This window comes from Eretmochelys imbricata, chromosome 2 (assembly GCF_965152235.1).
Source record: "Eretmochelys imbricata isolate rEreImb1 chromosome 2, rEreImb1.hap1, whole genome shotgun sequence".
Lineage (NCBI taxonomy): Eukaryota > Metazoa > Chordata > Testudines > Cheloniidae > Eretmochelys > Eretmochelys imbricata.
The window spans coordinates 103951765-104215598 of NC_135573.1; the positions used below are offsets into that span (position 1 = coordinate 103951765).

At 40.5% G+C, this 263834-nt stretch overlaps 1 protein-coding gene across 1 annotated transcript; it reads left to right on the forward strand.

Annotated features, from left to right (window-relative positions):
• Positions 1 to 67733: 67733 nt before the first annotated feature.
• On the forward strand, positions 67734 to 242378 carry CTDP1 (CTD phosphatase subunit 1). Its single transcript, XM_077810532.1, has 13 exons — positions 67734 to 68259; positions 77207 to 77290; positions 82474 to 82567; positions 84422 to 84550; positions 89796 to 89946; positions 101266 to 101356; positions 102871 to 103037; positions 104363 to 105454; positions 118941 to 119082; positions 121640 to 121870; positions 139065 to 139230; positions 189700 to 189875; positions 241356 to 242378. The coding sequence occupies exons 1-13, from the start codon at positions 67955 to 67957 to the stop codon at positions 241495 to 241497; spliced, it is 2970 nt and encodes a 989-aa protein (XP_077666658.1). The 5' UTR covers positions 67734 to 67954; the 3' UTR covers positions 241498 to 242378.
• The last annotated feature ends 21456 nt before the right edge of the window (positions 242379 to 263834 follow it).

Consider the following 263834-nt stretch of genomic DNA (forward strand, 5'->3'; position numbering starts at 1 on the left):
GTGCCAGGGGCCATGGATTTAGGAAGGAAGGAACGCAGGCCTCCGTCAAACAAACTGACTGCCATTTTCACACCCTAGCCCAGCTGTAGTTGCATTGTTGCAGTGGTAGCTGAGTGTTTGGGGTAATACAGCCTTCTCTTTTCTCTATGGTTCCTCTCCTTTCCTTTGTGATGCCTCTTTCAGTCCCTGCTGGCTGGTAATTTTGGCCACATGCATTCCTGAAGAAGGGAAGTAGCAAACACTCCAGGCCCTAACACTTCATTTTTTCCACCTCAAGCCAGTTCCTTGATGGGAGTACAAATGTAATAGAGCTTTTGGGTGATGTGAAATGCTTTCATTAGTCATCCATAAGAACCTCTGCCACTGACCATTGCCCTGTGTGTTGATAGGTGGCATAACACCCCTTTCCTTGGTTGGGTTTTGTTGTTGTTTTGAATAAGATCTCCATAGACCAAACTAAAATAATACCCACTGACTTTAGCTAAGCTAGCTCTTGGAAGGTTATAGACTCAGAGCCCTAAGACTATAATGTTACAGTGCTTTGTGGCTCTGTCTCACCTGCTGTGCCCTGTGTGTGTGTTGTGTGTGAATTATTATTCGTATTACCTTATTGCCTAGAGGCTCAAACTAGTCCAATAATAATGCACTAGAACTGTTCAGAATATGGATCTGGATCTGAGTGTTGAGCCTGGCCCAAAACTCGATAATGAGCTGAGCCACAACCCAGGTGTGGAGCACCACCAATCTTTTTGGTGTTCAAGATCCTCATCTGAATTTGGTGTGTCAGGCCTATTCCAGCATGCTTCCACATATAGACGGGATGCTGTTCCTGTGGACCCCTACTGTAGGGGGGTAGGGAAGGCAGACAGAACGTAAGTGCTCCCTCAGCACCATGTTTCTCCCTCCTCCCTTCCATCCTATGGAAGCCCCTCATTGGCTGCTCTACAGTGTTCCAGATCTGAGCGTGCTTGAGGAAGGGGGAGGGGGCGGGTGTCAACATTGAAGAGTTGGCAAGTGGCTAGTAAGGAATAAAGGGAAACTGGCAGCAGTTCAGAAGCAAGTTGCCTGAATATGGAAGCCCTATCCAATAAATGTCATGAGATCCAAGAGTTTGGAGGGTCAAAACCCCCTCTTTCTTCTGGGGGCTGAGAGCAAACCTCATTCACACCTCTCCTGATGGAAGAATTACAAGAAAATTCTATGAGTTAAAACTCTTTGAGTTTCCACTCCCCCTGCATGTGGGAATAATCTATGCAGGAGAATGGGGCCCAAAAGGGGAGAGATTAAAAATTAAGTTTAGCAGCCAAAAACTGTAGCAGCTGTGCTGGTTTCCAAAAAGTGTAGTACCTCTAATAATGCCTATAGGAACTACAGCAATAAGAAAGCACGCACCCACGGATTCAGCCCTGTGACACACCAAAATGGTTGCATTTTCATCTCCTATTTTAAAATTGTATTGGTCTTGTGACTACCACTGACCAAAATGTTTATTCTTCTAAAGATGTGGGGGAAATGATCATTTGAGTAACTTCTTATGGCCTGACCCTGCACTTCATACAAGGGCAAAATTCCCATTCTTTAGGTTCAATGGGAGTATTTCCTGAGTATGAAATGCAGGATTAGGCTGACAATATGTGTGTTACCAGAAAGTTTATATTACTCCTAACATGAACATATCTAGGATAGACCTTATCCTGCAGTCTTTACACAGGCAAAACTCCCATTAACTTGATTGGAAGATTTGCCAGCAAAAAGGCTGCAGGATTGTGTAAAAACAAACAAACCAACAAAACCAAAAACCAAAACAAAAAAACCCTAAAGTTAATTCCAACATTCCCCTTCTCCCCACAACTCCCTAGAAAGAGCTCTGCCGTTTAGGGTCAGAATTTATTTAAACAAAGTAGCAATAGACCAATCCAGGCAGGTATTCCAAGACTTCATTGTTCTGATAAAAGTCTTTTACAGTCACTATCATTTTTTATAAAATTAAATATAACAATATGTAGAAATAAATGTTAAACAAATGATCATCCTTTTTCTTAACCCCAGTGTGACAAGTAGTAACAAATATGACTTATCATTAGCAAAATGAGTATAACAAGAGGAAATCTCTGCCCTCAAAAGTTTAAGGACTCAGTCGTGATTTTACCTGCTGCTTTCACCTTCAGAAGGTTTGGGAATCTCAGATCCCAGCGGCCTTTTGCCTGCACTATGATGAGGTGGATGGAATGTCCTCTGGGAGGAGACGCCAGTACCTCAGCCTAGTGCAGAGTATGCTTCTCCCAACAACAGCCCCCATAGTGCTCAGTATTAATGCTGCTCCCTGCAAAGAGAAGGAAGAGGGAGTGTGGAAGAGGGCTTCCTGGGCCCTCTCACCTGCCTGTATACACGTGCGCCGTCTGTCCCACTGTTAGACAAAGTGTGCTTGATCCAACTCCTATTAAACTTCACATTTAGTTTAATAGGAGATGGATCAGGCAGTCAATGCACAGGGAACTGGGGAAAATAGGTAGTGCATAGTCATTTGCATATACATGATATTTTTATTGTAGGCCAGAGAGTAGAAGATGGTTAATGGTGGAAGCTCAGCTCATGCTTTACAGACAAATACAATACAGAAGTATAAATACTTCAGTGACGAGTGCTATAGAAAACCCTAAGATAGAACAAAATAAAATATAAAGGAAGAAATACACAATCTTGGTTTGTGAGATTACTGAGTAAGCATTAAGAACAACCACAGTGTGCTAGAGAGTAGAGCTGACCCAAAGCTGAAGGAGCAAACAGCGGCATGGACAAATGTCATAAATCACTCTGACAAACCCAGCATTATATCTGTAGAAAAGACCACCTACAAGGCTAGAGGCACTAAAGGAAGGATTTTCTGTGTCTGCAGCTTCTGTACTAAGCCTTATAGCTGGAGATACATTACCCTTCATAGATTGGTATTTATTCTGAACATTAATAACAAGATTTCTTCCCAATTAGAATAAAATAGCCATTATTTTCCCATGAGATAAGAGAACAATTTGATTTACATGACTGTCCTGTCATATCTTGACAACACAAAGTTATGAGGTCATTTCATTATCACTTACATTCTGAATCATCTTGATAGCTCACTGAAAAATTATTAGATGTTTTCTCACAACTTGAGCATACAGTGTATATTTACTTTTCAAAGAACTGTTGTGACCTGTAATGTAGATAAGAGACTTCCCTGGTGGGGGTAAAAAACATTGTTAAATCATGTATCTCAGCAGCTTTCCAGCAGAACGTTTTAACAGATCAGTTTGGTGGGATCAACAAAGAGGGAGAGCTCAGTCTTGTTCCCCAGCAGTCCAGGGTATATAGGACAGAAACTAAATCTCCTTTGTTTTCTGTTCTGAAAGAAGCAGTCCACTTTTTGTAATTTATTAAACTGTTTACTCAGGAAAATTCACACTGACATAACCTTGTTTACAAATGTTCAATTGAGGACAGCAGCAAGTTCAAGTTTCATTAGCCATCACAATATATCATAAATCATGCCTTGCAAGTCAAGAGTTTGTCAAAAGAGAACAACTATGGGTGTTTTCTCTTTAGTAGATTAGTAGATTTCTTACTGGCTTCTCACAATTCTGGTGCTAAACCAAGCCTGGTAACATTTCTTGTCTCTCTTTAAATAAAGAGAGATACAAAATACAACCCACCCACCATTACCGCCCCAGCCTCAAAATGAAACTGGTGAGATTCTAGCTGATTGATAATCCAGGAATTTAAAAATTTGAATGGAATTCTTTGTGAGTAGGTCATTTCTAGAGTTAAGTAATACGGTGCCACAAATTGTGCTTTGTGTGGTAATGCTAACTGTTGTCCACCTTGGGTAAATAACGAGATGTGAGGTAGAGCTGCATGTTTCCAGTATACCCAGGAAATGCATTACTTAGCAGAAGCATGTTCTAGAGCAGAGGTGGGCAAACTACTCTGGGCGGTGGGGCTGCAGAGCCCGGCCTGACCCGGTGCTCTGTGGTGTGCAGCGCACCTGCCTGTCCTCGTGCAGCTGTGCTGCCAGCCACTGGTGCTCCAGGCAGCGCAGTAAGGGGGCAGGGAATGGGGGGCAGGGGTTGGATAGAGGGCGGAGGAGTTCGGGAGGTGGTCGGGGCATGGGTCGGGGCGGTCAGAGGTCGGGGAACAGGGGGGTTGAATGGGGGCAGGGGTCTCGGGGGAGCAGTCAGGAAGGAGAGGAGGGGTTGGATGGGGCAGCAGGGGGTGGTCAGGGGACAGGAAGCAGGGGGTGGATGGGGCAGGGGTCTCGGGGGGGGAGGGCAGTCAGGAAGGAGGGGGGGTTGGATGGGGTGGGGGGGCAGTTAGGGGCGTGGGGTCTGGGGGCGGTCAGGGAGAAGGGGTGTTTGGATGGGGCAGGTGTCCCGGCGGGGCAGTCAGGAAGGGGGGCGGGTTGGATGAGGCGGCAGGGGGCAGTTAGGGGCGGGAGGTCCGGGTGTGATCAGGGGACCAAGAGCAGGGGGGTTGGATGGGGCAGGAGTCCTGGGGGGGCCATCAGGGGGTGAGAAGCGGGGGGGTCGGATAGGGGGCGGGGGCTGGACCATGCCCGGCTGTTTGCGGAGGCACAGCCTCCCCTAACCGGCCCTCCATACAATTTCAGAAACCCGATGCAGCCCTCAGGCCAAAAGTTTGCCCGCCCCTGTTCTAGAGTGTCTTACAAGTTAGGAACTAGGCAATCCGTAAGGAAAGCTATGACTGTGATATTTTCAGTGTGCGCTGTGTTTCTGAAACATCGATGTGCTGGTTCAGTAGCCAGTCTTTCATTTTTGTTTGTTGGCATTTCAAGGGTCAAGGAGTAATTGCATCACACACACACACACCATGTGCAGCACAATGATGTTACTTTTGTATTGCTATATCACTTTTTCCAGCCTAAGATCTCCAAGTGTTTCCCAAGCTTTAAAGGGTCTAGCTTCACAGAAGCCCTGTGTGGAAGACAGGTCATTCTACTGCTACTTTACAGATGAGGAAACAGGCACAGAAAGGTTAAATGACTTACCTGCATCATCCAGACTTCTTCGCTCTCACTTGTGCAGCTTAGGATATCCTGTGTATTTCTAATATTGCTCTTGCCATTGGTATTGGCCACGGCTAAGGTTAGGACACTGGATTAGATGAAAAAGCTGGCATAGTCTTAAGAAGTTGTACATTTCGGGGGGAGGGGCGGATGTACAATTAAAAAAACAATATTTGAAGTGGCAATTTTGTTGTGCTTTTGATTTTGTACAGCAATCCTTAGGATTCTTTTATTTACTATAACGATGATTTGAAGGACAAAGTTCTATGTTTAGGAGAAAAAGGACAAAGTATGTTAGCTACAGCAATAGAATAAAATCCTGTGAGTTCATGGACAGGAAAGACTGGTCCACTAGAGAAGGTATGGGCTTGGAAATCAGTGGATCTGGGTTCCAGTCCCAGCTCTGCTCCTCATTTGTTGTGTAACCTTGGGCAAATCACTTAAATTATGTGAGCCTCAGTTTCCCATCTTTGTTTTTTAATGGATATAATTATATTTACAAAAAGAAAAGGAGTACTTGTGGCACCTTAGCGACTAACCAATTTATTTGAGCATGAGCTTTCGTGAGCTACAGCTCACTTCATCGGATGCTCTAGCTCACGAAAGCTCATGCTCAAATAAATTGGTTAGTCTCTAAGGTGCCACAAGTACTCCTTTTCTTTTTGCGAATACAGACTAACACGGCTGTTACTCTGAAACCTGTAATTATATTTACCTATCAAACACTTTTAGATCTATTGCTTGCAGGGGCTCTATGAAATAATTATATTGTGAAAATGTTTTAAAATCTATCTCCAAATTGAGAATGCACCTGTCTGAAATATTTGGGGGTTGTTGGCCTTTTGCACTGGAAATTGCTGGTATCTGCCCCATTAAAGAGACAAACATATTTCTTAGTTATGACAGGTCTTGGAATCTCATGTGGCAATTACTCTTTTCCTTTCTTATCTGTATTTTATTTTAAAATAAGTGGCAACTTCTGTTTGTTCCTTGCTTTGTTTCTACCCTGCTTTATAAAAACAAAAATATGAACAGAGAAAGGATGAATTATGTTTAACTTGAGTAAACTGTGATATTCCATCCCCTTAAACAGTATTTGGTATCTTACATCACAAAGAAAAGCCCCTTTTTTTGCATACAAATTACCAATATTCAGAATCTAGGTGTAATATTTTTTATCATACAATACTTTTCTAAAATTCACAGGGTTCTAGTTTCTCCTTTATAAAATACTGATCTACACTAATGTCACAAAACATGACCACTTATAATAGTGATATTGCAGTATTTTGGGCTATTCCTGTAATAAAAAATAAAATATTTTTAATAAGGGACTTGCCTCCCATTGGTTTTAGTAGAAGCCATGCAGTTAAAAGACAGTTCAGTACTATTTACCTCTGAGAATAGTTTGAGTGTTGTAGGTTCTTTTCTACTCAAATAAATGTGTATGAACAACCTATACTTCCTGAATTTGTAAAATAGCCTAAAAGTGTTTTATTTAGTATTAGCAGATCAGAAATGTGTAAGAGAATGGATGAGACCATTTTCTGACTGTACTGAATATCTATCTATCTAATCTTACAGCCACATAATGTGGTGGTGATAGCCATGTGATAAATTGCATTTACCATGCGCCATTGAATGCCTCACTTGCACTTTGCCCATTAATCTATCTCCCACAGGACTACTTCTAACACTCCAAACCACTGAACAGCATCAAACAGATGCCATTTTTTAAAATCAACCTGCCACAAAAAAGTTTCCTTCATTCTCTCAAATGTGGAAATTTCCCCCTACAAGATTATACTGGCCAAGGCTTAGGATGGGCAAGATTCGGACTTGGAAAAGTTGAAAGATTTAAGGTCCACTAACCTGCAAACAGTGCTGCTAAAAATGGGAATTTCATTCCTCTGAAAAGGTCCCTGAAAGATCTTACATTAGAAGACCTTAAAATCATAACATTATGTAAAGAATAGAGGTTTCTAAAAGGATTATTCAATATTTTTTCTCTCCCTCTGAACTCTGAATAATGGGTCTCACGGTGACTGAGGCACCTGAGTTTGTAGATGGAAGGATACAGTAAACTAATACTTCAAATATTTTTCTGCTAAATGTGTTTCAGAGACAGAACACACGATGAGGGGTTTAGTTGGCCCTCACTTTGGATGACCAGCATAGACTACCTGCAGCGTCTCTGTTCTTGAGCTGCGTGCGGGATCCCAGACTTATTCTGATAACTTTTCTGCCGAACCATCTTGTGTACATGTTCTCGCTCACTTGTGCGCACGCACGCTCTCATTTATATATGTCATATAGCTAGCAGCTGAAAGTGTTTATTACTGATGTTTACCTTTGTGCACTGATTATGTCTCTCTTTCCTTCATCTGTAATGTTATCATTTTTCTATTTGCTAAACTTGTCCCTTGTTGGCAAGAAGGGTCACTGAGAGGGCATCAGAAAGTATAATTAACACACACGCCTCTCTCAAAATGAAAAGGGGCTAGATGAAGACTTTTGTTCACACTAAAGGACAATAGCTTGCAGTGGCTTAAAGAGCAACACTTTTCCTATTGCTCTTTTTTAGAATTGTATCTCAGTAATTTATTATGTGTCGGTGCCAAAAGACGTTCATGCTGAAGAACGTGTAGGGCCCCTAGTGGTTGCCTAATGCAAACACAAACGTTTCTGCTCAAATTTGCATTGAGGAGCTCAGCTTCAAATGTTAGTGTGTTGTAATATTTGACATCACATCAAAGATTATCTCCAAATTCTGCCCTTTTTAACTTTTCCCTAAGTTGTATTATTCAGCTGTACAATATGGCCTTATAGTTTGTTTTTGCTCTACATTTAATGATATTGTAAAACACACAAAAGGGAACAGGATTAATAAAATATGTCCTGGCAATTTCTTTCGTCATAACTGATCTCTAATAAAATGCACAGTGTCAGACATGTCCAAAAGTGAAATGAGAGCAATTGAAAGCAAGAGAAATGTAATGAAACATAAAGCACAAAGAAAGGTTAAATTAATAGTCACACAGATGAAGAAGATATTTTTAATAAAAATGAGTGGACATGTAATCTTGTATGGTTCCATGACTAATTATGATCAGAGGTTGCCACAAGGTGTAATGTTTGGACCCACATCTGGTCTTCCCTAAAGTTTAGATTTGTTCAGGGGGAGTTGGTTCAGGACTAGAGCTAGGCAACATTTTTCACCCAAAAGTAATTTGATGAAAGATGCAGATTCAGAAATACCTAAATGTTTCATGAATTTCGTCAAATTTGCCAAATTGTTTCTATCTAAAAATCCCCCCCTAAAATTTCCGAAAAAATGTGGAACATTTGGTTTCAACATTGTCAAAACAAAACATTTTGATTTTCCAATAAGAAACTACTTTTTGTTTTGAAATTTTATTCAATTTTTTAAAAATTTTTAAGTTTAAAAGTTAAAAATTCACAAAATTGAAACAAATTATTTTCTTTTATTATTTGCTGACAATTTCAAAACATTCAAGTTTCATGTCTATCCAAAACTTTTTTTTTTTCAGAATTGCCACTGCACTGAAAATCTGTTATTTGTACAGCTATATTCAGGACCATCATTAATGTAGAAGTGTCATCTGATCTTGGCTGAGAAATATGGGCTCAATCCTGCAAGATGCTGAGCAGTCTGGTTCCAATCCAGCAAAGGACGTAAGCATGTGTTTAACTATAAGCACATGAGCTGACCCATTGAAGTTAATGGGATGATTCACGGGCTTTGCTGCATCACTGCCAGAGTGCTTAGCACATTGCAAGATTGAGCCCCAGTGCTCTATGTGATTTATTGCAGTCATATTGGGAGAAAGAAAAGGAGTGAGTGAGAAAATCAGGGAAGAGGTACGGAGATGCTGCTGCTATGACCTTTTATGTTTTTAATGCATCTAAGAGAAACAGATCTCTGTTTGACATGCAACCCAGGAGTTTGTCTGTATCAGTGTAAAGATGTGGGGCAGATTCTCAGCTGGTGTTAATTGTCATGGCTCAACTGAAATGAATGGAATGGAATTACACTAGCTGAGGGTCTGTCCTGTGGCTGTTAAAAATCCTCTTGGTTTTCTTGTCTGCTTTATCATATGCAGAGTATTGACCCTATTTGCTCTTTACAGGAATCGGTATAGTGCCATTTTGGAGTGAGAGCTGACAATGAGTTAAAGTGCATTAAACCTTAAAGTTGTCAATAACGGCTAGACTGTCTAGAAAATGCTTGCCCTGTCTTAGCCAAGTGTTCCCATCCCTGGTTGGGCTTTTGTTTTCATGACACTCATATTGCTCACTTTGTTTTAAGGCCCCAGTTGAGCAAAGCACTTAAGTTAATGCTGAATTTGAAACACTGAATAAATCCATCCTTAGTAAACAAAGCATTTAAGTACATGCTTAATATTAACTATAACAGGACTACTCACATGCTTAAGTGCTCTTTGCCCTGATTCAGCAAACATCCCTATTCAGCAAAGCACTTAAGCATGTGGTTTTCAATTTAATCATCTTCAATGAGGCTTAAGCTCATGCTTAAATTTTAGAATATACTTAAGCACTTCACTGAATAAGAACCTAAACATCCAGAACTCTTTTCCACTTCTTTCTACTGAAACAGATAGACCTTAATTCAGGCTCCTTGTAATTTGAGGTGGAAAACAACATACAGTTCAGCGCATCCATTCCCACATCCATACACAAGAGTATAAATGGGCGTGAGCCACAAAGTTTGGATCTAGAATGAGCTAGCTTTCACTTCATTGTGCTCTGGAGGTGGGAATCCAGAGGCTCCTTTATAAAGTCTGCAAACCATTTCTTTTTCATCCAAATCCCCATTTATCAGAAAGCTTCATGTGTCCCCAAAGACCTTGGTATAAGCAGACTTTTATTGTCAAAGCCATCTGAAGTGGAGGCAAAGCCATTTTTCACTTTTTTAATATAGAGATATTGTTTATATGAATACAAGTGAAAATTACTTTCCCTAGCTGCTTTTGAAACTTCCAAAATCGTCTTAAGTCGCAGCCAAAGGTAATGTAGCTAAGTTTCCCCAGGAGAGTGTCAGTACATGGTATTGCTGTGTGAAAAATTCTCACTGCCAGCTAAACTGGTGCAAAATCATGTTTTGGTGGTTTTGTAATAAAACAAAATATTTTGTGGCTTGTTTCTAAAGAAACAAAAGGCAGTTTCTGTAGCTACAAAAATAAGGAAATAGTTCTGTAAAACAAAATTATGTTCTAGTCCAACATTAAGAAAATTCACAATTTTGCCAATGGCAAAACAGTACTGAGATCAGCAGCTACAGAAACCTTGCTGTGTTTGCAGTTAAAGGCTGTGCTTTTTGGAAGAGATGTTTTCCACTAGATCAGAATTGTGAAGCTTAGTTCTGGTATTTTTGCACAAACACATTTACACTACTTACTGTACAAATAGATTGTACCCAAATGCCTAAACCTGCAAAGATGCTAAATACCCTCAAAAGCAATTGACTTTAGTGGGAATTACAAGCATTCAGAACTAGAGCTCTGAGGATAACTGAATTTTCAGTTCAGGGCCAAACTAGAAAATCAGGAAAAAAAATTGTTTTGGGTCAACCCCTCCCCCCAATATATATAAAATTTCTCCATTTTTTAGTTTGCCTTTTGGCAATTTTTTTTTTTTTGGCAATTTTGCCTTTTGGCAATTTTTGGCAAATTTTGGCAAAATTTGAAAAATTTCATTTTGGGTCTTCATCCGAAAATGAAATATTTTGTTTTATTTTGGGGCTTCTCTAACCCTTTTATTTTATAAAACTGCAGTAACATTTTAAATGAAGAGGTGTTTGGAGTTGAAAAATCAAAACATTTCATTTCAAAAATGTCAAAAGGAAATACTGTAAATTTTTTTGGAATTTTTGCTTTGACTGAAACTATTTGGTAAATTCACTTTTTTTTTTGGTCAACCTGAATCTCCATTTTTTGGCAAAACAAATTATTATTATTATTATTATTATTTTGCACAAAAAAATTACCCAGATCTAGTCACAACTTCATCACCATGTATCCTCGCTACTTCACAATTCTGCAGTTTTATAAAGGAAGCAACAAGGTTTTTTGCCTGATTCTGCATTCTTTACTGACCCGATTAATCTCATTGGATCATCGCAAAGCTGCAGTTACAAGCCTTTTATTTATGAGATGGTGGCAGCTATAACTGTGAAAGATGTTCTGACAAAAAATAAGGAGTGGGGGAGGTACTCAGCAATATCTGCTCAGAGTTTTCGTAATGGAGAGTCTGCTTACAAACAGACAGTCTGTTAGGCTGGTTATGCATAATGTGGAAAATATTAAGTAGATCAATACAATAAAATAGGAAATCCACCGCGGGACTGCTGTCAGGATGGTTTTTGATGATATAGCTACTAATAGTACACGTTATTTTGATGGGAAAGCTACAAACATGGAATTTTTATGTTGCAGCGTTATCCTCTGGAAAAATAGCTTATGCCGTATTTAGTGAATTTGGGCACATGTGTGAGTACCTATCTATCTGGACTGCTAGGCAGGAATACAAAATGATGAATAAATGCTAGTTTTCTTCACTTAAAGTATGTCCTGAACATACTCACATTGCTCCTTGTATGGGCAAATGTGTAAAAGGTATTATGACTATTGTTTAACAGCAATTTCTGCAAGCCTCAAAGCACTGCATTGACTTACAGCGAACAATGGATCACTTTTATAAGGAGCTCATTCACAGAGGGTGAAATTCATCTCTATGTATAGGGCCAGCACCAGGCTTGTATACCACTTACATCTTGACAAAACGTTGCATACATAGTGCATGGGACACCACAAAACCTTCTGCAAAGGGGGGAATTTCAACTTGAGAGAATTTGGGATATTATTGTGGGGATGGGAATGGGCTCTCTGCTCCCCCCTCCCCCAGGTCCCACTGTTTGTTGTTTATCTCTTCTCCCCCAGTTGGCAGTCTTTGGGGAATCTCTCTGCAGGCAATTGCCCACAGCCTGGGGTTTAGCTCCTGTTCTTCCCTTCCCTTTGCAAGAGGGGAAGGTCTGACTGGACCAAGGACCTGCTTCTCAGGCAGCCCCTAGAGAGGCAGCTCCAAGGGCTCAGTCTCAGAGTCTATTGCCCCTTTGAAGGGTTCCTCTTCTATCCCCTCTGCCTGGGGCATATTGCTTTACCATCAGTCAGGGCAGCTTCAGGGGTGGTGTGTCTCACAGCTGGTTCTTCCTTGGCTGGATTCTCTCTGTTGCCAGCAGTCCATGGGCAGAGCATCCTTCCTCATGTTCACCGCCCTGTGGTAAGTTTCCCCCTTTTAAGCTCCTTCCTCTCCAGACTGATCAAGCCTTAGAGGTGTGTCTCGTTAGGGTTGAACAGGACCAGAGGAGCTCATTAGCCTCCTTCACACCAGGGTGAGGGTGTGTCCCTTCACATACCCCACCCCTCAAGATGGGAGGACCATTCGGGGTTGGGTTGTCTCCATGCCCAATCTCCCATGAAAAGAAAGCTGTGTTAGTGTGGTCCTTTCCCTCCCGGTATACTCAGAAACTATAAGGTTGTAGTGCAACGTACAATCTCATTATATGAGGGTTCATATCCCCCATGGTCTGGATAAAGCATAGTGCTGTGTGATCAGGGAAAAGGGGCTACCCAACAGGTACCCAACCCTGAAGGCATCTACCACCCATTTGATAGCTAATGACTCCTTTTCAGTAATAGAGTATGACTTTTCCCTAGGGAATAGCTTTCTACTTAAGTAAAGGACCAGGTGTTCTTCCCCTTTGAAGTCTTGTGAAAGAATGGTGCCTAGTCTGATGTCCAAGGCATCTGTGTATAGCATGAATTCCTGAGAGAAATTGGGACTGAAGAGCACGGGCATAGTTGTGTTTTCAGTTCTCTGAACGCTTCCTTGAACTTCCAATCCCGTGGATCTTAGGGTGGTTGCCTTTTATGAGGTCCATAAATGGGGCTGTGACTGAGGTGAAGCTGGGAATAAACCACCAGTAATATCCTGCCAGGCCAAAAAAATGTCTGACTTGCCTCCTCGTCTGGGGGACAGGACATGCCATGAAGGCCTGCACCTTATTGACCACCAGCTTCACCATGCCACCTCCTATGCGGTACCCCAAATAGGTCAATGCGCTCACAGCCACCTTACATTTTGCCTGGTTGGTTGTAAGTCCTGCCTCCTGTAGGTCTTCTAACACCTCCCTTAAATGCTGTAAGTGATTTTCGCAGGTGGGACTGTAGACAACGATGTCATCAATGTAGGCTGCTGCATATTGGTGGTGGGGGTTGAGGATCTTATTCATAAGCTGTTGGAAGGTAGCAGCAACTCTATGGAAGCCAAAAGGCACAGTCTTAAATTGGAAGTGCCCAAAATGGGTGGAGAAAGCCATTTTCTTTTGCAAGGTAGGGGATAAGGAGATCTGCCAGTAACCTTTTGTCAGGTCAATAGTGCTTATGTGCTTCACTGGTCCCAGCCATTCTAATAATACATCCACCCTTGGCATTGGGTAGGCATCAAATTTCATGATGACATTGACCTTCCTGAAGTCGATGCATAATTGAACCATACCATCTGAATCAAAAACTATGAGGCTCCTCTATTCACTTTTGGATTCTATAATCATCCCCATCTCCAGCATTGCTCATACTTCCTCTTGGACCATCTCAGACATCCTTCCTGGTAAGGGTATAGAGTTCACTTGGACTACGGTAGTCTCTAGGTGATGCTGGACCAAACACGTTCTCCCTGGGCAGTTGGAAAACACCATGGCAAAGTCCCCAATTAGTTGGAGGAGTTGTTTCTTTTGTGCAGTGGAGATCCCTTCACCCCCTTGTATTGTTGCTGGAACTTTGCTGCTTGACATCTGGGGCTCCAATTTGGGTTCCGTGCCCTCCAAGTTTTGAGAAGGTTCATGTGGTAGACCTTGATTTCCTTCCTCCTCCCTGGTAGATTGATCTCATAGTCCATGGGCCTTATCTGCCTGCCCACTTTGAATGGACCCTGCCATCAGGTCATTTATTTAAACTCAGCTGAGAGCACTAGTAGAAGAACATGATCGCCTGGCTGAAAAATTTGTAGCCATGCCCTTTTATTGTAATTTTTTTCGAGGGTGCCCTGGGCCTTTCTCAAATTCTCTCTGGTGAACACCCCTATATTTCTGAATTACTCTCTAAAAGTGCACAATATATTGGGTTGTGCTTAAGGCTCCCACATATTGTTCTGCCCACCCTTCTCGCTGCAGGTCTGAGATGCCCTGCAGTTGGCAACCACAGAGCAACTCAAATGGGGATAACTCTGTACAGGCTTGTGGGACATCCCTTATGGCAAATAGGGAGTAGCCAGTCCCACTACTTGGGTTTGTCGCTGATAAAGCATTTCAACATCCCCTTCGAGGTCTTATTAAACTGTTTTACTAGATAGTCGGTCTGCAGATGGTACTCTAAGGTCTTCAGGGACTTGACCTTCAGAAGGTAACATAATTCATGCATCAGTTGGGAAGTGAAGTTAATCCCTTGGTCCATTAATATTTCACAGGGAAACCCTGTGCATGAGAAGAGATTCAAGACCTCTGGAGCTCTAGCTTTCACTTTTGGGGAGCGGAGAGAAACAGCCTCCAGATACCTGGTTGCATAGTCTATGATCGCTAGTATATACTGATGCCCTGTGCAGTTTTTCTAGGGGTCCAACCATGTTTGCCCATATTCTTTCAAAGCGGGTCTCAATCAAAGGCAGAGGGACCAAGGGTGCCTTGGGGATCCCTTTGCTGCTAGCTAGATGACACTCTGGGCAGGAGGAACAATATTCTCTCACTTCATGGTGTACACCTTGCTAATATCTGAGCCAAAGTCTTTTCTCTCCCCAGGCATCCCGTGCAGGGGATGTCATGTGCCAGCTGCAACATGGCCTGGCACGGTACTAGCAGCTAGTCCTGCACCACCCCCATTTGATGATTCTTCACAATTCGACACAAGCATTCCTTCTTGAGTGCAAAGTGTGGGTATTGATTACCTCCCTGAGACACTGTCATTTCTCCATCTATGGGAGCCAGTTGTTCATATGCACAGCTTAACATAGGGTTGCTCCTCTGTTCTAACACAAAATTCCTGTCCCATAAGAGGGCTTCCAGGTCCTGGTGGCCTGGTCTCTTCTTCCCCTGTGGGGGTATGTGGCTGTGTTGCTCAGGATGTTCCTTCCCTGGGGTCATTGGCTTCTCCAAGGTTTACCAAGCTCCAGAGAGCTGGTATCATTAGCCCCTGTTCTCATTTGCAGCCAGGGTCTGGATTTTCATTATAAACTGGATAATTGCTTTTGCTCCTTCTGATAATTAACATGTAGGAGTTTCCTATGCTAATATGCACCAGTTCATTTTCCATTAGCTCTGTACGTGGTAAAATCCTGACTCCCAGATACAAGCTGGGGTCACTTACACAATTCATTTATTGCCCAGAGCCATGCAGATGTTGAATGTTTGGCCATTTTTAGTACCCAGAAGAAAGCAATGAATTATTACTAGACATTTACATTCACTAGCTTGAGGTTCAGTTTTTCCACAGGTCAGATTCAGAACAAACATTCGGTGTTTGTCTCTTGTGTCCAGTTGATTTGACATGGCTACTTTATTGAAGTACAGTAATTAGATTTGCTCTTTAGTTCCTTATAAGTGTGATGGGGTGTATTGGCCCCGCACTGGTGAGGTGAAAGTTATTTTAGCTGCTCTGGATGCAGGAAGCCACGCTTCCTCACCTGGGCATGCCCCCACTGGAGGAAGCATTCAAAATGGAGCAGCTCAGTTGCAGCTGACCAAGGAGGAGAGCAGTTGTGTGCAGCAGCCTCCTGGAGAGAAGCTACTGGGACTCCAAATAGCTGGAACGAGGCCTCTCAGCCAAGCCACTGGAAGCCCTTTGACCTCAGGAGCCGAGGGTGACGATTCAGTGCCAGGGGAAGAGACTCTGGAGATGGACCAGGAGAGGTCCCAAGACCAACCTGTGGCAACGATGGAGAGATCAGAACAAGGATAGAAAGCTACCCAATGAACACACATGAGCACCAGACCCCAGGCCACATGTAGGGGCTACTGTTTTAAAAGGCCCTGGGTTGGAACCTCGTGGAATAGGGTGGGCCCAGGTTCCCCTACTTCCCCCCTTTATGTTGTAGCTGCTAGGCAAGTCAACCTTGGACTCTCACCACTGGGCAACATTATCCTGAAGTGTAGCTGCTACGCAAGGCAGATTACTCGTCATTGGGCGACACCACCCCCACCCCAAAAATAAGGTAAACCAGTGATTTCTCTTAGATGGACATGTCAAGTTCACAAGTACAGTGAGTCTGCAACCCAGATGCTTACTGTAAACATAGTTCAATCTGTTTCAAATAATCCAAGATTATTTGTTTAGATTTATAAAGCACAAATATTAGGAGCATCTATTCCAAGCTCTTGGACCCATTCCAAGCTCTGAAATCAGTGGGAGTGAGGTGCCTAAATACCTTTTGAGGATCTATGTTTGGGCGTCTGTTGAAAGATTTAAAATTTGCAATAATCACAAAAATTACATTAAACTGCTTAAATCCATTGCCACTGACCATCATAAGCACCTGGCCCAAACTTAATTATCCCATGTCCAAAAATTAAGCCCTCACCTCACCTCTTCTCCAAAAGCCTAAGAAAAAAAGACTAATTTTGCAGTAAATCTAGAAGCTTAACAAAGGGTGTTCCAGAGTTGAGCAGATGTCGCAAAGAATGTCCTGCTGGCAGCTCCCTGGCAGCTTCTACATTGATGGTACTCCAGCTTGAGTGCCTTTGCTGAATGATAACCATGGCTGAATGGTGAGGGGAGAGAGACTGTCTATCAGGTCATCTAGACTTCAAACCATTTATGGCTTTTAAAGGTCAACACTGATACCTTGAATCCTGTAGGCAGCCAGTGCAACTCAAAAAGCATTGGTGTTATGTGTTGTCAACTTAATCGGATTAATAAACAGATGGCATATTCTTAATTAGCATCAACTTCTGAATGGTCTCAAGATGTAGCCCAAAGCAGAGTGTGTTACAGTAGTCTGTGGTCTTGTCACCTTGAGATTAGAGCAGCATAGCAAGGTCCAGGTCCAGAATTAAAAGTCTCACACACTTTACCAAGACCTTTGAGGCTAAAAGTTGGGAAGGAGAGGAATGAGGAGATGTGTTAGGGGCACATAATATTACATCCAGAAAATCTACATTAAAAGAATATTAAGGTTGCAAAGTCAACTCCAGAGTTAGGAAATGACAGAAATAAGGTTCAAACTGTGAAACTTTAGTTCAGTCCCCTTCGTGTGTATGCATTAAGATACAGTGATTAATTGTGTGTTCACGTATTAGCCCCATCTGTTATAATGAATGGTATAGAGAAGGCCATTAATGAGTGGCAGTTAACCCTTTCCTTTAACACAAGAATAAAAGTGTGTCCTGTGAAAGTAAAAGAAAATAGATGTTAATACAGCTTGAATTAAAAACTTTCTTATACAATCTGTAGTTAATCCATAAAAGTTGCTGGTGCAATGGGTTCTTGAGTCACATCTCTTCATGAGATATGGCCCCAATCTAAAACCCCATATCAAAGCACCTCAGAACTATGGCTAAATTAATTTTGTAAGTGAAGATCCAGACCCAAACTTTGCTGATTGGGCCCATATATAATCTTGGTACGATTTATCTTTTTTTAAAAGGACTAGACATTTATATGAACAAGATTAGCAACTGTAATTACACTAGCTAAGATTAAAGCAGCTTTGCAAATTTGTGCTGTAAATTTACCATCCTGGACATAGGTCTATTTGTCCATGCTTTACTATGCTACTCAAAAATGAAAAAAATTATAATTTACTTGTCTATTCAAAAATAAATTGAAATTGTAAACCTGGGCAACGTTTTTTTCCCCCAAAGCTGGAAAAAAAAACCATGAAGTTGATCAATTCTTATGCTTAAGGATATAAACTGATCACCAGCTAGATAAGGCATTGGTTCCTTGTGATACTGCACAGTTAAATAGGTGTTTTATAGCGGTTTCACACCATCCTTTAAAGTGTCCAGGATTGGCCTCTGTCAGAGAGAGGCTACCAGAGCAGATTACATGTTGGGTTTTTTGGCATGGAAGCAGTAGAAAAGTCAAGTTTGTGAATGGAAATGCACATCTTGTGTTAAGTACAATTTTGTCTGGACTGTGATGCCCTACTAATGTTGGCTTAACTCCCATATTCTTCAAAGCTCTCTGACTCTTACAAGATAAATGGGTATTTAAATTGTAGGAAGCACTTTGCTGTGTTGCATTAAAATTAATGACAGGTTTCAGAGTAGCAGCCGTGTTAGTCTGTATTCGCAAAAAGAAAAGGAGTACTTGTGGTACCTTAGAGACTAACCAATTTATTTGAGCATAAGCTTTTGTGAGCTACAGCTCACTTCATCAGATGCACTAACAAATTTATTTGAGCATAAGCTTTCATGAGCTACAGCTCACTTCATCAGATGCATTCAGATGCATCCGATGAAGTGAACTGTAGCTCACAAAAGCTTATGCTCAAATAAATGTTAGTTTCTAAGGTGCCACAAGTACTCCTTTTCTTTTTATTAAAATTAATGAAAATCTTGCTGTTTCAACTGTGGTAGACAGAACAGTGGAAAAATATTTAGCTCTGGGACTAATTAATAAAACAGGGGAATTGAATGCATGGGGCCAAATTAATCAGACATTGATTTGGCCCATCCTGAATAAATGGTATAATCATATATTTTGTGTGGCTAATGATGTTAAATTCCCATATAATACAGTTCTCTAGACACTTGTGCAAGTCGAACACATAGCTTTATCCAGCCCCACTTACTCAAACTTGCACTTTGTTCAGAAATGATGAACAAGATATGATTAGGGCTGACGATTTAATTGCAGTTAACTCACCTGATTAACTCAAAAAAATTAATCATGATTTTAAAAATTAATCGCGATTAATCGCAATTTTAATTGTACAGTTAAACAATAGAATACCAATTGAAATTTATTACATATTTTTAATGTCTTTTTACATTTTCAAATATATTGATTTCAGTTGCAACACAGAATACAAAAGGTACAGTGCTCACTTTATATTACTTTTGATTGCAAATATTTGCACTGTAAAAATGATAAACAAAAGAAATTGTATTTTTCAATTCACCTCATACAAGTACTATAGTGCAATCTCTTAATAGTGAAAGTGCAGCTTACAAATATAGATTTTTGTTTTGTTACGTAACTGCACTCCATAACAAAACAATATAAAACTTTAGAGCCTACAAGTCCACTCAGTCCTACTTCTTGTTCAGCCAATCACTAAGACAAACAAGTTTGTTTACATTTACGGAAGATAATGCTTTCTGTTTCTCATGGGCGGCATGTGAATCGCGGGCTGGGGGAGGCCAGCCCCGCCCCTTCTATAGGGTTGCCAACTTTCTAATCACACAAAACCAAATGCCCTAGCCCCTTCCCAAGGCCCCGACCCCCACTCATTACATTACCCCTCCCTCAGTGGCTCACTCTCCCGCACTGTCACTCACTTTCACTGGGCTGGGGCAGCGGACTGGAGTGTGGGAGGGGGTGAGGACTTTAACTGGGGGTGCAGGTTCTGGGGTGGGGCCAGAAATGAGGGGTTCAGGGTGTGGGACAGGGGTCTGGGCTGGGGCAGGGAATTGAGGTGTGGGAGGGGGTGAGGGCTCTGGGCTGGGGCTGGGGATGAGGGGTTCAGGGTATGGGAGGGGGCTCTGGGCTGGGGTGCGGGGGGTGAGGGCTCTGGGATGGGGTGCAGACTCTGGGATGGGGCTGGGGATGAAGGGTTTGGGATGCAGGAGGGGGCTCTGGGTTTGGTGGGGGCTCAGGGCTGAGGCAGGGGATGGGGGCATGGGCTTGGGGTGCGGGCTTACCTCCGGAGGCTCCCAGTCAGCAGCGCAGTGGGGGTGCAAAGGCGAGCTTCCTGCATATCCTGGCAGAGCGGACCACGCTGCACCACAGAAGCGGCCAGTAGCAGGTCTGGCACCTAGGGGGACGTGCACAGGCGGCTCTGCTCGCTGTTCTCGCCCGCAGGCACCACCCTCCCAGCCAATGGGTGTGCAGAGCCTGTGCTTGGGGCGGGGGCAGTGCGCAGAGCCCTTTGGCCCCCCTGCCCAAGAGCCAGACCTGCTGGCCTCTTCCAGGGTGCAGCACGGTGTCAGAATAGGTAGGGACTAGCCTGCCTTAGCCGGGCAGCACCAGCAGCCAGACTTTTAACAGCCCTGTTGGCGGTGCTGACCGGCGCCACAAGGCTCCCTTTTTGACCAGGTGTTCTGGTCAAACCCTTCCACGTGCCTTCCATGTGCCCCAGGACCCAGAGTGCCCCCCACCGTGGCTCCCAGCCCCCGCCCCAGGCTGGCTAGTGCCCACGGCCCCCGAGCCCCGAGGCACCAGGAGGGAGAGTGTGTGGTGGCGTTGTTGCAGCCTCCCCAGCCCCAGGAAGGCAAGCGGCATGACCCCAGCCCCTGGAGCCCAGCAGCACCACCAAAGCAGGGCCCTGGGACGGACTGTGAGCCTGGCTGTTTGGGAAGGCACAGCCTCCCCTACCCGCCACCCATGCTGCTTCTTATTTACAATGTCCCCTGAAAGTAAGAACGGGAGTTCACATGGCACTTTTATAGCCAGCGTTGCAAGATTTTTACGTGCCAGATATGCTAAACATTCATATGCCTCTTCGTGCTTTGACCACCATTGCAGAGGACATGCTTCCATGATGATGATGCTTGTTAAAAAAAAAAAAAATTGTGACTGAACTCCTTGGCGGAGAATTGTATGTCTCCTGCGCCATGGTTTTACCCACATTCTGCCATATATTTTGTGTTATGGCAGTCTCGGATGCAGATTTGCAGATGTGACAAAACACAAAGAAGGTTCCAGTATCAGATTTCTAAAGATAGCTACAGCACTCGACCCAAAGTTAAGAATCTGAAGTGCCTTCCAAAATCTGAGAGGGATGAGGTGTGGGGCTTGCTTTCAGTAGTCTTAAAAGAGCAACACTCTGATGCAGAAACTACAACCACCAAAACCACCGAACCACCAAAAAAGAATATCAACCTTCTCTTGATGGCATCTGACATAGATAATGAAAATGAACACATATTGGTCTTGTCATAAATATAAAGGGAAGGGTAAACCCCTTTGAAATCCCTCCTGGCCAGGGGAAAGCTCCTCTCACCTGTAAAGGGTTAAGAAGCTAAAGGTAACCTCGCTGGCACCTGACCAAAATGACCAATGAGGAGACAAGATACTTTCAAAAGCTGGGAGGAGGGAGAGAAACAAAGGGTCTGTGTGTCTGTCTATATTCTGTCTTGGCCGGGGATAGACCAGGAATGGAGTCTTAGAACTTTTAGTAAGTAATCTAGCTAGGTACGTGTTAGATTATGCTTTCTTTAAATGGCTAAGAAAATAACTGTGCTGAATAGAATAACTATTTCTGTCTGTGTATCTTTTTTGTAACTTAAGGTTTTGCCTAGAGGGGTTCTCTATGTTTTAGAATCTAACTACCCTGTAAGGTATCTACCATCCTGATTTTACAGGGGGGATTTCTTTATTTCTATTTACTTCTATTTTTATTAAAAGTCTTCCTGTAAGAAAACTGAATGCTTTTTCATTGTTCTCAGATCCAAGGGTTTGGGTCTGTGGTCACCTGTGCAAATTGGTGAGGCTTTTTATCCAACATTTCCCAGGAAAGGGGGGGTGCAAGTGTTGGGATGATTGTTCATTGTTCTTAAGATCCAAGGGTCTGGATCTGTAGTCACCTAGGCAAAGTGGTGAGGCTTTTTATCAAACCTTGTCCAGGAAGTGGGGTGCAAGGTTTTGGGAAGTATTTTGGGGGGAAAGATGCGTCCAAACAGCTCTTCCCCAGTAACCAGTATTAGTTTGGTGGTGGTAGCGGCCAATCCAAGGACAAAGGGTGGAATATTTTGTACCTTGGGGAAGTTTTGACCTAAGCTGGTAAAGATAAGCTTAGGAGGTTTTTCATGCAGGTCCCCACATCTGTACCCTAGAGTTCAGAGTGGGGGAGGAACCTTGACAGGTCTGTACTTCTTTGGATCGTTATTGAGCAAAATCCGTCGTCAGCATGGACGCATGTCCTCTGGAATGGTGATTGAAGCGTAGGGTGACCAGATGTCCCGATTTTATAGGGACAGTCCCGATTATTGGGTCTTTTTCTTATATAGGCTCCTATTACCCCCCACCCTCTGTCCCAATTTTTCACACTTGCTGTCTGGTCACCCTATTGAAGCATGATGGGACGTATGAATCTTTAGCACATCTGGCATGTAAATATCTTGTGACACTGGCTACAACAGTGCCATGCAAATGCCTGTTCTCACTTTCAGCTGACATTGTAAACAAAAAGCAGGCAGCATTATCTCCTGCAAATGTAAAAAGACTTGTTTGTCTGAGCAATTGGCTGAACAAGAAGTAGGACTGAGTGGAGTTGTAGGCCTTAAAGTTTTACATTATTTTATTTTTGAATGCAGTTATTATTTTTTACATAATTCTACATTTGTAAATTCAACTTTCACGATAAAGAGATTGCTCTACAGTACTCGTATGAGATGAATTGAAAAATACTATTTCTTTTGTTTTTTACAGTGCAAACATTGGTAATAAAAAATAAATATAAAGTGAGCACTGTACACTGTGTATTCTGTGTTGTAATTGAAATCAATATATTTGAAAATATAGGAAACATCCAAAAATATTTAAATAAATGGTAATCTATTATTGTTTAATAGCGCGCTTAATTTTTTTAATCGCTTGACAGCCCTAGATATGATATATCCTTTTTATTACTACTGGATTTTGCCAATGATTTTATTTTCTTATATAGTGCTTTAGGGTTAGATTCTGCCATCCTTACTCATGCTGACTAGTACTTTACTTAGGTACTTCTCAGTCAAATAAAAGCAGGAACTCCAATGAAACCTGAAGTGTGTATAGACAGCTCTCCCAAACATCAAGTTCTTGGTTCGCCAGTGTGCTTACCTCCACCAAGGGTGCGAGATGATAACAGGTGAGGAAAGGCAACAAGATATGAGCGTGCTCCTTTCTGGCTGCTTAATAATAGTGGCAGAACATCCTAGCTATGTTCTTAGTGCAGGGGGCAGTGAAGGAGGCAGCTTCCAGAAGAAGCAGTGTGATGAAGTGTATTAATCATAGGACTAGAAGTTGGCCTCTACTACATATTTGATGTGTGGCCTTTAGACAGTCACTCCAACTCAATCTGCCTCAGTTCACCCAATCTGTAAAATGGGAATAATTGTATTTGCTTATCTGCTAACCTACCTGACAAAGATGCTGAGAAGATTAAGTAACTGGTTAGTGTTTGTAAAACCCTGTGCGTACAGAAGCACTAAATAAGTTATAAGTATTTTTATTTTCAGTCAGTTCAGGTGATTCTTATAATTAGACCAATAGCAGCACTCCCTGGACAGTCTGGAAATTTTCACTGTCATTTTTTTCTTCCATAAGTTTTTAAACTCTGTGAATAGTGTGAAACTGAAATGAGTGTGAATATTTCAGTTCTAGAGTATATTTAAAAACAGAAGCACCATTCATTTTCATCAAAGTTAGGATGCAATGGAAGGGTTTGGGCTGACCCAAGTAGACCTCCAAAATGGGAAGTGGACTAGCCAAAAACAAGCATTTTTAGTTCACTGCATTGCTGATACTGTCTCAAAATTTGCTGAAATGAAGGGCATGGCTAAGAAGAACAACTGTTGCTTAAACAGCCCCCTAAAATATGGATTGAAGGCAGATGGATGGACACATGCATATTCCCATATACAATAATATCTGCTAAATAACGTTTACATATAAGACATTAGCAATCCAGAATTGCAAGCTGGCTGTTGACCGTCCCTGGAGTCTACATTCCCCAAGACCTTATGAAATCAGGTTGCCAATTTATAAAAAGTACAGTGCTGCTCCCACATGTCTAATACAAAATTTCAGGAAATTGCACTCATGTTTCTTCCACTGGCACGCACTAACAAGACTCACTTTTCAGTGGAAAGACATTCAGAAACACATATTAAACAACTACTACCCTCCACATGGTCTAGGATTTCACAATACTGAAGTAGAGTCTGGCGCATAAACCCCAGACTGCCTTTTACATTTCAAAGCAAGAAGATCATCAAAATGTCATACAGAGCTCTATTACATCAAATCAGTAGAGAGGGCAACTTGCATCCTACAGCTGAGTGAAATGAAAGATAGAGGAGAAAAGCAGGCAGGCTAGTCATCCAATGGAGATTAGCAAGGCTAGATTAAGGAGAAAAGGACATCCAGCCTGTCCAGTTTCCTTCCCCACTCTGAACTCTAGGGTATAGATGTGGGGACCTGCATGAAAGATCCCCTAAGCTTATTCTTACCAGCTTAGGTTAAAAACTTCCTCAAGGTACAAACTTTGCCTTGCCCTTGAACCCTATGCTGCCACCACCACGTGTGTTAAACAAAGAACAGGGAAAGAGCCCACTTGGAGACGTCTTCCCCTCAAAATATCCCCCCAAGCCCTACACCCCCTTTCCTGGGGAACGCTTGATAAAGATCCTCACCAGTTTGCATAGGTGAACACAGACCCAAACCCTTGGATCTTAAGAACAATGAAAAAGCAATCAGGTTCTTAAAAGAAGAATTTTAATACAAGAAAAAGTAAAAGAATCACCTCTGTAAAATCAGGATGGTAAATACCTTACAGGGTAATCAGATTCAAAACAGAGAATCCCTCTAGGCAAAACCTTAAGTTACAAGAAGACACAAATATATCCAGGAATATACATTCCATTCAGCACAACCTATTTTACTAGCCATTTAACAAAAGGAAATCTAACGCCTTTCTAGCTAGATTACTTACTAACTTAACAGAAGTTCTGAGCTGCATTTCTGACCTGGTCCCGGCAAAAGTATCACACAGATAGACAGACCCTTTATTCCCCACCCCCCTCCAGCTTTGAAAGTATCTTGTCTCCTCATTGGTCATTTTGGTCAGGTGCCAGCAAGGTTATCTTAGCTTCTTAATCCTTTACAGGTGAAAGGGTTTTGCCTCTGGCCAGGAGGGATTTTATAGCACTGTATACAGAAAGGTGGTTACCCTTCCCTTTATATTTATTACAAAGCCCCTGCGTGATCCAGTGCTATAGAAGGACAGTAGACTCCTGGGCCTCTCCAGGAAAAGGGGAGTGAGGGTTCTCATGAGAGTGGTCTGTGCCTGTATATATGTATGTCATAAATATAAAGGGAAGGGTAAACCCCTTTGAAATCCCTCCTGGCCAGGGGAAAGCTCCTCTCACCTGTAAAGGGTTAAGAAGCTAAAGGTAACCTCGCTGGCACCTGACCAAAATGACCAATGAGGAGACAAGATACTTTCAAAAGCTGGGAGGAGGGAGAGAAACAAAGGGTCTGTGTGTCTGTCTATATTCTGTCTTGGCCGGGGATAGACCAGGAATGGAGTCTTAGAACTTTTAGTAAGTAATCTAGCTAGGTACGTGTTAGATTATGATTTCTTTAAATGGCTGAGAAAAGAACTGTGCTGAATAGAATAACTATTTCTGTCTGTGTATCTTTTTTGTAACTTAAGGTTTTGCCTAGAGGGGTTCTCTATGTTTTTGAATCTAATTACCCTGTAAGATATCTACCATCCTGATTTTACAGGGGGGATTTCTTTATTTCTATTTACTTCTATTTTTATTAAAAATCTTCCTGTAAGAAAACTGAATGCTTTTTCATTGTTCTCAGATCCAAGGGTTTGGGTCTGTGGTCACCTATGCAAATTGGTGAGGCTTTTTATCCAACATTTCCCAGGAAAGGCGGGGTGCAAGTGTTGGGAGGATTGTTCATTGCCCTTAAGATCCAAGGGTCTGGGTCTGTAGTCACCTAGGCAAAGTGGTGAGGCTTTTTACCAAACCTTGTCCAGGAAGTGGGGTGCAAGGTTTTGGGAAGTATTTTGGGGGGAAAGACGTGTCCAAACAGCTCTTCCCCAGTAACCAGTATTTGTTTGGTGGTGGTAGCGGCCAATCCAAGGACAACGGGTGGAATATTTTGTACCTTGGGGAAGTTTTGACCTAAGCTGGTAAAGATAAGCTTAGGAGGTTTTTCATGCAGGTCCCCACATCTGTACCCTAGAGTTCAGAGTGGGGGAGGAACCTTGACAATGTAAATAGATATGATGCCAGTAGCTGGCACTCAATAATATGTAGCATAGTTCCCGGATCTTGTACAACCATTTGAACTTGTGTGCTCTACAGATGGTTTCTTCTTTGCAACTTCTTACATCAGCTCTCGTCAGGGGTGTAAGAGAGAGTGGGGCATTCCCCCAAGAAGACAACACAGGTAGGGAAAGGAGGGGTCTATTGGAGGGACTTAGGACCTGTTGTGTGCCCCAATATTTGGTTAATTCAGAGAAGCTTTTGGTACACATTCATACCGAGTCAAAGCTTCAGACTTCCTCAGGACTACCTGTCGTTACGGCAACAGAACACAAAAATACAGCAGTGCCTACTACTTTGTTTTTTAACGTCACCTCCTGGCGACCGTGAACATAATTTGTCTGATGGTTCAACAGAGAAGTTACATAATCACAGGCCTATGTTTCACTTGTTTCATTTTATGGAAAACGTCTGGATAATTAATTGTGTAACAACCTTTTGGTCTTAAGAGGTCTGTCAGTACAAATATATGTACTTCAAATAATATTAGTCTCATTTAAGGTGGACATTCTGCGGACAGTGAGGTGAGAGAGAACTAAGAAATTAGGTCTGTGCTTGCCTGCTGGAGCAAAGCATCTTGAATAATCAGCATATACACAGATAACACCCAACCTATTAGCTGAGCACTAGCCATACACAGGAACAGTTCAGATCTGGAAACTCCTTCTAATATCCAGAGCTGAATGGCAGAGGGATTTGAAACATGATCCACTGCCCTGCTGGTCCTTGGAGATCTGTAGGCACTGGAGACAGCGCGATTGTATTCTAAATGTTGAGTGAAATATTCTAGTTCAACCTCAAGTTATTGGGTTCTGTGCAGGAATCGCTGGGTGAAGTTCTCTGGCCTGTGTTAGAGGAGATCAGACTTCATAGATTTTAAGGCCAGAACTCAAGAATTTTGCAGTACCTTGAAATGCTTTAGAAAACCTCCCAGAAGACTGATTCATCATGAAGAAACTTTGTTTTATCCCCATCATTACTATGTGATGTACATAGAAGCAAAATACACCCCCGGGCTGCCTTATGCTGAGAACTCACCACCATCTTCTTGAAGTTCCCACATACCAATGGAATGCTCTCAGTTACCAGAACACAGAGGCTGGAGCGGCCAGCTGTGAATATGGTGGGGTTTCTTTCTTTTCTTTTTCTTTTTTTTTTTTTTTTAAAAAAAAAGCTAATTTCAGAAAAATGCCCTGACTCAAATGTTCAGTTGGGTTTGTAGTTGCATGCAGGCATCTGGTTACACACCAACTGATTTAAAATTGTTGTTTGTCCACAGCAAAGGCTTTGTAGCAAACTGACAGTGCTGCATGTTCAGCCAAATGCTAACTTGAGCCACACTAAGAAAGAGGCTGAGCTACAGGAGAGGATTTAATTTACACACTGAAGGAGGCAACAGTTTGCATTAGAAGAAACACTAGAAAACAAAATATCCAGACTGTGTTTCACAACCTGCTTGTAAAAAGCCCCGAAGGGTATGTCTACACTGCAGAGAAAAACCTATGGCGCCAAGTCTCAGACTTGGGCTTGTGGGGCTAACTATAGCAGGGCAGACATTCCCACTCAGGCTGGAGCCAAGACTCTGAAACCTGGCAAGGGGGGGAGGGTCTCAGAGACCAGGTTCCAACCCGAGCGGGAATGTTGAAACTGCTACTTTTAGCCCAGCAGTCTGAGCCCTGTGAACCCAAGTCAATTGACCCAGGCTCTGAGACTTGGTGTTCTGGGTATTTATTTGCATCGTAAACAAACCCTAAGAAGTCATTGTTGGGCTGCAGTTTTGCCAGGTGAATCCATTTTTGGTTTAGCCAGAGACCACACAACATGGAATCGGAGTGACAGGCAGAGGAAGGTTTGAAATGTGATTCACTGCCCTGCTCATGATCAGAGACAGTTGCTCAGATGCCATGGTGATGAGCATGAAATAAATGCCTTGATAGATTAGTTTATGCGTTTTAATATTAAATAAAGGGACTTTTCATTTTTGTGGCATAGCTTTATACATATGAGGTAGCTGGCCTGTGAGGAGTCCTTACTTTTTTTCAGTGTTGCATATGGAACACATGCTATGATGTTTGTGTGCATCTTACTTGTAACAGAGACAACAAAGGGACAATTCGTTCCAATTAGTGTTGGAGGTATTCATTCCTTAAGGCATCTGAAAGCCTAACCCAAATATAATTAAAACCAAGAATTCTTTAAAAAGCAGCATGACCCAGTAAACAGATCCTAGAGCTGGCATAAATCTTTTTTATCTGTCTAGGTGCTTATACAGCCTTAATTACCATAATACCTGAGCATATTTTAAAAAATCCCCAATAATCTAATACCACAGCAACCCATAAATAAGCCCCTGTCTCGAGCCTCATACAAACAAAGGAGAAAGGAACAAAGAAGAATGTAGCAACTTTTGGAAGTAAATTGAGGACAGCACTAGTCACTGGACCTTGATGGAGAAGGCTCTGGTACCTGTCTTCTGAAAATGACATCACACAATGGCCCGAAGTTTCAACCCAGGGGATCTCAAGTGCCACAGCAAGAGGTAGGTCAGTAGACAATATCCCAGATTGGTCCTATATTGTTTTAAGCTTGAATACTATAATGGTCTTGATGGGCCCTCACTGGCAGCCAGCTATTCAGTGCCGCTTGCCAAGCACTTCCAGCATCTCTGACTCAGAACAAATGCCTTGAGCAGTCATACTGCCATATTCTGCATTAGCTACTATCTGCACATTCATGACTGTAATCTAGTTTGCAGTAATAATGGGTGAGCACCACTGTGGTGAGACACATACCTAGAATAAAGGTTGTATATTCCAAAATGTCCAGAGTTGGAAAAAGTCACTTCTGACCACAGAGAAAACATGGGCTTCCATGTTCAACACACAGTTAAACAGACAAACAAAAACCACCTCTCACTTTGTGAATCATATTTACCTCCTTGAGACAAATCACTTCTATAGAGAGGTTGCTACCGAAGAGGCGATACCCTTTGGACATGTTCCTCCTGACCACAAACTGTTTCTCTAATTTATCAGAGTTGAGTTCAGCTGCTTTAGATCCACTCTGTAGTCTCTGCTAGACAGAGGTGAAAGTAAGCCGGTACGCCCTAGTATGGCGTACCGGTAAGAGCCGGTGCGCCATACCGGGACCGGCTTTCCCAGACGGCAATTTAAAGCCCTGGGGTAGCAACGGCAGGGCTGCGGCGGGGATTTAAAGGGCCCCGGAGCTCCAGCCTCCGCTACTGCCCCGGGCCTTTAAATCCCTACCTGAGCCCTGCTGCCTGAGCCCTGGGGTAGCGGCAGCGGGGCTCTGGCGAGGATTTAAAGAGCCCCAGAGCTCCAGCCGCCGCTACCGCCCCGGCCCTTTAAATCCCTGCCTGAGCCCTGCTGCCCAAGCCCCGGGGTAGCGGTGGCAGTCAGGAGCCCCCAGGGCTCCTCAGTGATTTAAAGGGCCCGGGGCTCCCAGCCGTCTCTGCAGCTGGTAGCTCGGGGAGTGATTTACAGGGCCCCGGGCTCCCAGCCGCCACTCCCATAGCTGGAGCCCCCGGCCCTTTAAATCAAGATTTAAAGGGCCCAGGGATTTAAGGCCCTGCCTCTTCCGGTTGAGGCCACACCCCCTGCTCAGGACTCCGGCACACTGGTAAGTCCTCTAACTTACTTTCACCCCTGCTGCTAGGCAACATAATGGCACTCAAGATAGAATTGCTGGAATCAGGAGGATAATAATACAATTCTGGGTTCCATCAATGTTCTGATGTTAACTCAGGCCATGACACTGAATCAGCTTTCTGTGTGGATTTATATGCACAATAAACAAAGATCACAAAACCAACCACTACTGTATACAAGAAGGGCTCTTGGGGTAAATGATTTATTACTCAATATCACTGAGTGAAACCTCCTTCGAAGCAATGATAAGGACTCTAGTCCAACCCAGTTAATTGATTAAGTCAGTTCATCAATACCTTGTGGTCAATGATATCAAAAGCAGCTTGATAGGTATGACATTGCGTTTATGGAAAGCTGGCTCTCAGACAATGTCATCCCAACTATCAGCCTCTCTGTGCTGTACTGTGGCCTGGAATCAGAGTGGAAGAGGTCAATGAATCCCATTCAGTCCAGATATTCCTGGAGTTGTTCACCTATCACGTTCCTGATCACCTTCCCAAGAAAAGATAATGTAAGACTGGACAATAATTAGGTCCTAAGAATCAAGTGATGGTTTCTTAAGTGAAAGTTGACAATTGGTGTATTTCAACTGCTCTGATATCTTGCCCTGCCTGAAGAAAGCACTATTAGTGGAATTCTTCACCAGGATAATGCATCTGTGGTGGCTTTCACAAGCCAAGGGAGGCTAAGATCTTGACCATGGATCTAAATTCCGAGGACATTCTCTGAACACTGTTGAGGCTCTGCAGAAAGGTAAACAACTGTAAGTTTTACTGATCATGTTTGCACTGTATGAGCATCACCTACCACTGCCTAACATCCCAAAGTCCTTTCCAAGCGTGTAACGGGCTCAGAGTACAACTATCAATGGATTTCCTGGGAACAGTCTCTTCATAGGCTCTTCCAAAGTTCTTTCTAAAATTTGGCAGGGATTTGCCGAGGACATTACATTCGCCTGTCTGGAGCAGGTGTAAGAAGAGTAGTGAGGCAGTGCAGAGAGGCTTGCACATACCACTGCCCATGCTGTACCTGTACTGTGGCTAGACAGAAGATGTCAGTTTTCAGAGATGTCAATCTATTGCCTTCACCATTACAGTATTCCTTAAGAAGGAGAATATTTTTAGGTGGAAATATTTTCAGAGCTGCCTAAGGTCCTCATGCCACATTATAGTGTTCACTAGAATAATCATAGAATATCAGGATTGGAAGGGACCTCAGGAGGTCATCTAGTCCAACCCCCTGCTCAAAGCAGGACCAATCCCCAATTTTTGCCCAAAATCCCTAAATGGCCCCCTCAAGGATTGAACTCACAACCCTGGCTTTAGCAGACCAATGCTCAAACCATTGAGCTATCTCTCTGGCCCCCCCCAACTAATCCTTGGTTAGTGGTTGTGTCTTTCCTGTTGCTTTTCAGAAACCTTCAGTAGTAGCCAGGTCTTAAGGTGTATTCTTGGCTGGTGTGCTTATTTGATCGCTCTCTCTCTCGTTATTAAAACTAGCTAAATAAAATGATATTTCAAAACCATCAGGGACTTTCCTGGTCTGAATGTCTTACAAAAACATTTCACCAACCACACAGAAAACTATTTAAAGAAAAAAGGGAAATAGCATGTTTAGAACAAGCTGAAAAAATAAGCGTGATCTAAACTTCTCCTTTTTTTTTAATTCAAAAGTGTGTCCTTTCCATATTTTTAAGGAAAACGTGCCTATGTGCAACAGTATGCAGTGCCTGATTGTCTCTGAAAGGAGAGATCATCTGTAAATTCTTTAATGGTAGAAAACAATGACAAATCTTTCCTGTTACTCATCAGGACTGAAGTCTTGCTGATGATTACTGCACAGTTTCCTGAGCTATCACACTTGCATTGGTTATAGCTATATTTCCAGAGTATAAGGTATCTGACTGATTTTGTACTTAATTTAGCACAGAATATTTACAGCAAGCAGATGAGTCAAGTCTGAGAGAGCTTTTTCATGTGCTAACATTTATAATAAACTAGGAACAGGAAAAAACTCAATAAGCTTCTAATGTTTAAAGTAAATATTTTATGATTAAAAATGGGAAAATATGCAGCAAATATAATATATAACAAATAAGTAAGGGAACATTTTAACAAAAACTAATCAGGGAAATGTTACAGGTTTAGTAAATATTTTAAAAAAATTACTCATTTAAATTATATACTTTATCATCACATTTTTGTGGTCTTTTTTTAACTTTTGCTACAGCTTCCATCTGTCACTTTGCTCTCTGATGTGCCTCACAAGGGAAGGAGTCTGGTTAGAACAAGGGCCAGATACCCGGGGTTCTGTTCCCTGCTTTGCCACTGATTGTGTGTGATCTTGGCTAGTCATTTTAAGCTCTTTGTGCCTTGATTTCCCTGTAAAAATAAGTATGCTAATACTTAGGTATTTCTCAGCAGTGTTGTACGACCAAGGGCCTACTAACTCACACATGTAAACCTATTGACTTAAATCCTAATCCTGCACAGACTTATGCACAAGCTTAACATTATTAACCTTGATTCAGCAAAGCACTTGGGTTCTTAACTAAGCACTTACTTAATTCCCATTGACTGCCATGGGACTGAAGCACATGCTTAAAATGAAGCACATGCTTAAACGCTTTGCTGAATTGGAGCCTGAGAATAATCCCACTGAAAATACCAGGTCTACTCACTGGCCCCATGTCAGGAAAGCATGTAAGACATGCTTAAATCCAGCTGAAGCAAAACTGCAAGCATATTTGTGTCCCTATTTGAACTCATATAGACATCTAGGTACTGTCAGGTAGTTCAGACAAAACATTTCCGAAGTGGCCTCCTTGGGCCAGATTTTTCAGCGATCCCAAACATCTACAGCTCCCACTCGCTTCAACTAGAGTTGTGAATGCTCAGCGTGACTGAAAATCAGTGCAATATTAAGATTGAGCACCCAAAATCAGTAGACATTTTTGAAAATGTTGGTCTAGGTTTCTAAAAGGATGCAGTTGTTGGTACATTTTATATCCAACTTTATTTAATTTCAGCTACAAAATTCTCCCCTCATTTTTGAAAAAGTAACCATAAGACATACACAGCACTTAAATATGTTAAAATACTTAATATCTACTTCTGCAAAAGGACAGAGGTTCAGAAGGGGCAGCCAGCTACACCTCAGATAGTGTCTATTATGCCCATTTTGAAAGTCCCCTGCATGAGGAGAATAACTTCATCACATTCATGGACCACAGTGAAAGAGAAGAATGGGAAACCATTCAGGTACTCCACCCACATGAGGAATCTGTATCTGGGACATTAACTGTATAGAATTTATAACAGACCAGTTCCAGCACAGACATCTACAATGGTTTTGGGAGCCTGCTTAACTACTTTTGAAGGTAGCATACTTGACATACACAGTAGGTTTATGCATTAAAATTCAGCCTGCTGTATGCAGATTTAAACTCATAAATATTTATTGTGGAAGGTCTATTCACTAGCCAATATATGTAGTGCCAAGTACAGTTAAACATTCATTTGTAACATGAAAAATAAGAGGATGTAATGAATTTCTGTTTAGATTCTAGACCTGAAACAAATGACAGCTACAGTAACCTTTTAGCCTTTTCTGCTATATATTTGAAAAGTAATGGCAACATAAAGAATCAGATTGAAGGAGACATACATGTTTCTGATCTACACCAGTACATAAGAAGAAAGATGAGCCAATGATAGGGAAGATAATGAAGCTATTAGTTAAGTGTCAAAGGAAACAAAATACAGTAGGATATGTCATGGGATTAAGAGATTGATGAACATGAGATCTGGTCAGAATTTTAATTTTGCATGGAAAATTTCAACTTTTTGGTAAAACGGAAATATTTTGACTGAAAACAAATATTTCAATTCAGAAATGCCATTGCAATGCCTCATGGGAGTTGTCATTCCAGTGCCTCATGCACCTATTCTCCTCCATAGGTCAGGCTTCCAGCCTGACCTCATCTTCCATGATGCACTAGAGTCTCCCCTCTTGGAGAGGAAAGGCAGTGCACCATGAGAGAAGTCAAGCTGGGGAGTCCAGCCTGTAGAGGAGAATGGGAACATGAGCCCATCGAACTTACAACTCCCCTGAGGCACCAAAGTGGCATATCCAAATCAAAATGTTATGTTTTTCAGCTAAAATGTTTCAGTTTTTGATTTTCAGATATCTGTTTTTTCATAGAGTCACAGATTTCAAGGCCATAAGAGACCATTGTGATCTAATCCAATAGTTTTCAACCTTTTTTTCATTTGTGGGCCCCTAAAAATTTTAAATGGAGGTGCAGAACCCTTTGGAAATCTTAGACATAAATCTGTGCACCCCAACGGATCCGCGGACCACAGGTTGAAAACCACTGTTCTGTGGTAATGATAACCTTTCATGGCCCCCTTAGACATAGTCTGCAGACCTGCAGGTTGAAAACCACTAATCTAGTCTGACCTCCTATATAATGCAGGACATAGAACTTCCCCAAAATAATTCCTGGATCATATCTTTAAGAAAAACATCCAGTCTTGATTTAAAAATGGCCAGTGATGGAGAATACACCACAACCCTGGGTAAATTGTTCCAGTGGTTAATTACTCTCACTGTTAAAAAAATGTATGCCTTATTTCCAGTCTGAATTTGTCTAGCTTCAACTTCCAGCAATTGGATCATATTATATCTTCCTCTGTTAGATTGAAGAGCCCACTATCAAATATTCATGCCCCACATAGATATTATAATATATTGACCGAGTGGTTCAAAACAACTGTAGAGGGAACCAGAATCTGGCCTGCTGTGTTTTTTGGTAAATTCGTTATTATGTGAATAACACTTTGACATCTTTCTAATTACTATGAAGCAATTTATAAATTAAAATGTGGACAAGACAAACAAATTGGAAACTCTTTTTTTCCCTTTAAGAACTCTTGCATTTGTACATACATCACTCAAAGATTTGATGATGTCAATGTGCTGTCACCAGGTCACTTAAATTGCAGTTTTCTTTCCATTGTTTGTTGCTTTGAAAACCTCTGTGAAAGCAGTGTCTGTCACAGAAGCTGGTCTTGCCAGTGAAGCTATGTATGTTGTACAGTGTATTTTGAAAGGATTTAGCTGATGAGGGAGTGGGAAGTGAAGCAAACAGTCGCTTCTCTACTTTCTTACACAGCTCCATCAGAAAAGTCATGTGGGCCTGATTTTTTCCCTGATACTAATCTCCTAATAGCTTGTTTTCACTCCTCTGCAATGATGGGTTGATCCAATCTTTCCTGGGATTCACATGATAAACTAGAAATTTTTCTAACCTGCAATAGAAATTCCTATGCTTCCACACTGCCTTTTACTTTCAGAGGCCTGTGTATTAATACTTGATAAAATGGAAGGAGAAGGTATTATTTGTCTCTTGCTTGAGGAAAAATCCTTAATTTCACAAGGGTCTTCTAGTGAAAGTATCTGATCCTGTTACTATTTTTTTCTTTTAATTGCAATGGAAAGATCTTATCTTTTTATTACCCCCTTATTGTGACAAGTGCTCTAATGGCTCACTCTCCACAAATGGCTTGGCTTATATATACAACTGGGACAGCAGTTTATTCCCCCCCACACGCCACCCCCTCCACACACACACACACCCCTTTCCTTAGCCTTAATCATTTGCCTAACAACTGAATTCTGCCAAAGTGGTTCATGAATCCCTTCCAGTGCTGCCGTTTCCTTCTCAAATGCCTGTTCTGTGTCTGTCTCTCTCTAATTTCCAGGCACAGAGCAGGCTTGTGACTCCTTCTCTAATAACTGCCTGAGGTGCAGGAGACCACTTTACAGGAATTCAGGGAATTCACACAAGCCTATGTTAAAATAACAGTAAAAAGAAATTTGTGGAGGAAGGGAGCTATCACATGTGAGGCAAATGCCCACTAAACCCTTAACTCAGCCTCATTGTGGCTTTGCACTGTAGTATGTTTAGCAGTGTAAGGTACAGTGTGTGGAAAATATGGTTTTATGGATAAAGCACAGAACTAGGACTCAAGAAATCTGGGTTCTCTTCCCAGCTCTGCTACAGACTTCCATGCATATGTCACTAAACCAATTTGCACTTCCTTTTCCTACTTGGGCACTAAATCCAATGGCTTAGGTCTTCTCTCTCCACATGGGACACTGCAGCAGCAGGTGGGATGAGCTCACAGGTGGAAGACTCTGGAAATTCCAAGACTTTCAGTGTTCCCAAAACAACCAGCTCCAGCCAGTGTGCAAGGGATAGGTAAGTTAGGGCCTTCTAGGTGTCTCTGCTCCCTCACTGAATCCAGAAATACCAACCTTGGACATTGACCTCTGTTCACGTAAGAAACTGTAGCAGCCAGGAGGAACCTTCATAGCGTCATGATTCAGTCAATTCTGAAACTTCATCTATGGAGATTTGGGGGTGGGGGAGTTGTTGGTGCCCTTCATCCCGCACCTCTCCCATCACTGCAACACCTCACCTGGCCAGCTTCACTCTCCCTGCACTTCATGTTTCTCACCTCCACTGTTCCCTTTCTTCCTCCCATTCACCTCCTTAACCCTTTGTCCACTTCCAGCTCTTACTCCAGCAATCCCTTCCCAGCTCCACTTCAACCACACTATAATCCAAATCAGACAAGTGCTTCCTCAAAAAGTCAAACTAAAACATGAAAAATAAATACATAGCAAACCTGACATGAGCCTGCCATCACGGTAGTCACTTTGTTTATGTCATCCTCCTTTCTTTTCCCTTTGTCTGTTTTTGTCTTTTAGACTGTAAACTCTTTGGGGTAGGGACTCTCTCTTCCCGTATGTTTGTTCAGCGCCAAGCAGACTGGGGCCCCAATCCTGATAAGGGCCTCTGGGCACTACTGAAATATAAATACTAATAATCTATATAACATGGGGATCAAAATATTTCCCTATCTCACAGAGGCTTTGTGAAGCTAACTTATTAAAGATTGTGTAGTGCACTATGTGGTGTATGTAGCTATGAAATTGTGGTTTCTTTATTTTGGGGGGTACTGTATCTTTAAATGTCTAAGGGTGTTGTCTCTAACAGAGAGAGCAGCCTTTTTGTTCTGAGACCTACCACAGTCTGTTTCAGACGAACACACACACTGTGCTCTCTCATAGAGCCTTTGCTCTCGTTCTTTTATGCTATATTCCATAATCCAAAATAAAATTAATTCAGGCTGAAGACATGGTTGTTCTTGGTCAGTGAAAGAAAATATCCCCAATTATTACAAATCCAGGAGGGAAGGATAGGGAGATGCCCTGAAGTGAAATTCTCCTCTTTATAGACACAAATGAAGTTTATTTGTAGCTGTCCTGCAGAGAGAAAATAAAAGATTTCAATAATTTTATTAATATTTGCTGAATGCCCCCAATACGCAGTCTAAGATTGGCATCCAGCATCCTGTGTCCTATAAAATGTATCTGTCTCCTTTCAAGTCCTGCAGTACACTTTCCCATTACATGCAGGCTGGAGCTGAAGGCAGCAAGACCATGTCACAGACATCAGAGACCCTCTGGAGTTGTCCTTTACAGGGGGAAGTAAGTGCTGTCTTTATGTTTTGTGAAGCCTTTGTTATACTGCCAGCAATGCTGCATGTACTGTAAATTTTACTTGTTTAATTTTTCAATTGGTTAAATGTGTTATTTGGAATCTCTGGACACATGTACATCAATTTAAAAACAAAGAATATAGTAACAAAACTGACGAATAGCTACCACTAGAAGAACTCCCTTCACATCGTAATTAAAACTCAAACCATGTGCTTGAAACCAAAGTTGGAGTAATTAGATGAGCCATGCCTATGTCCTGAGTGTAATCCAAATCAGGCTTTTTTGTCCAAGTGGGGGAGAAGGGGGAGGGAGTTCCATAGTTAAGGTCTGAGAATGCCCTGCCTCCAGTTCCCTATACTCATATCTGAGGTCTGTTAGCAAATATGCCTCAGCAGACCTCCGCTGTTGGGATGATGCATAAGGAAAGCACCCTTGTTGCCAACCAAAGAGTTCAAAAATCATGAGTCAAGCCTGAAAAAAAATCAAAAGATTGGCTTAAATACTGTGAAATTTTAAAAATAAAAAGTATTCTTTTTCATTTGCCTTCTCATTTTTGAGCCTCTAGAGTTCACATTTTTAAGCTGTTCACTGCAACATGAGGGTTAGAAACTTGCTCTTTGTAAATGGAAGTGGAGATTCACACACAATCACAGGAGTTGGGCTTTAAGAAAAACTAGAGCAGGTTAGAATAATTGTGACAAAACCTTTTTTTCATTCAAATTGACTGATTTGTCTTTATTGAAATGTTCTGTGCAATGTTCGGACAAAATTCATTTGGAACCCAGGAAGCTTTTGAAATCTGCCACCAGTGTCCATGACTTCCAGAGCAGCCAGCCAGGTGGACTGCCCCAAGGTGGGGATCTTAGGGATTCCAGGGTCTGTGACTCCATAGCAGCCAGGTAAGCAGATGGCCCTGTTGCTGGGGTCCCCAAGGCTTCCAGCATCCACGGCCCTGAGACAGCCAGCCAGCCAGGTGGATTGCCCCTGAGTTAGAGAAGTCCGGGCTTTCCCTTTTGTGGAGAAGTTTGAAATTTTTGGTTTCATTTTGATTCTAAATTAAACCAAATTTCAAAACTTCGTAATCCTTCGCTAAATGGAATTACGTTTCTCTGTACAGCTCTAAGAAAAACACAAAATACTGCAAGATTAACAATAAAATCATAAAAAGAAAAGGAGTACTTGTGGCACCTTAGAGACTAACCAATTTATTTGAGCATGAGCTTTCGTGAGCTACAGCTCACTTCATCAGATGCATACCGTGGAAACTGCAGCAGACTTTATATATACACAGAGAATATGAAACAATACCTCCTCCCACCCCACTGTCCTGCTGGTAATAGCTTATCTAAAGTAATCTTCAGGTTAGGCCATTTCCAGCACTAACCTGAAGATTACTTTAGATAAGCTATTACCAGCAGGACAGTGGGGTGGGAGGAGGTATTGTTTCATATTCTCTGTGTATATATAAAGTCTGCTGCAGTTTCCACGGTATGCATCTGATGAAGTGAGCTGTAGCTCACGAAAGCTCATGCTCAAATAAATTGGTTAGTCTCTAAGGTGCCACAAGTACTCCTTTTCTTTTTGCGAATACAGACTAACACTGCTGTTACTCTGAAACCTGTCAATAAAATCATAAAAGCAGCAAAGAGCCCTGTGGCAACTTATAGACTAACAGACATGTTGGAGCATAAGCTTTCGTGGGTGAATACCCACTTTGTCAGATGCATGTATTCACCCACGAAAGCTTATGCTCCAATACGTCTGTTAGTCTAAAAGGTGCCACTGGACTTTTTGCCACTTTTACAGATCCAGACTAACACAGCTACCCTTCTGATACATAATAAAATCATAAGCATTGACAACACTGAATTCCAACTCTAGGGGCTTGTCTACATGTAGTTCTTGTACTGACTGAATTAAATCAATAGAAAAATTGGTTTAGATAAATCAGTGCAACCCTCTGGCATGGAGACAATTATACCCGTATAAAGGTGCTTATACGGGTATAATTTGTTTCAGTAAAATTTCACAGAATGTTCAGCAATATAGCTGTTACTGCTCTTGGCATTAATGTATCTCTAGCTGATGTGTTCTGCAATGCATGCTCATCTGAAGGCAAATTACTTTTTAAATGTGTCCAGGGGTTAACAGGAGGCTAGTAGCTGTGAACAGCAGTGCCAGAAAGTTGCTTATGGAATCACAAATCAATAGAATCAACATAAATGGAACCTGGGGTTGAAAGTTTTCTAAACATACTCTTTAATGTACAAATAGGGGACATACTTTTGGAAGCCAACCCCCGAACTCAAAAAGCATTTAATAGCTACAATCTCTACAGTCCTCACAGTGTAATTTCGGGTCTCTGCTTCTATTAAGAACCATTTTATACTGTTTTCAGAGTAACAGCCGTGTTAGTCTGTATTCGCAAAAAGAAAAGGAGTACTTGTGGTACCTTAGAGACTAACCAATTTATTTGAGCATAAGCTTTCGTGAGCTACAGCTCACTTCATCGGATGCATACAGTGAAAGTTGTAAACTGATCAATTATATAGTCTGCATAGACGCTAAAATCAGGACTGAGATGCAATTCTGAGACATAATTTTTCATGACAGGATCTCAGAGTCAGCAGCAGCAAGCAGCACTTTCCCCCTGTTCCATTAGGGATATTATAATCCAACCCTATTTGAGAGGAGCCTACTGTATCTTTGTTTTCAAAATGGAAAAAGCATCACTGTTTTTAATTTTCTGTCTAACTATGTTGCCACATGCACACAAGACACGTACGCACTGTGCAAATCCAGAGGCAGAAAACTAAAACCTTACACTGCCATCCTGTGGTGAAAGGTAAGAAGATATTATATTGTCCAGCTCAATAGAGTCAGATTATTCTCTACAAAATGTGAACATTGGGCTGCTTTGGAGATCTTGAGGCAGAATTACCAAGAGCTCTGCACTGAACTAGTGATCATGGAAATCAATTTCTTACTCCTTGGAAGAGTAGATCGAGATGTTACGAAGGTGTGACACCCTCAGCTTTGTATGAAGGGAGAAGGTTTTCTGATACTCTGGCTTGGTCTATGCTAGGAATTTAGGCCAGCATAACCACATCACTCAGTGCTATGTCAACTGCGGGGCTTCTCCCATTGACATAGCTACTGCCTCCTGGGGATGTGGAGTACCTATGTTGATGGGAGCGCTCCCGTTAGCATAGGTAGCATCTTCATTAAGCACTACAGTGGCACAGCTGCACTGGTGCAGCTCTGTAAGTATAGACAAACCCTCAGAAGCAATCCCCACCAGGCCCTGATCCTGTCTATGCAGGGATCAGAAACTTCCTGGTTTAAGCATGATTGTTGCAAACCAAGTTCTATAGCTTGTATCCCTGACCACTGTGGATAGGGAATTGTTTTATTTTTAAAAAAAATTAAATCTATGACAGTTTTAGAAAACTCTGTCCACACTGTGTAGGAAAACTATGCTAAAACCCTGATAGCAACAACCATGCACACAACCCAGCATATTTTTGATCCCATTCTGTATGGTAGGGGATGGAGCACATTCTGCTCTCAATTATGCCGGTGTAAATGCAGAGTAACTCTATTGACTTCACTGGAATTACTCCAGATTTTACACCAGCATTGTCGAGAGCAGAATCTGGGGTAGTATTTTATTTATTTATCTCTGTTCTTGAAATAGCACCTGAAACCTACGCACCTTGCAAACACAGAAGACATGCTCTCTGCATTCTGAGGCGAGCTTAGTTAATTTGGTCAGGGTGCGGTCATGTGACTGAGTAGCATTCAGGGAGATGCTACAGAAGTCAGTGGGAGCTGAAGCATTCAGCACTTTGTCGGATCTGGCCCTAAATGCAGTTTTTGGAGTGGTGGTTGTTTTTGTTTTGTTTACTTGGGAGTTGGGGGGGGGTTGTTTTTGTAGACTTGTGAAAACAGGGTGAACTCCATTTTGTAAATATGTCATAAATTCCTGTTCACTGGATAAAAGGACTGTTTTCCAATGAATCAACACAGGGCTTTACATTTTTTTTTTTTTAAAAAGGAACAAGCCAAAAGGAAAAGGCCATAAGTCAGCTAATAGGGGAAAGAGAGAAAAAGAGATGTTATATAGATAATGTGCAAAATATGCAATGAAAAGATAGAATGTTTACCAGAACGTCTGGTCTATAATTGAATGCTGCAGGGGACAGTTCTAACTTATGCTCTGACATGTCAAACATGGTTTTAGTCTGAAGCCTTTAGACCACAATTTACTATTTCAGAAAAATGTGGATTTAGTATGGTGAGCACTATACCCCTGGAGAGCTACTCTTTTCTCTTTCAAGCTGTGGGACATGGAAGCATTTTTTCCAAAAAAAAATATGTAGAACGTGCATTTATCTAAATACTTGACAGCTAGGTTTGACACTGAAGCCTACAACTGGCTTCCCCAGTCCTTACCATGTCTCCTTTGAGGTACTGGTCCTATAAAATAAGTCATAAGTTAGGCCTGTGTTAACTCAGGAACTGCCTCTCCATCTGAGTTGTGTTGCAGGAACTGTGAGCTGCTGGCATGTAGTGGCTTAGAGGACCTCAGGTAAAACTACTAAGAAACAGTGGCAAGGCTTTCTCAACTTATGGTCCTGAGCTATGGAACTGCCAGTCAACAGAGATCAGGATGAGCCCAAGTTTTGCCATGTTCAGGGCATGATGCAAAAGTCACCTTTTCATAAAGGCTTTCCCCAAATAATGGAGTAGAAAAACAACCAGCAGCATTCATATGAGAGACAGAATTTTTGGCTAAAATAAGGGAAAGGAAAGATTTAGATCCCATTTTAGGTAGAATTCACTGTGATTCTCAGTGTATGAACTTATGATAATAGGTTCCTTAGTAATACAGTTAGACCATAAAGAACTCACTCCCACCATCTCAGCCACTTAATCCTAGCTTTACAGTCTCAATCTTTAGTTTGCAGGACAACATTATGTGGCTGCCGTGTGAGCATTCTATATTCATGCTGCAGCTAGTATGTCATCTCTGGTCACTCATGTAGGTATACACATATTCCCCCATCCCACTTAAAAGTACTGGTATCATCCTCTCTTTTGCAAGGCAAAATTCCTCACTTGCTAATGACCGTCCTGTGGCCAGTCTCTTTACTCAACAAGAAACTGAAGAAAATACTCTTCTCATATCACCCTTCTCAGCGCAGCTTCCTTAATCCCTTTTGCTTTCCTTCATCAGGCTTCTCACTCTAGGACAGTACCCCTGGGGTCCGCAGACTATGTCTAAAATTTCCAAAGGGGTCCACACCTCCATTCAAAATTTGTAAAGTCTGCAAATGAAAAAAGGTTGAAAACCACAGCTCTAGGGTGTTTCTTCACTTTGCTTCAATCTTGGCTATCATTTCTGTGCAGATGAAAAGCACCCTGTGAACCACTCCAAATTTTACCTGGAAATCTTCCTATTCAAATTAGTGGATGAGGAATGTTTTTATTTCACTCATCTCAGTCATCCCTCACTGTGACTAGTGTAAAGGCATGCTTGCATCTTCCCAGTTGAGCATTCTTTTCTTTTGCTTTAGCCATTGTTTTTCATTGTTTTCTCTTTCTGTATAAACAAGAGTTATTAGATCCAATATTTTGCAACTTCATCTCACTCTGTTGAGCATTCTGTGGCATTTTGTGCAGAGGAGCTATAGACAAATATTGTATCATATGCAGGCTTTTAAAGAAGTCCATTTGTGCCACCTTGTGGGAATAGATAATAACACAAGCCACCGTATCTAGCTGCACGACTGCCATCAACTTGTCTTGAATGTGTGTTCAGAAACATTTCTTTTTCATATTTAAAAGGAATAAGGTCTATTCAGTGGCCTGTGGCAGAAGTCTGTAAAGGTTTTTGTTTGAGTAATTGAATCTTTATATATACTTAATGAAAGCTCTACTCTTTTATTTAAAGCGTTGCAGTTAGGAGGAGGTCCTGGAAGCAGACTGTGGAAATTCTCCAACCCTTTTGGCTACTTCACCAACTCACCCATAGTTGTGAGTGCAAAGGCTATGTCAGAGCCTTGCCTCATGCTCTTTGGCTCCGTCTACTCCAGGATCACTTTACAAAAATCTTCCACTTTTGCTAAATGGGGTTAAGCTCCACTGGTTTAGCAACATTAGAAGCCTTAATGTAGACATCCCATTAGTGGCTGACACTTCTAAGCACCATCATCTCACCTGCTCAGAGCAAGTGTACTAGACACAATGCATCAAATGGTGTCGGGTGCCGGCAGGCTGTCTTGTCTACACCATGACACTAGCGCTCCTAACAATGGTGGAATTGAACAAGTTTTAGCCTATTGTAGACATGTCCTTTTTGGTCAATGAACTTGTCAAGAACTTTTTAGAGGACCTGTACTGAGGGAGGAGGAAATGCTGAGTCATACATCTCTGCCCTACCAAGGGGTGTGGAGAACTGCTGAGTCATGCATCTCAGAGACATTTGAGCTTCAAGGCCTAAAGCCAAATCCTAACAGTCTCATGCAAGTAGCCCCTTGGAAGGCAATGGGATTGCTTTTATGAGTAAGGATGCCTTCCCTAAGGATTTACAAGATCAGTCCCTAAGGACTTGCCTGCACTGGAGATGGAGTTGTAGCTACATTCATGTAGATGTGTTAGTACAGTGAAGATGTATTCCAATTTGCACCTGGTTTGAGACAGGTAAGCTGCCATGGCACAAGTCAGTTTTTACACTGGTGCACCATATATACACGAGGGCTTTGCATTAGTGCCGCTATGTCTGTGTAGTTGCAGCAGTGCAAAAATACCCCTTTTGTGCACAAAACCCAGCTGGGATCATTTAAATGCTACCATTCATGGACCCATTTCTTTTCTTTCTATTTTGCTTTCAGGTTTCCTTTAAAATAAATAAGTAAATACAAATAAAGAAGCAAAACTAATCTCTGATATGCTTCCACAGAAGTCCATAAAGTTTCACCAGGGGTGTTTTTGCAAAGAAATGAAATGCAAGAAACGATGCTAACTCAGCAATGAGGCTCCATTTTCAAACACAGAACCTGAGGTAGCATAAAAGTTAAGATTCTCTTAGTGACATTAACTCACTGACATTGCACATCTATAATATTGATGACTATTATTTATTAGGATATTAAGAGTTTGCTTATTCTCCCTAAGGCAATAACAAAGCTTCTGTTGACTTGAGTGAGAAGAGGATTGAGTCTCAAATGTACATTTTATTATATGCAGTGTAACAGAATGAGTGTAGACTCTGCACCTGTAAAATTGGCACAAACCTTGGCAGAGGGTCCACAAACCTTGGCTGAGGAGAAGCACGGGAGGAATTGCAACAATGGAAAGCATCTGCAACTGCACCTCCGCTGGGGCTCAGAGTCAGCCAGTTTAGCTTCAGTATCAGATAGTGTCAGCTGGATAAGAAGTGCGGTTAGAATGGCTGGGGGATCATACACATCTCCTTTGAAGCCTCCTCGAGGGGGGCTTTTGTGGAGCACCTTGCTGAGATTAAAACTGTCCTCCCCTAGCGCAAATCCCAAGGTAAGGCATGTGGCAATGCCACCGTTTGCCCTCCCTGAGGTGAATCATACCAGCTAGGGTGCAGTGAGTTAAATTAGCCCAGTATGTACAATGCAGGTGAGGTAATACTACTAAGAGAACCCTATCTTTTGAATGTCCTAATGGCTGTGTTCACATGTTTAAACTTAGCTGCACTTATCCCTCTACTACCTCCCTAGAATTACTACAGTAAGCTATCAGTGCAATTTAAATGTACTATGACAGATCTACGCAGCGGAAGTCACCCAAGCTGAACAGAAAAACAGACAGCCATCCTAAAGAGACCGCATTTAATACACTTCAAGTTTCTTTGTTAAGGATCGAATGCCTAAAACAGGGTGGGGTATATTTTATTTCAAGGGAAGAGGAGTTCAGGTTAGTGAGGTAGAAGCTAAAATAAGTTAACTGTAAAGTATCTTTTTTACCTTCTCACAAACCAATCCTGTATTTTAAAATTCCTTCAAAGCCTTCACTCATTGATCATTTGAAATCTTGTTTGCTCAGGGAGCTGTAGCTACCAGCCCAATGCCTTACAGGCTGCAGTCCTGGGAAGCTGATATCTAGAGCAAATGACTTTGTTCATGTTATGCAGTTAAATAAGTGGGTGTGGTTAATTCTGATGTCCTTTTCTAACTGAAGACTGTGGAAAACATCTGCTTTTTAATGTAAACCATCTGCTATTACCAGACACAAAGTCAAGCATTTTAACACAGTATATGCCTCAGAATTACACTTGCTGAACAGAACAGTATTACAGATTTGCCTCCCAATGTTCTCATCACACACCAACTCAGGGATTTTCCCTTGCACCTTATCTGGGATTGATCAGTGCAATTATTTTGTAAAGGTCTTTGTCAGTGAATTCAAAATAACTAGAAACAATAATTATTATTATTTAGGATTTAACTTGTAATCTTCCAGCTGAGATGCTGCCTTAGCTTTGCACAGTTACAGGTGCAGCGAAAGTCAAAAATTGTTTTTGTGCAGTTGTGTGTGTAGAGCGAGGGCGGGGGGCAAAGGGTTGCCGAGCTAGTTCATTACTATTTGACATGTGGAATACTCATTTAAATACTTAGCATTGTTGCAAAAGCTACCCTGCTGAGTTTTACAGAGGTCAGGAATTTGCAAACACCAGAGTATTAGGAAGCGTGAGGGAGGTTTTCCTTGCCTTACTGGGAATCACCCCTTCCCAATGGAACAACATTGACATTTCTAGCCCTGCAGGGCCATGACATATCAGACTTCAAAGTCATGACATTTTTACACCTACAAACCGTGTCACTGGTAAAGGTCTGCATCTTGTCCACTCTGACCCTCAGGAAGCTGTAAATTTTTGGATGGTGGGTAGGGTGCAAAGAGTGTTAGGCTGATTTTTAAAAACTGGCAGCTGTTTGGAGTGGCTCATGGTTCAGAATGTGAGAATAAATACTGGAGATGAACTAATGTGAAAAGAGTAGATGTGGCTGTCAAAGGCTCATGATAAATTCATTCATCACATGGTTCTGCAATTTTGTCAAATGGATCTCACCTCACACTGGATCTTGTTATAGGGGGCTACTGCAGTTTGACAAATATTACTTGTTTAATGGAGGTGATCTAATACAGACTGAGTAGAATTATACTCATTGAGTTTTGGGATACTTTGAGTGGTCTCTTAAGGCACAAATTTGCCTAATCAGGGTTGTTGCTACGGGTGGAAACCGAACAAATCAATGCTGTAACCCAGAGCTGATCTTGAGTCTCCACTCCCCTCTCCCAATAGGTCTAGAGGATGCTGTTGCTAAGCGGTCAGCTGTTTCCCTTTCCCCCATGACTACTTCTCACCATGGGATAGAGAGGTTTTCAGTGGCTCTCCACACCCTAGCCTGTCTTATTGCTAATCAGTCATGATCAGATAGGTGCCAGATGCTTTGACAATGAACACAATCACCTATGTTTGAAGCAGGAAGCAAATATTTCAATTGCTTTTTTGTTAATTATTTAAAGCAGTCTGAGCAATAGTGGCAAAACATTCAAATGAATAGCAAGAAGTTCCACAGAGATGCTGTTTATATATAGAAATGTATATTTGTTCTGGTTTTCTTAGGTAAATATAACAAATGATTGAAAAACATTGTTTCAGCAAACCTATGCAATGGAATTCTGTTCTGTTGATCCTTGTTTGCCATGATCATTTGGCTATTTGGTTCTAACCTTACTTTTCAAAACCTGTTTCATATTGGATTTGAGCCTCACTTATACCAATTTTTGGTTTTAAGGGTCAGAGTGAAAATTATTTAATTGGTACAGTATTTCAAAGGCAGGGAATTTCAATGAGATTTAAACACATGCTTAAAGTTAAGCACCTAATTGAGGAATCAGGCGCTGTGAAAGGAAGAATAATTTTGTGCTTCGAGCACTCTGGACTGGAACTCTGCTCTGGCCCAACTCTACCACAGGCTTTCGGTGTGACCTTTATTTGGAATCAAATTTTTTTAAGTGGCCACTAATTATTGGTACGTAATTTTTTTGGATGTCCATCTTGTGTCACCTTAGGCGTGATATTCAAAGTTGAGCACGCAAAGTTAGGGGACACTTTTGAATATTTTAAGCTTAATCTCTCAGCGCCTCTATTCCCCATCAGTAAAACAGAGTTAATTAAACTTCTCTATCTCACACGTGTGTTGTGAGAAATTCATTATTGTACATGAAGGGCTCAAATGATGCAGTCATGAGTACCACTGAAGATCTTATAAATTTCTTTAAATATATAGTTCACTGGATTTAAAGATCCTTAATCTTTGGTCATTAGTCTTCTGTATTTTTTTAATATTACCATTTGCTAATCATGTCCTATGCTGAGTTATTTATCTTTGGGTAATTCTGGAATCAAATATCAGAGGGGTAGCCGTATTAGTCTGTATCCACAAAAACAACGAGGAGTCCGGTGGCACCTTAAAGACTAACAGATTTATTTGGGCATAAGCTTTTGTGGGTAAAAAACCCACTTCTTCAGATGAATGGAGTGAAAATTACAGATGCAGGCTCTCAGGGTTCCCTCCCCACTCTGAACTCTAGGGTACAGATGTGGGGACTCGCATGAAAGACCGCCAAAGCTTATTTCTACCAGCTTAAGTTAAAAATTTCCCCAAGGTACAAATCCTTCCTTGTCCTTGGATGGGTACAGCTGCCACCACCAAGTGAGTTCGACAAAGATTCAGGAAAAGGACCACTTGGAGTTCCTGTTTCCCTAAAATATCCCCCCAAGCCCCTTCACCCCCTTTCCTGGGGAGGCTTGAGAATAATCTACCAACCAAATAGGTAAACCAGGTGAGCACAGACCAGACCCTTGGTTTTCTAGGACACTAAAAACCTATCAGATTCTTAAAAAACAGAACTTTATTATAAAGGGAAAAAAAAGTAGAAGAAACACCTCTGTAAAATCAGGATGGAAGGTAATTTTACAGGGTAATAAGATTCAAAACACAGAGTATTCCCCTCTAGGCAAAACATTAAAGTTACAAAAAAGAGGGATAAACCTCCCTCTTAGCACAGGGAAAATTCACAAGCTAAAACAAAAGATACTCTAACACATTTCCTTGCAATTACTTACTATTTCTGTAAATTAGATGTATCATTCAGTAGGAGCTAGATTACTTGCTTGGTCTCTCTCTTTGTCTCTGAGAGAACAAACACAAAGAGACAAAGCAAAAACCTTCCCCCCCCCACAGATTTGAAAGTATCTTCTCCCCTTATTGGTCCTTTTGGTCAGGTGCCAACCAGGTTATCTGAGCTTCTTAACTCTTTACAGGTAAAGGAGGGATTTTATGCTACCCTTAGCTGTATGTTTATGACACAGGCATAAATATACTGACACATAAAGAGAAGGGAGTTACCTTACAATTGGAACACCAGTGTTAACAGGGCCAATTCAATCAGGGTGGAGGTGGTCCACTTCCAAAAATTGATGAGGAGGTGTCAATACCAAAAGAGGGGAAATTGCTTTTGTATTTTTATTATCTGGTTTTTTTTAATATACATAGAAAAAGAAGAAATGCTAATATTAAAATTGTATATAACTTTTATTCTCTTTTAGACTCAAAAACATTGTTTTCAAATACATTAATCAGTGTATTACATAAAAATCTTTGTTAAAGCTATACATCTGACAAAATATGGGCTCAAACGTATAAAACTTACATAGGTGAGTAACCTTCAATAGGACTACTCATGTGAATAAAGTTACTCATGTGCATGCTTGCAGAATCAGGTCCCATTTTGGGAATGTATACACAAGTGCATTCATGGCCAAATCCTATATTTCTTAAACAGGCAAAATTCCTATTAAAGTCAGTGGGAGTTCGGCCTGAGTAAGAAAACAGCATGATCTTTTGACCATTGGGCGAAAAAAAATAAAAAGAGAGAGAATATTCAGCCCTATCCACTACTCCCTCATGCATCTGTGAGTTGTAGGGTGACCATATATCCGAAAGTGAAAACAGGATGGCCTGGGCTCACCCAAGATGCCCTTCTCCCCACCCACAGGACTCGCCAGAACTACCCTTCGCTGCTCAGGACTGGAGCTGGGGCCACCTCTCCCCCTTCCCCTGCCTGGGGCTGACAGAAATCCCTGAAATTTTTTAGTATCATAGAATCATATATTTTAAGGTCAGAAGGGACCATTCTGATCGTCTAGTCTGACCCCCTGCACAACGCAGGCCACGGAATCTCACCCACCAACTCCTGTAACAAACCCCTAACTTATGTCTGAGCTACTGAAGTCCTCAAATTGTGGTTTAAAGACTTCAAGGTGCAGAGAATCCTCCAGCAAGTGACCCGTGCCCCACGCTGCACAGGAAGGCGAAAAACCCCCAGGGCCTCTGCCAATCTGCCCTGGTGGAAAATTCCTTCCAGACTCCAAATATGGCGATCAGCTAAACCCTGAGCATGTGGGCAAGACTCACCGGCCAGACACCCAGGAAAGAATTCTCTGTAGTAACTCAGGTCCCACCCCATCTAATATCCCATCACAGGCCATTGGGCACATATACCACTAGTAGTCAAAGATCAATTAATTGCCAAAATTAGGCTATCCCATCATATCACCTCCTCTATAAACTTATCAAGCTTTGTCTTGAAGCCAGATGTGACTTTTGCCCCCACTGCTTCCCTTGGAAGGCTGTTCCAGAACTTCACTCCTCTGATGGTTAGAAACCTTCGTTTAATTTCAAGTCTAAACTTCCTGATGGCCAGTTTATATCTTGTGTCCACATTGGTACTGAGCTTAAATAATTCCTCTCTCTCCATGGTATTTATCCCTCTGGTATATTTATAGAGAGCAATCATATCTCCCCTCGGCCTCCTTTTGGTTAGGCTAAACAAGCCAAGCTCCTTGAGTCTCCTTTCATAAGACAGGTTTTCCATTCCTCGGATCATCCTAGTAGCCCTTCTCTGTACCTGTTCCAGTTTGAATTCATTCTTCTTAAACATGGGAGACCAGAATTGCACACAATATTCCAGATGAGGTCTCACCAGTGCCTTGTATAACGGTACTAACACCTCCTTATCTCTTCTGGAAATACCTCGCCTGATGCATCCCAAGACCGCATTAGCTTTTTTCACGGCTATATCACATTGGCGGCTCATAGTCATCCTGTGATCAACCAATACTCCGAGGTCCTTCTCCTCCTCTGTTACTTCCAAGTAATGCATCACCAGTTTATAACAGAAATTCTTGTTATTAATCCCTAAATGCATGACCTTGCACTTTTCACTATTAAATTTTATCCTATTACTATATTACTCCAGTTTACAAGGTCATCCAGATCTTCCTGTATGATATCCCGGTCCTTCTCTGTATTGGCAATACCTCCCAGCTTTGTGTCATCCACAAACTTTATTAGCACATTCCTGCTTTTTGTGCCAAGGTCAGTCATAAAAAGATTAAATAAGATTGGTCCCAAAACCGATCCCTGAGGAACTCCACTAGTAACCTCCTTCCAGTCTGACAGTTCACCTTTCAGTGTGACCCGCTGTAGTCTCCCCTTTAACCAGTTCCTTATCCACCTTTCAATTTTCATATTGACCCCCATCTTTTCCAATTTAGCTAATAATTCTCCATGTGGAACCGTATCAAATGCCTTACTGAAATCGAGGTAAATTAGATCCACTGCATTTCCTTTGTCTAAAAAATCTGTTACCTTCTCAAAGAAGGAGATCAGGTTGGTTTGACACAATCTACCTTTTGTAAAGCCATGTTGTATTTTGTCCCATTTACCATTGACCTTAATGTCCTTAACTACTTTCTCCTTCAAAAAATTTTCCAAGACCTTGCATACTACAGATGTCAAACTAACAGGCCGGTAGTTACCCGGATCGCTTTTTTTCCCTTTCTTAAAAATAGGAACTATGTTAGCAATTCTCCAGTCATATGGTACAACCCCTGAGTTTACAGATTGATTAAAAATTCTTGCTAATGGGCTTGCAATTTCATGTTCCAGTTCCTTTAATATTCTTGGAGGAAGATTATCCGGGGCCCCGATTTAGTCCAATTAAGCTGTTCGAGTTTGGCTTCTACCTCAGATGTGGTAATATCTACCTCCATATCCTCATTCCCATTTATCGTCCTACTATTATCCCTAAGCTTCTCATTAGCCTCATTAAAGACTGAGGCAAAGTATTTGTTTAGATATTGGGCCATGCCTAAATTATCCTTAACCTCCACTCCATCCTCAGTGTTAAGCAGTCCCACTTCTTCTTTCTTTGTTTTCTTCTTGTTTATATGGCTATAGAACCTTTTACTATTGGTTTTAATTCCCTTTGCAAGGTACAACTCTACATGGCTTTTGGCTTTTCTCACTTTATCCCTACATGTTCTGACCTCAGTAAGGTAGCTTTCCTTGCTAATCTCTCCCATCTTCCACTCCTTGTAGGCTTTCTGCTTTTTCTTAATCACCTCTCTGAGATGAAAAAAGAAAAGGAGTACTTGTGGCACCTTAGAGACTAACAAATCTATTTGAGCATAAGCTTTCGTGAGCACAGCTCACTTCATCGGATGCATACAGTTGAAAATACAGTGGGGAGATTTTATATACACAGAGAACATGAAACAATGGGTGTTACCATACACACTGTAATGAGAGTGATCAGGTAAGGTGAGCTATTACCAGAGGAGAGGGGGAAAAAAACAATTTTGTAGTGATAATCAAGGTGGGCCATTTCCAACAGTTGACAAGAACATGTGAGGAACAGTAGGCGGGGGGGGGAGGGGGAGAATAAACATGGGGAAATAGTTTTACTTTGTGTAATGACACATCCACTCCCAGTCTTTATTCAAGCCTAAGTTAATGGTATCCAGTTTGCAAATTAATTCCAATTCAGCAGTCTCTCGTTGGAGTCTGTTTTTTGAAGTTTTTTGTTGAAGAATTGTGACTTTTAGGTCTGTAATCGAGTGACCAGAGAGATTGAAGTGTTCTCCAACTGGTTTTTGAATGTTATAATTCTTGATGTCTGATTTGTGTCCATTTACTCTTTTACGTAGAGATTGTCCGGTTTGGCCAACGTACATGGCAGAGGGGCATTGCTGGCACATGATGGCATATATCACATTGGTAGATGTGCAGGTGAACGAGCCTCTGATAGTGTAGATAATGTGATTAGGCCCTATGATGGTGTCCCCTGAATAGATATGTGGACACAGTTGGCAACGGGCTTTGTTGCAAGGATAGGTTCCTGGGTTAGTGTTTTTGTCGTGTGGTGTGTGGTTGCTGGTAAATATTTGCTTCAGGTTGGGGGGCTGTCTGTAAGCAAGGACTGGCCTGTCTCCCAAGATCTGTGAGAGTGATGGGTCGTCCTTCAGGATAGGTTGTAGATCCTTGATGATGCGCTGGAGAGGTTTTAGTTGGGGGTTGAGGGTGATCTGTTATTTTCTTTGTTGGGCCCGTCCTGTAGTAGGTACCTTCTCGGTACTCTTCTGGCTCTGTCAATCTGTTTCTTCACTTCAGCAGGTGGCTATTGTAGTTGTAAGAACGCTTGATAGAGATCTTGTAGGTGTTTGTCTCTGTCTGAGGGGTTGAAGCAAATGTGGTTGTATCGTAGAGCTTGGCTGTAGACAATGGATCATGTGCTGTGGTCTGGATGAAAGCTGGAGGCATGTAGGTAAGTATAGCGGTCAGAAGGTTTCCAGTATAGGGTGGTGTTTATGTGACTGTGGCAAATTGCCGGTACGATTATGATGGGTCCCGTGCTTCCTCTTCTTGTGGGGGGGTTCAGGGAGCAGTTGCCTGCCCCAGAACTAGGGTATCTACTGTCCCAATAGTAACCCAGAGAAGGGTAGTGGAGAGGGAGGGACCTGGGCCCACCCTCTACTCTGGGTCCCAGCCCAGGGGCCCTAGGGATAGTGGTAAACCACTTGAACTAGTGCTTCCTTCCCCTGGGCTACTTCCCTCTCCTGCTCTTCAACTTGTGGGGCTTCCTGCCCTTTCTCTCAGCACAAGCCGGGTGTCTCTTTACCTAGGGTCTTGGTCTTCTAGCCAGCCCCAGCACTTCTCCAAACTCTCCTCTGCTCCAACTCCAAACCACTCTCTGCTCCAACTCCTCCTGGTCTGATTGAAGCAGGGGGGTTTTATCATGTGACTGCCTTCAGGTGCTCTAATTGGCTTCAGGTGCTTTAATTAGTCTATAGCAAACTTTGTTCCTTCTACAGGGAATAAGGCTCCCTTCTAGTACTCTCCTGCTGCCCTCTGGCCATGCTGTATCACAGTGACCATCACTTATTAGCACTGTAGTGTCCAGGAAGTGGAACTCTTGTGTGGACTGGTCCAGGCTGAGGTTGATGGTGGGATGGAAATTGTTGAAATCATGATGGAATTCCTTAAGGGCTTCTTTTCCATGGGTCCAGATGATGAAGATGTCATCAGTGTAGCGCAAGTAGAGTAGGGGCATTAGGGGACGAGAGCTGAGGTAGCGTTGTTCTAAGTCAGCCATAAGAATGTTGGCATACTGTGGGGCCATGCGGGTACCCATAGCAGTGCCACTGATTTGAAGGTATACATTGTCCCCAAATGTGAAATAGTTATGAATGAGGACAAAGTCACAAAGTTCAGCCACCAGGTTTGCCGTGACATTATCGGGGATACTGTTCCTGATGGCTTGTAGTCCATCTTTGTGTGGAATGTTCGTGTAGAGGGCTTCTTGCTCATCCAGCTTGGTCTACAACTCCTACCTATTAATTTTTTCCCATTTCTTGGGTTGCAAGCTTCTGATAGTTTCTGCAACTTTGACTTGAAGTAATTCCAGGCCTCCTCTGCCTTTAGATCCACAAGCTTTTCAATCCAATCCACTTCCCTAACTAATTTCCTTAATTTTTTAAAGTTAGCCTTTTTGAAATCAAAAATCCTAGTCACAGATCTACTTTTGTTTATCCTTCCATTTAGTTTGAACTGAATTAGCTCATGATCACTCAAACCAAGGTTGTCCCCTACAATCATTTCTTCCTCACAGCTCACCAAAACCAAATCTAAAATGGCATCCTCTCTTGTCGGTTCAGCAACTACTTAGTGAAGGAATCCATCAGCTATCGTATCCATGAAAATCTGAGCCATATTATTATTACTAGCACTTGTCCTCCAGTCTATATCTGGGAAGTTAAATTCTCCCATTATCACAGAATTCCCATTAGTATTTACTTCATTAAAAACATATCCAGATTGGATCCCGGCGGTCTATAGAACACCCCAAGCACTATCCCAGGGCAGGCTCTAGTAGTTTTCTTCCCCAATGTGATTTTTGCCCAGACAGACTCTGTCTTATCCATTCCATCACTTCTTATTTCTTTACAGTCTACCTCATCATTGATATACAATGCTACTCCACCACCTTTGCCTTTATTTCTGTCTTTCCTAAACAGCACATACCCTTCAATACCTGTACTCCAGTCATGACTGCTATTCCACCATGTTTCTGTTATCCCTATAATATCTGGTTTCACTTCCTGCACTAGTAGCTCTAGTTCCTCCATTTTGTTACCTCGGCTCCTTGCATTAGTGTACAAACATCTTAACTTTTGTCGTTTGGCTTCGCTCACATTCTTTACCTGATTGGGCACAGACATTCTACCACCAATATTACCTATTAGATTGTTATGTACACTGCCCTTCCGCCTTATATCTATTCTCCTACCCACGGCTGTATCCTTTCTTGCTTCCTTTTCTTCCCTCTCAAAGAGAATAACTGGCGTGGAGATTACCTGGACATCTCCCAACCATCTCTCCCACATTCCTAGTTTAAAGCTCTCTTGATCAGTTGTGCCATCCTCCATCCTAGAAGTCTATTTCCCTCCTTACTCAGGTGAAGTCCATCCCGAGATGTCTGTGGGAAATGCTGCCATGTATTGCAAATGCAACCTTCTGTGTTGCAAATGCTGCTTGAATAAAGAATTCGGCTTTGAATGTCTATAAATGACAAAATACTGAACAGTATTTCGTCATTATACATCCTCAACTCTGTTATTTAAATTAAGAGCTATGTGGGAATTGGGTTTCTTTTGCATTGCAGAGAGTACACCATTTGTTATCAGAGACAGCTTCCCACCCACAAGAAGGAGCTAGAGCTAGAACCTCTAATGGCCTGAGCTGTGCAACGTATTATATAATAGGATGTAAACAGTAAGCATCAGGTAGATCAGAGTAACAAAAGATAAGGAAGCAGTCAGTGCTGCAGCCCTGTTTGTAATATCTCAGATATATGAAATACAGGTCTGTTATTGAAAAGTTTCAGGGATTTCTGTGCATTATTGACAGAACCAGAACATGGTGTCAAAAGTAAATGTGCCACTGCAAGTACAAAGCAATTAGCAGATCTGATTGTTAGACTTACATAAGCAGACAACTAAACACAAAACTCAGTCATAGCAACCAACCTGCTTCTGTTCCTGAAGCCATGGACATGGAAGGGGATGTGTTCAACAACTGACTGTTCTTCAGAGCACAATTGGAAAATTATGAAATTGCCACAGGACTGAATGAAAAAGATAAAAGAATACGGGCTACAACAGAAAGAATGCCACATGCTCCGGCAGCACCTGGACATGCCACCAACAGTCAGAAAAATTTTGGGTGCACTCCAAAAACATTTTGAACCTACAAGAAATGTTAATATGTGAACACTATCTCTTCCAATGTAAGCAAGCATCTACAGAAACCACTGACCAGTATATTGTCAAGCTGCACAAAATGGGGCAGATTCATGTGAGTACATCATTTTGAAAGAGGATTCTTTAGTCATAGGAACCAAAGACAAAGTTCAGATAAGAATGCTCGGAAACCACAAGTTAACACTGGCAGGAGCCATAGAAATGAACAAAGTGAGTGAACAAGCTCTCACTCCAATGAAGATGATAAACACACATGAGACTGAGAGTATACATTATATATACAAAAACAAATATAGGAATCCACAGGAAATAAATAATAACACCACATAAGTACTGGAAAAAGGCAAACACACCTCACAATGAAAGCTGTGGATACTGTGGTACAAGACAAATGTCCAGCTTACGGACTATATGCAGGAACTGCAAGGTAACATTGAAGTGGTGGCACAAGGAAGAAATAGAATGCCAAATAGATAGTGGAACATCTGTAAATATAATGGGATAAAAGGGCTTCCTCAACATCATGCAAGATGGAGCAGCAAAACTGCAGCCAGACAATGCAAAATTAAAACTGTATGATGGTATCATCCTCACAACACTAGAGCAGTGTGTGTTACAGGCAAACCAAGGGAAGGTATACTAGCTAGAATTTCAGGTTGTGAACTCCAGTCAGAAACCACTTTTATCAGCCAGTACAAGTGAACACATAAACCTCTTGCCTACAATTCATACAATCAACTAACAAGCAAAAGAAACCAATGCACACGGACAAACACAACCAGGTGGTATCTCCATGACTTGATTCCTGAGGAATTACAATGATGTTTTTTGAAGGAGTGGGGTTCCTCTCAGGCACACTACACTTGCACTGGCTAGGTGGTTGCATCTCTTTGCCACATCTACCATGCAGAATCCCCATAGCATTAAAAGAAAAAAATACTGAAAGCAATAAAACAAATGGAAAAGGGTGGCATTATTGCCAAAGTGACTGAACCTGCAAAATGGATAAACATGGTGGCCATAGAAAAACCAGGAAAACTTTGTATATGCATAGACCTAAGCAATTTAAATAAGGTGCTGTTGAGGGTTCATTACCCAGATACCCACAAAAGAAGAAATTATACCTGACCTTGTTAAATCAAAGATATTTTCAGCGATGCATGCAAAAGATGGATACTGGCAAGTTCTACTGAAGGAAGAAAGCAGTTATCTCACCAACTTCCGGACACCAGCAAAATGATACAGATGTCTGATAATGCCATTTGGAATCAAACCAGCTGCAAAAGAATATCAATGCCACCAGCAAGATGTATTAGCAGGTTTCAAGGGGATTAGCATTATAGTTGAGGACATTTTAGTGTACAGGTGTGGAGACATAACGGAAAAGATCCAATATCAGATCATGATCGTAATCTCATTAATCTCCTAGAAAGCACCAGGGAGGTCAACCTAAAACTCAACAAAGAGAAGATGACTCACAGAGGTACCACACATGGGATGCCTGCTGACCTCACAAGGTCTGTGTAGGGGGCAGTCACCCGGCTCCGGCTCAGCAAGGGTTAAAGCCAGCCTTTGGAGGGGGCTGGGGCTGAGAGCCTATCAGAAAAGGCTGAGAGGCAGCCAATCAGGGCCAGGCTGGGCCCTATAAAAGGGCTGCAGGGCCAGAAGGTAGGTAGTCTCTCGCTAGCTGTAGAGAGAGAAGGACCTGGCTGCCTGGAAGCGCAGGATACTGGGAGTAGTGCAGTGCTGGGGAAAGGCAAGAGGAGCTCCAGCCTGGCAAATTCCCAGGCTGTGGACCTTGCTAAAGGCCAAAGCAGGTACTGGGGTTGCAGAGGTGCAGCCTGGGGTTAGGCAGAGGTAGCTGGTCTGACCCCCTTGCCAATGATGAGTGGTGATTACAGACTGCAGTCTGCCCCAGGGAAAGGGGGCTAGATGATGACTGGCAGTAGCCACTGAGGCAAGGTGGGCTTAGGGGGATAGGGTTCCCCTGGGAGGGGAAACCCACAGTGTGGGGGTACTGCTGGGGGCAGAACCCTGAAGAAAGGGGCACCAGGTCTGGAAGGGACAAGAAGGCTTGAGGCAGGTGAGACACTGGCCAACAGAGGGCGCTCTGAGGCTGGAAAGAGCTAATTCCCAGATGACCAGCAGGAAGTGCCGTGCCAGTGACTCATCGCTCTGTGACCAGATCCAGAAAAGGTGAGAGCAATATAGCAAATTCCCAAACCTTCAAACACAAACGCCTGCCATGGCTTTTAGGATTTGTAAATTACCTGACCAATATCCTTCCTTGTTTTTCAGAGGTATGTGAGCTTCTTAGACACTTACTAGATACACGTGCAATGTGGATTTGGCTACCCGAGCATGACACAGCTCTCAAGCGCATTGAAGACTTGGTCACTGCAACCTTGTACTAAAATATTATGATGTGAAAGAAGCAGTTACCATATACTGTGGTGCCAGTGAACCTGGACTTGGAGCAGTCCTACTGCAAAAAACACAGTATGTAGTCTTTGCATCAAGGTCCTTATCTCTGACAGAATGACAATATGCTCAAATAGAAAGAAAAAGTCTAGCAATAGTACTTGCCTGTGAAAAAATGTATCAGTACATACAAGGTGAAAAATCCATACATACTGAAAGTGATCATAAGCCTCTTGAAGTCATTTTCAAGAAATCACTATCAGCTCTAAAACGCCTCCAATATACACTATTAAACGACAATGTCACCACCTAGGTACATGTTATTAAAAAGGAACCAAAACATATATAGCATATTTCCTCCCCAGTGAAACTGTGCTTCAAGAAACAGGTACAGATGAACAAGAAATCCTTAACCTAATTAAAAGAAATGGAAAATATTAATCAAGCCAGCTAGGACTATAGAAAGTCCCTGAGCATAAACTACAGGATAAAGAGCTACAATTTCTGACATCTCTTATGTTAAGAGGATGGCCTGAAACACATGAAGAGGCCACCTGTGAATACTGAAACTCTTGTGATGAATTCAGTGTGAAGGACATCATTATATTCAAAAGCAACCAAATACCTAAACCCTTAAAAAGAGAGAGATCCTTCTATACCAGCCCTTCTGGGATAGAAGGTGGTCTGTGAAAAGCTAGGGATGTAGTATTGTGATGGGATCCCCGGGGTACAATCTGGACATGGGGTACCATTGTGCCCCCTTAACTCTCCAGCCTGGGCTGTCTCTCACAATGCTTTGCTAGTGACAAGCAGCAAACCCCTTCAGGCCCTGTTATCCCTCAGTATGATAGCATGTGGAGCCCCACTTCCAACTAAATTGCATGTATGTTCCTTGAGCCAATCACAGAGAGGCACTAGCAAATTTCCCAAGCCCCCAGCCTTGCACCCCAGAACTGTACCATCTTGCCCAGGTCAGAAACCTGACCAGTGTAAGTTCATTATCCAGTCTGCCCCTCCCTCAACGTGGAGAGGGGACACACTGGCCTTTGTAACCTGAAATGAGATTTCTCAAGCACTTCAACCAAAACACATTGTTTTAGGTAAAATATAAAACAGACTTATTAACTACAGAACGATAGATTTTAAGTGGTAGGTACAAATGGTCAATGATACCTTTTATTTTCTTTGGTAACTATGCAGTCTAAATCTTAAACATTAACAGACTAGATGGTATTTGGATCAAGCACTTTCTTTCACCCTACTGGATGTTGCAGGTAGATTACAGTTCTTAATCACAGGCTTTCCCTTTAAGCCTGGGACCAGTCCCCTCAGTTCAAGCCTTTGTCTTCCAAGGGTTCTTATCGCTTTCAACGTAGGTGGAGGAAGAGAAAGGTAAAAGCACAATGCCACTGTCCCTTACTTTATACCCTCAGTCTATATATGCCTGGAAAATACTAGCGTGGACGTGTCCTGGTGGGCTTTGTTGAGTCACAGCAATACCCCGCATTGTGGGATGCTTGCACAGTTCTCTTACAGTTTTGTAAATCTCTTGTTTACAACTCACCTGCTGATTGATAGTCGTTTCACACCCTCCTAGGAGTGGATCATCTTCTTTGCTGTCACTGGAGAACTGGCAGTGCACACCTCTCAAACTTACAACATACTTCAGTGGTAACCAAAGAGCAAAATCTCATAACTTCATACACACTAACGATATACATATTTTGACAGAATAATGGGTTTCAGTAGATCATGACATTTCATATGATACATGGCATGCTTTTTATGAAATATCACAACAATAGATGAATATGGAGGTTTCAGAGTGCTTCTTTGAGGTACAGAGTGGAATTTGCAAATTTTGCTAAAGATTGGACATTTAACCATGTTACAACCTCCCTTACAACAGTCAGTCCAATGGCAAAGCTGAATCAATGATCAAAATGGCAAAAACTCTCTTTAAAAAAATCCTTAAAGAATAAGGAAAACAAGTGACAAGCTATCCTAAAACGGAGAAATATCCCCACTGAAGGCATGACCAGCAGCTCTGTTCAACCTCTAATGTCCAGACACACATGCACACTGGTACTTATAGTCAATGTGCTATTACAGCCTGAAGTAATGGAAGGAATCACAAATCCAATTAGAGAAGAAGTGCAACAAAGCTAAAACTAGGCCAGAGACTTTCCGGAGGTACAATCTGGAGAACCAGTTAGAGTGTGATTATTTCTTTAAGTCAGATCCTGCAGATGGAAATGGGCAACATGTATGGAACAGATAAACCTCCACTCCCATACTGTTGTGGTTGATGGACATACCTATCATTGGAACAGTGAATTAATCCATCCACTACAATATCCTACAGCCAAGGAAACCTGATATGGGGTGAGGAGAAAGGCAAGATCCTCCATACATTGATAATTTGAATACATTGAATTTGCTACCTAACAACACACACATGACAGGAGTGGAACCACTAGAATATGCCACCTAACAACATGAAAAGACAAGTAAAACCAATGACAAGTCAAACACATCAGCCTTTCCTGGCCCATGAAGAGACATCAAACCCCATACTTTGTATTGATTGAATGGTGAATGTTTGACCCTCCCAAACTATATCAACTGTTGTTGCAGTCAGGTCTGTTCTGGTATTTGTTGTGTTATGAAGTTTTCTTACAGAACCACACTGTAGTGTTGAGGTATACTGCCCTAAACAAACATGATAAAGGGGATGTTATGTGAGACAGCTTCCCACGCACAAGAGGGAGCTGTAGTTAGAACTTCAAAGGGCCTGAGCTGTGCAACATCTTGTATAACAGGATGTAGAAGAGAGAGACAAGGTGGGTGAGGTGAGGTACTGTATGTTATTGGACCAACTTATATCAGTAAAAGAGACAAGCTTTTGAGCTATGCTCTGCTCATGTGTAAGCTCAAAAGCTTATCTCTTTAAAACATCGAACATAGCTGTAATTCTGCAAAGCTGTAATTTGACTCCAACTGGTTCGGTAGCAGCTAATGTTAGTCCCCAGACCCCCGCCCCCCCTGTAGTGGCAAAGCCGGTGTCCCCTTCATCCCCCACACCCCCACCTTACAAGGGTAGGATGCCTTGGGTTACAAAAATTGCCCCCTCGGTGAAACTCTATCCTTTAATTACCAAGACTGTTGTGGCTTGCCCAGGGGCAAACTGACGTCAGGCTACCACTATGCAAGTTTACACCCATGTGCCATTCAATCCAATAAACTTAGCAGCTTTTAAAACACAGGCTGGGGAATTCTCAACAAACCCAAGCTGGTTTATTTCAGTCTTTAAGGGGTGCCTCAGTAGTCACAAGCCGAATTAAAACAACTGTAATATCCTCCTAAGAACCCTGCTGTCTGAGGTAAAGCGAAATCAGGTTACAGCTAAGGCAAGGGAAGTGTCAGCTTCTTTTTTTTTTTTTTTTTTTGCTTGAAAGCTATCTGTCAAGTCCCTACCCCAAGCACTCATAAATGGCTCAGGGCATCTCTGGGTATGGCAGGCTTTTACAAAATATGGATCCCAGAGTTTGAACTATGGGCTAAACCCCTGTACGACTGCGTTTAAAAAAAAAAAAAAAAGGCAAATCATGACCCCAAAGGCTAACAGGCCATTTAAAATCTTGAAAAGAAAGTTAGTGAAAGCCCGGGCTCTGGGCCTGCCGAATCTCTCTAAGCCTTTTCAGTTGTATGTACATAAACAAAAGGGGGTGGCCCTAGAAGTGCTCACACAGCTGTTAGAAGCATGGAAACGTCCCGTGGCTTATTTTTCTAAGCAACTGAATCAGGTTGCAAAGGGTTGGCCGGCATGTTTACGGGCAGTCGCAGCTACTGCCTTAGTGCTTAAGAAAGCCAAAAAGCTAACATTGGAAGGGGTTATGCAAATTTATACTCACCATATGGTCCGAGCCCTGCTAGACACCAAGGGTGGGCTCTGGCTCACCCAGGCTCGGATTGCTCGCTATCAGGCTAAGCTGTTAAAAAACTCTAAAGTCAACTTACAGCCTTGCCCCTCCCTTAACCCAACCACCCTCTTGCCAAAAACAAAGAAACAGGAACATGACTGTTTAAAGATCATAAATGTCCAGTACTCCAGCCGTCCCCGGATTTAAAGAATGTACCCCTCCCAAATGCAAATTATAAGTGGTACACTGATGGTATCAGTACAGTAATAAATGGGCAAAAAAGGGTGGGTTATGCTGTTGTAACCCTCCATAACACTGTAAAAGCTAAAGGTTTGCCTGCTGGGACCTCTGCCCAGCTTGCCGAACTAATAGCCCTAACCCGTGCACTTAAACTGTCAAAAGAGAAGTGGGCAACATTTTTACCAATTCAAAGTATGCTTTTGGGGTGCTACATGCTCATGCTGGCCTGTAAAAGCAAAGGGAAATGCTAACAGCTCAAGGCTCTCCAGTCAAGTATGGGCCCCAGATCCTCTGGCTCCTAGAAGCCATACAACTTCCCTCGGAAGTGGAGGTGGTACATTGTAAAGCCCATCAACGGAAAAATCAAAATATGGCCAGGGGTAATGCTAGGGCAAATAAAAAGGCTAAGCGTGCTGCCACCCTGCCATCCCCTCAAACTAAAAACGTCCATATGCATGCCCTTATCCCATCAGTAGGGAAGCTTCCAACCCCTTAGTACTCTGGGGGAAAAAAAACAGCTAACTGACAAACTCGGTCTCTGGAAAAAGAAGGAATAGCTCCATTCCCCGGAAGGAAAGGTCCTCCTACCAAAGGGCCTAATCCCGCCGGTGCTGCAAAAACTATATCAAACCACTCATGCTGGCAGGAAAGCACTTATCCAACTAATGAAAAAATACTTTATCACTTCCAAACTCCAACCCCTGGCTGCCCAGGTACAAGCGGACTGCTTAGTCTGCCAAAAAAATAACCCCCGACCGGAACATCCTGTGCCACCAGCTGCCCTAGAACCCACTCCAAGCCCCGAACGGGTGTGGCAAATAAATTTCACTAAGTTTCCCCGGACCCAAGGGTTCAAATATCTCCTCGTCTTAGTAAATCGGTTCAGCGAATGGCCAGAAGCCTTCCCATGACGTAATTGCACTGCCAGAACAGTGGCCCTCAAGTTTGTTAAGAAGATCATTCCTCGCTTTGAACTCCCCCAGTGAATGAAATCTAACAACGGAACACACTTCACGTCAAAAATCATCCAAAGCATCTCACGTGCCTTACAAATCCCCCTGAAAACTCCATACGCCCTGAAAACCACAAGCCAGTGGTGTAGTAAAGCATACCAATCAAACCCTTAAACAACATCTCTCAAAAGTGTGCCAAAAAGTATCACTGCAATGGCCTGACGCTTTGCCCCTCGTCCTACTCCATATTTGCGTTCTCCCAAAGGGTAAATTAGGGCTTAGTCCCTTTAAAATTATGTTTGGAAGGGCATGGCCTGTAAATGGCACCCCGGTTCTGTCAGGAAAATGGAAGTTGGGTAATGTGTTTTTGTCTCAGTATATGTGTTCCCTGTCTGCTGTTCTCTTGCCTCTTCACAGGTATACCAAGAATTCCCAGCCTCTCCCCTTGAACTCTCCCGTCCACTCCTTACAGCCCGGTGACTCCGTGCTTGTTCATACCTAAAAAAACAAGCCCCTCCAAAAAAAGTAAAAAGAACCCTATACCGTCCTGCTAATCTCCCATACAGCGGCAAAAATGAAGAAACACAAGAACTGAATCCATCACTCTCGTCTAAAGGCAGTACCCGCCCCCTCGTCAGCAGAACAGTGAACCGTCCAACCTGCTGACTCCTCATCTAGTAACAATCTCGGGCTAAAGCTACTGTTTAAAAAACACAAATAGCGGGCACCTTAATGCCAAAATGGGCCCACTCAGGTACTGAAGACCCTGGGTTGGAAAGACTCTGGTAATAATTAATTGGGTAACATTGTTATTCTCTATATTGTTATTTCCAAACTGAGCATATTGAAAGCATAACTCCTTTGTTTCGCTTGCGTACCATGTTGCTACTTTAACAAACCAAACTGATTACTGGGTATGTGCTCCAACTCCACTGTCCCCCAAAACGGAAATGCCCCTTAACATGCTGCCCCTGACCCTAGCAAAATTAGCCTACACCAAAAAGCAAAAAAGAATGAACTTGCTGTTCTGGAACAAGACCTCTTTACAGCAAGCCACCTATCAGGACCAGGAGTATTCAGTTGCAGTATTCACTGAGGGAGTATTATGTTTTGCCCGAAACCAATCTGATTACTATGGGCGTCCTGTGGGAAAAAGCTCCTGTGTTATTACACAGTGGGCTGATGGGTATTGGATAAAGACCAAAAGGGGAGGCCAGCAGTGTGGGTGTAATGGTTCCTCCCCTTTTTAGGGAAACTCTTACAAATAATCTTACCACAAAAAAAGGGTTTGGAAATATAACTTGCCATCCAGTTAATATCTCTAATGTAGCAAGCCAATGGTGGGTTTGTAGTGGTCCTTATGGCAAGTGTAACTTAAACAGCATAATTAAAAACACTCCCACTTGTACCCAATCAGAAGAATGGGATGCCCCCTTAGGGGCATATAAACTGTTTGAAAAAGCAGCCAAAACAGCCTTAAATATCCCAAAAATCCCCTTAAAAAACAGTCCTTACTGGGCCCTACAGGGTCGCTATTTTGTATGTGGCCAAAAGGCTTACAAGGTGCTGCCAGCCAACTGGACAGGTAGCTGTTATATAGCTCATAGAGTTCCTCATCTGTCAATAACTGCCACACTGCCCAAAGAACAAAAAACCTCAGTTAAGTCACAAAAAAAAACCCCTGCGGCAACGAGCTACGGCATTGGAGGGCAATATAAAAAATTCCCTCACAACTGAAAAGCTTGTAGGGTGCTCTGTACTAAAAATAGCGCCACTGTTTACCGGGCCAGCCATGGCATGCATAGGCCGCTATACTGTAAGGCTGCAAATGGTACTTAAAAAAGTTGCCTTAAAGTTAAAGGACTCGGTTAGTAATTTAGGGTCAGCAGTAAAAACATTAAATAAAGAGGTACAGCAGCTCAAAACCTTTTCCCTCCAAAACAGGCTGGCTTTGGATTATCTCTTGGCATCCCAAGAAGGGGTTTGTGCCCTCGTTGGGCCCCGATGTTTTGTATATGTAAATAATAGCAGTTATAAAATCTATAAAAAGGTGATACAGGCTAAGGCCCATGCCCAAGCCGGAGCACAGATTGCCTATACTGCCCCCGAAAGCAATTGGTTGCAAACCTTGTTTTTAGGCTGGGGTTTGTTGTTTTGGCTTGGTGGTTTATTTAGCTTGTTATTGAAACTTCTCTTTCCTGTATTGCTTGTATTAATGGTATTATGCTGTGCAGTATCATGAGTCAGGACCCTTTTGCAAAAGTTAATAAGTCATTCTCTTCAAGGCTATCACAAAGTGCTTATGCAAAGTCCTATTGTAAAAAAATAAGTAGCCCAAGTAAGAAAACTCACAGCCAAGGCTGTTAAGTGTTCTCAAAGAAGGGAGTAGTTGTTGGGGACACTGGGGCATGGCCACTAGGTATGTCAAGGGAATAAAAAACCAAAAGTGTCGATAAAGCCCCCTCACACTAGGCCCAAGTGTCCTTGCCCCCCCGGCCTGAAGGAACTCGCAGCAGTTATGCGTACTAGGCCCAAGTGTCCTTGCCCCCCCCGCCTGAAGGCACGCGCAGCAGTTACGCTAAGGATCTGCAACAATATGTTGCAGAGTCAAACTGCCTAAAACTAAACAAGGCCAAACAGGGCAAATATAAAAGAACAATACTAAATAAAGCAGCTTTATGTATGGTTTAACAAATGGTACAAAAAACAAGAAAACTAGCTGGTAACTGAATTGGCTAGCTATATAAATACTGAGGGCAGCTTGCTATTAAATAAGTATGCTAAAAAAAAATGTATAAAAGCCTGTGTAACTTCCTGCTTTGTGTGCAGGATTTACGATTCTATTCTCCCTGTACCTTGTTTGCAGCTGCAAATAAACTTTTCTGCTTCTCCACCCGGTTGTAATTATTGGGTGACGCATACCGGGTAACAAACCCCTGCTGTTGTTCGCCTCTGGCACTGGGTGCCAGCAACACAGGGGAGGCTCGTTCATCCAAATTGGATACAATTAACTTAGGCTTGAATAGAGACTGGGAGTGGTTGAGTCATTACACCAAGTAAAACTATTTCCCCATGTTTATTCCCCCCCCCCCCCCCCCCGACGTTCTTGTTAACTGCTGAAAATGGCCCACCTTGATTATCACTACAAAAGGTTTTCTCCCCCCCACTCTCCTGCTCGTAATAACGCATCTTAAGTGATCACTCTCCTTACAGTGTGCATGATAACACCCATTTTTTCATGTTCTCTGTGTATATACATCTCCTCACTGTATTTTCCACTGAATGCATCTGATGAAGTGAGCCATAGCTCACGAAAGCTTATGCTCAAATAAATTGGTTAGTCTCTGGGGTGCCACAAGTCCTCCTGTTCTTTTTTCGTTCATCCCTGCGAGCCTCTTAGCCTCCCGCTGAGCCCTGTAGCCAGAACAGCGCAGACGGAACACCCCAGGCCGCTCCTCCGCGCTGCAGACTACAGAGCCCAGCATACAGCGCGACTTCCCTTGCGGGCCCACGCTGAGGCTCACCCTAGCAAGTTAGTAGGAGGGGGAAGCGCGCGGGGGGCAAATGGGAGCAATGCATTTTGGGAGTGGTAGTTCCTTAGGTGCTGGGAAGGTCAATATGGAGCTTTGCCTGCCGGGAAGAGTAGTTCTTGTGTGCCGCGTTGCATGCCGGGATTCAGGCGGGTTCCTGAGTGTGTGGAGCACCTATTGAGTTCTGGGCGGTAAGTACGCGCTCGCTGTTGATTGTGAGGTCAGCACGTGGTGCCGGAAGTGTGGGCCGGAGGGGCGTGGCTGTCACTTTCCTTCCCTAGAGCGGGAAGAGTCAATGTGCGTGAGTCTTTCCCTCGCTGGCTCCGGGAAGCGAGTTCCGCCTTACTGTCCCTTTAAATCTGGACGGGCGCGTGTGTAGAGTGCCCTGCGCGTGCGTATCGGGGCCGTGACCTCGCGCCCAGTCGGCGCCGCTCGTGACTGTTTGGATTTTTTTTAAGGGGGGGGGCGGGAGACTAACAGCTCCGCGTTCGAGCCCCTTATTGAGTCAGTGGCGCGAGTGTTGCCATAGCGACCTTCTCCTTGGCGGCCTGGGGCCGGGACAAGCCGCCGCCGGAGCCATGGAGCAGACGGAAGGAGCAGGGGCCGCCGAGGGCCTTGGGGCGGCGGTGACCGAGATCCGGGTGCCGGGCCCGCGAGCGCTGCGGTTGCTGGAGTGGAAGGTGTCAGCGGGAGCAGCGGTGAAGATCGGGTCGCTGCTGGCGTTGTGCGCGCCCCTCCCGCCGCCCGGCCGCGCCGCCACCCCCCCGGCCCAGGGCCCCGGCGCCCGGCCCCCGCGAGCGGCCGCCGAGCGCCGAGTGAAGGCGGAGCGGCCCGGCGTGGTGCGCGAGCTCTGCGCGCGGCCCGGACAGGTCATCGCGCCCGGGTAAGGGGGCGACGGGAAGCGCGGCCGCCCTGACTGCGCCGCGGGCCGAGGGAGGCGGGCGGGAGGCGGGGATGCGGCCGCCGCGGGCTCGCAGAGCCGGTGCCGGCCGCAGCATCGCTCAGGCCCGACTGAGCCTGCCGTGACCGCCCCCGCCGGGCCGCAGCCCCGGGGCTCGGGCAGTGTTTCGGCGAAAGGGGGCCTTGGAGGCGGCGGGCTGGGCTGGGCGACTCGCGGGGTCTCTCGAAACCATGCGCGTCTCCGCCGGCCCCCCCCCCCCCCCCCAGTCTCCTGTGTGTGGAAACTTCGTGGCTGCCGCTGGCGGAGCGTCCCCGTGGCGGTGCGGCCCCTCAGCTCCCCCGAGCGACTAGCTCGAGGCGCAGATGCGCTGTCGTAGGGGTGGGAGTTGTTCAGCCGAAATTACGGTTTCGGACCAGTTCAGCTTCAGAGAACTTGGTTTTCTGTTTCCTCTGCTGAGTGTCCGCTGTGTGCTTTGCGCTCCCTTTCCTGCGGATAAAACAACACAACGATCACCAGTTACACCGGGCTTCTTCCATCTGCTGCTGGTCATATCCCCTCGCTTACGGGACTGGGGCTCCCAACCCCGAATTCTAAAACGCCCCCACCGAACTGACATAAGTTATTAATCTGTAGTTCATACCACTGTAAAAGTTTAAGTAACTTTGAAACACCAGAAAATTTTAATTTAAACTGACAGCATACATTTTACTTGGAAAAAGTTCTATAACCAGGAAGACTGAGTTTAGCGTGTCTGCTGCTATACCACTGAAATGTGGACACTTACAGCAATAGAAAGGATTTTTTGGTCACTGTAGTAAGTGCAACTTTGGAGAGATGTTAGCTTGGTCTAGGCAAAAATTCTTCCCAGCAGAAAACTTTCACAGTCCTGAGTGATGTAGCTAGGTAATCCTAAATTTTAGGAGTGCACTAGGCTAGCCCTTGTTACTGCTGACATCTATATTAAAGAGAAGGCAAGGTGAGTTATAGAAATAACTTTCATAATGATGTTTCCTCTCTGTTTGCCTCAAATTCCTCATCTGTAATATGGGACAACAATATTTCTATGCCTCACAGGGTTATTGTGTGGCTAAACTATTTCATATTTGTGACCTGTTCAGATCCTATGACGTTGAGTGTGACAGAAAAAGCCTATAAAGAATTATACTGATGGTATGTCTAGCAGAGAAAGGGATAACATAGTCCAGTGGCTGGAGATTGAAGACAGACAAATACACCCTCTGCATATGCTCTAGAACACCACTGAAACATTGTACGTGGATTATCATTTAGTGTTAATACAGTAGTGCTTTCAACACAGATCTGTGCAAATAGGTGCATGCAGTTTTTAATGTATTTTTGAAGCAGTAGTTTCCTGTTTGTTTTTGTACGTTGCAGGAGTGAAGATCAAATAGTGAAGGAATCTAACATTTTTCTGTTTAAGTTGGAAGTTTAATCTGGAGATCAGTTTGCAGTAATAGAAGAACTCTTGTTTAAAAACTACAACATAGTTGCTATAAACACTAAAATATTTGTATACCAACTCTAGGTATTAAAACATTTTAGTGACCCAGCTCTCAACATTGAGAGATATTAAATGACAAATATTTCCCATTGTTTAACAGTGTTCATATAAACTATTGATTTGACTTCTGACTTGTTAAAAATGTTAAATAGTTAGTCTTTGCATTCCCAGCTATGAATAGCATGTTTCAGCTCTCTGGGTGAAATTGGGCTGATGGCTTGCTACCCTACTCTTCAAACAGGTCTTTCTCAACAGGAAACGATTGAAACCTTCTACTTCCTTTGTTTTACGATGGCAAGTTATTTTCTTTTATTGCAGGTCTTTTGATATTTAGGTGGATGCAACCAGGCCTAAATTTTCTTTATGGAAAATAAATGGCATATACAGAATATCTACGTAACTTTGGGTCTTTTCTAAGATCCAAGAAACTAGTATCAAAGCATATATAAACAAAATGATTTTTATCAGTCAGTAATAGAAATAATAATATAAAAGACCATTGAGTTCTTCTTCCCATGGAGAGCACTTTATTTTAGTCATTTTTATTCTTGTGGTAGAACTGAGTGTGGGGGGGGAGGGAATAGAACTACAGGTTTCTACAAGTGCTGCCTCAGTATGAGGCAAAGTATATTTTAAAAACATTATATGTTTTGTCGATACTAATCTGGAACAAGGGTATGCCAGAAGGTTCTGCTAAAGTTATCCAAGGGCTTTGTGGTGGGAAGGATACAGAGCGTATGAGGACTAAAACTCTGAAACAATAAATTGGTATTTAGATGGTGTGGGCGAGATACTAGATTGTGTGGGAGAGATACGGTGTGGGCCCCTTACTGAATGCGGGAGGCAACCTAGTGACAGAGGATGTGGAAAAAGCTAATGTACTCAATGCTTTTTTTGCCTCTGTCTTCACAAACAAGGTCAGCTCCCAGACTGCTGCGCTGGGGATCACAGCATGGGGAGTAGATGGCCAGCCCTCTGTGGAGAAGGAGGTGGTTAGGGACTATTTAGAAAAGCTGGACGTGCACAATCCATGGGGCTGGACGAGTTGCATCAGAGAGTGTTAAAGGAATTGGCGGCTGTGATTGCAGAGCCATTGGCCATTATCTGTGAAAACTCGTGGCGAACGGGGGAAGTCCCAGATGACTGAAAAAAGGCTAATGTAGTGCCAATCTTTAAAAAAGGGAAGAAGGAGGATCCAGGGAACTACAGGCCAGTCAGCCTCACCTCAGTCCCTGGAAAAATCATGGAGCGGGTCCTCAAGGAATCAATCCTGAAGCACTTACATGAGAGGAAAGTGATCAGGAACAGCCAGCATGGATTCACCAAGGGAAGGTCATGCCTGACTAATCTAATCGCCTTCTATGATGAGATTACTGGTTCTGTGGATGAAGGGAAAGCAGTGGATGTATTGTTTCTTGACTTTAGCAAAGCTTTTGACATGGTCTCCCACAGTATTCTTGTCAGCAAGTTAAAGAAATGTGGGCTGGATGAATGCACTATAAGATCGGTAGAAAGTTGGCTAGATTGTCGGGCTCAACGGGTAGTGATCAATGGCTCCATGTCTAGTTGGCAGCCGGTGTCAAGTGGAGTGCTCCAGGGGTCGGTCCTGGGGCTGGTTTTGTTCAATATCTTCATAAATGATCTGGAGGATGGTGTGGATTGCACTCTCTGCAAATTTGCAGATGATACTAAACTAGGAAGAGTGGTAGATACGCTGGAGGGCAGGGATAGGATACAGAGGGATCTAGACAAATTGGAGGATTGGGCCAAAAGAAATCTGTTGAGGTTCAATAAGGATAAGTGCAGGGTCCTGCACTTAGGATGGAAGAACCCAATGCACCGCTACAGACTAGGGACTGAATGGCGAGGCGGCAGTTCTGCGGAAAAGGACCTAGGGGTGACAGTGGACGAGAAGCTGGATATGAGTCAGCAGTGTGCCCTTGTTGCCAAGAAGGCCAATGGCATTTTGGGATGTATAAGTAGGGGATCAGCGAGCAGATCGAGGGACGTGATCGTCCCCCCCTATTCGACATTGGTGAGGCCTCACCTGGAGTACTGTATCCAGTTTTGGGCCCCACACCACAAGAAGGATGTGGATAAATTGGAGAGAGTCCAGCGAAGGGCAACAAAAATGATTAGGGGTCTGGAACACATGAGTTATGAGGAGAGGCTGAGGGAACTGGGATTGTTTAGTCTGCAGAAGAGAAGAATGAGGGGGGATTTGATAGCTGCTTTCAACTACCTGAGAGGTGGTTCCAAAGAGGATGGTTCTAGACTATTCTCAGTGGTAGAAGAGGACAGGACAAGGAGTAATGGTCTCAAGTTGCAGTGGGGAAGGCTTAGGTTGGATATTAGGAAAAACTTTTTCACTAGGAGGGTGGTGAAACACTGGAATGCGTTGCCTAGGGAGGTGGTAGAATCTCCTTCCTTAGAAGTTTTATGGTCAGGCTTGACAAAGCCCTGGCTGGGGTGATTTAATTGGGGATTGGTCCTGCTTTGAGCAGGGGGTTGGACTAGATGGCCTCCTGAGGTCCCTTCCAACCCTGATATTCTATGATTCTATGATACAGTTATGTACCTTAACCAAAAACAAGGACATCTTTACCATGCTGTGTCAGTGCAAGGCTTATATTTGTCTTTCTCATTTCTAAATCATAGTTAAATTAACATACATAATCTTATGTGACTTGAGACAACATAATTTTCAGACGGCTTGCACATATTAAAAACTAGTGGAGTGTGGATTTATGTTAGACTTAGTTTCCAGTAAGTATAAACATTTTGATGTTGGTGCATGCACAAAAGTTGTGCACAAATTGTGTTGGATTCAATTAATGCTTATCCTCTTGATTGGAATTAGCAGATGTTTGCATTAGACCCTTCAGAAAAGAAATACGCTGGTTGACTTCTAATCTCATAATATTCTACTGTAGCTGCCATATAAGCTGCGCTTGGTGTTGTAATATTGGTTTGGGGCCAGTTGTCATCATCTTGAGTTTTGAATATTGAGTTAGTACATTTATTTGTAGGTCACTGTTAACTTAGTATTTTAGGAATAACTGTAAGAGAAAATTGACATCCTGTAACAGAGATGGAGGATGGTCCAGTGATTATGGCTCTATTCTGGGACTTGGGAGAAACAGATTCAGTTTCCTATTCTATTCCAGACTGTAAAATGTGATGATAGCACTTCCCTATCTCACAGGAGTTTTGTAAGGATAAATATATTAAAGATACTACAGTTAAAGGGGGGGGCATATTAGTACCTATATAGAAAAATTACATGTGTATACACTGATCTCTTGGGATGTTGGAAGGGATTTGTTGGCCTTTCAGTTTGGTGCAGTTGGGTCAGATGTTGCTTCCAGCTTCTTTTGTTAAAAACCCAAGATGTACAGAAATGTTTCTAAACTTTGTTTCTGAAAGTACTGGTGAAAACAGTTTATAAAATTTGTATTTAAAACCACTGTATGGAAATGTTGTTGTTTACAACCCAAACACATACCATTGAGCTAGTTCATGATAGCTTAAAAGTTAAATTGACTATTCTCTCTACCTGGGTGGTAAGAGAAATACAAACAGTAAGCAGTATAAACCGATTTATATTTTTTTAGAATTATTTCCATTTTAATAATTCCCTTTAGGCATGGTTAATAACAAAACAAGTAACGACATCTTTAATGTGAGTGTCCCTTTTAAGGAAGGTACATTAGGGGTCTTAAGAGGTTGGCAATTTCCCTGTTTAACATTGAGCTATGATTAAAATGTCACATGGAGGTGAGGGTGCACCTGTAAATAAAAATAATCTACCAGAGAGATCAAGGAGCTGAGGACTATAAATGGCAGGGGTGGCAGCAGCAATTGTGTTAACATCAAAGAATTCTCACCAACTACCATGGCAGCAACAATGAAGAACATGCCAAAGAATTGCTGGCCTGTGCTCTGTGTATTTTTAGGGTGTATATTTGCTTCTTTCTTTTTTTAAGTGGCAATGAACTTTTTAATACCAGCTGTTTCCACTGAGGTTAGTGTTAAAGGTATGTCGGGCATTGTACTGGAATAGTGTTTTATGTAAGATTACATAAACAAAAAAAACCAAAGCAATCTTAATAATGTGAAGCTGTTATTCCATCTCTGGGTCCTGATACCTACACAGACCATTTGAGTTCGCTTTCATTATTCATGTTGGCAAAACCTCTTAATGGAATTACTACCTCAGAATTCCAAGATGCTTGCCTGCTTTATCGTAATATCTGGCTCTATTTATTGTGTGATACATTTTATGGTATATCTTAGTCGGAGCATTCTCTGTTGCTGAAATGTTTTTAGGATTCCAGTGAAAAAGACATTTAAGAGGCAACTGATTTTTGATCAAAGCGGAAAAAATATCAGTTGCTAAAAATCTTACAATGTAAGGTGTTGCTGTTTGGATTTTTATTTCATCTATAATTTGACTTTAAGAAAACTGAAGGGAGAGCAGGAATTGGGGTGGGGGAAATGACCTGACTCCCGTTAGCCTCAGGACTTAGTCTGCTAGCTACAGAAAAAAAATCTTTGCTCTCGCTCCCTCAGAGATACATATTCTACATTTTAAAGGAATCATATGTCTGTGTACTGTTGTGTACTATAGCTTATTTTAACGTGATTAGATTTTAATAATATTTTAATAAATCTTGTAGGTAGCTACAGCTAGTCATATAGAAATATTTTCCTACTATATTGTTTGGTACAGTTCACTTGCATGTGTCAAATATTTGGCCAGCTATAGCAGTGATAGATACATTTGGTTTATTCATATGCTTTTTTGCAGTATTCAGTCAGTGAAGAAGGCACGATGTACTACATCTCTCCAACTTTCTTTCCTCCTTTGACTTCACTCTACTTTTTTTCTTTCCAATAATAGTTCACAATGTATATTTTCCTGTTTGTTCCCCCCCGTCTCCTATCTTCCTTCTCTCTTCCTTATTGTGCACTCTCCATTTTTCTACAGGGTTTCCCCTATCTTTTCCCCTGTATTTTCTCTCCTCTCCCCCAATTTATATATACACATTTCACATCTCTCTCCATGTATCTCATCAATTTAGTCTTCTCCACCATTGCATAAGGCTTGGACACTCTTTTGTCAGGCATTTGTTAGAGGGCTAAACCTAGCAGCCATAAATAGATATGAAAGATGGTGGAGACTGTCTAAGAGGTAATGCCTAGGGTGAGAAACCAACCCCACACTTGTGACTGAAATTGGAGCAGTTGCTGGGATTCTTAGCAGGATGCTGTAAGTGGAGAGTCTTCCATGTTCTACTTCTTCCCCCATCCTTTTGTTGTGGTGTTTTGTTTTGTTTTACCCTCCATAGTGAATAGATCCATTCTGTACCTTTTCTGCCGCTTATAACTTTGCGAAGGAGTCCCAGAGTGAAATTGGCAGCAGCGTAACTGGCAAGAATCAAGTCAATGAGATTCTGGATAGTACCAGTGAAGCCTAGTCAGTTTTCACTCTGGTGCAACTTGGCAAAGCAATGTGCAGGGGTATTGGAGAGTTGTCTGTCTGCAGATGTAGGAGAATAGCACTGCTTACTTTCATATTTATAAAGTTATTTTTGCATCCATAAAGGCTATAAATGCAAATTTAAATTCTGCTGAAACTGCTGGGACCTATCCATGAAAGCGTCTTACTTGCCCTGGATGAGTGGGTTGTCTTGAGGGCCAGTGTGACTTTTTCTTTTTGGTGGTGGTCAGGAATATACACTTTGATGTAAAAATATGACCATGGTTCATGACATATTGCACAAGTTTATGGAGAGTGTCCTTAAATTTTTAATGTTTCCATCTCTTCTTTGATTTCCCGATGGGAAGCTATGATGATCCTTCCCTTTTAGGGGTTGTTATTGTCTGCAGTGTTGTTTTTGTTTTCATGATAGTCTACTGAGACCGACTTGGTATAAAAGTGAAGCTGGCAGTGAATCTGTGCACAAAGCTTGAAAATCACGTATTGCTGGAGCGTTACACATCAATTGGGAAGACTGGAAATTGTCAACAAAAACAAAAGTTAAATGGACTGAAATTGAAGTTAGAAGTAGGATCCTGCTTTTCCAAAAGGAGGAAAAAAGTCTCCACATTAGCATACTGGAATCTGCAATATTATCCTCACATTCTGTGAACACTGCGGTTTTCTTCCCCATCACTATGAAAAATGTGACTATGCTGGAAGTAAACATCTGTAGGTGTCTTTTTAAAAACTAATTCCTTGTTGGAATTCTACAACCCATAACGTCTGCACTCTTCACTGAGAGAAGATTTGAGCACGAGAGTTTGAGCTTTGAGTAGATGCTGGCTTATTATGCCACAGGTTTCAAGCCAAAGAGAATTTATCAGAGCCAAAATATGTACAGGGAAAAACACAGGGTTAAAAGGGCTGCCATATTCTTTTTTCAGCTAGTTAATTTCTTTTTGTAGTAAGTCCTAAAATGTTCAGGATATACATTGGGGGGCCCACTGTCATGAGCAGGTTTTGGGGCTTAGTTATATTTTGTCTTAAGTTCTTAATAGGTACAGTGCTTTCTGCTCTCTGATTTAGCTCCTCAGAGACTGTTGATGAAATCCAAAAGTCTCTTGTATTTCATCTCAAATCATTATATTTTAAAACTGTTTTGAAGCTTGAGAGTTGGATTTGAATAATGAAGTGGTTTGGTTGCATCACAGTTGAGTCTGCCTGCTGTGTATGCAGGCTTCCTGTGTTGTAGACAAGGTTTGGTCTCAGAAGTGAACTAAGGTCTCTCCATTTCAAGTTTTAATTTTTACATTTGTGCTTTTTGACCTGTTGCCTAAGAAGCTAAATGATGCTGTGTGTATTTCATTTTAACTTACAATACACACACAACGTGCCTATCAGAGACCTTAGGCACTTGTGTCATAAAGGAAAATAGTCACATAAAAAGATTGGACCAGTAGATATTCCTAACCCCCAAACAAGAAAGTAATTAACCAAAGATTAAATCCAAACTTAATCAGTACCCCTTTCTCTCACGATTAGTGGGATGCAGTGTGCAAGTAGCAAGTTGTATCTAAGTGTAATTTGAGGAGAGCTATTTGCCCAAATCTTTGGTTAATATACTGTATTCATAGTCTCTGTCGTGGATCTAAACTGACACCATTGCATATTTGGGTGTTTTTTAAAAAGGTTTAATTGAATTATTCAGTCAGTAATAATGAACTGTTCTCTTCTTAAACCTTTGAGCCCCAAAGTACATATCTCTTATTGAATGGGCCATTTAAAGCAATTTTGAATCATGATTGAAATGTATACTTCAAACTCAATCGGTTTTTGGATATTGGTGAATTGCTATTAATTTAAATGTTTAATAAATCAGCATTTGTTAAAGAATTCAAGGTGTTTTGTTTTGTTGTTTTCAGAGGCATTTTGGTGAGACTGGAAGGATGTAGCCATCCTGTTGTTATGAAAGGTTTGTGCGCAGAATGTGGCCAAGACTTGACTCAGTAAGTATTATTTAGGCTTTTTTCTATTTACACTGGCAGAAAATTAAGATTTATTTTTTTTAATGTTGTTGATCTTAGATTCTCTTCTCTCCATGTCCCTTCTAAAGCGGTGGACCTTAGCTGCTACTAGCAGCTGTGAATTAAGGGTATAAGAATAACTTGGAATCTGAAAGTATTGTACCAGCTATTGATGGAGAAATCCATGTAATTGCGCTCAAAATATTTCATAAGAGACAAGTTGACAGGGACAGGAAGAGAAACTGGTACACATAAGCCTTCCTAGATATCACTGTACTGATAGAGTAGAGATCCGCAAGTTCATGCCAATATTTCAGAAAGCTGAGTTCACTACAGTATTTAAAGCACTATATAAACATGATTTCATCCTGAATTGATATTTGTACTACTTGAGGTGTACATCTGTCAGCGTAGAGCAACTTGTTAAATTAATAACTTTTTTCTTCCCTTTAGGTTCACATGTAACTAGTCACAAAACCCAAATAAGTACAGTAAATAGTGTATATTTAGTTCAGCTGTAACTTAGAAGAGATTATATGACTGCAAAGGTTGTTAATTAATTTAGGGATTATTTAGATAGTCTAGTTAATGCCTGACAAGCTGAGGTGTAAATCTATGCAGCACACTAGAATACTGCAAATTAACTGGTTGTGTGGCACCTGCTACCCTGCACTGCAGAGTCCCAATTGCTCTTTGGATCTGTCAAAGTGCATGGCATGGAAGCAATTCTGTTCTTGCTGAGTTTCATGACTAAGGCTAAGATTTTGGCACAGGGAATTTTAATAAAAGTCACAGACAGAATGTGGGCAATAAACAATAAAATCACGGCAATGTACACAGGGCTGGCACTGGGATTATCAAGCTGGGCAATTGCCTGGAGTTCCATGCCCCAGTGGGCCCCAGGAGGCTAAGTTACAGGTGGCGGGGCTTGGGCTTCAGCCCCAGATGGTGGGAACTGAATTAGTGGAATTTTGAGGAAGTCGCAGAGGTCTCACAAAATCACTGAATCTGTGATCTCTGTGACTGACTCGTCGCCTTACTGATGACTAATGCAGTCGATAAAGTGCCTTTTTATAGAAGGGTATTAATGCAGTGTGTTAATTATCAAAAGATATCGCTTGATTTGAAAGGAACTGCTTTAAGATCTACTGTACACAAAAGAATCCTTAATCTAATAACCCACAATAATGAGGGTATAAATTCAATTAAAACTATATGAGCCAGTATAAATGGCTAGAATACTGAAGTTTGAATTTCTGTTCTGTGTAACAAATTTGACACTGCAGAGATCTAGTTAGTGTTCTCTATTTCAAAAAGATGTGAATAAAGGGGAACTTGTTCTTTGTCTAGTGCAGAAATTAATTTGCTTCCTTGATAGTTCACACTAACAGCTGGTTATCTTCTGGTTGTTGACCGCATATACTTACAATAAGTGGTCCTATGTGAGAAACGATGCAATCCTGAGCGAAGTTGTGGAGACATTAAATCTGATAACTTGGTTCAGTCGTTGCTCAGAAGTCTCTCTTCATGATCCCACACACTGAAATGTTTAGTCCAGGTAGTAGTAGTATAATTTGAATGAATTAAAGCAGGTAAATATTAATCTTGTAAGACAAATAACTAATTTGGTAAAAGAAATTAGGCATCTAATAAAATAGGAAAATAACACATACAGCTGTATTGTAATGCAAGTATTAAATCTACCTGTTTCTGGCTCTTAGAATGAGAGTGCCATCCTAATTATAGCATCACTGCTACTATAATTTTCCTTAGCTCCCTATATAATAATTTTAATATTTTCCAGATTAACCTAGTCTGATTATATAGTGAATGTCACTGTCATAAATATAAAGGGAAGGGTAACCACCTTTCTGTATACAGAACTATAAAATCCCTCCTGGCCAGAGGCAAAACCCTTTCACCTATAAAGGTTAAGAAGCTAGGATAACCTTGCTGGCACCTGACCAAAATGACCAATGAGGAGACAAGTTACTTTCAAAGCTGGGGGGAACAAAGGGTCTATCTGTCTGTGTGATGCTTTTGCTGGGACCAGAGCAGGAATGCCAGTCATAACTCCTGTAAAGAGTTAGTAAGCAATCTAGTTAGATATGCATTAGATTCTGTTTTGTTTAAATGGCTGATAAAATAAGTTGTGCTGAATGGAATGTATATTCCTGTTTTTGTGTCTTTTTGTAACTTAAGGTTTTGCCTAGAGGGATTGTCTATGTTTTGAATCTGATTACCCTGTAAGGTATTTCCCTTCCTGACTTTACAGAGGTTTTCTTTTACTTTTTCTTTAATTAAAATTCTCTTTTAAGAACCTGATTGCTTTTTCATTATTCTTAAGATCCAAGGGTTTGGGTCTGTGTTCACCTAAGCAAATTGGTGAGGATTTTTATCAAGCGTTCCCCAGGAAAGGGGGTGTAGGGCTTTGGGGGGATATTTTGGAGGGAAGACGTCTCCAAGTGGGCTCTTTCCCTGTGCTTTGTTTAACACGCTTGGTGGTGGGAGCATAAGGTCAAAGGACAAAAGGTAAAAGTTTGTACCTTGAGGAAGTTTTAACCTAAGCTGATAAGAATAAGCTTAGGGGGTCTTTCATGCAGGTCCCTACATCTGTACCCTAGAGTTCAGAGTGGGGAAGGTACCTTGACAGTCACCTGTATTCCCAATAAAGTATTGGACCGCTTTGAAAATACATTATCAGTTTATTTTGTTCAAAATGCTTTCTGGGTTTGGTTGAACTTGGGAGTGATAAATGACAATACAGCAGGGAAAACTTTGTATTACGCTTGTCGGAATTACACTAGACGCAACTTTAAAGACTCACCACTCTTTCTGATTTGAAAAATGGGTTCACAGCCAGCACGTAGCGGTACCTTGTTAAGTGTCTCAATCAATGATACACGTCTCTTCATTAAATTCATGTTTTTGTGCAATAAATAACCTAAAATGAGTTTTAATGTATTTTTAGAAAAGAGACTAGATATCTGTTTGAATAAACTATTGGAGGCACACTGGAATGTGAACCAAAGAAATGAGGAAGGAGAGACAGGGTGAAATGCATTTTATAGATTGGGTGAAAGGACTAGATAATGAACTTGCGTTTGATTTTGGGAAATCATAGTATTTTCAAATACTACTTGACTCAATGAAATGGGTCAAGCAGGTTTTTTTTTTTTCAGACTATTGTTTCCATTATGTAACATTTGCATAATTCTTTCATAATGTACCAACTAGTAGAATATTGGGTGGTGCTGCATGTCATGATGCAATGGGATTACATGAGCTGTATGGAGAAGCTTGCACAGACGCTGTAGACCAGGGGTCTCAAATATGCTGGCAGCCTGCAGAGTTATTTGCTGTGGCTCGCCAAGCTCCCCACGCCTCCCCCTGCCCCCCCCCCCCAAGTTATTTCCTGTGGCCACCAAACTCTCCTTACCCGCCGCCCCGCTCCCCCCTTCCCAAGCATGCTGCTTCCCTGTTCCTCTGCCTACCTCCAGGCGCTTCCTGCCACCAAACAGCTGTTTGGCAGCACTTAGAGCTTTCCAGGAGGGAGGAAGAGAAGCAGGGAGCTGTGCACTCAGGGGAGGAGGCGGAGAAGAGGCAGGGCCGGGGTAGGGATTTGGGGAAGGGGTTGGAATAGGGGCAGAGGAAAGAGGGGCAGAGTTGGGGTGGGGACTTTGGGGAAGGGGTTGGAATGGGGGCGGGAAAGAGGTGGGGCAGGGTGGGGCCTCATGAAAGGGGTGGAGTGGGGGCGGGGGCGTCAGTGATGTGGCCCTCGGGCCAATGTATTAATCCTCATGTGGCCCTTGTGGTCATTTGAGTTTGAGATCCCTGCTGTAAACCTTAAGCTTGGCTGTGTCTTCTGTAGTTCTAAAGACCCCTTGCTTTACATCAGTTTAGTGTGAAAAAAATGATGGGGAAAGTAGTTGTTTTCTCTTGTTTTGTGGATCATCCCTTAAATTGGGTTCTAGTCTTAAAAGGTCTGCTTCCTGTGTATGTACAGGTTTGTTTTTGTGAAACACATTTCCTCCCCACCCTTTTTCTTTCCTTTTATGTTCTTAACAGAAGACTAGATGCTCATAGAAGAGTGAACTTAATTCTGGCTCCAGTTGCAGTACCAGATTCTGGCCTTAGTGACACCTGTGAAACATGATTGAAAACACAGATAAATTTGTTAGTCTCTAAGGTGCCTCAAGTACTCCTTTTCTTTTTGCGGATACAGACTAACACGGCTGCTACTCTGAAACAGGACAGGGTGAAATTTGGTCTGCTGAATCTCTTGTGGGTAGTGAGGCATGAACCAGAAATACAGGAACTTGATGTAGATATATCAGGATGAGGTTGCCAGGCTGGCAGTTACTTGTAAACTAACCCATTTTATGTAGAAGTTAAGATACCAATATGCTGCCTTGTGGTGTCACTCCTTGGTGAGTTTTCAGAGAAGAATTGCACATTGTAATCTGTCCTATAGAAGGTAAATGTAGAGAGAAGCAAAGAATGTACAGTAGTTCTTTACATTCTTTGTAGAAAGAAATCAGTATGCAGCCGTGCTGCTATGGGTATGTAATAGCATTGCCCATATTCTCAAGTATGTGCATGCAAGTCATTGTGTGCTTCAGGGAGTGAGTCATTTTAAGTAACTTCAAACAGCTAATTTGGAAAAGAGGAGAAGTTTAATCTCATGCCTTTGGTTAACACTAGGTTAATCATTCAAATTTAAATAAACTGTTTTAATGATGTCCTTTTAAATCTGTATTCAGTAGTTCTAAAACGTTCTAAAATGTTGAGCAAATGCAACAGGTGTAAAAATTAATAAAAGATAACTTAATCCTGATGTCCATCTTTATATTCTATAAATTAGTCTTCTTAAGAGTTCTAGTAACAAAAGTTACAGCAAATAGTCATGATTTTATGATGACTTGTATGATATTATAAGCAAGCTTCTTGGGTTCTCTCATCCGTTTTGTTCAGAAATCGGTGCTATAATGATCCTCTGAAAAAGAGTGCATCATACTGAATCAATATATTAAAACGAAATCATGATTTTTGACAGTGGCTGGTTTGACACTGCAGTTTTTAATAATTAACCACTTTCATTGGTGGAAATTGTTAGCTGAAATGTACTTGACTGAAACTTTTGATTTTCTTCCCTGTTTGATTAGGCTACAAAGCAAGAATGGAAAACAGAATGTGCCATTATCCACAGCAACTGTATCTATGGTTCATAGTGTTCCAGAACTGATGGTTAGCTCTGAGGCAAGTTGAATCACACTACTTTTATTCCACAGTTTGAGATTTCATTTAGCCAGGGGCTCCTCAAAGAGATGTGCCCATTTAATATAAAATATTGGATTGGCCTCACTTTGAGACGGAAGCTGAGATTTCAGTAAATATGACTAAGATCTGCAAATCTGCACTATAGACATGTATTTAATTAGTTTTTTCTAATAGTGTTAGCATGTACCGATATAGATTATAGAAATGCATTAGCAATTGCATCTGATTCTGCAGTATTTTAATTTTTACTTACTGCAAAGCTATGATGCCCTTGTGGTGGTGGCAGCTTTGAAATATTCTGCTTTCCATGAGGTGTTTCTGCCTTTTCAGAAACAAGCAATTGGTGAAAGTCTTTATTTTTACCACTTGTAATAACCTCCAAAGGCTGAAATATTTCTGAAACCCAGTTTCTCCACATTTCAAGGGAAGGAAAGAGAAATGACCCATTGTCCTCAGTAACATTTTAGTATCTGTGACATAAACTTTGTATTTGAAAAGCTTGTGAGGCCTAAATATTGCAATAAAACTGAGCAGTGAAGATGTTAAAATAAACAGGAATGTTCCTGTCTCACTGGCCTTTTTGGGAAAAGGAGTTGATTATTTTAAATATAATAAAAAAAAAAAAATCCCTCCTATGTCCTTGTTTTTTTCACCAGCTTTCTTTGCTTTTTTCTTTTATACTAACTCTTATTCTTCTTCATTCTATCCTTCTCCTCTACTTTGTTCTCTTTTTCCTCCTCTTTCAGTTTTAAAAGTTTATAAACAAATAGTTTGGGGGAAGATGCAAGAGTCTAAACAGATGCCAATTTTGGCCGAGCTCTTCAAAGGCACAAAGGGTGGTTAGGACCCAACTCCCATTTGTGCCTTTTAAAAACTCAAACGTTAACTTATGTAAATTACTTAAATACATAGCTGGGCACCAGCCAGTTATTCCAGTAAACTACCTGACCTAAATAAGGAGATATAAGTATAACTCACATTAGAAGGCCAGTTTGTGTTTAATTATAACAACTTGTAAGTATGTTAAAACTTATAAGAGAAACAAATGGATCTCTTTAGTTCAAAGAAATGTACTCAAATACGGTTTTTCATAATGTTAAATTTGCTTACTAGCCATTGATTTTAAATCTCTTCTTAGAGCTTAAAATTATCTGTAAAATCTCCCATTTGTTCCATTTGACGAACTTCAGTTATTTCCTCTAGCACTTTTTGTCTGTTTTGGAGCACAAGCTAAATATGACTTTGTTTGTTTGTTCTTTTTGTCGTTTGCAACTTGTATATTTTCATCTGTTACACCAACTTCTCTCTGCCTGGGGTGTTAGTGATAGAAGAATTCACTGAAATGTAGGAGGTTAATTTATTTTCAACTTGAATACTTTATTCTGTTGACGCAGGACGCTCCAAAGGGAGCGTTATTAGAAGTGATTTTCAGTTTTTGGATGCACAGTTTGAGGCACCTGATTTTTTTTGAATATGCTCAGCTCTTTCTGAAAATCAGGCTCTGCTAACATATCGCAAGTTGTGTATCAAAACTAGTAGGAGTTGCTTTTGAAAATCTTGGCCTTCAATGATTTTTGGTGCCTTGATATGTGTTGTAGATTGGTTGCTTTTAATATAAGAGCAGCAGTGTTTGACAGGTTTCTATACCTAAATTATGCAGTTCCTTTTACTGAAAGATGTCTGGAAAGCTAGTGAAAGTAAAGTGGGTGGGTGGCAAAATCTCTTCAGAAGTTACTGAGCATTTGGGCTTCTGATGAGTCATAAATTTGATTTATTTAAAATTTAATTGACTTGTCTCAGTTTATGCTTAGTCTGTAAATCTCTTTATTATAGCAAGCTGAACAACTAGGGCGGGAAGACCAGCAGCGACTACACCGAAACCGAAAGCTGGTGCTGATGGTAGATTTGGACCAGACGTTAATCCATACAACGGAACAGCACTGCCAACAGATGTCTAATAAAGTAAATATTATTTACTATTATGTTCTTGCTATTACTGTGGCTTGAGAGTTTTCTGTTCAGTTCTAATGAAGTGACAGTTCTGTAAGAATGTACATTAAAATGTAGGAGAAAAGCTAGTCAAGGAATGAAAATACATGAGGGACGCAAGATTATGAAGCATATTTCAAAATTTTTGTCATTAGTTAATGAAACACGTTGATTGTTTAAAATGAAATTATTTTTAAAGTAACTAATTTACTTTCCATCATTTATATAGTTCTGTGCTTTCTGTTTGTCAGCTTGTACAACAAAGCTAAGCTAGTCATTTTTAATTCTTGGTTTTCATGCTAATACAGTGTGTCTTTTCAGGTTACAGCACTAGAAAAAAAAATAGCTGAACAGACTGTCTTTTAATTAAAAATAAAATGAAAATTTCCATTCATATTAGGTTAATTTTGTCCCATCTCATACTGTGTTTAACTAAACCTACCATATATCTGGTCTAAGCTTCTAGGGTCTTAATTAGTAGGGCATCTTCAGCTTGAAAACTAAGAAAATGAGTTAAAAGTACCTTGGATGCTACATGTCCATCTGTGTGAGTCTGCCAATCCATGGGTTTTTCAATAACATTTAATGTTTTTCTGTCTCTCGTTGCTGCGTGAAAGATTCTCTCTCTCACAGGAAAATAACTATACAAAGTAAACTACTAAAAATAGACTTTTTTCGATCTTATCTCTTATAGTTCCGGTGTTACTTCTAACTAGTAGGTAAAACATTCTGATGCAGTTAATTTACCCCCAAAAAATCCTCTCTGCTGCCCCTTAGCATTTTTTCTGTTTCCCTGACCTCCCACCTAGAAACAGTGCACAGGACGCTTCTAAGGGAGTGTTGTTAGAAGTGATTTTTCAGGATAACACCAGATGATTTTCCAACTCTGTCTTTATTCTTGCTTGCAAAAAAGTATTATTGTGCTGCTTCAGGTAAGTGTCAAGTTGTTTCCTTTTCAGAGAGGTTGGTAGGCACCTGCATAGATGAAAATTTAAAGTTTGTTTTCATGTTTCCTAGTTGGAAACCTTAAAACAAATAGAGTAACTTAACCTCACACTTCCACAGGGTGGATTTGGTTTAAATCATTATTTAAATCACTAATCAGTAAGACTCTATTTAGTCATGAATTTCTACATAAAAATGCATTCTTGTTGGTTGTTATAACCTTAATACATATTCTTCACAACTCAGAGATAGATGTAGGTTTCATTTTTAGAAGGGGTACACGATACATTTTTTAAGTGATTTATTTTGAAAACTTTTCAGATTATTTTTATAGCTATATCAGAAAATGAATGATTGGTTATTTCATTTACCAAAGGTAATTGAAGCAGGTATTCCTGAAGTCATTGAGAGGTGAACTTATCTCCAGTTCAACAGGTTAATCATTAATATTTGGAGGATTTTTTTTGCCATGCTGTATTAGGAGGAGAACATCACCAGATAGACATTTTAAATTGTTTTATTTAACTAAAACAGCAATATGTATTCTGGATTTTTTTTCTCCAACAGCAAACATATAATATTATAACAAAACAAGCATATGAATTTTTGAATTTAGTTAAACATTCAGGGTTTTTAAAATCAGGTTTGTTTTTATTAAAATTGTTTAACTAAAATAGTTAAATGAATATTTAAAAACAACAAAATTTTAAATAGATTATGTCAGCTAGGACAACATGAGAAACTTAAGATATTGGCTTCTGCAGCTAATTCAGTCATCTTCACCTTCATTTTCCTGTTTGTTCATAATCTGGAAAAGAAAAACAAGCTTTCCTGCTTTTTCAGGTCCCAAACGATTTCTCAATTTGAAATAAATTAGTCCAAAGGAAGAGAATATTCTTTCTACACCGGCAGAAGAAGCTACTGCTGTTAAAAGTGAGGCTATCATTTCAACAGTCTCTGAATCCAAGTGCTTAAGTGACTTCCACCAGTTCACTGGTGTGACTTTCTTTAAAACATCATCAGCAAACATATATTTCTTGAATGGTTCACCCTTAGCTCTGAAGTTTATTATAGTTGGTGTTATGGAGGGATGATTACTGGATGTCCATGTCATAGCCAACTCCTCTTCTTCAGCAGTTAAGGTTTGACCCTGGTACTGAGTATTGAGAATATTTGTAAGAAAATGAGCTGGAGATAGTGCTTGTCCCATTCATTTTTTTAATGCTTGTAATGTAACTCTGTCATTGCATATTTCTCTTTTTAAGATCTCACTCAGTTCCTTCCAGATTTCAACAGCGTCAGCAATAAAACACCTATTTTCCTGCATTTTTTTCAATGCTACAGAAATAGGCTTCAGGGTACTCAGCATGTGTTAGCATTTCTCTTAAGCCCAATGTTGAGAACTTTGGCTGTGACAGTGCCATCTATTTTTTCACTGTTTTGTTCACAAACTGTCATCAGATTAGGCCAGTTCTTGATCTAGTGCTCAAAACAGTCCACTGCTGAGTTCCATCGCACGTCTTGTGGGAGAGTTAGCTTGATTCCTCCCACTTTTTTTCAGCTGCTGCAAAGTGGTTGTTACGGAAGTATTTTGTAATTTCAACAACATTAGTGTTTATTTCTGACACAGTGAAGTCTTTGGCTAGGAGGTGCATCAAATGAGCACTGCAACCGTATGTTATTAGCTTGGGACTCTCTCTTCTAAATAATTTCTTCTTATCTTGGATACATTTGCAGCATTGTCTGTGACCAAGCTGCGTACTAGACATTTGAATTTTTTTTTCAGTTTGTTATAGCTTTTACTGCTGCTACTTGTAAGTATTCTGCGGTGTGTGCATTTCCTGATGTATCAATTGTTTCTGTAAGGAAGACATTCCCTTCTTCTGTTGTCACACAAGCACATACAACAGGATCATTGTGGACATTGCTCCACCCATCAAGACTCAGGTTATCAATTTTACTCTCTAGACTTTTTGCACACTGCTCAATTTCTCTTTCATACACTTTTTCCAGCAATTTGCCTGCAACATCTGCTCTGTCGGGTGGACTGTATCCTGATCTTAATGACTGAACCATGTTAATGAAGTATGGGATCTCAGTCATGTGGAAAGGGGAGTTTGTTGCATAAACAAACCGGGCAGTTTTTTTCATCGGTTACTCTTTTTGTAATTTGCTGGTTCTTATCACCAACTTATCTATGGTTGTTTCTGGATGATAGAGGGTTTTTTTCCTTCTTTTTGCTACAGGTGATATACTGTGGTTATGTGACATACATGTTGCGATTGAAACACTATCATTGGCAGATAACTCTGAAACTATAGAAAATGATGGTGGTCTTGAAGGTGGATAGTCTTCAGAATCCTGTATGTTGAGGATGGATTCTCCTAAACAAAATAAGTCAATGCAGTTATTTAATATTACCATACTGCTCATTTAGTATTACTCATTGCATTCACTGACACTCAGTACTACTTTAAAGGTGAAATTGTAAAAGGAAGATCTGCCTATTTCAGCTATTTATTTTTATCACAACTGCATCTAAAATGATAGTACCATAGAGTAACAACTATATTTTTTGCTCAAACATGAGAATTCAAGAATAGTCCAGAAGGAAGACAAGCAGTCCTTAAGAAAGGAATATGAAATAAAAAGTTTACCAGCGTAAAGATCCTGCATGTTCCTTTCATCATTTTCAACGCAGCTTCCTCCTGAGAAGGAACACGTCTCATGATGTTGTTTCATTTGGGCAACCAGGCCTTGCATTTCTTTGTTGCACTGTTTGCATTTTGCACGCGTGTCTGTCTTACCCACAGGTAGACATTAAATATTAAAATATTCCCAAACTGGGTCTCTTTTATGGCCTGCTGTCATAATAGGTTTTCTCTTCTAGTGTGAGAATGGTATGGTAGATATCAAGTCAATGAAGGCTACACTCAGAAAGACCTCAAGACTTCTGGAATATGCTGCTCACACAGTTTCACTTTGTTTCCACTGCCTATCCCTCCCTTCTCACATTTATCTCCAGACTTCTTCTTCTTGTCCAGATCTATTCCACCCCCAAAAATCTTCTATGCATTGAACTTTTTTAAACTATTCACTTTTAGCGAGAGGTAAGGGATTGACTCTCTACACAAATTTGCAGAGGGACAGTAGAGTTTAAGGTCTGTTATTTCTCACTTCTATTTATTATTTATTTTAAAACATTTTTGCTGTTAGCAAGCATGTTACCTCTGGAGACACAAATCCACAGTTTGAGAACTGCAAAACTAAGCATCTCTGATTGTATCTTCTAGACTGAGCACTGAGTCCCACTGGGTAGATAGAAGGATTAACCTAAATAATCTATACAGAAGCCCCTGGAACCCCATAAGATTGAGTCCCTAATCCATGAACTATTGGAACTCCTTTACAAAAGTTTTCTTAAACATTACATGAATATATTATCTCCTACTAAAGAATTAGAATTTATAATCCCTATTCCATGATGAAATATCTTTGAGCTATAATGTATCTTAATTAAAACTATCTTTAGATAGGTTTTTTCCTCAAAAAGCATTTTATCAAAAAAATCCAATTTAAATAAAACAAATCTATTTATTTTTTTTATTTCTTAAATCTTTGATTTTTTATCCACCCTGTACTTCCATATGCTTGACATGGTTATACTTGTTAATGTTTTCCCTCATTAGAGAGGGATCAGTGACGACAAAATAAAATAAATGACCTGCATAGTTCAATGACTGTCTGTCTGGGTAAATCCATGTTTATAAAACAAGTATTCAGGGGGCTCATAAATGAGTGCTCAGCTTATTTTGACATTTCTGTGTATCCCTTCCTGAGCTGCTATATGCATTTTCATAGGTAGAGTTTTTTTCATTCAACACAAATTGGCAGTTTGTTTTATTTTTCAGCCCAGTGTGTAGTAAAACTGCTCACATCACTGAGAATAAAACAAACTCTTTAAGAAATGTAATTAGATTATTTTCATAAAATTTGTTGTGTAAACAAACCTTTGACAGCCTGGGTAACTCTTTCAATATTCTAACGTAAACAATTGCTGCAAGTCAAAAATGTGTTGTACTGCCTTATAAAAACCAAAATGTGCTTTGGGTCAAATATATGTCCAAATGAAAATCTTATTCAGCTTAATTGGGCTGAAGTAGGATCTCCGAATAAAACTGAGGTAAAGGGAGGTGCTTTTAGGCATGTTTATTTTTGTACTAAACGTAATTGCTTTATAAGTCTTGCTATGGGGTTATTTATTCTCTTCTAGGGAATATTCCATTTCCAGTTAGGTCGAGGTGAACCTATGCTGCATACTCGTTTGCGTCCTCATTGCAAGGAATTCCTAGAAAAGATTGCCAAGCTGTATGAATTACATGTTTTTACCTTCGGTAGCAGACTTTATGCACATACAATTGCAGGTGAGTAGCATGCTACTTGAGTTATCAGCCTTTAAGATTTGATGCGACTTTGACTTTCTGTTCTTTTCCAAGTCTCTGTCCATTTATACCTTGAAAGAAGATTCTGTGCAAACTATAATGCCATTGAAGACCCAAAACTGTAAATTAATAATGCAAATTAAAATATTGCATTGAATAAAGAATAGAGTTCTATAAGCAGAATGCTTAACTTTTTTGGACCACAGTCCATATACTAATTTCTCTTTTACTTAAAAACAGTCGTGTTTGTTTTTTAGGAAATGAGCCACAACTTTTCTTCTCTGTCTTTGCATTTAAAGAAGGTCCTTACTGGGTGGATTCGATGAGGTATCTGGGTTTCACCCTATGCCTTCCTCAGGCAGTCTGAAAGCAACACTCCCTTCAGGAGAGGGAGTGAGAGACATAAATCTTTTGTCTCCCTTCCATAGAAGTATCAGTGTTAATGTCAATCAGCTGACATGAGAACATAAGAATGTCCATACTGGGTCAGACGAAAGGTCCATCTAGCCCAGTGTCCTGTCTTCCGCCAGTGACCAATGCCAGGTGCCCCAGCGGGAATGAACAGAATAGCTAATAGGCAAGTGATCCATCCCCTTTCGCCCATTCTCAGCTTCTGGCAAACCAGGTTAGGACACCATCCCTGCCCACCTTGGCTAATAGCCATTGATCGACCTATCCTCCATGAATTTATCTAGTTCTTTTTTGACCTCTGTTATAGTCTTGGCCTTCACAACGTCCTCTGGAAAAGAGTTCCATAGGCTGACTATGCGTTGAGTGAAGAAATACTACTTTTGTTTTTAAACCTGCTACCTGATGGTTTGATTTGGTGACTCCTAGTTCTTGTGTTATGAGAAGGAGTAAATAACACTTCCTTATTTATTTTCTCCACCAGTCATGATTTTATAGACCTCTATCATATCCCCCTACTTAGTCATCTCTTTTCCAAGCTGAAAAGTCCCAGTCTTATTAATCTCTACTCGTATGAAGAGGTGCTCATATGGAGACCTCAAAGAGATGCTTATATGGTAGTTCTATTTGTGCCCTTCTCTTGGAGCTGCGATTCAGTATTGGCATTTATTAGAGAATAACGTTTTGTATTTCAGTGTTTTCATATCCTTTCTCATCAAGTTATAGATCTTGCCTCTCACAACCTCGTTAAAACTTGTTCTCAAATGTTTTAATTTAAAAGGAAAGGGAAATCTACAATATCATTTTCAACAGACATAAATGAATGTTAATGTTAGACACATTACCCTAACATGCAAGTTGAGGACACGACCACCAATACATGATTGAACTGTAAACTTGGCTGTTTTCCCCTCCTGAACCTCATGTTTCAGTGTAGTATTTTGTTAATTTCCTTAGTTTTTGCTTTTAAAAATACTCTGCTAATATTCCTTTAGGATCATGTCAATAGCAGCTAAGTAATTCATTAGTTTGTGACCCCAGTGAAAGAAATAAAAATACACATTAATCTGTCTCAGTCTAGTGAATGTTGTCAGTGAGTAAAATTGTACCTATTGCTGTTATCCATATCCTTTTCCTTTTCCTCCTGTTGTATTGTGTCTTGTGTGTTTGTAGAGTGTCAAGCACAACAGGACTCTGTTTTTTATTAGGGCCTTTGGGCCCTGTCTAGATACCAGTGTTAAATAATGACCTGAGATGATAAACTACAAGGGATGACAAACTACAAAATAGGGGATTTTGTAGAGAATTTTGATCCAAGTAAGGCATTGAAGATGCAATTTGATGTGCTTAAAGATTGCAAGAGACTCCTGTAACCTGAAACTAATGATTTAGAGGATCAAAGTAACTTTACTTCTGGAGAGAAGGGAAGGGTGTGTCATCCACTTTGGGACAGAACCACAAGACTTGTTCCCTCATTGATTGTATATCATTCGTTGTTTGGTGACTGATATACTTGGTGAAACTCCCTTTAGAGGCTATCAGTGTCCTTATAAGATTATAAATTTTGGGGACAGGGACTGTCTTTATTTCACAGCACAGGACACAATGTTTATATGTTAACTTACTCCCGTTTTCCTGATGAGAGTGGTTCTGGTTTGTTCAGGGAATGAGGAAATGGGACTTAAGCTTGGTTCTCTTGCATGGTAAACTTTAGCACTAGATGTGATATGACATTCTAGCTTTTGCTAGTTTCTGCTGTAGTATCCTGTGCTGGCAGGAAGAGAAAGTTGAGCTGCTAATGAGTATGTGAGCGTGATGGCTAAGCTGTAGTAATGTGAAACTTGACATAGTCTGTGCATGTGTTGAACGCTTGATGGCGGTATTGTTCAGAGAAATAATTTATAGTGGGAAATATTCAGTTAGTATTTAGCAAGGGGTAGCAGATAGCTGGAAGGGAATAGATGAGACTAGGGGAAATAGAAGATGAAACAAAGGAGTCTTTTATCCATATGGAAAAACTTAAACCACTCCGCCTTGCCAGATTTCACATACACCGTCTATATGCCTCCCCAGATCTTCTGCACACACTTTTGATGGCCCCTTCCTGCATGCTCCTGAGATCTTTTTTCTTCTTGGTAAGGCCCCTATATCTGAGACCAGAAAACATGATTCCCCGGCACGCCTTTGTTTGCCCCTCATGTACATCCAGGTCCTGTACCCTCTTCACTGTATCTCTTTCCTTCCATATTTTCTGCTTTTGATCTCCTATTTGTATAAATTTTGCACAGGCTGTCTTATGAAAGGAGACTCAAGGAGCTTGGCTTGTTTAGCCTAAGCAAAAGAAGGTTATGGGGAGATGTGATTGCTCCCTGTAAATATATCAGAGGGATAAATACTGGAGAGGAATTATTTAAACTCAGTACCAATGTGGACACAAGAACAAATGGATATAAACTGGCCATCAGGAAGTTTAGACTTGAAATTAGATGAAGCTTTCTAACCATCAGAGGAGTGAAGTTCTGGAAGTTCAAGATTAAACTCGATAAGTTTATGGAGGAGATGGTATGATGGGATAACATGATTTTGGCAATTAACTGATCTTTAACTAGTCATGGTAAATAGGCTCAATGGCCTGTGATGGATGTTAGATGGGGTGGGATCTGAGTTACCCAAAAAAGAATTCTGTAGTATCTGGCTGGTGAATCTTGCCCACATGTTCAGGGTTCAGTTGATCGCCATATTTGGGGTTGGGAAGGAATTTTCCTCTAGGGCAGATTGGAAGAGGCCCTGGGGGTTTTTCGCCTTCCTCTGTAGCATGGGGCACAGGTCACTTGCTGGAGGAGTCTCTGCACCTTGAAGTCTTTAAACCATGATTTGAGGACTTCAGTAGCTCAGACATAGGTGAGAGGCTTATTGCAGGAGTGGATGGGTGAGATTTTGTGGCCTGCATTGTACAGGTCAGACTAGATGATCATAATGGTCCCTTCTGACCTTAATATCTATGAATCCCCACACCAGATATGTCCAGTTGCAATAGGGAACAGTGGGCTGAGCTCCCACTGAGACTGGCTGCCACTTACAGACTTTCGGGCAGTTCCTGTGGCCACCCATCCTTATAAAGAAAAATCATAGAATATGTCCGATTCAGATCGGAGGAGGTAGAATAGATGGGTGATATGTTTCCAACCCCAATATATAGGGCCCTACCAAATTCACAGTCTATTTTGGTCAATTTCAGTCATAGGCTTTTAAAAATAGTCAGTTTCACAGTTTCAGATATTTACATCTGAAATTTCATGGTGTTATAACCGTGGGGGTCCCAACCCGAAAAGAGGGGGTCGGAAGGCTGTTGTAGGGAGCTCGCAGTATTGCCACCCTTACTTCTGCACTGCTGCTGACGGTAGCGCTGTCTTCAGAGCTGGGCAGCCATAGAGCAGCAGGCAGCGCAGATGTAATAGTTGCATGGTATGTGGGGGGGGCAGCCTTACAGGTGGGTGACTGCCCAGGGCCCCATGGTCAGGGTGGTGTGCTGTGATCTCCCCCCCACACCCCTGAATAGTCAGCCCAAGGCCACTTTAACTCCCCCAAGCGCTAGGCCCAGAGCCAGGGAGGGGCAGGGCTTAGGTGTAAGGGTGCTGGAAGCTTTGTAGAAGTGAGGGGAGCCACTGGAGGGGCTAGAGGCTGTGGCCCCCACTTTTTAACATGAGTGTAGTTGGGGGGGGGGGGGACGGGCAAACTGCAAGCTTCTGGCAGGCGCAGCGTGGCATTGACGGGCTGCACTTCACTGCAGCGTTGCTCCCCCAAACTGCAAGCCTTTGGCAGGCATGGAGTGGCACTGGCAGGGGCTGCACTTCATGGCAGGGAAGCTAATAAATACGCCTGTGTTAAAAAAGTGTGGGGGCGTGACCCCCGGCCTTCCCTGTTCTGGTGCCATGGGCTAGGGGTGCCCCAGCCCGGGGCTCCTACAGTGCACTGGCCTCCAGCTTCTAATCCCGGCTGGGCTGAGGAGAGACTGGACTTCCTCTTCTCCTGCAGGAGCAGCTGCTGGGGCTTGGTCAGACCCATCTCCAGGAACCTCCCCTGGCTGCAAGAAGTTCTGTGGCTGCTCCCTGTGCAGTGACTCCTCCCCCTGTGGCTGGAGAGTGGTGGGGGCAGGAGGCGGGGCGGGAGTGCGAAGCTTCCTGCAGCCAGAGGAGGTTCCCGAAGGTGAGTCTGATCCAGACCTGGAAGCAGCCCCTGCAGGTGAAGAGGAAGTCCTGTCCCTCTCCAGTCCTTCCAGGACTAACAGCTGTAACTCGATGCATGGTCGGAGCCCCAGCTGGGGCACCTTAGCCCTGGCTCTCTCCAGCAGATTTCATGGGGGAGACTAGATGACAGAATTTTCATGGCTGTGAATTTGGTAGGGTCCTTCCAATGTGTTATAACCTGGCTGTTTTCTCTCAGTTAAGTGAGTAAACTTTTTCATCACATGTATAATTAGTATAAGTTGTTCGCATAAAATCTCTAGATATCTGGACTTTCAGCCTTATCAGATAGAACCTTTTTATTGAAAGTTACATGCTTTTTAAAATGGAATAACTTCTTTAGTTAGCGGCTATAGGTAATTTTATAATATTTATATAATACACAAGTGAATATAAAAATTTAGTGATGCTATGTTATTTAGGCTCATGACATAGCTACTGTGAACCTAGCTACTGTAGAAGTAGCATGGTGATAAATCTAATGAAGATGCTGCATGTGTTGCAAACCTGATTGATTTCCCAATGAAAATGCCTCTTGAGCAGTAAAAATCATATTGCATGACAGAATTTGAAGAATATGAAATAAACATACTTGGCCAGTGCGTCAAACCAGAACAAAAAATAGCATGACTTGCCTATAAATGTAAGTACTGTATATGGGATAATTTTAATACAGATAAGTTCACACCTTCAAATGTCTGATTATAAATTTATTTGGCAACGATTTTTGTTACACATGCCAAATATCTGATGGTATTAACATGATGTGATATGAAACACGTGTAAGATTGTGTCTTCAGTTTATGTAGAAACAACATATGTTCAGCAACTGGAATACACGTTTTATCTGTAACTTTCAGCTGAACATATTGACCCATCTCCAAGTTTTAGCAAGAGTGTAGAGGCTTCTGCCAGAGATGACTGGTGCCTGCTGAGAGTGGGCGGGACACAATTTAAAGGTTTGGGCTCCTCCAACAGCTTGAATCAAGGCCCCCCCCAGGCACACCTCCCTCTTACGCTCAGCAGGCCCTCCCTGCAACTCCCAGGTGCTAGTTCCGCGTGGAGACACAGCAGCAAACAGCTGGAAGCTGCAGGAGGGGCCACTGCACGGAGAAAGGTAGCAGCAAAAACAGTAGCTCTCCCTGCTGCTCCCAGCTGTTTGCTGCCACCTCTCCCCATGGGCTGCAGCTCCAAGGTTGCTGGTTCCAGCAGCTGCCGTGGTAAGGAGGGGGCCTGGTGGCAGGGCCATGTGACTGAGGGGCCCAGCAAACCCTGGTAGAAATCTGGGGAGGCATGTGACCCCATGTCGGTCCCGTTCCTCCCCCCCCATGCATCACCTCTGGTTTTTGCCCAGCGGGGAGGAGGGTCTTGGGGCTTTAGCCCCGTGGGGTGCACCTCTCAGGGCTAGGGGCTTCAATAGGAGTGGGTCTGAAGCCCCAGCAGGCGCCTCCCACGGGGCTGAAGCCCTGGCTCTTGAACTTCTGAAGATTGTCGTATGTGGCTCGGAGGGTCAGTAAGTTTGACCATCCCTGATCTATGGCGAAGTAGGTTGTTCTAGAACTGAAATAGGTCACCAGGGGCTGAGAATCCTTGACTCCCATTGGAGGATCAGGTCAGTAACTCTTGCCAGATTCTACGGTAGATAAGGGAATGGCAGAATTAAAGTTGAGACTTAATTTCTGTGGTAAGCCCCATTTTGGTTTTATTTTGATATCCCCACTAAGGAAGGCTATAATTTTTGGGATAGGAATTTTTAGTAAATTTTAGATCAGAGGTGCAGGGGGAAAAAACAATACGTCATTGAAAGGTTGCCAAGTGTAGTTTTCACAACATCAGCATTCATGAGTATACTTTGAGATGCTGAAAGGTAAGGCCCAGGGAATGGGGTGTGGGGATTGGAAAGTGAGTACACGCCACAGCATTGGTGCCTGTCCCATGGGGCTGGGCCTGGCTCTGGCTCTCCGCTCTGAGTGCTGTGACCTGGAAATGTGTATAATATGGTAGAGGAGGTAACATTTGAACAAAAGCATTCCCATACTGAAACACTAATGCTCTAGTTAACATGTCTCCTATGTTGGCCTCTGCTAGATGTTTCAGAGAATGACTACTTCTCTAAAGCAGCCAGCCGTAGTTATGGTCAAGGGTGCAGGGAATAAGTCCAGAGCTTTCCTGCCCAAACCCCTCCCATATATGGTCAAAGAGGCACACTTGGGGCACTGGGCCCAGTGGCTTCCTCTCTGAACTGAGAGCAACAGTAGCAGAGAGATACCTCTACCACCTCGTGACGTCCTTCGTTCAACTCTGAAACTTGGCCTGTGGACCTTCTTTATTACTCGCTGTATTGCTGTTCCTCTGTTACCACTGCAATTTTAGCAAGAGTGTTGAGGCTTCAGCTATCCTCCCATAGTCTCCCTGGGCACACATAGCATTTTCTACTGTCCCTTGCTTTACTCACTTCCTTCTTACTCCAGCAATTCCTTCTCCTCCCCACTTCACCCATGAGTTGTCACCCCTCAAACTACCCTAAAACTAAGTTTGTTGTTTGTTTGTTTTGGGGTTTTTTTTGTGGTAGAGAGAAAATATATAAGCAGATACATAACAGACATGTATGCCTACCATCAATCTGATCGTTGTGCTAGTTTGTGTCCCTTTCTGCACTTTTCATCTCTTTCTGTCTGTTGGACTGTTAAGCTCTTCAGAGCAGGGATGCATTTTTCCCACACTGTAGCCTAGCACAATATAAATGTTGATAGTTTAATTGTGCAGAAATATAGTATGGAGTGCAGGTGCTGTAATCACTTGCACATTCATCTTCTGTCATCTGATCTTTATTGTAATCAAGACCATTCATTTTTCTATGACTGAATGGTAAGCCCACCCAAAAGGTGCACAGATGCTGGAGCTATAGGACTCAAGAAGAACCAAAATAGAGTAGATAGACTCTTGTGTTATACCCAGAGGCTTCATTAACATCTTGATTAGGTTTTTGGTGATTTTCTGTGATGGCATCCTAGTTAAACTTTATGGTTTTCCTTCAGATTTATACAAAATAATTACATATGTTTTCTCCCCAGCGTAGCTTGTGAAAGTGTTTAACTTTTTTCCAGTTTGTGACAAGTACTGGGTTGTAACTGTATTCATTCCCTCTTCCTCCTCCTAGAGATATTTGTCCCAGATAAAACATTTCTGTTTACCTTCTGACATCTGATAGACTAGTTGAGCTTTTAAATGTATTGAGGTCAGATTTAAGATAGCATACTTTAAAATATTAAATATCACTATGTACCCCTGTGCTCTGTATTCATTTATCTAAAACAATTGAAATGGTTAAGCAGTAAAATTAACTAATTACTAACTTTGAATTATAAACTTAGAAACAAACGAGTCCTGCGCTTTTAAGAAGTAGGAGACTAAATTCTTCTCTCTGTAGTTTTATATTATGTCCATCACCACAGTGTCTGAGCATCTTGGAGTAGAAAAATCAAGTATGGTGATGTATCCGTGGTATTGTCCTCTTTGTCTCTCATTCCCATGTTCTGGTGGTAGTGGTTGTTACTTTATCTTAATTATTTTTAATGGTAAACAATTCCATAGCAGGGCAAGAAGTTCAATGGGCTGCAACAACTGGGGGACAGGGTGGTGGTAAAGGGGGGCTGTAATGAGTGTCACTTAAAGAATTTTGGATTTCTGTAGAATCTCTGTGATGTCATACAGCTATAGAGAATTTTCTAGAAGTATAAAAGCAGGAGAATGAAGAGCTGATTACACAAAGATGACAATGGAACATGTAATTGATTAAAAATTGTATTCAACAAATGGGTGGCTGCTTAAAAGAATAAGTAGACCTATATAAACTCACGGTTTCTAGTTAGGACAGTTTCTTCAGTTGTCCACTTTGGTTTCTATCAAAGGCTTTAAATAGTCCATGTTTGGCTGTACTTGTATGTGAAATGAGCTTTTTTTGATGTGTGCTAAGATGTGACTTGATGGGTAAATGTATTAATGAGTAAAATTCATTTGTGAAGCTCAGTGTTAAATGCTGTTTTGAGAAGTACATACATTGTGCTATGAAAAATATAGAAAATGTATGCTAACTAGTGAAAGGTAGCAGTTATAGCCTAACAGGAAATGCTATTTATGGCTTTATTGTTGAAAGCAAGCAACACACCCTATTTTTTCTTCTAATGTGTAGCTTGGTAAGTAATAACATTAAGAGTTTTAAAATTTTTCACTTGACATTTTCTGACATACCTCCCGAGAGGAAAAATGTGTGTAGTTCTAATTCTTTTTGTGAAGAGGAAGAAAACCTTTAGAAATGAACTACAAGGAACTTTGTGTTTAGTCAGTACCTGCTGGTGGATTAGTTGATGTTTTTTGTTAATACGTGGTCTAGCCACTGAGCGTCTCAGTTCTTCTTGTATGGAAGAAACTCACTTCGTAGCCAGTACTGGTGAAAAGTTCTTATTCTTCTTAAAGATTTAAAGACAGACATTTTGTTAAAGCAAATTAACCTTATTCCATCAAAGAAATATTATGTGCCTCCCTTATGCCATTTCTGGGAAATATATAAACAAATGGATATTATACTTTGTTTTTCCATTGACTTGGCAATGTTTTAGAAAAGTAAATTTGAGAGAGAAGCTCCTTAGTAAAAAGTATGCCTTTTGGTTACTTAGTGTACTTCATTCAATTTAACACCAATTTATAAGGCTTCACTGAAATTTTGTGTGACTAATCCATACTGAGCTGTATTAGGAACTGGTAAGGTCATATGAAAGCTTAAACTCTTAAGATAAAGATGTAATGGACCTGACTTTTTTCAAATTGGGTCTTCAATTTGTGGGGGGCAGTTTTGCATCTGTAGTGAACTGTCCTTATTTTTCTTTTTACTTGCCATCAGTTGCCAGGAAAAAGCATAAATGAACTAGACTTTTCCCAAAGCCCTGTTAAATAACTGTGTACTTCTGCATCTTCCATCATTATTGGCTGTCAACACTTATGTATGTTCAGGTTTCCTACCGCATGTAATGTGACAATGTAGCAAGTACTAGATTGTGGTTTCGCTGACGAATTAGGCAGGAATGTACTAATGAGAATGGAAGGCTTCTATTTTACTCAGATGACTGGCGAGGGGGAGGAACAGCTGACGGTGTGACAGTTGTACAATAATGCCATATATGATGATTTACATACAGTTTGTCAAAATATATTCTTTCTGTGTGTGGCAATGGTTCTCTGTAGTTAATATTTTCAATTCATTATGCCTAGGTACTGCAAGGGTCTCTCTACAGGGGATGATTCTACATGCGTTTGCTGCAATTCTTAAGCATAGTCGGGTGAGTTAAGGTTGAACTTCTGTCCTTAACTCAGAATTTTCTTGCTTTTTATGGGTTTTAAGTTATTCCAATTACACATTTATATTAATACATATAGGCCCAAATTTTCGAAAGAGATTAGGGATTTTGTTTGCTCAAACTGAGACACCTAAAAGGGGCCAGACTTTCAGAAAGTTCTGAGTACACACGCTTTGAAAATTCATAAGGCCCCTGGAGTGAGCTTCCCCCCCCGCCCCGACATCAGTAGTCACTTCTGAAAATTTGGGCAATAGACTATAACATGGCCACCTTTTTTGAAATTTTGTGTTTGTATAAATAAGTAATGATTGTGTTATCTGCAGGAACAGTGAGAAGTTCAAGCTAATCTCAAAGCAGGTTATAATGTAATCAGTTCAGCAAAATGGCAAATTCAGAATAATACATGAAACACCACTTTTTTGTTTCAGAGCAGTTATGAGACCACAATGTCTGCTTATAAAGAAAGGTTAATTACATTAACAGAGAGGTCAGCTGCATTACCATGTTTGTATATGGATGAATTTGCCATTTTGCCAAACTAATTGTATTTTATCTTGTCTTTAAATTAGCCAGCATACCTTCTCCTATTTATTCTTAACAAACAGCGCAGTCAGCACAGTTTTATGTAAATGGGTCTAACATTTCAAGAAATCCTGTGATTTATTCTTAGTTCAAGTACAAATGCACTAAAACAATGTTATAGGCACAATTTAAAACAACAAATGCAAGAGTTCAAACTGAAACTGCCCCTTAATTTGCCCATTATGCTTAAGCATTGCAGTACTTTGCCAGCTCACATGAGACTTCTCTGCAGACCCTAGGCACAATGTGCTAAGGACAGGATTTAGTCTTAAAGTGTTCTAAATGTAAGTTGCCAGAACCTTATTTAACTGTCAGCTATGCTTACTTCCTTTTACCTTGATTATTCACTGATGCCACAAGTTAATTTTTGTAACTTCATTATTGCTTTTATGTTAAAGGAATTGGGATTGGATATTAGGAGTCCTACTGAATTAGTGACAGATATCTAACCTACTATGTTTATTCTTTACCTGGTATATAACAAATACTTTTTGGAGCTTAAATATCTCAATATTTGGTTACACCAATATCACAGAGTTTATTTTAAACTTCTAATTGAAAGGCTGTGTTGCTCCATTTGTATTCTGTTAATGCACAAAGATAGGCTTAGTGTAGTGTAGTGTGATAGACTCTGAAAACAGATTATGTAGAATGTTAACAGGGAGAAAATGTTGCTGTGAAGGAATATTAACTTCAAACTCTTCTTTCAAAAGGATTTTTGGACCCTGAAAAGAAACTTTTTTCTCATCGGATATTGTCAAGAGATGAATGTATTGATCCATTTTCTAAAACGGGGAATCTTAGGTATGTATGGGGGTGCGAAACGTCTTAATAAATAATTCAGCAGAGGAAATGAGGGCAGAATGTTGGGAACATAAGTATTAAAGGGAGAAATTGTCTTTATCCCTTCTGTACCCCATAAATCTGTACCTTCACAGAGAGTAATAAAACTGAGAAGTGCGAGCTGATGCTTATAGGCTTCATCTACTCAATGCTTCAGTGGGTGTTACACCCTGTAATGTTCAAGCAAGATAATTTAGACTCTCACATTCAGTGATAACCTCTGTTTTCAGATGTTTTATGCCTGCAGATAATTGCAACTCAGGGCAAGTCTACACTACAGCGCAACATCATCATAGCTGCACCGATGCAGCTGCGCTCTTGTAGCGCATCTGGTGAAGATGTGCTTTGCCATCGGCATAATTACTCCACCTTCTTGAGAAGCGTAAGCTATGTCTGCGGGAGAGCATCTGGACAGTGTGGACAGCACGAAACTTGTATCACTTGTGGGAAAGTAGGGGACTTTTTCACACCCCTAGGCGACATAAGTTAGATCAATTTAAGCGATAGTGTAGACTGGCCCTACATTTTTTCCCTCTGTGGTTTGCAGGCAACCAGTGTTATTTTATTTCATTTTGTGGTTCATTTCATAATATAATTTGTGCGTTTTTATATTGTAGAAATTTAAGCCAAGATTTTTCAAAATAGTAGCCTAAAGATAGACTCTTAAATCTGTATTTAGGTACTTACATGGCCTGACTTTGCTGGGTCCGCATCACTTTTGAGTTTCATTGATGATCAGCACTTTTGAAAAATTACACTTCACTGCTTAATTTAAGCTCCTTAACCCATATTTTAGGCTCCAATTTTTGGCAATCTTGGCCTTTTGTCTGTGTAAAACATAGGATTGCCTGATATTTAATAAAAGCCATATTGGAGCTGTTATGGGGAGGGGAGGATTCCTCACCGCAAATCATACTTTTTTTTTTTTCTTATCCTGGGTATATTTTTGGATCTATTCTGAGTATTCTCCTGTCAGGTTTATACTAAGACTTCTTGTTTAGAGGTAATCTCTATGGAATGAATAAGTGTGACCAAGTTACTATATAGGATATTGTTTAGGTAGAAGAACCTAGACTGAAATTCCGTGTAATACACTATGTATACTCAAATTTAAACTTTGGGAGGGCTCATATTTTTGACCACTAGAACCAAAGGAGACAAATAAATGTAATTGCCATTTTTTTTAAGACTTTTGTGTAACTCACTTGAAAAATTCTTTCTAATAATTGTTCATAAAACTTTTTAAAACCACAAAAAGATGATTGGTAGAGTAACCAGTAAGAAGAGCTGCAGACTGTATAACTGTTACAGGTAAATGAATTGACTCATCTGGAATCCTAATAAATATGTTGATTTTTCAGAAATCATTCATGTTTTAATTCCTTTAACACACACAACTAACCAGAATGTCAACTCAGAGTGTATTAAATAGTAATCTTAAGACAATAAAAACAAGTTTGTTTGTTTTTTTTTAGAAATCTCTTCCCATGTGGTGACTCCATGGTTTGCATTATTGATGACCGAGAAGATGTTTGGAAGTTTGCACCCAATTTGATAACTGTAAAGAAATATGTATACTTTCAGGGTATAGGCGATATTAATGCACCACCTGGATCAAGGGAAACTCAGATGAAAAAGAAGGGTAATTCCATTTTACTTATTTTACTTTTGGAGCAGCAGTTGACTAGCAAACCAAAACCATGCTAACAAAGTGTTGTCTAAAACAAAAAACTAATAGTGGGGTTTCAATGTCTACCAAACTCATCCATTTTGCATTTGACAGAATTTTATTTTCCGCAATCTGTAAACAGTGGAAGAACAGATGCTATAGCAGTGGTTTTCACCTGAGAAAATAGGTCTGAAAAGGTGATGACTGGGTAGGCCAATATATCCAGGATTTATTGAAACTCATAGAAGTAGCTAGAAAGGAACCTACTTTATTTACAGTTGAGTATTTTGGAGAGAAGCTTTCATTTTAGGATAGTTCGTATTTTTCTGTACATGTTTAGTTCCTGTTGAGCCTGTTTACTGTTCTTTTGCCATTGTTACCATCTAGAAATGAATTCAGTTCTATGTTAATTTTACTCTAGTAATGTTTCATGTGGTTAAAAAGTATAAGAATGGAATGAATAGCCTGACAGTCTGCTTCTCAAAATATAGTATGAGATCAGCATGCTGTAGTGGCAATAGTGGTTACCAAGGGGCAGTCAAGTCACATGTATGCCATTTTATGAACAATATGTGGTCATCTCTGCTAAGAATGGCCTTGGCTATTCCTGCCAAGAATATTAACTGCATTTGTCTGCTGCTTGTCAGCTGCCTAAAAAACCTGTCTAAAAGCTATTTATGGAGTAATCCTTTTCCTGCATTTGAAGCACACTGCTCTCGTTTGTTGCATCTCACTAGTGCCTTCTTAAAGGGTTTGATCAACATATTTTGATGGTAGTAAAATATATTTTTCAATTTCTAAAGCATTTTTCTTGGTTGTGTATTCAATCAGTTCTGAAAACAGACTGTAGAAAAAATATGGGCAGAACTTGTAAGTTCATAAAGAGGATGATCTTATGGCTAATACTCTGGATTGGGACTCTGGAAAAAGCTCTGACCTTTGGCACATCGTGTGTCATCTAAATGGGAATGATACTTCCTTACCTAATAAGATAAAGCATTAAGTTTTGTGAGGCAAACAAAATGATGATGAGGGCAACATAAACTGGGATTTTCAAGAGGCTTAGGCACCCCACTTCTATTACGTTTCAATAGGAGTTGAGTGTCTATAAATCTCTTACACCCTTTGAAAATCCCAACTGAGAGTATTCTGATCCATAGATATGTTTAGCTGTAGATTGAACTCATTTAATTTATGGAGGAAAGGAAAGATGAGTTTCTGAAAGCATAATTGAAAGCTCATCTACTTGGAAGGATAAAAGAGGGAAACTTCATCTTATTTTTTGTGTGTTTGTTCAGTAAATCATTCTTCAAAAACAACTGAACCGTCTGATCCTGCAGTGGTAACAGCAAAAGATTCTGAAGAATCAAAGAATATTTCGAGTGTGGAAGAACAAAGTAATGGTCTTAGGAAATCTACAAAAGAGATATGTACTACAAATGGTAGTAACTTTATGAGCAGCGAAACTTCTAACTTGGGGTTGAATTCCAATGACAAATTAAATGTTAGAGACTCCTTAAGCGATACCATTGATCATAAAACAAATGCTGCCGTTATTGATTCAACAAGTGTTAAGGAGTCTCAGATTTCTTCAGAACAAGATGATAGGACAGTTACAGAGAAGCAGCAGACCCAAGACAAGCCAACAAATAACTTGGACTTTGAACTGTCTAGTGACAGTGAAAGTGACAGTGGATTAGATGCTAAGAAGTCGTCGTCCTCTTCTGCCTCAGATAGTGAAAGTGAGGGAAAGAGAAGCTGGAAAAAATCAAAGCAGCCTGTACAAGCTGAAAATTTGCAGCAAGAATGTTGCACTGATGTGAGTGGGGGAAAGGATGGTCAAGTGAACCATTCTGGGGAGGTGACGGCTCCACCTAGTGTATACCCTCATGGCAAGACAGTTGATCTTGAAATGCAAGAAGAAAGCGAACAGGATAGCCTTTGTGATCTGGGAAATGGGTGTGCAGACAAGAAAGAAGCAGAGACAGAGTCCCAGAATAGCGAGCAGTCTGGGATTACAATGGGTGAGTCTTTAGATCAGAGCATGGAAGAAGAGGAAGAAGAAGAAGACACAGATGAAGATGACCATTTAATATACCTCGAAGAGATCCTTGTTCGGGTGCACACTGATTATTATACTAAGTATGATAAATACCTGAAAAAGGAGATCAATGAAATTCCAGACATAAGAAAAATAGTACCAGAATTGAAAAGCAAGGTATTGGCAGATGTTACCATAATATTTAGTGGACTCTATCCAACAAATTTCCCCATAGAAAGAACCCGAGAGCATTATCATGCTACAGCACTTGGAGCTAAAATTATAAAGAACCTAGTACTGAATGCTGATGATCCCAACAAGGCAACCCATCTGATTGCAGCAAGGGGAGGTAAGTAGGTGAAATTTATCAGTTTTCTGTTAATGAAAATATTGTTTTCATTCATGATTTTATTTACACAAAAAGTTGGCTGAAGACTTGGAAAGGTTAAATATGGGCCTTGATCTACTTGCCATCTTTAATGTTGATTTAAATTATGGGGGAAAGTAGCTTAAAGGTTTACTGCAAATCATTTTTTAAAAGGTCTTGTATCCTTTTTGCTTCCTTAGGTTTAAGAATTTTTTAAATTGGTTTTTCTTTTAAAAACATTCATCAAATCTGGTCTGTCTTGGTCTTGCGTGTGTCAGATGGGAAGTGTATTGCTAGCTTTTACTCTTTGATGAAAGGGGGGAAGGTGCTGATTATTCAACGAAGATGTTGTTCTAAAATTATCAATGTCAAGTATTTTTTAACTGAAATAGGTGTAACTGAAAAGAAACAAGTGATAAGCAGTCTTGACTTAAAGTTCTCCTCTCACTTGCTCAACTTTCATAAAAATAAACACTTTTTAAGTCCTCTTTATAAACCATGAACAAGCAAACTAAGAACACGAGTCCAGTTTTGTCACCTTTGATTTCTTTTCCTAGCCTGCCTACTTTCTTACAAGATTAGAATATATGCAAAAATAAACATTAATTTCATTTCAAAGGATTACAATATAAAAACATCATAGTATATTTTTGTTAGCGTGGTGAAGCTTTTTTCACCCAAATCTATAACTTCAGTGCAAGCTCATAATATCCTTTCCACTTTAATCGTCTGACCAATTCAGTCTTCCATCTTTTTTCTTGAAAAAGAAATATTTTTTCATATTCATCATGAGTTCTGCACTGAATATTGAAAACAGTGGTAATTTCTAGGTTCCCAAACTTTGATTTGTAGCACATCATGGCAAAGAACGTTTTTGATGAACTTGGTTTCAGTGGTTTAAAAACTGTTTGGCTAGATGAATGGTGACTAAGCCCCTGTCTTCACTGCCAGAAAAGGGGGTGTTATTACAGTGGGATAACTAGCTTGGATTAACAATTTCATTGTAAAATCCTAATGGAGACATGGCACAGATAGCTTTTACTGTGATATAGCCAGGTAAGATATCAGTGGGCAAGGTGTGTTTGTAGTGTTGATCTTGGCTAGCTAGGTCGTGGTAAAAGCTACTTGTGCCTCACTTCCACCTCACTTTTACAGTGAGATACATAACCCGCGTTACTTATCACACTTTTTAATACATACCTTTCTTAGCTGTGAAGACATAGCCAAAGTGTCCAGATTGGGAACCGTTTTAGATTGAGTGGAGTTGGGGACTTCCAGTGCTTGCAGGTGTGCTAGTTGGGACTGTGCATTCATATAATTCTCATTTTGTGAATGTGTTTGGTGTATGCTTCTGAAAACTTGGGTCACAGTATTTCATGACCCCTTGGGCTCTGCTGCAGTTGCTGTTGAGCAGATCTTAGTCTGAGAATTGCGCAGATATCAATGCAACTCCATCATAAGAATTAAGCTCAAAATGTGAGTCACATTCCATTGGAAATGTAAAGGGCTTGAGTATTTTAGTCATAAAAATCACTAAATTGATCTCTTACGTGTTTCTTCAGGGTTTTCTATTCCAAATTACAAAATGCCTCAAAGGGGCTTTGCCTCTTATGGCCACTAATCTGTTTGTTTGTTTTTTTGCATAAAAACAATAATCCTGAATTTATGACCAAAATATTTCCATGACAGATTGTCTCAAGATAATTACACACTTACATTTGCAGCATGATAAAGAAGCTGGAGCAAGGGGGAAAATAATGCTTGAATGTTTAAGTATTGAGGAAAGAATACAGGAACCTAGCATAAGAACTTGATTTTTGTGTTTGTTCTTGTCTCTTCTCAGGTGGTGCAAAGTAAAAGCTCAGTGCACTATTTTAGGAACACCTAGTTTTGCAAGGCTATATAAAAGTTTCATAATATACATATTCTACCTTGTTTGCCTTGCTGTTCCATAAATAGGAAGGGAAACTGACGATCCAGTTTTCTGGAAAAAGTCCTTGTGTATTTAGTTATCTAATTTGTAGACCTAGGTATAAAAACTTGTTCTGCAGGGATGTTGTGCATATCCAAAAATATTTGTAATAAATTTAAATTGGCATTCTATTGTTTAACAGTGCAATTAAAATCGCAAGTAATTTTAATCTTGTGATTGTGATTTTTTAAAATCATTTGACAACCTTAATTTTAAATGAAAACTTCAAGTCTGCAGAAATAGATGGCTTGTGTCCCCTCACTCACCAAGAAGAGCTTCCCTTCTCCAGTAGTGAGTGGATATTTTTAATCTCCTCTGATTTTGATATGAGGATCTAGATCTCCAGGCTCTCACTCAATAATGTAATTTAAAAGGCAAAAAAACCCCACACCAGCTAAATTTATTTTGACTATGTTGGTGGTTTCCATTATTTTGCTCTCAATATTTCACTTACCACAAAGAGTAAACACTTGGTATTGCTTACAAATTAGTACTGCAAACTGTGTGTTTTATGTGGCCTTTTTGAATGCCTTTGGTGACTTTAGCCTTGCAAGCTTGTAAGTAAAAACATAAGGATGGCCCCACTGGGTTAGACCAGTGATCCATCTAGAATCCTTTGACCCCCTGCCGTCCCCCCAAGAATTCTAATAGATTAGTGAGGCATAATTTCCCTTTACAAAAGCTATATTGACTCTTCCCCAACATGTTGTGTTCATCTGTCTAATAATTCTATTCTTCACTGTACTTTCATCCAGTTTGCCTAGTACTGAAGTTAGGTTTACCAGTATGTAGTTCCCAGAACCGCCTCTGGAGCCTTTTTTAAAAATTGCATTACATTAGCTATCCTCCAGTCATGTGGGACAGAGGCTGATCTAAGTATTTGGTTACGTACCACAGTTAGCAGTTCTGCAATTTCATATTTGAGTTCCTTCAGAACTTTCGGTGAATGTCATCTGGTCCTGGTGACTTCTTATTGTTTAATTTATCAATTTGTTCCAAAACCTACTGTTACTGACACCTCAAACTGGTACAGTTCCTCAGATTTGTCACCTAAAATGAATCCTCTGCAGTGAAAACAATGTAACAAATTCATTTAGCTTCTCTGCAATCACCTTGTCTTCCTTTGGTGCTCGTTTTGCACTGTGATCGTCCAGTGGTCCCACTGATTTCGACAGACTTCCTGCAGCTTAAAAAAAATAAATAAAATTGTTTTTGTTTTGTCTTTTTTTGCTCTTTTACTCTGCTCTTTACCCATGGTGGCATTTTGATCCTCTGACGGTTCTTTTGGTTTAGTTTGAGCCTCTATCATGGTGTTTTTAAATAGTTTCCATGCAGCTTGCAGACATTTCACCCTTATGACTGTTCCTTTTAATTTCCGTTAACTAGCTTCTTCATTTTTGTTTAGTTCAGTGCGATTGTGATGGGTTTCTTTGGTATTTTCTCTCCTTTGAGGATGTTAAATATAATTATGGTTATTACCAAACGTTTCAGTTATATGCACTTCTTGAACCAGATCCTGTGTGCCATTTAGGACTAAATCAAGAATTGCCTCTCCCCTTATGGGTTCCAGGACTAGCTGCTCCAAGAAGCAGTCATTTATGGCATCTAGAAATTTTATCTCTGCATCCCATCCAGAGGTGACATGTACCCAGTCAATATGGGAATAGTTGAAATCCACCATTATTTTTGATTTTCCTGTTTTTATAGCATCTAATATCTCTGTGTGTTTCATAGTCACTGTCACCATTGTGGTCAGGTGGTTGGTAGTATATTCCTATGCTAGACTCTTATTATTCAAGCATGGAATTTCTGTCCATAGAGATTCTGTGATAGTTGGATTCATTAATGATTTTTACTATATTTGACTCTATTTTTTCTTTCACACATAGTGCCACTCTCCCACCAGTGTGACCTTCTCTGTCATTACTATGTATTTTGTACCTGGTATTACCCTCTCCCATTGATTATCTTCATTCCACCAAGTTTCTGTGATGCCTGTTATATCCGTATCCTCATTTAATACTAGGCACTCAGGTTTACCTATCTTACTGTTTAGACTTCTAACGTTTGTATGCAAGCACTTATAAAATTTGTCAATATTTAGTTGTCTGCCTTCATGTGATGTAATTTAAAGTATCCAATATAACTCTCTACTTCCTTAAGTAGTCACTCTTTTAAAAAATACGTTTTTGTCCCAGCTAGTTCCACCGTCATAAACACTCCAATTTTGATCAAACAAAAATATGTTCTACTTTTTTGATAACCACTTTTATAGAATCTGTTTTAGCTATACAAATGTCTCTGCTTTTTAGAATGCTGAGCTTTAGATATGAATGCCCTTTTTAATCTAGTCTGTAGTCACAAATCTCTCCTTCAAAACTCTCCTTAACACTTTCCTCTGCTGTGATGCCTATAACAAATCATCCAGCCAATGCCATGGCTTGATTGAGTGGGAGTCAGGGATAGCTGATTTCTTCCGTATGTGAGGACGGATGTTTGAGCCACTGAATTGTGCAATAGCCAGTATACCTACAAAATCTTTTAATCAATTTTCTTCTCTTCCTTCTCACTTCCCTATTGTTTGTTACACTTAGTGTATCTTATTTCAGATTAGATTATCTGGCAAAGAATAATATCCTCCTGAGTGTACATACAACACTTTGTCCAGTGAGGCTTTGATCTGTTTGGGGTAGTTGGTCACTATCAAAATGCAAATGATAAAGTTAGATTTTATTTTTTGTTTCCTTATGTACAAAATAAACTTTATGTAGTGGAGCCAAGAAAATATTTATAAACTCTCCGCAATATTGTTGCAAAAAATATATGCATCAGTTATATGCATCAGTTTCCAGTTCTGGTTGTTCTTGAAAGCAATTGTACAGATAACTTCTGGACGTATTTATTGTGATTTCTTTGTAAAATTGACCTCTGTGATGTAATTTTAATGCTTGTTCAAAAATATCAGTATTATTCAAGGCTAGCTGGAGAGTAAGGCACATAAGGGGTTCTCAAACTTCCTTGCACCATGACCCTCTTCTGACAACAAAAATTACTACATGGCCCCAAGAGGGGGGGACAGAAACCTGTGCCCGCCCGAGCCGGCCAAAGCTGAAGTCCAAGGGCTTCAGCCCCAGGCAGGGGGCCTGTAACCTGGGTAGTGGGGCTTGGGTTTCAGCCCGTGGTCCCAGCAAGTCTAAGCCAGCTCCTGTGATCCCATTAAAATGGGGTCGCAAACCACTTTGGGGTCCCAACCCACAGTTTGAAACAGTGAAACATTTTGCGTGTTTCCTTTTTTTGTTGTTTCTGGAATGTATAACTTCACTATTAACATGATTTTGTTAGGAGTGTTTGGTACCTTTCTACCAAAATTAAAAAACAAAAAAACCCTGAGACTAAATAACTCAATTTGCAAAACTGTTTTTTATCACAAATGTCTTTAATGACTGCACATCCTTCAATGAATCATCCACTATTGTTAGCTTAATATAAATATTAGGTTTAACTTTAGGGTTTAATTATATTAATATGCTACATCATCGTATGTGAACTGAGTATTAATGATTTGAAAACTAATTAACAATACTGTAAGTAAACACTATTGCAATAAAAATGAGCCTTCACTGTATGGAGTGTTAAGTAATAGAGAGGGTAGCTCATCTTTACAACCCAATGATCAGGAATGTAGTCCTGTGTAACCGTTTTAGCAGATTTCCATAGCAGTGGTGGGAAAGAGTTCTTCCACCAAGGTAACACCATTGTACCTTTTCCCACACTACTACAGAACAATTGAGTCATACAACTTGTATGTGGCTATGGAGTTACTTTTTCTCTCCTATGTACAGATAGTAGTGATTGTGCTAGTGATTGCCCTTTGGAGTAGAAATTCTGAACTACTGACCTAAGATTTCTAGGTGGGAACCGTGCCCTTACAGCATAGTTGGGGACACAATTACTCAGCTGTCTTCATGCCTTTCGTGCTCATTCTGTTGTGGCTGCTTACAAGCTGGTATGTGAATTTCACTAGGGCATCTGTGTTATATGTTATGGGTAACCTGTAGAAATTTTGCAGCTCTGTCTTTTCTTCAGGCAGTCCCACCTCTTTAACATTATTTCCACATGGATACCATATGTCTTTGTCTAACAACTGTTGACAAATGTACCAAAAGACCACCTAAAGACATGTGCCTGTGGGATTTGTAGGTAATTGTGTGGCTGGTAATTAGTTTGCAGTACAGTCCTGGCTCCTTACACGGAATATATGAAGTGACAAAACAAGTAATATGCTTGGAGGCATTTTGTGACATCAAATCCATGACAATAAACCGCAACAAAGGCTCCAAGGGCGCTGGAGTGAAGTCAGAGTCTAAAACATAAATTGTGCACTTTATTACAGTAGTTGATAAGCAGATGAAGATGTAAAATGCTGGCTGGATCTTTTGTTTGGTGTCTAGTGTTTTCTTGAGACTGAGGCACAATGAGAATTTTATACATCCTTAGATTGTAAACTCTTCGGGGCAGGCACAGCCTCTACCTCTGTCTCCACAAATCTATCAAAACAGAACTCTGATCCAGATCAGGGCATGTGGGTGAAAAATAATATAAGTATCCACTCTTACACACAGAGACTTTGATGTCTCCTTTTTTCAACCTGAGATAAGTGAGACATCTTGCTGTTTGCCATATAATGGCAGAGCATTAATAAGCATTTGCAGAAAACTTGAATGTTTCCTTTTAAATATACAGTGTGTTTCTATGCATTGTGCTGTACGGTCTGACAGCCTTTTTTTCTTTTTTGTGGACATATCTGCTGTTTGAGCTTATTTTACTACAATCAGTTTGGGTAAAGTTCAGTTTGTACCAGAATTTCCATTTTAACAGGAGAAAAAGGACTGTAATAAGTGTTTTGAGTTAGAGGATCAATTCCAAATGCTTATAGTTTATGAACCACATGAATTTTTATGACAGTTTGTGATAAAATAATACAAGGTTATTTAGACTGTTTCAAAAAGTGCTGTGACTAAAATTTTCCTAGTGCTGTTTTTTCAGTTTTATTTTTAAAATGTATTAAAGCAGTCTGAGGCATGAGTTTAAATGTGAGAGATTCTTTGGCCATTTGTAGACTTTGGAAGATGTTAAACTTGTCAAATTAAAGCCTGGGCGGGAGGTCACTGGCAATTAAAGACCCATAGCATACTGTAGACAAGGCAAACGTGTGTTGGCTGATGTGTCCCAAATTATAATCTGGACCAGTTGTGAGTAAATTGCGGGATAAGGGGCACAAGGGGTTTTTGGGTTGCATGTGAAGAAACTGGCATCCCGTGGACTCGCTACCATAATAGCAGGAGCGGGATAAAAATAGAGTGGGTATTGTGGGCCAGGAGCGGGATTAAAAAAAGAAAGTCCCCCTGTGCTGCAAACAGCGCAAACACCACCAACACCTATTCCCATTGCTTCAGCTGCTCTCTGAACAAATATGAATAGGCTTGGCAGAATTGTATTTTTATCATTTTAATTTTTTAAAACTTTGAAAGACAATATTGACTTTTTTTAAAAAGCTTAAAAATAGTCAATATTGTCTTTCAAAGTTTTAAAAAATTAATGTAGTTAATTTTCCACAACTGTAAAAATTCACTTGGGGGGGAGGCATCAGACCATTATATAACAACAGTGTAGGTTGAGATTCAAAGAGTTAAAACTTCATAACTATTAAAACACAAATTGTCAACATCACATGTCAAAATATACGGAGTAAATATCCTTAAATCAGACTGAGTTCTCAAGCAGTATTTTTTTCTTAGCATATTTGTAAAATTCTGTTTTTAGAAATTGTTTTTACTCTTTGTGGGTGGATGGTGAAATTGACATTGGTTTAAAAAAATCTAATCTTTCTGCTCCTAAATATAAAATGCTTTGAGTGGCTTTCTTCACTGAGCTTTAGCTAGAAAATAAAGCTGAGCAGTTTCTTGACAGGGCTTGTCTTTGGCGATATTGGGGCAGTAGTAAATGGGACAGTGTCACCAAAATGTTTGTTCTTTTTTAAAAGCAGAATAAATTTAGTGACCTTTTCACCAATTTCATCCCAAGTTATTACCCAGTTGTCATAATTTATGACAAAGCTATGGGACTGTAGAAAGCTACATGACAAGCATTTTAATGTATCCAGTGTTGTAGCCATAGATCTGTTCCAGGATATTAGACAGACAAGGTCGGTGAGGTAATATCTTTTATTCGTTGGACCAACTTCTATTGGTGAGAGAGACGAGCTTACACAGAGCTCTTGTTCAGGTTTGGGAATTCAGTGACATTCATTTTGTGAATGGGCCATAATAAGATTGGAAGTCTAGTGACATACCAGTGGTGCTTAGAGATCAAACTGCAGTATGAACTGGAATTCTTTTACTTCCACCTATTGTCAGTAAATCTTGTTCCTCTGAGTTTGGTTCTGCTGATTCATACTAGGCAGGCTCTTTCATTTAAAGTGTATTGTGGGGACCAGAGCACTTAGACTTTGGAGACCATCTAAAGAGGTCTGTCAGTCTACTACCTGATTTGGTTTAATACTTTTTAAGGGGTGTCAGGTTTAACATATATCTTCAGCACAGGTCTGTGGACATATAACATGGATTTCTCAGACTGAGCTTAAAAAGTCCAACTTTTGTAATGCATTTAGCTTGGGTAATGACTATAGATAAGTCAGTTTGCTTTCTGGTTTTCCTGCACTAGCTCAGTGCTGCACTGTTGAGGTTGCAAAGGCTACGAAGGGATGGGTAACACGTAAACTTAGTGAGACTTTATAAAGGAGAGAATCATGAAATGTTCTAGTTCTGTAAAACTTTGTTTTTACAAAACATAACTAAGCTAAGTGCCCCTCTAATAGTCCAGCTATCAACTTCATACACACTTAATTCACTTAGGGCAAAAATAATTTGTTTTATTCAGTCTTGTCTTAAGATACCATTGTTGTATAAAAGCTTCAGGATCTGGCTTTTAAAGAATGTAGGCATGTTTACCTATTTATCAGTAGCCCCTGCTTTCTGAAGAGGGGAAATACTCACCCTGTTCCCAGAGCTAAGTATGAGGCAACTGGTAGGACAGCTAAATATTTTAAATAGTATGGAAGTTTAGAGTAAATTTGTCCATAAAAATAAAGTTAAAATCTTATTAGTCATTCAAGCCGCTGCAGTATTTAGACTATTTTGTATTTTAGATGTGCCAGAATAATCTCATCAAAATATTTGTCCAGAGGACTAGAACAATAAAATGTGTATAACCTGAAAATCACAATAAAAATAGTATTGCATTGTTGCTTTTATTATTTGTTAGTTACAGATTGGGTAGGTCCTGTGTGCAATAGTTTTTTGCCACTTTTAAACTGAAAGTGACCAACGATAGGAGTGCTGTTTCCTTGCTTCTGTTGCTAAGACATCAAACAGCTCTGAGAAGGACATTGTTTTCTACTTATTATGTCCCATGTTGTCATGCTTTTCTTTACAAAAGGTAGTGAATAGCCTGGGTTCATTTTTTTTTTTTTTTTTTTTTAATGCCTAAATTGACACTGGTCAACAAAATTTCTTTTGCAGTTTGTGACTGGTATTTTTTTTAAACAGAATGCAAGATAAAATTCTAGGCATGATCACGAAGCTGGAAAGGTTTCATGAGTGCATAGAAACTAGCCTGTTTCTTTAGCTGCAGACACAAATGATGTTTATAAGCCCAGAACTGTTCTGTTTCCTAGGAACAGAATGTATTAAAATAATAAAGGCAACTTCTATAAAGACTCCTACGGGCTTTATCTCCTTTATTACTGCAACATAGAATTTAAAAGTAAACAGTCTTTTCCCAATATCATATAAATGCAGTTCTGCTCCTCTGAAACAAATATGATGTCCTGTGGGTTTTTTTCATCATAACATATAAACCAGGGGTCTCAAAGTCCGGCTCCCCCGGGCAGCTCCCATTGTCTGTGGGAGAGGGACAGAGATACCATCACAAGTCACTGGGCAGAGTCAGCCATGGAGGCAACGTCACTTTTTTCCACAATGAATATAAACAAGTCAAAATACTGAACACAACAATCTGATGCACACTTTGCTGCAATCCTGAAGGTTTCAACTGCTCAGTCACTAAGGCCAAACATCAACAAATTGACAGAACTGAAGCATTGCCAGGTGTCTGGCAAACACTAAAAACTCTCTGGCAGGCAAAGAATGGTATAAAGCTGTATGACCGTTTTATTATTTCTAAGAAATTTGAAATAAAAAATACAATATAAACATTTTCTTTTCTGAACGCCATCTTCAGTGACCTTATTGGATTTGAGGACTGGCACTGGCCCTAAGGTAAATTTGATTTTGAGACCCCTGATATAAACTGTCCTCCCCATCTAGCTCCTTTTTTCCCACTTCTTGAAGGGATAGATTCAAGACCATTTGAAGCCTAACAGTTACTTGGTGGGGGAAGGGAGAGAGGGTAATCTGCAAAGGAAATAAACCTATAAAGAGTGAGAGTTGAAATATCTAGCTGGTTGAAGTAGTTGTTCCACGCCCCTTCAAAAGCGTTACCAGCTCGAAGGTCTAGAATATTCATAGAATCTCAGGATTGGAAGGAACCTCAGGAGGTCACCTTGTCCAACCCCCTGCTCAAAGCAGGACCAGTCCCCAACTAAATCATCCCAGCCAGGGCTTTTTCAAGCCTGACCTTAAAAACCTCTAAAGGATTCCACCACCTCCCTAGGTAACCCATTCCAGTGCTTCACCCCCATCCTAGTGAAAATTTTTTTTCCTAATATCTAACCTAAACCTCCCCCCAGTGCAACTTGAGACCATTACTCCTTGTTCTGTCATCTGGTACCACTGAGAACAGTCTAGATCCATCCTCTTCGGAACCTCCTTTCAGGTAGTTGAAAGCAGCTATCAAATCCCCCCTCGTTCTTCTCTTCTGCAGACTAAATAATCCCAGTTCCCTCAGCCTTTCCTCATAAGTCATGTGCTCCAGCCCCCTAATCATTTTTGTTGCCCTCTGCTGGACTCTTTTTCCAGTTTTTCCACATCCTTCTTGTAGTGTGGGGCCCAAAACTGGACATAGTACTCCAGATGAGGCCTCACCAATGCTGAATAGAGGGGAACGATCACGTCGCTCGATCTGCTGGCAATGCTCCTACTTATACAGCCCAAAATGCCGTTAGTCTTCTTGGCAACAAGGGCACACTGTTGACTCATATCTAGCTTCTCGTCCACTGTAACTCTAGGTCCTTTTCTGCAGAACTGCTGCCTAGTCATTCGGTCCCTAGTCTTAGCGGTGCATGGGATTCTTCCATCCTAAGTGCAGGACTCTGCACTTGTCCTTGTTGAACCTCATCAGATTTCTTTTGGCCCAATCCTGTAATTTGTTTAGATCCCTCTGCATCCTATCCCTACCCTCCAGCATATCTACCTCTCCTCCTCATCTGCAAACTTGCTGAGGGTGCAATCCACGCCATCCTCCAGTATTTTTTCTTTTGGATTGATACTTTCTCAGTAAGAGTGGGCCTAAAAGTAAAAAGTGCATATGGGGGGTTAAGGTTCATGTAGTAATACTCTCTCTCTCTATCCAATTAAATTGACTTTCACTAAGTTTCACTCTAGGAAGGTCATGTATGCATTAAACACTTTAATTCTTTTCGCTAACTGAAATCTTGAGAAGGCAGTCCCCAAAACATCCCCAGTTTATTAAGCGTTCATTGCCTTGTTCCATATTTTCAGTTAGCTGTATGATGCAGATTATTGTAACGGCTCTGCATAATTGCATTGTAGAAGTTGTCAGGGAGAAAGCTGGAAGTTTTGGTGCCCAAGTGGGGGACAGTAGGGTTTTTGGGCCTGCACGGCATTTTTAGTGTTCAGTGTTGTTAACCTATAGAAATGAATGGGAGCTGCTCACATCTCTGAAGTACTGTTTCAGGCTTTGTACAGATTAAAGAAGACAATATGGTATCTGTTTTTATTGCTTTCTTCACAATCCTGAGGACTAAAAATAACTTTTTTTTTTTTTTTTAATGAAACGTTAGGTTCTGGAGCACCATTGCACAGGAATATTTGATTCTACAGAATTCTGGAATATGTGGAACCCTGAATGTGGCTGAATTCAATTTTTTTTCCCATTCAGTGGGGGTCTGACATGTGCTCTCCATAAATTTCTCTCTTCTTCTAAAAGTGTGTGGGAGAATTTCCTTTCTTCAATCCCTTACAAATGAAAATGAAATGATGGTGCATATACCCCTTTATCACTTATGTGGGACCTCGGCATTATATATGCAGGCAGTTCTGGACTTTTGTGCATCCCACAAATCTTGGGTTCCTCTGGGGAACCTTATTTATTAAATCTTTTATCTTTTGTAACTTTGGTAAGGTAGTCTGCCTGAACCCAGAATGTAAAATGTCCAAAATAGTACAACTAGTCTCCTGACTTATACCTAGTACAAGAGACTGCATCAGCCCAGCCCTCAAACTTTTTGCTAACCTCTTGTTTTTAATCAAGATAAAGAACTGCTTCCTCTTCTTCTTCATCAAGAACTTATTCCTCTTTTTCTTATACCTGATCTCTTCCTGTTCGCCTACTTAATACCAGCTCTCTTAAAATATACATTTTCTTCCCTTTTTCTTTTAGTAGGCTGGAGAGCTCCTCTCAGTTTTTACTTGTTGAGCTTGCTGATCATGATAGTTCTCTGGAGAGATCTGTAGCAATCTAGATGCCTTTTTGCTCTTTCCAGTGACTCTGCTATTGGTTTTCATCTACAATGCATTATAAATCAAGGCCTTTGGCCACAATGGTTCTAGGGTTCCCTCTTTTTCTTTTGCTGATTTGTTGCACTGTCCCAGGGCGCATGTTGACAACTTGCTTGCCTGTCCTGTAATTTTACATTCAGTACTCCCATTTGAAACTAAAGAATCCATGATTTCTGCTTTAGTGTAGGAGTTAGCGCCTGGCACACTCATGGCAAATCAAAGAGGATGACCACGTGTTTGACAGTTAGTGTGGTACAACTGCTTGGTATAACAGCACACTGCATACATTAATGTTATGTGAAATATGCTCAGGTTTTTATGGGTACTGAATGGGCCACTCTTTGGCCACTTCTGCTTTAGACTGTGATATCTTTTGATACAAGGCTGTGTTTTTGGAAATCTGTATCTTTTTTGTTCCTTTTATCTTTTTGCCTGTTTGCTCAGTGTAGAAATGCTCAAGTGTTATGAATTGATTGGTTCCACTTCCCATTTGAATGATCTTTAGTGGAACACTGGCTGTGTCTCTACTAAGGAATTTCACTAATTTTCACCACTAAGAAGCTTCTTGTAAAATACCTTAGTGCAGCCAAGGCTTAAGACTTGTTTTAACATGTCCTGTAATGTCTTTGAGCCAGCGGATAACTTTCAAAATAGGTCACAGAATATCCTATTTAAAAACATAAGCCTCTTCTTTTCTATTCAGAACACTGTAATGTTGTGTTTGACTTAATAATAGGCACAGAAAAAGTACGGCAAGCTCTGGACTGTAAACATCTCCATGTTGTAAACCCTGACTGGCTGTGGAGCTGCTTGGAGCGTTGGGACAAGGTAGAGGAGCAGCTCTTTCCCTTAAAGGATGACTACATCAAAACACAAAGGTAAAATTAGTTGCAAAAAAAAAAAATGGACCAAAGATAGGTTGATCATGTTTTGACTGGTTTTATTCTCATTCTGTGTAGAGAGTTGATGCATAAGGTATGATGAACCCAAAATTGTATGTGAGATGTAGGGTTTGTATGAAAATTCCATACCATATTTCAGCCAATTTCTTGTCCTATTTGCATACAGGACTATCACTGGGAGGCAGTTGATCCAAGCTTTGGAGTTTAGGGAAGTCCCTAAGACTAGTAGTACCACAAGCGGGGACTTCAATTAAGCAGCAGCAGGTCTGACCAGTGGTGCTGCGTACTAATGCTGTGGAGGACTAGTAGAGACCAGGAATGGAGGTGTAGCATGACGTAATCATGCAGTCTCCCACCTTGTGAGCACACAGATTCATGGAGTATGAGAAGCCTGACCAGCTAGCCATTTTACACGTGGTAACAAAGAGAAGGAAAGGGAGAAAAAAACAATGTAAGAAGAAAAAATGTGGTTGGAAGAGAAAAGGGGAGGATAAATATGAGAGCAGAGGGGGGAAAACACTGATGGGAGAACAAAATGGGTGAACTGAAGGAAGGGTGGTAAGAAAGGAAGGAGACAAAAACAATGAAGTGGGGTGAACAGCGAATAGGAAGAGGATAAACCTTGGATGAGAGAGGGGAAGCAGAAGAAAGGTTAAAGAAAAATACCAAAGGGGGCAGAGATCACTACTGATGATGAGCCCTCTTGAAGGAGGTGATGTGACTGAAAGAGCTGATGGCAAGGGGCTTCCAATGGAGTTTCTGCTTTTGCTTCTTGTCCTGTACCTTGTAAATCCTGGCTGTGTTCTTGTTTGCACCACATCAGTTGATCTTGTCAATCTTGCAAACTAATCAGAAGAGCCTCACCTTTTTACAGGAGATTGCTTTGGAAAATTCTCAGTGCTGCAAAAAGTGATATTGGTGATTTAATGAATGGCATCAGGCTAGGGATTGCTTACTGCCATCCTTTGGTGAAGACTTAAGTGAAGTCATGTGCATGGATTAATATTTATACCATAAATAGGGTTTGTGGGTGCCCAGTATGTCTAAAAATGAGGCAGTTTTTAATTAGAAGCCTAAACTGGAGTCTAGGAGCGTTGAAAATTTTGGCCAAAGTAAATAAATTGTAACTTCATTAGTTTTTAAAATGTGCCATGAGATCTTATACCCCCAAATATTCAATACCTTAGTTTATCCTTTCACCATAGGATGGCGCCTTCAGACAGAAAGTAATCCTTAGCAGAATTTCATTCAGTGAATTGCCAACATCACATCCTCTAAGACCAAAACGCTGGCTTTCCTGCTTACTTAAAATTCACACTGCAGTTTCAATGAGATGCAGTGATGGTCTTTTCTTCTATATACTGAACACTTTTTTTTAAAATAAAATGTTGCTCTGGCATCATATACTTTTTTCATATTCTTACGAGGGAGACTTTTAAAATACAAACTAAGACTTGAATTACTAATGTGTAGCAGCATGTGCATTTTTTCTGAAGTCAAATCTTCCGCTGTCAGAGTTGTTTGTGGCAATGATTGCTATCCTAGAGGGCTTACAACTTCAGGTGTCAAATTATAAAAGCAAATAAACACTTGAGAAGAGATCCTGTTTGCAAGTAAATTCATTTTATAAAGAACATTGGAGGGAAATGGATAATTTTATCTATGAAGTATCTGTTGATCTTCAATCTCAGTGTTGTAGCAGAACTTTAAAAGGCTGGCATGTATAAATATGTGAGATTAACTTACTTTTGCTGAACACCCTTCTTAAGATAGGTTTGCCTCCTTACATCACTATATGATGCATAGCTAGTTCTTCTATCCATGCTATTGTATGTGTCTGTTTCCATATGATATTAATCTAAGTGACTGACATATTTGATGGCATCATTAATGGCTTTTTTTTAAGTAGCCATATATGTGGCTTAGTGCAATAGTGAATTAATTTGGTGTTTTGTAAATAGTTTCTTTGAGGCAGAAGTTGCTGTACTATTTTTTTGTTTTTGTTTTGCTTTAAGAGCAATATTGAATAGCAAATATTTATCATATCCTACAAATCATTATACAAACGAACGTGTGTGCATGCGCAGATTTTATCTGGTTTATATTAGTATCTACAAATTACTGTGGTAGACAAATATGTATTAGTTTTAATGCTACAGAGGAAATTGTTTTAAGAAGTCTCAGAAACTAAATTTTGAGAAATGTTTTAAGATAGCTGTTTTAGAATATTTTCATTTTAGTGAATAAGTATGACATTAAGTCTGTTCTCTCCCTATGCATACATTATTCCTATTAAGTTCTGTGGAATTTTCATGTGTACTGAGAACATACTCCCTAAGAAATTTATTTTCTGTTTTAGAAAAAAGGCAAGTCCATTTTGCCCTGTAATAATCTCTGTGACTGCTCCAGTGCTCTGTTTTGTCAGAGCCTGATGTGTCCTTTCTCTGAAAGGGAAATTCTAATGCTTCCACTGCCAGGTACAAATAATTAATGTAAATTTCTAATGTAACTTTTTAAAAATTACATTTAACAGAGAGAACAGTCCTGCCACATTTCCTGATACACACAGCGTGTTCCAGACTGCTCTGTTTCACCCGACACCCATCCATCCAAAGTTTCAGCCGGGTCCTGAAGTTCGGCTTTATGATCCCAACACTGGAAAGCTAATCAGGAAGAGCTCGCAGTCTTCTGTCCAGTCTCCGTATATCCAGTCTCCAGCTCCTCCCCTCACTTTACCGGTCCACGCGGAGCACTCATCCTTCAGGTATGTGAAAGCTAAGGATCACTTAAGTTTATGTGCAAGTTACATTTTTCTAAGATCACAGGTTTTTTTGTTACTTGATAATATTTCATTCAGTTGGCTTAGTTAGCTTACCTCTTTAAAAATAAAAATGATTTCGACTCTTGCAATATCTTACTAAAGGAAATGATCAGAAATAGGTGAACAGCTGTAGTATTACAAATGAGTTTAATTCCTTATAGGGCTTCCTTAACTGTATTTGTAGAAACCCCAAAGAGAATATACTGTTTTTGTATTTTATATACTATAGAATTTATTAGGATAATTTATATCCCAAAACAAGAGTGTTTTGCATGTGAATTTCAGCTCTAAGTTGTATTCATTACTTTGGATTTGTTGTTTGGCTATCAAATAAAATATACAGCTGGCTGCAGTATCAGTTTTGTTTTAGAACTTTTCTTCTTTGCTTACTCATACACGTACTTTCAGATGGGAGATAACTTCAAAGTAAGATCCCAGAGTAATGTTTGTTTTTAAAGGGTTAACTGACCAGTGTTACAGTGAGTTTCTACTAGTCAGTCTGCACTAAAAACATTAACTCACCTTTGAATTAAGATACTAAAATAAAAGGGGAGAAAGGCTGGCTTTATGATTTAAGGAATAGAACTAGCAACTAAGAGATCTGGGAGCCCTGCCACAGACTTTGTGATCTTGGTCGGGTTATTTAAGCCAAGATTTTCAAAAGTGGGAGTCTGTTAGGCTCCAAAGTATGGCTTTTTGGTTCTTAAATAAGTCACCTAATTTTCAAAAATGCTGAGCACTCAGCAACTCCTCTTGACTTAAGTGACTAAATTAGGTACCCTCTCTGTGGGGGGGGAGGGATAGCTCAGTGGTTTGAGCATTGGCCTGCTAAACCCAGGGTTGTGAGTTCAATCCTTGAGGGGGCCATTTAGGGATCTGGGGCAAAAATTGGGGATTGGTCCTGCTTTGAGCAGGGGGTTGGACTAGATGACCTCCTGAGGTCCCTTCCAACCCTGATAGTCTATGATTCTGTACCTCAGTTTCTCCTTCTCTAACATGTAATCTGCAATTACTTGGCAGAGTATTGGGGTTAACTTAATTATCTCTGAAAACAGTTGAGATCATCAAAGGTGCTACAGAAGTACAAAGTATTATAAATGCTGAGATGCAAGGTGAACTCTTCTGCATGTTCTCCTTTTCATTGTCTCTAGGGTTTATATTCTTTAAGTCTTCATGTGTTACAGAAATCTCTTGCCACCTCTTTTCTTTGTCAAAAGATTTACATGCTTTCACTTCTCCCTTCCCACTTTCATGGTCTTCATTTCCTTTTGTCTCCTTCATTCCACTTTCCTTGTCCCTTCCCAACATGAATTTATTAAGTTCCATTCTTATCTTTGAAAAAGAAATGTTCTTTTCAGCTCCTTTTCTAAATCACCACTTTTTACCCTGCATTTCATTCTAATACTCTTTTAAATGAGTTGGCAAGAAAGAAACTTGAAACAGTCAAGACAGCAAGTATTTTGAAAGAGTAATTAGAAAGGTTTTGTTGTTCCTTATCTGACATTGGGGAAGAGGAATTTGTCTCAAAGTTTCAAGAAGCTGGGAAGCTTTTGTGTTGGACTGAATATATGTATGACTTTTCTAAAATTCTTGCATGTAAAAGTCTGATGTGTTAATGTGTCAATCAATAACTTCAAAAGTGCACGCTCTTAATCTCCATATTCTTCCCTTCTCACTCTCCAAGTTTACAAATTACTGAGCCAAAAATTGACATCCACACAGCTATTTTCATTTTGCTTTGTAATGCGAAACTGGTACCTCGTTTGATTGTCTTCCTCTTCCAAAAGGTATACGTCGGTTGGTATCTTCAGCTGGGAACTTCTGATAAACCAGTCCCAGAGAAGGCCTTTGGAAAATTGTTTCCCCTTGTTAATCATGATTGTTACTCTTTAGCGCTTCTGACAGCCAGTGATTGTGGTACAATTGGGCTGCTTTGATTGTAACCAAAAATACTGCATATTATGTTCAAAATTTTACAAACTCTGTTGGAGAAAGAAAAATCTAAGAATTTAATGACTTCAGGAAGAAGAAAAATGAGATTTTGAAATAAATGGGTATTCTGAATTTTAAAATAAAGAATAATGTGGAGCTTTCAAGATTACAAGTTTCATCGGTGGGGGGTCAAATTTTGGTTTTAATTTGGCCACCAAGAACAACTTGTATATTGGGGAAAAAACCTAAGGGGAAAGTGACTTCTGCATATGCATGATAAATTTTTTTCATGGATTATGCAGATTCCTCAGTTGACCCTGTCTATCTTCAGATTAGCCAATTATGTAGAACAGTACAAAGAATTAATGCTACCTATGATATAGTCATATAAGAAGCTAACCTGTAGACTTCTCAGATTCACTCCTGTCTTGATGTTAACAGGAGCCACTCTAATCTTTGGTTAATTTAAAATCCAATTTTCTATTTGTCAAACCTTCAGTTTCAGAAACATAGGACTTTTACAAAACTGGTAGAGCACTGATTAATTTTTAAAGGTTCACTGGGGATGCTAGGAAAATTATGGAAAATATTGGATAGAGGAATTTCTGCTTAAATTACATTTACTGGGGCTTGACAAATGCACTATCCAATTGGAAATCAGGGGACCTCTTTCCTGGCAAATTGGGGCTTTTCTCATGAGTTTGTGTTTAAATACTTTCTTTTTAACCATCTATATTGTGGTAGCACCAAGAGGCCAACTGTGTTGAGGTCCCATTGTGTTAGATGCTGTTCAAACATAGAATATATCAGTCTCAGTCCCAAAGAGCTTACAGTCTGAAAGACCAGACATAATGAGGGGACGAGACAAACAAGTGGCTCAGAAAGGGAAATGGGGGAGAGAGACTAAAACACAGTAGCATGTGCACAATTCTTAGCCACAGAAAAAATAACTATAGCTTGCTACCTGCCTACTATCCAAGTTTAAACATTTTGCCCATACTGTGTTCCTGCTTAGCAGCACAGGAACTGGGAGGTAACAGTTACACTTCATTGTCCCATTTGCTCAGTTGTGGGATGGCTAGAGGTGACAAATTATGCTTTTTAAAAAACATCGTAAACGCAGCAAGCCAAAATGTTTAAAATTGGGCTTAAATTTAGGTATCTCTATTCCACTATAGTCAGTGGGGACTGCTGGTGTTCAGAACTTCCGAAATTCAGCCAGGTGAATTAGCTAGGTGCCTAATAGGGTTTTATTATTCTAATTTTGGGCATCTAGTTTTCAAAGTTTTGTTCAGTTATTTTCATAGACGTCTCCTCCAGGACAAACAGTCACCATAGGTAGAGATGTGCTAAAACAGAACATAATTTCAGCAGATTCAAACTTCAGATGCATTATGCTGAACCTGTCTCTATGGCTATGGTTGCAGGTCCAATTCAGAATTAGAAAGGACCTATCTTCTGGTTTTGGTTTAGAAGTACCCAAAAACCTGTAACAACTAAATGGGTCAGGATTCAAATTCAGAGCCTGTATATGCTAGTTTCAAAAATGCTAGTTCTGGAAGTTACTTTAACTGCCACTTGTATTAAATGGCATTGCTGTTTCAGCAGGGAGTTTGTCCCTCATACCACAGAACAGGAATTTGAGACCAATGGCATACAAAACCAGGTGGGAGGGGATAGCTTAGATACAGCAACCCAGTGTTTTTTGAGTGATTGCACATGTCCATTCCACTGTAGGTGTTTGAGCTCTCCTGTGCATAGTTATCAGATTTTTCTCTTAACGGTACCCACTGCGGTAGCCCCAGTGCTCTCTGCTGCCTCACACATTATTCACAGGCATAAAGGGCCAAACCACCTCTGGGTTTCAAGCCCTGCCACTCTCTGGGTAAGGCAATGCCGAATAGTGACCCTCACCCCAGCTGCCTTACTTTTTTGGGCGACGGGAACCTCCCATGTGTGACAAGTGTGCCATTTCTAAGGGCTTTAAGTCCCATTCTAAAAAAGACTGCAGCCAGACTAAAGTATCTACTGCTTGAATCAGTGCTACATCCTCCATCTTGAGCCATTAACCTCAGTCCAGATATTGAGCATCTTGGCTTTGGTCAGTAGCACACCTCCAATGCTTCCATTATCGAGAGGCAGATCAGCATAGCCGGTACCAAAGAAGAGGCATCAGAAATTGGACTCAGTACCAGGATTGTCGAAAGATGCAAAGAGCTGTTCTAAAGACTCAGGAGTGTGTTCAAGGAGAAAGCACTCCCCAGAGCATACCTTTAAGCAAGGGAGTTTGTTGACTCCAGAGCCCAGTATAGGCCTGTTGAAATCAGCTCCCAAAGCGCCTTCATTGCCATCTCCTCAAATCCTTTTACCAGAGTGTCTTCCCAGTGTCCTCTACTCCTGTGGCATTTGAAAGTTGCTAAAACCTCTTGGTGATGCAGTCACTGCCAGTTAGATACTTGCCCGGAACTGGCGCCCAAGATACTGCCATTAGCGCCTTTACCTCATTACTGGGCAGATTCATTGGATTCAACCATCAGGGAACAGATTTAAAGTGGTATCAGCTAGGGGAAAGCCACAGATGTCCCCGCTCCCTTTTCTTCAGAGCTTGAGCCTTCTTCACCAGTACTGACAAGTATGGCACCTTCATGGTCACAGGAAAAGCCTTTTTTTTTTTTTTTTCATCAGACTCTGAAGTGGGAATCCTGTGTGTCCCAACCTAGCATGTCCCATCATCAAGAGTATGGCACCGGCCTGCCCTGTTTTCAGATTCAGTTGCAGCAAGGGGCATCCCTGCAGCCACCTCAGCCAGGTCCATCTTCTGGTCATCAGGAGCATCAGCACCATAAGCATCATAGCATCAAATACCAAGCCCAGCACTGAACAGATTCAGGATCCTTCTCATAACCAGCTGCAAAAGGAGCAGGAATTGAACTAGCCCTTGGTACCACTGACATCCCCTTCCTCATCTGCTGAGGTGGTGCTTATTTCTCTATCTCTTGATGATTTTAAGACCCATCAAGAATTATTGAGGAAGATGGCAATGGCGTTAGACATCCACCCAAAGGAGGCCTGGGAAAAGTCTCAAAAGCTAGTGGACATTTTGACATCTGTGTCCCCAGCCAAAATAATCTCATTTATAGGGAGAGTTATCTTGGAGCCTACCAAGATTCTCGGTCAGTCCCCAGATTCCCTGCTGCCTTCTGCGCACACACCAAAAAAAAAGTTGTAGAATAGGTACCATGTCCCCTCTCAAGGGTTTGAGCACCTGTATAATCTCTCACCCAGCTCCCTTGTAGTGGCAGCAATGAATGAGGGAGAGAGAGACGAGCACCAGGTGTCAACCCCCCAAAAATAAAGAGGATAAGAAGGTGGACTTTTTTGGGAGGAGCCTTTATTCCACAGGCAGGCTACAGCTTTGTATTGCAAACCAGCGAGCTTTGTTGGGGTGTTTCAATTTCATTTCATACAGTTTGAGTTGAAAGACAGACTCCAAGATGAGATGAAACAGGAGTTCCAGTTTTTAATAGAGGAGGGAAAATTTGGTCGCAAGAACAGCTCTGCAGGCAGGTCTCAATGCAGCAGATTCTGCAGCTCACAGCCTGGCCTCTATCAGGATGAGATGCTTGCCCTGGTTACACTCTTCTGGCCTCCCTCCCAAGGTGCAGCAGGCAATCCAGGATTCATCTTTCCCGCTCTTCTCACAAAAGCTGGACAAGACTTTACGTAGTCTCAGACTCTAGAGCAGCCATAAAATCCTTGGACAAAAGTGAAACGGAAGGTGTTCTATTCTCATCAGTCCCAGCATTTTCAGGGGTTTGTCCCTCAGGCCCAAGACCTGCCAGGGAGAAGAAGCAGAGGGTACAAGAGACACTTGCCACCACCCTCTGCTTCGGCAGCCACCAGTTCATCAAGACAGGCAGCAACTCTGAGAACTCATTTTAATGGGCAGGTGGAGAGTAGTCTACCAGTTATAAGAGTGCCATCTTTTTCTTCGATTTTTGAAAAACGTCTGTTCCGTTTCTGTCGTACTTGGAGCCACATCACCACAGTCTGGTAGGTTATAAGCACAGTGGAAGTGGGATATACACTCTCTGATTTATTTCTACGCCGCAGTCTCCATCCCTCTTCAAGGTCCCCTCTCATGAGACAGTTGCTACAAGGAATACAATCACTCCTCCTTGTAGCAGCTATAGAGGAGTTCCCTCATTTGTTCAGGGGAAAGGGGTTTTATTCCTGATACTTCTAGATCTCAAAGGTAAAAGGGATCTCAAGCCTATTTTAGATCTACAGCAGTTAAATAAGTTCCCAAAAAACCCAAAATAGAAACTCCACATGGTCACAATTGCTTCTATTATTCCTTCCCTGAAAGTGGGGGATGGGTATGCTGCTCTCTACTTGAAGGATGCCTGCTTTCCCATGGTGATTCATCAGAGTCACAGAAAATTTCTGAGATTCATTGTCAGCGGGCACCATTATCAGTTCACACAGCTCCCCTTTGGTTTCCTGGCTGCCCCACGTGTCTTTACAAAGTGTGTAGTAGAGGTTACAGCTTTCCTCCTGAGGTCAGTGGTCCATGTATTCATTTACCTGGACAACTGGATAAGAGGTCAATCCAAGTTGAAGGTGGTATTCAGCATGAACATAATCTGATCCACCTTTGATGCACTTGGCTTGCTGATCAACATAGACAAGACAAGCCTGAGTCCAGTAGAGAAAACAGAATTAATAGGAGTTGTTGAGTCCAGGACCATGGCCAGGATTGTACTACCACAGGCAAGGTTTCAGGCAATGCAAAGCCTCATTCTGGATTTAGAGGCTTATGCAAATCTTCATAATATAATGCTGCTCCTCTTCCATGACATTCTTGGTGAGCAGTGAAATTGTTAACTTACAAAGTATCATTGTCATCTGAATTAGCAGTGTCATCTGAATTGCTCTGAGATATCTCAGAGCAATTGTTCAGGTATCCGCAGACTGCATCTGTTACTTGCTTTAAAGGTTTTGTCTTCAAACATAAAAAAAGAAAAAAAATCTCTAGTTAATGTTGACTGAAGGCAATTGAGAGTTCTGCCCATACTCTCCTAGGGACTGCATCACACATTTAGGGAAACTCTGCCATAACATAATTGGTTTCTTCCATCTCTGTTTTTCATAATTCTATACCAGTTCTATAGATGCTCCTCTCTCATCACTCTTTGGATCCAGCAGCTCATCCCACCCTGGGCACTGAGGTGGGTTTGGAGAAGTGAGTAAAGTGTTGGAAGTCACAAAGTACAGAGTTCTAATCCTGGATCTGGCATTGAATCACTGTGTGGCCTCCGGGAATTCTATGTTTCTTTATCGGTAAAATGGGAATAATAATACTCTTGTCCTGCAAGGGAGATGTGGAGATAAATTCAGTAATGAGAGCTCTAGAAAAGACCATAAGGAAAAGAATCAGTATTCAGAGCAGTGTTTAAATTATGTGGAAGAAAATAAAGCATGGAGCAACACGTTGAACTATGGGGATAAACCAAAACACAGAATGGTTGAGCACTGTGCATTTGAGTGAAGCAGGAGAGCTGTGGGGCAAAAGTATGTGATCGTTTAACTGAAGATTGTATCAGAATGCATATGAGATATGAGGGCAGAAATAAAGTTGCATTGGCACTGTGCTTGACTTTGCAACCTACATGATGTGTGGGTTTTTGTTTTGTTTTGTTTTTAAGATAACTATACAGTTGTGTGTCCTAGGAAAGTCTATGTGGGTTGGGGTTGTGAAGCACAATCTGTAAAATGAGAACACTTGTAAGCAAGTCTGCTTAATTCAACCACAAATTAGTAAAGCCATCAACATAGAAGTGTTGATTCAATTTGAGTGTTGCTATCTCTATAAAAGACTTAAATAACTACTCTTCAACAAATATTTATGGTTTTCATTTGAGGTAACTGATCTTTTAAACATTTTGAACATAAACAACTGCAATGTTTTTCTTTGAGTGCTTCCTCATGTTAATTCCATTCTAGGTGTGTGCATGCCCACGTGCACAGCCGTCGCATATTTTTTGCCTTACTGGTATCCATAGGGCCAGTCATGGCACCCTCTGGAGTGCTGCACTCATGCATCAGTATATTAGGCACCACCGGCCCTGCACCCCCTCAGTTCCTTCTTACCGCCCGTGGTGGTTTGTCAGAGCCTCTTCCCCTTGCTTTGCAAGTGATCAGTAGTGTTTTCCTAGTGCTATTCCGCCTTCTTTTGTATACAGTTATTCACTGTAGTTAGTCATTAGGTGTTAAGTGTAGTGGTTAGTAAGTTAGTCCCTTTTGGGACTTTGCCCCAAGACAGGGCATACGCTGGTCTCTGGGCTTTAAGCCTTGCTCAGTGCGCAAGGATCTGACTCCCAGGAGCAGTAGGGGATCCAGGCACCCGATACTGCCTCCCACGGCTGAGGGGGCTAAAGATCAGAGCGCCCCACTGGTGCTGCATATGCTGATGGAAGCTGCAAAAGCCCCTCCACCACCCTGATAGGAGTAAACCAAGCATGGGACCACCTCAGAGGGCAGTAGTGCACCACCAATCCCCAGAGCAGAGGCCAAGGTCCCTGACTCCGCACCCTAGGTCCCCAGTTAGACGGCTTAGCTTGCTGGCATCACGGGCAAGATGCAGATCACCCACAGTGGGACATTGGTCCCCGTATGACTGGCACTGTTCGCCCTCCTGCCAGATGACACTGCAGCACAGATCTCGCTCCCCAATGTCATGAGACCAATGCGCTTCACAGCACCCGTCCCTGCATTCCCGATACCGGTCCGCTGGCAGGGGCCAATCTCCCCACTCAGGGCACCGCTCCCCTGCTCCGAGGGCCAGCCACCATACTCAGGCGTCCACAGTTCCTCCCTGGTCACCGGAAGGGGACTCTAGCACCTCGCCAAGGCAGCACCAATCTCAGGCAGATCGGTCTTTGCTCATGACATGACGGTCTGGTTTCTTATCCTCACGTCCAGTACCCCGTCCCTCCTTGGGACCTGAGTCTCATGCTGTCGCGGCTCATGGGTCTCCCACCCCTTCGAGCCTCTGGCTTCCTGCTGTCTTCTCCTCCTATCTTGGAAAGTTTCTTTTCCAGTGTCAATCACCTCTGCCCACCAGGTCTCTGACCTTAGGGCAGTTATCTCGGAGCTGCCCTATAGAGATTTCTACAAGGACAAGGTTCAGCTGAGTCCGCACCCGGTTTTCCTGCCCAAGGTGCTTACAATTTTCGTAGGAGTCAGGGCATACATTTGCCTGTCGTCTTTCCAAAATCTCATAAATTGGAGGAAGAGCACAAATTGCACACTCTGGACGTCAGAAGGGCTCTGACCTTCTACATCGAAAGAATCAAGCCATTCCGTAAGTCAACACAAACCTTGTCATGGTGGCAGACAGGATGAAAGGTTGTCCAGTGGATGTCCTCTTGGATCACCGCCTGCATCCGTTTCTGTTATGGTTTGGCAAAAGTGTCTCCACCGGTGATTGTAACCGCCCATTCGACGAGGGCGCAGGCCTCATTGGCAGCTTTCCTTGTCCAAGCGCTAATTCAGGACATCTGCAGGGCTGCTACCTGGTCATCTATCCACACGTTCTCGTCTCATTACGCGCTTACCCAGCAGGCCCAAGATGATGCTGGATTCGGTAGAGCAATGTTGCAAGCCGCACGACTGTGAACTCTGAGCCCACCTCCATGGATACTGCTTGTGACTCAACCTTGAATGGAATCGACATGAGCAAGCACTCAAAGAAGAAAAAACGGTTACTAATGATTCCCTGACTATAATGGTAGTTTAGAGGGACACTTTTTTTTAAATTGTTAGGGTTGGTGACAGCAGTTAAGTGACCACTCTTTTTAGCAGGGAATAGTTAGGATTCTTTTCTTTATATGCAAGTGTCTTGACAATAGGCATCTTAATATAGAGGTTTTTTAAAAAAAAAAATAGTAAATGTTAAGAGTTATAAGAATTAAGAATTATAATAATTCATGAGATGAAGTAATGAATGTTGTCTGAAAACCATTGTAGATGGCATGCTGGACTTAACATGTCATCTTATTTTTACTTTAAACCCCAGTGAACACTAATAATACAGTAAAAGATAAGGACAGACTTGTTAGAAAATGGGTATAATTTACATGTGAAAGGTAAAAGCAGCACTGTGCTTTTTAGGTGACACTAAGAGACCCCAAATAATTTAGCTTATTGAGGTGCGAGCACTTATGGCTGAAGTAAATATTGTGGAATTCATTTAAAAATGCATGTTCATCTGTAGAATTTCTAGTCTTAGTTTATGTGCTCAAAGTGCATTTTTTTGCTTTTAATGATTTGACACAGTAGTCATTAAAATGCTAAATCTGTCGTAGTTTTCATAACATATTTACATCGATGTGTTTAATATAGTCTGCAATGGAACTGAGTAGAGAAGAGAAGTCAAAACCCAACTTTACTAAGTATCTGTGTCTTTCAAGTCATATGAATAAAATGACACACTTGGAAGGTCATAAATAAGCACTTCTGCCATAAGGCAGTCCCACAAATACCCTGTATGCAGATGCTTAACTTAGTAGAGGTAAATACTCCCGCTGATGTTAATGGAACCATTCAACTGTATAAAGTGCCTGTGCATGTTTTTAGGATCAAGGTCTAAATTAACAAAATATATGCAATTGTTAGTGTCCAGCTGTCAGAATTAGTGTTCATTACTGTTCAAGTGTTTAGTTAGAATTGTTTTTAATGCTGCTTTTCCAATGTTATATCTCTTGCCACTGTTCTTACTGATCAATGTAGTTTAAGAATGGTATTTGATGTTTTTTTTAATCCTTTCCTTAGCATAATTTTAGTTCTTGCACTGATACCTGTACCAGTGTAGAAGGGTGTAAGATATGTCATCTTCAGAAGTGTGTTCACGCATCCTGGACATTAATACATGTAATAGGGCACTTCAGTGCACAGGTACATGCACATGCATGTGTACAGAATTTTATGCTCCCCGTTCTGAAAATATATTCCTGAAACTTGTGTTTATTGAATTCTGCTCATACAACTGAGAGGCTGGAATTAGCATTTAATCTTTTATTCAACATAATCAGTGGAAACTGTAAAGATTAACGTGTTTAATAAAATAAAAATACTGTCTTCACTACAAGCCTCTAAGAAGTCTCTCTTGTGTTTTGTACTGTTTGGTATGACGTCAGTGATGTAAAACCTATTATTCTTTATGTAGTAATAGTGCTCAATTAAGATTGAAAATACTGGAGAAATGTTGACATTGTCAAGCAGTCGCTAGCGGCTATGTTAATTTTTTTTTCTGTAAGTTCAGGATGTGCTGATAATAGTGTGAATATACATGAAAATGGATTAGAACATACGTTCCTCTATTCCGCACTCTGTATGAACAGTAGGGAACTCAGACCGCTTCTTTGCATCCCTTGTCTGAAGACAGAAATTTTGGTCGTCAGCTGTATTATTTCTGCGTATCATCTTCTCAGACTATATGAAAGTGACTGACTTTCAGGCTATGCCATTTGGTAAATGCTTAAGTTTGGGAAGTAGATGAAAGCAAACTGTATTGTGACACTATAATGCTGATATGGAAGGGCCCTCTACCTCTTCAACCAAAGAGAGACCACTAAATTTATTTTATTGGCGCTAAGATAAAATGATCCTGCTTGCCTGTCTGCTACATATAATTAAATAAAATGTAACTTCCTGCCAACTCACGTGCTTATTATGCTTAAACTTATGCTTAAACTTCCAAACTAACTTGTACACCTGTAGTTTTGTTTTGTCGTTCCCTTTCTGAAAGAGAGTTGACTAAAGATATGAATACCATCAGAATCTTTCTGTTGGCTAGGGTATTTATTTAATGAAAAATGAGTAGTCATGTATACTGAAAAAGATGCATATTTTGAAGATTTGCCTTCCTGCAGTTGTATTGAGGATACAAGTGGACTACTGCATTTTTCTAACTGTAAATAATATTCTCCAGTGCAGTTTCTTACCAAGATGGACTTTTTCAGATTGTATGTGAGAGATTATCTGACAAGGGGAGAAATACTACAGTGAATAGTCCCTGATGAACTAACCAAATTCTTTTAGGTCCCTTTGAAAATCCCAGCTTATGTGAATGAATACTGAATTTGAGAATGTAAGAGGGAAAAGGATAGCATTTCTACTATATTGTCATATCTCCCATATTTTACATTGTTAAATAGCATTCAGTTGGCAGGAGACTGCAGTGCCATATTAATCACATCTCAACAAGGAATCAGTGACATCTTCTAGTTTGAAATTAGGGCAGAATTATTTTTATAGCTTTGAAAAACTAAGGTGTCTTTCCCCTAAGTATTCATGTGAGGTGGTGGTGGTAATGGTGATCTTTACTATTAAATTACTTTTCCCTTTTTAAAGAGTCAAATTAGTTGAAGTCCGTCTGGCTTTCAAATTTTGTGTTCTTTGAAGGGAGAACCTATATAGAATACAGCTTGACATCTAGATGGCTTTCCTCAGAAAGTAGTGTAGCTGTTTCACTTAAAGTTAATAAAAGTAAAGTTGATCCTGCAGACATTTGTCCATGTGCATAATAGGCTCATGTGAGTATTCTCATTGAAGTCAAGCATATGCATAAGTGTTTGCTAAGTCTGGGCTTATACATTTCTTGTACATCAAAGCTTAACAAGGCACAGTTGTTTTGTCTTGTTGCTCTGGCTTAATTTCATAAACTTATACAGCTTCCCCGAACTGTGTATTGATATTGGTGCCCTAACTGGTGGTGACAGTTTGAAATGGCTAATGATTTAAGACAGACTTGCAAAGTTGTGTTTATCTTTGGTGAGCAATTCTTGTTGCTGTGGATGACATTAAGGGTCATACCCAGGGCATACTTATGATTCCAAACTTCTGTTATGAATCTTGGGATCTTAGGCAGCTGGCACAAGGTTGGGCCATGCTGAGGCCAGTGTAGCTTGTACCTCAGGCCCAATGTGGAATAGAGAGGCTGTAGGATTGGAAGCACAATGGTGGCTTAAAATGGTTTGCAGAACAGCTAAGCATTTGACTCACAGAAAACAGATTCCACTGTTCCTTCTTAGTGAGATTACACTAAACCAAAAAATAGAGAATTTAATTAAAAGCTGTGAAAATCTCCTGCTGTTTCCTGTTTGTGCCTGCAACTCTATTTTCCTGTCTTGATAGATGTCATCAAGCTTTTTCCTATTGGAATTTGTCATTAAAACAGCAATCCCTTTGCAATTACACAGGTGCTCGATCCATATCAATGGATGTTTTGACATTTCAGGTATTTTAAAACATTCCTTTGTAATTTTCTCGTGTAATTTATATATGCTGATTAAGTTAATGAAGTAGTAAAAATCAGCAAAATTCTACTTTGGTCTATAAATACACCATGCAAAAGGAAGACTGGGTGATTTCCAAAGCACAGACTAACATCAGTGAAAAGTTAGCAAGTCCTGGTGACTAGGTCACAGAATTAGACCCCATCAGTGCTGTTGCAAACCTCTTAAGATCTCTGATTGTTGATTAAAGAAATACTTTGATCTCAAAGGATGCAAATACCACCTGCAGCAATTGGGGAGCTGACTGAGGATTTGAAATGTAAGAGTTGTTGGTTTTATAGATAAAGTCTCAAGAGACTATATGCAATAGAGATTTTTTTTTTTCAAACTTTGTGACAGTATGGGGTAACAGCATCTCCTGTCTTGGAAGCTGTCTGCTTCATCTAGAGTGCAAAAGCTGCTCAGAAAGAAGACAAGGAAGGAGGGACCAAGATTTCACTTTGTAACAATCTTAAGAACAGCCAGACTGAGCATAAGAGCAGTCATAATGAGACTTGCTTCTCTGTAGGGAATATACACTTGGTATTATTCAGGCATATCATAAGTTGTGCTAAATTCTAGAGATGTTAAATCTATAGAGCCCTGCACAGATACAAAATTTCTATCCGCAAAAGAAGTCCACAGACGTGGATATAAAGTAGATATCTGCAGATTTGCTGAGCTTTATAAATCAATATTATGCTTTGAAAATTTCTCAATGGCTGCTATCAGAACTTAAACCATTTCACAGATGTTAAGCTTTGCAACATTATGATTCTCTCCTGGGTGATACATCGCAATATCCCTTTTTTACATGTGAGGAAACTGAGGTCAGACTGGATAATGTGTCCAGTTACAAGTTACAAATTGGTAATGTCCAAGTCAGGACTAGAATCCAAGTCTCTTGTCCTCAGGACCATATTTTACAAAGGAGTAATATCTTGCAAGGTTAAATGTTTGTTTTGCAGTGCAGGGGTGCATGATTGTGTTTGCAAAGGCTTACTTTGAAAAACCTGGGGTGACTGTTGGGGGATAGAGAAGATGAAAGCTCTTCAAGACACTACCAGACTTCTAAAGGTGAAGGCATTGGGGCTTCTTGTGTATAACTGTAGTGTTCACTGATAACTTAATTTGTGTATATGTACAAATGTGTGCTAAGGGGAAGATATTCAAAGGCACAAATGTCAGTTACATGCCTTACTTTAAATAGTATGTAGGTGTCCGATTGCCATTTGTGTCTTCTAAAAATTGACCCCTGTATTCTTAGTTGCACACTATAATAAATATATCTGAGAACCTCTTCTCTGGGTTTTGTGTAGTTTATTTCATGTAATTATCCACTGAATATAAATCTGTCCACCCTCTTTTTTTCCCTGCCGTGTTCTTCAGCCTTAAAATATTAGCACCAGTAGGAGTCATAGCTGACAGCAGGAGAAAATGATTGGAAAAGGATGGGGTTGGAACCTAGCTCCATCTCTCAGCTATGCCAGCCGTTGAACAAAAATGTTGTGTCTCCAAATACAGAAGTATGTTGGATTGCAAGCTCCCACTGGTGCTAGCTAGAGCCACCCTTATTTTCAGCTTTGTTTATTGACTTAACATATAGTCCCTTTGTGAGGTAGTGAAATGAAATATTTGGGCTGCTAGAAGTTCAGGTTGTTGAATCAAAACGGTACTGGTAGAACAGTGTGTGTGACCTTATAGCTGAGTTCCCCAGCATCTTTTCTAGTTACCTGCTTGCCCAATTCTTCTCTCGTGCCCATGTAAAATTGGGAGTAACTCTGTTGAGAACAATGGAGTTACAGCAGTATAAATCTAGTGTGAGAAGAGTATCAGGGACATGATATACAGCTTTTATTTCAATGCCAGATGAATGGGTATATTTCTTCTGCACTGTAATAAGTATTTTACTATGGATGATGCTTTCTGTGTAAATGGATTGTCCTGGATAATTCATTGGTGCATTGACAACATTGTATTGCTCTCAAAATTTGTCAGTATAAGTTTTGGGGGAAAGAATACAACTTGAAATATGGCCTTCAGGCTTACCAGTTCGGATAGTTGGGTACCCTGGAGACAGAACGGAGCTACAGAAATCAAATACTGGAACAGGCCAATTTGTCAGTCCTAAAAAAAAAAAAAAAAAAAAATCACAATAATAACCAAAAACATCTAAACTAACTCATGATAAATATATATTAAATGGTTTGACGGGCCTAAACTAGCAGTTAGCACAGATTAGCATTGTATTTCAGCTCCACCTTGCTCTAAGGTAAAATGTTTTTGTACAGTTTCCCATGTTGTAATCAGTATATAATTAAGTAGAACAGCTGGTGGTAATAAACTCATGCAACTCTTGGACATTATTACTGTTTTTGAAGTACAGTGGATCTAAGATGGTGTACATAGAGGCAGTGGAGGACTTTGCCAATGTGCTTCAGCTCTGTAGCACTGAGATCTGCACCTGTTAACAAACAGTTCTCCATTTCAGGAGAGACTTTATCTTGGTTCATTGTACCCTATTACAGCCATTGCCACAATAAGGAGTGCAGCACTAGTACATTACTTATTTGGTTTTCTTTTTGCTAGTTTAAATACGTACTCTATTTAAAAATGTGGTCTGGTATTGCTAGCATCGAATTTTCTGTAATACACAAGCCATCACAATTTGCACTTGTTGGAGACGGAGAGGCCAAGGAACGAATAGCCATGGAGACAGATGCAATATCTGTCTTCTCCAGGGTGATGTGAGGAAGCTTGTATTGACATCTTCCTGCACTGTCAACATGTTTGGATAAATAAATTCTGTCCTCCAAGGCTGTCAAACATTTCACACTGACTAAATTCACAAAACAGCATTGTTTTCTTGTTCAGTCAGGCCAATGTAAAGAAAAATAAGGTTTGAAAAGCACGAACTCCCAGTATTACCCATGATGTAGATGAAAGTGTATCCAAAGGCCTTAATAGTCTCCAGTGTTGTAATAAGACCTCGCGCTTGCTCGCGCGCTCTCTCTCTCTGTTGTAGACAGAATAAATCACATTATTTACCAGCACATGAGATCCATGTGACGATTATCTTGTTTTGTTTGACACACAAGCAAAAAAGATTACTGTTTCTAGTCTGTGGATTCAAGGACAAGAATAAGTGTCTTTTTAACATTGGCTTTAACAGCCAATATCCCTCCTTTTTTCCTCTTGTCGTTTTTTTATCTTTTTTAAAGCTCCTGTCCCTCCCAACAAAACCACAGTCTACTTCTAATATTGAATTTCCCTCCTTCATGTGTCTACAATATTAATGTTTTAATGAAAGCGTGTGCATGGTTTCTTTGATATCTTACAGATGTAGTATAGCTTTTATCCTTGACGTAATGAACATTTTCTCAGAATGTTGGGGAGGAAGGACTTATCTTCACTAGAAAGCTTTACCAGCGAAAGTTCCGCCAGCATAACGCTACCTACAAAACTGTTTGGAAGATTGTGTTAGCACCTGGCTGATTATGCCAGTACCTGGTCCATACATCTTCAGACTGTATTGGCAAAAGACATGCTGCACTGTGGATAGGCATTCCAGTGTCCTGATGAGCTTTCTATATTTATAGCTTTTAAATTGGTATAGACAATTCGAATATGCAGATTTTTGTGGGAGGAAGGGAGAAGAATACAGTGAGAAAGAGGCGGTGTAGTGATCTATTTTTCCAATTCCAGACAAGTCAGATTGTTCCAATTATTCAAAGGCAGGCATAGCAGTACTTCAGTGAAGCTGTAGCTCTTCCGTAACCGTACACTTCATGTTGAATCTGATTCAATTCTATGGAAGCTGTAATTCAAAATGATTTTTCTCATGTGGGACCTGTGAAATTTTTCAGAGTTGTTCAACCACATCAGCAGCAGCTGTTTGATGAAGAGGAGTTACCAGCAAATGAGAATGAAGATCAACCTGGTCCATCCAAACGGAAACGCCAGCCAAGTATGTCCGAGACGATGCCACTGTACACGCTATGTAAAGAGGATTTAGAGAGTATGGATAAAGAGGTGAGCTAAACTAATTGTGTCAGGATTCTAACAGTATAATTGAGTTAGTCAGTTATGCATAATAGTATTTAACTCTGTTAAATTATGCACATACATGAAATGATTTTGCATGTTACCAGGTGCGTGTAACTACTAATGGGGAAAAGCCAACTTACAGTAACTTGAAACAAAAATATTTTAATTGACCTAGAAATACAATTTTTTCAACACTAAGCTGTGCTGTAAAACAAATGTAAACTATGCCACTATAAATAGTTTCATGGATGTAGGCCTGTAAAGTAGTTATTTCACATCAATATAATTTTGGCACAAAAGAAAATGTATGGGATCTTGGTGCATGTTAGTTATGTAAAATATTATACATTGTCACATTGAATTTCATATAAATGAGGACCTAAAAACCCTTAAGATCACTGATTTAAAAAAAAACAAAAAAAAACCATCTGCTAGTGTGTGACCTTTCAGAAGGAGCCATAGTTTCCTTTTCAACCTTGTGTAACTGGCATTCAGTAATACATGCATATTTGCCTAAGAAAGGAAAAACAGCTGTTTCATGGGGAGTTGGATATGTGCATTGTTTGATTCTTAAATTATGGTGAAGGTGACTTCAAACTTAGTTTCACCGACCAATGAAAGTCAGTGGGGTATCGGAGTAATCCTTTGGAAATAGGCTCATGTTCAATGTCAACTTCACAGACCTTTTAAAAACTAGAGGTACCTTGATTTATTGTTGATTTGTGTAAAATTCTAGATTTACTGGTATTTCTAATGTCTATTTAGATTCTATAGTATACATTCTAGGTTTAATTTACACTTTTTTTAAAAAAAGTGCTGTGTAAAACAGTGAGTATTACATGGTAAAATGGATCAGATGCAAAAAAATAAGGCCACTTCATGGAAGGCAGTAAGATAATGTTCTTAATTACAAAATAATTACAATGAACTGTTACAAACTGAATTTACCATCTGAGTGTATTGTGAAAGGTTAAGATGCCAACCCCTGAGCAAAAGATGTGTATTCATTAAATGCACTGAGAATATCTCCTTTAACTTAATTTTCCAGCTCTTGTTCGCATCACAAATCAAACAGTAAACATAGAAGGGCAGTATATATTAAATAATAATTTTTTGACATTAGTTGGGACTGGTATTGTTTGCAACTCCATCTCTGCTTGGAGTCTTTGGAATGCCATCTTAGAGATGCATATCATATTTTCCATACAGCCTGGTCAAGAGTCTGCCTTTCCTTTTGCATGCTGGATTGAAAAGTATAATGAACACTCCCGTTTACATCACATTTGTTTTCTGGTTCTCCCAAATAATCAATTATTATTATTTATAGCACCTGTGGTCCCTAGTTAAAGACCCAGACTGCATTGTCCTACGTGCTGTACAAACACAGTAAAGGGACTGTTCCTGCACCAAAGAACTTTACAATGTAAGTGTAAGACAAGAGATGACAGATGGATACAGACAGACATACTGGGGTTGGCGGGGGGGAAGGAAGTACAAGGAAACAATGAGACACTATTGGTCATCATTGGTCAGCTCAGTACACCACCAGCTTAGCTGTTAAGCTTTTTGTAGGCACCACAGCAAAAAAGTTTTTGGATTATTTTAGGAGGTTTTTGAATTAGAATAATGTATCAGTTTTGCAGATGTTTACAGGAAGCTCCTTCCAAGCATGAGGGATGGCATGAGAGAAAGCAGTTTTCAAACAAGTATGTTGGAAAATTTAACAAGTGTGTGATGGAGGCTGGCATTGTGGGCGGAGGTAGGCATGAAGGACAGATGATAGGTGGGGTAGGGATAGGCTATAAAAGGGCCTTGAAAGTGAAGTAGCTTACTTTATGATAGCTGAGGGTAGAATTTTCTGTTAAGTCATTTCTTAGAGAACCTTGCTTGACTCCTTACTACTTGGACCATCTCTGAAGTGACTGTTCCAAACTCTCTATGTTCATTCCTCACACTTCCATATTTTTCCATGTGCAATGTAAGGGCTGAATAGTGGTCATCTGACAAGAGCAAGCTGCTTATAAGTGTGTTGTGATAGGAGTAGCTATTTTTCTGAATATGGACTGCATTGCTTGCTTTCCTGTTCCTGTGCATGTGACTACTTTTGAGGGTCTCTTGTTTCATGTTTCATCAGGTAACTTAAACTTTTCTTCCAACATCTGGCTCCCAGATGACACAGCTAATCTTCCATTGCTTGGATTTTTCATGTAGGAGCCCTGATGATGAGATTACTTGAACAGGCAATGCTCTCAAGAACAAATGTGATTCTGTGCGAAGTCTAAGAGTCATTGTAAGGAAGTGTTGTCACCTCTCCAGTCCAAAGCAGCCATTTATTTCTGGTTATGTCACTTGGTCCTTCTCACCTGTGCTATTCATAGCTGATCTTCTGGTTAAGCCAAATATGATATTAAAAAGCATCAGGAGTACAAAGAATCATAACCTCTGTTCTGACATTTTTGTGCTGAATTTGGAATAGTAATTTTGTGGGGAGAGCTGTAGAGGTAACATGGGACTTATTATGGAAAAGTACTGAAAGCATAATACAGGGAGATTGGTCTGTCTAATACTTCAGATAATGATCCAGATTCCTTCAATGACTTGAAGGATTTCAGAATGCCCTGAAATGACAGAAATGCCTGTAATCAGCTCTATCGTGTTTAAATTACGAAGTTACAAGTGACACACAAATGAAACATTAGAAACTTCAAAGTTTTCTTCTATTCTTTATATTCTGAAAGAGCTAAATGTATTCTAGAGTTCTAGTGCATTACGAACAAGAGTGTGTACTCTGCAGTTTTCCATTAGTTTTTCCTGGTTCTCTTACAGCACCCATTAAATTGAGATACTTGTCTCTTTTAGTTGATTACTGAGTATTATTGATAACTCATTCAGTGTTTGTTTGAAAAATCTTTTCTGTAGTTTTTCATTAGATAGACTGCCATTTCTTAACAGTACTTTTTAAAAGTGTGTTTATTTCTTCTGAATGTTCTGACTGAACTACAGGGTGAATGTTTGTACAGAAAAATGTAAGACTTAAAGATTATAGAAACATATCCGTTAAGATCAATACTGTATGAGAACCTCAGTATCTGGAACCTTGTCTTGCCATCTTATCCTCATCAGTTTCTTCAGACAGCCCTTGTGAAAGTGATTCAGCTTCATAGCATGGCGTCTATACACAGTCCAGGTTTCACATGCATACACATCAGAGTTGGCAAGTATTATATATGTGTGTGCATGTGATGATACTATGTGGCATGCAGGAGACATGGTGGAATTTGAACACTGAAAGCACAGCTCTTGAGAAAAGACACTGCCTGTTAATGGTCCAGCCTAACAGCAAAGAACTTTGCTCTTTCTTCTGCTCTATCAGCTTCTCTTACAGAAATCATCAGAGGTCACCGGTGTGTAGCTAGGAAGTGGAGGCAAGGACAAGGAAAATCAAAATGAACCAAAATTAACTACTAAAAGTGAATTTAAGATAAAAAATGACCTGTAGGAATTTTACCTCTAAACCCCTAATGATCTCCCTGTAATTTGAAAAAGAATGCATCAAAAAGAAATGCACTCCGTATCAAAGTGAATTAAGTGTGTAGTGTTCGACAGCATGGGAAATTTGTTGTTCTAGTGCCAAAAAAAAAAGTGTTGGGATTAGGATTATCTTTAAGCATTTAAGCCTCCAAGAATTTTTTCACTGTAACTAATAAAGAACTTCAGTTAGTAAAGTCTGTTCATGGAGGAATCTGCTTCTCTTGCAACTAATTGCAAATAGATTTATGGAACTAACTTTTTTCCTCCCCTTGTTTGCAGTAGAAAAGCAAATGCACATAGCTGTAGAGTATCATCCCAACAAGATGGAAGGATGTTCACAAATTGGAAAACGTCCAGAGGAGAACAACAAACATAATTAAAGGTTTAGAAGACATGACCTATGAGGAAAGATTGAAGAAAATGGGTTTGTTTAATCTGGAGAAGAGAAGACTGAGAGGGAACATAAGTGTTCAAGTGCATAAAAGGTTGTTAACGTCTGAGGAAAGGACAAGAAGCAATGGGCTTAAATTGCAGCCAGGGAGATTTAGGTCGGACATTATGAAAAACGTACTGTCAGGTTTGTTAAGCACTAGAACAAATTGCCTTGGGAGGTTGTGGAATCTCCATCACTGAAGGTTTTTAAGAACAGGTTAGACACACCCCTCAGGAATGGTCTAGTATTGTTTAGTCCTGCCTTGAGTGCAAGGGTCTGGGCTAGATGATCTATTGAGGTCCTTTCCACTCCTACACTTCTGATTCCTCAGAGTAGGTGCATTAAGAACAGCTCCACCTCCTGCCCCCCACCCCCAAAAATCCTTCTCCAAAACCCAGCCTTTTCTTTCATATGGATCATATGTATCTTTTCTATTTTAGCCCACGTACAGATCTTTTTTTACATTAAATAAGCAAGAAGTAGTAAAATTACCAATACTTGACAAGATTACCAGTATCCTTGTACATTTAGAAACCAAGTTTATCACATCCTTTTCAAACCAGTGTTTCTAAGCCTCTTAGATATTAAGAAAACTATACTTCTAAGATTGTCCTTCTATTTAATGGCACTAGGAGAGATTTCTGTGAAATGTATCAAGTATACATTTAAATAGTTACCCTTTTTTAATCAAGTAAAATTTATCTTACTCTCCTCTTGTCTTGTGATGCCATAGATAACCTGTATGCTTGTTGCACAAAATTTCATTGCTGATAGAACTTGGCTTCACATTTGCCTGCAGTGGTTTTTACTTGGCTGTTTGCATGGATATCTGTCAGGCAACTGAATAGTGGCTTTCAGCCCGAACAGCTTTGTTCAGATTTTTACCCCTTGAAACAACTTTTTTTTTTAAGACCCACATTTTGTTACCATGTCTTCTCACAGCCCTTTCACTTACTTGTAAAGAGTATTTCTCATTATGAGACCAGTTTGTACAATGAATTTTCATTTGACAGTAAGGCAAGCTATCAAAGCCAGGATTTTCCATCCCATTTCCCTGCTCAGCCTCCAGGGAAGCAATCTTCCCAGTTGTTCTTTTGTCTCCTAGTAGCAGCTGCAGAAAATGACCTTCCGATACCTCAGTTCTCTTGCTATCAATATGGAGTCCATTCTGGGCAGAAGTTCCTACTTTCTACTCCCTAGCTTGTGTGGTGATGTCACAGCCATGCCAGACTGAAATAGGAGCAGAAGATAATGAAGCAGATGTTTGCACCACTTGTCAGCAGCTCCTCTCAGCGCTGTAGATCAGAAGAGAACCAGCCCCAGAGGAGCTTTCAGGATGATTTGGCTGATCACATTTATAGGGAAGCCCAGTGATGGGGGGCTCTCATGGAGAATGGAGGTGCCAAACCTCTCCTTGGCTCCACTGCATTCTCATCCAGCAGAGCCCTCCTTGCAATTTCCATGCTCTGGAATAACTGGTCCTGTGCAGCCTACCTGTTGAGTAAGCATTTCACTTTCCTATTTACCGGAGGTAGAACCCTTTTTGCTGCTGCTGCCACCTCCCACCCTTGAGTTCCCCAGCTCCATCCATCATCTCTAGGATTGTCTTCTCTGCTACCCACAGCAAAAATTAAAGAAAAGAAAATTCTCTTCCTCTCAGACAGGGCTCTCTGGGAAGGGGAGAATTGGATCCAAACTTAGTCACACTAAACCCTCCATCTCTTCTGTCTCCTACCAAACTCGGTGGAGATGCACTAATTTACACCAGATGAAAATTTAACCCATAATCTGCAAAAGAATACATCACAAAATGTGCATTTTATATTAAAATGGATTTACGTATACACAATGATTCAGCTGAGCAAAACATTCTCCATGTTTTATTGTTTCTAACAAGTACTTGTGCATACCCCTTATACAAAGGTTAATGTAAGAAAAATTGTTGTAATTCATTGGTCCATTTTATTGCTGTCCCTACTACTTCCATCCTGCTAAGCATATTATAGATTTGCCGTTTTGTGTTCTAAATTAGTAAATGTAGCTGTAACTAACATGATGTGAATTAAGGATCAGCATTTCTCTCACAGTTTAATGACAGCTATTATATCCATGACTACTAGCCCTTTGGTTAGTTTAAAATATTAATTGGATGAGATGGATGTGTATCTACTGTAAAATGACAGTTGCCTTGAGCTCACTTACACACATGGCTCTACCAAATTCACTGTCCCTTTTCATAAATTTCACGGTCATAGAATTTAAAAAATCTTAAATTTCACAGTGTTGAAAGAAAGCATGAATATGTATATTTTAAATGGAAAAATATAAACCCGTAGACCCCTTAAATTTACAAAAGCAGGTGGGGAAAAAAAATTGTTTTCAAATCTCATTGAATGTGAGTATGGAGCATCCATTACAATCTACATACCACACAGACTATGCTGATGGCTTGTGCCACATGCTGTCAAAGAAACTGCGGAACCACCTGATCAACATCCTCTACAGCAAACAGGGAAAGGTTAAGAATGAGCTCTCAAAACTGGATACTCTCATAAAAAACCAACCTTCCACACAAACTTCCTCGTGGCTGGACTTTACTAAAACTAGACAAACCATTTACAACACACACTTTGCTTCTCTACAAAAGAAAAAGGACACTAAACTATCTAAACTACTACATGCCACAAGGGGCCACAACAGTGGTTCCCTTAACCCACCCAGTAATATTGTTAATCTATCCAGCTATACTCTTAGCCCAGCAGAAGGATCTGTCCTATTTCAGCGCCTTTCCTTCTGCCCCTCCACCCCCATGAACATGATACAGTTCTGTGGTGACCTAGAATCCTATTTTCGACATCTCGGACTCAAGGAATATTTCCAATACCCCTCTGACTTCTACATAGAGTGCTTCCGCCGACGTGCATGGGCTGAAATTGTGGAAAAGCAGCATCACTTGCTCCATAACCTCAGCCGTGCAGAACACAATGCCATCCACAGCCTCAGACACAACTGACATCATAATCAAAAAGGCTGACAAAGGAGGTGCTGTCGTCATGATGAATAGGTCAGAATATGAACAAGAGGCTGCTAAGCAGCTCTCCAACACCATTTTCTACAAGCCATTACCCTCCGATCCCACTGAGGGTTACCAAAAGAAACTGCAGCATTTGCTCAAGAAACTCCCTGAAAAAGCACAAGAACAAATCCGCACAGACACACTCCTGGAACCCTGACCTGGGGCATTCTATCTGCTACCCAAGATCCATAAACCTGGAAATCCTGGACACCCCATCATCTCAGGCATTGGCACCCTGACAGCAGGATTGTCTGGCTATGTAGACTCCCTCCTCAGGACCTACGCTACCAGCACTCCCAGCTATCTTCGAGACACCACTGACTTCCTGAGGAAACTACAATCCATCGGTGATCTTCCTGAAAACACCATCCTGGCCATTATGGATGTAGAAGCCCTCTACACCAACATTCCACACACAGATGGACTACAAGCCGTCAGGAACAGTATCCTTGGTAATGTCACAGCAAACCTGGTGGCTGAACTTTGACTTTGTCCTCACCCATAACTATTTCACATTTGGGGACAATGTATACCTTCAAATCAGCAGCACTGCAGTGGGTCCCCACAGTATGCCAACATTTTTATGGCTGACTTAGAATAACGCTTCCTCAGCTCTCGTCCCCTAATGCCCCTACTCTGCTTGAGCTACATTGATGACATCATCATCTGAACCCATGGAAAAGAAGCCATTGAGGAATTCCACCATGATTTCAACAATTTCCATCCCACCATCAACCTCAGCCTGGACCAGTCCACACAAGAGATCCACTTCCTGGACACAATGGTGCTAGTAAGCGATGGTCACATAAACACCACCCTATACCGGAAACCTACTGACCACTATTCCTACCTACGTGCCTCCAGCTTTCACCCTGACCACACCACACGATCCATTGTCTACAGCCAAGCTCTACGATACAATCACATTTGCTTCAACCCCTCAGACAGAGACAAACACCTACAAGATCTCTATCAAGCATTCTTACAACTACAGTACCCACCTGCTGAAGTGAAGAAACAGATTGACAGAGCCAGAAGAGTACCTAGAAGTCATCTACTACAGGACAGGCCCAGGAAAGAAAATAACAGACTGCCACTAGCCATCACCTTCAGCCCCCAACTAAAACCTTTCCAACACATCATCAAGGATCCACAACCTATCCTGAAGGACAACCCATCACTCTCTCACAGATCTTGGGAGACAGACCAGTCCTTGCTTACAGAGAGCCCCCCAACCTGAAGCAAATACTCACCACCAACCACACACCACACAACAGAACCACTAACCAAGGAACCTATCTCTGCAACAAAGCCTATTGCCAACTGTGCCCACATTTATTCAGGGCATCATAGGGCCTAATCACATCAGCCACACTATCAGAGGCTCGTTCACCTGCACATCTACCAATGTGAGATATGCCATCATGTGCCAGCAATGCCCCTCTGCCAAGTACATTGGTCAAACTGGACAGTCTATGTAAAAGAATAAATGGACACAAATCAGACGTCAAGAATTATAACATTCAAAAACCAGTTGGAGAACACTTCAGTCTCTCTGGTCACTCGATTAGAGACCTAAAAGTGGCAATTCTTCAACAAAAAACTTCAAAACCAGGCTCCAACGAGAGACTGCTGAATTGGAATTAATTTGCAAACTGGATACAATTAACTTAGGCTTGAATAGAGACTGGGAGTGGATGGGTCATTACACAAAGTAAAACTATTTCCCCATGTTTATATCCCATCCGCCCTCCCCCCCCCCCCCCCCCCGCTGTTCCTCAGACGTTTTTGTGACCTGCTAGAAATGGCCCACTTTGATTATCACTACAAAAGGTTCTTCCTCTCCCCCCCCCACCCCCCCCCCCCCGCTGGTATTAGCTCATCTTAAGTGATCGCTCTCCTTACAGTGTGTACGGTAAAAAGAAAAGGAGTACTTGTGGCACCTTAGAGACTAACCAATTTATTTGAGCATAAGCTTCCTTGAGCTACAGCTCACTTCTTTGGATGCGTACTGTGGAAAGTGTAAGAGATCTTTTTATACACACAAAGCATGAAAAAATACCTCCCCCCACCCCACTCTCCTGCTGGTAATAGCTTATCTAAAGTGACCACTCTCCTTACAATGTGTATGATAATCAAGATGGGCCATTTCCAGCACAAATCCAGGGTTTAAGAAGAATGTCGGGGGGGGGGGGTAGGAAAAAACAAGGGGAAATAGGTTACCTTGCATAATGACTTAGCCACTCCCAATCTCTATTCAAGCGTAAGTTAATTGTATCCAATTTGCAAATGAATTCCAATTCAACAGTCTCTCGCTGGAGTCTGGATTTGAAGTTTTTCTGTTGTAATACGCAATTTTCATGCCTGTAATCGCGTGACCAGAGAGATTGAAGTGTTCTCCAACTGGTTTTTGAATGTTATAATTCTTGACATCTGATTTGTGTCCATTTATTCTTTTACGTAGAGACTGTCCAGTTTGACCAATGTACGTGGCAGAGGGGCATTGCTGGCACATGATGGCATATATCACATTGGTGGATGTGCAGGTGAACGAGCCTCTGATAGTGTGGCTGATGTTATTAGGCCCTGTGATGGTGTCCCCTGAATAGATATGTGGGCACAGTTGGCAACGGGCTTTGTTGCAAGGATAGGTTCCTGGGTTAGTGGTTCTGTTGTGTGGTATGTGGTTGCTGGTGAATATCTGCTTCAGGTTGGGGGGCTGTCTGTAGGCAAGGACTGGCCTGTCTCCCAAGATTTGTGAGAATGTTGGGTCATCCTTCAGGATAGGTTGTAGATCCTTGATGATCCGTTGGAGAGGTTTTAGCTGGGGGCTGAAGGTGACGGCTAGTGGCGTTCTGTTATTTTCTTCGTTAGGCCTGTCCTGTAGTAGGTGACTTCTGGGAACTCTTTGTTTTGTGTTCTCTATGTATATAAATCTCCCCACTGTATTTTCCACTGAACGCATCCGATGAAGTGAGCTGTAGCTCACGAAAGCTTATGCTCAAATAAATTTGTTAGTCTCTACGGTGCCACGAGTGCTCCTTTTCCATCCTGCAACTGTCTGTCTTCATTCCCTGTTTCTGCGCTGAAAACACTTGTCCATGTTTAGACACTGATCTCTCTGAATCCATGGAATTCATTGGAATTGTCACGAGCTAGCCTTGCGAGGTGGGGGATTCCGCCTTCCACTGACTTCCAAAACTGTAGCTCAGACAAAGTACATTCCGTTTCATTGGCAAAATTTTTGTAAGCAGGAATCTCCAGCCTACAATTCTTGTCAAAGCCAGGAATTGCATTGAGATGTTAAATCCACCATCAACAGGTGCATTTGTGCAGGGTCAAAAATATGCACAGCTTTTAGGAACCTTGCTGCAACTTGTTGAAACCTTTTGATCTGATTTTTTTTTCCTACGTAGCTTGACTGTTCCCTACAGCAGTAATATTGTCTGAGCTTCTTTGCCATGCAAGAAAACACCTACTGAGCACTGGCATTTAACTCAACGTTATCAGAGTGATTTTTGTTTGACTGTTCAGCCCAGAACAGTACATCCATTACTTTGTTGTAAGCTTTGTGGACTGTGACATGTCAAGATTCAAACCAACTTAAGTCCATCAGTCCTCTGGCATTCTTGACAACAAACTGAATTTCCTCATTCAGCTCATTGTTTAGAAGGGTTGAAAGTTCTATTAAAACTGGTATCGTACAGCCCAAAACCAGGAAGTCCAACAAGTAATTACTGGCTCTGGGGGAAATGCAATTTTTTGTTCCCCCATTTCAGTCTTACTTGCAATGTATTGCCTGTATCAAAGATACAGCTATGGCAGTGTTTAACGATCTTTTTAATGTAGCTGAGCAGTTTATCAACTTTACCAAACTTGCACCTTCACAGAAACCTTTGGAAGGTAGTTCTGTCATAGATTATTTGCACATGGTAACCAACTCCTTTTTCGCACGTTCCATTGAATGAATTTGCACAGCTTTGGGTGATTAGGTTTTTCCAGCAGTATATTAGCACTTGCAAATGCATCCACAAGTTCCGTTGTAGCTAAATGACAGCTCTCGGTCATTCTCTTTAAAAAGAGAATAAGTTGGGGTGGTTGGGGTTTTTGGGGCCGGGGGGCTGGCGGGGAGAGGTAGAGGATTCATTTTGTTTCCCAGCAGTGCACTATCTGCAACCCTTTCTGTTTTGATGGCTTTCTGAGTCTACGTGGCATTGAATCATTGCTTGCCGTGTGCGATCCAGCAAAACGTTGTAGCTTGCACAAAACAGTTTGTCACCATCGGTACATGGAATTTGGCTTCCAGATTCTTTCATATGATCCGCTGCAGTAATGATTGTAGAGGTTTTCGATTTACTTTGGACGCTCATTTTAAAATAACCTACTGGAAGACCAGTGAAATTATCAGTTGAAATCACTATGCTACAAAACAACCCTGGATACCTATATCTACCAGTCAGTGAGTTGAGCCCTGAGTGTTTGCTGCTGTCAAGTGTCAATCAATAAATCTTGTCAAGTTCATGACCTTTCTTTATATTGAAACAAGCTAATAATCACATCTGGAACCTGTAACTATGCATATAATGGCATTGGATTTTACTGTGTGGTAAAAGTACACAAAAGCCCAGATTTCACAGAGGAGACCAGATTTCAATGTCCATGATGCATCTTTCACAGCTGTGAATTTGGTAGGAGCCTACTTATCCAGAACTATGGCTATTAAAATTCTGCTCTTACACTTCAGACTTCAGATGTTCCTTACGAGAAATTTCATTATGCATGGCTTCTTAAAATACAGTACACTATACATTGCATAGAAATTAATTTTTGATTACTTTCTATAAATTGTTAACTTGGTTAGCTTCAAGAATGTGCAGAGGAGAACCAAATTTTCATTGTTCTTGTTAACTCTTCTTTCAGTTGACCCATTGCCCTTCTGGAGGTGTGAGCCATGTTTTAAAAGTTATTGCCTTAATTCTGGGTGAAGTGGTCTGAATTTTTTTCAAGGAAGCAGGATGAGAATGGGTGAAAGTATGCACGTAGCAGAGTCTCACAGTTAATAAATGCAATGGGCTACATTGAAGACAATTATGGGTTGTCTAGGCAATATGACAACCATCATGAAAGTAAGTTTGCCAAAACAACTTGTGTAGCTTGTGCTGTTGTTTATGTTGTTCAGATTATTGGTTTGTCTAGACATTTGGCGGAACCGGTTGTATTTCCCATTTCCACTGCTCAAGCACTTCCAGTACCTCCTATGTTCCTGCTCTCTTCCTTTTTTAGTTCTGTTCTTGAAAGGTCCCCTTCTGCAGCCTCCTTCCCTTACATGGTCCCTGAACTTAGCCAAGTCTAGGGGTCTTCAGCCCATCTTGTCTGTCAGCTTCCTATGTAGGAAAGCTAGATGTCTGCATAGTATGGACATTGATCAGAGACCCATTTCTCTCCCTAGTGTGTCCATTCCAGCCAGCTCACAACGTACAGTGTTCAGCTTTTATTACCTAAAGTTTTAGTAATGCAAGACTATAAATGTCATTTGTTTTTTTTCTTTGTTTCAATATTTTAATTGGCTGTCACTTTAAGTATATGATAGATAAATGTTAAACCTATGGTGCTAGGACTTTGGCATCCAAATACCCCATTGCATACACAGAGCTCATGTGGTTAGCAGTTGCATCAGAAAATTTACATCTATTTTGTAATGAAAATAGACTGCGTAAACTATTGTGGGAATAAGTACGATGTGCTGCTAATTATTTTCTGGCTAAGACTTTTTTATTTTTGTAGTTCTACACAGGATTAAAGAATGTTTTGCTGTTTGGTGGCTTGTAAAGTATAATGTCAGACTGGCTGTCGCACCTATTTTTCTCCTTTGATTATTAGAGAGAACTGTGATAATTGAAGTTGTAGAACACAATTAAGTACATCAACTGCAACCCAATGTCTAAAAGAAAGATCCCAGCTTATTTTGAGTAACAATGAGAAAAAGAAATTAAGGGATGCAACAATTGTAAAAGCACTATTTAAATCCCTAGGAATGTAAAAGGTGGTGATTTTACCTGTAGAAGAAAAAAATGAAAACCTAGTCCTGGTCTACACTTGGGGTGGGGTTGACCTAAGATACGCAACTTCAGCTACGCGAATAGCATAAGTGAAGTCGGCGTATCTTAGGTCAACTTACCTGGCCATGAGGACGGCGGCGAGTTGGCCACTGCCGCTCCCCCGTCGATTCTGCTTCTGCCTCTCACGAGCTGGAGTTCTGGAGTCAACAGGGAGCGATCGGGGATCGATTTATTGCATCTAGACGAGACGCGATAAATCAATCTGTGATGGATCGATCACTACCCACCCATACGAGTAGGAGATGGAGGAACATGGGAGAAGTAGACAGTGGAATAGAAGTTATTTGCTTTCAGATATTTTATATGTTCAGTTCTGAAGAGATTCAGAACATTAGAGAAGACTGGATCTGGATTAGTTCTAATAGTTGTTTATGCAAACTTTCTTTTCATCTTAAGGGAATTGGAAAAGGTCGTTGACTATGTATTCCAGTAATCAGCATTGATAGTCTTCAGGCACTAGAAATCAGTCTAATGGAAAACATTGGAGAATGGAATTAGAAGCCAGTATCATGGCAATTGAAATAAGTAAAGTTAGGAACAAATGCAGTGCAGACAAATCCGTAGTACAGTTCGAGTTGGTAACTGGCATTTGAAAGACTTATTCACTGTTATCCTAGCAAGTTTTTGTCTGCAGTGTATCAATTTACTGGCCTGGCTCCACAGATTTTTTTTTTCAGTATTTTACCGGTTTTAATGTTCAATATGCTTTTTTAACAGGGCATCTTTACTCAGCCATGCTCAAGGCAAAGTGGCTTTTGAATGTATTCTTGCAACAGATTTTTGAAGTACCAAAATGTGTTCACAGGTTTTTAATCATTAAAGCAGGAAATAAATGTGATAGCTGCTTTCATTTCACATCAAATACCAAAATATCATCTCTGTTTATACAAATAGAAAAATCAGTCTCTTTTAGTAAAGAATAACATAGTATACTTAATGCCTGCTCCAGTTAGGATTTCTGTTTTCTCTATAAAGTTCTGTTTAGGCATTTATAAAAACCCATTCTTCTCTTGAACTTGGTGAATAAAAAAATAGCATGGGGGCAAATTACAGGTATTCTACAGTTCTTTCAAAATTGCACCCCTGAAGCATCTGTAGGTTATGTGGAACCTTTTGAAAACCTTTTTGATGTCATTCTGTCAGGAAGAAAGTAGTTGGAGTTTTTATACCTGGTTTTAGCTCATTTGTGGAGAGATCTTTTTTAAAGAATCTTCACTGTATGTGTGCTGTTATTGCTACTGGCAAAATGCTACTTAAGGCAGTGAACCCCACACTTCACTGTGGATTTCTAAGATTGCTGTATAGCTTCTATCTTCTGATATGAGATGCTTCCCCAATTAGTCTTTAGCAGTGTTCTGATTATGTGGCACAAAATCACTTTTGGCTCTGACTTTTCAGTATTTTCATTTTTAATAAAAAAAAAATCTCATTATTATATGTAAAATGAAGTATAGCTCTTTAATGGGTGCCTCCCAGAGAATAAGTAGTGTAAAAAAGTAATGGTTTATTGAATATTCTTTTCTAAAACCCTCTTGTCACACATCTAAAGGTAAAACAATTTCTTTGTATTCTGAGGATAGTTTACCCTGCCACCTTGGTTTTTGATTGATGATAGAACTCTATGCCTGGTGCCTTCTACCTTAGACCTTTAAAGTGAAGCTTTTAGGTCTGTTTAAGCACAGCTTGTTTCTCCAATGAAGATGAGGCAAAACTCTGTTGAAACGGAATTCAGTAACCATACTTTAGCATATGTCCCTACTTAGGCTATAACTTCTAAACTGAATGCAGCTAACCCTGTCAACGCTAGCCTGAGTCATGTTAAAGCACTTTGCAAAATGTTCAGTTAATATAGTGTTATGGTCCTGCATCTCATCACAGAGTAGCAAAAATTGTTTACTTGTAGATTATGATGAGTATCAATAGGTTAAACATCCTGAGGCTCATGAGCCGCAAGTGGCTCTTTAATGTGTCTCCTGCGGCTCTTTGCAGCATGTGATATTGGCTAATAATTAAATCACACGGTGTTTCAATCTAAGTTATTTAACCAATCAGAATGCTTTTACTATGTGGTTAACAAATTGTAGAATATGTGGTCTGTCATTTTGCTGAGAAATATATAGTAAATGAAACCATGAATTCACATACTGTGGCTCTTTTGGGTAATGTTGATCACTAATTTGGTTCCTGAATCACTGAGGTCTGAGTATCACTGTGTTACTATGTGTGTGTTTCAGTTACCCTACTCAATTGAAACAGGTTAACTCCAGCATGTCTGTTCCAGTAGCATTTTGGTCTGCTAGTTGTCTGCTTGTGTTTTTTCTCTAATTTACTTTGCTCTGTTTTGAAGTATACTAATTATTCCAATATAGTTTAACCTAAAGAAGACAGTAGCTTTCAAAACATTTACTTTAGAAAACATGTTTTATACCAGTTTGTAGTAGATTAATTAATTGAAATTTTAAACTGAAAATGTGTTAAGAGTTTTTGGTCAGTAAAAGCTCAAGGCCAGGCTGTTAGATACTAGATCAAGTTACTTATAAATTAAATAACGTCATAACATACACAGTTAATGTTTGTTTAATCAGGCTTTCATGGAAAAATCTTTTTTAATCCCATACCATAAAATTACTTTGACTTTGATATTACACACAGATAAAATTGCTTGCTTAATTGAGCAATTTTTGAAGAAATGTATTGTTCCCCTTGCTTGTTTTTACAGTGTTCATTTTTTGGCCAAAGTTGCCTGTCTCAAGGAGTAATATTTTACTGATTTATCCACTCATCTTTTTTCTTTCTTGGTATGAACTTCTTAGAACTGCAGGAATTCTAATTAATATGTCAGCATTTATCAAGATTATTTGGACTCTGCATAGGTATGGATTATAAAGAGCTTTAGGGTTGGAGCCTTCTACTGTTAGGAAGAAACTGCTGTCACCATGAAGTCCCAGAATGAGTGACTTCCTGGGCACAGCCATATTGCTAGCTTAATAAAATAATTGAGGCTACCTGTATTCACTTTCATGTTGGATCTTTTTAAAATAACTTTATTGTATCTAAGTTCATGTTGGTTTTGATTTGGTCTGTGTGTGGTGGTACAGTAGCTGTATCCAGTGTTCTCTGTCCCCTCTGTAATAGAGCAAATGTGATGTTAGGAGATCTGTGCCTGAGCTGGAGGTTGAGCATGAATATCTGACATGTCACTTCCTTCGCCACAGAAATGTTTGACTTAAGTGATGGCTAGAAGCAGTCATGGAATAGGCAGATCTGCACAAACTGTCGTATGTAGCTGAAGCAATGTACTTCTATTCTGACTGCAGTAAAGGGAGCATTGTAGGTCAATGAGTCTCTAAAACAAAGTGCTAGATTTTGATGAATCTGTTGTATACACATATTGTCCCCTGGGGATGAGATTAATAATCCTTTTAATGTGATCAGAGTTCTGATTTGAACATATTCTTTAGAGATGCTGGATTAATCAGTGTATCAAAACCTAGAACATCCTCATTGCACCCACCCACCCACCAACTTGCATGTCACACATTTCACTCCTGTTATACAGTAAAATTACTTTTTCAACAGCGGTTATACAAGTATAATACAGTGATATTAGCTAACATATGTATTTCGTTGTAATGTGTTCTCACTGACAAACATAAGTTGAGAAAATGCTAGGGTAGAATACAATTTCAAAGCATAGTTTCTGTGATGCTGAACATGAAGACTTCTGTTTATGGGAAGTCAGCATAGGCACATACGTTTCTTACTGTGTTCAGTTAATGCTAGAATGGGGGGGGGGACGGGACGAGAAATGTGTTAAAAGGAATTAATTATAGGAAATTTTGAGAACTGAGATCCAAGGGCCAAACTCTCCTTTCAGATACATGCATATAACTCCCACTTAAGTCGGTAGGTCTTGTATGTATGCATCTTGAGGGCAGAATTCTGGCTTTTAGTGTATTCTTACAAAATACAGAATGACAAGGAAAATAATGATTAAGAATGTAAACAACTTGTGTTTACATTGTACGTATAACTTTCCTCTTTTCCTAGCTTTGCAGGTGCTCAAGTCTTTTTGTACACTTCTCTCTATTTTGTACACCGTTTTCTTTTTCATTGAGGCTTCCCATTTTCTGATTTCCATAACTGAGCTTTAAATCATTTCATATATCAAAGGAAACATTTAGAAATTCTGCAGTTTTGTGCTGTGGGTACTTCGGGGTATTTTTTTGTGCAAATTCTGTATGACACATTTGAAAAATATATTGCACATTCTTGCTTAATGGATTAGTTCATTTATGCTAGTAGTAGTAGTACCTTGAGCTTTGGATCTTGAAATTCATTTTAATAAGGTAAGTAAATCTCACCATGTGCTTGCAAGAAGGGAAAAGGGAGCAAAGTGACAGTATCTCTCCTCCTGATTCATCATCCATTGAAGTGAATTGGGAATTTTTTTCCATTATTTCAGTGGGCTTTGGCTCAGGTACCTTGTGTTCAAGGCCACAGAAGGAGTCAGGGCAGAGAGAGGTGCGTTAAACATACATCCTGACTATAACATATATGATTGGCCTGACCCTGCCTTCCTCTTTAGGGTAAATGGCCCTTTTTTTTTTACCATCAGCAGTAATTAAGATCTTCATATTCTAGTAAAGTAGAAATTGGGGATTTAAAATATCTTTGTGTGTGAAGAAATTTTGATTTCTCACATACATGGTGGAACGAAGTCCACAGGTAGGTCTTTACTGAAGAGGAATTATAGACTTCAGATATGGCACACTGAACATTTAATAATTGGACAACTTTGCAGCATTATAGGATGTTCGGTATTACCTTTTAATTGAAATATGAGGTGCGCATAAATGATGGTCTTAAGTTATGGACAAGGCTTCTGTTTTTCAAGGTTTATTCATTTTTCAGGGTTTATTTTTTAGCAAGTTTTGACTTTTATGTAGGTTTCCAAAAATCAGGGGAAGGGGAAAGTTCCAGGCTCCCTCTTGTAATGAGAAATCTGTTCACAATGTTTGCTAATGCATTTTAACATAGCCCTTGTTCAAACAGTACTGTGTTACAATGCACCAGGGAATTTTTAGTGCATGCCAGCAGGGTCTACACAGACCAATTTAATGCGTAGCACGTTAGTGTGCCTTAAAAGTCCCACCCCCATAGTTCTCATTACTGCTTCATGAACACAAGCCCTTAAATACAAGTAACCATTTCTGGTGTTTTTCTGGTGTTTACTGGATAAACGCTTTATTTATTTTTATTAATTTTTTTTGTATGGGGGAGTGTTTATCAGTTGAAACGAAAATCAGTTGTGGATTATTTAGATCACCTTTATGTAAAAGAAATGTGTTTGGAAATCAATTCATACCCTGATTGTTTTTGTTTCAGGATTTCAAAACTAATAGAATACCTTAATAAACAAATAGAATGCTTGAATAAATTCTAAGTAGTTCTTCTGAAAGATTTCCAGGCTAAAATAGCAATTTCTAAGTGTTTCTGAAGCTTCACTTCAGTAATAGTTTATACCCTTTGGGAATGAATTGAAAGAGAATATAATTTCTTGTAGTTTGTGACAACATTCAGCAGGTATTGGTGAGCAAAATAAAATAATGAATATACAAAGAAAGTTCTTATTTTTTTTGTAACTTGAGTAGCTTCTAAAAAGCAACCTCCTTATTCTTTTGCTTATGAAATTACTGTTTCTAATAAATGGCAGTTTGTGCACTTGTTGTCTTCATTTTAAGTGCACAAATAGTTACTCTTTATCTTTAGGATCTTCATTTTTCCCCCCACTTTCTCCCCCAAAAAGTCATGTGACTGTAAGACTGCTTCAAAATATCTTTTTGATTAAATAATATTGAACTCAACTAGTTCAATGTAAACTGCTTAAGCTGATTGTTAAAGTAAAGCAAATAACAGAAATTTCAAAAGAGAAATATTGGGAAAAGTTGGATCTGCCAAGGTATTTGGATGGGTAAATTCTACAATCTGATTGTTTTTAGATTATCTATTATGTTTCAGGAGATGATGTCTGTAGTTATAGAATTCTCTTTGGATTAGTTGTAGGATAATGATTGAGTCTTAAGGCTGCTGGATTTTGTAAATCAGTTAGACACTTTTTTCCTCCTCTTGAGGAGAGGGATAAAAACCAGGTCATCCCAGTTGCACTTGATAGGATGTGCCAGTTTTTTCTTAAATCCATGAAATGAACACATGAATTTGAGGAAAAATTCTCATTTGCTGTCCAAGATTTAACTGTACAAGAGTTATTTGACTAGAACATGGGGTAAAATTTTGTCCCAACTTTCCTTAGTTTTTCTTTCACATGTTAGTTTTCTGAGAAGCCTCGACGTTTAGACTTGAGCAATGTCCAGTATGACCTCCCTTAATGCCGTAAGCCTGCAGTAACAATTACCCTAGCAGATGCATTCAGTTACTCGAGGTGGAGCTTCATGGAGTAGACAGCATCAAGAGGTGGTGAAAGATTTTTTCCTGGATATCTGAAAGCTACAAATGAAGCTGTTTGCCAGTGAAGCTATTTGGCCGAAGAACAATCAGGACCAGTCTTCTGTATAAGGTAGTGCCGGGGGAGTTGATCTCCAATGACTTTCCCTTTGCAGCTCACCTTCAGTTGTGAAATCTAAAGAGCTCCAGAGAAATAGACCACACCCTTTTAAAGGATAACCCTCAACTCCGCACCCCCTCCCCCATACAAAAGAGATCTTATAATTTTTAAGGAGGACTAGTCTAAGAAAATCCACATACAACACCAAAATTATTCTCTTTAAGGGACATGTACGGTGCTATATAAAAATGTATTGCTATTCATAGCAGAAATGCTCCATTGGTTTGAAACCTCATTTATTTCTCAGAGGAAGTGGTCTGTGGTGTCTTGGCCTTTCTGACATTGAGTAGAGTGAAGAAAGGTAGAGAGCATAGGAAGACAAAAAGTAGAGAAGGGAGAACTCTAGCTGCCCTGTGCTCTCAGTGATGGTTAAAATTCTGAAAATTTTGACATACTGAAAAATCTTTGGCTTATTCTGAGTATGTCAGGTAATCGTATAGCTCAAGTTAATTTGTCAAAGTTATTTTGAGGAATGCTGAAAATCCTTTTCTTCAAAACCGAGAAAAGACAGAGTTTCAGAGCACTGCCTAATTCATCTTTAAGATGGCAGAGATATTCGGTCTCTTCATGGCCTCAAGAATGCACAAGGAGAGAAACTCAACAAAAGTAAAAAAAAAAAAAAAAAAAAACCACTACATTACATTTATTTATAAATAAAAGTTGACAGATGTAACACTGTCTTTATCTGTATGCTTCATGCAATTAAAGCACTGGAGAAATACACTGGGGTCAGTGTTTATTTTAACTAGTATGTGGTGGCCTGACTAAACTATGCAAATGTTCCATTAATTCTAGGTCAGTTTTTAATTTAATACTTTCAGACAAGTTTCTGAGCACCATTCATTCATCCTTTAAATTTTCAAGCAACATTGATCCTCGCCTTTTTATCAGTCTTCCCCACCTGCATCAGATCCATACTGAGATGACTTTTTTTCAGCAAAGTCAGAGTATATCTTGTGAAATTCAGTTCAGGAAATGGTGTTAAAATGGTCTACTGAATGGCAAAGAGGACTGTATTGCTTATCCAGTGGGTTATGCTGCATTGTGTCCATTGTGTTTGCTTGTTCATGTGCATGTACTGTCTGTTATAAAACTATATTAGTATTAATTTTGACAGTCTTGCTTGTATGTAGTGTTGTAGACCAGGATATTAGAGAGACAAGGCAGGTGAGGTAATATCTTTTATTGGACCAACTTCTGTTGGTGTGAGAGAGAAGCTTTCGAGCTTACAAAGACCTGCTCTTTAGGTCTGGGAAGCTAATTCAAGAGTGTCAGAGCTCGATGCAAGATGGAACAGATTGTTTAGCATAAATAGTTAACACACATTTCAAGGGACATTCAAGGTAAAGTTAACACCCCTCTATTGATAGGGAGGAAAGTAAGGGAGGGGAGAAAAAAACATCTGGATGGGTTGTTAATGGGTTATAGATTGTTGTAATAAGCCAGAAATCCAGTCTCTCTCTTCAATCCATGATTTTAGCAACATTACGGATTGGAGAGACTAGATAACTTTAAACTAGCTTCAAATCTTCCTGTTCATTTGGAGCACTACAGTAAATAAATTGATGCTTTCTCTCTGAAATATTCTATCTATTTGTCTCTTTCCATCCACCTGCTGAGTCCTGTCTGAGATATATATTGTAAGCTGTCTGCAGCAGAGACAGTCTTCTTTGATGCTTGTCTTTGTGGTGCCTTGTATGTAAGGTAACTGATCCTTTACTGATGTTCCGAGATGCTGCCATAATTTAAATGAGGATGCAGAATTAACAAAGAAATTTGAAAAAATTAATGGTGATGTGACCCATGGACCCCTCAATGCCAACTGGCAATGGTGTTAACAGTATCTTGATCCTGGTATATACATTCTGGTTCAACAAATAATATCATGTGAGGTCTTAAATGAAAGCCAGAATTACAGTGGTTGTTAATATTGTTGTAAAATTTATGTACAGATACTATGTAAGGAGATACGTATACTGAAAATTGGGGGAAGGGGTTAGTCTATATCAAGGCAGAGTTGACAAATTTTCTGTGAGACAAAAGATACTACTTCACCTCTCTGTCAACATGTACACAAAGCATTGTGAGTTAACACAGCTGCTTCAATATCTATATGTGAAGTCAATGGGATGTGAAATAAATGGGGCAGCAGCACACTGGAAAATAAGCCAGGGGTTATCCTGACTCAGGGTACAGACAATTAAGTTTGGGGATATAAATAGAAGGCAAAAAGACACACCCTTAGTTTTCCTCTTAGGAAGTAAACAGCGTGTTTACATTAATGAAAAAGGGATCTCTGCCAACATTGATAGAAGACAGTACAAAAGACTGACTTAGCATAGAGGTTAGCCTGTTAAGTTAGTCTCTAGAAAGTATGGTATGATTTTGTTTTATATATATAACCCTTCTGTTTCCATTATCCTTACTCACTATCTCTTATGTTGAATCTTTAGTAATAAACTTATGCTTGATTTCTCTTGATTGCCTTAGTCTTTAATGAGGCTAAAGAGGATCTTCGGGATAATGGTAGCATGACAAATGGCAATGAGGATATGGAGGTAGATATTACCATATCTGAGTTTCGCTTCTACCTCAAACAGCTTAATGGGACTAAATTGGGGGGCCCAGATAATCTTCATTCAAGAATATTAAATGGCACATGAAATCGCAAGCCCATTAGCAAGAGTTTTTAATCAATCTGTAAACTCAGGGGTTGTACTGTATGGTTGGAGGATTGCTAACATAGTTCCTATTTTTAAGAAAGGAAAAAAAAGTGATCTGGGTAACTACAGGCCTGTTAGTTTGACATCTGTAGTATGCAAGGTCTTGGAAAAAATTTTGAAGGAGAAAGTAGTTAAGGACATTGAGGTCAATGGTAAATTGGACAAAATACAACATGGTTTTACAAAAGGTAGATCGTGCCAAACCAACGTGATCTCCTTCTTTGAGAAAGTAACAAATTTTTTTAAACAAAGGAAACACAGTGGATCTAATTTACCTAGATTTCAGTAAGGCATTTGATACAGTGCCACCTGGAGAATTATTAGTTATATTGGAAAAGATGGGGATCAATATGAAAATTGAAAGGTGGATAAGGAATTGGTTAACAGGGAGACTACAGCGGGTCCTCCTGAAAGGTGAACTGTCAGGCTGGAGGGAGGTTATTAGTGGTGTTCCTTAGGGATCACTTTTGGGACCAGTCTTATTTAATCTTTTTGTTACTGACCTCGGCACAAAAAGTGGGAGTGTGCTAGTAAAGTTTGTGGAGGATACAAAGCTGGGAGGTATTGCCAATTTAGAGAGAGACCGGGATATCATACAGGAAGATTTGGATGACCTTGTAAACTGGAGTAATAGTAATAGGATGAAATTTAATAGTGAGAAGTGTAAGGTTATGCATTTAGGTATTAATAACAAGAATTTTAGTTATAAGCTGGGGACGGATCAATTAGAAGTAACGGAGGAGGAGAAGGACGTTGGAGTATTGGTTGATCATAGGATGACTGTGAGCCGTCAATGTGATGTGGCCGTGAAAAAAGCTAATGCGGTCTTGGGACGCATCAGGTGAGATATTTCCAGTAGAGATAGGAAGGTTTTAGTACCATTATACAAGGCACTGGTGAGACCTCACTTAGAATACTGTGTGCAGTTCTGGTCTCCCATGTTTAAGAAGGATGAATTCAAACTGGAACAGGTACAGAGAAGGGCTACTAGGATGATCCGAGGAATGGAAAACCTGTCTTATGAAGGGAGACTCAAAGAGCTTGGCTTGTTTAGCCTAAGCAAAAGAAGGTTGAGGGGAGATATGATTGCTCTCTATAAATATACCAGAGGGATAAATAACGGAGAGGGAGAGGAATTATTTAAGCTCAGTACCAATGTGGACACAAGAACAAATGGATATAAACTGGTCATTGGGAAGTTTAGACTTGAAATTAGATGAAGGTTTCTAACCATCAGAGGAATGAAGTTTTGGAATAGCCTTCCAAGGGAAGCAGTGGGGGCAAAAGACCTATCTGGTTTTAAGATTAGACTAGATAAGTTTATGGAGGAGATGGTATGATGGGATTACATGATTTTGGCAATTAATTGATCTTTAACTATTCATGGTAAATAGGCCAAATGGCCTGTGATGGGATGTTAAATGGGGTGGGATCTGAGTTACTACAGAAAATTCTTTCCTGGGTATCTGGCTGGTGAATCTTGCCCATATGCTCAGGGTTTAGCTGATCGCCATATTTGGGGTCGGGAAGCAATTTTCCTCCAGGGCAGACTGGAAGAGGCCCTGGAGGTTTTTCGCCTTCCTCTGTAGCATGGGGCACGGGTCACTTGCTGGAGGATTCTCTGCTACTTGAAGTCTTTAAACCACGATTTGAGGACTTGGATGAGAGGTTTTTCGCAGAAGTGGGTGGGTGAGATTCTGTGTCCTGTGTTGTGCAGGAGGTTGGACTAGATGATCATAACGGTCCTTCTGACCTTGATATCTATGAATCAATAAATTTATGCAAGTGCTGTGATATTAAGTTAAGTGCTTATCCTGAGTTGAGTTATTGAAGCTGGCATGTACAGTGTTCCCTTGGGAAACAGCAGGTCTGGTATTTCTCTGAGTGTTCAGTGGCTACAGGTGAACACTTCAAAGAGGCTTGGGGACTGGGGTATATCTATTAACTAGAAAGGAAAAGTAAGGGCTGGCATAGTCCAGCAGTGATTGTTTTGACCATAGAATAGAATCATAAGGGTTAGAAGAGACGGCAAGGGTCATCTAATATAACCCTCTACCAAGATGCAGGATTTGTTGGGTCTGAACCATCCAAGATGGATGGCTATCCAGCCTCCTTTTGAAAACTTCCAGTGAAGGAGCTTCCACAACCCCCCTAAGCAGTCTGTTCCATTGTCCTACTGTTCTGACAGTTTTTTCCTGAGATGTAATCTAAATCTGCTGTGCTGTAGTTTGAACCCATTGACTATTGTCCTGCCCTCTGTGGCAAGAGAGAACAACTCTTCTCCACCTTTTTTGTGGCAGCCTTTTAAGTATCTGAAGATAGCTATCATCATGTCCTCCCTCAGTCTCTTTTCCAAACTAAACATACCCAGTTCCTTCAGCCTTTGTTCATATGGCTTGCATTTCATCTCTTTGCTTATCTTTGTTGCTCGCCTCTGGATCCTTTCCAGTTTCTCTACATCCTTTCTGTACATTGGTGACCAAAACTGGACACAGTACTTCAGCAGAGGCCTAGCCAGCGCAGAGTATAGTAGCACTATCACCTCCAATGATTTGTATGTTATGCCTCTGTTAACTCAGTGTAAAATTACAAGCAACTCTCCCAGGTAACAGGGTGACACTCAGTCCTGAGTACTCCGAGAACTGCCATGGGTGATGAGACTATTCTTAAGTCTCTACAATTATTCAGGTTGCTTGTATATAATATGTCACTTGCATGACTGTGGTGTCACTTCTCAGCTAATTCTTGTTCATTTGGGAGATGGACAGTCCAAATGGACTTGTATAATAAATGCAAACTTGTATCTAAGGTTTTTATATTTCATGAAGTAATTTCTTCATATCCAGGTCTCTATGAAAGATTCTGTAGGCCTAATACAAAACCTAACCCCCATGTAGAGAAGGGCTATATGCTTGCTTGAGGCTGCTCTTGCTGCAGGCTATGCAACTTGAAGGACACTCTCTTCCAGTCTGGGAAAGGACTATTTGCCTGCTTGCGGCTAATGTGCAGGAACGGCCACAAAGGCTTGGGGCAGTGGGAAAAGGGAGAGGCGAAAGGACACCATATGTTTGTGGTCATTCACAGTATAGAACTAGTTATGGTGTTTTGACAAGTGTCTTCTTTCATGTTTTCTTCCTCTTTCCCAGCAGTAGTTGTGGGTTGATGCATCTTCAGGTGTAGATAAGTGAGGATGGATTCTGCTCAAGTCTGGTGGGAGCACAGTCTGTCTTGAGATTGTGAGGTTCTCCTCACTCTTACTCCATTCTTGACTTTTGTCATTAGTTGGCTTGCTTGCTCCTTAATGGTTTTACTTTGACTTGAAGCTAAAGTGAATGAGCTCTGCTCAAGACTGCATCACTAGAGTAATGAGGCTGTTCCACTTGTCCTTGATTGACACTTAATTCCACCAATAAAAATAAGTTTTAGTGATCTTTTCCCAGGAGCCTTTGAGTAAGATCTGCAGCTCAGTACAAAAAAAATACATCATTTATCTCACAGGAGAATCGTGAAGTGCTCAGATGTTCTAGGAATGTATCAGATGCCTATAAATGCCTAACCTTCCCCTCCTTAGGGGGAAGATGGCATTTGACCATTTCAAGGGGCAGCTGAAAATCTGTAATTGTCCTGGGTATATGCCGGTTTGGATTCCACCCTTTTCTTTTGGAGTTAAGACCACAATGCTCATAGTCATGATCTTCTGTTTTTAGGGTGGGGTCAGCTGACCATTTTGGCCATGTTGAGCCTCTTTTCAGCTTAATAAGACTTATTTGTTGATTGTTTGTTTGTTCTGTGACTTTGCTGCAGGGTGGTCATGATTTGTGACTGAAATAATAGAACACTCACACAAGTAGTTCTAGGTACCCTTACAATCTAAAGAAAATAATAAATTAAGTATTTAGATTTCTTTTTCCCCTAGAGAATCTAGAAGTTTCCTACACTGTTTCAAGATACATACCTATGAGATAATTTAATCAGCAATGACAGTTTATGATTCATTTTCAAAGATTTGACCTGTACCATTTCTTTAAGTGATCTATCCTAGTTTTCATGTGGTTTAATTTATATATGAGATAACTGGTGAAAAATTCTAAATACAGGATAGAATGTTATCAAAATGATTGTTGTGAACATAAGCGAAGGAAAACTTTTTTCATTGTACTGATGATCCTTTATGGTCCAAACAAGAGTTGCTAATGAAAAGCTAATATAGTTAGATTTTCTGCATATTTGACTTCAAACTGCCACTTTTTTGTGTAGTCATATGTTTGACCTTCCTTTTTATTATTGTATGCTTAAGTGAAATGAAATATTGCATTGGTGAGAATGTAGGAAAGATGACTGAAATATTCTCTTCAGAAAGTGGTAATAATGACTTAATTTTGTTAAATGGCTTTCTGAAGAAGATATCTAAATGAGGTACCTTCAAGTGTTAGTGTAACTTCTTCATACAATGAAACTTTGAAAGTTAGTAAGGTGGAATGAATGTATACTGTCCTTGCACTATTGCATTACTTAGGTTGAATTTAAATTTAAACATACTGTAAAATATAAATCATCCTATTTTATAGGGATGGGGGGTAGATAAATTGTAGTGAATGCATATAAAGGTTCTTTGGGGTCTGAAGTTTCAGGGAGACTGTGTGATAGGACTAGTGGGTTATAAGTTAAAAGGTTATAAGTTACAAGGTCAGTTCCTTTTTCTTCTGAGTGACCTAAGAGAAGGACTTGTCTTCATCGTAGCATTTCAATATTTGGTAAGAAACATTTTTATTTCATGACTACTACATGCAGGAGGAAAGTGAAGAAGTCTAAGCCCTGGCCTGAATCAAGGATAATGCAATACAGCAGCTGTGTATTCTTCACTGCCATCTCTCTAATGAATCTCAGTCCTGATGTTACAATTTACTATCTAAATTATTGCTGGGATTCCCTTGAGGAGCGTCTGAATCAGAAACATTAGGTAAAGATTACAATAAAATACATTAGAGAGACAAGGTGGGTGAGGTAATATCTTTTGTTGGACCAACTTCTTTTCATTAGAGAGACAAGCTTTTGAGATTACACAGCGCTCTTCTCCAGGTCTGGGAAAGGCACTCGGTGTCGCAGCTAAATACACTGCAACTTGCAATGTACCTTAGAATATGTGCTAACAGCTTATGGTAAATTATGTGTTCAGTCTTCTATTTAGCTGTGACACTCTGGGTACTCTTTTACTGCTATTAGACACCCATGGGTCCATGCCAGGTGACTCAGGCTCGTGGGGTTCAGACTAAGGGGCTGTTGAATTGCAGTGTAGACTTTTGGATTCAGGCTGGAGCCCAGGTTCTAGGACCTTGCAAGGTGGGCTCTGAGTACCTTTTCCAGATCTGAAGAAAAGCTCTGTCTCTCAAAAGCTTCTCTCTCTCACCAACAGAAGTTGATCAATAAAAGTTCTCACCCACCTTGTGTGTCTCATACACTGGGACTGTGACACAGCTACAACAATATTGTATACAATAAAAGACATAGTCCACCATAAAAAATGTTTAATCCTCTCTGTACAGTGGGATATCTAATAATTTTCTTTGTATTTGGTGTGCTACCAGTGTATTTAATATCTGGTATAATTCAGTGTACCTGGGTTTGGGACAAATTGGTTTATAATTTTCATAATCTATCATGAGATATTAAAAACATGACAGAATGCACTATTAAAATTCATAGGGGAACAAACAAAAGGTTAGCTCTAAAGTTCTGTATAAGCCTACAAAATGGGGTAGACTATACTAGCATTTTCTACTTTGGCTTATTACTAGTATGCATTATTGTTATGCACTGATAGATGTGATCGTTTCAGTTAGCAAAAGACAATCCAAAGAGTGGAGCCCAAGTATAGCTATTCATGTTGCAGAGGCCCTCTTTCTTAGTTACTTTCATTAATAATCAGGAATTTATTTCTAAGAAAGATCAAAATGACTATTCATTGTGGGTAAGAACTGAGGCTACTCAATTCAGACAGCTACTCCTGGGTCCTGATTTGAAATGATCCAACAGGTAAGTAATAATGTAAATAATATAAAGATCCCATATTTTCATTATTTACAAGTCAAACATTTTATTGTGAAATCTGTATACATGACAGCTGTGTTTAGATCTTTAACCATATGTGAGAAGTTGACTGAGGTGCAAGCTGGAACAAAAGGTTTAATTTCGAAGACCTACAATTTTTATTGAAAAAAGATAAGAAAACAACCCAAATGAAAAGATGGGAGAGGGATTTGGACAAAAATTGATGTGTATGATTGAGTCTCTATATGGGAAGGGGGAGGGTGTGCATCTTCAGTTTCTGCAGCTAATAGAGAATTTTTTTTATAAATTACAATATAGATGGCATTTGACTCCCAATTAAGATCCATCATATTTTTTGCCACTAGGGAGGTGTACTGTTGGAGGCTTTTCAGGGAAAGGGGAACATACTTGCCCATGTGGTGGTTGTGCCCAGGATTTAGACAGAGCCCTGCGCAAACACAATTTATATCCATGAATGCGGATAGCCACGGATAAATTGGTATCTGCAGAGCTCTGCTGAGAACCGCAGTGGCGAAAGCAGCAGCATGTTGGGCTGCTGCTCGTAGGAGCCAGTGCCCCATGCCGGCAGCTCCTCTGGTGTGGCTGTACCACCTCCAGCCCCACCCCGTGGGGCAGGCGCCAGGCTCACTGGCAGCTGCCCATAGTTGGTTAGGGTGTGCAAGCAGCTCTCACGATCCCAGGCAGGAGTGCGCTGCATGGAAGGGACACATCCAAAAGAGGTGTGTGGAATCTAGCTATTATCAAAAAACAATATTTGCATATGAAGATGTACTGTTTCTAGTATGTTCTAATTAAGGGTTGGTTACCATAACTACCCTAAGGAAAACTGCTTCACAATGAGATTTTTTTTTTTTTGAGTAAAGGACACAATTTGTGTATATAAACAATAACCAATAACAATTAAATGAATGGAAGACAGTTTTTACAGCAAAGGGTCGCTGTAGTGGTAGGTAGCCTTTAGGTTCCGTGGCCTTTATTGATGCCAGTGGAGTCCACCTGGACACAGCCCCTGCATGAACACCACCTCAGCATGCTGCATTGAGGAAGGACCACCTTCGAACCCCTGGGTCCCATGCCTCCCTCTTTGCGGCATCACAGGCATAGCATTAGGGAAGGGTGCTGGGCTCTAGCCTAGCAGCAGATGCTTCTGAAACATTTGCTGCCTCAAAGGAGACCAGCAACTGGCCTAAAATGGAAAAGGGTAGCTCCTGCCTCACAGCCAGTCAAAGGACCCCTTCACTTATCCCATTTACTGTATCTTGTGACCCAATGCAGTCAGTCCAGGATTGGCAGAGTGGGAGTTATCATATTTAACCTCTTTCACATGACTCCGACAAGAACACCTCAGCCAGCTACTGCTCTGCTAGTAAATTTGTCATGTCACTGTCCAAAGCAGGCATGGAGGAATTTTAGTATTGCCAGATTTATTATGGTGGTCTGGCTTTTGTTTGAGAACTTCAGAAGCAAAGCACTTACTGACTTTCAGAATTACTGCTGTATAATGAAGGACTTTGAGAATTTCTTTTGAAAACAGAACAAAGGAAAGGAAGATTAAAGATACAGTTTTCTCTATAATCAGATCAAGGCTACAGCTAGAAGTATGAATCAAACAGTCGGACACTGGGACTGCAACAGCTACTCTGCTGACTGATGGAAGCTTCACTTGAGCTCTTATTACCTTTCTGGAGACACTAATTCCCCTTTTGAGATTTTAAATTACTGGATTAAAAATGTCATTGTGAATTTACAGATACCCAAAATTGTGAATTTACAGATACTAACTTGTTAGACCTTTAGTCAGCAAGAGCGTGTTCAAGTAATTGCCATCTGGAAAGCTTTGAGGAAGCAGAGATGTGACCTAATATGGTCACCCTGTCAGTAAACGAATCATAAAATGTTGCTTTAGTTGGAGAAAATGGATGCAGGATATTACTGCAAATGCCGGTGCCTTTTAGTCGGACTGTTAGATGGCTGTGTTGGCCTTGTGTGGACTGCTGTTTAACCTTACTTTATTCAAATTTGGAAAAATATGTGTGGGGGGGGGGAGAGGGAGAGGAAGAGACTAATCTGTGAAAAAGGAAAAGATGAAGGATAGTATCTCAGAGAGAATACAGGGATAATACCCTGCTAAGGAAGAGACAGGAATCTGTTTGGTTATTGCCAGTTATCTCTAGGAGCAGAGCGGGTTTTTGTCAGTTCCTATGATCTAATCCACCAAGATATTTCCAGTCAATTTATGAGATGTCACCAGTACACCAAATTATTTTAAACCCCTGTCCACATAGAGTAATGTATTTGAATATGCACTGTTCTTAACCATTCAGGCTGTAAATAATCAAAGGTTACAATTCCAGTGTGCCTGTTACCAAAAGAGGGGCAGGGTGTGAGAATAGGTATGTCTGTCCACAAAGTGTCAGTTTTCCTTCAGGACATCTGGTACTCTGTGATCAATTACAACTTAGTTATTTCCCCTCATCTTCCAAGCATGGAGGGCTCCTCTGTCGTTTATTTTTTTAAAATCTCTCACACTTCACAATGTAGTGTCTGCAGGTGGAGCTGTTCAAAGAAATTTCCCAGTGTCTTACATCAAGGGTGACCGGATACAGTATCATGTGAAAAATCAGGACAGAGGGTGGAGGATAATAGGCGCTTATGTAAGACAAAGCCCTGAATATTGACTGTCCCTATAAAATTGGGACATCTGGTCACCCTACTTACATGAAGAAGCAGGAGGTTCGTCTAATTTTTCTCCCTCTTCTCACTCAGTGCTCCTTGCAGGAAGACGATTTTTGAGTACAGGTGTCAACAGAAAACATAGCAGTATAACAAGCCCAGCAAAGATCGAAGGGGCTCTTGCTTATTGCCTATTGCCTAGCCATGCACTAACATGCTGCCTCCCATGCTGTGCAACAGTGTAGCAGGCAAGCCTTAAATTGGTTGGAATTTTAACAACAGCACATGGCATTCTGGAAGTAACAAGCCAGAGATCCTTGATGTTTTTTCGTTTCTGATTGGCATGAAATATGGTGTCCAGATGAGCCTTCCAGGTGACTAAGTCAGAGGGACAAGAATCCCATGGCACAGGACCCTTCAAGATCATAGATTGGGAATTCCCAAAATGTTTCACCTTCATGACCCCATTTTGAGCTTCTCTGTGTCCCACGGTGTGGTAGAAATTGCACATCTAATCTACAGTGTGACATCAATGGTAGATCAATACTGAGACTGTGTGCTGAATCCAACTTCACACAAATAGGTGCTCACAAATGGCACCATCCGTTTCAAGACGCATTTTGAGAGTGCAGAATACTAATTCTCAACAGTGAATCAGAACTCCAGGAGAGAAAGTTGGGCATGTGTTCCGCACAAGACTCAAACTCAGGAAATTTGGATGAGCTGTTTGATTTCAGCTGCTGTCAAATCCATGGCATCAGGCTTGCACTGAAAGGAGTTTTGCACCCAATCATACTTTCATCTCCAAATTGAGAGGGAAAGAATGCAAACCTGTTCATTCATCTGATTGAGATGCTCAGCCATCACCTCTGTGGGAGCCTGAATAATTTCATTGTCAGCCAAAAATTTGCAGCACAGACCGTTACATAAAACGATTCTTTATCAAGTACCAGCAGAGTACTCAGGGTGGCATAAAAGATGATGTGGGTCCTGCCTTAAGGTGCTTTAAACGCCACTGCAGATTACCATCTCAGAAAATGTTAGTACAGGCGCCTACCATTTCAGACAGAGAGGTTGCTCTGTTGATAAGACTGCTGCCCACATATAAGGATCTTCTGAATTTAAGTCTCAAAATGGTGGCCTCCTGGTGTGGCATTTGTGGAGCAGGTCTGGACATGTTTGAGGACAGATGGCATAGTCTTGCAGGCCAAATCTGGCCTGTCAGACCTGTGACCCATCTGCTCATGGCACAGCCCCATTTGGGAGCACAACCCTCAGTTTGGAAACTGCTATCATAGATGCTTGTTGATAGCCTCCCCATATGAGGTAGTATCTGTAAGTAATCATAGGACCTTTCTACTACTCGAGTCCCTCATCTTCATGTATTTTCAGAGGAGCTATTTAGTGCCTGCTCAGGACCTAGCATTCTGTCAGACATTCATGTTTCTAGCCCAGTTGCCCAAGGAAAGATTTCAGTTTGTATTTCTTCTTGGAACCCCAAGTATTTGATGTCCAGCTCTAACGAAAGCTCATGGGCTTTCTGATTTTGAAACTGTCCACAAGTCTGGGCATTTCATGGGATTCTGATCTCACTCCTCATTGTACTTGAAAGGGCAAGAATCCCATTTTGTGTCTCAGCCAGGGATATATTAAGAGTTCCTTCTGAATGGATCTGAGTCTTAACTTCCTGAAGGTCCAAGTCTCAGTATTAAGAGACTTGTAACAAATTCTGTACACTTCAGGACTTTTTTGCAGCACCCTCACATTTCCCAGTTTTTTAAGATTCTACTCTGCAGGGATGCCATCAAGAGAGGTAGAATGACTATGTTCCAAGTAATGTGTGAATCTGCTTTTTTTAAAAAAACGTATTGGAGGAGTCTTCTCCATGCTTCTAATTTAAATATTTTTTCCTGTTGGCAAGTACGTTGGCAAAGAATAAGTTTGGAGGCATTACCCATCCTGGGTTCTTTTATGTGCAGTTTTTTCCCACATGAGATGATTCTTAGGTCTGCACAACAACTTTGTCCCCCACTTGAACCCACTCATTCATTTGCCTTCCTCATATTCTAAGCCCTCCACAATGAGGAGAATGTTCTACACTTTAAATGTGATGGCAACAATCAAATTAGGTTTATGCAAAACTAATCCTTGAAGAAAATCTGATCAGCACAGTGCTTCAATCAAGTAATTACACTATATGCTTAACTGGTCGTCAGTGCATTTCTTTTATAATGTTTTAAAATAAAAGGGTTGTCTTTGTCTAATTTTACTTTTGGACTAAAGGTTTTACAGTCTTCCACTATGTGAAAGGTTTTAATGAAAACAAAGAAGTTCCTTAAATGAAGTCTGTCTGTTTAGTTCTAGCAGTAGCATCTCATGTTTCTAGCTCTGGAGATTCCTGATTCAGTGTTCGGTATCAGCCAAGCTGACAGCAGTCACAATTTTACAATAAGCCAGAGTTCATGTTATTATCCAGTAATTCTTGTTATTCCTTTCCACGTGTCACCCTGCCACATTTGTTGACAGAAATCAAGTTCCCATTGTATGTTCTTTGCCCTGTCTACAAGTGAGTGTAGAGATTCAGATTTTTTGAAGGGAGTAACCTGTTAGTGAACCAGGCAGCTGAGACTTCACATCCCTATTTCAATCCAGGGAATGGATACCAGAGAGAGCACAGCAATAGCCAGCTGGAACACAATGATTCATTGAGGTCTTGGAGCACTATTCCTTCCCTGGATAACAGACTTGTTTTGGTCATTAGAGTCCATACATCTAATGCGGTTTTCATAATTAAACTAGGATAAACAAATCAGCCCTATACTAGAGAGGAAAAAACTTCTGTCCTGAGCAGAGCAAAGTTCCCAATTTCAGTATGCAGTGCCCACTAAGAGTCAGATTACCAGACTGAACCTGCACCCACCAATACCTCACTGTCATTTTGGTGGTCTGGTGATCAATCTCTTTGCATCTGGAAACAGTATTTAAAGTGCCCTGTGGTCTCTGTCAGGGCCTAAGATACGAGGTGGAGAATGACCTCTTGCAAAGTTGGACAAGGTCCATGCTATGTCATCTCATCTTTGCCACTGCTTCCTAGGTCCACACACACAATATATGAAGGAGAGAGTATCAGTAATACTGTTTTGAGCCTTTTTCTGGCTGTGGAGGCTGTGGCTCTTAGATCTGGCTAACTTCACATTAGACCTTCCAAAGTCTGTCTTGTAGAGTAGACCTGCTACTGGGGAAAAAAAAATCCACTTAGGTCCAGATAGCTTCAAAATAGAGACTTGGCTAAAGTAACTGTCATTCTCATGGACCTTAAAAAAAGTCAACAAATAGAACTTATGCTACTGACTAATGCAAAGTCTTTGGTTTAACCAGTGTTAAAGTGGAACATAGCCTTGAATTTGTCCAGAAAGGTCTTAATCTCTACGTATGAGTGTCCAAGCAGAAAAGTCAAGTTTCTGTAGTAAAATGTTATCAGCATGCTCAAGAAAGTGTTGTACAAATCCTAACATAGAAATAATTCCTTTGAGCAACAGCCCTTATTCCAGCCAATCAAAGTCTTAGAACATGACCGTGGAACCTCGCTCTCTTCAGTATGACACAACCCAGATCAAACCTGTGCAGGAGGTGATGTTATACTTCCATTCCAATTAATAGAGCTCTTAATATCTACTATCTACAATCAGATGAGGTTTTTGAAGTTGGGAGCTTTCTCCAATGAGACCCAGTATTGTACTTTTAGTCAGACAAGCAGTCCTCACAAGTGTCAATAGCACTCATTCCATAAGAAAATTCAAATCTTCTTTCTATTAAGCATCAAAGTCCAGTCCTTATGGCAGAGAAGTCGTGTCTCGTGTGTGGGGATCTGCTAGGCATCTGCATGGCCATCAGTACATAAGTTCATGAAAACTCTCAATATTGGTCAATCCTATCTTTTAGCCAATGCCATTTTTTGACAGAAGCCTCCTCCACATTTCAGTGGCAAGGGGAAGATAATTATAATGTACTTTATTTTGGAGACCCATATTTAAGGAATCATCCTGCTTCCCACCTAAAATTCCATTGTAATGGATCTGTGGAGCTTTGCACGATGAAGAATAGGAATATTTATCCCTGCTTACCTGAAAATTTCCTTTCTTTGAGTAATAAGGTCTGCAGATCTTGGCCGCTTTGAAGACAGATGGATGTCCCCTACAGATTAGAAATAGAAATTGACATCCAAGGATTTGGGTTTATTTCCCATTTTCTGAAGTAGGAGAAATTGAGGGGAAAACAAAGTATAATTGACACAGTCTGTAATTTAGAAAAATAGATTTGAATTATCCTGGCTGTGGAATTTGTCTTGATTGAAAGGAACCTTAGGGGACAGGACATTGCTCTGCTGCCACTGACTGACAGTAGCCCTCAAGCTGTAACCCATTGTAATTACTCGAAAGGAAATTCAGGTAAGTGCAAATAAATGTTTCTGTTCATTAACAGACAGGGCTACTAATATGAACCAGCTTCTGGTACGTTTTTATCATCACGCATAATTCTTGCCCTGTGGTAAACAACTTGTGCAAGAACAATGGGTGCCATTAAATTATTCACAGTTTTGCCTTTTGCCTAATTGTTACTGTAATAATACAACAATTAACTACTTACAAATACCAGCCATAAAGACTTTAATGGTGACCACGGAGTAATAGCATTTTATATTGTGCTGGTACTGCTTTATAGAAGAATGTGTGCTTTCATTTTAATGCATAAATACTTCCTCAGGTTTGGAATGCAGATGGAAATATGCACGTTGGAAACATCTCCACTTCAAATATTCCTTTACTTACAGATGTGTGGTAAAACCTAGTGAAGTGAAGGGTGCTGCTTCAGTGCCATTTGTGTGTTGCAGGTGGATATTAAGCAGGAGTAAGCTGGTAACTTGATGTGAGCTACTCAGATTTCTCATGTAATATCTTTTTTTCAAGAATATAATCTCATACCCAGGAGTCCAGTTAAATTTACTGCAGGGTTTACCGCCATTAGTGTACAGTGTTATAAACTGCAACTATTCAGTTTGCTGCTCCAACTCATTTCATAATATGGTCCAAGTGCTTTCTCTGGTTTTGCCAGTGGGAACTCCTCTAAATAACTTCTTATAACATTTTCAGATTGCTGTTTTTCCCTTTTCAGCATGACAGCTGTTCTTGGTGTGGTGCCAATAGGACTTTAAGATTTTTTCATAATTGCTTTTTTCTCCCAGGACAAAGTAGGAGCTCTATATGTATGCCTGTGTGTTCATTCTCTCTCACGTGCTCTCTCTCTCAGTTCAGCTATTTCAGATAGGTGAGAAGAGTAAATGGAATATAGCAGCATGAATGATATATACAGTTCTCATTTATTGCCAGTGCCTGAATTTTTTATAGTATAACTAGGAAACAGTTTTCAGTTTTTAAATATACAAAATGTTTAAGGGTTTACAAATACCCTTTCTTTCCCTGCCCCCCCCCCAAAAAAAAAAAAAAGAAAAAACCCCAAACAAAATAAGCCACTGGGAAGAGGAAAAAATAGCAGGGTACATTTCAAGTAATGTTTTGTTTGCACAAATCACACCCTGTATCATTTTGTGCTTTCTGTGGTTTATTTCTTATTGCTTATAACAGCACAAGTGGCTTTTTGGGGTGGAATCTCCAAATATAATATGGCAAAATACTTGGTTTCATGAATTTATCCTAAAATTTAGGCCTAGATTCAATACTCTGATCTGTTGAACAGTTGCACATTTTCTTTTCCCCCCTTTGGAAATAATGTCTTTCCGAAGAATGTTTGCCTTCCCCCACTGCCCCTTTCCTTCCAGTCCTCACGTGCTCACTTTCATTTGAGTCTGACAGTAGAGTTTGCTTGTACTGTTTCCTATTTGGCATAGTCAATATTTCCAATAATTCCCTTTTTCTCCACTATGATTTTAAAATTGTATCTGGGATTCCGAGTGTACTTGAAGAGAGAATGTGGTTTAGCTAGAAGATTGAGCACAGGACAAGCATCTGGACTAATTCTAGTAGACTTCTTCATATTCTTCCTGTTTCCCTGAGAGCATTCTCTGTTGATTATCTCTTTGTGATCTGATATTTTAAATTAGAGGTAGTTCTGGTTATTATTTTTGGTTGGAAGAATTTTCTATCATATCACCCCTTCATTGTCTCTTTTCTAACCTGAACAGCACTAATCTTTTTGGTCTCTCCTTGTATGGAAGCTGTTCCTTACCCTTCATCATCATTGCCCTTCTCTGAATTTTTCCCAGTTCCACTATGTCCTTTATGAGGTGAAATGAACAGACTAGGCTTTCTTGTGAAATCAATGCAAGAGATTTCTGTAATCTCAGGAAAGAATTAATAGGGAAATGCTACCCATATTAGGAGAGGTCATGCATTCAGTTGAAGTTTTGTGTATTAATAACTGCTATGGGAGAAAAATGAAGTATCAGAGCCAACTGTTCTCTGATGCTGTATTTGCCCTATGATTCTACTTCATTTCTCAGTTCTGTACAAACTGAATTTTTAAACACTTTTTTCATTAAATATTAGGAGCAGTGAATGACTTTTGAGCCTTTATTTCTAAAAGTTTGATTATATCTGTTTCTTAAATCAAATGATTTGTATTTGTTGCTAGAACTTCAGTGAATATCTAGTCATTGCTTTCCAGAAGACACAAAGCAACATGAGCCTATATGTGCTGTAAATATATCCTCCCAAAAAACTCTGTGAATTTGTTGCAGTTGGAATTATTAATTTATGTGAATACAAGGTACTCTCAGACATTAATTTAACCATAAATTCATTTATTAAATCCAAAGTTCAAATTATATTTATATAATTGCTCTAAACATATTTAAAAATCTAAATAATAATAAATCCATATAGTAAAAAACATTCATAAGCATTTGATCAGAATACTCATGAGTGGAGATACTCTGTCCAAGAGATATAACACACTCATCCTGACTTGCTCCTGCATGATCAGATAGGATCTTATAAATACTCCTAGCAAGTCTGCTTCCATTATACAGTGTAACAAACAAGTGATGTCACATTGACCGGTTATTATCTTAGCTTTAAAAAAAGTGTTTGAACTGTTTGAGTGTGACCCCTTTCTTAGGCTTGGCTAAAACAAGGTATGGTGGTTGGTCCTCTTTTCAGATTATTTTAAAACTAGCTGCACCCAGCATTTTATCATCTTACAGTGACCCATATTTTAAGATAACACTGGTACATTGGAATGTACTATAAGCTTATCACATAACAAAACAACTTCTCTTTGTCTATTAGGACCAGTTTGTAACAGTCTTCTATAATTTAGAGGCCTTTTGTGCAGAAACCTTTATTTTATCTCATTAGCCGTATTCCAAGCTTAACATGCTTCCAGAACTTGTCTTGTTAAATGCCACATTCCTCTTAACTTTTGAATTTATTTTTCAAGGCCTTGTTACGTTGGCTTAACCACCTACACTAGTTACAGAGCGCATATATTTTTCATAGCCAACCTGAGAACCTTAACCCTTTTATGCTAAAACCTTTCTACAGCTGTCCTCCAATAAAGTGGTGTTGCTTTTCTTCACCGTTCTTCTTTTAATTTGTTTAAAATACTGGTAAGCCATTCCAATATCTTAATTCAGTTTGACTATAAAATTACTTTGCCTCTAAAGTGAACCACTTTTCCAGTGAAAATGGTTTGTTTGACACTGTGGAAGAGATTTTGCATGTTCTTTTCAACAAAGACTTTGGTGCTCTGTTTGAACTAGGAGGTGTTATTTGTCTTTCATATTTTATATGTGCATGAAGCGGTGTTGGGCTAGTTTTCTCAAAGACAAGAAATGAAGTATCTTTAATTTTCTTTTGGTTGAGTGTTGGATTATTTATTTAATTTTGTTTGCCTTTTTAGGCAAGTACTTCAAGGAACTGTCAGAAGGCTTTTAATTCTGTTTGCTAAAAGACACACAATTTGTCCTCTTGAAGGGAGACCTTAAGCAGTAACCTTTGGGGATGAATCACTTTTTCTTTTTTAACGTGAATCATACTTGCTGTATTATGTAAGACAGATGTTCCTTACTGTCTTTAGCAGCTATGCAGTGGTATTTAAATAAACCAACAATCACTGGACTGTATGTCAATAAAAAGCTTTAGTATTAATTAAAGCTTTCTTCTAAAATGCTATGAGCAGCATTTCTGTTAGACTGACGTTCTAACACTATAAGCAGAAACTGAAGATACTGTTAATGACTCAATATTCTGTACAACTCAACAGGTCAAACCACTTTTTTGAAAATGTTTCCTCTGTTTTGAAAACTGATTATTGTACCAATACGTTTGCAACACATGCTATGTGGTATGGTTTTGCTTGCGGATACTTACATAGGCAAGCTTATTGATTTATTCCAGTGTTGTTCATAAAGTTGCAAGAACTGTTTAATAACTACAATAGGCTAGCAGAATTCAAGGATAAACTACTACCAGACCAACATCAGCAATTCCAGGCACTGGTAGATGAGAGGCAACTGATAGCCAAGGTGGGACTCCAGGCCACTGTGGACATGGCCAACACATTCTTTCACTCTCTAGCAACCGCGGTCATTATGAGCTGGGACTCATGGCTACAGTCGTCTGGCTTTCCAAAATACAGCCAAGGACCTCCTCTTCGACAAGCACAAGTTCTACAAAAAGACAGATGAATCTCTCTACTCACTGAAGGACTCCAGGCGATACTACTGTCCCTTAGTATGTATACCCCGGTCCTGAGACACAGCAGAGGCAACCATTCCTTCCATGCCCACATGCTGTCTACCCAGCCTGCTACCACAGCGCCAGCAGGAGGTCCCACGTAGGCGGCACCGTTCTTGACAACCGCACTTCCCCGCCTCCACCACAACCACCTCTTTGATTCTCTCCCAATAGTAACCAAAAGCTCAGTTTTGGCATGCAGGTCGAGACCTGCAAACCTCCCCCGATGCCACGTGCGGCGCCCCATATAGTCTTTGGGGGCCATCTTGCCCTGTTTGCCCACAATTGGGGCAATATCACCATGAGAAGTTGGGTACTGGATACTCCATAGAATTTCTCTCATTCCCACCTCATCGACATCACCACCTCCCAGACTGTCGCTGGGGACCCATCCCTTCAATGCATTCTCCAACATGAAGCAGATGCTCTGTTCCTCAAAGGAGCCATAGAGCCTGTCTCACCTCACTACAAAGGACGAGGCTTCTACTCACTGTAATTCCTCATCCCAAAGAAGGGTAGAGAGTGCCACCCCATTCCAAATCTTCAGGTGGTGAATACCTTTATCAGAAGGTCCAAATTCAGTATGGTTACACTGGCATCGATTCACTCCCTCCCCCAGGGAGCCTGGTTCGTGGCTCTTGATGTGAAGGACACTTAATTCCACATGGATATTTACCAAACCCCCACCACAAGTTTCTCCATTTTTGGGTAGGACACCAACACCGTCAATTTCGGGTCCTCATGTTCAGCATAGCACCAGCTCCGCAAGTGTTCACAAAGGTCTTTGCTGTGGTAGCAGCCCACATACGCCACCTTGGCTACTCAGTATACTCCTACCTCAACGACTGGCTTCTCGTGGTACTATTGCTCCAGGAAGTGACCTCCACAATCCTCGCACTCTCCTGGCATTGCTAGGTATTTGCATCAACGAGGAGAAGTCAGTGTTGATACGTACATAGACGATATACTTTATCGGAGCGCAGCACAACTCCATCGGAGCAAGAGGTTTTTTCCAGCAGACCGCATCACAACACGGATGACCATCATTGCGAACCTGCATCCCAGACCTCACATTGTGGTCTGGCTGTCTGTCTCTCCTTGGACATATGGACACCTGCACCTATGTTACACTGCATGCACATCTCCATATGTGTTGACTCTAGCTTCTCCATCTACAGACCGAGCACAGCGTATGGAGACAAGGGTCATTGTTCCCCAGACTGTACTGCCCTCCTAAGCATGGTGGGCCGATCCTTCCAAAGTCATGGTAGGCATCCCCTTCACCCCTCCCATACCACACGCCACCATCAAAACACACGTCTCCCTTGGGGGTTGGGGAGCCCACCTGGACTGCCACACGGCCCAGGAACTGTAGATGCCACAGGGGGCACATAAATGTGCTAGAACTGCAGGCAGTCCATGTGGTGTGTCAGTCCTTTCCCTCACTTGTTTAGTCCCTCCCACATTCAACTTCTCTCCAACATTGTGACAGTGGTGCACACCAACAAGCAGGGCAGTGCCAAGTTTACCTCCCTCTACTCAGTCTGTCTGCCTTTGAAACTGGTGCATCAAAACCCATGTGACACTTCAAGCCACGTACCTCGCAAGCACCCATAATTCCCTGGCAGACTCGCTCAGCCAGGACACTCTACTTCAATTACAAGTGGGAGCTACACCATGCTACGGTGTCTCTTTGAGAAATGGGGCGCACACTCCCAGTGGGACCTCTTTGCCATACACAAGAACCAAAAGCTGCCCAGCTGTTCTAGAAGAGCAGTAAGGGAGGACTCACAGGGCAATGCTCTCCACCTCCCCTGGACAGGCAATCAGTGCTATGCCTTTCCTTCCATTCCCCTCCTGCCACAAGATTCACTAGGACCGGTCCACCATGATACTCATAGCCCCATTCTGGCCCCATCAGTTCTGCTTCACAGACCTCCTCAGACTCTCTACCCGCACACTACTCTGCCACCACACAGTCCCGGATCTACTCTAACAAGATCAGGGGAGGCTCTAGCATCCCAATCAAGGCATTCTTCACTTCACGGCATGGTATTTGTATGGGGGTCGAAGGTAGACAAGGCATGCTCCTCCCCAGTATGAAAAATCCTTACTCAGAGCAGGAGAGAATCCACCAGGGCATGCTACCAAACTAAAGGTAGCTTCATAGTATGGGCTCACCGCCACCACCACTCACTGGGCACAGCATCTTTACCAGTTGTCCTAGACTACCTTCTCACCCTCAAAACATCAGGCGGAGTCCTCAACTCTATAGAGGCAGCACTCAGTGCCTATCTCTCCCTCCTGTGGATGGCACCTCATTGTTTACACACCCCAGCACCGTCTGCTACATGAAGGGTTTACTCAACATCTTTTCACCAGTACTGAAGTCCACACCCATGTGGGATCTTGATCTCTTTCTCTCCACCTTCACAAAGCTACCCTTTGAATTGTTGGCATCCTGCTCCCTCTCCCAATTCTTGATGAAAGTGACATTCCTGGTAGCTATTACTTCAGCCATGCAGATAAGTGAACTAGCAGCCATGATGAAAGACCCTCACCAACACACTGTATTCCACAAGGACAAGGTAAATTCCTCCCAAAGGTGGTATCAGAATTCCACCTGAATCAGTGTATCCACCTACTTGTTTTCCACCCCAAACTGTACACCTCCCACACTGACAGGGTCCTATACTCCCTTAATGTCTGCCATGCACTGGCATTCTACCTACTCAGGGCTCGATCCTTTTGCCCATTGCCAAACCTTTTTGTGGCCATTGCTGAATTGTCCAAGGGTCAAGCCCTCTCCTCCCAGTGAATCTCCAAATGGGTCTTGGGGTGATTTATTTCAGCAGATCTAACCTAAGCTCAGACTCTGAAGTTCTGTTGCCGCCAGGAGTAATATCAAAGTATTATTTATTTAGAACAAAATTTCAGAGAGAACAGATCCTAGAGCAATAAACAAGTCTAGAGAGATGCCTGCCTTCCCTAAGGCTTACTAATCCCTGGATTTGGGGAAGGCCCCAACTTCTTTAGACTTCTGCACAGAGAGACTCTCTGTATCAGCGTGTTCCCCTGGATGGCTCCTAAAAATTGACACCCACTTCACTTCCTGACAGTGGCTTTTTAACTGTTTATAGCCCTTTTGATCTGTTGGTTCCCAGCATTGGCAGAACTGTCACTTCTGCCTGTAGCCCCCAGTGTTTGCTGGGAGGCTGCTTACCTGTAGCTCTTACGATGTTTTCCTACTTTTCTCTCAGCCCCCTATTAAGCTAGATCAATATATTCCTATAGGAAAGTCCTATAACACGGTATACAATAACTTCACCTCATTGACCATGTCACTTAGTGTTGTTAAAATACATTTCCATATCCACTGGAGCAGTGATAGATTTCTCTGCAGCCTTGCAAAATTTTTAACTTCGGTAGTCATCAATTCTGTAGTTTGTAGTTATATTGCTTAGTACGTAAAGGTTTTTATCTGAAAGCTAGACTTAAGCTTTCAGGAAGGACTTAAAATATATACAAAGTTTTGCTGAGTGAGTGAGTTAGTTTTGTACCATGTGCCATCTGTTTGTCATAAGAAAATTTAAATTCTAATACCTCATACAGATATATAAAGTATACTTAGTACTGTACCAGACTTCTGTCTATTAGGTATCTTTCTTTAGATTGTCATGGTATATTAGCTCTTTTGGTTTTGGAAGAATGTTTGTTTTCCACTGAGGCAGTTTCGTTAGGAAAACATTAATAAAATAAATTTTCTGAGATATTCATCTCATTAGTTCTTTGTTTGCTGTATCATGAACATAAGAATCACTGTATTAAAACAGAACTATCTTTGTCAGACCAATGGCCAATGTTGGATATTTCTGAGGAAGATGTTAAAATACACTCTCACTCTCCTTATTTATGCAGTGGCATACTGTACAGATAGTTTATCCCTTAGTCAAGCTAATTGTAAATTTCACTTTAATCAAGAGGGAAGTAGATGGCTCTTGTAATTTTCCTAACTAGTCATATTCATTTAATGTTTTTTAATCTTACTAAGCTACTAGAGGTGCATAATTGAGGCTTTTTTAAATAAACCTTTCCAGAGCTCTTTTCTTCATATTTTCTATTATGACTGGATATCCCTGTTATCCATATAAATGCCTAATATCTTTTTGTCTTTCTACATTTTTGGCCTCAGTGATATCCTGTGGCAATGAGTTCCATAGTGTAATTATGCATTGTGGGAAATTGCATTTCCTTTTATCGGTTTTGAATTTGCTGTCTTTCAGTTCTGTTGAAGGTCCCGTTGTTTTTGTGCTGTGAGACAAGGAGAACAGAGTCCTGATTTCCTTTATGTATGCCATTTATTATTTTATCTGCTTTTCATCTTGTCCTTTCAAATTTGTTTGCTCTCCAATCCAGTTTTTTCAGTCTTTTTTTCTGTGCCCCTAATGATCATCTTTGTGTGGTACTTTCCAACAGCATGCTGGACTAGATGACCGATGGTCTGATCTGACATGTCAATTCCTACATAACACAGTTTCTGCCTAATGTTGTAATGAAGACATTACTGGTGTATGAGGTCACATTTAGTTGCTGAAAATATGCATTATGGCTCTTTTACAGGTTTTGTTAGCAAGATGAGATGGTAAACAAAATCTTTCAGTGCAAAGATATTACAGCATAAGTGTCAACAAAAGTGTCTGTACAAAACAGGGTTTAATCAATGTACGCTAGTTAACCTGTAAAATTTCACTTTGTATAAAAGTCGCTCTACAAAAGGATAGAATAATATGGGCTACTATCCTCTTCTGTTACATTATACAATGAATGCAGTAGCCTTATCTCATATGTTTAAAGTTAGAGTTGCAGCTCAGGGCCATAAATAATTGAATCGTAGCTGGCATCGTTTGTCATGCCTTTTAAATGATTTTACTAATTCCAAAAATAGGTATGGTCTCTTTACTTTTAGATAGTTGTGAGGCTGCCACTATTCCTCTTCTCTTACCCCTTCTGAGACACCTGTTCCTAGCAACATAAGCTCAGGAGAAGCAGCAGCAGAAAGTAGCATATGCAGCTGCTCTCTGAAACAACAGTGGCTAAGTATGGAGGGTCTGGGTCCTCCAGTATTCATCTTTCAGGCAGGGGACTGGGAAGAATCACTTCCTTTCCCTCTGAACTGCCACAAATGGTGTGGGGGAGGGAGGGAGGGATTCTAAAGAGGTCAGTGAAACTGTCCCACAGAGGTCCCTCTTACAAATCTTTATGAGCCCTGTGATCTGCCTCTACATTCATCCTCTCTGGCCTATCTGTACAACCTGCCAGGAGGGGAAATCAAACAAGGTCCTGAGTCTCTCAAGACCCTTCTCTTTTCCTCTCCCTTCTTCCTTCTAACCTGGCCTCTTCAATAGATGTCTCTCCACTGAAAAGTGGGGCCGGGCGGGGGGGGAGAGAATGTGTGTGAGAGAGAGAAGGGGAGAAAGACTTGTCCTTTTTTGCTTCCTCTGGGAAGCAGAGGCAGGCACTTCTCTGGTTCTGAAGGAGAGGATTGGGAGGTAAGCATGCTGGTTTCACTGCATGATATTCTGCTTATCACTCCCAGCTACACTCTCCATCCTTTCCTCTGCTTCACATGTTGGTTTGAGATCTCAGAAGGAAGTGTGTTACTACCTGTGTCTATATATTTTCAAGAACTGCAGCCTGTTTTTTCTTCTAGCTATTGCATTCAGGTATTTATAATATATCCATTACTATTAAAATTACTTTAGAAAGGTTTTTATTTGTCTTCCCACTGACACTCTTCTGAAGTGACACCAGCCACATTTAAAATAAGCTAAATAAAACAGGGAGCGCTCTCAGTGCAGTGTATCATTGGGTAGCGTTTGGTCTTAAGATTTCACACCTCCTGTTTGGGACTTGCAAGAGAAATTATCCTCTAGGGAGATTCCTTGTCCTGGCCACAAAGGATGAAAGAGAAGAGGCAATGGATGTTTAATTAGGCTGCAACTTTATTCACTCAACATATCTGGGAATACCAACAATAAATTGTAGAGTGCAGGTTGTCATTCTTTCCTTAATTGTTTCCACCTGCATGGGAGGGCTGCCATCAGCTCTTACCCTTCCCATCCTGGTACCATCCAGACTAGGAGCATGCACAAGGTGAGCAAGCAAGGGCACAGCCCACCCCCCGCAATCAGCAGGGGCACAGAACTCCTCTGGGGCTGGGGGAGAGTGAACTCCTATGGGAGAGGGCAGGAGATGGCAGCTCCTCTGGCCCTGGATCTAGCTCTTCCAGCTGCCCGGTGAGAGTGAGCTCCTCTGTCCGTGGGAGGAAGGGAGAGTGCCAGCTCCATGGGTGGGGATAACCAGGTCCTCCGGCTGTGAGAGACACACAGTGCCCCTCCAAAAGCAGCCAACTTTTTATTCCTTTGCGCGCCCCGACCCAGACCATTTCTGCGACCTGTCAGCCTCCTATCATATGACCGTTGAGAGACTAGAAGGGGTGTATGTCTCCATGCTGTGCTGGATATTAGGAGCTCCAGCCCCTCTCTTTCCATCTTCCTTATGGGATACCATCCTGTAAATCCCCTTTCAACACACGTTTGTCAGAGAATTGTATCCCCTCTGTGAACATGTACTTGCATAGGGGACACCGGCTGCCTATTGAGTTGTGACATCTTGATCTAACCTCTTTACCTCCCCAGACTGCTGTGGGGAAGGCAAACAACCCCACCCCCCTCAGCCAATCTGGCATGCTCTCCACCCAAAAAAAAAAAAGATGACTAGCGCACGCCCACAGTAGATGATAAAAACCTGATTCTGTTCTGATCTGTGGATGGGAGGGTGGGTGCTAATGATCACTGAGAGAGAATGTTTCTTCTGGATAGCAGGGGTATAAATACCTTCCTCTTCCACCAGTGCACATGATGGGTCACTGTCCCCCTCTGGTCCAGCTATTTACTGTCCACTCAGGTAAGTCCATTCCCTTTTCCCCTCCTTTGTAACCCAAATGCAGTAGGGAGCTAGAAGGAGTCCTGTCCCCCTTTCTCTCTCCCCCCTCCATCCCCCCCCGGCAACGAATCACCACATTCAGTTGTGGTTAGCATGTATGGCCCAAATAGAGGGATTGAATATAACAGAGCTGATTTACATGAGTAATGTGCTGTTTTGTATCATGGTTACTCCTGTCCTAAATTCCTCATAGATTTCCACATAAAAATGAGTGTTATCCATGTGACCTAGAATAGACTGTACTGTAATCTCCCTTATTTTTTAAAAAAATTATCTTTAAATGGCATAATTGGGAAAAATGTGTATATGTGATATTTTTCCAAATGGTCGGGCATTAAAACTATTTTTAAAAGTACACCACATCGAAGAGTTAGTGGGTGTTTTCATCTTGCCTGTCAACATCTTCAAAGACTTCAGAAATTTTGATTCCTTTTTCTGTTTTTGTAAAAATGCCAAAGAGCTATGAGTTAGAATGCAATGTGGCAAAAGCAACCTCATTTGAAAGACATTAAATTGATTTTTGAGCTAAAATTAGTATGATTGGAGGGCTAAAATGACCTAGACTTCTCTTTGAGGCTCTAAGTAGTTAATTCCCAGCATTTCTTTTAAGCATCAACAGCAAGTGGCCCTCTTTTGATCTACTGTCCACTGCTGCAAAATCCCTGCCCTTTCTCTTTGGGATTCATAAGGTATACATATTTTGTCACACTGCATGTAGAGAGTCATTTTTGTCAGGTTAAGGAGGTGGGGGCATTCATAGCCTTTGAGAACAGGGTATGGGCATATTGGAACTTGGGAGTAATCGTGTGGTTTGTCTCAAGTGCATATTTTCAGACCCTAAAGCAGTGGTGGGCATGTGGGCACATGGTATAATTGATTTGCCTTCAGTTTACATTATTGCTACTTTGGCGGCTGCTTCTCTCCCACAGTGGAAACAAAAACTATTTCGGGAAGGGGGTTATGACCTTAGCCACCCCTGTATTCACACCCTACACATTACTGCAATGACATTTGTACAAAATATGCCTGGTGAGATGCCATTTAAAAATTAACACAAGGGTCATAATATCACTGTACAATATATGTAACAATGCTGTACGTGAAATTATGGATACTCACGAATACTAGGCTTTAAAGTCCCTGACTAAAAGGTGTTTAAACCAGGCATGCATGTCAAGGGGCACTGATAAACAGGTTTTTGCCAATAAAGGAAAGTGGCCACAATCTCAAACCAGTTGTAGCTAAATTCCATGGGCTCTTCATTATATTAGAGATTATAGCAGGAATAGATAATTTCCATAGTAGCGGCCACCAGCGTGGGAGGAACCAACATGGAGCCTTATCCTCCAAACCTTATGGATCATTTACTCAGCATGCATTGGTGAACTTTATCTGGTGGTATCCTTCAGAAGAATATATTTCAGACAGCTCTATAAAGAGAGGGGAAACCACTCCCTAAATTATCCTTCACCTTCAGGAGACAAAGAAACCAAGCAATTTGATCTCTGTGTTGGGTCCTGGTCAGGCCAGCCAGTAAAAAGCTGGAAAGAAGACAAGAGTGAGAGAAACAGTCTTGAACAAAGACTGTATTTTACTAGATTAAGTTTCAGGCTTTTAGATGTGTTCTTCACTTTTTTATTTGCTTATAACTGATCTACCCTTATTTCCTTTACTTGATATCACATAATCCTTGCTCTTCTGTAAATAAACTTGTTTTACTTTTAATCTAAGAGTAAACACTGCCGTGTTTTGAATTTAAGTGATGAACTCTTGTTAAAGTAATAAGATGTGCTTTTGTCTCTTTAAAGGACCAATGACCCACTTTACTTCCCTGAGTGTTCCAGGGGGGAGTGGGACACTTCAGGGCAGACATTTTGGGGGAAATTTGAGATTGGGGATGTGTTGGGGTCACCTTGCAAGTAGTAACTTGCTGGTGGAGATGAGGCTGGGGCTGCTGTGTTGCAGGTAGGGTGCTAGGGTCAGACCTCTGAACCAGGGCTGCACAGCACAGAGAAACTCAAGGAACCACATGCTTGTCTGTTGGTGTTCCGATTGAGAGAGACAGCAGAAGAACATGGAAGGCACCCAGGGTTACAGGGAGGCAGTGAGACCTCTCACTGGTCTGGGCTTAGCACCAAAACATTACAGGGATGTTAGTTATCCTAACCCCAAAGAAGTCAGGAGTTAGTGTATTCCCCCTTTTCCTTTGAATTTGGCATTATCCTGGCTTAAACAGAGAAGGGGGATTAGAAAGATCCAGGCATTTCTTTGAGGCCTGGTGTTTGCCTCCTACAGTAGCTCTGCAGCAGGCTGTGACCTTGGTCAGTCATGGGAATAAGATGACCCCGGTAGGCCTAAAAATACTAGCATGCTATGGATTTGAGCATTGAAAATGGTTAGACCATTGATAGTCTGGGGGAGTTGGGGCCTTAACCCACCTTCTTTTTCACTGCTGCCAGGACATGTTGCTTTCTGAAGAAAATTTAAGGTTCAGTAGAGTTGCAGTCACTTGTCCCAGAGAACCCAACAGTCCTGCTTCCCTTCTCATTGCCCACTACCATTCGCATTGAGAAGTAGTGTGTGGCAACACCATCTACACCTTCTTACTCCTTCCCCACCTGTAGTTCAAATGCTTATTTTTAAAAGTATGGAACCTCTTGAGGCATCTCAACACAGCACATGTATTTGTTGTGTTTTAATGTTTATTTCTGCAGCTGCAAACCTAGAATGAATAAGGGTATTTTAGACTAGCATAAAATCCATGCTAACTTCTTAGAAGCAAAAGACAAACTGCTATTTAATTAAATGTAGAAACGTTTTGATAGACTTGCCTTCTTAAATGGCATGCAAGTAGACAGAATCTGATTAAAACAGTGTCTTCTGTATCTTCGGTTCCTGTCATACAGTATCATTTGGAAAAAAACCTTTTGTTAAAATTAGGTTTTTAAATAGGAATGCCTGAAAAAATAAAAATTCTTATTAACTGAAGATGTACTTCAATATATGTTTTTGAACAGATGACCCGCTGTACACTGTTGTGGTGGTGCAAAGTTTGTCCCTTTAATTTCTAAAGAGCTTGCCCATTACCAATAATATAACCAAGAATCAATAATATGGCTTCATGGCTGTTTCTATAGAATTCCTATACATTATTTTAAAAGTCATTAAAATGGAATTATATTGGTGGTGGTGGTGGTGGTGGTTACTATAGCTTAGTATGTATCATACTTGCATGAATATAAATTTAGTGTAATCTGCATAAAAATGTTGTCAAGATTACTATGGAAACCTTTAACTTGAACTTCATTTTTTTTAAGCAAAAAGAGCAAGAAAGCTGTTTATAAGACATTTTAAAATGGATAATTAAGACAAGTCTAGTAACTGTGTGAGAGAGTGATATAATTAATAACTCAGTAGAGCACATACTGACTCTTGACCAATTGGCAGGTTGATGACATCTTAGGAGAAGGCAGTGATGATAGTGACAGTGAGAAAAAGAAGACAGAAGAGGAAGGAGAGAAACCACAGAGTAGTGCAACAGAATCGCTAGGAATGAAGATAGAAGAGAGGCCTGGATCATCATCCTCATCAAGTGAAAGGAGCTTAACAGGCAGTATCCCCAGGTATGAGTTTGTCAAATGTAAGAGTGGTTTTTATATAAGAAATTCAACAAAATATTTAAAATGGGATTCACTTATGCTTTATATACAGTCTTCTAAAAACAAAGAATTGGAGTTTTCTACAGTAAATGTTCATAAGAAATAAGCACAGTTCCTCCCCAGCCCTTGTGACCAAAGTCCGCTCTAAGCTGGGTGGCCACCCAGCAGGCTATGAAGTGCTGCGCACTTCAGGTGTCCCTCCCCTCACTGCCATGCTGCTCCTGCCCTCTGCCTTGGAGCTGCTCCCAGTAGCCTCCTGCTTGCTGTGCAGAGGGGGGGAGGTGGCGCTGATGTCAGGGTGTCCCCTCCTCCCACCCCTGTACCCCATCTCCACAGAGCCGGAGGGGGGGGGAAGAAGGGACAGGAGGGCAGAAACACGATAGGTCTCAGGACGGAGGGAGCTTCCTGGCAGCTGCTCTTGTCTGAACGTGCTTATCTACTTAAAAGGGCAGCGTACTTAAAGGAGCAATGCGTCTCTCTTTCCCTCTGTCACCTCCCTACACATACTTGTGGTGGTGGTGTTACTTCTTGATACTTCTTTCAAAGTGTGTTGTTTAATTTTTTTGACTGGTCTATTCATTTCATAATTTTTATTTCTCTTACACTTAAATTTAATTCTTTGAATAATGTGCTCTAAAACGCCTAACCTGTCCTGGCTGGAGTAATTATCCCTATGGTAACTTTTTAAAAATATATATTATATCTAGGTTTTTGGTTTCTACTGGTGGCATACATCTGCACATTACCACAATATGGTGCACATAAAAAAATTCATTCTGCACATGGATGGAAAAAATTAGAGGGAACACTATCAACCAATTTTATATTAAAACCAGAGTTAGCATTAAATCATAAACACAATAAAGGAATGCTATATTGAATAGCCCTACATTTGAAGCCCACTAAAACTTAATTTTTCCAAGTCCGCAGCTATATAAAAACAAATAAAGTATTACCTTCAAGATGAGACCATTTATTGTCTTAAAATTCCAACTGATAGGTTCAGTATCCATTTACCACCAAATAGTAAAGAATCAAATGTGACGTGAGGATGCTCATTATGCCTTCCCTCTGCTTTCCTTTGGGTTTCCATTTAGATGATTACATTTATAAGAACTTAGATTTCTTAAATCCCACATCAACAACTTAAGTCTGCAGCTGTCATATTGGAGGCAAATACATTTCTCTGTAATGGAAGAGAAATGTAAATTTTAAAGCTGTCAACTTTTGATTGTCTAAATCACCTGTTAAAAAAATTTATTTTTTATCATAACTCGGAGAAATCTTTCTATACAGAGTGAGTTTACTGTAATTGACTGAAGCATCTCAGTCTGTGGGTTAAATGGTAGCTGTGTGCTTCTGTACATTTAGTGTCCTATAGTCGTATGTGAATTAGGCCATAAATGAATTCACTGGTATTTTAGTGGTACAAGTGTGTATGTTGGGAAACCACCACATGGTATGACAATGTTGATGCTTTTGAGGAGCGCCTCAGCTGGGACAGCCAGTTTGCTATGGGTTAGTCAGTATTGAGGAGCTATATAGAAAGCCTCTGTAGGACTTGCTATCCTGGTTTTACACTTAATCTTATATATATGATCACTTAAATTAATCAAGTAAGTTGGTGTGACCGAGTACATGTAAGGGCTACACTAAAAATGCTTACTCGGGCAAACTGCAAGGAATAGTGTAGACAACCCCTGAAATTGCACTGATCTTTTGGTATTAACTGATTTTGGATTGTACAGTCCATCTCTTCGGCTTCTGTCTGCATTTCAGGTAGAGGTGTGATAAACAGCTCAAGCAGAAGTACCTGCATTAGCTTTCATCTAACTGGTTTGTCAAAAATAGAAGTGAGGGTGCGGCAATGCAGGCTTCAGCACAGGCTACTCAAACCTGGCAAACCCTCCTGGGTGTATACTTGCTTTTGCAGCCTGCTCTGAAGTCTTCACCACAATGTCCTCACTTTTCTTTTTAGCAAGACAGCTAGATTAAAACTAGTGTGGGTATGTCTACATGAGCTGCTAATCACCTATCTGGTTGCATTTTAGACATAGCCTTAGTTTATTACTAAATATATAATTCTTTATAATAAAACAAAGCAAGACATACATATTTGACCCTCATTCTCCACTATGGTCCCTTTATATCATTTACATGCAAAGGTTTGTGAGCAAGGTGTTACCTGGCCAGGGTTGCCAGGTGTCTGGTTTTTGACCGGAATGCCCTGTCAAAAAGGGACCCTGGCGGCTCCAGTCAGCACTGCTGACCAGGCCGTTAAAAGTCAGGTCGGTTGCACAGTGGTGCTAAGGCAGGCTCCCTGCCTACTACGGCATCGCTTGGCTCCCAGAAGCAGCGGCATGTCCCTCCTCCGGCTCCTATGCGTAGGAGCAGCTGGGGGCTCTGCACGCTACCCCCGCCTGAAGCGCTGGCTCTGCAGCTCCTATTGGCCAGGAACCGAGACCAGTTGGCGCTGCGGGGACAGCACCTGCAGACAGGGCAACATGCAGAGCCAACTGTCCACGCTGCCGCACAGGAGTCAAGAGGTGGGAACATGCCACTGTTTCTGGAAGCTGCATGAGGTAAGCACCTCCTGGAGCCTGCACCCCCTCTTGTGCTCCAACCCCCTGCCCCAGCCTTGATCCCCCTCTCCTCTCCGAACCGCTCAATATCAACCTGGAGCACCCTCCTGCACCCCCAGCTCCTCATCTCTAGAACCTGCACCCCCAGCCAGAGCCCTCATTCCCCTCTGCACGCCCCAACCCCCTGCCCCAGCCCAGAGCACCCTCCTATGTCCAAATCCCTCATCCCCAGCTCCACCCCAGAGTCTGAGCCCCTGCACCCCTGCCCCAGCCCAGTGAAAATGAGCAAGTGAGTGAGCGTGGGGAGAGTGAGCGACAGTGGGAGGGGGGATGGAGTGAGTGGGGGCGGGCCTCAGAGAAGGGGCAGGGCTTCAAAGAAGGGGCGGGGCAAGGGTGTTCGGTTTTGTGTGATTAGAAAGTTGGCAACCCTACCACTGGAGTGCTCAATCAGTCTGGGAGGATCCCCAAGTGGTACAGAGCCATTGTAATGGTTCTGCTTCCCTTTCCTTTACAACCCCTAGCATATTGGGTGTTTACAGATGGGGAGGGGAAGAGGAAGTGGAAGTTGGCAGAGCACCTCTCCTTTCAACTATTCTTGGCTGCCAGTGCAGCCCTGTGGGCTATATACAGCTGGTCATAATATACTGCGCCCTTAAAGCTGATTTCTGAGTTTAATGGCAGCCCTGAAGGTGCAAAATAGGGGAATTAGGTGCCTTATAGACATCTTTTTTGCACTACTTCCTCTGTTTCTCAGTTCAGCTGAAAAACAAGCTTACTCTGTCTGGTATGGAACAATTACATTATTTAAGAAAACCTGTTTTGTCATAAAATCAGCATTGATTGCATGCTGTTGTATCAGATTACTTTATTTTGGGATTATATTACTTTTGCTTTTATTTAAACTATAACTAGTTAATGAGATCTAGTTCTAGTGCCATTTAATTACGGTATCTATGGTATAACTGTTAGCAAGCCCCTTTTCCCATATTTCCTTTTTGATCAAACCATGCTGTGCTGGGTTAGGTCTCAGAGCTTGAACAATTTAAGGTGTTGGGCCAAAACTGCAGAGTTCAGGGTGTCAGCACACTTCAGAACGCAAGTGCAATGTGCTTGCTGGATGCAGCAATGAGATCAATTTGTCCTGGCGTATCCGTCCATAATTCAGCATTGTGTACTGAATCCTTTATTGAAAAGGAGTACTTGTGGCACCTTAGAGAAGAACAAATTTATTTGAGCATAAGCTTTCATGAGCTACAGCTCACTCCACCGGATGCGTGCAGTGGAAAATACAGTGGGGAGATTTTATATACACAGAAAACATGAAACAATTGTATATAAAATCTCCCTACTGTATTTTCCACTGCATGTGTCCGATAAAGTGAGCTGTAGCTCATGAAAGCTTATGCTCAAATAAATTTGTTAGTCTCTAAGGTGCCACAAGTACTCCTTTTTCTTTTTGCAGATGCAGACTAACATGGCTGCTACTCTGAATCCTTTATTGTAATTTGAATAGAAAATAAATAATCAGTACAGCATCTTGTGCAGCCATTCTGGTATTCCCTACTTAAGGGTTACTACTTGCCTTTCAAGGTAATTAATAGCAGGGTTTAGCAGGGAAAACACAGAATACTAAACCCTACAAGATTAAAGAGCCCTGAGGGGAAATCCTCCCCTTGTAGCAATCAGCTTGGCCACAGACCTCTAGGAACTCCTTATTGCTGAAGTGGAGCAAATAAGATAACCCCCTGTAAATTTGATCAGAGTTCTTGTTTAATTTTGTCAAATTACTAATCAGGTCCAAATCATTTCATAACTTACTCCAGTCATGTTCATTATGATTTATGTGAAAACACATTTCTCTTTATCACTTGTAATTTTAGGGTAAGTGTCCTTCTCATAAACTCTCTATAAAAGATATCAACATTGTTGTTGATTTTTTATTTTAAATACTGTATTGATAAAAGTCAAGTATTTAAAATGCTTTCTGTAGGCATGGTTACTGTAGTTCATGATCTTTCCACAGAGGACAAGGATTAATACTCAAGACTCTGGTGTGTAATTATTACATTATTTCCTTAAAATTATTGAACTATATATTTTTTAATAGTTCTAAATATACGTTCACATTTTCACTAACTTGAGAGAATAAAATTATTTTATATCCTAGTATAGGTTTTGTTTGTGCTGTGGATGCCACTAAATAGGTTGCCAACTGCTCACACAGCTATTTCCTGTTCTAAGTATAGAAAACTGTGGTAACTCTAGATGAGAGTTGTTGGAAAATGCCATACTGTTAATGGTAACTACTGTATTTAGACTTATGGGTATTGCGCAGTACTCCTGAATTAAGCGTAATATTTTTAATGACTTTATTCAAAAATAATTTTTGAAAGATCCAGAATTAAAAATACCAAACGAAATTTCTGTATATATTGCCCAACTTTGAAGGGATAGATGGATTCCTGTTGTATCATAAATGTAACTTGGCAGGGGAAAATATTCCTGATATTATAAATGAAATTCACAATTGCAGCACCTAGAAGAGTGCTTTAAAATGACTGGAGTGCATCACATTTCTAACAGTCTGTTAACAAACTGGGTTCCTTTTATGTGGAATACGTCAGCAATTTAAAAATTATTGCAGCTTCGGTTAGTTTTTTCCAGTGGCAGTGGTGACACACTCGAGAATGAAATCCAGGATCCTCTTCTGACCACAAGTGTTGCAGTTGGCAGAACATCTTGCTATTTTCACGTGAGCAGGCTATTCTTCAGAATTTAGTGTCACTTCTGTTTGAAAGAGATTTTGGCAAGGGCTTTAAGAGGAGAGGGGCTCTGAGTACGTGCAGCATAATATACTTAACCATTCATTCTTAATTAAGAGAACTATCAATTTTAAATGAGTGTGCATTGTTAATATTAAAAATAAAGTAGGTACCATTTAGAAACCTGTTTTAATTAAAAGCTCTAGTGTTATCCAAAATCCCTACATAGAAGAATTAATACTGTGGCTTTCAGCACTGATAAAAGCTTTCTGAAGTCTCTTAAACTAATCCATTTATTCCTACAGAAGATAACATTCTGGATTCCTACTCCAAAATGCTCTACTGTCAGTAAGATCAAAGGGAAATCCTTTGAGTCCTATCAAATTAACTGTTTGGCACTAATTGCCAGCAGTGTTTGCAAACCGGAATATTGACGATACTGGTGCCAGAGGGTTAAATACAGCAAATAGCAGGAGAAGCTGTCTAACAAATACTTTAATATTGTATATTGAAAAGCAGTAATATACAGTAAATCAGCATTTGGTATTAAAATATAATTTCTTAATTCAGTGTCTTTGCATAATTATAGAGAAATATATATAAAATTATACTGTGTCTTGCACGCTGTCTGACTAGTGCTCTGAGTGGCATTCATTAATGACTTTATTTGGAGCCCTGGTTAACCCTTCTTGGCTATAAGGGTACAACAGAGGCAGTTAGAGTAGATTTTCTGGTGTTTGACATGATCTTCGATGTAAAATGGAATCTGATGCAGTGTTGTGAGAAGTTGAAAAGAGTTATTGCAGAACTGTGGCCTGTTAATGAGTTTACGGAGAAAGGAGTCTTAAAACATTTGTCCAAACTGAACTTCTTACAATTTGCTCAACCATAAATCAAAATACAGTAGTATTCAGGAGCTTGTCATCTGTGAGATCTTTGCAGACCTATTCAGCCAACAAGAGCTAGAAAGAAAAATGGATGAAATAGGTCTTCTGAAATAAATGAATTCTTCTCAAAAATGGTCTCTATGAATATTTTATATAGACTTACTGTCTTGGGTACAGATGCATACAGAACAGGAAATGCATAGGACAGTGTATTAAGTTAATTAACTTTTAACCTTCCCCCAGTTTTTTGACCCTTTTGATACAGTATGTGGTTTTGTATATACTTTTTGGACTTGGACGCATCTGACTTGATTTTATACCTATTTTGGTGTGCTTGTAGTAATAGCCAGGTTAATACATTTTAATCTAGTTTAAATTTTAGAGTTCTGGTACTTCAACTATTAAATTCTTAGCCATGGTTTAACATACATTAATTAACATGTTAACTAATACCATTTTAAATTCTAGTGTAGACACTACAAAAATATTTGTTCTGCAACACAGATGTCTTGCTAGTTGTGTTTATCCTCAAATGTTTGTCCTGTATATGCATCAGGATTTACAGTTGTGTTAGTGTAACTCTCACACCTTCTGAGTGTGCTGTTCTGTCCCAGATATTGGCACTGAGACCACTTACAGATTAATGAGTTTACTCTACAGCCTTAGCTAATAGCCATATGGCTTTTAGCTCATGCAGTAAAGGCTCATGCACTAAGCTCCAGAGGCCCCAGATTTGAAGCTGCCCACCGACAACTGGGGTCTGTTCGTGTTACAAGTTGGGGCTCATCCAGGATTTCAACTGGGAAGTCTCTGAAGCTCGGGACACGCTTCCTCAGCTAAGGAAAGTATGTAGCCCACATACATCCTGGGTGTGGTGTTCTGTCCCATCTAGTGGCACCAAGACTACGTAGAGAGAGAGAGAGATTAATGAGTCTGATCTACAGCCTTAGCTAAGTGCCCTATGGCTTTTAGCTCATACAGTAGAGGCTCATGCACTAAGCTCCAGAGGTTTTAGCTTCAGTACCACTGTTAGCTGATGGCCAAGGATGTTTAGTGAGGTGCCAGCTATGCCCGTTTTATACCATCCGTGACTTTAACCGCTAGGACGCACTGTGCCTTCGCGGCGGGCAGCCCGGGCTAGGCTGACGGATGCCCCAAGGTCCTAAACACCTGTGACTTTAACTGCTAGAGCTCAGAGCTCCTTCGCAGTGGGCAGTCAGGATTGACTGACAGGCGCCCCAAGAGTTTGCCCCGTGGAGGCGGCACAACTCAACTTTAGGCTCTTAGTACTCTCACCTAATGGCCAGGCTTTATAGCCAAAACGGATGAGGTTCTTTAATTGTGTTGGCTGCTTTACAGTAAACCAGAGAAACAAGTCAGGCTTATGCACAAATGGTTACCAAAATTTATTAAACTAGATTCTAATCATGTGGTTACAAAATTGCTAGTGCCTACTTATTTAAATGTAGAGATGTTACACACACAAACAAGTTACAAAACTGAAGGCACAATCCCAAAGAAAGAAAACAAAGTATGGAGCTCTATTTCAAAATATGTGTACACTAAAGATAGGAGATCAGGTGTGGGTGCTTCTTACCCTCCTTGCGTCTCTCGATTCCAGCGGTGCCAAGCCAGGATCGGTCACTCAATTCCGCGGAAAGACGAATAAGGGACAAAGCTTAGGGACCCTCTTAGCTGCAGAAGCCTTGGGAGGCTGTCACTTATCTGACCAGCAGATAGATAGTGAAAAGCACTCAAAAATCATGGTGCTGTAGGTCCCCTACTTATACCTCTGTACTCCTTTATTCTCTTTCTCCTTTCTTCTGCCAAATTGGGGCTGGTCTGTCTGGGCGACGCCAGCTCTCGCAAGAGTAGTTCACACTTGCAAGGGAGAGAAACAATAAGTTTCGACTACTGGACATTCCTTTTATTAGGGTAAATATTTTCCCACCTAGGATGTTGGGGTGTGTGCATCACGCTATTTAGTAGGGGCTAAGAGCCATGTCTGTCACAGCTTCTTTGTCTGCTGTGAGCCTAATCATTGTATATGTTCCCAGAGGCACATTGTAGCAGCACACCTGCTTCTCACAGCTTCAAAGGCTGTGCTGGAATTGATGTTAAGTGCCCTGTTGTTTTGGCTCCCTTGTGTTCCCAGCAATGCTGGTCTGAGAGGGGGGGCTGGCTGTCTGGCTACATACCACCCACTGACGATCGATCGGGGTCTGTCAGTGTTACATTAGCACTTTAAAATTCTATTAAAAAAATCTAGTGTCACTATACCCTTGGTATATATCATTCTGAAATACTAAAGACCCCTTGTTTCCTTTCAAAATTAGGACAAATAATATTTGAAACGTGCTGTCCCTCGTGCTATATATATTGATCACAATTTACTTTGTCTATTTCTGATGTGACATTTTCTCATCTATCTTCTCTTTAAATTTTCTAGTACATAGAACATTATTAATATTAACTTACTGGACAGAGGACGGTTGTGCTTGGATAACATAGTTGTGACGCTTGTCTTATTTTCTTTGGGTATCTTTGCTTCATATAAAGTAGGTAGCCTTGGAGTGAAAATACTATACAACATGTGATTTCTTTTTTTTCTTTCTAATCTTTGTAGAAATGTTTAGATATTGTGGTAATGGATGCATGAGGGATCTATTCCAAATGTTCATCAATGCTGTGGAGCTTGACTATTAATCAGAATTTGCACTGGTTTCTTAAATAGAGTTCATAGAATTTGAAATGTGCAGCAATCTAAAGGTGTAGAGCATTAAACAAATTCTGGTCACAAGAAAAGTCACTATCATTAGCTTGTTATATAAAACACTCAATTTTCTTTTATTTAGGGGGAGATTTCTAATGCACAAAGAGGAGTTAAGGGATTGGGAACTTGGTACGTAATTCTTCTTTTGGCCTTGAAAAATCTCACCCCCTATCCCAAAGTAACAGCTACCATTCTGTAGTAATTATAATACTTTTACCTTAGGGAAGTATTTTCCTAACATCCATCAGTTTAGTTATTTGGATTAAGATGTGAAGCATGATGAACTTCTCTAGAACCTGCATTATTTATGTACTGATATAATGTCCCCTTCTATTTTGTCCCCTCTGTAAACAGTCCTAGTCTCCAATATTTTGCTCGATATAAGATCACACAGCAACAAAACTGTACTATAAATTTAAACCAATGTTGATTCATACAGCAAAATAAAATTCAGCATAAGTACCTAACTCTACATTTATTTTGACACTACAATAGTCATTTGGGCTCTACAGTACTATTCATCGCCACGTTTGCTGTCAGTAAATAGGTGTATGCAGTTTCAAGATTCCAATTGTATAGTCAGTTTTCTGGCCGTAACCATACTTCTAAAAATCATTTTCATGTTATGGTCTGGTCAAAAACAATACAGAGTGTGCTGTGTGTTACACAAGTGAAATTAACTTTGGACAGTTGCTAAAGTGATCTCTTCAGGGTCAGCACAAGACTTGTGATACAGAACAAAGTCTGTGAAATAGAACTATGTGCACTTCAGCTCTGATAGACAGATTAATTGTATTAAAATATGACACACAAGCTTGAGATCCCAAGTTTGAACCATACAAAAAAAATTCTGCCCTCAGAATAATGACTAACAGTTTGTCCTCTTAAAAGTTTAAACTTTGCAAGTTATGCACCATGACACTGTTACAAGAAAATATATTGTCCAAAAATTTGAGTCACTGTAGGGAACTTTAAAAGTGCAGGTGCCCTCTGACTCTTTAAAAATGTTACTGTTGTTTACATAACAGGCTTGTAGTTGACTTCACTCAGATGGAATGCATGAGAATAAATGAAAAAGCCACAATGCCCAAGATAAGGTGTATTAATATTTTAAGTGTGGTTGGGCACACTGCAACATCCTTTTATATGATTTCAGTATTGTCTTGAATGCCAGTTTTGGGACATTTTATACTGTTTCATCAATAAGGCATTACGGATATAGCTTCAATGTCATTAATGGCTGCACAGTAAAAGGACTTCTACTCTATTTATACTTCTCATTTAGAGTTTTCTTTGCACCATTCATCATCTTGCATATTAAATTATATGCATTCAGGCCCTTCAATCTTTGTGTACGATAGTGGAAATACTACATTTGCATGACAGAATGATTAGTAGTTCTGTCTTCTCATTATAGTTAGGTTAAGCTTTGTTGTCTTTAGTTGTTTATTGCTCAAGTCATTTTTCTTTAATCTAAAGCTATTAAAGAATAAAAATGCCCTTTATAAAAAAGTTCCCTTGTCAGAGAGTCGTCTTGATATTTCCAATTATCAACAAAAGTCCAGGGTTCGCTGTTAATTTTTATGCTATCTAAGTAAACTGCTAATTACAGATGCTATATGTATTTTCATGGGGGAGGAGAAGAGAATAGAGGCAAAACCAAAAGAACACTTAATTGGTTTTTGGTCCTTCAGTTCATTTTGTTAAAAGAAATTTGGTTCTTTTAGCTCTTCACAGCAAACAGAAAAACATAAAAGCTTGGTCCTTCCTTCCAAATTTGAAAAATCAGCTACTATTCTGACTATAATCTGTTTTGCAGCTATCCAGTTACAGTATCTTCTTGTAACCAAAAAAAAAACCCCACTAGCTTCTATTTTACGCAGAGTGTTTTAAATACAAGCAACATAGTCTAGAGAAGTAAATGAAGTTTTCTTGTACCAAAGGAGGGGAGGACCCACAGAATTTGTTTTATTTTTCTGCATAAGATCGTTGCATTTTGCACTGAAATGAAACCTATTTATAAAAATGTAATATCTTTATTTTTAGTAGCATAACTGAAAGTATGCTTTCTCTCTCCATTGATCTAGTGGGTCCAGCTGAGGGAGATAATAAGTTAGAAAACACATGGGGTCTTTCATATTAATCTCCTTGCCATACATTCCACCCAGACATAAACTATTCATCTTTTAAAAATGTTCCCTTGCCTATTTTTAGTGCATTGTTCACCTTGGTTGGTGTCTGTCTCCTTTGTTCTGGAAAGTCTTTCTTCTTGGAAAAATATGACAATTTAATAAAAATATGGTCATTAAGAGAAACCATGCTAATTACTTTACTGCAATGCCTATAAGGCACATCATCTTGGTAGCTGTAGCTCTTAAATTTACATGATTGAGAGTTGCTAAATTTCCATATGTGTTTTCTTAGATCCTGGCTCTGTTTGAAAATCTTAGTCTTTTTTACCCTCATTTTTCTTTTGCATTAACTTCACTTGTACTGAAATGTGTTTACTGGGAGATGGGAGCTGAGCCATCATTCACCATTTTTTCCATACAGAATTAAAGTGGTTTCTATAATGGTCCAAAGAGAATACACAGAAAAATGAGTTGATGCACCTTTTTTAAAACACATTTTTTAGTTAAGCTCTGAATAGAATTTGTTTATGGAAATAGCTTTATTGATTGGCTTATACTTCACTTACTAAGTCATCTCTGAATCTTTTTGTCCTTAATACTAAATCATATATCTCCTTGGCATTTAATATTTTGTATTAACAGTATTGTACTCGAGTAGTTTTCCATCTTATTTATCTCTTTTTTGCAACTAATCTGTTCAGCTTGTTTTTATCTTTGTCATGTACGCAGGAACAGTTCTAGTCTTGTATAACTTTTTTTCTCTTTCAAAAAGAGCTCCAAATGCCTCATTTATGGACTGATCTCATCCATTTTGTTACTCAATTCTGTGCAGGGTCCCTAGAAAAATTGTGCAAAACACCATTTGTAAATAATTTACACAGTTAGTATACATCATAAATTTTTTTAAATAAAAATTGATTGACAATTCTGTTTGCTGTCATAGATGAAAAGCTGAAAAGCAATGAGAAAACTAGGATACATTGTAAATGATTCAGGCAATACATATGCTTATGGGTACACTCATATGAATGCATGCAGAGTATATTTAAACCCTCTAGAGTTCAACCTGCAGCTCAGCTGACTTTGTCTCATAACCAGTAACTTGATCTTTTGCCTGAGGACTGACCAGAAGTTTAAATAGTGTTGACATCTGATGGCACAATCTCACAACCACCCTTCCTGTTTCATTTCCCATCAAGCAAAGGGATGGCTCTGTATGTGCAAGCTCAGTGTAAATGTAATAGGGGATTTGGGGGTTTGGTTAGAATTATTGGGCTGGATCTTGCTCTCATTTAAGTCAATGGCAAGACTACCATTGATTTCTGTGGTGCTGGATCAGGTCCACAACACTTTGTATGGAAAAGTTCTTGTGACACGTGACCAGAAAGGGTTAAGCATCCTGCAGGATGAATGACTCAAATTCATCCCTTAAAGACATATGGGGAGATGTTTGTTTTTGTGTCGTTACATGTATATTGGTAGTGGTCAACAATGTAATCAACAGTCCCTGTCTATGCTGTTAATTCAGAGATCAAAAGAACAATTTAACATTTAAATGAACTGTAAACATAGGAGGTGGCTGTATTCATCTCTTTGAAATACAGCAAATCATCTGCGAATGGTGGAAAAATAGGCAATTGCCTTATGTTAATCTGTGTGAATAATTACCGGGCAATGCTTAGGAAATAAACCTACTTCAAAGTCGCCCTGATTGCCTATTGTTTACCCAGGACTGTATGGTCAAGTGTATGCTAGAATTTTGTATAGGAGACCCGTGGGTCCTGATCCTGTCATCTCAGATCTGCTTAAGCTTCATCAGGGGAAGTTTGAGTCACAAGATTGAGATCCCAGTTTAACTGAAACACCCTGAATATGATATTGGACATTTGACTGTAACCTATGGATTAAATTCTAAAATAACTCTTTGCAGCTACAAAGCTCACCATCTCTGCTATGAATCTGAACCTCACGAATTGAACTCATGTCTGTATGTATATTGATCTTTTAACCATGCTCTCTCTCTCTGTTCTTTTTTTAATAAATTTTAGTTTAGTTAATAAGAATTAGCTGTAAGCGTATATTTGGTTAAGATCTGGAGTATTCACTAATCTGGGAGGTAATGTGTCCAGTCCTTCGGGATTCATACAACCTTTTTTGTATGATTAAGATTTTCATTAATCCTCCTCATGTCTGACTGGGGTGACTAGGTGGAGGCCTGAGGCTGGGTTACTTTAAGGGAACTATGCTGTTGACTTCTGAGTAACCAGTGAGATATAACAGAAACTGTTCTGTGCTGACTTGGTAAATCTAAGTATTGGAATATCTGCCATTTTGGGGGATTGCCTGCCCCATTCTTCGCAGTTCACCCTAATGGAGTGACCTCAGCTGTCTCTCCTGGGATTCCAGTCACAGTTCTATTTACAAAGCTGTATATGCAGAATATGCTGTATTGTGTAAATTGAGTGAAACTAGATTTTTTCTAATGGCATTTTAGTAAAAAAATTTTAAATTCTTTACTGGAAAGTAGTAGGGCTGTCAAGCAATTTAAAAAAATGTATCGCGATTAATTGCATGTTAATAATAGAATTCCATTTATTTAAATATTTTTGGATGTTTTCTACATTTTCCGTTATTTCAATTAGAACACAGAATACAAAGTGTACAGTGCTCACTTCATATTTATTTTTGATTACAAGTATTTGCACTGTAAACAAAATAAATAGGTGAATTGCAAAATTCTAATACAAGTACTGTAGTGCAATCTCTTTACCATAAAAGTTGAACTTACAAATGTAGAATTATGTACAAAAAAAAGCATTAAAAAATAAAACAACGTAAAATTTTAGAGCCTGCAGGTCCACTCAGTCCTACTTCGTGTTCAGTCAATCACTCAGACAAACAAGTTTGTTTACATTTGTAGGAGATAATGCTGCCCGCTTCTCATTTACAATGTCATCTGAAAGTGAGATCGTGCATTCTTGCGGCACTGTTGTAGCCAGCGTCGCAAGATATTTACATGCCAGGTGCGCTAAAGATTCGTATGTCCCTTCATGCTTCAACCACCATTCCAGAGGACAAGCGTCCATGCTCATGACCGTTTTTGCTTGATAACAGTCCAAAGCAGTGCAGACCGACGCATGTTCATTTTCATCCTCTGAGTCAGATGCCACATGCAGAAGGTTGATTTTCTTTTTTGGTGGTTCGGATTCTGTAGTTTCCACATCGGAGTGTTGCTCTTTTAAGACTTGTGAAAGCATGCTCCACACCTCGTCCCTCTGAGATTTTGGAAGGCACTTCAGATTCTTAAACCTTGGATCGAGTGCTGTAGCGATCTTAAGAAATCTCACACTGGTACCTTCTTCACGTTTTGTCAGATCTGCAGTGAAAGTGTTCTTAAAATGAACAACCTGTGCTGGGTCATTATCCGAGACTGCTGTAACATGAAATATATGGCAGAAAGCGGGTAAAACAGAGAAGAGGACATACAATTCTCTCCAAGGAGTTCAGTCACAAATTTAATTAACACATTATTTTTTTAATGAGCATCATCAGCATGGAAGCATGTCCTCTTGCCGAAGGATGAAGGGGCTTACGAATGTTTAGCATATCTGGCACGTAAATACCTTGCAATGCCGGCTACAAACGTACCAGGAAAAGGCCCATTCTCACTTTCTGGTCATGACATAAATAAGAAGAGGGCAGCATTATCTCCTGTAAACATAAACTTGTTTGTCTTAGCAATTGGCTGAACAAGCAGGATTGAGTGGACTTGTAGGCTCTGAAGTTTTACATTGTTTTGTTTTTGAGTGCAGTTATGTAATAAAAAAAATCTACATATATAAGTTTCATTTTCACAACAAAGAGATTCCACTACAGTACTTGTATGAGGAGAATTGAAAAATACTCTTTCGTTTCATTTGTACAATGCAAATTTGTGTAATAAAAAATAATATACACTTTGATTTACATTACAACACAGAATACAATATATATGAAACTGTAGAAAAACACCCAAAATGTTTAAATTTTAATTCGTATTCCATTGTTTGACAGTGCGATTTAAAACTGCAATTAATTGTGATTAATTTTTTTAATTGCAGTAAATTTTTTTGAGTTAATCACGAGTTAACAGTGATTAATTGACAGCCATACTGGAAAGTGTTCTATTGGCGGACCTCTGTTTTATAGTGGTTCCTTTTTACTTCCTCAATGGAAATGAACCTTGTAGGCTTTATGTATAAAATAAGCTCATTCAGGAAGAAAACAAATTCTTTAAAGATACTGTACACTCGGAATTCTCGCTCCTGAGTCTCTCACTTCCGGGGTAAGACTCGAGTGAGTATCTTGTGCATAACCGTCAAGGAATCAGAATTATAGATGAGTGAATTCCTTTCACCGAGTGCCGAGTCCATAGCTCCCATTGGCCGGGAACTGTGGCCAATGGGAGCTGCGGGGGTGGTGCCTGTGGGCAGGGGCAGCGCGTGGAGACCCCCTGTTCCTCCCGCCTAGGAGCCACTGCCAGAGGGACGTGCCAGTCACTTTCGGGGAGCCACTGGAGGTAAGCACTGCCCAGCCAGAGCCAGCACCCTTCATCCCCTCCCACATCCCAACCTCAGCCCAGAGCCCACACCCAAACTCCCTCCCAGAGCCTGTATGCCCTCCTGCACCCCTGCCCCAGCCTGGTGAAAGTGAGTGAGGATTGGGGAGAGTGAGCAACGGAGGGAGCGGGGGCATGGCCTTAGAAGGGCACGGGCAGGACAGCTAGGGGGTCTCTGAAAAATTTAAAATCAAAATGGGAGTCCTCGGGTTAATAAATTTTGAGAACCACTGAACTAGAGCATATCTTTTAGTAAAACATCCAGTCTTGATTTTAAAATTGCTTGAGAATTCACCGCAGCCCAATTTTCCATTTTTCCTAACAGGACACCTAGTGTCTTTCGTAAAGTTACACCAATGAGGAAAAAAAGAGAGACAAAGGTACATAAGAGATGTCATAGGCATTGTTTCTCAAAACTGAATTAACATTGGAGAAATGCAGAGGAGGACATCAGCTTTATATTTGTCGGGTTTATCTATTTTTAGTTATTCATTTGCGCTAAGGAAATTCATTGTCACTTTACAGATATGGTATCCTGGTTATCCTCTCTCCTAATTATAGAGGTGGTGCTGAGCATGTAATACTAAATAATTGAGTGTCCAACCTTGCACAATTGCTTAATGAAACAAACCATGTGTTTCTGCATTAATGGAATGAGTTTTTTAAAAAAACTGTTCCCCAGAATAAAAAGTTTTGATTTCTAAGCAGTTCAATTGAACTAAATATGCACACTTTGGAAAAATTGTTAGTTCCTATTAAGGAGAGCAACAGTGAATTAAATTTAGGACCTATGGAATTAGGGCTTAATCTAAGCTAGCAGGACTTCCACAAAAATCTGCATCAGCTGGAAAGCACAAATGAGTTCGTTCAAAAAGTCATTTACCATTTTCTGCCTCTTAGAACTTTGAACAAAGGGGATGTTTCTTTCTTGTGACGCACATTCTAGTTACTCTGTTTAAAACATATCTTTAAAAAGGTTGTGTCGAAAGGTAGATATGTTTTGTCCTACAGTGAAAATTTGTCCAAATTTATTTTGGAAATTATATTTCTAAACATCTATAAATAAACATGTTGATATATGGGAAAGTGCCAGGAGTTATTTTTAAAGAGGTTTATTTTTTAGGAGCATAAATGTTTTGATGATGCTGTGTTCCATAGTCTTGTAGTTTGTGTTATATGCACATACTGCTCCGAGGAAAAAAAAAAACAACCTCTTAGCATGGCTTAAATTAGATGTTTGAGGATCATCAGCTTCATGGAGACAAGTTACATTGTAGTAATAATAAAAACGTCAGTAGGACCAGCCAAAAACGGCCACTGCATCATAATTATATAGCAGGTCCTTGATTTTTAATACTGTTTTTCAGGAGGAATGCTCTAGCCCCAAGTAAAAATTAAACTGCCACATCTTGATGAAAATTATTTTCTCCCTTAATTTGCTCCTACATCACATCTGATTGAGCTACTCTTCCTTATGGGGATTTTAGAGAGAGAAACCTCATCTGATTTCCTGTAAGCCTTCAAATCTGATTTCTGTGTTTTTGTCACGTGTCAGTTTCAAGAAAAGGAGGCATTCAGTTCAGTTTCTCCTTTCTTCCTGTGTTTTCAATTTTCATCTGTATAGCCATGCTGTAGTGATGTTTTATTCTCTCTAACATACGCAGATCAAAAATATTCCCATTGGAATAAATACATAGGCTTAATTTATCTATCCACATAGGAATGAAGCAAAAATAATGTTTGCCCTTACCAAGTTTAAGGTGTTATATATCATAATATTATGTAAACTGCTCCAGCAGGTATTCCGAAAACTTAACTACTCAAGGAGTGTAATCATTATATTAGTCAATAATTTGATTGTAATTATTATGATTTCTCAATTAGGTTATGCATTTTGCCTCTGGTTTTTAGACAAAGAGATATGGAAATAGTGTGTAGTATACTACTGCTTTAATCAGTGTATAAATTGAGCTGTATAGCATTCCATTCAGAGCAATTTAAATAATTTATTTTAATAACTTTTCCATTTGTACTTCAGTTATTTTCTAAAGAAACGTGCATTCTCATGGATTGATTATAACATTTAAAACATGTTGATTCACAACTAAACAGAGCCTTTACACTAGATTTGGTACATCTTTTTGCTACCTAAGAGGGTACGTTATAACTATATACATTTATTTAAGCAATTATATAGCTTAATTAATTTTTTTTCAGACTTTTATTAATTGTACTTTTTTAGTATGTTAGAAAATCGTGAATGATATACTGCTTATTTACTAGATAATTAACTGTTTGCTCTTGATTTGTGCTAGTCTGCGTTAAGATGGTAACTGGAATTTTTAAACACACAGAAGAGCATATAAGATTTATATTTAACAAACAAAACAACACTAAATGTGGTGGATACATAAACATCCCTTATCAAAACAGGTTTCACATTTACAAATAAATGGTTTACAAATAAATTTGTAAATATTTACAAATAAATAAAAGGAACAGAGGGATTAACTGTAGTCAGTGAATTAAACTGACTATTGCGGGTCAGCCTGGGAAAACTTTCAAATATGCCTAAGTGAAAGTGACTGGAGCTTAAATTCCTACTACCCTAAGTTTCTTGAAAAGGAGACAAGTCTCCTAAGTTATTTAGGCTGACCTTCAGATTTCTAAAACTGGTAGATGTTATCCCCTCCCTCCCCATTTTTATTCATAGACTGGAAGAGAGAGACAAGTTTTCCTGATTTTTTTTCAGCTCCCAATCAATTTCTCATCTTTGAGTGAATTAGTCCAAAAGGAAAAAAAATATTCTCTGTGCCTTCAGAAGAGGCTGCTGCTCTCGAAAGCTGGTATAACACTTCAACAAACTCTGTTTCTAGGTGCTTAGCTAGTGCCTTCCACCAGTTCAGTTGTGTGGCTTTCTTTGAAACGTCGGCAAATATGTCCTGCTTGAATGGTTCACCTCCAGCCCTGAAATTTATTATGGTTGGCATGACTGATTGGGTAATTATTAGATGCCCATGCCATTGCAGCAACTTCTTCAGTTAGACTTCTACCCTGGTACTTTGGGTTGAGACTAATAGCAAGAAAATGAGGTGGAGTTAAGTGTTTGATCTATTTGCTTCTTTACTGCCTACAATTCAGCTTTGTTGTTGGGGATTTCTTTCTTTGATATCTCTTGAAGTTCTTTCCAAATTTCAGCAGCATCAGCAATATAGCAGCAATCTTTCTGTGGTTTGTCCGCAGGTATGGAAATAGGTTTCAATATGTTTAATATATCTTCTACGTTTCTCTTTAATATGATGTGGACTGTTTTGGCTGTGATAGTTCCATCTATTTTGTCATGATTTTCTTCCCAAAATGTCAGCAGAATAGGCCAGGTCTTAATAAATAGCTCAACATAGTCAATCACTGAATTCCATCTTACATCTTGGAGGAGAATTAGTTTGGATCCTCCTCCCCCCTTCAGTGAAGCTGAAGCAACCTGACTGTTGTGGAAGTATTTTGCAATTTCCGGAGTTGTACTTAAGTTTTTGGCTAAAAGATGCATCAGATGAGCATTGCACCCATGTTATAAGTTCCAGGTTTCCTTCGTTATCTTCTTCTATATTTCTTCTCATCTTTGCTACATTTGCAGCATTGTCTGTAACAAACTATACACTTGACACTTGAATTTTTGTTCAGTTTGTCACAGTTTTACTGCTACTTCTAAGTATTGTGCTGCATGGGCATTCCCTGATGTATCACTTGTTTCTGTAAACTAGACAACTCCATCTTTTCTTGTCACACAAGCACTTTGTAGTTGATCATTGTGTACATTGCTCCACCCATCAAGACTCAAATTATCGAATTTCCCATCAACGTTTTTTGCACACTGTTCAACTTCCTTCTCAGACACTGTATCCAGCAACCTTCCAGTAATGTCTGCTGTGCCAGGTAGAATGTAGCCTGGTCGTAACGATTGAACCAGGTCCATGAAATGTAAGTTCTGAACAAGACAAAAGGGACAATTTGCATAAATAAACTGAGCAATCTTTTCATCAGTGGAGTCTTGATGGAATTTTCTGGTCCTGATTACAAACTCATCCATGGTTTTAGTGGATGATGAAAGACTTTGTTGTTGAGATACAGGTGATTTAAATTTAGTGAGTTTATCATTGTTGTTAAGATACAGGTAACTAAATCTAGTGCAGCACTGCTGGTGGCACTAGCAGATGACTCTTAAATTGGAGACATTGCAGATGATGGACGTTCATAACCCTCTATGTCTAAGCTGGACCCTGAAAAAAGATGGGTTTAAAAAAAATCACTTTCATTCACTATTACTCAGTGCACTACTTTAAAAAAAAATGAGACTGTAAAGGAGTCCTTCTGCAGCTGTTGGTACCACTTTTTAAATCATGTAATATATTTTCCCTGTAAAACTGGGTTTAGAATAATTAAGAAATCATTAGGATTTTCTAAATCTATATAAACCCTATCTCTAGCAAACAAAACATGTTTAAAAGTTGATTTATAAATGCCTAATAAAACTTTTGCTTTTGAACAGAAAATGTTCATCTAAGAGGTTTGATTATACTGAGCAGTAGAAAATCATTTCAGAAGTCCAGCAGTAACAGTAAAAAAAAAAAAAAAAAAAAAAAAAGTAATTGGTAAATACTCCCATAACTAACCAACATACCAATTATATTCTGATCAAAAACATTTTGAAATTCATGAGAAGTCATTCATTCAAAACGCAAATTTATGACAATAATTTAACTTATCATTTACTAGCATAGTAATACATGGTAGGCAGTGCCTAAGAATGGTGCAAAAATAAGTTTACTAACCAGTAGATCCAGATTCTTCAGACATGTCCATATCATCGTCTCCAAAGCCATTGCCTTCTGAGGATCATTTTTCATAACATTGATTCATTTTGACAACCAGGCCTTGCGGCTTTCTTGCACTGTTTACATGTGGCACGTATTCCTTTTTTTACCCAGAGATACAAGAATTTCTTTAAAATATTCCGAAATAGGTCTCTTTATGATATGCAGCCATGGCAGTTTTTTCTCCAGTTCCCAGATGTTGAAATCAACACGGGAGCCTGCACCCTGAAAACTGTTGTCATTTCTTCCCACAGTGTCCTGCTTTGACACCAGTGTTGCTTCGTTCTGGTTGCACGCTCTGCTCCTTCTCCCTGGCTATATATCCTGTCCACCCACCGCTTTCCCCGGGGCGGGGAAGGGGAACTAACAGTCCAAGACTTCTGTTTGTGTAACCCACCTGCCTTTTGCACTGCAGTATTGTATTTTTTTTAAAGACAGAGAGGGAGGCAGTTGAGAAATTAATGGATTTCTGTTTGTATCTCTATCTGCGTACACATGCAAGGAGACAAAGCAAGGCCATTTATCTGAAGTGTCCAGAACCATCCAGAAGCAAAGGCTGGTAGTTACTGGGCACATCAGTGTTTTCCCCTAAACTGGAGAGTAAGTTTCCATAGTGGGTGGCATCATAAATATTCATAATGTGAGAACTGTCAGAGCTCTTGTAGGGGGAAGCTATAAAGCAAGAACATGAGACCACCCAGGTGGGCTCAGTACATGATCCTGATGATGAGATGCATGATGGTGTGTGTCCTACAGGTAGTGTGCATCCCAACACCTGTAATGGCTTTAGCAGTCTCTTGCACCCAGTAGCATAGCCCTTGGGTCTCTTCCCACCCCAGGATCAAGCCCTTAATAGAGTACATGACCTACTGTACTGTATTTACAAAGCTTGACTTCAAAAGTTGGATGTTTTTCTCCTGGTTCTTTCTTTATCTATAAAAGCAGCCTTTAATTCAAAGTTTTTGATACAGGTTCATGGATGCAGTGTGTTTATTTTTTTATTTCAATGTTTTAAGTGGTCATGGGATGTTTAGGCTTTAGCATATTTTGGATTAAATTCAGATTTCATTTTAAACAGGTTTATTTGTTAAAAGAAAAACTTAGTTTCAATAACAAAATCCAAAAAAAATCTGATTTTATTATTTTCAAAATATATCCTTGATTTTTATCCACCTTGATTCAGTTTCTAAATCCTGAGGAATAGCAATCATATGAGAGTTTCTGCTGAACTTGTAAAGTAGCAGCTCATACTCAACTATGGCAATATGATGACCATCCAGTTTTTCAGTCACACGATGAAACTATACTTCGTTCACCAACTTTAGTAGCATTTATACAGAGTTTTATATGTAGCAGGTTTTATAGAGGTTTTTAATCTATATTTACAAACGTTAGGTCATTCTCATCATACGCTTGAGGTAGTCAAGTATTATCCCTGTTTTACAGATAGGGAAACTGAGATAAAGAGGTTAAATGACTTCCCAAAGGTCATGGCAAGTTGCTGTCAATCCTAATTTGATTGAGAAAGCTATCTCACTTCAGAGCCCGGGGTGAAGGAAGTGGTGCGGTTGGGTGGGGAAGGAGGAGTTTTGCTGGATCATATTAACATAAAGAAATTTGCAAAATGTGGGCAGACGGGACAGTGAAGGTTAGAAGGAGGTTGTCAGAGGTGAAGAGGCAATAACATGGTTCACAGGTATAGCCTTCAGTATGGGAGGAGTAACTGTTACATGGTGGTGGTGGAGAAAGTCTGTGTTTCCTGGTCTTTATCCGGAGATGTTAATGGTCATGGAAACAGGGAGCAGACAAAACAAATTTAAAGGGAGAGCCAAGGTTTGGTAACAGTGCAACAAACTGAATAGAGGAAGGAAGGTGATTCTCAGATGTGACTGGGCAGAGCGGAGGGGAGAAGTTTATTGGGAATCCCACTAGATTGAGAGAAGTTTGAGGCGCTGTCTGTGGGTTGAAGGTCAGATGGTTGAATGGATGGTTGGAGGGCAATATAAAGTAACACTTAGTGTGCAGCAATGCAAAACAAGGTAAAATGGATTTCTTGCCTACATATAATTAACAAGGAACAAATAAGTAAGTAAATAAGGGTTTTATTCTACAATTTAAACTTTTCTTTGTTACACATTCAGTATTGTTTCTCTTTATTACCATTTTTGAATGTTAGTACTGTCTTCCTAAGTAATTGACAGCTATCACAGTTTTTAAAAAGTGTTTGTTGTCAATCTGCTTCAGAGATGATACATTGCAGTACTCTATTTCATTTTTAAATGATTAATGATTTTACCTCTTTGATTATTTACTTAAATTGGGGGGTGTTGTGATGAATAGTAACAGCTATGTAATTCAGTGTGTACTTGACTTAATTTTATACATAAGCATTGAGTTAATCGGATGGGGCAAGTCCATACTTTGAAGCTATTTCTCTGTCGATATAGTGGCCTAAATTTTCAGGCCATTACTACAAATATGTCTATTACACAATGAATTGCAGGTATAAATGGTAGCTGTTAGACTTCTAGCTATTGATTGCACTTGTTTGTTCAGTTCTCGTACAGAATATGAATAAACTCAATTGTTCCGTAAAAAATGAATAGCCATGCGAGAGTGACAGAGTTATTGAGTCTCATCCCAGCCTCTCATTTCATAATAAAGTGTGTGGACAAATGGTAGCAACTGGACCTGCATTCTCGTAATAAGTTATCTATACACTGTCATACATGGTTTTATGTATATGCGATTGTTTACTGTGTATGCATATGCTGTATAATCGAAAGGTGGTGAATGCTCATCTTCATACTTGAGTAGATGCAAGGACATTCTAATGGAATCCAATAATCCCACAACCATAACGTCACGAAAGTGGATTCTGTAGTTTCATAATATCAAATTGGTGGTATTTGCTTCAATTTTTGGAGATGCAGTAGAGAGACAGTATTATCTACTTGTTAGAAGGGCTGGGAGTCTATGGTTTCTATTCCCAGGTCAGCCACTGACTTGGTGTGTAACCTGTATGCCACAGTTTATCTGTCTTGAAACAGGGAAAATGGTGGTTTACCTCAGAGTGCCAAAGCTTAATTTTTTGTAAAGTGCTTTGAAATCCTTAAATGAAGGAACCTAGTGCAGTACTCGTGTACGATGAGCCCCTTTTCTACAAGTTTTAAAACAGTCAAGGACTTTTTTTAACCAGTCAGACAGTACAATTACCAAAGTAATGGAAATTTGTGCAAATCAATTTAAGGTATGTAAAGCACAATTAGTTGTTTTCTTTACCTCTCAAATCAGTGTAACCACTTCAAACCATAAACCCATTGAATTGGTGATACATTTTAGCTTTTCCTCTGAAAACTATATTTTAAGAACAAAATTTTTACGCAATTACATTTAATTATATAGTTTATATGAGAATGTTTTATTGTCTCTTTGGGTTATTCACATAAATTACTGCTGCTTCTTATATAAGATTTCTGAAGATGAAAGGCAAGTCATTGACAGATATAAATTAGTAAAACTCAAGTAATTTAGAAGAGTCAACTCTATTTAAAGGTTTCAGAGTAGCAGCAATGTTAGTCTGTATCCGCAAAAAGAAAAGGAGTACTTGTGGTGCCTTAGAGACTAACAAATTTATCTGAGCATAAGCTTTCGTGAGCTACAGCTCACTTCACTGCATGCATCCGATGAAGTGAGCTGTAGCTCACGAAAGCTTATGCTCAAATAAATTTGTTAGTCTCTAATGTGCCACAAGTACTCCAACTATATTTAAAGTAACCTTTGGCAAGGATGCTGGCCTGGCAAAGCAAGAGATGTTGGTTTTATTAAAAAGAGATTCTAATTTAATTTTGGTGCTCCCCTGAGACAGTCAAAATCAAGTTACACGTATTTATACATGGATGGACTATAAGTAGATGAAATGTGCAGTTTTCTTCTGCAGCTTCTGGATAAGATAGTGTTTCAGAGACTCAACCCACGCACCATCACTGTAGCTAAGAGGTATTAGTTATTATGAAAGGATGGGACAGACTGTGAAGCATCATTTTTAATGCAGACATTAGCCAGAGGCTGAGAAGAAAGATAGAGCTCCGAAGCAGTGTCCAGGGACATTTTCCTGGTAGGAATCATAAAAATCTCTCCTTTTCCCAGGAGCTGGTGAGGGGGCACAGAGAGCATTTCTTACCAAAGCATAACCTCTGGGCAGGCTTGCCCTCCTACTTGTAAATAAGTCTTTGACTAGTAGGTTTAGTCATATCGCTATTGAATGTCTGAATTTAAATTAATTCCGATCTTGAATTTGTATGCGGATGAGGGAGTGTGTGTTGGTGAGAGGGACAGTTTGCTGAGATAAATTTGAAAAGTTTAAGATACTGAGAGATTTTGAGGGTAGCTCTAAAATGGAGAGACAGCAAATACAAGAGGAACAGTAGAAAGCATAATATAAAAAAAAAAACAAAGGGCTGGAGAAGGAGAGAAATTGGACACTGATGACAGCAAAAGAAGAGATCCACTAAGGAGCTCGCCATCCTGGTGTTGAGAGCATGTAATCATATGTGCTTGTACAGCATCTACTTAGCATGATGGCACCACTGTCCTGATTGGAGCTTCTTATTGCTATTGTAATACAAATATTGTAAGATCAGTGCAAGCCTTTTGGGAGGAAAAAATTATCACCAGTTTGACAGCTCATTCTATTGCTCTCCTCTGATTGGAGAAAGCGGGGATTCTGAAATTTATTTTTCCACTGAATGCCGTAATATTGTTCATGTAATATAGTGCCTTCCTTCAGAGACTTTTTTTTTTTAATTTTATATTACTTTTAAAAGCCCGGTAATTGAGTAGACTTCCTATTATGTGAAACCACTCTTCTGGGTAGAAAGTGCCATAGCATCTTTCTAAATGTAAAAATGTTGAATGAATAATTTCTGTGGACTCAATGAGGCTTTTATGGTTTTTGGGTTTTTTACAGTCGATCACTAATTTTCTGCCTTAAGTATTGTCTCTCATCTTTCTTAGATCATCAGGCTTCAGTGCTGTCAGAATTGTTTCAATTACCTAAGAGAGGTAAATATTTTTAAAGGCAATTCATAAAAACCCTTATATGCCAGTTTGATTTTTAAAGGATACCGTCAACCTTATGATGCCCTCAGAATGATGTGCCTTAAAAATGTCATTCCTACCATGTATGAAAATCAGAATTATCCCTGACGTTTGTCTTGAGCAAACTGGGATGGTGATAAGATATGAAGAAAACACAAAACCATGATTTCTTAGGCATCCTGACATAAATCTGTGCTGTACACATGCAGAATTTTGTTTTGAAATTAACTGTTTCCATGATGAAAGCTCTTTTTGCTGATACCGTGGTCTCTCATGTATGCCACATATAAGGTCCTGTGGAAGGAACAATGTTTGTAGCCAGTGCCATGCTGTAACAGTGAAGACTAAATGCTGGCTCCTGGTGTGAAAATGTTCATATTTCATGACAGACAATATTACTTTTGTCCCTCTAAAAACCAAGAAGCAATAATGAGTGATTGGCATGGACCTGATAGGAGCAATACTGCTATTTTGGGCCAAGGTAGCAGCCTTACCATGAAGAACCACCATTTGTTTTATAGTTTGTATGAAATACATATTTTCACTTCAAATATATTTTACAAATGTCTTTCAAATACTCTATCTGGTGCATACAGAATAGGACTAAAATATACATGTGTTTAAAGTTTTAGGAAAAATAGTATATTTGAATAGTGTGAGAAACTGTATGTCATATATTGCTTAGTAACAGAGTGACTGAGTTAAGCTTGTGCATGCAATTTTCTTTGTCATATCTTGGCTGTTGAGTGCTTTACCATGAAACATTTACATTCTTCTAGTGTAGTTTTGTTTAAATAATTTTTGTCTTTGATTTCTAAAATAAATTCAGATAAAAGACAGATTTAACAATAATCAAGATTGATGGCTGTTAGCATTAGTGTTTTTCTATCATGTGCGAGCCACTGTAGCTTTATAGTGTAGGATTCAAGGAGGGGAGTAAATAAATGGAATCTGGGCATAAAAGATTTTGTGCAAAATAGTTGGTATTGTTGCAGATTTCTGCTGCATGTTTTTGTCCATTAAAAGTGAGACAATGTTTTTGAGAGCAGCGCATCAAATATTTCAATATATAATTGGCAAATACTGAAAAATCTGTAAACATTACTGATGTGTAACAGTGAAAAAATAATATCAGTCACTAGAGGGGGGGCAAAGGCTAAGATGCAATACACCAATCCAGAAACAAAAATATACTCTGCTCCATGAGTCTCTCTGTTCTTCTGTTATATCATGTTTACAAAGACAACACTTAATGACAGTCAATGAAAACATTAAGATAGCATTGTAGATGCAAAGCTGCAAAACAGTCAGAGCTGTTTTTATATAGAAGGCAGAGTGTATTTTAATTTCAAAACAGCTGAAAAATCCAGGCATATGCAGTATTAGTAATCTGAGACATTTTGCCCTTTTTTTTCCAGTTAATTTCAGAAGCCACAATTTAAGAATATTAAACTCTACCCATCTGCAGTTCTTCTCCAGTGAAATCCAAGAGTCCTGGCTTTATGTAATTTCATAGCTAAAGAATTCCTGCCTGGGAATGGAATTGAGACTCTTCAGTACTTACTAATTTGCCTCTTACAACCCAGGAACTTAATGAGAGGCTTTTTGACTCTTTAGTCTTAAGTTATCAGTATTGAAAACAGAAAGAAATGGAAAATTCCTAGCAAACTGTGTCTATCTGGATGCTTCTCATGTCGGCATTTTGTGGGTTTTCTACTTCACATATCCAAGTTATAAAGCATATCACCAGATCGACGCAAAACAGCCAACATTTTAAACCAAGAATTCTGGACTCCATCTAGACAGGTGCCTGCTATAAAAGATGCAAGTGCATGACTGACCATGTGGCTCATCACCATTCATGCCATCACAGTAAAACCATAAGAAAATAAGTAGTTGTAATGGAATGAGGTGAATGATGTCAAATATTAACAATGGTTTTTAAGCAGTGTTTTATAAAAAGCCTTAAGAAAAACAGCTTTTGCCTATTTGTTTTTCTCCTTGTTTTATTTTGGTTTTTATGGGAGGATGGGCATTGATTCTCAGAAGCTTTATTGCTTCTCCACAGGGATTATATTTGTGTATCTTATACCCAAAACATAATTCATTGGCATCTGATTCCAATCAGAATAGTGGTGTTGTGACAACATAAATTCATGTGAGTTCCAATGTTTAAAATACTGCCACCATTTGCTGTGAAACCAAGTGAAAATCAGTTGTTTTGTATTCCAAGGTCTGTAGCTATCTCAGCTGCACAACAGATTGAAAATTTTCACATAACACTCCAGGTCCTGCTCATGCTTTGTGGCTGAAACTAAAAGCAGTATGTGCAGTGCACTCTAAATTTTGAGGGAGAGTTCTGTGTATATTTTTAAAAGGTGTGAACTTGTTCTATTATCAGATAAAACTTTTCAAAATCTTACAGAAATTGTTCCTTTATTCATACTTGCATTATTTCTGCATGAAATCATGAATACGGTTTTTTCTTTTCCTTCTTCAGAATTGTAACCTGAATTAATTAAACTAACACACAGGTTTTGTGGATAAAATTCACTACATGCACAGTAAATCCTGCATCTTCCAAAGAAAAAATCTTACAAACCTAAAATATCCTGCAGCCTTTGCTCTCCAGTTTTCTTCTTGATACAATATTTCTCCTGTTCAGCAGCTGTTAATTCAAGCACTAGAGCTGGGCAGCGAAAGGTAATTCTTCAAGTATATGTCTCTGTGGGTGCTCCACTGCAGGATTTGTGCCCAACTGTGCATCCTCAACCAAAGACTGTAAAGTAGTGTCAGCGGGTTTGCACCTGCAGAAAGGAGTGCCTCATGCTCCCGTGAGGGCATATAAGGAACTACAGACCCACCACTACTCAGTTCTGCTCAAGACAGAGCATTTTTGGTATCTGCTGTTCTCAGCTTCCCACTTTTCTCACTTGTGAATCTTTTTTATTCTCTGAAGTTTTTATTTCATTATTTATTTTTCTTAATTTCAGCACATTTGTGTTTTGAAAGGGGATTTCCCTCTCTCCCTTCTGTACTACTTGTTTAGTGCTTCAGCACTTCCTTGGGGTGTGCCAAAAGCCTTGGTTTTCAATCCCTGCCAGATCTGCCACAGGTCTTTGCCCCATAGCACAGGGTACTCAAGCTTCTGCTGTCTCAGACACACCCATGTCCCATCGAAGTGTAAAGTCTGCACAGGGTTCAAAGGAAGATCTCAAAAGAATAGAGGCTATTTTGAAGCTTCTCTAAATGGAATGCTCCCTAGTTTTGTTGGATTTTGCTTCCTTCCCCCCATACATCAGCCTCAAGCAGTCATCAGAGAAGCTTGAGATATTGAGCCCCAGCAGCAGCATCTCCAGAGATGAAGATATCAAAGAAAAAGACTTTCCTGTCAAGAAAAGGGGTAGTTCACCCATATATATGACTGCCAGAAGACCTCTCATCCCACAAAGGGTACCACTGAAGTTCTGACTGATATCGGTACCGAGGTGTCATCACCATCTAAGAAACCTCACTCAGAGAAGCCTTCTCTTAGGCAATACAGAGAAGTTCCTACCTCAGTACCGCTCAACACCTCTCGGTGCACCCAAGGCTTCTTCACGTGCTGCAGTACCCGTTAGCTTCACATCAGTGCGCTGAGCTCAGAGACGTCCTGTCGGCTTCTCCAGTACTGCATGCAGTGTCTCCAGCATAGTACCGATCCCCATTCCAGGCCCTGGTACTGATATAGGCTCCAACTTCACACTACCATAGTCCTCCAAAACCCTCCAGATTTGTTTCCCCAGAGGACCACCTCATATTGGAGGAAACAGAGTCCCCTCTCCTAAGGGCCCTTTTGTGGCACTCCTTTCTCTTCTACCACTTTGACAGCTGTAGCCTGAACCCTCCCACATTGGGCCAAGATCAGAGCCCCAGCCCTTGGTCCAGGCACAGATATCTGAGGTTTCCCCTTTTAATCTGTGGGATGACACATTCTGAGACTCTGAGGTCTCCATACGGGGCTCTGTTTAGGTAGCATAGCATCACATCCCTCTAGGTTCTTACCATGAGGAGGCCAGCAGACGTCCTACATGCCTGGGATACGAATACCCAGGGGGACCCTTTCCCTATCCTCCACCTCAGTGGGCTTAATGGAACACCAGGGAGCATTATAGTAAACTATTTTAGAGGATATCCACTAAGATGAGGCACCAACACTTACCGGTACCATCCCACTCGAAGGCACAATCAGATCTGCCAGTTCCATATGTTGCCTTAGTACCAGAGGAGACCTCCTCCTCCTCTGCTGCAGAGTCTCTGGCTTCTAGGTTGGAAAGGAACCGGGTGGCAATGGGTCCGTGCCTCCTTACATGCCCTTATATGGGAGCACAGCTGCTCTACGCAAGTGCAGGCCCATGGATGTTCTTTATAGTCTGTGGCTGAGAGTGTACAGGCACTTGGGTATCCTGTGGTGGAGCATCCATAGGGACAAAATATCTCAAAGAACTCAAGTTCTTCTTGTATAGATAAGTAACCTCTTTTTCCATTTCACGGAGGGTTTTGAGATTTGGTTTCATTCCAATATTCATCTGAATTTTTCTGACAACCTGCAAGCATCTGTGGCTGTAAGGATAAGTAAATGGCTTTAAGAAAAACCCAGGAACTCATCCTTACTCCCTAGAGAATTACTTGAAGTGTGATAAACGTTTTAGAGATACTAAGAGTTGATGGTGGATAAGTTAATATAAGTATTGTCCTTGGTATAGCCCCAAGACTGATCTGTTATTTGCTTACAAGATTATTAGTTTGTTCATTTGGTCTTTATGAGCAATATATGCCTAGAACATTTATATCTATACTTGGTTGATATAACTGTTGATTTTATACTTAGGTGGGTCTGGGTGAATTAATAAACTATTGATTGGCTAAGAATAACAGTGTCCTGATCTGAGAAATACTGTGCAAGGCAGCAGTAGACCTAAAAAGAATCAAGTGTTAAAATTATAGCCTCAGTGTTGCCTTATGGATTGGTTCAGTCTTTTTATAAATTTTCAAGAAGTTCAAATACTCATACTCCTAATATTCGTGGGTGTTTTTAAAATTTGTGTGGGTAGAGTCTGAAAAGTTCTGTATTTAATAAAATTATTCTTATTTTTCTCAATAATTTTAACATCAATTCTGCTCCATTTACAAGTGTCACTACAATTTTTGTAACTGTCAGTACTTGCAAATTGAATTGGGAGTCTTAAAGTTCATTCTGCTTCTCTGGATTTCTGTTTCATGCATCCACTGTTGCCAACAATGAGGAGTCTGTTGCTATTTAAATGAGGAAGTAGAGTAGACTACAGCTTGCTATTGCATAACTTTAATGAAACCACAGTGGCAGTGGTGAAAACTTATCAGTACATTTAACCAGACACAGATTGGAACACGCTTATGAATTACAGACATGTTGGTTTGCGGTGGGGATTGTGTGGGTTTTTTGTTTTGTTTTTCACAATTCGCTTTTCTGACTTATCACTCTACAAGATTGTTCTATGTAAGAGAGATTAGTGTGAAACAACATATTTGATATTTCACAAATACGAGCTGCAAGTTATCAGTGAGAAGCACAAAGAATAATGTTATGTATTGTTTCTATTTTGCAAATAGTTTTGTTCTACAGTTTAATAAGGAGACGTGCCTTTGGCTATATGTATTTAATATAGATGCTGAGAGCTCTGGAGCATGTTGTATTTCATAAGGAATAAAGGCTACAGTAGATGACCAAAAATAATGGGTGATGAGAGCCAGTATGTTACCAAGTCAGTGAATTTTTAGATTAAGGACTGCAAAAAAATATTTGAGTAAAAGATATACAGCAGAATTTAGGGATCTGAGGGAAGCTACCAACATAGTTTTCAGTTTACATTAAAATGAGCAAGCTGATATGAATGCTATGAGAAATACCCTGCTATTTGCCTTAGGATAATTTACCTAGGCATCCTTGCCTCCAGTGAGGTTGGATGCTTCAGTGCAGTTTGTATTCTGGTTAGCACTTAAGGTTTTTCAAATGAAATTTATGGGGATCTAAATGTCTCTTGTGAGCAGGGAGGCCTTTAAAATACAGTAACAGATATTTTAAAAAGCTTTTAATCCTACATTTTATACCTATATTAAGCCACAATACTGTAACAAGAACAACAATGGTAGTCGATGCAATACAAAAATGAGACAAGTGGTTCAGAAGCACAGCTAGCCTCTATTTGCTCTCTGGTTTCCCTAATGAACTCTCAAAGTACTCTTTGGCTATTCATAATTACTGAAGTGCATTAATCCTTACCACCACATGACTTTAATGGCTGTTAGAAAGCAATGTAAACAAACAGTTAAAATGTCTGCCTAACCTTATGTTGAAAAAATATTGACAGAGAGTAACGCTCTTCCAGTAATTTAGATGATAAAAAGCAGAACATGAAGACAGATTGTCCCCAAGAACAATTTATGTGAATAATTTACAATTTATAGATCGTATGGTTAAATTCAAAGTAGGCTCTTCCTCTGCGGGTTTGTATGTGTGATCCTTGTTTTTTCCTCATATTTTTTCTTGAACTGTGGATTATTTGATTTATGGTGGAGGACAAGTAAAATGTTTTTCAGTCAAATCAGGGTAATGCTTCAGACTGTATGTTTTGTAAATTATATTACCAACATCAGCACACCAAGATGAGATTAATACAAATATACATAATTAAATACATATTCTATCATTTCCATCTCTTGATATCTGTGAGAGAAAACAAGTCAAACTTCATAGAAAAGTAAGTGTGTTTCAGAAGAACACTGATGTATATATTACATTTAATGGCATAGTAGTCTGTTACCCAAAGAAAAAAATTACACATCACCTATCAATAGTTAGCTAAGAGTTAAACAGCTGACAGAGCCCTTTCACCATCTTTATTTATGGTGTCCTTTATTCTTGATGCAAGCCTTGATACAACATTCATCTATCTCTCCCATGTTAATCCAACAAGCTGGCCCAAAATGCTAAACATTGAAGTATAACACTTGATCTCTCAGGAGGTGACTACCTGCATTGGTGTCATCTCATCTGGTAATCAGCTAATTTTACTGGACTTTCTAAAACCTATTGAATGCACCCAGATTTACTTTGAGAGTTATGGATGTAAAGTACAATAGAAATGGTAATTTATAATTAAACCTAGCCTAGATCCGTTCTGAAGGCAAATGTCTTTAGATACTAACTTTTTGGACCCAATAACAGCCATTGTCTTGCTAACTAGGTGTAAATAATGTAGCAATTACAGGGCCACAAATTATCTTCCACTACTTATCCTGTTACAGATTAACACTATTGCTGGCATCTCTCTGGTGCAGTGTTGGCCTTCACTTGACTAGACTAATTGTGTACTTTCTTTAAGACAGGATGCTTCTCTCTGTATCTAACTCTGAGTATAGTAATATATTTGAAAGTAACTCTGTTTGGGATCCTCTGAAAGGCATGTTATGCACAAATGATTATATAGAATACAGAATTACTCTTAACATGGTCTAGCAATTGCAAATCGGAAATAAAATGTCAACCTAAGTTTTATTTTAAAATACCATTAATTTTTCATCACCACTTGCCCAAGAAAAACTTAATTTCCCCTTTGTCCATACTTGCATGTTCATTGTTAATCTGCTCTTCTGTCCCAAAACACACAACCACATCAAGCCCATGTCACTGCATGAAAAGATGAGATTTTGATCGGATGGTGATTCATATTCGATCTAAGAAACCTCAGCCAATTTGTAATTAGAAAAAAAAATCCAAATTGGTGTGTCTGGGAATGAATCTGCCTTTTCTAAAGGTAGGTCATGGGCTGTATGCTCCAAGGGATGCATAGCACACCTACTGGGTTCTTCTCTGATTTCTGAGAGAAACAGAAATGTCAGTTGAGTGTTACACGAAATGGCAGGTCCTAATATAAGTGTATTCCCCAAACTCTTAAAATTGTACCTACATAGAAAGAGAGCACAAGTTTCCCCCATCTGGGTCCTTGGCTAATCAAGAACAGCATTTGGAGGGGATTGAACGCTGTTAATGCCACCATCAGCTTGCTGGTATTCCCCAAAGTCTCATCTTGTCCCCTTGCAAGAGTTCAGGGCTTGGTTTGTGTTGTCTGCAGTATTTAAAAAGACACTGAGTTATTTTCACACCTTGTTCTTTTGGGTAAGGCATCTGTTTTTAAAAATAATCTCTCAGTTAATAAATATGCTAGAAACGTCATGTGTTGTATGTGGGTTTTTTTCCCCCAAACACTTTATTTATTTATTTGCAATTAACCCTCAGTAACATACTGATAGCAATGTCAAGGTAATTCAGAAAACAATAAACATAAAAAAAAAATGTAATTTAAGAACTTGACACAGTGCTCTGAAAAAGCTATAAAACAGCTTCAGTTCACCAGCACAGGAATTAAGTAATTTATCCTACATATGCTTGTTGACATTTATAATGTCTAATTTATAAAGTAGCTTAAGCATAGCCACAAAAGTGAGGGAAGAAATACAAATTCTGAATCTGTAGACTCAGACAACAAATCCTCATCTAAACTATGGTGATAATCCTTTATTGTATCTCCCTTTTTTCTTTAGTTTTTCAGTCAAGAGCAATTTAAATCATCACATTCAAAGAAAATATACTTTCTTCTCAATGATCATCTGCAATTTAGCAGGGAACAACACTGATACAATACCCTCTGACATGAATCTTACATCTGGATGTAATCTGACCTGTGGATCTACAAATACTAGTTTCTTCCTCACTTTTGTTTTTGCTGTATTGAGATTTACTTTGAAGGTTTTCCCCTAAGTCTTTCAAATTACTTTTACACTTCCAGATTGCTCCCTTGATTATCTTTAGATGGTAAAGTTATAATTAAAGTTTGGCAAAGTACAGAAAGGGCAAAGCACAGCCATGCATATAATTTTGAGGTAGTATGGAAAATTTCTGTTTGGGGGGTGGAATGGGGACTTAAATTTTTGTTCTAACATAAGCGCTGCTAATTAACTGGAGAGGATTCAACTTCTCATAGTTCAGGTTGACAAAGAATAGGAATGTTGCAGTATTTAAGATTTTCTTTAAATAGTAGTTTTGTGGTTCAGCAAAAGCGTTATCTTTAACTCCTGTCAGAGTTCTTAATCTGAGTGAGATGTGTTTATGCTGTAGATGAGTGGTCTCCAACCAGTAGAACACAAATTAGGAAATTATTTGAATCCGTGTGAACTTTATTCTTTCTAATTTGAATAAACACATGTGTGACAGTGTTCAGTTGGTGGCATTTTGTGTATGGTGCATGAAAGTGGCCGTGCACAGCCAGGTAGTCATGGTGGTAAAACTGGATTCAATAATGAATTAAATAACAAGCTGTGATTGATTGCAAGATTATATTACTCACTGTTCGCAAGCACTCTGAAAAATTATAGACTTGGCACATTAGAGAAATAAAAGTAATAACTGTTAACCTCATTTGAATACAGAGGCCTTTGGCATTGTTTGTTTTAAAGCCACTCAATGGATATGATGTAGCATTCTGCATACTAGGATGGGATGGTTGAGCAAAAATAGAGCTTTCCAATCTATCAGAGATCAGAGTATTTCTGGAATAAAAAAATTAGAAACACAAGCTTTCAGAAAAGGAGTATTGGCTTGACTTCACATTCTTAACTGTGACAGATTGAATCAACAGGCTAATGCTGATGATATTTGATGTGGAGTAGAATTAATTTGAAGGAAATATACAAAAACATGAACCTTTCTCTGTGAAGGCTAGGTTCGGTTGATTTCTCCAGACAGACGCTTGATATTCAACTGCCGTGGTCTTTTTGCGAGAGCAAAGAGCAGGCTGCCTTTGAGTGTGGGAGACTGACTTAGAAATAGGATGATGTGGTGGTGATGGTGGTGTAACATAACTAGTCTGTGCTCATGTGTGTACACCTTCAAAAGGACACTCAAGTTGTAAAAGTTAAAAAATAGGGATAAGAAAATCAAAAACCCAAGCTGTCTGTACAAAGTTGTGAATGAAAATCTGGACAGACTTCAGAAAGCTATAATAAACATTTTATAAGATGGTCATATTCTCCATCGGTTAATCCTGAGGGAATTCTGTGCTAAAAAAAAATTCTGTGCACAATGTTTTAAAATGCTGCAAATTATATTTGTCAATAAATCAATTTGGAGGCTCCAGCATGGAAGTGGGGAGCACAGGCCACTGGCTGCATGGAGGAGGAAAATCACCCTGCAGCCCCTCCCCCTACAAGACACTGACCTCAGCAGTGAGGCTGACACAGCGCAGGGGTCGGGCCTACCCCAGAAACACCCTCAGGCCCCACCCCTCCACACCAGGTGTGGGCATGCAGGCTCAGCTCAGCAGAATCCAAGTGTGGAGGGGATCCACCTGTGGGATGGGAGGGTTCTGGATGGGGCAATCTGGGGGTGTGCGGCTCAGTGGGGGGTCTGGGTGTAGGGGGGGATCTGAATGCACAGGGGTTCATTCTAGGGTTTCAGATACAGGAGCAATGGGATGCTTCAAGGAGTTCCTGATGAAGGTGGTTGGGGCTTGGCAGCAGGGCTGGGTGTGGGGGGCCTCAACAGGGAGGTCCAGGTCCTGGGAGAGTGGGGCTTGGTGGGGTGGAGCTCAATAGGTTGGTCTAGATGGGGGTGGGTGGGTCACACCCTCTGGGTGCAGGACAGGTAGGGCTCAGCGGGGTGGGGGCTCAAGTGGGAGAGTTTAGTGGGGAGTGGTCTGGGTGCAGGGGTGGGGGTCCAGATGCCGGGGGGATAGGGCTCAGCAGGGTGGAGGGTCCAGGTGCAGCAGGGCGGCTTGGCAGTGGGGTCTGGGTGCAGGGCAGGAGACTCCGCAGGATGGGTGTTCAGATGGACGGGGGCAAATAAGGGTGCGCTCTGGGTGTAGGGAGGCGTTCAGGCTCAGTGGGGGGGCCAGGTATGGGGGCATCCAGATGCACAGGGGTTGGGTGGAAGGGGAGCAGCTCCATGTACAGTGACCCCATTCCCTGTAGCTGAGGAGTGATGGGGGTAAGGGGTAAGCTAGTTGTGTGTGCAGCTGAGGGAGATTTCTGGGGGTGGGTCTGATCCAGCCCCAGCCGCTCCTTGCAGGAGAAGAGGAAGTCCCATCCTCCCTCAATCCCAGCCAACCAGGCCTAGCAGCTGAGCCCTGTGCAGGGTAGGGGCCACCAGCCAGGGCAGATGCTCCTGCGCTGCTGGGGAGGGGCATGTGACTGCTCTTGCAGCTTCCATTTGCTTCCTTGTCAGTCATTTTTTTTGCTGGGAAGTAAAGAAATTTGAGGGGGGACATGAATTCTGCACACGCACAGTGGTGCAGAATTCCCCCATGAATAATCTGTGGAGGGAAAGGTGCTGGGAGGAGAACTGGGTATACACCTGAAAAGCACTGGAGACCTGCAAGATATTTTCCAGTTTCACATGTCAAACTCTCTGCCATGCAGCTTTTTATTAAATCCACAAATTTGTTGTTTAGCCAGTTAGTGGCCCATATTTCTGATCTCCATAGTTACCATAGTCAAATTTATTTTAAAATAAATTATATATCCAGTCATTAGTATCCCTGATCAATTTTCTCTCTCAGAATGCACTCAGTATTTAAATGATAGGAGCCAAAACCACTGCGAGATTACAGCAGAGCTGAATTCTTAACATTATTTTGGAGAACTAGACCCTAACACTGTAGTCATACACTATTTTAGGTTTTCGTAGAGGAAGCTGGTTCTATTTGTTTTAATTCATTGCTTTGCTATTATTATGTATACTTGCAGACTTGAAATTATAAGATGGTGTAAGTAAAATAAGCAAATTTAAAGATTGTACATTACATTTTAAATGTGTACATTATATTACATTTGAATCTCCTGTGTAAATATGATTAGAAATAAGCACAGGACGTTATTCTTTGTCATCTGACAATCAGGAAGTGATCTTTCACACGTTAGTTTGAGTGGTGAAATTCCCACTCCAAAAGGTTTAAGATAAAGTTAAAGCATGAGATTCTGTTCTGTACCTTATAGAGGTGCAGCACGGAACTTGTAGCCCATGGTAGGAGGTGAGGCTATGGTGGCTTTAAGCCCCCTTTGCTCACCTCAGATTGTGGGCTGCTCTGGGGGTTGGAGAGGTCCCCTGCCACGTAACTTCAACAGCCCTAAGTACTTATCCAAGTTAGGACAGTGTCTCTAGTGAACATCCATAGTGCTGCAGTCTTGCTCCCAGCACACACTTTTTGCCAAGATTTGAAAGGGATTCCCTCAGTGTGTCTTTTGCAGTTCTGGGGGAATCTTCAGCCAAATGTGGGGCTTTTCTACCTAGCTTAAAGGGACCAGAGCAGGGGTGAGGCTCTCCTCCAAGTTCACAGGTGTATGACTCCATATTAACTTTCAAGGACATTAGACGGAGGGCAAAAAGTTAGAAACCCAGGAGGTATAGAGGTATGGTTGCTCTACCATTGCTCCATAATTAGTAGGTTAGTAATTAGCTCTTTTGAGAGAGAGCAAGAGGAAAACTATAAAATATGCATTAGTCTATGCTAATACACAGAGGCTTGCCTATACTGTGGAAATCATCTGTTGCTAAAAATGGGTATTAGCGGTGGGTTCAGCAGAACTAGTGCTAGGAACTGCTTAGCTGCAAGTATAGACAAGGATAGAACATGTTTGGTGTCATAGAATCATAGAATCATAGAATATCAGGGTTGGAAGGGACCCCTGAAGGTCATCTAGTCCAACCCCCTGCTCGAAGCAGGACCAATTCCCAGTTAAATCATCCCAGCCAGGGCTTTGTCAAGCCTGACCTTAAAAACTTCCAAGGAAGGAGATTCCACCACCTCCCTAGGCAACGCATTCCAGTGTTTCACCACCCTCTTAGTGAAAAAGTTTTTCCTAATATCCAATCTAAACCTCCCCCACTGCAACTTGAGGCCATTACTCCTCGTTCTGTCATCTGCTACCATTGAGAACAGTCTAGAGCCATCCTCTTTGGAACCCCCTTTCAGGTAGTTGAAAGCAGCTATCAAATCCCCCCTCATTCTTCTCTTCTGCAGGCTAAACAATCCCAGCTCCCTCAGCCTCTCCTCATAAGTCATGTGTTCTAGACCCCTAATCATTTTTGTTGCCCTTCGCTGGACTCTCTCCAATTTATCCACATCCTTCTTGTAGTGTGGGGCCCAAAACTGGACACAGTACTCCAGATGAGGCCTCACCAATGTCGAATAGAGGGGGACGATCACGTCCCTCGATCTGCTCGCTATGCCCCTACTTATACATCCCAAAATGCCATTGGCCTTCTTGGCAACAAGGGCACACTGCTGACTCATATCCAGCTTCTCGTCCACTGTCACCCCTAGGTCCTTTTCCGCAGAACTGCTGCCTAGCCATTCGGTCCCTAGTCTGTAGCGGTGCATTGGATTCTTCCGTCCTAAGTGCAGGACCCTGCACTTATCCTTATTGAACCTCATCAGATTTCTTTTGGCCCAATCCTCCAATTTGTTTAGGTCCTTCTGTATCCTATCCCTCCCCTCCAGCGTATCTACCACTCCTCCCAGTTTAGTATCGTCCGCAAATTTGCTGAGAGTGCAATCCACACCATCCTCCAGATCATTTATGAAGATATTGAACAAAACCGGCCCCAGGACCGACCCCTGGGGCACTCCACTTGACACCGGCTGCCAACTAGACATGGAGCCATTGATCACTACCCGTTGAGCCCGACAATCTAGCCAGCTTTCTACCCACCTTATAGTGCATTCATCCAGCCCATACTTCCTTAACTTGCTGACAAGAATACTGTGGGAGACCGTGTCAAAAGCTTTGCTAAAGTCAAGAAACAATACATCCACTGCTTTCCCTTCATCCACAGAACCAGTAATCTCATGATAAAAGGCGATTAGATTAGTCAGGCATGACCTTCCCTTGGTGAATCCATGCTGGCTGTTCCTGATCACTTTCCTCTCATGCAAGTACTTCAAGATTGATTCTTTGAGGACCTGCTCCATGATTTTTCCAGGGACTGAGGTGAGGCTGACTGGCCTGTAGTTCCCAGGATCCTCCTTCTTCCCTTTTTTAAAGATTGGCACTACATTAGCCTTTTTCCAGTCATCCGGGACTTCCCCGGTTCGCCACGAGTTTTCAAAGATAATGGCCAATGGCTCTGCAATCACAGCCGCCAATTCCTTCAGCACTCTCGGATGCAACTCGTCCGGCCCCATGGACTTGTGCACGTCCAGCTTTTCTAAATAGTCCCTAACCACCTCTATCTCCACAGAGGGCTGGCCATCTCTTCCCCATTTTGTGATGCCCAGCGTAGCAGTCTGGGAGCTGACCTTGTTAGTGAAAACAGAGGCAAAAAAAGCATTGAGTACATTAGCTTTTTCCACATCCTCTGTCACTAGGTTGCCTCCCTCATTCAGTAAGGGGCCCACACTTTCCTTGGCTTTCTTCTTGTTGCCAACATACCTGAAGAAACCCTTCTTGTTACTCTTGACATCTCTCGCTAGCTGCAGCTCCAGGTGCGATTTGGCCCTCCTGATTTCATTCCTACATGCCCGAGCAATATTTTTATACTCTTCCCTGGTCATATGTCCAACCTTCCACTTCTTGTAAGCTTCTTTTTTATGTTTAAGATCCGCTAGGATTTCACCGTTAAGCCAAGCTGGTCGCCTGCCATATTTACTAATCTTTCGACTCATTGGGATGGTTTGTCCCTGTAACCTCAACAGGGATTCCTTGAAATACAGCCAGCTCTCCTGGACTCCTTTCCCCTTCAAGTTAGTCCCCCAGGGGATCCTGGCCATCCGTTCCCTGAGGGAGTCGAAGTCTGCTTTCCTGAAGTCCAGGGTCCGTATCCTGCTGCTTACCTTTCTTCCCTGCGTCAGGAAAAAAACATGCTCTGCCTTTGTCTAAACTTGCACCTAAGTTTGTGTTCAGCACTGCTTCAACTGCACCAGTAGCTGACTCCAGTTAACAGGTAATATTTGTGGAGCAGAGATGGTTAGAGATAATTTTGTTCAAATAAGGAATGGCAGTTGTAGTTTTTAAAGGAGAGAGTAGCAGCTTGGTTGCCATGTATTTTTTTGTCCGAATGTTATCTTGTGCCATATAAGGATATTAGTTCAAATAAAAACAGCTTGCTCATCACAGGAGCAGATGTGTGCACAGATACGGTGAATAGATCTTTGTGTGTATTTGTATAAAATAGGATTGAGAGATTACATGCCCAAATGCATCCCTGTATTTCCATTATGAAAATGTCCGATGAACAATGTGGAGTTCAGTGTATTGGAAAGGAATATCTAATTTTGTGGTGTTTTTTTTTTTTTACAAAGTAATACCAAGTGTTTATGTTGTGGTCTAAACCAACCATTCTTGCATTTTCCTTTTAAAGGAGTATTGTCCACTTCAAAATGGTATGTTGAGAACACTTCATTAACCTTAATATCATTAATTATTGCAAAAAGTAAATAAAAAGCAGCAGTTAGGAACAAGTAAAAACTTTACTAAAATATTTCTACTAATCAGTGGTAGTAGAAATATAAGTAGAATTTTAAAGATGTAGTTTACTTGTTATATCTTTGCTCTTTGCTTACTTTTTGCAAGTCTCCCAACTTGGACAATGAAACTCAATGGAGTCTGTTTCCCTTCTAAGTTCTTAGTGTTGAAATGTTATATTTTAAAATTTATATTTAAAACATAATACTGTTTATTAAAATCATACATTACAAACCTTTCAGTATTCATAATTTTTTTTAATGTTAGATCCATAGATATTAAGGTCAGAAGGGACCATTATGATCATGTAGTCCAACTTCCTGCACAACCCAGGCCACAGAATCTCTCACCCACTCCTGCGAAAAACTTCTCACCGATGTCTGAGCTATTGAAGTCCTCAAATCGTGGTTTAAAGACTTCAAGGAGCAGAGAATCCTCCAGCAAGTGACTCGTGCCCCATGCTACAGAGGAAGGCGAAAAACCTCCAGGGCCTCTTCCAGTCTGCCCTGGAGGAAAATTGCTTCCCGACCCCAAATATGGCGATCAGCTAAACCCTGAGCCTATGAGCAAGATTCACCAGCCAGACACCCAGGAAAGAATTCTCTTTAGTAACTCAGATCCCACCCCATCTAACATCCCATGACAGACCATTGGGCCTATTTACCATGAATAGTTAAAGATCAATTAATTGCCAAAATCATGTTATCCCATCATACCATCTCCTCCATAAACTTATCTAGTCTAATCTTAAAGCCAGATAGGTCTCTTGCACCCACTGCTTCCCTTGGAAGGCTATTCCAAAACTTCAGTCCTCTGATGGTTAGAAACCTTCATCTAATTTCAAGTCTAAACTTCCCAATGACCAGTTTATATCCATTTCTTCTTGTGTCCACATTGGTACTGAGCTTAAATAATTCCTCTCCCTCCATAGTATTTATCCCTCTGATATATTTATAGAGAGCAATCATATCTCCCCTCAACCTTCTTTTGGTTAGGCTAAACAAGCCAAGCTCCTTGAGTGAAGTGAGCTGTAGCTCACGAAAGCTTATGCTCAAATAAATTGGTTAGTCTCTAAGGTGCCACAAGCACTCCTTTTCTTTTTGCGAATACAGACTAACACGGCTGTTACTCTGAAACCTTTCATAAGACAGGTTTTCTATTCCTCGGATCATCCTAGTAGCCCTTCTCTGTACCTGTTCCAGTTTGAATTCATCCTTCTTAAACATGGGAGACCAGAACTGCACACAGTATTCCAGGTGAGATCTCACCAGTGCCTTGTATAATGGTACCAAAACCTCCTTATCTCTACTGGAATTACCTCGCCTGATGCGTCCCAAGACCGCATTAGCTTTTTTCACGGCCATATCACATTGGCGGCTCACAGTCATCCTATGATCAACCAATACTCCAAGGTCCTTCTCCTCCTCTGTTACTTCTAATTGATCCGTCCCCAGCTTATAACTAAAATTCTTGTTATTAATCCCTAAATGTCTAACCTTACACTTCTCACTATTAAATGCATATGTCTAAGATTTCTTCTCAATTTCAAAGCAAGCATATTGGCTGTAACCGTTTTAAGTGCAGCTACCTGAGAGAGTTAGTTTGCTCACATTTGGCTGTCATGCTACTTAAAAATAGATACTGTCAGTCAATTAAAATTAGTGTGTTTCTTCCAGGACTTTTTCTCTAAAATTCATTAAAATTAAAAACATGCAGAACAGTAAGAGACTTAATAGCAAAGATCTAACCTTGCCATACACAAACCGATGAAAAATAGTTCCATTGATGATGATTGAAATTTACAGATGGGCAAAATAAGAAAAATGCTGCTTGAGAATCTATTAGTGTTTGATTTAAGGATATTTACTTTGCATATTTTGACATGTGATGTTGATAATTTAACTTTTTGAATCTCAATCTCTAGTGTTGTTAAATAGTTATTGTCTGACCCCACCCCATAATTATGCACAATTGAAATTTTAAAATTGATAAATTGAAATAACTGCTTAAAAATAAACCAATATTATTCACTGATGATATAAAAAAAAATCAAATTCTGCCTGGCGTAGTAGTATACAGTAAATATTCTCAGTGTGTTTTTCTTGGATATCATTCTCCAGTCCTGCAGGAATTCTTAGTTGAGCTTAAGAGGAAAAAAGTGACAAGTTCAGAGTTTTTTCTTTTAATTGAATGATATCATGCCTTTGTTGATGTTGTAGATTAGCAGCTAAAATTGCATTAAATATACATGAAAGGTGGTGTCACTTATCTTATGTCAAGAAAATATAATTGAAAACTTCGGCATATCTGGTTGGTAGCTAATTATGTAATTTGTCCTTAAAAAAATATAATCAAAAAACTGTTAATACCCAGAACATGTACAGCCAACATCCCTTTCAAGCCTCCGTGCTTCATTAGTTTTAATCCAATTAGCCAAGTGTTAAGCTGTGGGGGATTTGTACTATGTTACAGAATAAGGTATTTTCTAGTTTATCTGTTCTAATTCATGCCAGCTCAGTAATGATTGTAGGGTAAATGTTACTGCATGAGGACTGGGCTATCTAAATGAGTTGTTTTCATACATGGCTTGTTCACATGGTGCTTTAGAGGGGTGTACATTTTATTCCTAGCTAGTGTGGTGTTCACTAACTAGCCTATGTGAATCCTGCTTATGCATGCTTTAGTGTTCCCCAGTGAGTAGTGAGCATTAATATAGTACTGTGTGAAGGAAGGCTACATTAATGTGCACTAAAGAATTTTTAGTGCGCGCCAGCAGGGTCCACACAGGATAATTAGCATATGACACACTAATGCAGACTTAAATTTACATCCCTGTGGTGCAGACTAAAGAACTGTGTCTACAAGCCTTCAGTCATTTTCCTAGTGCACTGGGTATCATATTACAAAGCTTACCATTGCTATTCTCTCTCTTGTGCACAGATTCAATTTGAAGGCTATAGACTGTGTGGACATAGAGATTTAGGTGGCCTTTCCAGATTAGAATTCAGAATCATGATTGGGGCAGTTTGGGGAATCTTGCACTGCTGTTGCCTGTACTGTGCCTGTCCAGGGGTGTACTATATGGAGGATATCAGTTCAGTGTCTTTCATAATTATTAAGGGCTGAGCCCATGACTCTGTGACATGGCAGTGAGAGGCAGAGAAGCCTCTGACTCCCACATACGGGAGCTTCATGCCAGGCAAACTAATCTGGTGACAGAAAGGACTGCTATAAATCTGCTCTGTTGCCTACGGTCTGGACCTTTGTAACCCATGAAGGGGGGCAGTGAACTCATGCAAATTAATTTCTCCCTACCAAGCCTTTAAATTGCCCTTTCAAGACCTCTCAGAGACTACTGTAGTTTTGATGTTGCAGTAATTCCTATGGAGCTGCCACAGAGGGCAGTGTTCTCTTCTGGGCTAAGGGACTTGGCCATTTTCCCTCCATTTCCTGGTTGCGTAGGGTTGTATTGGAGACCTGCAGCCCAGCTGCCAACTCCACTTCAGAGCTGTCAGCCTATTGTTCTGTTTGGGCTTGTGCAGCTCCTTACAAGATTTCTGTGGTTGCTGGTAAACAATAGAATAGTCATTCACAGAGACTTGAAGGTGTAGTCAGATTCCACGCACCTGAACAGAGTTCAGTTGGCCCATAGCTGCTAATGTTCTGTCTCCCATGTGATGACTGCTCAAGCTCCGTTCTCGTAAATGGGAAAAGAACTGCCTTCCTCCAAATTCGACAAGAATGTATTGCCGCCCCCAATGTCTTCAGTGTCATCCTAGGTTACCTGCTTGACCACACCTTGAGCAAATGCATTTTAGGCATATGTCTTGAGGATGAGAACCTCACTGTTGCTGACTTTGCTGGCAACGTAGTGCTAGTTATCAAATCAATGGTATAGCTAGTTGTGGCACTTAGTCCTGGAAACATCAGCGGCAAAAGTCAGCCTGAAAATAAATTGGGGGTAAAACCAAAATTTTTCAGATCAGCAATTTCAAACACATAGCAGGCACTAGCTTCTTAGCAGGTGATAAACACCCTGATAAATAGAGAGGTGAAGCTGAGGATATATTGGTGGTCAGTATTTAGACCTATGGGACTGAAATATAGCCTCTCACTGTCAAGATTGAAAAGAAGTTGGACACCATTTAGATGAAGCATCTCTGAATGATCAAAAACATCAATTCACATCAAATGACAAGATCTGTTTCTAATTAAATAGGTCCCACTCTCAAATGGCTGTCCAACACTCTCTAAGGTGCTATGGTTATCTGCTCCGAATGCCTACCAAGTTCCTTGTGAGAACCATCTTCGACTTTGACCAAGTGAAAGTAGGATGGAAGAGACCCCTCCTGCCCGAAGACCTAAAAACACAATGGTTGGACAGCATTGACAGAGACCAGGCATCCTATCCTGTAACGTGCCAGATTTGGCTCAGGGCAGAACATAACATATTCAGTGGCCTCTAAACTGTCCAAGAGACAGCATGATAACTAACCATAGCCATTACACAGCTGACCCTGAAGAGGAAAGTACTCCCTTAAGATTTCAGTTCCACAGCTGCAGAACCATTCTGAAGCACAGAACTTCTGTTTTGCATCTAAATATGAACAAGAATAAGACTGAGCTTGTCATAGTTATGTTTGCATTAGCATAACCTAAAAAACTTTTTTCCTTAAACAAGAGTGTGACATACCTGGGCTATACTCCAGACTAATGATTAGCTATGTCACCCCTACCCTGTAACATGGGGTGCCCTTTACAATGCCTTGCTGCTGTAGCCTCCAACCTGGACTGTTCACAAACAGCCTCCAGCATGTAAATCTTATGTTTGTGTGCTGCAGCCAGCTAGCCACACCTTAGCTTTTACTAGCCTTGGTTATGCTGCAGGGTAACCCCAACACACACCCAGTCCCAGATCTTCCCCCAGAAATGTATGTCCTGTAGTGCCCAACCATTTTCTCGACAGTACAAATATATTAAGTCCAATTATTCCTTTAGGGGAATAATATGCCAGCTCATTATTTTAAATAGTTATCCAGACACTTCATCTTAAACACACTAGATTAGATAAAACAAGTGTATTAACTACAAAGAGAGATTTTTATGTGAGTACAATTAATGAGTCATAATCAGAAATGCTTACTGATGCTTAATTTAACAAACTCTGTTAGATTCAAAGCAAAATTTTCTCACCACATGCTTTCAGTAGTCATAGAATATCAGGGTTAGAAGGGACCTCAGAAGTCCATCCCCCTGCTCAAAGCAGGACCAATCCCCGACTAAATCATCCCATCCAGGGCTTTGTCAAGCCTGACCTTAAAAACCTCAAAGGAAGGAGATTCCACCACCTCCCTAGGTAACCCATTCCAGTGGTTCACCACCCTCCTAGTGAAAATTTTTTTCCTAATATCGAACTTAAACCTCCCCCACTGCAACTTGAGACCATTACTCCTTGTTCTGTCATCTGGTACCACTGAGAACGGTCTAGATCCATCCTCTTTGGAAGCTACTTTCAGGTAGTTAAGAGCAGCTATCAAATCCCACCTCATTCTTCTCTTCTGCAGACTAAACAATCCCAGTTCCCTCAGCCTCTCTTGATAAGTCATGTGTTCCAGTCCCCTAATCATTTTTGTTGCCCTCTGCTGGATGCTTTCCAATTTTTCCACATCCTTCTTGTAGTGTGGGGCCCAAAACTGGACACAGTACTCCAGATGAGGCCTCACCAGTGTCGAATAGAGGGAAACAATCACATCCCTCGATCTGCTGGCAATGCCCCTATTGATTCTTGTTGAAGGCTAAATCCATTTAATCTGTGGGCTTTTGTGTGATCCACACAGAGAGCAGCCTTATTTTTATTTTTTTTAAATGAAACTACATATAAATATATAACCAGTTTTAGAAGTTACTGGGTGGGGGAGTGAATTTGTGCAGTTTTAGAAGTTTACTTTTTATTGAAACTCATTTTTGTGTCAATATTTGGAGTTTAAAGGAAAAATTCAGCAATCAGTTAATCTTAGCTAAGTAAATATTTATTGAAGATTACTTTTAAAAATGAGTGTTCAAGATGGTTTATGGCTGTCAGTGTTTTTGTTTTTATTTGATGCTTCCATATTGTTTAACAGTAAACAGAAGTTACCTTTAAAAGGCAAGCTAATTGTATTCCCTGCACGCATAAGGCTGATACATTCTCTTTATCATTAAGAGGAAATTAAAAAACCTTCCATTTAAAGTGCAATGCATAGAATTTGAAAATAACGAGGAGTGGACATGAATTCATGAGGAAAATATACATTTCAAACTGCTTGTTAACAGATTGTTTTATGCCATCATGGGAATGTGCTGCTTTTCTCTTAGGGTTATAAATTATTCAAGTAATGTTATATCTATTGTCTAAATTTACAAATATAAAATACATTATTTTATCGATGCCCCTTTTCCTCCACCCAAACTAGCTCTGGCTTGATTTCATAATACTAATTTAAATGCTTTTGAATGGCTGTAAAGGTACTGTTTATAGAGCACAAATTTGTCAAAGGTGTTTGTCTTAATGAGAACAAACATATTCTCAATGGATTTCCCTACATTGTAGCAGAAGATTGATAGTTGCCTTGAAGGTTTCTTTTCAGTGAGTTAGAAAGTTTCCGAATCTAAATTCATCTGAGTGGAGCTGTCATTCTATCTTTTTTTCATCAGAATAAGAACTGACAGGATATATTGCATTTAATCTTCCACGTTTCCAAGGGCTCAGTTCAGTACAACCGAGTGGGGGGGAAAGAAATATGTCAGCAGTATCCCTTAAAGCATCATGAAAATTAATTTGTAGAATAGAATTCTGTGTCAAAAAACAGCTAATTCTACAAGTCACTTTGCTCAACTAATAGATATCTGTAATGACCAAAAGAGAGCTGTATCTTCAAAGGCTGAAATCAGTGTGAAGTGAGCAAGCAAAACCCTGCCTGCACATGTTTATACAGTTTTTAATGGAAATATTCAAAGGTATCTATTGGGCAGTTTTAGTAACAGTGCTTCTCATCTTAATTGTATGCTAATAAATGCTGTGTAGAGGTGATTAATACATCTGAGAAATCCTTTTTTACTATGCATGAGTCTGTATCCAGGGTACTGCAATACACTCCTTCCCCCACCCCCAAAAAGGTCAGGGTTATTTACAAGAATGATGCATTCAGATCAGTCCTGGGCAAAGCTTTTCACCTCATTTCATTTAGCCTTATTTGGAGTTTAGGTCCAAAATTGAACCTCAAAACTCAGGATGCCTCCATGTGCCATTATCACCACCACGCCCCATTCCCCAAAAGAAGAAGTCTAGCTTCCTAGTGAGATAACAGGCAGTGATGCACCAGCAGTGTTTCTGGGGAAAGGTGTTTTGGTCCTACTGGTATAAGATCAAGGCACAAATAAGGTAACACAACCCACTCCACTTCCCTTAAGGTTTTTATTTTGAGATTTGAGGTGAGCCTATCTTGTCGTCCTCCTTGAAAAAAGGTAAGGAAGAGGAGTTAAAAGGTTACCAACATCTCATGTACAGACTCCATCATGTCAAAGGATCTGGACTTCAGAGAACTTCTGAAGCTTCTTTCCAAAGGAAGAATACATTGAATTGCTCAAAAAAAATTATACTAATTTCATTGCTCTGGATCTCTGACAGGCTTACAAGCTCATATCCCGGTCTGTTCATATCTATATGTTTTTGGAATGTACAGTTCAGAATATTGTTTTTCAAAGTGTACTTGTTGCAGTATACTACATCTCTCTACTCTTGAAGGTACAGTGGGCACTCTGAATAAATGTCTCTTTTCCTTTTTGCTGATAGATAAATATTAATTGAACTAGAGTTATTCACCATTTTATGTGTTGTGGACACATGCACAGGCCAGTATTACCCTACCTAATGGTTAAAAAAAAGTGGGGGGCTCTTAATTTAAGAGAAACCCACTGTACATGTTCATCTCTGTCTTGATTATTGATGAGATTGTACACATTACCACCAGGGATATGGCATCTCTAAGGTTCTTTATTTCCAATACATTGAAGCCCAGACATACTGAAGCGCACACAGCTTTATCCTTTGCTGGTGTGGCCATCTGAGGATAATCTATATGGACTCAAATTCCTTCTTGGCAAGAGAAGTGGACCTCAGAACCAAATACTTTTGATTATGGATGTATCACAGTTGATGTGTAGGAGCTTCCTTGGTGAGCTTTCACATCCAGGAACATGATTCTTTGAGGAATCTAGGATGCATTTCAACCTCCTATAAAGACTGTGCTTAATTCTTTGGAGACTCAAAAATTTGCAGTCTAGCAGTATTAATCCAAACAGACAAAACAAGCAGTTGGCTATTACATGAAAGAGGAACATGGTCAACCCTCTTGTGGGGAAGCACACAAATTTATAAATTGGCCAATATGCAGAAAGACGCCTCTTGACATCTCCATGCCTTGCTAGAAAATATAACTCTCTTGTAGACGGAGAATCTCTTGAAGGTATTCTCAGCTGTTCTCCGTAAACAAGAAACTGGCAAAGCAGGTTTTTCCTTGACTTGGGAAATCAAGGTGGATTACTTCCCCACAAGAAGGAGCTGCCTGTCTTGTGCACAGGAGAAAAAACATACAGTGGCAGTTTGCATGTTCTCCCTTTGGCTAACGAGTAGGGACAGTTCATGCATGCCTACCTTCTAATGACAGTTATAGAAAGACCCCTCGCAAAGCTTAGGAGAGTTTCAGAGTTCAGTGATACTATTAATGGCCAAAGAATGTGAAGATTCTCCTTCTGCTGAATATAGCCATAGCCAGTCCCAAAAGACTTCTAGCCTAGCCTTGCCAATCCTGAAAATTCAGTTCCAGGGTAGTTCTCTCCATCCCAAACTTGGTGTTCTTGCTCAAAAGTACTGCTCCTCCCAACAGGGTGGAAAATGAAAAGTTATAATGGTTTGAGTTGTGCTCTGGTTTTTTGGCTACTCCAAAGGAGTCTACTAAAGGACACTGAAGTGGTGAACTGTTCCTATCTAGTGAATTGTCATTAACAGGCCTTTGCTGTCTCTGTCCAAAGATATTTGCCTTCTGTTTAGTATCCCAGGTTTTATATATAGGATACAAAAAAGTGATTTATTATTTTTAAGGTAGCTTTTGTTTGGGGGGATTGGTTGAGTCTTCTCTTTACAGCTATTTGCTCCCTTTGATTCAGTCACGTTTTTGGGTTTGGGTTCTCATGAAGAAGTTAACTTATCTTACTCCTCATGCTATCTCATGCATGTACTGTACATTATATGAGAACTGAGCTAAGGAGACTGACAAGGGTTTAGTGTTTGAGAGTTAAATTCAACTACCTCATCAAAATCTTACGAGTTTTTGGACAAAAATGGCAAAATCTGACCTTTCAAGGTTTCCATCATCATTCTTTAAGCTGTACCTGAATAAGATCAGGAAAACAGGCCCATTTCATTTTACGAACAGAAGTAGTACTGAAGATGCAGGCTTGCAATCCCCTCTCAGAAATTTTAAAGGGGATCATCCTTTTGGGGCTTATTTCTAATTAGTTTAGACTAGACGTTTACAGGACATTATCAAATACAATAAAACTGTTGGCTTTGCTGGTGTTCTTCATTGTTTTGTAAGGTCTCTAATCTTAGTTCAAATTCTTCTCATTTCCAGTTTTGTTCTTTGCTATTTTTATCTGTACCTATTGCTCTGTATTTCCTATGAGGCACCAGCTAATATAGCAGCATTTCATTTATTTTTGCCTCCTCATTAATATTTTTGCTTTTCAGTTTGAATTTCATTTTGACAAAAAGATAGACCCAAAACTTACCTGGAAAATTTGCCTTAGTAATATTTTATTGCTGGTATTTAAATTATAGGGAAAAGACTTTTTTCCTTCATGACTAGGAAAGGAAGGAAATTAAAACAACTTTTTCAGTTGGTCCTTTAAACTTTGATTTGTTAGTTGCTCAGAAAGTAGGAATAATAAATTAACAGTAGCTAGGTTTACAGTATCAAGGTTTACAGTATAGAATAGTGGTTACAAGACCAAATGTTTGTGATCTAGTTCTGTTTGTTAGGAAACAGGTGTTTTATCTTTTGCCTAAATCTGATAACAGCTTCAAAAACCTTAAGCTGCCTGTTTTCCATTGTTATGGGCAAGTAGATCATGGTGTTCTTGTATTTTCTTTGTCCACGCTTACAGGGGTCACAAGCGTAAACTGGATGAAGATGATGCTGCCAGTGAATCCAGTAAAGAGTCCAGCAACGAAGATGAGGAGGGGAGCAGTTCAGAGGCAGATGAAATGGCAGCAGCACTTGAAGCTGAATTGAATGACTTCATGTGACATTCTTATGAGAGGAGATTTGTAACTGTTTTACTGCTTGTAACAGATCTGATTTCAAATAAGCCCCTTATGTCAGTACTCGAGGTTTTTCCAAAACGTGTGTGTATATTTTGCAAAGCAACACAAGAGGTGACACATTATTTTACAAAATCAGAAATAGATGTTTTTAAGGTGTTTTACTAAAGGAAAATATGCTTTTTTAAAAGGAAAAGTATTAAAGGGGGACTTGGTGTACTATGCCAAAGACGTGTTATGAGCTCTGTAGAACCTTCATATACCACCAGGACAGTAGTAAAAAGGTTTATGATTTAACATACAGTAACTTTTTTAAATATCTCAAGGTATGGTTTTGGTAACCGGCTTCAAAGGAAAGGAGGCCGCAAAGAGGATGGAATTGCTTGAATAATACAGCAGGAACCTGATGATCTGGTCGTACTTTTTTCCGCAATTAAATACTATCAAATATAAACGAATTTTTAAAATAAACAATTTATATTTGTATAGAAACTGAGAATGTAATATGCAAGCTTTGTGAACTCTGCACTTGACCTACCTGTCACTGGCTTCTAAGAGAATCCAAAATGACTTAATTTCATGCTCTTAAGTTACTTTGTGGACTAGCGGGCTCTTTAGGGAGACCACTTAAATTTTTAACTTTGCTTCTCTGTAACCTGGAATTTTAGCACAGCATACTGTGTGATCCTGTACTGCCATAAGGAGCTTATTCACCCATTTGTGTTCTTGAAAGAAATGCGTGCTGCTTTATTCTAGATAGGATTTTATTTCTTTGGGAGATCGGATGTAAAGTTTTTGTATATTCTATTTCATATTTGACCCACAAAACAGATTTTCTTTCATTTAATAAAAATCCATTTTGTAAATTCTGTTTTCATTTCATGGGTTGCAAAAATCAATGACTATATTTCACCTGCTTCCATCACACAAGAAACTACTCACCTTTGCATTATTCTCTGTGAAAATTGTGAATATCCTCTGAAGCAACAGCAAAACTTTAGTTTTTTGATAGATACTCAAATGTCCAAGTTTACAGTGTGCTTGTTATCCAAGCTAACATAGAACAGTTACAAAATAATTTGAACAGAAGATCTGTATTTTGATTATCTAAAAGAGCATTCTTTTATTACTTTTTTCAAATATTTTCAGTATTTTTATAAAGATGCATAAATACTGTATAAAATTACGCACGTTGTGGAAAAGATTCAGATAATATAAATATTTACTGCCATTAAAATATAGAAGGCCCAAGCATGTTGAATAGTATTTGCAGAGAGGGAAAGAGCTAAAATGCTAAAGCTAATTTTTTCTGATGTCAGATGAAACACATTTCTTCCCATATTAAAATTATATATATAGTGGATGTTTAAAACACACCGTGGGTCATTGGTGGGAACTGTGTTAGTATGAAATAACATTTTGATTCTTCTGTTCATTTTTAGGTCCCTTACTGCTATTGGGTTTCAGACTGAGAAGTGTATTGATACTTATCAGACTAGTAAACCAAATCAGTTCTGACTTCTAATGTATATGGCTTGGGTTTCGGTCTTTAAATTTTTAAATACTGAGTATGTAACTGAATTGATATATTAGGTCATTGTGAAGGGAGAATTGTGCTGATTAATTATACACGTATTGATTTTGCATCAGCTCCAGAGCAGATTGCCAGTTTGTTCTTATGGATTAAGCATCACTTAAGAGTTAAGCATTGCTTAAGAGTTTGCTGTAGTGTGGTTGCTGCAGCACAGGAGTGAAATCTCCATTACCATGCATTGTTCTGCCATGCTTCTACAGCAAAGGTAACGTCACTGAAGGGACTGAAGAGGTAGGAAAGTGGCACTAGAAAAGATCTACTTGAAACACAGTTCAGGGCTATTTTAATAAAAACTAAGAATTCCTTCCCTCACCCCCGCCCCCCGCCTCATTTTTTTTAAAAGCTGGCTCCCTGCATTTTGGGAGCTACATTTTCTTCAGATTAGGAACCTCCACTCTTGATTTCCATCCTTTTTCTGAACTAAGTAATATATTTGGGAAATATTTCCCCATCTTATCACCACCAGATATTGAATTGTCTATGATCCCTTAGAGCAGCAAGTCTCAATCTTTTTCATTCTGCAGACAGCTGTTGGAGAGGAAGTGAGAACCTTTCATAGACTTCTCCTTCCAGTCAGCCCCATTTCCCCGTTGCTTGCTTTTCAGAATGTTTGTTTGCTGCTCTCTAGGGGCCTTAGAACTCTTCATGAGCAAATATCAATGAAGGACATGAGGCTAATCACCAAAATAGAATTTAAAACCTTACCATTCCAGTAAAGCTGAAATCTAGCAGAACTCAATGTTTTTGTTCCATAAAATAATTAAGAAAATGTCTCCTCTATGAGAATAGCACAATTCAAGCTTTTCTGACAGACCCCAGACAGAGTAGCCACTGTCTTAGTGATGACCTAATGTGTAACGAGGGAATTGAGAACATTGATATAATGGCTTTGGATAGGAAATAGATGAATGAAAATAGAATCTGAAGGGAAGTCATCATTAGTTTCTCCAATCAAGCCCACTCTAGCTTTTACCTTTTGAACCATGCCAATATCCGTTCTTTGGGGGAGCACATCAGAGACAAAGTGGGATAGAACCATTTGGGGGATTGCAAGTTCTATTTGCCTTACATTTCCACAGCAAGATGCAAGGACAGTATTCCTAATGGGGAGCACCAAAAAATATTTTTCTTAACCAGGAGTTTTTGTGGAAAACATTTGATTCATTAGTAACTTCTGACCATTTAAAATATCCTCATTCTGAGAAATGGACAATCATACAATCCCTCATACAGCCCAAGCCTAAAATGACCTATCCACTGAAATGCTCTCTGAGTACAAAGAAAAGGAGTACTTGTGGCACCTTAGAGACTAACCAATTTATTTGAGCATGAGCTTTCGTGAGCTACAGCTCACTTCATCGGATGCATACCGTGGAAACTGCAGCAGACTTTATATACACACAGAGAATATGAAACAATACCTCCTCCCACCCCACTGTCCTGCTGGTAATAGCTTATCTAAAGTGATCATCAAGTTGGGCCATTTCCAGCACAAATCCAGGTTTTCTCACCCTCCACCCCCCCACACACAAATTCACTCTCCTGCTGGTGATAGCCCATCCAAAGTGACAACTCTCTACACAATGTGCATGATAATCAAGTTGGGCCATTTCCTGCACAAATCCAGGTTCTCTCACCCCCTCACCCCCTGGATTTGTGCAGGAAATGGCCCAACTTGATTATCATGCACATTGTGTAGAGAGTTGTCACTTTGGATGGGCTATCACCAGCAGGAGAGTGAATTTGTGGGGGGGGGGGGGGTGGAGGGTGAGAAAACCTGGATTTGTGCTGGAAATGGCCCAACTTGATGATCACTTTAGATAAGCTATTACCAGCAGGACAGTGGGGTGGGAGGAGGTATTGTTTCATATTCTCTGTGTGTATATAAAGTCTGCTGCAGTTTCCACGGTATGCATCCGATGAAGTGAGCTGTAGCTCACGAAAGCTCATGCTCAAATAAATTGGTTAGTCTCTAAGGTGCCACAAGTACTCCTTTTCTTTTTGCGAATACAGACTAACACGGCTGTTACTCTGAAACCTGTCTCTGAGTACACTGAATGCTACTCCAAGTCAGATTGTAAAAGGCATCTAGAAATACTAATTAATCTGTCAACAAAATGAAAAATCAAATAGTAGTCAAAAAGTTTTATGTAGCTTTCATTGTGCAACCTGTGCGGGTACTAGATGAGGTTCTCTTGTGATTAAGCAGAACTTCATCTTTTTAGAATATATCCCCTGTATCTTTATGCCATAAATAGTTACCTTTTGAAACCCAATGGTTTTTCTTAAGGATGGAATGTCAGCTTTACCATTGAATGGCCTCTCAAGTTCAGCAAGTGCCATTAACTCAATGCTGTTGGGGGTTTTGAGATTAGTAGGAGAACTCACAGGTATCACACATTTATAAACTTCAGTTAGATGACTCACAAAGGATAATCACTCTTGCTCTTTTCTGGTTGTAATGTAGAGTGCTATTTTAGAGCCAACTCTGAATGTGAAGTGATGATGTAAAGATCCAGTCAACAGCAGTCAGGTTATTTTTGTGACACGTAGGACATTCATAGAACATTTTTAAAATTGTATCTTAGGGGGTTTTGTGTGGTGCCTGTCAAATAGCATTGAAGCAATGTTATGTCATTTTGGTGAAAACTTTTACATGGATGCTGAGTTGCACTCTAAGGTAGCTGCATTTCAGTGATGGGTGGAGTGATTCCTGTAGATGTAAAGTTTGAAAAGCTCTTTGGGTGAGGAATGCTATATAGAAATGAAAGATATATTTTTTCTTCCCTTTCCTTATCTTATTTATGATCACTACTTTTGGATTAACCAACAGTGAATGTCTAAGCAAGTATCTTACAAATGACCAAGCTTCAGTCAGGCCCAAGATCATACGGAGTCCCATGCAAACATTGAAGTAGGAGCCTTCATCAAATAGTGAAACCTGCACCTATGTTAAGATCAGCTTCCATTGTCGGGTACAGGATTTGGAAGAGCCTAGAGCTAGCACTGCAAAACTTACTCCTACCAAGTACATGCCTAGACCCCAATGCTGGGGAAGTCAGCTCCATAGAACACAGCTGAAGTCAAAGCCAGACAGTTCTGCAAATTAAGAAAAGACTAAGTATTTCACAGAATATTCTGTTCTTTAACATAATGCATTCAGATAGCTATAATACAATAATAGCATAAATATTTTTCAGGACCCATGGCTACCAGTGAGTTTTCAGAACGTACCAATCTATTGCCTATCTCTGAGAAAGCCAAGAGAGATTAATCTTGCTTTTGTCTTAAAGCAGAATCTCGCTGTCATTCGGAGAGCTGTTTCTTGTAAGCCAGTCACCAAATTTATTTTGTGATTGTAACTGAAATTTCAAGAGGGCACAAAAACAATGTCCTGGCTAAACTGCTGGTACAAAGGCACTAGATGTATGAAGCTGTCATTTGCTACCACTAACTTCTGCCTTTTTTTTTCTTCAAAATACAAGTATCTTACACAGGTTACAAATGTGCTTTATGACATGGCTTCTAAAACTCCTATACAAATGACCTATATGCCTTGGCTTACTGTTCCAAATGTAATTTCACATCCATAGGGCAAATCTTTGTTTCGGAAAAACAAGCTATCTGCTTGACCTATTTCTGTGCATTAGATCCTCAACAATAACCTGCTGCCAGGAAGGAACCCTTAGTGCTAATGTAAAAAGCAGAATCCCACTTAGATCATCTGAGTTAAACTGACCATGCAGTGCTGCTTTGACTAATGGTACTAGGCATGGAAATGGCCACAGAATGAGGATACAGTACATGCTGCCCCGTTAAACTCTCAATTTGACTTATGTCACTTCTCTAACCCTCCAGAGGAGACCACTTTCTCGTGTTCTAACAACTTTGCCGGAAACTGAAAAGAGGAGCAATTTTGTTCATTGTAAGATCTGTAGCTATACTCCATTTTTCCTCCTTTTTTCAAGCAGTGCTTAATAAAACCCATTCTTATTTTTCAATAGAACCATGACATGCCTTCACATTTTTATGTGTAGACACCTCCTGAGACCTGTGGTATCACAATGAAGATACCAAGTGATGCCCAGGCATTCTTCCATTCAGGATTCACTGGAAGGGTTCTTAGTCAATGATCGGAGACTGAGCTGAAAGGCTTCAAGTATACAAATACTTCTGCTAGCAGGTTTTGTGCATAGGTGGCGTGCTCCTGGCAACTCCCCCAGTGTTGCATGGAACCAATCTGCAGATGAAAAATCTCAAGTTTCCCATAAACTATTAAATCACGCTTATCCGATAACAACAATTATATTAATATTTATGAAGCAGTTAAAGTATACAAATGTAAACACTTTTATTTTTATAAAATACCTGAAATAGAAATACTAAAAAGCAGATTTTTTTAAATATAGAAATAGTCACTTGTAGCTAAACCAGGTAAACAGGCAAAATAAAAATGTAAAGTATATTATATCTAATTGCTGTCTGGTATTTCAGTGAGAAAACTGAAAGCAATAACAGATGTGTGCACGGTTTCTTGCGCACAAAAAGTGCATGATTTCAATTCCCCTGCCCCCTCTGTGTAGTCTCCCATATCCTGTCTTCCTCATTTGCCAAGTCAGTTCCATTCTCCACCTGTTGGGTCACTTCACAGCTTATCTGGCCCTGGTCCCTTGGGCTTATCCCATTCTTTGCCTCTAGCCATGCTGTACACACTCCTGTCACTTGGGGGAACTTTCTTCTGTCAGTCTTGTTCTACTTTCTCTGTTGATCCCGATTACCATATGCTTTAATGAACTTTTCTTCATCCTACTCACCTCTTTCTATTCTTATCAATACAGATGCACATTGGGCTCCCTTTCAACTGCAGCCTACAAGGTAATGCTTGCTTCAGTGCTTAAGGTAAATGCTTGCTGAAGTGTAAGTAGGGAACAGGCCTTTAGGCCTAATGTTTAGACTTCATATTAGCTAAAGCTAAGGATATTAGCATGGGTGACTAAGAGATATCAATAGAAATGACACATGGCATAACCTTGGGTCGTGTAGGAAATATGTTTTTGTGTTAACTGGTTTTAGCAGGTCTTGTAGGGGAATGTTTGGATGTTTTGGAATATCAGTAACTGCAGAATTTGCATTGATGCAAATGGTAATTAGAATGAGTTTTTATATTAATGGACAATAAAGTAGTAGAAGATATTGGGTTTTAGAGTATGGAAGATTAAATATGGTAGCGGAAATGTAGATATGGATTAATTAATTAAGGGGTGTTTTATAATTGATTATAAAAAGGATAGTTCACTAACTTCAGAGTAGTGTATTCATCTACCATCCAGGTACCGTTAGAGGCAGCATTATATATCCATTCTCATCCAGGGACTGATCACACCTGAATGCACCAGTTCATCTTGGAATGTGCATTTAAATGCAGTGTGTGGATATATTGTAATGCCAGTTTGCTTTAACTATTTTATTTTAAATAAAGTCTTTAATTCCGTTATTCATTGTGTCATTCACAGTCCTCCACTAAATTAAATGATCTGTAACTGCCCAAGAGGCTTAAACCTTAAAGAGTTCAGTTTGGGTCTATTTCTTATCTTTATACAATTAACTGAGAACACATCAAAGTTACAGGTTGGTGACCACAGCAGGACTGTGGGGTGCCTGTTGTGTGATATGGGGGTTCACTGCGGAGTGAGAAAGTCCAGAAAGCTCCAGAGAGCAAACTCGCACTTCTCATAGAATCCTTGATACATTCTGCACTCAGCTGCAAAGTGTTTTGAAACAGTCGGTGGGTTTGTTTTGCAAACAGAGCACTGCTTATCAATCCAGAGTGCCTTCTGTTTGCTAGCAGCTGCATTAAACACATTTGTAGCGGTGTGTAGGGGAAATTATTTTTTAAGTATATGATTTAATGTTTTTTGTTGGTACTGGAGGCTGTAGAAACCCGGTACTGGCTCAAGGACATAAATCTGAGATCGTCTGGGTACCCTGAGATATCAACAAGCATCTGACGGTTGGGTCCAGCATCTTCCCACAGTCGTAAAGGCCGTAGTGACTGGCCAGAGACATAACATTCCTCGGGGACTGCCAGGTGGTAGCATACCCGAAAGAGAGGAGATGACCGTGCACCTACCGTTGATTCTGGTACTGAAGAGGAGTGTGGGAGGTGAATGGGCATCTACCTCCACCTGTATTGATTCTGGTCCAAAGAGACCACAGACCTTCAGAAGAGTATTTGAAAGCTGACCGAGCACCTATTCTTGATTCAAGTAACCAAAAAGAATGAACGTAGCCTCCACCTTATATTGATTCTGGTCCAAAGAGGGGCCTAAGATTCAAATAAGGATATTGGGGAAACTGAGTCAGGTTGCTGATATATAAACTTTTATATGAGTTAATATTTACACTAGTAACTGTACTGAGTGAGGAACACCTCCTCAGAAACTAGTGGTACAGAAGCCCTAGGAAAGGACACTTAGAGGTTTACCGTGTCCGGGTTCCAGAGGGAACAAGCAATTTTGGTGACTTTAAAAAAAGTCTTACCTTGTCAGTCATGTGGGAGTGGGGGGTGTCTGGACATCATGGTGAATGCAGCAGACCAGCCAGATCCTTTTGAGTTTGTGTATTCATTGAGTACAAAGCTAATGATAAGCAGCGTAAGAGCTGAAAGTTAAAGGGAGTAGCAATGGATTGTTCGTTTATTGCATGCAATGCATTAAAAATAAAATTTTGACAACAGGTAGAGAAACATGAATTGGCTGTAATAGAGGATAAAGATATTACAGACCAGGCAAAGTGCCATGTACAAGCACTGGTGAATCTTACTGCTAGGTTGTCATGATTTTGAAAAGGCTCGGATTAGAAACTGGCATCTTAGAAGGCTTGCCCTCCATTTCCAGATCCATGCCCAGCTATGGAAGGAATAAGCTATGGAGCAGTAAGTTTGAGGAATTTTGCGATCTTGCTCCAGAATTTTAGAGATTTGTAGCACAGCTACACAGAGTGAGTTGGCTGAGCTTTGTGCTGTTTTATGTGAAGGGAATCAGGATTTTAGAACAGACGCTCTGATGATTTGATGTTTTGGGAGATGAAGGCTGATATTCAGCTTCCAAGGGATGTTTTTCTCTAATAGCCAATGTGCCCCTGGAGAAACTAGATCTGTGTCTATGGTTTCCCCAAGACTGGAGCCAGAGGAGGAAGAAGGACAAGAGTACAGTGGAATACTAAAAGGATCCAGAGCTCAAAGACTGAGAGAGCAAGCAGTCTCTGGCACAGAGAGCAGTTCAAACCATAGGAGCGTTGGTTTTGTTGAAGGAGCGGCAGGAATCTCAGATATGCCTTCCCCTCTCATATTGAGATTCTAGACACTGCTGAAAAAAGGATGTTGGAGACTATTACTGTTTTGTGAGGAAGCACGGGCAATACTGATGTTCTCTAGCCCTCTTTATACAGAATTAGATTGCACAAGAGGCCAGGGACCAAGTTCCCTGTAAGCTGTGCGGCCACAGCGAGCCCATTGGCCCAGCCCTGCCCCGCTGGAGCTGCCATGGCCAGGGACAGGAACCCCTCCCACAGCCCAGCCCCGCTGGATCTGCCATGGCCCAGAAGAGGGGCCTCTCACCCAGCCCCGAGCTGCTGAGGCAAGAGAGGGCTGCGGGGAGTCCTCGCTCCCCACTGCAGTCTTGGGGCAGCCTGCACCCCAAACCCCTCAGCCCCACCATGCAGCTTGCACCCCAGCCCTGAGCCAGCTCCCACACTCCAAACCCCTCACCCCCGGCCCCACCCCAGAGCCTTCACCCCTAGCCGGAGCCCTCATCCCCTGCACCCAATCCTTTGCCCCAGGCCTGAACCCCCTTCTACACCCTGCACCCCCAGCTAGAACCCTCATCCTCCCCACAACCCAACCCTCTGCTCTAGCCCTAAGCCCTCTCCCTCACCCCAATACCCTCATCCCTGGCCACACCCCAACCCTCTGCCCCAGCCCTGAGACCCCTCCCGCACTCTGAAACCCTCAGCCCCACCCCCACCACACATCATCTCCATATTGGTGCACATAACAAAATTCATTCCACACATAAACGTAAAAAATTAGAGGGAACACTGGCTGGGGGACTTTCAGGCTATACTAACCTTCAGCTCTCTAGCCTACCATCCACCCACCCCTCTGCAATGGTGACTTAATAACAGATCCTTGTAACTCAGAAGAGGGTGAAGAGTCAGAGGAACCAAACGAGGGACCTTGCCCTGTGGCAGTAGTGGGTGTTAAAACATTGGACTTGGTAGCTAAAAAAGTTGGTCAGTTAAAGAAGGGTGATCTAATTGGTTTGCATGCTATAAGAACTGAGAGTAATAGTCAAATGTTTCCACTGGATTATAGGGTTAGTTTAAAGAGTTTACAAATGCCAGTGGATCCTTCTTCAGGATAAACTCTCCCATCAGACTTTCAGTCAGGAGCTCAGGGTTTTGCTCAGACACTGGCTAAGTTGGAAGCGATTTTATTTGCAGGACAGGCAGGAATTGCACAGTTAGCAAATGTTAAACAAAAAGGGTAAGTCTCCTTATGCCTATCATGAAGGATTAGCCACAGCCTGTGATGGCATTGACATTCATGGAGACATTGGTTGTCCTCAATATGTGGATTTATTAATTAATAATGGTTTGCCAGCTATTAAAAAGAAGATGGATTTTCATATGAACAAGGGATCAACAGAAACCCAGGTGTTGGAGTTGATAAACAAAGCTGCTGACACAGTAGTTGAGAAGGGGTCAGGTCATAAACTTTCCTATAGCTGCAGGAGGAATTGTCCAAGCTGAGGGACCCAGTTGTACCCCTGCAACCAAACCTCACCCAGTGGTGTGGAGGTTAGAGCCCTTTTAATCTCAGACAAGAGGGAATGCTCCCAGTTAGCCTCCATGTGGGCCCTTGCCCAGGTTTAAAAACCAGGAGCTGGGAGCACAGAAACCCTTTTATGGGCCCAGTCGGTCCTAAGGCCCTCTGTGCACTTACCCTTCACAACTCCCTCCTCAACCACTTCACGAGGAGGCTGGGTGAAGCCCAGGAGCCTCCGCCCAATCTGATTCATCAAACCAATGGGAAGACATGATGGCAGAAATTCGCTGAATGAATTGTAGCCTAAGGGAAGGAATTGAAGTGGTCAGACAGGTAACTAGATCCTATTGAAGAAGGGTAGTTGCCTCCTCTCATATGGAATGTGATACCTGGTTTTCTGGGCCAGTTGATCAAGCCCCTCTCTCCAGAAACCAGGTCAGGGTGGGAGAGTATACTCATACACAATTGAGCCAGCAGGCCCCACCGTGTCACATATGGGTCTCCTTAGGTACAGACAGAGCAGGGATACCAACCGTATCAGATCTCAAAAGTGTTGCAGAATAAAGTGATATGGGTGCAGGTGTATCTACAGTATATGATCCAGATCAAGCCACCTCTCCTTTGGCAGGGAGAGGAGTCATGCATCTTGAGACTTGCACAAAACAGCCTGTTAAAACAAGGCTGTGACACTCATTGATAGTCCACACAGGGGACTTATGCAGGACTCGTGTGTTTGCTCTGGCCAAGGTACCAGAACCAGGCAACCTGTTGGGAGCAGATTTTCTGGTGAAGCATGAATTAATTTTAGATTCGATCAAGAAATTGATTTGTGAAACAGTAACAAAGTTAGGAAAAGAACCCCTTGGTGGTTCCAGAATACATGCTGCTGCTATGGTTTCTACACCAGCCTCTTGTGACCTCAGTGTGGTATATAATGACCCGGCTTTTGAGGACATTTTACAGCCAGTTGTACAGCAAACTGTGGTGGCTTTTACTACACACAGACATGACTGTGGGTGTATGGACACACAACTCTTTATTACAGAAGATCCTCCTTCTCAAAAGCTATATGACATTCCTAGAGAAGTTATATCAGATTTGAGGAAAATTGTATATCCTCGTTGAGTCAAGGCGTTATCAGGAAATGTCATTCAAGTTGTAATTTTCCTTTATGGTTGGTAAGAAAGTCTGATGGCTCCTGGTTCCTTATAACAGACTTCTGGCAACTTAATAAAAACATTCCTGAGTGTGCTGCTACTGTAGCAACAATGCCAAGCATGCTGAAAGCATTTGGCCCAGAATCAATTTGGTTTTCCACTCTGGACCTTTCGTGTGACTTTTGGTCCATTCCCTTGGCCACAGAGTGTCAATATTAATTTGCTTCCATGTTTGAGAAGGAGAAATTCACTTGGAATTGGCTCTCCAAAGGATTTCATTGCACACCTGCAATTTTCCATGGGCAATTTTTAAAAGGTTATTGCATGGATCTTCTAAACCTTCAGCTTTTTTTAATACATAGGTGACATCTGTTTGGCTACAAGACCAATGAGAAGCATGTGATAATGCTGGAAGCGCTGTTGCAAATTCTCCAAAGAGCAGGATTTAAAGTGCAACCCCAAGATGTCAGCTTATCTCCAGAAATGTTGTCTTCCTGGGATTCATGCTGTCCAGATTTGAATGCACTCCAGAATGATAAAAGATGACTGCCATATGCACACTCCCACTACCCACTTATGTCAAAGCCCTAAGAGCATTTTTGAAGTTTACTGGTTTATCATCAAGATTGCATACCAAATTCTGCCACTTTGGCATGTCCGTTGTATCAGTTACTTAGGAAATGTGTTTCTTGGGCATAGACCAAGGAACATGCAAGCAGTGGCAGCCCTAAAGAAGTCCTCTGCTCCAGTGTTAATTAGACCAGACCCACCTAAGCTCTATCACTTACATATAGGTGTTAACAACACAGCTATTGGCATAGTAGTGTCTCAAGAACTTCAGGGAGTACTTCAGCCTATAAGCTATGCTCCTAGATGCTTGATGTCTGTTCAGGAGTGTGAGAAATATTTGTTAGCTAAAAGTTGGGCAATTCAGCATTTCACCTTTTTAATTGGTTTGAACCCCATTGTACTGCACTTATCCTATACCCCAGTAAAATTTTTGGTATCTAACAGGGTAAAGTATGGACAGGTGTCCAGTGCACAATTGGCCCATTGGTCCCCTCTTTTGATAGGAAAGGACATCAAAGTGGAACTGGTGCAAGTTCCCTCTCCTTTGCCAGTAAGTTTGCTGTAGGAGGGAGAGCCACATGTGTGCGCTATTAGCAATCCAAATGTTCAGTTGAGCCTATATTTGAACCATGCCCCAAAGTGACTGAGTTTTCAAAATGCTTAAATATTTTTGTTGATGGCTCTAGCTGTTATCACTGAGCGAAACTGCACACTGGATTTGGGATACATCTAGTACCTCCTCAGGGAACAGGTGATGAGTCCTCAGAAATAAGCCATGCATGTACTCCTCATTCAGCTCAGTATGCTGAATTGGCTACTGTTGCTTGGGCCTTAGAACAGTGTTTAACTAAGTGGCAAAGGAGATACACACTGTTGAAAGATTATGTAGTTCTACTGTATTCAGATTCTGCTTGAGTGTGTAACTCCTTCTGCCTCTTTCTTCTGAGTAATCCTAATCTAACTTACATCCTCCAGTTTCAGAAACTGAACCACATCTGGAAAAGGCAGAAGAAACATACTCTGCAACCAGAACGTTGCTCTTGGATTTCAGGCAGATTTTCAGATGCAACCTGAAAAGGAGTATCTTCACAGACTATTGTTTCTATAGTTTGAAGTAGACAGTGATATCTTGTTTCAAGTTTGTGTAGCACAAGAATGTCTATTTGGAACCATGTGGATGTGGAAAGAATTTTAAAAAATGTTAATTATGCATTGCAACAAGAAGGCAACAAAGTAGTTAGCCCAATTTTACAGCGTATAGATGGGGTGGCTCGGGAAGAAAGATTTACAGTTTTTAGTATGTGTGAAATTGCCACATGGTTTAGTGAAACCCAGATTAACATTAATGAATTAATTGCTGTCCATAATGATCAGGCCAAAAATCATTATATGGAAAAAGAAATAATTTGTTTTGCATTTGGAGGATATGTCGTTGACGTAGTGACTCAGCCATTACAAAGCATGGAATTGGGGAAAGTACCTGATCCGGTTAAGGATAAACAATTGTTGAATTTGTATGGTCCTCATTGCATGTATAAATATTGGAGAAAAGGTTGGATGTCTTAAGATGTGTAAAACGTCAGGCGAGGGAGAGGCAGCACGTTCAGGGGAGCAGGTGGAGCGGAGGTGAGCGGGGGGAGGGGGGGAGGAGAGGAACTGCTGCCCACCCCAGCTCGCCTCCGCTCCACCACCACCGCCTCCCCCAAGCAAGCCACCGCTAGTCTTCTCCCTCCCTCCCAGGCTTGCCGTGCCAAAAAGCTGTTTGGCATGCGGCAAGCCTGGGAGGGAGGGGGGAGAAGCGGAGCAGCAGTGACACGCTCCGGGAAGCAGGCGGAGGAGGAGCGGAGGCGAGCTGGTGCAACGGGGGCACATTTCTAGGGGCGCTATGACCGGCGCCAGAATGCCACCCCTGTGCCGTCCCAAATGTGCTGTCCCAAGCACCTGCTTGTTTTGCTGGTGCCTAGAGCCGGCCCTGTTAACCATTATAAGCTTTGATTTGGGAAAGCAAGGTAGAAGTGTGCCTTGCACTTGGAATGTAAAATGGTGAGGTCCATGGTATAACAGAAATGGATTTCACAGATTTCACCAGTCCTGGAGAAAGCTCTGTCTTCTGCACAATCGAGCGTCACTTGTCAGTAGACAGAGCTTTTCTCATGCCAGAGGAGCAGAGTTGATAACTGTGGTCCTGGTTCATCCCAGGATGTGAGGTGATCTTTTAAGCATCCAGGGCCCAGATCATTTCAAGTCTTTTAATGAGCCTAGGGGCTTTAATTTGACGCACTATTTGACAGGGTCCATGTGTAGGGAACAGTGGACAGGTCTGATGTGCTTGCATCATTAATCTTTGTTGCTGAGGAGATGCAGTGCCCCATTCTGATCAGTTGTAGTTCTCTCAGGCCTATAGCTTTCCTGCCCATACAGAGTATGCTGCTGTATTAATGAGGCAGCTTGTGCCAAGTTAGGATGTAGTCTCCCAGCCAGCCAGAGATGACAGAAAATGTTCCTAATGTGATGAACCCATTGTTCTTTCCACTGTCTGTTCTGATTCTGTTTCCTCACAAGGAAGAGCTCTTCACTCAGTAGATAAGCACGTATTACAATTCAGTCCCAAGAATTTAGAACAGTTAAACAGTTGGGTGAGATTTGAAGGCTGCCATACAGGCAAAGCTGCCATCAAACTATTACTGACTGGTCAGAGAGAGCATTTTGGGGACACCTTTGCAGCCTGGACAGCTACATTTAGAATATGTCCAGGTCCACTCTTCAAGGAGTAGAAAAGTCCTATAAGAAGCATGGTGAAGTAAGCCCTTCTCCAGGCATATGGTTGTTCACTGACTGTCCTGGCCTTTCTCAGTTCATAATGTGGGCAAAGGCAATACAAAAGGAATTTCTGATGAGTCATTTCCCCTTATTAGCTGTCATTGAAGATCATATTCCAGTTACATTCAAGTATTTAATTTTTTTTCTATAGACCATTTTTTCATTGAATTCTAAAGTATGCCATCCCACTGTAGCCCCACAGTAAAATGATCCCTTATGGAAAAGTCCTATAAAATGGGAGATGAACTTAATAGAAATGACCAATAGGGATCTAGAGAAATTACTGCAAAATCCTGTAACTTTAATGGTGCTTCATACATTTTCTCTGATTTTTTTAATCACTGTGCAGAATTCTACAGAAGAGTTATCATTTTGTGTCAAACTCTATATTACTTGTGCCAAAGGGGGATATCTTCAGTTCTCCTTTAGATGTATTCCCATCATTGATTCTTGGGGAAAAAACGAGTGACCATGTCTCTCATCCACAAAGGTACCTAGGCACCTAAGTCCTGTTTCCAGGCACCGCTGCAATCCACAGAATTCTCGTTTGGCTGCTACCTATCCCAGTAGGCACATAAATTCACACAGCACCTACTTTATTACAGTAAAAGTTCCCAGGCCCTAAATTTCTGCCTCTGGGAATGTGCACTTTTGCCTCAGACTAGGTGGACTTACCTGATTGGAGCAGGTGGGAGGGAGGGGGAAGCACTGATCGGCGGGGCCTGCTGATTGGCAGGAGATGCTGGGGGAAGGGAGAAGCTGATAGGACGGCTGCTGGTGGGTGCTCAGCACCCACCATTTTTTCCCTGTGGGTGCTCAAGCCCCAGAGCAGCCACGGATTTGGCACCTATGAGCTTAGGCAGCTCCCTGCCTAGAGAGCTGGCTTTGTGGATTACATTCCTCTCTCTCCCCATTCATTGTATGAGGAGCCTAGGAGCCTAACTTGGCCTTGTGGGTTGCAGTGTTGTTCCTTTGATTTTTCTAGGCACCTAAAAGTGAGGCACTGCAGCAGCGAAGTCCCTTTTTGGATGAAGCAACATTAACCAAATTCATGATCCTGAGAGAGGCCAAGTCTGCTTCACTCCCCCTGAATTGAATCAGCTCGGCAGCTCTAAGTTGCCAAGAATGTTTGTCTGCCTCGCCTGTCAGATTTTGGACGGCATCACTCTTTCACAAGCTTCTCATGCTAAAATAAAAGCCATCATCCCTATTGATCATTTGTCAGCAGCAAAAGCCTGTATACATCAATCTCCTCATGTCGCCATCAGACCAAGTGCTGGTAGTTCTGCAGAGCCCGGTGAGGCATTAGGAAAGCTTTTTGCATTTTCTGCTCAGACCTATCACAATGGAAATATATGGCCCGTTAGGACAAAAGTATTGAATGTGTGTGTCACTTAGCGCCACTTTAAATGGCCTTGGTAAGTTTGTTGTTTTTAATTAAATGAATGTATTTGGTCTTTGTAGGGTTCAACATGTGCTCGGGTGAATGAATGTTTTCAGAATTTAACTCAGTCTCTCCAAATTTTTCTCTGGCACTCCCCAATAAAGCTTCCCTTTATTTGACACTGAATAATGAGTGGGAAAGAAAATGTCCAGATTGTTTGTATACTTTCTCCACCCTGTCCTTGAATCCAAGGATTCTCACTCTCTCTGCTCACAAGGGAACCTCACTGTGCATAGGCAGTGTTGGGAGGTGGAGGGAGGGGGGAAAGGAGGGTGTTGCCCCCTCCCCCAACAGCAAGCCTCATGGGCAGGCAGCCCGAGTATGCAATGCAATGAGTTCTGCAGAGGAGACAGTGGTGGTGCTCCCAGTTTGTGCCCATAAGGCAGGAAGTCAGAATTTTGTTTATTAACAGAGTGATTAACAGGTGATTAAGATAAGAAGGGGCTGTTTCTTATGATCTGTTCCAAGCTTGGTGAACTGCAAAAAGTGAGTAACCTAAATGATAAAAAGTAATTGTAGATTTTTCTATGCTTGTTTCAATTGTTGTATTCAAGAGGTGGTAACAAAGTTACTAATATCTTTCTTTGAGCAGATAACTGATTTTTTAGACAAAGGAAATGCAGTAGATCTATCTACCTGGATGTCAGTAAGGCATTTGATACGGTTCCACATAAGAAATTATTAGCTAAACTGGAGAAGATGGGGATTCATATGAGAACTGAAAGGTGGATAAGGAACTGGTTAAAGGGAAGACTACAACAGGTCATACTGAAAGGTGAACTATCAGGCTGGAGGGAGGTTACTAGTGGAGTTCCTCAGGGATCAGTCTTGGGACCAACTTTATTTAACATTTTGTTACTGACCTTGGCACAAAAAGTGAAAGTGTGCTGTGATGTTCCCCTCTGGTGTTATCTGGACCAGTGATATGCTAGGTCACTCCAATCCTTGACACTGGGAGCCAGCCTTACCCTGCTCTGTGGTGAGAACCCCCACTCCTGGGCTGTTCACACACAGCCTCTGGCATGTAAGCTGCTCCTTGGATTGTGCAACCGAATAACACCAGCCAATATCTCCGGTCCCAGACACAACCCTAGGAACCTCAGTCTTGCAGTGTCCAGTTATGCCCACAGGATGCTGAAAGCTTATATGAGTTTGTCAATTTAACAAAGAAATTGATATGTACCAGGCTTGTTATCCCAAGGGGAGTCTCTGACACACTTCAAACACACTGCTTCAGGAAGAATAAACAAACAGATTTATTAACTACAAAGATAAATTTTAAGTGATTAAGCATAACAAGTCAGATTTGGCCAAATGAAATAAAACCAAAACTCATTCTAAGCTGATCTTAACACTTGCAATGCCCTTACACACTTAGATGCTTCTCACCACAGGCTGGCTGGTTGCTCTTCAGCCAGGCTCTCCCCTTTGATCAGCGTTTCAGTCGCTTGGTGGTGGTGTCTATAGAAGTAAGTGGAAGAGAGAGGAAGAGCATGGCAAACGTCTCTCCCTTTTATCATGTTCTTTCTTCCCTCTTGTCTTTGCCCCCACCTTCAGAGTCAGGTGAGCATTACCTCATCGCAGTTCTAACCTGACCAAAAGAAGGGGGGTGACTCCCTCGAGAGTCCAACAGATTCTTTTGTTGCTGTCTAGGCCAGCATCCTTTGTTCCTGTGAGGCTGGGCAGGGTTTGTCCCGTACATGCCCTAATGAGGTGTGAACTGCTTCTCAGCTCTTGGAGAGTTTTTGCCTGGGTTTATTTTAAGCCATGAGGATACAACTACATACATGAAATTATAACCTATAACCTTACTATAACATTACTGTAACAACAATGCTCAGTGTATCCTGAGCGTTCCAAAGACACCCAACATGACAAACTGCACTGGAAACCATACAATCATTTTACAAAGATGAACATGGCAGTGCTGGGTGTTCCCCCAAGGTACAGAGCATCACATGTACTAATAAAATTTGCAGATGACACAAAGTTGTGAGGTATTGCCAGTACCGAGGAGGACCAGAATATCATACAAGAAGATCTGGATGACCTTGAGGGGGCCATTTAGGGATCGGGGCAAAAATTGGGGATTGGTCCTGCTTTGAGCAGGGGGGTGGACTAGATGACCTCCTGAGGTCCCTTCCAACCCTGATATATGACTATATGACTCTAACCTTGTAAACTGGAGTAATAGAAATGGGATGACATTTAATGGTGCAAAGTGCAATGTCATGCATTTAGGGACTAAGAACAAGAATTTTTTGCTGTAAGCTGAGGACTTATCAGTTGAAAGTGACAGTGGCAGAGAAAGAGCTTGGGGTATTGGTTGATCACAGGATGACTATAAGCCATCAGTGTAATGTGGGTGTGAGAAGGCTAATGTGGTCCTGGGGTGCATAAAGCGAGGTATTTCCAGTAGAGACAGGGAAGTGTTAGTACCATTATACAAGGCACTGGTGAGACCTCATCTGGAATACTGCGTGCAGTTCCGGTCTCCCATGTTTAAGAAAGATTAATTCAAACTGGAACAGGTGCAGAGAAGGGCTATGAGAATGAGCCAAGGAATGGAAAACTGACACTGTGAGAGGAGACTCAAAGAGCGTGGCTTGTTTAGTCTAACCAATAGAAGGCTGAGGGGAGATAGGATTGCTCTGTATAAATATATCAGAGGGATAAATACCAGGGAGGAAAAGGAGTTATTTAAGTTAAGCATCAATGTGGACACAAGAACAAATGGATATAAACTGGCCATCAATAAGTTTAGGCTTGAAATTAGATGAAGATTTCTAATCATCAGAGGAGTGAAGTTCTGGAACAGCCTTCCAAGGGGAGTAGTGGGGGCGAAAAACCTAACTGGCTTCAAGACTGATCTTGATAAGTTTATGGAGGGGGTGGTATGATGGGATTGCCTATAATGGTGTGTGGCCCATCAGCGACTCCCAATAGCAAACATCCCCAATGGCTGGAGACAGGACACTAGATGCGGAGGGCTCTGAGTTACTACAGAGAATTCTTTCCCAGTTATCTACCTAGTAAGTCTTGCCCATGTGCTCAGGATCTAACTGATCTCTGTATTTGGGGTCGGGAAGGAATTTTCCCCTGGGTCAGATTGGCAGAGCACAGGGCACTTGCAAGTTTAAAATAGTGTAAATGGCAGTTTCTCTGTAATCTGAAGTCTTTAAAGACATGATCTGAGGACTTCAGTTACTCAACCAGAGGTTAGGGGTCTATTTCATGAGTGGGCGAGGTTCTGTGGCCTACAATGTGCAGGTCAGACTAGATGATCACGATGGTCTCTTCTGACTTTAGTAAGAGTATCTGAGCAAGAATATACATTACAATTTTAATGTGTCCCATAAGTGACTTGCCACAAGATATCAAACATGTTAGTGATAGAGTTGAGTGGGTCTAATATTTATTTAATTTTCTTTCTCGATATAGGAATTAGGTACAATGTTCCTGTAAGATATTTCTAAGTTGTTATCTGCAAAAACACTAGAGTTTTCAGTTGCCTAAGTAGCCTCTGGAATCATGGTTAAAATTGCAGCCCCCACCCCAAATCTGAAATGGCACTCCCCTATGGGCAGGCAGAGAATTTGTTGTCCCCACGCATGGCTCCGTTGGCCTGACTGGAGGCACGCTCCCAGGTATAGAAGTCAAACTACACCTATGCCAATGCGGCATCCACTTATGCAGCAACTTTGTACTAGCTGCACAATATAAGGTCATTCAACTAACATCCTTTTGGGTTGTAACTAGAGTTGCTGTCCTGAGAAAACAGGGGTAGGTCCTGAATACATACCTGAGCCATGGCTGTGTAACTCCCGAAGAGGGGCCAAAAGCAATTACAAGCCAGCTACCTCAAGTATTTTGTGCAGTAGCTAAAATAATCTGTCAGCTTGATTTTATGGAGCGCTGATAGCATATTTAAGAGTTAGTTCTTTTTGTCATCACTGCTGTGTAATTATCTTTTTTGGAAGTTTCTATTCTTTGCATTGCCTTCACTTCTGCATTTTTAAATTCAGGAAGCAAGCAAACGAAGTTAAAATAGACAGGAAAAGTACTCAACAATATGGAAATTGCCCAGCACAGAAGAAAACTCTTCTTTGAAGACGGAGATGGAGCATCAAGTATGTATTCAAATGGAATATGTAAGTAGCAGAAAGCAACTCTTTTAGATAGCAGATCACTTCACCAGTACAGGATGTTGAAATACAAATGTTTCTAATTGCAGTGGGACCTATAATGGATCTAGTAGTGTTCTTTTGCTGTAAGATTTGTATGTCTGTTATCATAAGTAGCTAATCAGCAATGACCATATTATTGTGTGAAGTATGGAATGTACATGTTTCTCTTCTGTTTCATAACCACTTGGGTTAATAAGGCCCCCACAGTATGGATAATGTCCATATTAGACAACTGGGAACCTTTAAGACTACAGGGAGGAGAATTTCAGGACTATTAACACAGCAGCCCCCAGGTGTTAGATAGGATTAGACAGCAGGGCATCTCTTTTTCCTGTATTTGTGGGACATTGATCTGATTCAGGACTGAAATGAAGGAGGATGGCAACTTGGGTTTGGCTAAGACTAGAATTTGTACCATGGCACAGTCATATGTCAAGTGTTTTTTACAACTTAGTGAGAGAAGTAATAGCTGTTACCTTCAAGAAACAAGAATAGTCCTGAACAGAGAGGCCACCTAGTATAGACTTCTCAACTCCCTTACCACAGTAGAGATGTTCTTCCTAATCTGTCTGCTATTGCAGTTAATGGAGAGTGCAAGTTTAGGTTAATTTCAGATGCTAACTTGTTAGCTAAAAACCAAAGTTTTTTTTAAAAAAAAATAGCATGTTTTTGGTTCAGGGTGAAGGCTGGAAAGAGTGTTCTTTGAGCCGGGAGCGAAAGGAGCTGTTTCCTCCTATTTGATTCCTTCTGCGTTTAGGGACACGGGACTTTGTACGGTCCCTGTAAATAAACAAGATTGCATCTGAGAAATACCTATGGTCAGTTTCTACTCCCAACCGGAACATTCCCCGAGCCCCAAACTTTGGCAAACCACCCAGGTCGAAAAGGGGCAACAATATCCTTTCATTTCATGCCTGCAGTCAATGCAGATGCACTCTCTTATGAGTAAAAAGAAAAGGAGTACTTGTGGCACCTTAGAGACTAACCAGTTTATTTGAGCATGAGCTGTAGCTCACGAAAGCTCATGCTCAAATAAATTGGTTAGTCTCTAAGGTGCCACAAGTACTCCTTTTCTTTTTGTGAATACAGACTAACACGGCTGTTACTCTGAAACATCTCTTATGAGTGTGTACAACGGATCCGAGATAGCATTCTGTGCCCACAAGCCAGCTAGCTAGTCATCTGAACCTTGTTTGCGTTTGTAATTTTTGTTTTTTCAGGTCCCAAATGAGGTCCCTCTAAAAATGTGGCTCATTATATTAAATAATTTAGACGTTGCAAAGCTTAGTTATTGATTTGAACCTCATTTTTTAAAACATAAAAATAGGTTTTGCACAGCCTGCCTGACAGAGAGATTGTGTGGGCAGGTTTTTCCAGAAGATGACTGTAGAATGATTATTAAGAGCTATACTTTTATTATAATAGCGCTGGGAGGATTCCTTCTGAAAGGATGTTCAGTGAGTTTCAGCTCCTTCCTTGTTGAGAACATAAGTCAATAATGCGTTGGGTAAGTTTTGACGCATTATCCACTAATAACTGATACGCAGCACTTGAAGGATAAATAATAGAATGTTTTTGCTGCTTCCCCCTCCCCCTTACTTATTATCACATTAGCATTTTCCAATGTGGATTATTGTCATTATCAGCTAATTCACCAAACCACTGCTTTAGCAATCATTTCCTTGCTTCCAGGCATTATGCAAAGATAGCTGTAGCGTATTCA

Coding starts and splice junctions, on each gene's coding strand:
- CTDP1 (XM_077810532.1), top strand. CDS start 67,955: ATGGAGCAGACGGAAGGAGCAGGGGCCGCCGAGGGCCTTGGGGCGGCG. Junction 77,291..82,473: donor TGTGGCCAAGACTTGACTCA/GTAAGTATTATT, acceptor CTGTTTGATTAG/GCTACAAAGCAAGAATGGAA. Junction 101,357..102,870: donor TCTAAAACGGGGAATCTTAG/GTATGTATGGGG, acceptor GTTTTTTTTTAG/AAATCTCTTCCCATGTGGTG.